This window comes from Polypterus senegalus, chromosome 9 (genome assembly GCF_016835505.1).
Source record: "Polypterus senegalus isolate Bchr_013 chromosome 9, ASM1683550v1, whole genome shotgun sequence".
In the NCBI taxonomy this organism is placed as follows: Eukaryota; Metazoa; Chordata; class Cladistia; order Polypteriformes; family Polypteridae; genus Polypterus; species Polypterus senegalus.
The window spans coordinates 131,153,765-131,412,509 of record NC_053162.1 but is presented as its reverse complement, the minus strand read 5'-3'; the positions used below and the strand labels follow the sequence as shown (position 1 = coordinate 131,412,509).

The following is a 258,745-nucleotide window of genomic DNA, read 5'->3' as shown; positions in this document are numbered from 1 at the left end:
TGGCCCAGCCAGAGCCCAGACTTGAATCCGATTGAACATCTCTGGAGAGATCTTAAAATGGCTGTGCACCGACGCTTCCCATCCAACCTGATGGAGCTTGAGAGGTGCTGCAAAGAGGAATGGGCGAAACTGGCCAAGGATAGGTGTGCCAAGCTTGTGGCATCATATTCAAAAAGACTTGAGGCTGTAATTGCTGCCAAAGGTGCATCGACAAAGTATTGAGCAAAGGCTGTGAATACTTATATACATGATTTTTCAGCTTTTTTATTTTTAATAAATTTGCAAAAACCTCAAGTAAACTTTTTTTCACGTTGTCATTATGGGGTGTTGTGTGTGGAATTCTGAGGAAAAAAAACGAATTTAATCCATTTTGGAATAAGGCTGTAACATAACAAAATGTGGAAAAAGTGATGTGCTGTGAATACTTTCCGGATGCACTGTATACAGTGTGATATGATATATGATCTGTATAGCAAATGTCATATGAATGAAAATATGTAACAATCCTCCACATATTTTATTGTGAAATGAATCAAAGAGCAGACACTTGTGCATGTCATCTCTGGCTACTCAACTTTTGTATTACATCCTGTTTTCTAAAATATTCATTAGCATTTCTCTACTTGTTCCTTTATTGTGCTTCTAAAATATGAATCCTTAATAAAAAAAAATAATTATTTACATTTATATAGTGCTTTTCTCACTACTCAAAGCACTCTCCATTGCAGGGAGGACCTGGGAAAGTGAACAACTCAATCTCCTTATTGCAATGTTTCTTGTATTTGAATAAAAAGAAATAATTATTACTACTAAAATATACGGGTGGCACAGTGGTAGCACTGCTGCCTCGCAGTAAGGAGACCTGCGTTCGCTTCCCGATTCCTTGCGTGGAGTTGTCTGTGTGAGTTTCCTCCCACAGTCCAAAGACATGCATGTTAGGTGCATTGGCGATCCTGCCCGGGGATTGTTCCTGCCTTGTGCCCTGTGTTGGCTGGGACTGGCTCCAGCAGACCCCCGTGACCAAGTGTTAGGATATAACGGGTTGGAAAATGACTGAATGACTGACTAAAATATACTGTTGAATGAATTTTAGGAACATTGCTGTACTTAGAAGAAATAATCAAAGAAAGTGAACAAATGTGTCAAATAAATGCAGTTTTTATTCATATGTAAGGAAAGTTGCTGAGGGTCAGTGTATTCTGCTGTGTGGTGTACTCTTTAACGTCTTATCAGATTTGTAGTGGCAAACGTCTTTGCTTTAGTTCCATCATGTTTGACTTTTCCCCCTTCACATTGGTTCTGGGAGATTTTTCAGCCCCTCACACTAAAGCTAAAGGAGACCTTCATCATACCTGTTACCATGCACTCTAACCTCTTTCACACACTTGCAAGACTGATGGTCATTACTCTGTTTTTTAAGTTGCTTTACCTTCGTAAAGTGCAGCGCACATGAATATAGCTTACATTTTATTTTAATTGTACAATTAACTAGCGGTTGGCAAGTTATGCATCAATCTGCCGATTACACATGATGAGCAAAAACTGGCAACTGTGAATTCACTTTTAAAGATCCGGTGCAGCACTAAAGTGGTTGACATTCTTGGCAACCAGGGGCCAAAAAGTGGTTACCAACTGCCTCAAATTATTGGCCAATGGCAACCTGACAACCAATAATGTTGAGACCTGCTGACAGATTTCTGAGTGGATTGAAGCCATAATACAAATTTTGCCGTTATTTTAGGTTAAAACTAAACAATTATAAGTTATATAGAGAGCCATTATAAAATAACATAAGCAATGTACATATGACCACTTTAAAATAAAAGTCTGCATTGTTTTAAAACTGGGAAAAATACTTTAAGTTTTAATAAACTAAATGTCCTACCTTAATCTAACGTTCACAGAAAGCTCCAGTGATATATAGTTGCATTTGCCAGGGAGCATCAAGTCATCCAAAAATGTATGCAAGTAAGTTAATTAGGATCAATATAAATGTGTTCTGGCTTCAACCATATATATTTAATACTAGTGTCAGGGTTTAACTTCACTTTGTTTGTTGTTTAATATTCACTTTCCTTTACAATTATGGACCTGCATTGTTACAAAATCAAAGCAGTCAGTGGGGTCAACAAGATATAGTGGTCCATACTTAAGCAAAGCCATTCATGTCAAGTCAAATATAGATTTATTGTCATCTCAACAATATACAGTCAGAGGAAACTAATGTCCTCCAGGACCAAAGGTGCAACATACAGCATGACAAGACAACAGCACAATCAGACAGCACTTGAGACAGATCACAAGAGGATGAATGGGAGGGGGGAATAAAGAATATAATATCTATACACTAGGGGGCTTTGCCCCCTGCTCGCTTCACTCACAAACCCCTTTCCTCTGCCCGCCTGCACTTTGCGCCATTGTGAAGAAGGGGGCTGAATGTACCCCAAGGAGACGCGTGTCCGCTCCTCCGAAAACCACGCTTAGACAGTCATACAATGGGATAAAAATACGTTTTTTTTTTAAATCCTCTATACTCGATCAACTGTTGGCTTGTTGCTGCTGTTTTGCCATGTGATCTGAGCTTTGCTCGCAAACCAATCTACGTGCCGTTGTGTAGAGTGTGGCTGAATGCACACCAAGGTGACGCAGCCGTTCCTCTGAAACCCCTCTTAAATGGTGATACATTGAAAAGAAGTAACAAGTTGTTTTTTTTAACCTCCTCTTTGCTCAATCAGCAGCTGGCTTTCTGCTGCTTTCGTTCCGTGTGATCAGCATTTCGGGTGGCGCTTTGAACATTTAAAAGCCTGTATAGGGTGGGCCAGATCTAATTATGCAATTTTCATTACGCTATAACTTATTCAGTTTTAGAACAAATCACAGCACAGAAACTGCACTCGTTAAAGTAGTAAATGACTTGAGGGTAAATGCAGACAGAGGCCATTTATCTGTTCTCATCCTCTTAGATCTGAGTGCTGCATTTGACACCATTGATCACAACATTCTTAGAAATCGCCTTAGTCAATGGGTGGGCCTCTCTGGCAGTGTCTTAAATTGGTTTGAATCCTACCTGACAGGGAGAAAATATTTTGTTAGTTGTGGGAATTACAACTCGAAGACACATGATATCCAATATGGTGTTCCACAAGGCTCTATCCTGGGTCCGCTGTTATTCTCAATCTACATGCTTCCGTTAGGTCAGATTATCTCAGGGCACAACGTGAGCTACCACAGCTATGCTGATGACACACAGCTGTACTTATCAATAGCTCCTGATGACCCTGATTCTATTGATTCACTAACAGAATGTCTGACTAGTATCTCAGAATGGATTAATAGTAATTTTCTCAAGTTAAATAAAGAGAAAACTGAAATTTTAGTGATCAGCAGTAATGGATACAATGAGGCTATTAGAAATAAACTGGATACATTAGGATTAAAAGTCAAGACGGAGGTAAAAAGCTTAGGAGTGATTGTTGACTGTAATCTGAATTTTAAATCACATATTAATCAGATCATTACGACAGCATTTTTTCACTTAAGAAACATAAGTAAAGTTAGACCTCTTATATCACTGAAAGATGCTGAGAAATTAGTTCACGCGTTTGTTTTCAGTCGACTAGATTACTGTAATGCACTCCTCTCTGGACTACCCAAAAAAGATATAAATCGTTTGCAACTAGTGCAGAATGCAGCTGCTAGAATCCTAACTAGGAAAAGAAAATCAGAACACATCACACCAGTCTTAGCGTCACTACACTGGTTACCTGTGTCATTCAGAATTGACTTTAAAATTCTGCTTATGGTTTATAAAGCCTTAAATAATCTCGCCCCATCTTATATATCGGAATGTCTGACACCTTATATTCCAAATCGTAACCTCAGATCCTCAAATGAGTGTCTCCTTAGAATTCCAAGAACAAAACTTAAAAGAAGTGGTGAGGCGGCCTTCTGCTGTTATGCACCTAATATCTGGAATAGCCTGCCAATAGGAATTCGCCAGGCTGATACAGTAGAGCACTTTAAAACACTGCTGAAAACACATTACTTTAACATGGCCTTTTATAACTTCATTTTAATCTTAATTTAACTTAATCCTGATACTCTGTATGTTCAATTCATCATAATAACTATTCATGGTGGCTCTAAAATCGGTACTGACCCCTACTCTCTTTTCTGTTTCTTTTTCCGGTTTCTTTGTGGTGGTGGCCTGCGCCACCTCCACCTACTCAAAGCTTCATGATGCTCCAACAATGATGGATGGATTAAAAGGAAGAAATCTACGTGACCATCATCATCATCATCAAGCCCTTCCGTGAGAATCCTAAATCCAAAGAGGACTGTTTCATTTATGTTAGGTAGAATGCCCAGAGGGGACTGGGCGGTCTCATGGTCTGGAATCCCTACAGATTTTATTTTTCTCCAGCCGTCTGGGGTTTTTTTGTTTTTTCTGTCCTCCCTGGCCATTGAACCTTACTCTTATTCAATGTTAATTAATTTTGATTTATTTTGTTTTATAATTGTGTCTTTCATTTTTCTATTCTTTAATATGTAAAGCACTTTGAGCTACTGTTTGTATGAAAATGTGCTATATAAATAAATGTTGTTGTTGTTGTTGTTGTTATTACATAGAGAATTCACAAAAAATTATTTTTGTTGCCGAAAGATGGCAGCACCTGCCCTGCATTCCAAAATGGTGGGTAGACGGTTGTCAGTCGAACAGCGGGTGCAATGTGTTTGCCTGCATAATGTTGCATAATTAGATCTGGACCACCCTGTACAGCACCTGTCATTTTGTGCTCAAACACTATGCAATCTCTTTTCGCTTTTCTGTCATTTCACAGAGTAATAGTTTCCATTTGTTTGTGCTAATGTTATCTTTTCACTCATTTTTTTTTCGAATTTTCCTACTTCCATTATCTCTAACCTGCTCTGCATGTGTATCACGGGACTTGCTTACAAAGGTTGTAAGCATGATGTGACGTGCCTGTCTCGCGGGATGTGAAAGTGTCTCTCTTGAAAAGATCACATCTTGTTGGTGGAAAAAAGTCTCGCCCCAAGATTGTTTTATATAATAAAGATATAGCTGCACATATATACAAATACAAATATACAAATACCTATAAGTAAATATGAAAATATATCTAACAAAAAAGGACTTTGGGGAGGGAGGCACTTCAGAGAGGCTGTAACAAATGCAGACTTTAGAATAAGGACTATAAGAAACAATGCAAAATGCCAGGTAAGTAGTGTAAACATGTATTACGTGTGCAATTCTTTTGTGAAATTACACAGTGCAAATTATGAACAATTGTGCAAGTATGCATTGAGATGAGAGAGTAAGGATTTACATTTGGACAAGAATATTTTTGTGTAAACATAACATTGTAGGCATAAACATTGTAGGTATAAGAAGCAGCCAAAACAAGGCAGAGCAATTTGTGGAGAAGACAGTCCAGTGTGGATGGGGGCAGCATGGTGTTCAGGAGCCAGACTGTTTGGAGGAAGAAGCTATTGCACAGTCTAGAAGACCTGCTCCCAGACAGTAATAAAAGAAAGATTTACAGCAATCTGAGCACTTGTCCACCATACAGAATTTGGTTAAGAGACCATTTTTAAGACCTAACTGACAAGGGGTGGTTCAGAAATTTACAGCAGCCATAAAATACTGATTCATTCTGATATCAATAAACATTTTTTGAACTGCACAAGAAGATTTTTAAAGCAATATGATAAAGCCTAACACAAGATTATTGAAATATACTGTATAATAAGGCAAGATAAATGCTGGGGAGAGTCTACAAAATTAAAAATATACTGTCACCAACTAGGAGATAATAAAATGCACAGGAGATTTAGCATTAGCACAGCTGGTACATGAGAGTCTGTGAGATTACATACTAAACATTGAAGAGAAAAGATATAATTGCCAGCACAATATGAGTATCACTCCTGAGAAAGCAACATCGGCGTACCTCTGAATACAGTCCAAGCAGTTGTGTCTGTCAGGCTGATACAGAGCAAACAATGATATCAGACAGGCTGGGGTGCTGAAACTGGGGTGCTGACAGACATAGTTTTGAAGATATTGTAATTCAGTATTGATAAGGAAGCCAGAGTTTTCAGGACAATTCAATATTGGTTAAGAAGGCAGCGTAGTTAAGTCGGGTTTGACCAAGTGAGTAAACTAACAGCGCCATTTTGAATCTCTTGTGTTCAGTTAATGCCTCAAACATGAAGACCCACTGCAAAGAGAATGTAGCAATTTAAACAAGTGGTAATGAAGGCAGACTAAACTTTTTCCTTATCAGAAGCAAGATAAAGAAAATTTTTGTGGATGTCTGAAAGACATTTTATTTCCATCTGAGATCTAAAATTCAAAACTGTCTTTCAAGAGTAACTCCAAACATAATACCCTTTGACAACAGGCTAATATTTAGTGATCCTCCGACTGAACCGCCATACTGTAAAACAGATGATTTTCACTACAAAGGACTCGATCAGTGATTGGTAAATTGGCTGATCACAAAAAATATATATATTTTTAGCATCTGCTTTTCTAGGCTTTGCAGTAATTCAGTTGTAGTGCTTCCTTACATGAAGGATTATGATAGATAAGCTACAGTAGGTCAGTTTTATTTTCCTGCAAATTTCCTAAAAACAGAAAGCCTCAAGACAGACTTTACCTGAGAGAGAGAAGATTAGAATATTAGCCTTTACATTAAATAAAAAAAAAGAGTACTACATTAAAAAGGAATCAGAGGAGCCATCCTGTGCAATTGCACAAATGGCAAGAAAAGCTATTTTAATTCATTCAATTTTTATTTTGTGAAAGTGATACTGTTTGTCTGAGTTTGGACAGTGAATGAGGCTCTGTTAAGTATAGCAGCTCATATTTTCAGTTAGAAAAAGAAAACAAATTTGAGGTGGCTGCTTAGTAAAGAATAGGCTTGTTAGCTTAACAGTAAAATGTACTATATTACTTGCAAATGTGGCGGGCATATTAATATTGTGCCTTCTTGATAAACATCTTACGAACATTTGCAACTTTAATAAAGGTTTGCTCTGTACTTGTTATTTATGTGTCATACAGTATATGTTCTGGTAAGAAATGGCATAATTAAAATGTTAATCCACCTGGATAATTGCACCTCAAGAATTGGGAATGTCTAGCTGGTACAGTGGAAAAAAATATATTTTTTTAACAGCAATAAAAACTGTAGTGCAAATAATGATTAAAATCTTTAAGTGCATATCTATATACATTTAAGCAGTGTTTAATTTCCAATATCAATTAACTGAATCTGCATGTGAAATATATAAAATATATAAATTTGTTAAAACAAATGGTGAAACTACTTTTTTAAATTAAGCTTTGTTTCAAATAAGTACATTACAGAAGAAATTAAACAAGAAGCTGTTCATTTTCTTTAATGCCATATGTATTATGGATAAATATTTCTCTATATATTTTATTTGTTAAAAAGTGTGTATTTTAAGGGGATTTTATTTATTTTAGCATTTTGTGGTCACTGAACAGCTTACAGAATTTCTTTTTGTTAATAAAAAATGAACAGGTAATGGTTTAATTTAGCTTAATTATAAAAATACCAAAGTTAACACTTTAATATAGAACAAAAGGCTTTTCTGAGTCTGGTTATGCAGGAGCTCAGCGTAAACGTTTTTCAAAGAGAAAAAGAAAAAAGAAATTTAATTGGTATCATAATCAGTCAATCCAGTAACATTATACTGGTGATTAGTATTGGTCCTAAAAAAACCCAATTGAAGCATCCCTACTGATGTTGAAGGATCCCATAGTCTGTCCGAGTAAGTCAAGCTTCTAGAGTTGAGTTCAAGAAACAGTTTTAACAGTTCTTGGTTGTGGAAATATAGCAGATTAATTCATTCATCCATTTTTCACTACACATATCCCAATTTATGGTCACAAGGAGATGGAGTCTATCCTGGCAGCACTAGGCCCAAGACAGACCATAACCATGGATGGGGCAACAGTTCACAGAGCACATTTACTTACATACCCACTTAAAGATGGCTAAAACTGACTCCATCTCAGAGAAACTGTTGACATATCCTCCTGCAATAGTCTAGTATCCTACATATACTGTTTGTGCAGCTACAATATTAATTTTTGAATTTAACAGTGTTGTTTTAACTGTACGTTTATTCATAATGTATCACTTAGGAAAGGAAGAATCCATAGGTTTCAAGATAAGATTCACGTTTGACTATGAACTTGCCATAACAGCACATTCTACCGTTCTTAGAAAGAAGGCAGTAATATTGGATGGGTGCATAGCACTTACAGCTGTAAGCACAAAAGAAAGATGAGAAAATGAATAACTTGTATGCTTACATGCTTCTATGTGTACATGTAACTTGTATGCCTACATGCTTATTGTATATACTGTATACAGTACTTCTTTGCTTACCTAACTCCTAAACGAATTAAACAACATATTTAAGCAGAAAATACTTCCTTATACCCAATATTTTGAGTAAACACACTATCTTCATTTAAAATTACATTTCCGTGCTTTTCTGTATCCAGTATGTTTACTCTCACATACTTAGCATTGTGTAGAAATTAGCAACAATAAATAAATACCAAATATTTTTAAAGCTTGCACAGAGATAGAGATGAAGGAAATAGAAAACGGGCTTACATGCCAAAATGTAGAAAAAAAAATGAATGCAGTATTAAGATTATAAATGCACAAATCTGCATCAGCCTTGAAATCTGTGTTCTGCATACAGGCTGTCCAAATTGGAGTTTCTAGTGTGTTGTTTATCTATATATTCCCTTCATTCATTTCCACAGGTTATTCACTGCAGTTATTCCTGGGTGCTGAACAGCTTTATGTTATACCCTGCTTGGGCACATAAGCATGAAACTCAAATTTGTGAAATCTAAAATGTTTTCAGTGAGCGGCACATAGATATAAGGATACTTGCAAATCATAGCATGGGACAGTGTCAACATGTTCCATGTCAGTCAAACATGCAAATAAAAATTTTAATGTACTCTGTACACGTGACAATATCAAATATCTGTGCACCAATGACCCAAATGTCCTTGAACACAGAAGCAAACAGGACTAAGTACATATGCTCTATTTCATTATAAAGACAGACTTATTCATCACAAAGAAAATGTTTGCAATACTTTTGACCTCCCTACTTACCTCAGTGTCAATATTTCCAACCACACTTCACTTGTAAGAATATTCAGTGCAACACTCGCTTGACTATTTTTGATGATATGATCCCATAAATTTCTCATTGCTTTCAATCAGTGTCGGGGTTCAAAGACTACTGGCCATACATTAAGCAGTTTCAACCATACTGACCAACATTACTCTTCTTGCCATCCTATCTGTAGACTATACTGAAAGTGAGTTGACAATGCAGCTGCACATTACACCCTGCTCAGTAAGAATTCAAATACATAATGTTTGCTAAGAGGGAAGAACCTGTAACATTACTGAAAAGATTCAAATAATGGCAGAAAGCCACTTGAGTGGGAGGGAAGCCCATATTTGTTTGTTTCTTTGTGAATTTGCAAAGTACCCTTGTACTGCCACTATTGTCATTCAAGATAAAATCCAGATAATATCTTTGGACCCTTAATTTCTGTTTTATCCTTCTAAAAATATGCAAATGACATTAATCTGCATCCATCCCTGCATGTAGCCCCTCCAACCTGCAGGGAAAAACTTGGGGGTTGGTGGCAGAATTGGCACTCCAGCCACCATAAAAAAAACTCACACTATTCCATTCCGTCTGAACTAGTGTGGTGCTGAGGTATCAGCCATTGCATGGCTGCACTCGGGTCCTAATCTGGATCCTGAGTTGGTTTGTCGTGTTATAGGTACGGCAATGCACTGTATCAGCGCGTGCTCCTAACCTCTCTCCTCCTCTTCCAAAAATAACAGAAACTGCAGAATGTTACAACTGATCAGAGGCTGATTTTGTATTTATATGCAGTTTTATAAACTCAATTCAAAAAAAGTCAGGACAGTAAGTAAAATGGTTAAAAACATGATGTTATGTTTTTTAAATCTTCCTTGACTTATATTAAATTGAAAACAGTAAATATTAAATGTTCGCCCCCAAAATGTATTATATAAATAAAAGCTGTTGTTCATTTGAAATCAGGTGATTATACTCCATTACAAGCAGAATTTGCCTTATATAGTCACAGAAAGGGCACAAAAGGAATCATGTGAAAAATAAGATGCTCACCATTAACCGTTATGTACTCCCAACACAAAAAAATGCCGCCCTCTATGTTATACTGATGGTTATAAATATACTGCTACATTACGAAATGTAGAAAACAATGACAACCTTTGTAAAAACTCAGTCTAAGCGTGACAAACTTTAATGCAGATGTAGACATGAATTACTGGTTGTGCTAAACTAAAAGTGTATGACACTGTGAAGAACGCATTACACCTCAGAAATGATTTTGACACAGAAATTAATTTGTAGACTAAATGTGGTCTGAAAACAAAACTTGACAATATTATATTAATGCAATGTTCAGTTCATCTATATCTATAAAAGTCAATGTATGTGTGTGTGTATGCATGTATGTTCCAGCATCTCTTCCGAACGTCTGGAGCAATTTTCATGAAACTTGGTACACATGTTTCTCATTGGTCAACTAAAAATACTGTAGGGTGAAATCAATTGTAACCCACCCCCTTCTGGATAGTATGCATGTAATCATTCAGTTGACACTCGGAATGACCACCAGAGGGCGAACTGGATGTGACTGCCAGCATTCTTTATGTTTGAGCACCACCACGCCCCTGTTGCTTCTGAAATTAAATACAGTTGGCCTTAAATAGAGTTGGCCAGTTCTGAGCGTTAAATGCGCGATGACATATATACATGACCGCAAGACAAGCACATTAGTGAGTCTTCATTGTTTGTTACTTTATCTTTAAGCACATTAGTGAGTCTTCATTGATTGTTAATTTATTTTAATTTTTAAAGTTGTATTTTTTTTTAATTATATTTTTCTCAAAACAATTAAATTAAAAAAATGGTGGGTATTTGAGCTATTTTTTAATAAAATGTTTATATACTTTGGAAAAAAATATTTGATAACTGTGTTTATATTGTGGTAGAAGTCGGAGTGCTATGCATTTGTGTGCATAAATACTTTACAAATAAAGCTGGGCTACCACGTTTTCAAAGCTGGTACCCATACATTTACAATTTGTCCGCCAATGCCCTGCCCCAACTATTTTTCAGTATGTACTTACAAAGAAAACAATAAAGGTTGGTGCTATAGTACACATTAATAATGTATTTTTATTCCAATTCTTTTAATTATGTGACAGAGCCCATCGTACTTGTTACTATAATATGGCCGCAGCCCCAGTCTAAGTTATTCCTCAGTTAGATACATAACAATCTTTATTAACAGCTCCATTACAAGCAGGCCAAACACTAGGCTTTGTCTCATTTCAGAACACTAGGTTATCTTTGTGATCTTTTGGTTTTGATCTTGCATGGCCTCAACAATGATTTTTTGCTTTCCATTTCTTATGTTTGGTCTTTTTGTTCTCTCATAATAAATCCCAGAGAAAGCTGATATAGGAACAATTTAAATTTATTGTCTTTCTATATTTTTTAATTGAATGCAGGTTCAAATGAATTTTAAAAAAACCACTTTGTTTTTATTTGCATTTTATCTTCTGTTCCAACTTTTTTATTGTTGACTTTGTTCAGGTAATAGAAGCAAATTCTTGGGGAGGCTCTGATTCAGTTTATAGTCATCCCTGCATGTGGTCTATCACTTAGAAAGAGTGTGAGGGAAAAGTTGCTCAAACTGTAATAAGCTGCCATAAAAAAAAGATTCATATTACAGCGTCACCTCCACATAGTCCTGTGCACTCAAGGGAGGAGGCAAGTAAGCAAAGACTTTGGTGAAAATCCCTGAGAAGCAGAAGTAGTTAAATGCCAGGGAGCAAGTCTTCAACTCTGCTAAACAGATAGGCTTTATTTAATGCAGGATGACTTCACTGTCTAGGTTAAACAGATTACCTTTTGGGGATTTACTAAAATGTTACAATTACCTTTTGGGGATTTACTAAAATGTTACAATTGTAGAAAAACTGGGCAAGGCAACTTGTCAAGCCAGTATGCAATTGACCACATTAACCAACGTGATGACAGAAGCTACAAAAACAAAAAATATCTACAGTTAACTTTAAAACTTCAAACCATCCTCCCACCACTGTGTAATCGAACATAAAACCTTATTCACTGAGATGCACTTTCACAAGTTTCCTGACTGAAACACTACATAATATCTAGACATTGCAGCAACAGGCATCACTTGACTAAATGAATCAAACAATCCATTTTGATTCCATCCTTCCTGATATTTGCTGTGGTAACCTAATTTCAGATACTTTGTATTGTATGGTAGCACCGCAGATAGTACTACCTCTGCCTTATTAATCCAGAATCCTAGTTTCACATCCCATGTTGGGTTGTGGCTGTCTGTGTACAGTTGTCTCTGTATTGATTTTCCTCCCACTCCTTCCAAAGATTTGTAGACTACGTTAACTGGTGACTCTATATGTGAGTGATTTTGGTGTTCACCCTGCTATGGACAAATGCTCCATCTAGGGCAGGTCCCATCCTTGCACTTCATGCTGCCAGGATATGTTGTGACATCCTGTGACCCAGATTTTCATTAGGTAGAGGTAAGAATATAATGTTAAGCTGACCAGCAGCTGATTTGTACGTACCTTCACATGCAAAGATAAGCCACAGATCAACATCAGTACTCAGAAACATTATCACTACTACACACCCTGTGCACTTCAGATTAGATTAATATTGAAACTGGAGCATTGCAAAGTTCATGGAATGAAGCTAAACTTCATCAATCAAACTATTCTCTCTTTAGCTACAGAATTTCTCAGTATCTAGGGCATGGTATAACATTTTTATTTTAAATAGTGCTTTTAAACAGCCCACATCATCAAGTGCCATTTTACAGAGTTCACAAGATTAAAATACACAATCAAAAAAATTAACAATACAAAATTAACAACAAACACTTGTAGACATCAGAAGGAAATTAGAAGTAAACTTGAACAATTTTACACAGAATCCAGCAAAAAGACCTACACAAATTTATGATTGATATCTATGGGATAAAATTACAAAAAAAGAACACCTAAAAAGTGTGACAAACATCTAATATGCCACTATAAACATCAAGCACAAATACAAAGTGGTACAAATTAATAACATTCCCAAACCTATGTAATTAAATTCAGGGCTGCAGTGGGCTGGAGCCAACCTACTATGACATCTTCAGGTAAAAGGCAAGAATCGGCTTTACGTGTGGCACCAGCCTATCATTGGGTCCACTCAAGAAAATAAAAATCCCATACTCAAAATTGTACAATTTACAACGTCAAATTAAAATAATATGGATATGTTTTATGATATGTGACAAAACAAGAGGATCCAGACAAAAACAGACAATGGCTAGGTGAAGGATTTGTACCCAAGATAATGGATATGACAGATAACAGCGTTAACCACTGCAAACACCCCTGAAATGATTACAAAGTCGAAGAGCAAGGTAAGTTCGAAAAACTGACATTCATATTAATAATATCACATACACTGCAAACAGAAAGCCAATGACTCTAATAATCAGCAACATGAAGAACAAAATAGTAACTAATAAGATAAAAAGTGGCTGTAATCCTTTCAGACAGCCTATAACATTCCCTTCTTATGAGTTAACCAATTCTCATTGGTTTCATCAGCTACAAGGTCTTCAGACATCCCAAACGATTGTATGCTTCCGCTTCCTGTAATGTAAATTTCTGTGCCCTCAATTCACCTAAAGGGGCCTCCTCTTCAAACAAGCATCATACTTTCACCGTGGACTTTCATTTTCACACTTTTAAATCTGATCACAAATTAACTGCATGTGCCTGGTTTTATAGGAATACTATTTTTCCATACACTTATTTTCTTTGATGTCACATTCTACAGATTTTCTGTCTGTCCACAAAAGTATCTCCTGTATCTGACCTTTGTAAACTACCGTTAAATTTCCTGAATTTACCAACTTTTCTCTAATGACGCCCAATGTTTCTTGCCTTGATTTTGTGTTATGCCCAGCTGGTCTGTTGATAATTCCTCGCTTTTCTTTGGGGCTTTTCAAAACGTGCCCCAGTAGCTGGTGTTCCACATCTCTATGATTTTCTAATTTGTCTCCTCATTATGTGAACCATTCCCTTGGATTTTTTCCACACTCTGTAGCCTGACACAGTGGCACTTTGGATATGCTGCTTATAATGGACTCACATCCCCTAGATGTTTTCAGCCCAATCTCCAATTTTAATTTAGAGACTTCTTTTCCATGTAGACAATTTCTACCTACTACTGTTTCTCAAATTTTGACTATATTTTATGCATGTTTCTGCACAATCGTTTGTACCTTCGGATGCTTTCTGAAACTCCTGTTCCCAATGATGTGTCTTTCCCAAGCATCCTCTACCTCCTTTAGTGATATCCACTCCGTTTCCACTTAATTGCCATGTTTGTTCTTGTCTCTACATATTTTCATTGAATGCGGATGTTTCTCTATATGGTTCATTCCTCTAGACTTTTCCCAAATGTGTTGTGCTGCTTTCCGTGCCTCCATGAGTATTTTTGTCCTTAGATATTTTATAATGTCTCCTGTCATTTTTCTTTTGAGGGAGGATGCTGTATTTGTTCTTATTTGTGTTGCAACTTTTCTTTTCATCTGAGAATGTTTATCTTGTTCAATTTTACGATGTCACTAAGTGTGCACTGTCTGTTTCACTTTCTGTCCTATATATTTTCTTCCTAAAATTCTCGTTTTCTTTCTCAATGTCCAGCGTGTCTCTCCTACACTCTACTCATGTCCCGTATGCACCGATGTTTGTTTTCTTCTGCCCTGTCAGTTCTCGATAGCCCCTCTCCTTTGCATTTTGCTCGTATTTCTGCCTCATCGGTAGTTTCACAGCTAACTGACCTTATCTCCAATTTGTCTCTTAAGTGTCTAAGTTCGAATAAAGTAACACTGCCGTCTGTATACTTTTCTGCTTAGGTCTTCGGTAACCATAAAGAGGCGCGATTCGACACTTACGGACATCCCCATGTTTTGAAATGCACCGGAAAACACGCAAGCCGCAAAACACTGGGTCCCATCAGGGAAAAAGACAGATGCAATCCGCTTCTCTGACCTACAGGCTGAGTGAGAGTGTGTGTGTGTGTGTGTGTAAGTGTATGTATAACTATATATTCATCTGCGTTTATGTACGCATTCAACAGTGCATTTGTCATATGACAGCAAGCGCGGTGTTTGCTGGGAAGTGCAGTTTAAAACTGCAGTTATAAATCTATTAAGCCTTTCCAGTTAGACGCCAATATGCTGTTCACCTATTACGTACCTCATATCGGGAAATAGTCTCATGAGTAACCATTTCAATAGCGATAAATCACAGATAGCACCAATTATTACCCACTAATCCTGAAATATAAAATGAAAAGCTATAGTTGACAGATCTTCTTAAACTCCGCCTCATTTAGTTTCTCTTTATTTGAGCTGTTTGATTGGCCAATCAGAAAGACTGGTAAATCCACCCCAATAAGGCAGGAAGCAGCACGCAACCCACGCGCCTCGCAGTGTCATGCGCAGCCTCTAACAACAGGGGACTTTCAGAAGGGCCGGATTAAGACCTTTAGGCCCCAGGCACTTAGAAGATTTTGGTTGCCCCAAATATATATGATCTGCACTCATTCTCAGTGGACGACTGAACCGAACGGCCAACATGACCAAGGCAAGAACGATCACGTGAGCCTCGGTGGACCGTGTGGCAGTTACCAGATTCTAATTTTATTGTCTTCCCAAGATTAATATATACAATTAACCTTTATTATCACTATTTTACGATTATTTTTATTATATATGTATATTATTTTTTTTTTCATTTAATGTGGGAGCCCCGTTTTGTGACTCCTGGTTCAGCTGATTAATTCTTCCCTGACTTTCAGAAAGAATAAACAATTGGACGTATTTTCTATCAGAATATGCAAAATTATTCCTAAGTGCCTAAATATGCAAAAATGTTAATATTAACTAATACGCACATTTGGATTAGTTAATTTAACGAAGTCACAGCAGTTGCAGCAGTTGCTCACAATCAATAAGTGTGACAACAAGAATTGTCATGATATGGTTTGATTGCCTTTTCAGTGAAAGCAAGGGCAGCGGTTTACAATACAGTCACCTCTTCAGACCTCAGACCAAAAGGAATTTTCTAAGTTACTTATATTTAGGTTGAATCATTGTAGGATTTCATTGCATGTTTTGAAAGATGGCCCATAAAATCAGTTTGGCTAGATGCTGATTTGCAGAAAATTTGACATGAGCATAGTGTACGCAGTCTATTCTGAACATGACTGCAATTCCAACTAAACATCAATTATATACAAAATATGAAGATGAAATAAATATATATCACTTTTGCACTTTCTGAGTCAGTATTAGGGTGATGGTATGGTTAGTTACCAAATGTGTCATGACATTTAATTACAAATTGCAAACAATGGCAAAACTATCCTGCATGGTAGATGCACAGCATGTGAGTGAACCAGGATGGTTATACATGGTCCCTAGAGACGATCAAATTACTGGAGTTATGTGAGAACTGATAGAAAGACAGCATTGTAGTAAATGTGGTGGAATTACCAGCATCCTGGTTAAAATTCTGTATGTAGTCATTGTCTATGTGAAGGCTGCACTTTCTGTGTCTCCCAGGCTTTTTCTAAAGGTGAATATTTATTATACTTCCCATCTCATATACAGTATGGAATAGGGGTGTGGGTTGAATATGTATTTTAGCATACTTGGTCCAGACCTGAGATAGATCTCAGATGGCCGAGGACTGTCAGAAGGGGAAGGTCTACCTGGAGAAATTAACCATAAATGCAGCTCCTGAGAGAATGGAAGGACACCCAGCCCTGTAATTGTTTCCCAACCTGTGGGCCAAGTTAGCATTGCAGGTGGGTCTTGGCTAACCCTGGACGAACCAGCACCATTTCAAAGATCACGCTCAATTTACAGCAGCAGCATCATAGTTGGATTGCGGATAATCCTGGATGACCTCCTCAATTCACACTCTGACAGTCATGTTCAATTCACCTATGAGGAAAGGCATTGACGACTGCACTTGACTCATGTAACACTCTGACTCTCTGGTAATCACGCTAAATTCACAACAGGGGGACTCCTGGATGCTTCATTGCCCCGAGCCAACTCCAACCCCACGTGGATTTCAGGACCACAAACATTGGTAACCACTGCGACAGATAGTCTTGTTCTGTCCGTTGTTGCCCTGAATTATACTTATTGACAGGATAGGATGAATGGATGAACAGGTATATAATCATTATATTTGAGCACTTAAAAATTTGGGGTTCATTCTTTAAAATATTACAATTAAATTTATAGTTAAGTTATTTTGTATTATTTTTCCAAGAACTAAAACACATTTAAATTATAAGATATCAATAACTCACAAAAGTAGGAAAGCTGATGAATTCACTAGCAGCATTTGCCTGTTATCTTTTAATGCTATATATATATATATATACTGTATATATATATATATCATATGATGCTAATAAGCATACTTTAATATTAGCTGTATTTAATTCAGATATACTGTATAAGAAAATAATTGTTCTTGTTTTTTTTTAATTACAAGAAGAAGGTAAACTGAATTGTCTGCCCTCCTCCCTGAAACTCCATACGCTTGCATAAACCTTATCCAAATCTACACTAGTGGGATTGCCAGACTTTTATTATTACAGTGGTGGTTCTACAAAGACCGAACACTGGTAACACTGTTCAATGCTAAAGACAGAATCCATATTTTTTTTCATGGATATGAGGTACAGACAGTGTCTCCATTCTAGTACTGTGGTATAGGTTTCCCAATGAAGACAGAAGAATGTGATTCTGTATTACCGGAACACACCCTCTTTCCTCTCTTTTTAAAAATGGGTACCAACACCTCCATATGCTAGTCTCAAGACTCAATCTTATTCTTGAATGTAACATTTAATTATGCTGAGTAAAGCATTCCCACATTATTCCATCTTTTCAGCATTTCCAGGCATATTTCATCCACCACTACAAAACATCTTTAATGTTAATGTTTCTTCATCTTTATTGTGAACAGTATCTGCAATATCCCACCTACCCTTTCTGAATCATCAAATGGTTTGTCAGAAAGTCTTTGAGACCACATGAAAATTATTCTTTTTTGCAATAGTAAACTCCTTCCACACTCAGGTGTCTTGTTTCAGCCACTGCAGCAGATGTCATCTTCCTGGTCTGCCAGAACATATCAGTCAAATCCAGAGGTAATCCTACTTAATGAATGGAGGGCTTCTTCCTCAGCTAGACAGCTTTCCTTACATCCAATGTCCAACAATTGCTGTTACGGTCACCATCATAACAAGCAACAACCACATTTTTGACACAACTCTTTTAGCCACCTGCACTAGTCCATGTTCTTGACCTCTCCTGAGATGATGAAGTCACACATCCTCACTGTCTGTTTGGGTCTTCCAGTAGACATTGTCAGCTGGCAAATGAGCATTTCTTTACTGTCAAGTTCCTAGAACATACTACCTTACACATTTAAAAATACTGCTTCTTTAATGTCATTTTATGGTTCTTCACTGGGTTGTGTGCTTACTCCTAGAATCATTGCTTGGCAAGCACCATTTCATTATGGGAAGGGATCTTTGCATGTGAAGTGTGTTCTTTGTGCTTTGAAAAACTTCCTAATATGTAGAAAAAATGAAATATTTAATATATAAATAGCAGGACACTAACAGATTAAAAAAAAAACTGTACTTAGCCTGTGTTATTGTATTCAGCAAGAGTCCTTTTAAACCTATGATCCATTGGTATTTCACAAATCTGTTATCATCTAGCCATGGCTATTTACTGTATGGGGCCTAATAACAGGTCTAAATAAATAAAGGTTCTTTCTAGAACCTTCATGTAGGCGGGTCTTTGGGGAACCAAATATGGTTACCTTACAGGATTGTTCTGAAGAACCACTATGGCACATTTATTTTTAAGAGTGTTAGATCAGATGATGTAACTTGCACCAATGGCAATCAGGTACCAAAAATACGTATAAGCAAAGTTGCATTTGAATGTTCTGTTTGTTATGGAAATCACAAAAACTGAATGTACAGTAATTAAATTCTTAAGTTAGATTTTCCACAGACAGACTGTTTCTTCCAGGCATGCCTCTTCAGGAGTCACTGTCATTTGCTATGTAAATGTTAAAATGTCACTGTAGAGTCAATTGGCAGTAGCCTTTTAAACACAAACAAAAACAAGGCTAAGCACACTGATAATGCCAGTGGCATGGAAACATATAATTCATGGCATAAACATTGACATCATCTGTGCATGACACCACAAGCACCAAGAATCAAATGGTGAAATAAAAAATAATATTATGAAAAGAAGTCCAAAAAAACAAAGATCCTGACAATTAGAGGGAGGGTGTTCCATTTTGTCCTTCTTATCAGCTTTCAAAAGGCATTAAACACACAGAGAAAATAAACAGTTCCTATGTTACATGCAGTAGTGCCCTAAAGACAAACAAAATACTTTTTCTTTAGGCAGTTCTTCTTCAGTGCTGATGAAAACGAAGCAAAGCTACGTTTTTCAAAAACACTGAAAAAAAAAACTTTCTTTCTGAAATCCATTTCAGCATAGAGAATTTAAGGAAACTGTATTCTGAAATAAACAAGTAATCTACTTGTTTGAGAACAAAGTTCAAACTGAAAACAAATGGACTTAGTGGAAAAAATGCTGCCTATCACAATTTGTAATCATCTTTCATCACACAATAGGGGCTGTAAACAAATGAAATCAATAAAATCAATACACAAACATTCAGGCAGGCATGCAAGTTGATATGAGCTGCGACACACTACTGAAAGCATCAGACAAGCCAGCCGAATGGACAAATAACATTGCCAAAAAAGACATTAACAATATAGCTAAAATCAGAATCTTACCTTGCTTTGCTCAAAAGGCAGATGGATTTAACCAGACCCCATTGCTCTCTATCCATCCATTCCTCCCGTTTCTGAACTGGATTCTATGTTAAAGGATTTTGAGGAGCCAGAAACCATCATAAGATCATAAGCCAGCCAATGGCATGGGATCCCCATACTGTATATTCACATGCACCTATCCACTCTGGGACAATATAGGACCACTGCTTAATCTAATGTACACATCTTTGAGATATAGTAAGAGCACCTGAAGAAAATCTAAACAGGCAAGGAGAGAGCTTATAACCTCCATACAGACAGCTGGGCTGGGATCAAATAGGGGATCGTGAGCTGTGATGTGGCAGTACAAATAATGAGGAATGCTCACAGTGTAGTTAGAGTATTAGCAAAATCTTGAAGGAATATATTTACGACCAGTAATTGTTCTAATTTGTAATGGTTTGGGTTAAATAATTTTAATCTTGATCAAGAATGATTAATATGCAGCATGAGCTGGTATGGCATTGATGATCTTAAACATTTCTTTACAGAAAGAGTAACTCAAAAAAACCTGGCACACACTAGTCAGTAACATTACTGAAATTGATAACAATCCCATTCATGAACTGATAGCTACTTACATAGGAAAAAATAATTTCACTTAAGAATGCTGTACTGCAAATGGATGAGGGAACTTTAGTTGATCCATCATTTTCAGTTTCATATAGTGGGCTTTTATTTTGGCTGTCAATCTCTCTTAATTTTTTTTCTTTTCTCTTTGTAGAACCAGCCTTTGCTGCCTATGATGGTACTACTGCCCATGTTTCTCTGTATTTTTCAGTTAGCAAAGCTGGTGCAGTAATTAATACTGCATTGTCATGGATTCCTGTGTCTGTTGGCGTTTGCACATTCTCAGTGTGTCTGCTTGGAATCCCATTTTCATCTAAAATTACTAAACTCTTAAAAAATTTGAATGAACTGGCAAGAACAAATTGGCTACAATGTGAGTAAATGGGACCTGTGATGGACTGTCACACTGTCTGTAGCCCGTTCCTGCCTTGCATTTGATGTTGCCTGGGTAGGCTCCAATATTCTGCAATACATAGGACTAAACAGGTTCTGCTAACAGTGTTCAGAGAAAGTCATCTGGGGATTGTTAAAAATAGAAACATACCTATTAGTAATAAGTTACATAGGACATTCTTTATAGGTTTTATTCAGGTGCACCGAGGGAAATGGGTGTAGTACGTACATTTAATGTTAGGTTCAACTGTATATTTTTCTAATGCATGGTTTACCATTATGTACACTGCCAGTCAAAAGTTTAGACATGCCTAGTAATTTTTATGTTCTTAATAGAAATCAATACCTTCTTGATCAAAATACCTTTGAATTGTTTTAAAATTACAGCCAGGACATTAATAGTGTTGCTAAAGGCTGTTACTACTTGACTGATTTTTAATTTAATATTCATATTTTCAGTAGCCATTCCTTAAATGTCCTAATGCTTAACTCCCTTAGCTTATCCTTAATTAGTCACTTTAAATGGTAGTTGGTTATTAGAGAAACCTTTGTAACAGAATCTGTATTTTGAGAAACAAACACCTAAGGTCCTCAGTTGACTTCCTCCTTAAATACATGCCAAATACCAGTGTCGTCTGCAACAGTGAAACAGTGACTCTAGGATGCTGGCCTAAGAGGCAGAGTTTCAGTGAAAATTCCACATCTAAAACTGAGAAATAAACTGCTCAAAAAATTAAAGGAACACTTTGAAAACACATCAGATCTCAATAGAAAAAAAAAAAACATGCTGGATATATATACTAAAATGGACTGGGCAAATTGTTAGGAACAAAGGATGCCACGTTGTTTGATGGAAATGAAAATTATCAACCTACAGTGGGCTGAATTCAAAGACATCCTGAAAATCAAAGTGAAAAAATAGTGTGGCAGGCTGGTCCATTTTGCCGAAATTTCATTGCAGCAACTCAAAATCGTACTCAGTAGTTTGTATGGCCCCCACGTGCTTGTATGTATGCCTGACAATGTTAGTGCATACTCCTAATGAGACGATGGATGGTGTCCTGGGGCATCTCCTCCCAGATCTGGACCAAGGCATCACTGAGCTCCTGGATCTGAGGGATAACCTGGTGGCAACGGATGGACTGAAACATAATGTCCCAGAGGTGTTCTATTGAATTTAGGTCAGGTGAGCTTTGGGGCCAGTCAATGGTATCAATTCCTTCATCTTCCAGGAGCTGCCTGCATACTCTCACCACATGAGGCTGGGCATTGTCATGCACCAGCATAGGGTCTGACAATGGGCCCAAGGATTTCATCCCGATACCCAATGGCAGTGACGGTGCCATTGTCTAGCCTGTAGAGCTCTATGCGTCCCTCCATGGATATGCCTCGCCAGACTATCACTGACCCACCACCAAACCAGTCATGCTGAACGTTATGTTACAGGCGGCATAACGTTCTCCACTGCTTTTCCAGGTCCTTCCACGTCTGTCACATGTGCTCAGGGTGAACCTGCTCTCATCTGTGAAAAGCATAGTGATGGATCTGCCAATTCTGGTATTCTATGGCAAATGCCAATCGAGCTCCACAGTGCTGGGCAGTGAGCACAGGGCTCACTAGAGGATGTCAGGCCCTCAGAACACCCTCATGAAGTCTATTTCTGATTTTTTGATCAGAGACATTCACACCAGTGGTCTGCTGGAGGTCATTTTGTAGGGCTCTGGCAGTGTTCATCCTGTTCCTCCTTGTCCAAAGGAGCAGATACACGTCCTGCTGATGGGATAAGGACCTTCTACAGCCCTGTCTAGCTCTCCTAGACTAACTGCCTGTCTCCTGGGATATCCTCCATGCCCTTGAGACTGTGCTGGGAGACACAGCAAACCTTTTGGCAATGGCACATATTGATGTGCCATCCTGGAGAAGCTGGAGTACCTGTGCAAGCTCTGTAGGGTCCAGGTATCGTCTCATGCTACCAGTAGTGACACTGACCGTAGCCAAATGCAAAACTAGTGAAAAAACAGTCAGGAAAGATGAGGAAGGAAAAATGGCGGTGGCCTCCACAAATTAAACCACTCCTGTTTTAGGGTCGTCTCTTTGCTGCCCCTCTAGTGCACCTGTTATTAATTTCATTAACATCAAAGCAGCTTAAACTGATTAACATCCCTCTCTGCTACTTAACTGACCAGATCAATATCCCAGAAGTTTAATTGACTTGATGCTATACTCTGATTAAAAAGAGTTCTTTTAATTTTTTTGAGCAGTATACAGTATATATTAGATCCAGTTTGTCCTGTTCTGTTAAATACAGTAATAGACACCTTAGTATGAAAATTTAGCTTCTTTCCAATCTGCCACATGGAATAGCCTGCATTTCTATCACAAACACGAACATTTCTGGTTATGTCCAAACTTTTGAATGGTAGCATATATATGTATTTTTATCTAATGCTCCTCATCAGTTCGCAGAAAATGAATCACAATCACACCAGTAAATTTTTCGCTCGGGCAAATTGATGGGACGCGATGTTTCCGAGGGGAGCGCTAAACGTGACAGACTTCCTGTTGTTGAATTACAGCAACGGCGGCGTGGTTTGCGTGCTGATAGAAGGTAAGATTTGTTGAAGTTTATTCAAGAAAGTTGGTACGTTGCTGTCGTCGTTTTTTGAGGCCATGTGAATGCGAATTGACATAACGTTTGAATCGCTTTCCTTAAATTACGTCACATCACTGTACATCTGAAGTTTTTTGCTACAACGGTTAAGGTAAAATTGATCTTAACTTAAATTAGCACCGCGGTAAAGAGACCACAGTAAGAAGAGTGGTCTCTCATCATACAGGATCAACATGATGTCCCTTCAGCCTTTACGTTTTTGTGCCAATCTAATTAGGCGTACAAATGCGAGTGTTCGGATAGCCTCGGTATTTTAGCATCTTTAAAATTATAAAATTACACTAGTTCCATTATGTTGCATTCCAGTTTTTAAAATGCTTTTACCTCGAGGTCAGAAAATTTGAACACTCCTGATTTAGGTGTTGTTTCCTCATCACCCTTACCATCAAGTCTAACGGTCGTGACGTAGCAACACTACAGTAGATGCAAGGAGAAAAGGGATTATGACATCTCATATTGGAAATTAATTATGCTGAATTTATTTCAAAATGTCCTGTCATTAACAATTTCATAAAGTTTCTGTACAATAATGCTGTATACAGTATTGTATAAAGATCTTCAGCGTCTCCCTGACTATAAATAAATCTTTGATGTTTATTACATTGTTCTTATACAGTTCATACATGTCTCAACGAAATTTTAAACGATTTATCAAAATAATAAGGTCTATTCCTCTATTTTCAAAACGTATCCTTCTTATCCACAGCAGATGGATCAAATCAGGAACAATCCCCGGACAGGGTTCCAGTCCATCTCAGGTTAAACACTTACAGTAATACAATAAAGGTTCCAATTTTCAATTTTGCAGCGTCTTTTGCAGAAAACCATAGTACAGCCTAACATACCATTCTTCTTATGGTTACCAGAATCAATTTCGGGTGCATAGGGCTGAAATGATATCTCTATTATTACTGACTCAGGCGGCGCTGCACTCCTTGTCCTCCTTGACCTGTCTGCTGCCTTTGACACTACTGACCATGAGGTATTGCTGTTGCGGCTTGAACATCTTGTTGGGCTTACATGGGCTGCTCTTAACTGGTTCAGGTCATTTCTAATTGATAGACACTTTTCAGTGACTTTAAATTCCTCTTTTTCGTCTACTGCTCCTCATAAATGTGGTGTTTCTCATGGATCCATTTTGGGTCCTATTTTATTCTCTAAATACCTTTACCCCATTGGAGCTATTTTTAGGAAATTTAACCTTTCTTTTCACTGCTGTGCTGATGATACACGGGTTTATATTCCTGTCTGCAACTCTGCAATGAATCAACTGCACAACTGCCTTTTGAACTAAGATCCTGGATGGCTGCTAATTTTCTTGATCTGAATCAAAGTAAAATGTAGGTGCTTATAGTGGGTCCATCAGCTAATGCCCAAATTGGTCTTGGACTTCTTGGCTCTTTCTCTGTCTTTTACAAACCTCAAATACGCAATATTCTCTTCTGAAAAACAGATTAATTCTGTAGTCAAGAGTTGCTTTTTCCAGTTTCGTCTTTTAGGTAAGATCAATCCTTTTTTATCTTCTGGAGATCTTGAGAAAGCTCCTCATGCTTTTTATCTTTTCTCTTTTTATCTTGATTACTGCAACTCGCTGTATTCTGGGATTAGCAAATCCCTGATACGCAGGTTACAGTTGGTCCAGAATGCTGCCACTCACTTTCTGGTTGGGGCAAGATGTCTGATTCTGTTTCTCCAATATTAGCTTCTGTACACTGGCTGCCTGTCAGTTTTCGAATTGATTTTAAAATCTTATTGCTAGTTTTGAAATCTTTACATGGGCTTGCTCCTGCCTATTTATCTGAATTTTGTGCTTTACACCAGCCATCTAGAGTGCTTAGATCTTCTGGTCAGTTGTCTCTTGTTGTCTCTCGTACCAAGTGTAAAACTAGGGGTGACGGGGCTTTTGCAGCTGCTGCTCCTCGCCTGTGGAACTCTTCAAATCATTACATAAAGGAGTCTTCTTCAATTGAACTATTCAAAACAAGAGAAAAGACTCATTTCTATTCACTTGCTTTCCGTGACCTTCAGTAATACTGATGGTTTCCTCTTTGTGATTATGTAATCTGACTTCTTTTTATTATGTATTTTATTTAGGTTCATTTATTTTATTTCTATTTATGTTAATTGTATGTTTTTTTGTTTTTTTCTTCTTTCATTGTAAAGCACTTTGGCCACAGCATTCCTATGTTGTTTTAAATGTGCTATATAAATAAATTGACATTGACAGAACCGGTCAATTACAAGGCCCGTGTGCAATCAGCTCTACACAATAACGTGAAAGAAACCTCCACCCAAATACAAAAAGAATGTGCAAGCTTCACACAGTTGATGACTGGGGCAGGATTTGCATCCAAGGTGGAACTGAAGAATACCACTGGATTTTTGTCTAAATCCCTAATTAACATGGAACATTTGACAGTATTTTGAGAACAAAAGTCTTTGCATTGTTTTGCTTGAGTGTGTCTGTCTGTCTATCTATCTATCTCACTTTCTGTCTCTCAAAGTATTATCAGGGGTCAAATTTATTAAACTTGTACATGCACAAAAAGAGGCATGAAACTTTCCACACAAAAAACGGGATTCATAAAAGAAAATTTAACAGGAAAATTTGCTATGTTTTGTAGCAGCTGTGACCCATCATTACGCAACATTTTGGAAAAAGTTGAAAATTATGACACCCTTGATCAAGTAGTGGAATGCTGCCAATCCAGCTAAATGACAATTAATGCATACAATAATTCATATCACCAGTATGTCGTTATAATGTGTTATGACATTCTAAACATATTAAACCTCAAAAGTGATGAATATGATGTATAGTCTCTATTTTAATTGACTTTTAAGTGGAGCAATGCTGCAGATTTGTACTGATGAAATTTTTTGTTTTTTCTTCAGTCTAGGCTACTTGTTATCACTTCTCAGTATTAGAAACCAAAATGCAGTAAAAACACAGGTGTGATTCACGCCATGCAGAAAGCTCTAAATAGCATGCTCTGTAGCCTATTCATAGCCTAATGGTTTGACTCAATATGGCATATTTGATGCTGCTCAAGAACCATGCATTAACCATAAATGAAAGGAACAAGCTTTAAGGCAACACTGGGTTATGCTGGCTTATGAGCCATAAAGGCACGTTCCGAGAATGATGCAGCTTTTGTTAAGCATGAGCAGTGAGATTTCATTAACACACAAGTCATTTGACTTGAGAGAGTGACAAATATCGTGGCTTGGGAGAACCCATGGTTCATGTATTTCGAGGTAAAATAATATTGGCAGATGACTTGCTCATGGTGCCACTGTACGTGATCGCTGGCTTGTTGGTAAGGTAGCTGGCTGAACTCACAATTTATCATAAGACTACTTTTCATTATAATAGAAATATTTTCATTACATGCTCAAGGTCGTGGTGGCTGTTCGCTCAGATGCTGGCGCCTTACGCCTTTCCCTGACCCAATGCTTCATTGCCATACAGAGAACACCATAGAACTCCTCACATGCAGGCAAGATGCAGGGAGTTTCTCTATGGGAGGTTGCACTACCAACCAATTAAAGTCTGCAGCTTTGTGATTGCATATGTATCTGGCAGATTACCATAGCTCCAGATATGGTTGTTTTAAGGTGGCAATTGTGAGTTTGAGGTGCTTTTACATATGTATATTCGCAAGATGGTGGTTATTTAGTAAGGTAAATTGCATATTAATGTGCATATATAACACTTTATAAATCAGATTTTTTCTTTTGCGCCATACACCTTTTCTTCTTTTTTAGTGCATGCATATTATCCTGCTAAAATCTAATAATGGACCAGGTCTTTGTAGGGCACCTTAATGACTGTCACTTATTCCCAGGAATATTTTTATTCTATCACTAAAGGCAACAGACCACTATTCATAACAGCATAGAAGACATGTATTGCAGTGACAGTGGGTCAGTAGTAGCAGTTATACCAGAGACCTGCATGATCCCCTGGCCTAATTTAAAAATATGATTGCATATGGTCCAAATTGACACTTCTGGTGTGACAGTGGCTGTGATGCATGCTGCTGTGGTCATTCAAACTGCCCTGGTGCATCCATACTTCCAGAACATTGTTTCTTTCTGTGGGTAGCCTCCTCTTACCATTGTCATCAACACCAGTGTGATTTGATGGAATGTCCTACCACACAAAGGCTCACTAAATGCCATTGCTCAAACTTCATTAATTGCATTATCGATGCACAAAGACATCTACCAGCTTTGAAAAACACATCACAGAAAGCTGTATAACATGGTAATGTGTAAGCATCACCTGTTGATGTCAGTAGTTTGCCCTTCAATGTGCTTATTATTGGTAAGGGTGCTTCACTGACTTTGGATCTTTATTCACAACATCACTTATCCTCTGTCTTTACTGCAATGTATTACAGTATTCCAAACTGCATTGCTTCTGGCAGTCCTTTTTTCACTTTCCACCTGCGTATTTGAGAACTCTAATGTATCGTTTATTTATTTTCCTCCACCTCTTTGAAGAACCTAACAATGATTTAATTAACTGCAAAGTTTGAAAGTACACATGACAGTAATGACCCTATAAACGTACCATCTTGTAAAGGTGGTATTTTAGTGATTTGAAAAAGTTAACATAAAAATGTCAGAAAAGAATCCATTCAATAGGTAATTGAGAGCAAATCTGTTAACTTGTAATTAAATTCATCTTTGGGGATTTGCATTGGTGAGGGAGAAGGTAATTTAGTATGAGTTCATGCTCAATTGAATGAAGTGATGGCCATGTGATGTGTTTGTGTACTGCATCCTTTTTTTTTTTTTTCAGAGTTGTAAGCAGTATTGTCATGGAATGTAGGTGACTGTTATGAAAATGGGGAAAACACAGTTGAAAAATCCTTTGAAGAAATCTGGCAAACTGGTCCCCAAACAGAAGAAAAAGCACAAACTGAAGAAAAAGAAGTTCTGGAGGAGTCCAAATACTTGTGTTACTAGGAATGCAGAGCAGCCAAGCGCGTCTTCATATCTACCACCACCAAAGGACCCGGCACAATTTTCAGCCAACTGGAAGTCACTAGAACAGGTTAGAAATTTTGTTTTATGTTTGTGTTTCTATTATTTTTCTGATTTAGTTTGTTTTTTTTTTTTTGGTTATTTGTATTTTAAGCTTTATTTCCATAGATTGTGTCTTTAGGGTTTTCTAGTCTTCTGGTTTATTTTACTTTTAATAATAGCATTTTACATAGTCTTGTCATTAGTATTTCTCATGTCGGATATTATTGGTTTCTTAATCTGTAATCAAATTGCTTGTGTTTGAAATTCTTGGAATTATTATTATCCAGTCGAATAGTATTGGTTTCTTAAATAGCAATCAAATTGTTTGTGTTTGAAATTCTTGTTTAATCTGCAATTTTCCTCTCTCAGTGTACAACAAAGAACTAAAATATGTGTAGTAAATAACAATGATCACTAAACTTCCTGGACTGTAATGGTATTACACTGACTAATACAAAGACATTGCAGGAAGCCCATTGTACTTAAATAAGTGTGATTTTTACTTAGTGGCAGTAATCTTACATTAATGTTTGTTTTCCCGCTGTACTGCTGGTGATAATGAGCAGTGTACATGGGTGGATTCTACCCCATGGGTGTAACTTTATCAAATGTGTGATATTCTTATATATAATTGTGGAACCTGTAAATGTGATACACCCAGCAAGTACAAGGTGTGACCAAAGCCAAATGAGAGAAAAACTTTGGGGAAAAAAGAAAGACAAAAGAAAAAGAGTGCTTAGTATCTTTCTTTGTGTGCCTGGGAAAAGCTCTCTGGGGTCTCTGAAGATATAAGGTCAAAGCATAGCCTCCAGCCCTTTGGGAGGAAAGAAGGAAACTAAGCAAAAATCCTGTCTGCCTAAATGTGATTTCCTTAAATAGCAAAAGAATCTGCAAATGCAATTTGTAGAGTGTAATTTTGAATCCATCAACTTCAGCATTAGCAATTCAGCTTCACTATCTTAATAAGGCATATGTAATGATGTATGTGACCAGGCAAAATGTAGACACTAGGAAACAATATGGCCACAGACATCTCCGAATACTTTCACCACAATGCTATCAAATAAACAATAAAATATAATAACAATAGAAAATATGAATCCAAATAAACCAAAATTGTACTAACACAAGACTAGGGACTACACTCACTCCAGTTTACAGTTTATAACACCAACTAATATTTATGTTGTGTGTTGTTTATTATCCTTTGCCTGTATATATCCAACATCTATGTGTTTGTGTTATTTGATGAAAAGTTGTTTTATTGGCACAGAGAAATGCATCCACTTATACAGTACACGAGGTGTCCCCCAGCACAGGGGTGTAGTCAATTATGATTTAAGGAAGTCCGGATACAAAAAATTTTCTCATGTACAGGTCCGCAGCATCATCATGTTTAAGTTGCATTATAATTTTTACATTACAATTAATTTATATATTTGAAGTAGCATTGCCATTGGGGAGTTACGCCTCCCACGTAATTTAGTGCCTGCCCATATAAGGCCGTCCGTCAGCGGCAATCCAATAGAAACACTGCCGATTAAATATTCACGGGTGAAGGACCGTGCTTATGCAGACGAAGGGTGGTGTTTGGCACAAACTCAGCGAAACTGCGAGAGAAACTTTTAAGTGCCGGGTCTTAGCTAACATTAAATAAAACCATGAACATCGCACGAAATGGCACAAGCAGAGCTGGGAACCTGCGATGCATGTACACCGAGCGGCTCATGTGAACTGACGCAGTACACAGACAAAAAGCAACAGTTCCAAAGAGTGCTGAACAAAAACCGAATTACACAATTGAGTAGGCAGCAAAAAAATATGAAGCGTGTGACACATACAAGCATATTCATAACTGCAGCTACTACAGAAACAAAGCACACGGTGGAAAAAGTCAATGTCCCGCTAAAGGAAGACATCGTAAAAAAAACCCGTGCATGCAGTGTGTCACGTCTGAGTGTTGTTCTCATATCTATATCTATCTATCTCTATCTATCTATATCTATTGTAAAGGACCGAGAGAGACAGTAGCAAGGGTTGGGGTTTTTCCGGCCCCGTATATTGTACAGATTAAACAAAAACAGGTCAAAATCATAAACTAAACAGTTCATAATACGCGACGCCGACTCCTGGCGTCGCGCCATTTTATTGGGGAGGAGCGGAAGTGGAGGAATGTCGGGAAGGACCGCAAGGGAGGATGGGAAGGATGACGTCAGGGCAAGATGGCGGAGGAAGGGCGGAAGTATCGCGACTGCGGTCATCCATGACTATGGTGCGAGGGCGGTCTTTTTTCCTATGAGAAAGCAGAGGGAGAAAGTTAATACCCCACCATTCCCTGGCGAGTGGTTTCCCAGGTGCTGTCGAATCAATCCGCGGCCTCCTACTCGCGCGTGCGTGACACGATCCCCCCCTTAGCCCAGGACCGTCAGGTCGGGCGGACCTAACCGAGAGGTCGTGAATACGAGAGAGGGCATCGGCATTGGCCTGAAGGGTCCCCCGCCGATAAGTGACAGTGAACTTATACGGCTGTAAGTCCAGGAACCACCTGGTGACCCGCGGATTCGACTCTTTGTGCAGGGACATCCACTGAAGTGCAGCGTGATCAGTCACCAGAGCGAACTCGCGACCCAGCAGGTAGTACGGAGGTGGGTCACTGCCCACTTAATGGCCAAGGCCTCCCTCTCCACTGCAGCGTACCGGGTCTCCCGGTCCATCAGTTTCCGGCTAAGGTACATCACAGGGTGCTCGACACCATCGGCGCTTTGGCTCAGCACGGCACCCAGGCCTGTGTCCGGCGTCGGTCTGGAGAATAAGCGGGAGCCCAAAATCGGGCGTCCGTAACACAGGTGCCGGCGTTAGGGCCTTCTTTAGGTCACTGAACGCGTGTTCTGCTTTGTCGGTCCACACCACGTATAGGGGCGCCCTTTTTGTCAGGTCAGTCAAGGGTGCTGCTCTTCGAGAAACGGGAACAAACCGGCGGTAGTAACCCGCAAGCCCCAAGAAAGCCTGCACCTGTTTCTTGGTACTCGGACGGGCCATTCTAAGATGTCTTTCACTTTGGAGCTCTGTGGCGCACCTGTCCTTGTCCCACGAGGTAGCCTAAATATTTGGCCTCCTTTAATCCAAAAACACTTCCGGGGTTTATGCGGAGGCGGCTTTAGCCAGTGTTCGGAGGACAGCTGCGACCTGCAGTAGATGCTCCTCCCAGGTGCGGAATAGATGACAACGTCATCCAGGTAAGCGGCACTATAGGACTGGTGAGGCGTCAGCACTCTATCTACCAGGCGTTGGAAGGTCGCGGGCCCGTGCAGCCCAAATGGGAGGACCTTGTACTGCCAGTGCCCGCTAGGGGTGCTAAAGGCCGTTTTCTCCTTTGCGGATGCCGTTAAAGGAATTTGCCAATACCCTTTTGTCATGTCAAGGGTAGTCAGATATCGAGCCGTACCCAGCCGCTCAAGGAGGTCGTCAATGCGGGGCATGGGGTAGGCATCGAACTTGGAGATCTGATTCAGGCGTCTAAAGTCATTACAGAACCTCCAGGAGCCGTCTGGCTTGGAGGCGAGGACAATAGGGCTGGACCAGGGACTATGGCTCTCTTCAATTATGTCCATGTCCAACATACGTTTCACCTCCAGTTCGACCTCTGCGGCGTTTTGCCTCCGGAGTCGGTAGGGCCTCCCGGACGATTACCCGGGCTCCGTGACTATATCGTGCTCAATCAGCGGTCCGCCGGGTGACTCGCTCACTACCTCGGGGATGGCTCGGAGTGTTTGGGCTAACTCCTGCCGCTGCTTGGGGTCAGCTCTTCACCGAGGTTAAGGGCAGTTGTGCTTGCGAAAGGGAGAGTGACCTACGGGGCTGGGAAGCTCCTCTCTATCTCTCAGGGCTTTAACAGGTTGACATGATAGATCCTCTCACCGGTCGACGGTTGGGCTGTTTTACCAAATAGTCGACGAGTCCTTTTCTCCTTAACCTCGTAAGGCCCTTGCCAGTGGCGAGCAGCTTCGAGTGGGAGGTGGGGCGAGCACCATAACTTCGGTCCCAGGCGGAACTCCCTGAGGACGGAGTTGCGGTTGTAACACCGGGCCTGCGCTGCTTGCGCACGAGTCGCGTGCTCTTTTAGGAGGGGCCTGATCTTTGTGAGTCGGTCGCGCAGTTGCGCACGCTCAAAATATTAGAGGAGGGAAGAGCCTCGGCCTCCCAGCCTTCTTTTAGGATGTCGAGGATTCCCGGGGTTGTCGCCCGTATAGTAATTCAAAGGGGAGAAGCCCGTAGAGGCCTGGGGTACCTCCCGGTAGGCAAAAGCACGAGCGGGAGGAGCTGGTCCCAGATCCTGCCGTCAGCGCTGACTAACTTGCGGAGCATCTGCATAACCGTCTGAATAAATCGCTCACCAACCCGTCAGTTTGCGGGTGATAGACTGACGCTTTCAGGTGCTTTATCTGCAGTAATTTGGCCACCTCCTTGAGCGTATCCGAAGTGAAGGGCGTACCCTGGTCCGTGAGGACCTCCTTGGGTATGCCCAGCGCGGAAAACAAGTTAACCAGTTCCCGTGCGATGCTTTTAGTATTAGCGGGCGCAGGGGAACCGCCTCTGGGTACCGGGTGGCATAGTCCACCATGACTAGGATATACTTGTGGCCACGGGTTGAGGGCTCCAGGGTCCCACCAAATCGACCCCTATCCTTTCAAAGGGGATGTCCACGAGGGGAATAGGGACTAGAGGAGCACGGTCCCTCCTAGGAATCTGGCGGGTCTGGCACTCGGACAGGATTGACAGAACCGCCGGACCTCCTCATTGATCCCAGGCCAGTAAAAACGGAGCTTAATCCTCTCCAGTGTTTTTCGCCCCGAGGTGGCCTAGGAGGTGAGCATGTGCCAACTCGCATATCTCCCCCGGAAGGTACGCTGAATTAGCAACAACTTCCGCACCTCGCCTCATGGGTAGCCACTTTCGGTACAACAGATCATTTCAAGGACAAAGAAGGGTTCCAGCGGTGTGGATCCGTCCGCTGTCGAGCTGTTAGGCAGAACAATCGCGTTCCGGGCAAAGCGCAGGGAGTCATCATTCCACTGCTCCCTCTTAAAGGAGGCAGGCGTGGACCGAAATTGATGGTCCAGGCGCCGAGAGGGTCTTGGGGCCTGGGCCGGGGAGAGTTCCTGGCTAGTCCCTTCTCCGGCGGAATCTTCGGGTCAAGGTCCGTAGCCACGAAAGGTCCCCGAGACACCAGCGCCCATAGGGCCTGCCCTTGTGCACGGCGTGGAGGCCGCGGGAGGTTGCCTTTTCCCCTCATGACAAGATCCAACGAGGCCCGAGCGCGAATGGCTTACCGCTGATTCTTTTAGACCAGTCTTGTCCCAGGATCACTGGGAAGGGGGGGTCAGGTAACACAGCGACCGTCATTTGGATTGGTTCCCCCTTCCAGGTAAGATAGCAGTGAGCGGAGCGATATGACCTAGTCCCCCATGTACACAGGTAACCAACAAATGTTGCTTTAACCACTGTTGCGGTAAGACAAACGGCGAGCAACAATGGTAATGTTGCTGCGGAATCAAACAAAGCCACCACGGCGTGCCCATTTAGCAACACCACTCCCGTATTGGACTCGCCAAGGGATGCGGCGGGTACAATACCTCTCCGTTGATGTCCAGCTGCAGTCCATAGGCTCCGGGGCGATGTGATGGGGGCAGTTTGGCAGCAGGTGGCCGGTCTCGCCACACTTGAAACAGCGCGGCGGACCCGGCCTCTCTTTGGCTCTGGCTGGCGCTTCTGCAGCGCGTCGAGGGGGCTCGGGGGTGGCCGCCCGTCCCTGCCGGTTCCAGCGAGCAGGCTTTTCTGACCCCCAAGTCGGAGGACCGCCAACTGGCGCTCCAGGGCGTCGAGGAGGCCCGACATGTTTGATAGGCGTGCCCCCGGACCTGCTGGGCGAGGGAACTGGGCATTGCATTGACCAGGCCTTCACAGGCCACCCGCTCGACGACTTTCCGCCCGCCGGGGCTCTCTGGCCGTAGCCAGCGGCCCATCTTGCCCCAGAACTTCGAGCGCCTGGCGCGAAGGGCTTTTCGGGTCAAAGACCCAGTTCCGCCATTGACGCCTGCTGGCCGGGCTAATGCCGTAGCGGGCCAATATTTCGGGCTTGAGGAGGTCGTAATTAGCGGCCTCCTCCTCAGGGAGGTCATAATAGGCCGCAGCAGCTGGTCCCTTTAGGTATGGCGCCAAGATGGGCGCCCACTGACCGCTGCCACTCGTCCGGGTGGCCGTCCTCTCAAACATGCCCAGGTAGGCATCGGCGTCCTCGAAGGGCCCATCGGTACCATAGGAGGCGGCTGCCTGGGCGGGTCTGGTCTCGCCCGTTGGGCTTCCACTAACCTGGCCTCGTGGCCTCCAGCTCCCGGTTGGTAGCGGCTTGCGCTTGCTGCAGGGCCTGGAGCTGGGCGTTCATTCCCTGCAGCACGGTGTTCAGGTCCTGTCCCTCCGTCATTCCGGGATCTTTATCCTGCCGACTACGCCAGTTGTAAAGGACCGAGAGAGACAGTAGCAAGGGTTGGGGTTTTTCCGGCCCCGTATATTGTACAGAAACAAAAACAGGTCAAAATCATAAACAAACAGTTCATATCGCGCGCCGACTCCTGGCGTCGCGCCATTATTGGGGAGGAGCGGAAGTGGAGGAATGTCGGGAAGGACCGCAAGGGAGGATGGGAAGGATGACGTCAGGGCAAGATGGCGGAGGAAGGGCGGAAGTATCGCACTGCGGTCATCCATGCCTATGGTGCAGGACGGTCTTTTTCCTATGAGGAAGCAGAGGGAGAAAGTTAATACCCCACCATTCCCTGGCGTGAGTGGTTTCCCAGGTGCTGTCGAATCAATCCATGACCTCCTACTCGCGCGTGCGTGACACTATCTATCTATATCTATACATATATATACACATACATATCTTCATATCTATATACATATCTATATACATATACACATATATATATATACATACCTATCTACATCATATATACACACACATACACACACACAAATTATATGTATGTATGTATGTATGTGTTTGTGTGTGTGTGTATATATATATATATATATATATATATATATATATACACATACACATACATACAAACATACACACAGGTATATATATGTGTATATATATGTATGTGTCTATATGTGTGTGTGTATAGCTTTGGTCACTGAGTGCAGGGGAAAAATAATAAAATATAGTCTAAGTTATTAAACAGTAAAACATTAACGTTTTAAGAAGTACAGGTACATTGAGCACTACTGGAGTGGTTGCAGGTAAACTACATTTTAAAGACTGTGTAACACAACAGGTAAGTAGTACTAACAGCAGCTAAAATGTATATGGATCATCTCTCGGTAGTTGATCCCTTTTGAAAGGCGCTACATGACGGCTGTGGTATAGAAATTACATTTTCTATGTGAACGTTCAAATTTCTGCCTCTGGTAATGTGCCTTACCCTCATTACCAGCAATTAAAGAAAATTAGTTTTGCATCCTCTGCAGTGTTAAAGAGAGAAAGGCTTTGGTTTGGGATAAAAGGAAAAAAGGTGTAAAGAAAGGAAAGTTGCCTTTTTCTTTTATATAGTGTAGAGATGTCTTCGCTGGCGATATGAGCGCCTTTTGGGGATAGTCGCAGTGGGTCTTGTGTAGACTAGTGAGACATCCCTGCCATTAATCGGCTGTGATGGTACTGTCAGTCCTCCACTCCTGTGTGTGTCTTCATAATCCGAGCTGACAACCTCATAATCGTATACGTGCAAATAGGGCTGTTCGATATAACGATATATATCGGATGACAATATGAAAAGTCTATTGCTGCACATTACGCTATCGTTTGTTTCGTGGTGTCGCAAAATAAACTGTTTACGGCAATGTTTTTTTTATTGTTTTGATGGCCACCACGTGGATGCAGACACACTAGCATGGCTGATGAGGACGAGGCAACACCAGGTAGCTCCACACAGAAGGACCTTGTTCCTAAACGAGGGGCTACCTCTGTAGTATGGAGATGGTTTGGATTTGAAAAGTCTGACACGGACCAGAAAACGGTACTGTGCAAATTATGCTGCAAACCGATCGCTACCACAGACTCCAACACGACAAACCTCTTCTACACCTCCGCAAAAAGCACGTGAGCGAGCATGCAGAGACTATACAACTGAGAGGCAGGCCACGTAGGATATTACAGTTGTAAAGGTACTATTTAAACGAGCATGTTAAAAGCTTGGAAGATTAATTGCTACCAAAACAATTTGCTTAAGGCATAATTTTCCCTGCAGCATTTGCTGTCAACATTAATCTTGTTAAAATTACGTTTACGCCACAACTGCATTAACACGGCAAATCTCCGTTAACGAGTTACCGCGGATCGCCCCGTGCTTGGGACTGGACGGCATCAACACGTTAGCGCCGTCCAGTCCCACGCACGGGGCGATCAGCTGTACCTCATTAACGGAGATTTGCCACATTACGATGTGCAAATTAACATTTTACTAGAATGTAGCCTAAAAAATATTATATTTAATATTATCTATTTAATATATTTTTGTCATAAGCCTTATTGCTGCTACAGTTTGAAGTACAATGTTTACATTTGGTTTTGACAGTTAATGTTAGACTTGGATTTATTTTGTTTAAAGGGTTTATTGGCCTTATATAGTTTAGTTGTTAGTGCTTTGATCCTTTTATATTTAATATATGTTGTGAGAGTTATTGCTGCTACAGTTCACATTTTGTTTATGTCAGGCATTTTATATAGCAGTATTTTATATTGGGCCTTTAGTAATTTGTTTTTGAAAAGTGTTTTATATTTGATACATTAACATTTTATGTTTACATTCTAAATCAAACATTTGCTCAAATGTTCTAAATAAAAGAACAGAAATAATTACAAGTTGAGTACTTCTCATTTTGATTTTTAATTTAAATGAAAAAAAAAAGGAGTGGTGATTATATAAACTATTCACTGAATACAAAGAAAATGTACTATATCGTGATATCGGGATATGAAATGAAATATCGGGATATAAGTTTTTGGTCATATCGCACAGCCCTACGTGCAAAAGAAAGTTCGAATCGCCTTAATATTACTTTGCCGCGGTGTAGAAAAGGGGTTCCGTGTTTGCACTTGTCTGGGCTATAGCTCAGGGGGAGGATGAAAAAAATCAAAAGTGCTCACTTTGACTTAAGGCAGAAGCGCAGTCAGCGTCTCAAAGGCCGGCACAGCTATGCTTGTAGCGCGGCTGCTCGACTTTTGCTGGGCAGCTACACCCCAGTTTTTGCAGACACGTTCATGATATCAAAAGTCTCAGCTCTTTGGAGGTCATATATATATATATATATATATATATATATATATATATATATATATATATATATATATATATATATATATATATATATATATATATGTGTGTGTAGCAAAATACCTGCACGGAGAAGTAGTGTGTTAAAGAAGTAATGAAAAAGAAAAGGAAACATTTTAATAATAACGTAACATGATTGACATTGTCATGAGTGTTGCTGTCATATATATGCCTGCCTAAATAAGTCACCCTCGCTTCGCTCTTACTTTTTTACCGGTCATTTAATCATTGCTAGTGGCAGAAAAATTATTAAATGGAAGGAGGATTACACTGAGTATGGCTTTACCAAAACAATTCTTGATGGCGAATCGATTATTCATAAAGCTTGAATTGGTGATCTGGTTTTCTGTGTTAACCTCATATTTTTTCAGACTTCTTCCTAAACCAAGGTGGTGCGAGGGTAAAATGAATTGGGATGCTTCTCAGCTGTGCTTGTGCTAAGAAAAGGAAAGATTTTAAAAATAACGTAACACGATTGTCAATGTAACCTTTTGTAAGTAGTGCCTGGAGGATTCAGTGTGGAGAAACTCTAGAGACAGCGTGTGTATTAACTTGTGGATTTTTCTGTGAGTATTTGGTGGCAGTGTGACGAAGTTGCTTCGAAAGACGGTGTTTGCCGCTGAGCTCAGCTCAGACCGAAATGAGGTAAATGGGAGGGGAGATGATGACGTGACTCCCCCACCCGCCTTAAGTGTCAATCCCCCACAAACACAGTCTCTCGGAATTTGCATAAGCACACCCCTTCACCTACAATTTTAACTTAGTTACAAAGTGATCAAAACTCTCGTTTATATCCTGCGTCCTCTCATTAAACTTGTATCCTGCATTACCCGTGGGCATGAGAAACGCCAGCGGCAGCCTGTCTATGAACTTAATTTAAAGTTTAGGTTTACACCTTGCTTTCTTTCCGAAGTAGCAGCACTCAAGAATATGGTAGTATATGTCACTCGCTTGCTTCTTATTGTTTCGCTGCCTTCTCAATTATAAAATGCATGTTTTCTTCAGCGCTTTTTGGAGGTCTTCCTGGTTTTCTATGCACTGCGTTGACAGTCAGTTCACTTGATTACGTGGAAGGCGTGATGATGTCACACGAATCTCCGCCCCCCCACGGCTTTCGAGCTCAACTCCATTACAGTAAATGGAGAAAAATACCTTCCAGTTATGACCATTACGTGTAGAATTTCGAAATGAAACCTGCCCAACTTTTGTAAGTAAGCTGTAAGGAATGAGCCTGCCAAATTTCAGCCTTCTACCCACACGGGAAGTTGGAGAATTAGTGATGAGTCAGTCAGTCAGTCAGTGAGTGAGTGAGTGAGTCAGTGAGGGCTTTGCCTTTTATTGTGTATATATGTGTGTATATGTGTGTATATATATATATATATATATATATATATATATATATATATATATATATATATATATATATATACACATACACACACACACAGTGGCTTGCAAAAGTATTCGGCCCCTTGAACTTTTCCACATTTTGTCACATTACAGCCACAAACATGAATCAATTTTATTGGAATTCCACGTGAAAGACCAATACAAAGTGGTGTACACGTGAGAAGTGGAACGAAAATCATACATGATTCCAAACATTTTTTACAAATAAATAACTGAAAAGTGGGGTGTGCATAATTATTCAGCCCCCTTTGGTCTGAGTGCAGTCAGTTGCCCATAGACATTGCCTGATGAGTGCTGGGGGCCGAATACTTTTGTAGCCACTGTATGTGTGTGTGTGTGTATGTATGTGTCTATATGTAGATATGTATATGTATATATATGTGGATGTATGTGTATATAAGTACAGTAATCCTTCCTCGATCGCGGGGGTTGCGTTCCAGACCCCCCTGCAATAGGTGAAAATCTGCAAAGTAGAAACCATATGTTTGTGTTTGTATGGTTATTTTTATATATTTTAGGCCCTTATAAACTCTCCCACACTGTTTATAAATATTCCCCACAGAGTTATACAGCATAATTCCTTTGTATTCTCTTAGATATTAGTAAGATTCATTGAAATTATGGATATAAACACACTGTTTATATACAATAAAACCTAAATATTATTTTAAAGATATTGAGTGTCTCCGATATCGCATTTGTTACAGCCATTACGATAGACATGCCACCAGCAATAAATACGTACAATGCAAGGAAAATAGTATACAGTAAATGTGTGTACGGTGACACTAAACATACGTACATGTAGTAAGTACTGTAAGTAGAAAATTAATTATGGTTACTCACCAACAATGACACGATGACTTGTCCGATAACGATGAGTTTAATTTTACTGCACAACAAAGGAGAGCGTTACAACTCTTCTAAAGGAGCCACTTCAGGCGATTGCGTAGCACTGCCGTTGTTCTTCTTCTGGCAGTCTTCAATCCAAATCCCTAAAGCAGATTCCATCCAGACTACTGCCTTATTACATCCACTTACAACTCGTTTTGCACCCTGGTTAAAAGGACACTGCGGCCGTAGATCTTATATTCCTTTCCTGCTTTTTAAATAAAAAAAATCGTAGCCTTCAACAAATCCAAAACGTTTACTTTTTCGGCAATCGTTAACATCTTCCGTTGGCGCTTGGGCACGGCCCCTGAAGCAGTAGCAGATCGTTTTGGAACCATAATGAAGGGCTTGACTATGCACAAAGATAAACACAAAAGAGCACAACTCTTTACACAGCGAAACACGTTGATGCTGAATGAGCGAGATGAGACTTCCTGGTTAACACGGCATTCAGCACGCAGGAACTTAACTGCGTGCTCTGATTGGTTAGCTTCTCAGTCATTCGCCAATAGTGTCCCTTATATGAAATCAACTGGGCAAACCAACTGAGGAATTATGTACAGGAAGTAAAAAGACACATTGTCCGCAGAACCCGTGAAGCAGCGAAAAATCTGCGTTATATATTTAGTTATGCTTTCATAAAATCCGCGATAGAGTGAAGCCGCGAAAGTCGAAGCGTGATATAGCGAGGGATTACTATATATATGTGTGTATATGTATATGTAGATATGTATGGATATGTATATATATATGTTTATATATGTGTGTGTGTGTATATACAGTATATATGACAGCAACACTCATCACTCACAACAGTGACAAAACAATTACATTGACAGTCATGTTACGTTATTTTCAAAATGTTTCCTTTTCTTTTTCATTACTTCTTTAACACACTACTTCTCCGCTGCGAAGCACGGGTATTTTGCTAGTCTATATATATAATTCACTAAGGGCATTAAAACACTGAGCGCAAGCAAGACACTGAGGGCACGCAAGACAGAGCCCCGCCCACCAACTCTAACCCTCCTACCGCATCATGGGATACGCACGACAGAGCCATGCACACCAACTGTAACCGTCCTCCCAAGTCCAGCATCACTCTCAAGGCACGCAACAACTCACCAAACACAGCCTCAAGTCGCTTTTGTCTGTGCAAAATTCCACATGCACCTGTGAGCCACGTTGACTTTATACCGCACACAAGACAGAGAGCCACGATTGCCAACTCACAGAGCCTTGCCCGCCAACTCTAACTAAGTGCAAGCAAGACAGAGAGCACACGCAAGACAGAGAGTCACGCCCACCAGCTCTAAGACCATGGGATACACACGCATTTAATGTATAAATGGATATAAATAATTGCATGTAAACGATTCGTCAAAATCTGTTGTATGTAAACAACACTGTTTAAAACATTTTCGTTTTTTCATCAGAAAACCCGGTTTCCACGTCTACCTGTATTAGATTAAATGGCACTTTTACCATTCGCAATAGGGCGGATGTGCTGACTTATCGTGTCGACTGGGCAACACTGTGAATGCGGCATCTATCTATATATGTCTGTGTTTTCTGTAGCCTGCTACAGGAAGGTACTCTCTCGACCATTGGCATTGCCTTCGCTCCTTGCTATATTCATTATACTGCAACGGTGGTTTCCTAAGCCTTTGTTATACTGAATTCCTTTCTCACCGTTTTCCGTTTCTATTCTTACACTGCCGTATGCAATGGCAGGCTTCGGCTAGTAATAATAATAATAGCAAGTTTTAACGTTTCAACAAAAAAAAGACTTGACCTCACATAAAAATAAAATGTAGAGTTTTTAATATGTGCACAACTGAACAGGCATAACCAGTTTCACAGTAAATCTGATCACTTTTAAATAACTGAACGTATCTTCTCCTCCTTCTTTCCCTCATATCTCACTGCCTACTTTCTCTTGTTCAGTGAGAGAAATGAGCTCTTGCTTGGTCGGCCAGGATTTTAAATCTAGGCTGGAATGGTGTCAGTGCCACCCTCATGCATGTGTGAAGATTGTCATCACTGAATGTTTTTTTGTGATGTCCCAAAATCCACGCATCTCTGAGGGAAAACTCGTTAGCGAGTTGTTGGCCAGTAAATAAATGTGTTAAAATCCTCGTTGACCAATTGTTAGTTGACTTTAAGATCACTTGTTTTCTGTAGCCTAACTGGCGAGTTTAGTGGGTAACTTTTCTCAAATGTAATTTTGTGCTTAGTTTCGTAGTGGTGTTTCACATTCCCGCTTTTAACCACTGCCACCATCTCAGAGCACATGAGACACAGTGGTTTCAAGCTTCCTACAGGAAGTATGAACATCAATGCCTTGGTCCGTTCCCGATTAAAAGCCCTGTTTTCAGTGTCAAGCTTCCACCGTTTATCAAAAGCCATGGCACATTGACTATTTTGTCGCTTTTCTCTCTCTTGTCTTCTCACTCCTGTATTTTTTTCTCTCCATGTCAATGCCGCTGCCACAAGAGTGCCAGGTGTTTTCACTCAGAGTGCAGGTTTCCGCTCCTCTATTCAGTGAAAGCCTGCCATACTCTGCCTGTGATTGGCTGACATTCTTGCCTTCACTTTGACCAATATCAGTCTTCATACTTAAACCCAACCAACTCGAACCCAAGAAGGCAACAAGTACTAGCCAATCAGAGACACGTAAGAGGTCCTTTTCACTGAGTAGCGGTGTAAAAACACTGTCAGAAAAGAGTCGCCAGTAAAAATGTAATCTCTGCCAAAACTAAATAAAACTCGATGATATGTCTGGGTCCGGACAGAACAGAGTCTGGGTCCAGACCCGGACCGTTATCGCCTTATTGGTGGCCTAGCGGGACAGAGCCACATTTCAAAGTTGTTTGTATATGTTGCATTAAACCCATAAGTCAGTTAGATGCAATAATGATAGGTGAACCTAAATACACAATATACATAGCAGTGACAGGGTGAAAAATCAAGCAAGTTTAAAAGGCAACATATTATAATAAACACCTTTTTGAAAGCCTTTCACTGTCCCTGGGATTGAGCCGCTGCACTAGACTACCCTGCAAGAATCAGCGTTGACCTCTGTGTGCATGCGTGCAGCCAGTTCAAGCGCAGTTGGCTCAGTGATTTACTGAATCTCATCAGTGGCGTCACTTGTACCTTGTATATATATATTAATAGATTGTTGCATTAGTTTTTTTTTTTATAGTTTTTAAAGTTCATTGGCAGTTTGTAAAATGATCAGTGTTACAGTAATTGTGATGCTCTTTGCATGAAAAAAAAATATGTTCCATTAAAATTTCACTTTTTCTTGGTGAATTGTGACATTTCCTTAAGTGCAGCAAAAAAGTATTTGGCGAGCGGGGGTGCATTAACCCCCCAATTATGTGGTGGTTTAATGTGACTATTGAAAGTGCTGCATTTGAAAGATTTTCTACATTAAGCAGTTCATTCCTCAAAAAACCCGAATGGCACTTTAGAAGTTTGTGGCTTCTGGAATTTCCATGGCTTTGGGTAGGATAAAGTTAAACAATTGATGTATTATAACTTTTATTGTAAAGCCAGTCAGGAATTATCAGGGAAAACGTTTTGTTTTTTTTTCCCCATGAGGACAGATCATTTCAAAACAGAAACCATAAAAAACATGAAATGGATGTGTCAAAGGACATATGATGACACCACATGTGCTGAATTTGTTGGGTACTTTGCAAGCAAACTTCAAGAACAAACATTGAGTGAGGCCATATAAGCAAGTCATTATGGACTGAAACTGATGTTTCTGGTAGTGATAACGTGATTGTATTCTAGAGGCATATTTCTTCTGCTGTGCTTGTGAACACCCTTGTTGGATTAGTAGATTAAACATTGCCATGTTCATGAAATACTTAACACAGTAAAAGGTGTATCTATACTAATAAAAGGCAAAGCCCGCACTCACTCACTCACTCATCACTAATTCTGCAACTTACCGTGTAGGTAGAAGGCTGAAATTTGGCAGGCTCATTCCTTACAGCTTACTTACAAAAGTTAAGCAGGTTTCATTTCGAAATTCTACGCGTAACGGTCATAACGGTCAACAACATCCGCCATGTTGAACTTTCTTATTTATGGCCCCATCTTCACGAAATTTGGTAGGCGGCTTCCCTGCGCTAACCGAAACCAATGTACGTACTTATTTCGGTGGTATGACGCCACTGTCAGCCGCCATATTCAACTTTCTTGTGTAGGTAGAAGGCTGAAATTTGGCAGGCTCATTCCTTACAACTTACTTACAAAAGTTAAGCAGGTTTCATTTTGAAATTCTACACATAACGGTTGACAACGTTCGCCATGTTGAACTTTCTTATTTATTGCCCCATCTTCACGAAATTTGGTAGGTGGCTTCCCTGCGCTAACCAAAACCGATGTACGTACTTATTTCAGTGGTATGATGCCACTGTCGGCCGCCATATTGAACTTTTCAACGGTCTTTGTTACTTATAGGCCCATCTTCAAGAAATTTGGTACGTGGGTTCCCAACGCTAACTGAATCCTACTTACGTACATATATTCGTCCATAGACTGCACCTCGGTCACCGTGTGAGGCGGCGTTGGGTACCCCATCCCAACGCCTCCCACATTGTTGGCTGCCTGCCTATATAAGGTCATCTGCCGCTCCATTCTCTACATTCCCTTCCTTGCTATGCCACGGGATTCACGTCTCCCTGCTGATAACTACAGCCTTTTAATTTAATCCACGGCTTCTCCGCTATTTTATTATTCATTTATTATGATTATAGTTATTGTGTAGGTATTTTAGACTTACTTTACATTGTTCAGGTACCCATTTCCTTTATCATTCCAACCGTACCCCCATTAACATGTCTATCGAGGTGATCACCATCGATTAAAGAACTGTCACTTACCGAGTTGTTTTTTAATGCCCGGAGATTGCATTTGCACCTACCTTTTCCATTCTCTTTGTTACATATCGCACAGCCAAATCAGGCTCACTCTTGATATCTGGAGGAACATTGTGTCTTATGTATTGAATGACTGGGACAGGTTCAAGGTGTGGATTGATGGCGGTACAGGAGATAATTATACTGCACAGGAGCACTATAAGAGTGAAATGCTTAAGCCCTTCACCTATGGATCTGCATGTGAGTTGATGGCTGCCGCTGAATTGTTCGGTTGTCGCTTTCAAGTGTACCGAAATGGCCAAATATTTTACACCTTTCGACAACCGACAATGCCTTTTAAACATCTTAGATTCACAGGTGACGATTTCAGTAGTGGACACTTTGATGTTTATGAATGTTTAAACTCTCAAAAGCTGGATGTGAAGTTATCGATGAAACCGGTTGTATACTTACAACGCTTGACAGATGCCGAATGTCTCCTCAATACAAGTCCTACAAATACTGTCGTAATTGAAACAAACCATGAAACTCAAACCGATTATGACAGCAGCAATCCAAGCTGTGAGATCTGAAACAAGATTACTTTTCACATGGCCAACTATACGTTGCATGCTCAAGAGTAAGCTCAGCGCACAGCTTGGTCATATTACAACCAGAGGGCCGAACTCACAATGTGGTATACAAAGAGATCCTTAACAAATAATTATTGGTATATTTTCCCTCACTTTAAAAAGGTGTAATTTTCTTCTTAATAAAAATTTTAAGGCAGTACTTCGCCGCTGCGAAGCACGGGTATTTTGCTAGTTTAATAATATAGACCAGATTAATTGGTACCAAGATAAAATGTGTGCATTTGGGACAGACAGGGCCAGAGTTATGTTTGGTACATCAGGTAAAATAGGTACAGTGCTAAGGGAAGAGAGAGGAGAAATCTCACACCCAAGTCTTGCACCTAAGAAGAATTCATTGAGTTTACCTCAGGCTCTGGCTACAATAAAAGCTGTGTGATGACAATTAAAAGTATAATGGAAAGGCCATTGTGAAATGTATAAATTCCAGACACTTCCCAATACACACTGAATTAGAATTGCATACCCAAAATCAGGATATTGTTCAGAAGGACGATGCATAGAGTGGACCAACAGACAAATACAAAAATGGGGTAAAGCAGTGAGGGGTAGCCACAGGTACGCAACATTTCAGAATATCCAGCTCAAGGGCTTTCAGAGTCGGGCATAGATGACTTAATCAACATATTGAAAAAACAGTGGAAGTAACACAGCCATAGAAAAAAGATGATAGGCCTGATGACATTATCACCTATAGAGAGGACAGCAATTGACATTCTAGTAAAATGGTACAAAGCTATCATACTGACATTTGCGTGTAATGTAGAGGTTGTCCAGAGTGGAGAGAGGTCAAATTGCTCATCAAAGGCCAGTTTGCAGACATGTCTTACTGTAGTTCATGGGGGTTCTAATGAAAAAGAGCCTTACTGTACAGATTTCATGAATGTTTTGCATTTAGTTCCTAGTGCTACCTTATCAGCTACAAAATGTAAATGAGGCGTTTTCACAAAACAGGATAAAATCAAAAATACACAATTCACTTAATGTATCAACATTGGTGGATTTTTATCAGGATATTCTCAGAAGGTCCTTAACTTAAATAGTTTGATCCTGAGCCCTGTCTGTGGTGCTGGCTTAGTCAAAACAAGAGGAAGCTGAGGCCTTAGTATATAGAATGGACAAGTCATATGTATCTTTTGATGGTCAATGATACTGTCTTAGAATCTGATGAGCAGACACTTGCTTTGTTACTGTACATAATTTTAATGTTTCCACAAAAAAGTACCAAAGACCAGCCATAACGAATGATCGCAAGAATTAGATGCTAAAAGGGCATAATGAGCTATAGAATAGAGGACATTGTGATCTTCTTTATGTTAATATGAACTACTGGGACAAAGGAGCAGCCTCATTGTTTCAAAAAACAAGGGATGTATGTATGTTTTAATGTTGGTGTTTTGAAACAGCAAAAGAGTACAGGAAAAGGCTGTGTTATTGTCCACAGGGATGGCATGAGTGAGTGAGTAAGTTACTTTATTTAATCCAGTTGAGTAGCAGATATAATTGTAGGACAAAACAATTAACTTCCTTATTGGATTTGTAATATATTACAAGTATTATGCTCAACTCTTCATTGGTACACTTGTTTTTTTTATTTTGCAAATATGTTTCAAATTCAGTAGTATATATACATTGTGCCAGTGTCTACTGAATCACTCAGAATGTTTAATCATCCATCAATAGCATACATGCTTCTTGTAATTTGGTTGTGTTTCCTTATACAATGCAGTTGCCTTCCAACAGGCAGATTTGCAAGAAGAAAAAAAATGGAAAATTTCAAAGATTAGTCATGTGCTGTTTAAAATCTTTGTAAAATTAAGGGTAGTTAAAATTGCAGCTCCTGCCTTTTGAAAACTGTGTTATATCAATAATGATTTTGATGTGAAATTAATTCTTCAGCCTTAGTCAATTACTTCTGTTAGGCTGCTGCTGTTTAAAGATACATGTGCTGGTTAATTTGGTACTGTGTACTGTGAGGTAATCCAGTAAAGGAGGAGGACTTCTTTGACATCCCTGTTACCTGCTTCATTATTGAATGGTGATACAGTAATCCCTCCTCGATCGAGGGGTTTGCTTTCCAGATCCCTCCGCGATAGGTGAAAATCCGCGAAGTAGAAACCATATGTTTGTATGGTTATTTTTATATATTTTAAGCCCATAGAAACTCTCCCACACTGTTTATAAATATTCTCCGCACAGTTATACAGTAAACCCTCGTTTATCAAGGTTAATCCGCTCCAGACAGATAAATGAATTTCCACGAAGTAGGATTCTTTATTTATAAATCTAATATTTTCGCAGTTAGAGCATTGAAAACTTGTTTACGGCCTTCTAAATACGTTTTTAACATTATTAGAGCCCTCTAGACATGAAATAACACCCTTCAGTCAAAAGTTTAATCTGTGCTCCATGACAAGACAGAGATGACAGTTCTTTCTCACAATTAAAAGAATGCAAACATATCTTCCTCTTCAAAGAAGTGAGCGTAGCAGAGAATGTCAGAGAGAGAGAGAAAAGTAAACAATGAAAAATCATTAGGGCTGTTGGGCTTTTATGTATGCGAAGCACCGCAATAAAGCAGCCACAATGAAGGGATCAATGTGAAGGTAGTCTTTCAGCATTTTTTAGAGGAGCGTATCTTCTAAGCAAACAGCCACTGTACAAACAGCCCCTCTGCTCACAACCCCTCCGTCAGGAGCAGAGAATGTCATAGAGAGTGAGAGAGACAGAGAAAAGCAAACAATCAAAAATCAATACGGGCTGTTAGAGCTTTTAAGTGTGCGAAGCACCACGTGGGAAGCATATCGTATATCATTGAGGAGTCTTATTTAATACGTAATACGTGCTCTGATTGGGTAGTTTCTCAGCCATCCACCAATAGCGTCCCTTGTATGAAATCAACTGGGCAAACAAACTGAGGAAGCATGTACCATAAATTAAAAGACCCATTGTTCGCAGAAATCTGCGAACCAGCGAAAAATCCATGATATATGTTTAGATATGCTTACATTTAAAATCCACGATGGGAGTGAAGCCGCGAAAGTCGAAGCGCGATATAGCGAGGGATCACTGTACTGAAATAGCATATTTCTATTATAAATGTCATGGTACCCTTAATATTGCTTACTTATTTTATTTGTAATTGGACATCCATTCAAGCAATATTTATATTTTGAATTATACCTGATTTTTCACTTGCACATCTGCCTTTCTTCCCCAAAGGTTTTAAATAAGAAGAAGGATTTGGCACCTGTTCAGGAAAATCATCAACCAACATTTAAAAAGAAATTCAAGAAGGAACCACAAATCTTGCATGAAGAGAAAGAAACTTCAGCAAAATGCCAAACTCAGGCAGACTGCAAGCATTTGCCAGGAAAAACATCTTTGCAGACATTATCAACAGGAAATTATAAGAGTGGACATACGCATGTGAAAAATGGACGTAAGACTGAAATAGATCACCGTGAAACAGGAAGAAATGCGCAGTCAGGGGACTGCAAGCCCAGAGAGTAAGAGACTTGATACTATATTTCATTATAGATTGATTTCAACAGTTTTTAGACATTAAGCAGCAGATCAGAATAAGTGTTTCATGTGATTTAACATACAATTGCCTAGTGTTTATAAAAGAACTTTGAGAATTTAACATAAGTATATTTTTCTATACCAAGGTATAATGCATATTGCTGTGGCCTCTGCCACCTTCAGTAACTGTTTCACCCTTTTTGTTTTTTTGTGTCATCACTTCCTTCTTTCATAGAAAATATTTATACATTATTTCTACATATAATTGAACACCTTCAGGAATTTCAACATTTTAATTTGAGGCTTAATTTACAAATGTATATAAAATGCAAAATCATTCACATTTACCTTACTTAAATTAAACATCAGTTTTTACAAGTACAAGTAAATGATTAATAAGAATATTGAATAACCTTGAGTAGTTATAGCAGTACATCAAGAGCTACAATGCATCCGGAAAGTATTCACAGCGCATCACTTTTTCCACATTTTGTTATGTTACAGCCTTATTCCAAAATGGATTAAATTAATTTTTTTCCTCAGAATTCTACACACAACACCCCATAATGACAACATGAAAAAAGTTTACTTGAGATTTTTGCAAATTTATTACAAATAAAAAAATTGAGAAAGCACATTCACATAAGTATTCATAGCCTTTGCCATGAAGCTCAAAATTGAGCTCAGGTGCATCCTGTTTCCCCTGATCATCCTTGAGATGTTTCTGCAGCTTGATTGAAGTCCACCTGTGGTAAATTCAGTTGATTGGACATGATTTGGAAAGGCACACACCTGTCTATAGAAGGTCCCACAGTTGACAGTTCATGTCCGAGCACAAACCAAGCATGAACTGTCAATGCACAAATCTGGTGAAAGTTACAGAAATATTTCTGCTGCTTTGAAGGTCCCAATGAGCACAGTGGCCTCCATCATCCGTAAGTGGAAGAAGTTCGAAATCACCAGGAGTCTTCCTAGAGCTGACCGCCCATCTAAACTGAGCGATCAGGGAAGAAGGGCCTTAGTCAGGGAGGTGACCAAGAACCCGATGGTCATTCTGTCAGAGCTCCAGAGGTCCTCTTCGGAGAGTGGAGAACCTTCCAGAAGGACAACCATCTCGGCAGCAATCCACCAATCAGGCCTGTATGGTAGAGTGGCTAGACAGAAGCTGCTCCTTAGTAAAAGGCACATGGCAGCCCGCCTGGAGTTTGCCAAAAGGCACCTGAAGGACTATCAGACCATGAGAAACAAAATTCTCTGGTTTGATGAGACAAAGATTGAACTCTTTGGTATGAATGCCAGGAGTCACGTTTGGAGGAAACCATGCACCGCTCATCACCAGGCCAATACCATCCCTACAGTGAAGCATGGTGGTGGCAGCATCATGCTGTGGGGATGTTTTTCAGTGGCAGGAACTGGGAGACTAGTCAGGATAAAGGGAAAGATGACTGCAGCAATGTACAGAGACATCCTGGATGAAAACCTGCTCCAGAGCGCTCTTGACCTCAGACGGCAACGGTTCATCTTTCAGCAGGACAATGACCCTAAGCACACAGCCAAGATATCAAAGGAGTGGCGTCAGGACAACTCTGTGAATGTCCTTGAGTGGCCCAGCCAGAGCCCAGACTTGAATTCGATTGAACATCTCTGGAGAGATCTTAAAATGGCAGTGCACTGACGCTTCCCATCCAATTTGATGGAGCTTGAGAGGTGCTGCAAAGAGGAATGGGCGAAACTGGCCAAGGATAGGTGTGCCAAGCTTGTGGCATCATATTCAAAAAGACTTGAGGCTGTAATTGCTGCCAAAGTTGCATCGACAAAGTCTTGAGCAAAGGCTGTGAATACTTATGTACATGTGATTTCTCCATTTTTTTTTATTTTTAATAAATTTGCAAAAACCTCAAGTAAACTTTTTTCACGTTGTCATTATGGGGTGTTGTGTGTAGAATTCTGAGGAAAAAAATGAATTTGATCCATTTTGGAATAAAACTGTAACGTAACAAAATGTGGAAAAAGTGATGCGCTGTGAATCCTTTCCGGATGCACTGTACTTAAAGGCACTTACAAAACTTGAAAGTAACATTTTTTAGTTTCTTGCCATCATAAACAGAATTCTACTTTTTGTACTGCAGAGATGATATCTGGTTTGATGATGTGAACCCAGATGATATTGAAATAGCTATTGGTCCAGAAGCTGCTGAAATTGCAAGGAGGAAGTATGGAGTGCAGAAAGTCGTATCACAAGAGGTCGAAAAAGTGTTAGTAAAAGACCGGGCATTTGAAGGGTGAGTTTATTTCTGTAATGATTTTCTTTGTGCATGACATGTGCCAACAATGTAAAAAGGTAAGCTTATATTTTGAATGATATGATAAATATTAATGTTGAAAAGGACTTCTATACAAACATAATTCTTGTTTAGCTTTTTAAAATGCATTCATGTTTCATTTATATTTTTGTTTAGTACTGTTAACTAGTTCCAGAAGCCAGAATGGAATTATCTGCATTTCCCTTTAACTTTAGATAGTTCAGTTGTTATGCCTTATACTAACTTATATTTGAAACAAAAACAATTCCTTTGTTACTTGATTGTTTTAGGCAGAACTTTGTTTTTCTGTTTCACACTGATGGAATAAAAGTTTTGATAGAATAAAGTTTTTTTGTAGATTGAACAGATTTGCTTTCCCCTTAATTAGAAATATTTTACTTTTATAGATCCCTTTAGAAGTAGTAGTAGTAGTTATTTCATGGTAAGAACTTTACCAATTTAAGACTGATCTCACTGAATTAAACTGTTTTTGTTCTTCAAGCCAAAGTCAGTGTGTGTAAGTTAAATGATACAGGGAGAAAATATGCAAGTTCTAATATGACACTATTTCATTGTGTGTTAACTAATGATGTGCATGTTAACATGAAAGTGTTAAAACATATTTACCGTACTTATTTGATTTTTTTTTTAACCATTTCTTTATTCTAACAGTGGAAAACAGTGTGAGACTTCCTGTTGTCCACTGCTGCTAGAAATTAGGGTTTATCCCAGTCCCATTTGTGTCTCAGTCATGTGCATGTGTTTTTGACAAAATAGTTTCCTTACTTGAAACTCTTACTATGAAAAATCAGGTTTAAAAAATGGATGAAAAGTTATCAGAGTCTTGCCTGTTCTAAACTATACAAAAATATTGGTTTAATTTTTCTTTTTTTATTGACATTTGTTTCCATATATTGTATTTAGTATCTGAATCTTATTGTTTTTAAAATTATTTTTTCTTTCTTTTTCAGCTTAACTAAAATTGTTGCAATGGATTGTGAAATGGTCGGAGTGGGACCTTCTGGAGAAGACAGCATTGCCGCTCGGGTGTCAATAGTGAATCACTTTGGAAAGTGTATTTATGATAAATATGTAAAGACTACAGAGAAAGTAACAGACTTCCGTACTGCCGTGAGTGGAGTAAGACCGGAACATTTAAGAAAAGGTTAGTGTTAGAAGCTTTCTAAGATTATGATTAGTAGTAGTAAAGGCATTGGGCATGAAACATACCAAGTAAGACTTCTGGTAAACTTTGAATTAGTCCAGACTAGCATGAATTCAGTGTGTTATGTTCCTTTCTGTTTTATCAAAAAGTGTCATATTAAAAAAAAAAGAATAGATTTTTTTTTCAGTTTTCTTTGAGAGTAAAGAGCATGCATTGTGGTTTAAAGCTAGCCTTCAAACTTAGTCCAAGTTAAACTTATGAAACAAGCAGTTATATGTTAGAAAGAAAGAGAGATGTACAATATTAACACTAGTGTTCTTCGTAAAGGTGAAGATTTTAAGATTGTTCAAAAAGAGGTGTCTGATATATTGAAGGGAAGAATTCTGGTTGGCCATGCCATCACCAATGATCTTAAGGTATGTTGGTTTAATACATTTTAATTCCAGCTGTGCATTTAAATTCATGGCCCAGTGTTGGTGTTTGCATAATTAGGCCATATAGATTGATTATAAATGATTTGTCTTACTCTCATTGAATGATAGAAAATTCTTGTAATATAGTGTTATAAATATGCAAACATTTTAATAATAAGCTAGTTAGTTCCTTATCAGATTATCTTCTAAATTCATAGGTGTATCCTCAAGTTCAAGTTTATTATCATATTTACACAGTAAAATAAGATTATCCCATTTCACTTTAGTATTTAGGGTAGTACAATACAAATTTCTAGCAATAAATACTACAGATTAGTTACATTATATACAATATCAGATGATATATATACGGGTAAAATTCCATTACAACAAACTCCCAGGGACCTAAAAAATATTTCGTTATAATGAGGTTCTGTGTTAATATAGTGCTTTCTTTAACTTGTGCCCAGGTATTTGCAATCATTTCAATAGCTTCTTTTGTGTTAATTTTAATTTCCTTCTGCCTACAAGTTATGCTGACAAGAATTTTTCTTAGCATTTCCTTGTGATAATACACTTTCCCGAACAACGATTGCAGCATCTGTGGAAGATTGTTTGTCCATTGCCAGGGCAGGGCAAAGATGGGCTCATAGCGCTGCAGTGAAATGACACAGAAGCAAATCATAAAAGATCGGGGTCATGCTATAAGTCCCTGTCTTGCACCCCAAAACATGAGGCTGAATCTCAGTACTTTAGGAAAACCAACATTATTCTGCTTGAAACAGGAACGGCACACTTATTTATTGTAGCGTGATCTACCACTCTGCTATACACAGACACAGCAATCAGGCTGCATCACCTATCAATATCTTTTCTGTTTGCTTTGGAGGAGAGACGCGGCATAACTGAGAGACGCAGAATATCTTTGAGCCAGCTGTTGCCCCGGCAACAGATAAACAGTCTTCCATAGATGCGAAGATCGGACTTCACGACGCTCTTCGGCATGTCACCCAGTTAGGGGAGGTCCCAAGAGAGTTTACAAACTTCATGTTTTCTTGAATGAGTGCCACATTGATAGGAATGTTTCTTGAACGAGCATCTCAGAACCACATAAAAACTGCTTTTTCGACATCTTCAAATGCAGCAGTTCATATACAATTGCAACCCAAGATTTTTTTCTTGTTTTGCTCAGTCTTTCAAGAAAGCTGACAGCATCGATGGCGAAATTCCGAATTCACGGGCATCTTTTTTTTTTTTTTTTGCCGCAATTGAGAAAAGTTTTTTTTCTCTAATATGAACTGTTATCGTTTTTTCATGTCTGCTATTTCTATAGAGGCTGACAATGAGTTAAATTCCAATGGATGTTTTTTAAATGTTGACGAATAATAAGCAAAAGGTATCACCGAAAACTGCAGGAAACAAAAAGGGAAAAAAAAAACGGTACGAGCAAAGTTCGAAGAAAGAAAAAAAAAATTAGTGTTTCTGTTTGGGGATCGTTGTGCACAACTGAACTGCAGTCACAGAACTCGCTGCTCTACAGATGATTCATTCAGGAATTTCAAGGTCTTTTGTGCACTTTGTTATAATGAAAGTATCTGCTGAATTTACTTTGTAGTAACAAGATTTCTATAGACTCGCGTCATATGGGGAAACTGTCGGGACCATAAAAATACTTCATTGTAATGAAAATTTTGTTGTAAAGATATTTGTCATCACGGAATTTTACCTGTATAGAGATAGATAGAGAATGATAGATATTGATATAATCAGTATGAGTGGCGTGCTATCTTGATATTTCCCTCTACTTTTACTTTTTTTCTTCAGGGGTAAGTGTACTCATCAGATTTGTTACCAGGTTGGACTACTGTCGCACCTTAAGATTAACACACACACACATACATAAATATACGCATACACACAAACCCTAACCACAAAAGTACCGTATGAAAGACATATACACATGCATGTTATTCTCTAGCATTTTAACCTACTCAAGTATCGTATGAATAACGCATGCCAAGTCCACTTTCACTAGTACTCCAAGGGACTTACTTATCATAGGCACGAACAAAGTGCAATGTCTTAGATCGGGGGTCCTCGATCACGGTCCTGGAGAGCCGCAGTGGCTGCAGGTTTTTGCTCCAACCCAGTTGCTTAATAAAAAGCACTTATTGCTAAAGTAACACTTCTGCTTCACTTTAGTGATTTTGAGCCCTTATTGCTTAATTTTGTCTTAAACAGCTATTTTAATTGCTCCTTATTATCAATAACATGCAAATGACAAGAGAGAGCAGCATTTCTCCATTTAGCTTATTTACATTTACACCTGTGTGTATTTATCTGCACTATTGGGTTTAATTAAATATTTGGAAGAAAAATGAAAAGAAAAAAGTGAAGGACTGAGAATTACTCGTCCATTTTAGCCTTCAAATCATTTGCATGATAGAAAGGGAAAGAAAATCTAGGATATGAGAATGACCTGACATAGCAGAGTTAATTTAATTTCATAGCTTGTTAGTGCTTTATTGGCAAGAATTGCTTTCTAATTAAGCAACCAGGTCAGAACAAAAACCTGCAGCCACTGCGGCTCTCCAGGACTGGGATTGAGGACCCATGTTAGATATATCTCAGACCTAAATATTATCTTTGGTCTCCAAGAATATATTCAGTCATACAAAGGTGCAACATCCCTGGCTATAGGCCATTTATCAACCAATGAATGTTTTCAGGATTCCCACATGTCCTGGAAAACCTGAAAATTTTGAGGGTTATTTTCCAGTCATTGAAATGACCTGGAAACTGAACGAAATGGCCAAATGTCCTGGAAATAATCTTTCTTGTCCTGGAATTTTATTTCTGTTTTCGCTTTTTAATTTTTCTGTTTGAAACAGCTTGCTGTTCGTAAGTCTAGATATGATGACAGCTGAGCTAGGTCGTGGCCTCTGCTGCGCAATGTCTCCACCTGCTGAGACATGTATAGGCAATTATATATGAGTTTTGACCCTCGTTGCTCTAGCTTGTCAGTAGCTGACAGGAGAACAACAGAACATCAGTTCATCACTTGAAATTTCTGCTGAGTGCATGACTGTACGTGCATATGGTGCAACTGACAGTTTAGTTACTTCATACCGTCTGATGTAGACCCAGGTCGCATATTAAACATGTCAAGTAAATTGGCGATGCTAATTTCTGTTAGCCTGTTAATGGCAATTCCCATTAGATGTTAGCATAGTGCTAATTGTCTAATGACGGTAATCAGAATACTTTATTGATCCCGGAGGAAATTGCTTAATCAATCTAAAATCATTTTATAGGCCTACGTGGTCCCACTGTTAAGCAAATAAATTCAGTGAACCAAACCTAAAACAGCACGAACACGATAACAGTCTTAAAAAGAATTAGACTAAGAGCTACTGCTTTCATTTAAAACAAATAGGGCTTAGGCTACTTGAAGCCTACATCTAAATGCCTGTTCTTGTGTGTTTGTGTAGGTTCGTGTGATAGCCTTGCAGCCGAGCAATCGCCACACAATAAATATTACTTGGCTTGTGCTGTTTATTTGCACAACTGAACACGCTTAACAGCTCCTGGCTCAACTTCTTATTCTAGCTTGCTTCCATTATTCCACAGAACGTTAGCTCCCTCTAGAGGAATTATATGGGTATGCGTTCACATTAAGTTTACCACAGTTAGCCTACAGAAAATCTGTACTGGATCAGTATTTCTATTTAGCGTACATTTTTGTACATTACTGTATTTAATGTTTTTGACACTAATAGGCAGTGTTGCAGGAAAAATAGTAGCCTACAATGGTTAATTTAGAGAATGTATTTTTAATTACAGAAGTGAGGGAAAGCCGAATCATGTCAAGGAGGTGTACGTTTAAGGAGGAATGGAAGATAAATCCTGAGTTCAGGGACTGGATAGGACATGTGACAGATAATGTACATCGGGCATACTGCAAGATATGCAAGAAAGCTTTTGATGTAGGCAACTTGGGCATTTCTGCTGTTAAAAGCCATGCCAAAGGACAGGGATACAAGAGGGTCATGTCAAGTCAAGGCACAGGACCACGCATGACTGATTTCATCAATCAATCTCCCACCCCCCAAAATTCTGAAGCTAGCAGACAGGTAGCAGAATCAGAGAGTCAAGGAAGCAGCAAGGTCCAGCCATCAACTTCTGTAACTCCACCTCAAGCTACACCCACAATCGGAGCTCATTTTTCAAGTGAAGCTGTTTAAGAAGCAGAGATCCGCTGGGTGATTAAAGTGGCCCTTACCAAATATTCTTTCAATTTCTGTTCAGATATGGGTTCATTGTTTCACCTGATGTTTCCAGATAATGAAAAATTCTCATTTGGTGCAACAAAAGCAGCATATCTGATGTGTTTTGGCCTTGCACCATATTTCAGAGACAAGCTAGTGAAAGACATTAGACAGTCCAACTGCTATACCATTTCATTTGATGAATACCTCAACAAAATAACACAGACCGAGCAGATGGATGTGCTTGTGCGGTACTGGAGTGATAATGAAGAAAAGGTAGTTGTGCATTATCCCAGGACTCTAGGGCACACACAATCAGAGAGGCTTGTTGAGAGCATTAAAGTTTCCCTCTCTCCACTTGATCCAAACAAGCTCCTGCAAATCTCGATGGATGGACCAAGTGTCAACAAAAAATTTTTGAGATTATTTGAAGAAGACAGGTCTAAGGAGGCCCCAGATATTAGAAGCTTGATAAACCTAGGAACCTGTGGTCTTCATACAGTTCATGGAAGCTTCCAACAAGGCGAGAAAGAAAGTGGATGGAAGATAGGTGACAAACTAAGAGCCCTTTGGCAGCTTTTTCATGACACACCAGCCAGACGGGATGACTTTATTGAAATTACCAAAACATCAACATTCCCTCTAAAATTCTGTGCTCACAGGTGGGTGGAGGACTTGCCAGTGGCAGAGAGAGCACTTAAGATGTGGCCACATGTTGAAATATTTGTCGACAATTACAAGAAACTGCCAAAGAGTAAAATGCCAACGTCAACATCATACACTGTGGTCAGAGAGGCTGTTGGTGACTATGACGATGTGGGTTCTGGCTCCACACTCCCATCTGATTTTGGGAACCCTTGAACCCAACACCGTCGGTAATGTTACCGATGGTGTTGGTTTCAAGGGTTCCCAAAATCAGATGGGAGTGTGGAGCCAGAACCCACATCGTCACATTTGGTGGCAGCGGTGGGATGAGCTAGCAGTGGAGGCCAGAAGAGGAGACAGAACAGCAAGCGGGATTGGTACCTGAATTTTTGTGGAACCCATGTACCCAAGCCGGAGGAGGACATTTTTAAGAGACTGAGCTTTTTAAGGACATTTATTTATTGCTGTCATTTTTATGTCTTTTAAAGTTCTTATTCTTTTAATGTCCTGTTTTAATGAAGGGGGCTTGGGTTGGTTTGTTTTAGTGGGATTGTTTTAGTGCTTTTATTGGTTTTAGTGCAGTGTAGAGTGGCCGAGTTGTGGACCTGAGCTCCAGTTGCATTGGGTTGGCAGTGGTGTGGAGCCTTCCCATGCAACTGGAGTTTTATGGGGGGTGGAACGTGGTGTTATGGGTCCACAGCTCGTTGAGCAAAAGCCATTCGTTTTAAATAAATGATCGCAGCGCTCGCGGCTTAGCGAGGGGACGTTGGGCCATATCACATTCGTGATTGTCCCGCGGCTAATGCTGCAGCTGCTGTGGCCCTCATCATTTTAAAAGAAGCACGAGTCGGTTGTGGGGGAAAAAGGGAGATCAAAGAATTGGAGATCGAGAGAGGAAAAGAAAGGAAAAAAGAGGACGGAGGTTGTAGGGAGCGAGGAAGCAGGCGGTGCAGGAGAGACAGACACGCGGTGCGTGCGTGTGGTGAGCACGTGATCGAGCGCTCGAGGGCAGCTGCGAGGAAGCTGGGTGTTAGGCCGTCACCCAGGTATTTGAATTGACTTTGCTCCCGCTGAGCGAACAGGTAGCGGGAGTGACCAGGTGAAAGCGACGAGCCGCAGAATGTCGCGGAAAGGCAGCGGTAGTCGGGAGGCTTGGTGGTGGAGTCCCCAACGTGGGCGACCTGGCCGTTGGTGGACATCAAGTCTCGGGGACTGGGATGAGTGCCAGACCTGAGCCAGGGATCGGGAGGTATCGAGTCTCGTGTGTGTGTGAGAGAAGAGGACAGCTGCAGAGAGCGTCTCGCCTGCTGCAAAGCCCTATTGGGAGAAGCAGGTGAGACACTAACATAGAAGAGCACCAGACTTGTTGTTTTTTTTAAAGGCTGCTTCCTAAGATTTTACCTCTGGTTTTAAAGGATTGTGTTTTTTTCTAGTGTTTTAACCTCCACGTTTTCATTTTAAGGATTATTTATTTATTTATTTGAACTTGGAAACACTGCACTATTTATTTGTGGACACTATTGTTTTGATGGAATGTTTTTAATAAAAGCACTGTTTCACTTTTAACCATCCCCTTGCTCAGATGCTCAATTATTGCCTTCACTGACTAGCTCATCGGTAACATTACCGACGGTGTTGGGTTCAAGGGTTCCCAAAATCAGATGGGAGTGTGGAGCCAGAACCCACATCGTCACAGTGACCCCCTTTTTGAGGCAAAATTAGTTTTTTGCCTATGTGGCAAGGCAGCTGAAACCCTTTCTTGAGACTTTCCAGACTGATGCCCCCATGATGCCATTTTTGGCAAAAGACCTTCAGGCCCTTCTGAAGAGTTTGATTTCATGCTTTATGAAGAGGGAGGTACTGGATAACATCAAAACACCTGTCCAAATGCTTAAAATTGATGTACTGGACAAAACACTCCATTTGCCACTGAAAGAGGTGGATCTTGGCTTTGCCACCAAACAAGCTCTTGAGAAAGCCTCAGAGAAGCTGCTTGAAAAACCGCTGCCGGGTCAACAATTCCGGAGAGAATGTGTAGCCTTCCTGTCCGCAACAGCAAAGAAACTGCTGGACAAATGCCCTTTGAATTATGCAGCAGTAAGGCACATGGCATACCTAGATCCAGTAACTATGATCAGCGATGAAAGGCGTGCCATCTCCATGTTTGAGAAGCTCTTACAGCTGCTTCTTAACGCCAAATGGCATACAGCAGAGGACTGTGACCAAATCCTGAGTGAGTACAAGATGTTCCTCACTGAAATGATGCAGCATCATAAGGAGGAATTTCAAGGGTATAGAAGTAGCTCCTGTCGGCTGGACACATTCATGGGGAGATTTGCTGGTGACAAAACAGAGTACGCAATTCTGTGGAAATCAATGAAAGACCTGTTCACATTGTCACATGGGCAAGCAGCGGTCGAAAGAGGGTACTCTGTGAATAAGGACATGCTGGTTACAAATCTGAAAGGAAGGACTCTGATGTATCTTCGCCTAATCCAAGATTCTTTGACTGGTGGCTCATTTGATGGAGTATTGCCAAAGCCCCTCTTGCAGCATTGCAGAAATGCCAGGATGCGATATGTCCAATACCTTGATGATGAAAAAAAGAAGAAAAAGGAAACTGAAAATGACAAGCAAAGAGAAGAGCTCCGCTCTGAAATCACAAAAGTGGCAGCAAAGAGACAGAAAATAATCACTAGCATTAAGGCAATGCAAGAAGGAGCAGATGCAATGGCAGAGAAGGCTGAGAGAAAACAGGACTTTACACTGCTCACAAAATCTAATGCCTATCGTAAAAGTGTTGCTGAAAAAAAGAAAGAGGTCATCAGTCTGGATGCAGTTTTATCAGACCTCAAGGAGCAACACCAGCATTGTTTCTAAACCAAGGCCTACACCAGATGCCTTTTTCATAGGTTACACTACAGTGACTTATAGATTGTTTTTTTTTTCCAATATACTGGAGTTCAGGCTCTTATCCTTTGTTCCTAGTATTCTTTCTAGTTTAACCAAGTTTTCAACTCAGGAATTGATGGCAAGGCTGTCATGATTTTAAAATGGATGTATTTTGCTTCTTTTCCCACAAAGATAAGTTCTTTATTATAATCTTTGTCGTTGACTTATGCAAATTCTACAGCTGCTGTATTCCCAGTACAGCTACCAGTTGAAAGTTAACTCTGACTTTGTTTTGGCGCGTGACAATTGTTGCATATATTAGTGTTATAGGCATCATACACATGATATAGGCAATAAATTGGCTTTATGCAGTTTTGTTTAATACAAACATTGTACATAAATTTATTTGATACAAACAATGACATAATATGTAATATGCAAGTAACTTTTACTGAAATTAGGTCACTATGGTAGCCTATTTCATGGTGTGATCAACAGATCTATACTGAACATTATGGAATTGCTCAGTATATGTCAGTGTTTGGATAGTTTTCCACAATCCAAGAGGCATTTATTTCTTTAAAAGAGTTTTGCAGTTTAAAACAGTGTGTAACAAAAAGAGGTCAAACAACTCCATTATACATCAGTGCATTAATTGGTGTTGCCTTTATGTAATTTAGCATATCGGTGACACTAAGTCCCTGCATAATCAAAGAGAAATGAAATTGGCGTTAAGCCTGCGACTAAAGTGTATGACTGTATGACCAGATCCTGTTATGAATTTCCGGAAAAAGCTCCTGGAAATGTCCTGGAAAATGATTCCTTAAAAAGAGTGGGAACCCTGTTTTTTTACTTTAGCACACTGTTTATTATACGACAGAGCTGTATGTCCTTGGCTTGATAAACCTCGCAGCTCAGATCATATGTCACTTCCTACTGCTCCAGGTGCTCTAAAAAATTACCTTATTACCTCAATCACTCTAGATCTGAAGACAAAGTATAGAAAGGTAAAAACAATGTAGTATTTATTTATTAAAGAACAATGATACCAGTAGAAAAAAGCATAAAAGAAAATGTGGATAGCAATGTCTGAATATATATATATATATTTAGTCTTTAGAAAAAGCTTATGAAAAGTTAAAGATGTCAAAGATGAATGTCCCAGGGCAGCGTTGATTTAGTAATTGATATTCACGGAATTCTTTAGGTGACAAACAGATGAAAACATTCACACGTAGCTGGTGCCCTCTCCTGACGTCACTCTGTCTTCTCCTCTTGACGTCCCTCTTGCCCTCTTCTGACTATGCTTTGTCCTCTTCTAATGTTGCTCTTAGACAAGGCATATTTATTATAAAATTTTCCAAGGAGGCTTCGCAACATGTGATTATTACATACTCTGATTAGCTGGCTGTCAATATGATGATGGATGAATTTGCTCAAACGTTTTAATCTGTTTGAATAGTCCATTTCCCAAATAAAGTTTTTGATGTTTTAAGAGCCTTCTTTTCCCAAGCTCTAAACCGATTTAGTCCTGGTGCCCATTTCTTCACAGGTGATAAAATCATCAATACAGCTTGAGACATCTCCTGAACTCCTGTTCAGTTCAAACAGATGTCACACAATTCAGGAAAGCACAATACTTTGAAGTTAAACTGCCCATGCAAGTGTCCTGTATTTAAGTTAATTTTATTTGGCTTGAGCAAAATACAATGGAAATATAGACAAAAATATGCTGATTTTGTACACCTCAACAAGTGACTTTATGTATCCATATCAGCCCGGAGTTAAAAACTGTCCCTAAATCTAGTGGTGCAAGTGCTACAATTTGCCAGAATGGAGGAGTAAGAAAGGTTGCTGTGCAGGATAGCTGAGATGTTTAATAGCACCATTTGCCTTTCTGAGGCAAAGTATGTTATATAGTATGCGTACTCAACAGAACAGAACAATGTAGCAGTAATATTCAGAGCCAATTTTACCAGCTCTATAAAGCCTGTTCTTCTGAACTAAGCAGATTTCCTTACCATATGAGAATACTATGTGTCTGCGAGAATCGATTTCACTGTGTAAAAGTTGTTAAGCATGGAGACTTTCAGACTTTAGTTGGACATCTGAAGTAATAAAGAAATTGGTTAGTCATCTTGACAGTACCTAATATTGTGCCCACTTAAATCATTCATGATCAATGTAGCATTCTTAACAATGTACTCTAGATGTGGTCTACCTTCTGCTTCCTGAAATCTAGAATCATCTGCTTGGTTTTGCTGATACTAAGGAGTGACATCTGTAAGCCATTTCATAATCGGTGATAGTCATTCTTATGATTGTGGTATCACCAACAAAGAAAGTCTTCCCATATTGAGGAGCTTTGTTGTTAGCTTTGATGGAACAAGTGATAAATGTTCATGTGTATTTTGTAAACTGTTACTATGGCACAGCAGTTTTTATTATCTGGATGAGCCAGGATGTTATAGGCTGTAAGGAGATAGGCTGGTTGTGGAGATAAGCCAATTGATGATAATTCAGATTATCTAAAATATTATGTTTAATGTGTCCCCAGCATCACACTTTCAAAGTGTTTCATCACAATGCAAGCAAGTGCCGCTGGTCAGCAATGATTAAGAAAGTTCACTTATGTGTTATTTGGTGCAGAGGCACTTTTTGTCTGTTTGAAGCAGGTGAGAGTCATAGATTCTGTCAGTGAGGGATTGAGAATTTTCATTAAAATTCTGGATACTGAGTTTTTTTTTTTTTTAAATTAGTCCAGAGAATTCATGTAGACTTGTTGCTTTACAGATATTCACTGGTTTAAAAAATCCATTTATGTCCAACTCTGAAGAGATCTGCATTAAAGAACCTTGGTTGTCACAGTCATTGCAAGTGTGGATGCCATTAAGTTCAGCTGGGAGAGTTAACTTAGATGTGATTGAATGAGACTTTAATTTTCATTAATCATTACACATTTTTATGTTCTGCCACATCTCACGGGCATCATGGATGCCACTGCATTCAGTTTTCATTTAATTTTGTTTCTATATTGTTGACCTGAAATGTGTTAGCATGAGTCTTCATTAAACAATGGATGGCACTAGTAATGCATGTTTTGCTATTAGGAAATTGTTTTTGCAGATACATAATCAACTGCACTTTTTTGTTGAATCTGGTGACGACAGTTGAATACCAATTTCAAAGAGGAATCTCTAAACATATCCCAGGTTATAGATTCAAAACAATCCAATATTTTCCTTTGTAATTTTTATGGTTGTCACAATGCCAAAATTTCAAACTTCAATATGATACTAAGAAAAATATTGAATTTTGAAACAATTTTCATTACCCAATACAGTATATAATGTTACTCAATAAAAATGTTTTTAAATAAATTGCAATTCTGTATGCACTTTAAGTCGTGCAATCTCTTATAAAAGATATGAGTAAATTTGCTACAAACAGTAAGAAGTAAACAAGTTAAATCCAAGTATATGAGCACATGGAGAAGTAGTGCCACTGTTTATGCAAATGAGCACTGAAAAGTTTGCGTCTTACATATGAATTAGTATTATTAATAACAATTGCACATATTAAGGCAATATGCTGTAGCAGCACTCTTTGTGGCATGGTTTTAAAAATCAAGGGAGAGAAGGAGCACCCTATTGTTGTCCCTGAGTGAACAGCACAGATGCAAACCCCTGCATTAAATGTTTAATTGACTACAAAAAACCTTTTACCCTGTAGAAGAAAACAAACCTCACATCCCTCCTTCAGATGCAACAGCTTACAGACTTATTCTGATTAATGTTTCCATAATTTAGAAATAAGATTCAAACCTCTCAAAATTCTTTGTATTTAATTGCTTATCGAAACTTCAAGTGTTTGGCTAAATAGGATTTGTTAGCCCTTTTAGTTGTTGTGGTGTGGTAGGAAATCTTGCATACAGGCTTGGATGTGTGTTTTTGTCCCCATTTGGGACAAAGCCAAAGTATTTCCATATGCCATTCCGGCTGTCCTGTTTATCAGTTATGCATTCTGGTGAAAGCTCTGATGGTGCTGAAGCTGCCATCTTTGTAATACTTACGGGTGAGTGTAAACAGGGCTGCAGCTCTAGCCATACCCATTGGTATTCTGCGAGGTTCAGCGACACTAAAATTAAACTTTTTGCCTTGAACACTAAGTGGTATGTGTGGTGTAAATTTAACACTGCACAGCAGTTGGTATCACTGCCCCTACTGTAAAATGTGGAGGTGGCAGCAGCATCATCTTGTGGGGATGCTTTTCAGCAGCAGGTACTTGTAATCTGGTCAGGATTGATAGGAAGACCAATGCTGCACAATATTGACAGAATGAATTCTTACAAATTTATTAACTGTAATTTTCTTTCTTTCGAACCATTATGAAAAAAGTTTTGGATTTACAAATAAAAAATCCTATTTAAACTGATCAAAATGATGTCAGTTACTTATGTGAAAAGGTGAGTTGAGGGCAGAATACTTTCCATTCATTGTAACTGTGTAAACACAGAAAAAAGTAAAGCAATATAAAAGTCAGTGAGTGCATTTGTTTTTTCCTTGATAAGTTTTGTAACTGCATTTTGCTGTGAGGCAAGTCACCTATGCCAGTCTGCCTTTCCTCTGCAAGAACCAGTTTTTTGTTGTATTCAGAACACAGGCTAATGTGCGGAAACATTTCTACCAATAATCGCATTTATAGCTTCTGAATTTGATCTATGACAAGTTAATAGTTTTATATTATAAAGAAATCAACTGTTGATGATTAAATCAGTGTTTAATAGATATTTGAAAAAGTGTATTGGGGGTTCAGTAGTAATGTGCCTCACTGGCTTTACCAGCGGTTAAATGAAGCAGTTTTATGTCCTCTGCAGTGTTGAAAGAGAGGCAATATTTTTGGGAGGAAAAGGACAAATAAAATATAAACAAATAAAGCTTGTCTTTTTCTCAATTTAGAAAGTGCAGAGGGACATCTTCAGTGATTATATGACTGGCTTCTGGGGAACATCGTGGCAGGTTTCGTGCGAGAGTGAAAAAATAGCTCTGCCATTGTCTGGCCGGAATGGTGTAGTTCGTCTCCCACTCGTGTGTGTGAGCGCCTCCCATGACCTCATAGTGCTGAAAGTGCAAGAGAGAGTGCGAAGTGTCTTAGTTTCAGCCTGCCGCAGCTTATAAGGAAATGTCTGTCCTGTCTGTCGTCTCAGAGCAGCGTGAAGTTTTTTTTTTTCAACCCCCACCCAAGTGGCTAGAGTGCCAGTCCTGCCATCAAACCCCATAATTTCTCTGCAAGTTGGAGGACCACTTCCAGGGCTGGATGCAGTTTAATGTCATACCCAGGATGAGGGGTGACTGGATTCCTAAAAACTGCTTTGTTGAGGTCCCAACAGCATTAAATAATTGATTAATTGGGCAATTATTGTTTTGATTAATAGATAAATTAAGGGCTTTAAAAAATGCAGCATTTGTGCAGATATTTTATTCAAAAATTAAAAAGGTTTTATTTCTTGCAAAATACTTTCCTTCATAAAACTAGTAAAAGTGTGCTCTTAAATTAAATTTGACAAAAAAAAGTCTATAGCAACAAGTGTTGTTACTAACTGTAAGGTTTAGCTTAACATTTTTCAGGGTTGTTATCAAGGAGGCCAAAGGCTGTAACCATTGCTGAGTGTCAACAAAAGTTGCCTGGTGTTATTGTTTGATTCTTATCCTCTAAATGGCAACAAAGACTTCAGGGTAAACTGAATCGCTTTCAATTAAAGAAGCACTCTGCAAAGAAGTCATGTATATTGTTGATGACTTGGTTTCTGCACTGTGAGATGGGGCTTTTGAAATGGTGTAAAAACAGAATAAGGTGACATTAAGGGAATGTATGAGAAATCACCATTACTCCAATGTGTTTTCTTTTCCAGTGCTCAGAGTTGAGTTCTTGTACCAATAGAGCTAATATATACAGATTTTGCAAGAGACTTCCTCCCATATGTGAACTTGAAATGAGTGCATACTTTTGAATTCTTTGGTCTTTGAACCTTCACCTTATTTACATCCTCTGTCTGTACCATTCCTCAAAATATGATTAACATTACTCTGGTTGATGAAGTGATGCACCTAATATGTAACAATTCAGCTAACTGATAAAATTCTTTAGCAACTCTTTTCATCAGCTGTTACTGTCAATTTCATTAACAATTTCAGACATTAATCTGAAAAACATGGGACAGCTCTCTTGGAAGGTTAAACATACGGGAACTGGCAGCTGATCATTAAAGGAATATATATTTCTAACCCCATGTAGAAAAGTTTTTAATCTCGTGTTTTCATGTAGAATGGAGAGCAAAAGTTTCATATAATACTAGCCAGCATGGTGGTGCAATGGTAGTACCACTGCCCCACAACAAGGAGACTGGGGTTCACGTTCTGGGTCTTCGATGTGTAGAGATTACATGTTCTCCTCATGTATGTTTGGGGGTTCTCCTGCAGCTCTGGTTTCTTTTTCACTCAAGGACTATGGTTTCTGATACAGCTGACAAAACATGGAAGCACCACAAGGAACAGTCCAGTCTCCTTTTTTGTTTACTCTGTACACCTCAGACTATAAATATAATACCAGGTCATATGACTTGCAAAAATTCCCAGATGATTCTGCACTTATTGGGTGTTTTGATAAAGGGGATGAGACAAGAGTGTAGGAGTCCGGTGGAGAACATTGTTTCTTTGGTGCACTTTCTCCACACCAAAGAGCCTCTATGTCTGGTCATTATTCAAAGAGTGGATGTAGAGGGGGTCCACATTAATGACAGGTTGGACTGGTCTCAGAACACAGGGGAACTGTATAATAAAGGGCAGAACATGCTCTTTTTCCATTAGAAGACTGACTTCTTTTAATGTGGGAAGTGACATCCTACACATCTTCTACAACTCTGTGATGACCAGTGCAATTTTCTACACTGTGGTGTGCTGGGCTGATAACATCACTTTAAGAGAGGTGCACTGAATCAACAAGCTAATTAAAAGGGCAACCTCAGTTATGGGACGCACTCTGGACCCCTTGGCGGTAGTAGCAAAGAAGAGAGTTAAAACAAAACTGAGTGCCGTTATGAACAATGTTGCACATCCTCTCTCTGACACAGTAACACTGAGGACTTTCAGTCGACGAATTATTCAGCAAAAGTGTGTCAAGAAACTATACTGGGGCTCCTTTATACCAACAGCAATACAGGGTGAGGCAGAAAGGACGGATATCTTTGAAATGGCTAGAACTCACCACTAGGTGGAGTGACAGATGTGCGATAGGTGGCATTAGGTTCGCAAAGTCTTAGCATTTTTTTTATTTTCTTTTAAGTCGAAACCATGGAGCCTTGGACGATAGAACACCGCATTTTTGCGTACAACTGTTTTGTCAAGAACAACCAATCTATTACCGCAGTTCAGCGTGAATTTTGTTGCCATTTCAATATCCACAGAAATAAAGCTGTTCCCGCTTGTAATACTATCTTACGTTGGGTTAAAGCACTTCATACATGAGGTACAGTAATGAACAAAAGAGCGCCGGGGGCTACACGAATGGCACGTACCCCTGAAAATGTGGAAAGCGTAGTCCAATTCGATCTGCTCTGAAGCATTCTTCTGATCTTGGCCTCAGTAATCGTTCGGTAAGGCATATTTTGCATTTAGACCTGCATTTCCATCCCTACAAATTGTCAAATGTTATTTCAATATGAACTCAAATCTTTCAATAAATTTCTTTGTAAAAAACGTCCGTCCTTTCTGCCTTATCCTGTATGTTTGCATAATGCCTCACTGTGAGTGTGGCAGCCAAGTGAGAAGTTTTCTTTCTTTTTAATTTTCTTCTTTGTTCAGAACAATGTGTGTGTGTATATTTACTTAATTACCTACCTATTTATGTATTTATTTATTTAAAGAGCTGTAAAAAGACAAATTCCCCCATGGGGACAGATAAAGTTCTATCTCTCTGTCTGTCTGTCTGTTTGTTTACAAAGACATGCAGTTAAGGTGAATTGGCATTGTGAAATTCACCCTGTGATAGACTGGTGCCCTGCCCAGTGGTTGTTCCTGCCTTGCACCTCATGCTTGCAAGGATAGACTCAGCATGATGCTGCCACCACCATGCTTTATGGTTGAGTGGTGTTTTTAATTATATATTTTGTTTCTATTATGTCATTGAAACTTTTTCCTGCTGACTTTAGAGCTTCAGATGTACCTTATGGCAAACTCTGAGATGTCGAGTGTGTGTGTTTTTTTATGTCTGTGACTTCTGAAGCACCTGGGTAACAGTTATTATATTCATAGTCTCGCCAGTCATACCACTGTAGCTTGTAACTCCTTCAGAGTTATCAAATGTTGCTTGGTGGTCTTTCTTTCAGTCTTCTTGCAGATTGACAGCTGTGCCATACTTTTTCCATTTCTTAATGACTGATTAAGCTAGCCTCCAGGGGGAATTCAGTGACTTAAATATATTCTTGTTTCTGTCCTCTAACATAAGGTTTTTAATCACCTTTTCATTGGGTTGCTTGAAATGTTACTTTGTTTTCATCATGTGGAAGTCTGTCTATCTATCGCTATCTATCTTATTTATCTTATCTTATCTATCTATCTATATAGTTCATAGTACCTAATCTGTCTGTCTATCAATTTATCTAGGATGTGATTTTTGTCCTCGGGAGTCTCTGTTCTTGTTGTTTATGTTTATGCTGCTGTTTGCATTTTAATATCCCCAAGGGATTAATAAAGTGAATCTAATCTAATTGTATTGACTCAAGTACAAGTTGGATCTTCCAGATAAGGTGCATTTATAACTGTGGTTAATTGAAACCCCTTGACTACAGGCAGGTGATATCCATTGAATTAAAATCAACTGACTGGACTAGTGAGGATCTAGGTGTGTAATATTAAATTAGGTAAATACTTATGTGATCAATTCTTCTGCATTTTATATTTGTACTTTAGATCACCTTGCAAAGATCTATTTTCACTTTGATAAATGTAAAAAAAATATGAGAAATCCCATGTGATTCAGTGTTATAAGAACACAAAAGCATAGTGCATGGAAATTGATAGAAAGTGATGCAAACTCCAACACATCATTTCCTATATATCTTTTTTCAAAACATTTTTGAAGATAAATTAACATTTGAGCAACATTCAGAATCTGTTTCGACTACTCTGCTAGGTGGTTCCACGTATCTGCAGTAATTGTTTTGAATAAATGATTTTAGGTGTCTATGTCCTATCAACTTCATTCATTTTGTGTATTTTTGACTTTTTTGAAGAAAATGCTATAAGGTAATAGCTGCTATCAACTTTGTTCTATTAATTATTTTGAACACGTATATCAGATCTCCTGTATGGCTCATCTGATTAAACTTAAAGAGTATAATTACTTAATGTTTCTATCCTATTTATAGCAGTTCAGCCCAAATATAAGCCAATAAATGATTGAATAGTGTTATAAAGTTAACGTTAATTATCCAATGACTTGCGCTAGCTACTTCCTTTACTAACTAGCCAACCCAGAGACTGAAAGTGCATTATGGCAGTCTTAGGGGAAGTGCTGCTAATTGGTAAACCAGCAGCTAACATACAGTCGTATGAAAAAGTTTGGGAACCCCTCTTAATTCTTTAGATTTTTGTTTATCATTGGCTGAGCTTTCAAAGTAGCAACTTCCTTTTAATATATGACGTGCCTTATGGAAAGGGTAGTATTTCAGCAGTGAAATTAAGTTTATTGGATTAACAGAATATACACTCACCTAAAGGATTATTAGGAACGCCATACTAATACGGTGTTTGACCCCCTTTTGCCTTCAGATCTGCCTTAATTCTACGTGGCATTGATTCAACAAGGTGCTGAAAGCTTTCTTTAGAAATGCTGACCCATATTGATAGGATAGCATCTTGCAGTTGATGGAGATTTGTGGGATGCACATCCAGGGCATGAAGCTCCCGTTCCACCACATACCAAAGATGCTCTATTGGGTTGAGATCTGGTGACTGTGGGGGCCATTTTAGTACGGTGAACTCATTGTCATGTTCAAGAAACCAATTTGAAATGATTCGAGCTTTGTGACATGGTGCATTATCCTGCTGGAAGTAGCCATCAGAGGATGGGTACATGGTGGTCATGAAGGGATGGACATGGTCAGAAACAATGCTCAGGTAGCCTGCAGCATTTAAACGATGCCCAATTGGCACCAAGGGGCCTAAAGTGTGCCAAGAAAACATCCCCCACACCATTACACCACCACCACCAGCCTGCACAGTCGTAACAAGGCATGATGGATCCATGTTCTCATTCTGTTTACGCCAAATTCTGACTCTACCATTTGAATGTCTCAACAGAAATCGAGACTCATCAGACCAGGCAACATTTTTCCAGTCTTCAACTGTCCAATTTTGGTGAGCTTGTGCAAATTGTAGCCTCTTTTTCCTATTTGTAGTGGAAATGAGTGGTACCCGGTGGGGTCTTCTGCTGGTGTAGCCCATCCGCCTCAAGGTTGTGCGTGTTGTGGCTTCACAAATGCTTTGCTGCATACCTCGGTTGTAACGAGTGGTTATTTCAGTCAAAGTTGCTCTTCTATAAGCTTGAATCAGTCGGCCCATTCTCCTCTGACCTCTAGCATCAACAAGGCATTTTAGCCCACAGGACTGCCGCATACTGGATGTTTTTCCCTTTTCACACCATTCTTAGTAAACCCTAGAAATGGTTGTGCGTGAAAATCCCAGTAACTGAGCAGATTGTGAAATACTCTGACCGGCCCGCCTGGCACCAACAACCATGCCACGCTCAATATTGCTTAAATCACCTTTCTTTCCCATTCTGACATTCAGTTTGGAGTTCAGGAGATTGTCTTGACCAGGACCACACCCCTAAATGCATTGAAGCAACTGCCATGTGATTGGTTGATTAGATAATTGCATTAATGAGAAATTGAACAGGTGTTCCTAATAATCCTTTAGGTGAGTGTATGCATCATAACAAAATTAGACAGGTGGATAAATTTGGGGACCCCAACAGAGATATTATATCAATACTTACTTGAGCCTCCATTTGTAAATATAGCAGCCTTTAGACGTCTCCTATAGCCTATGATGAGTGTCTGGATTGTGGATGGAGGTATTTTTGACCATTCTTCCATACAAAATCTCTCCAGTTCAGTTTAATTTGATGGCTGCCAAGCATGGACAGCCTGCTTCAAATCATCCCATAGATTTTCGATGATATTCAAGCCAGGGGACTGTGACGGCCATTCCAGAATATTGTACTTCTCCCTCTGCATGAATGCCTTTTTAGATTTTGAACTGTGTTTTGGGTCATTGTGTCCTTGTTGGAATATCCAACCCCTGCGTAACTTCAACTTTGTGACTGATGGTTGAACATTATCCTGAAGAATTTGTTGATATTGGGTTGAATTCATCCGACCCTTGACTTTAACAAGGGCCCCAGTCTCTGAACTAGCGACACAGCCCCACAGCATGATGGAACCTTCACCAAATTTGACAGTAGGCAGCAGGTGTTTTTCTTGGAACGCGGTGTTTTTTCTTCCGCCATGCAAAGTGCTTTTTGTTATCAACTCAATTTTTGTCTCATCAGTCCAAAGCACTTGTTTCAAAATGAATCTGTTTGTCTAAATGAGCATCTGTATACAACAAGCGACTCTGTTTGTGGTGTGAGTGCAGAAAGGGCTTCTTTCTCATCATCCTGCCATACAGATGTTCTTTGTGCAAATTACTCTGAATTATAGAACGATCTGCAGCAAGATGTTCTTGCAGGTCTTTGGAGGTGATCTGTGGGTTGTCTGTAACCATTCTCACAATCCTGCGCATATGCCGCTCCTGTATTTTTCTTGGCTTACCAGACCTGGGTTTAACAGCAACTGTCCTTGTGGCCTTCCATTTCCTGATTACATTCCTTACAGTTGAAACTGACAGTTTAAACCTCTGAGATAGCTTTTTGTAGCCTTCCCCTAAATCATGATACTGAACAATCTTTGTTTTCAGATCTTTTGAGAGGTGCTTTGAGGATCCCATGCTGTCACTTCTCAGAGGAGAGTCAAAGGGAAACACAACTTGCAATTGACCACCTTAAATACCTTTTCTCATGATTGGACACACCTGTCTATGAAGTTCAAGGATTAACGAGTTAATCCAACCAATTTTGTGTTGCAAGTAATCAGTATTGAGTAGTTACATCCATTCAAATCAGCAAAATTACAAGGGTGCCCAAATTTTTGCACAGCCAGTTTTTCACATTTGATTTAATTTCATACAACTAAATACTGCTTCACTAAACATCTTTATTTGGAAAACACCCCAGTACTCAGATGTTCCTAGGAAATGAAAGACATACCACTGTTATCTTTTTTGTTGAAAGTAGAGTAAATTATTATGCAGGCTGAGAGGGATTCCCAGACTTTTTCATATGACTGTAGTTCATTTAAATGAGTCAGTTAGGCCTCCTGAAACCCACATAATCTAATTCTGGGTTGTGTGGGACTGGAAGTTAATGGGTACAAGGCAGAAAATGGGAATGCCAATTCATTACAGTGCCCACTCACTCACACTTGTAGTCACACTAGTATTACCAATTAACCTATTATGTACATCTTTGAGGATGTGGAAGGAAAACATGGAAACCCTCAGAGACATTGTTAAAAAGTGCAGATTCCACCATGAAGCAGCAGAACCAACTACTGTTCGTGCCACCCTTAATGAGTATGTTGACCTATTCATTTTAATTTTTGATGTTGCCCATTGTTTATTTCTCTGTTATAGTATAAGTTAATGTTTGTGTTTATAAAAGGTAGGTTATTGCAGGACACTGGATTGGCAATGGCATTGATACCATGCACTATATTTTTTTTATTTGTTTGATGCAGGTTTTGTTTTTGGACCATCCAAAGAAAAATATTCGAGACACGCAGAAGTACAAACCGTTCAAACAGCAAGTAAAGGTATAAATGTTTTTCACTGTAAACACTGACACTGAAATATAATGCATTATAATATTATGGATATGACTAATATTGTTTTCCTTTGAGCAGAGTGGACGTCCTTCTCTTAAACTGCTCTGTCAGAAAATTCTGAATGTTAAAGTCCAAGAATCTGAACACAGTTCTGTAAGTATCAGCTTTGTATTACATGGAAAAATAGTAAAACTAGAGAAACATTAAAATGAACAAATCATTAAAAAAGGGAGATTTCTGATCAGTTTTCTAAAGAGGCTTCTTTTTTATTGATATTTCAGTTGTTTTAAACACATATTTTTAACATATTTGGTGTGCTTCTACTGTCCTGTCATTCTGAGTGTTTGTACTGACTTGATTGAGACAGTAAAGAAAAAAAAAATAAGACCAGAAGATGCAGAATTAAAAATGAGCTACCGAAATTCAAAAATCTTTTACCAAAACCAAATCACAATCAAATATTTGGAGTCATAAAACAGGCAGAGATAAACTAGGATTCTTAAGTAGAAATAGTCTGAATTAGCGTAAGCCAACCTAACTTGTGGTGTTCGTAAAAAATGTAATGATTTATTTCATGAGGTAGAAGTACATAATGAACAAAAATAGTTGAATCAAATATTTGAAATATTAAAATGTGTGCTTCTAAATGTTCCTGATTATAATATAAAAAATCAAATATAACATATTTGTAATCACTGACCTTGAAATAGTCTAAAACAATAATTCACATGCTTATGTTTGAAATTCGTCATTTTTAACCATTTGGAAGTGGCTTCTTGATGCCTAGGACCACCAGTAAAGAATAAAATATCAGAAATATCATATTTGTGATGAACAACCTCAAAATAACATAAGGACAGTCCACATGCCTATATTACTGGTCTCCATTTTTTCAAACTTCATCTCCCATTAGGAGGTGAGCCTCCAGGTTTCAGTTGATGGTGCATTCACAATTTCAAGTCCTCGTCATCATTTTTGTTGAGCATACAATTGGATTACTATCCTGCACAAAGTATGGTCCAAAAACGGCCTACAAATGAGTGTTTTCCTGCTTAGAGAGCCAATAATAGGGGGTGGGGGAACCCCAAAAAGCTTGGCATCTTGCATAAGTAGACTTCAAGACAAGTTTGTGGTGGCTTTCTCTTACCTAAGAGTAACGAGGTGCGTAATAAAAAAAATAAACTGAGGTGACTTCAAAGCCCTCCATAAGTATTCCTTAATGAACGCAAAAGATAAAGAAAAATTTGCCCTCACTGCTTAGTAAACATCAGGATTGTTAGCTTATGAGCCTAATGTGTCGATTTTAGGAGTAAACTTATTAAGCATGTTAGAATTGTATCGTCTTTATAAATTCCTTATAAACATGTTGTTAGAGTTTTGGCTTGACAGGCATTTTCTTTTCTTTTATGGCATGTATGTTATTAGTAAATATTTTGTGCATGCTTTATTAGTTTAAAAAAAGTTTGTTTTAAGAGGAATTTTATTTATTTTATTATTTTTATGGTAACTGAACAGAATTGAATTGAAATTAATTAAATTTTGTTGAAAAAAAAAAATGAACATGTAACACCTGTGGTTTGCAGTCTAGTGTACCACTTTAATATGGAACATAAGGCTTCTGTACGACTGGTTGTGCAGGAGCTTAATGTAAAATAAGAAAAAAATGGAAACAAATACAAAATCATCCAGTTCTAGTAACATGAAATCTATATTGCCCCTAAAAAAACCTGATCGAAGCATCTCTAAATTAAGAGCTGGCGTAAATTTGGAAAAGGTCTCTGCAAATATAGAAAACAAATACTTGTTGCCATAGAATTTTGGAGAAAATAGACACTTCAAAGAATGTTCCACTGGGGTACTGTACTTTATGAATACTGGATCCATTAATATTTATAAAGTAAAATTGATCAAAAGAAGCCAATTATCTTTAGTATTGACGACAGCAGTGTCAAAACACAGATTTTGTTGGATGTGGTTGCTCCCCCTGGGCCCACGTAGTAGGGCTTTCACATTTATATCCAAACTTTGAATGCATAATACGTCTTGGAAATTTGTAATTCTTTTTTGAATATTGAAAGTCCTCTAAGCACTTACAACATAATATCACAGGATTTTGGCATGACAAATTTGTACATCACTTGTCAGAGCTGAATGGTTGTAATTTTGGTGGAATACCCTTTTCCTTTTCAAATGTGATCTGAGGAGCTGGCCCAAATGTGGATCTCGAGTAGTGAAACTCTAAACCACTAAAGTGATAGGCATGGTTGAAGTTGGCTTTATACTTAATGTGGAAGCAAACTTTAGGTGGCTATAGGTAAAATGAAGATGCACGTACACAGTGTAGTTATGGACATTGTGATGAGGGACATAAAAAGCACTGCAAATTGTATTTGATTGGTCACACAATGTTGCCTGTCACACGATGCTGCTGATGGCTGGAACCATGCCACATTCCAGTCCAACAGTGTATGATCAGATCTACTTAATTCAATTCAAAGTTGCTGAGGCCAAGTCCTGTCCTGGAAATAGTGGGTACAGGGAGGTGTCACCATTGAGACATTGCTTAGGGGTCTGCCTATCTCGGTTTCACAACCTAACACAGGGAGGAGTTGAGGTAAAGGAGAATTCGTATGACCCAAGTGAGTAAGCGGGCCCCTAACATGAAGCTACAAGGGCAGCTCTCTGCTTCCCACCCCAGTCTCCAGACAGGGAACATCTCTGTTTAATAAAAACTAGGACACAGTGAAGCTTTGTGGTTCACAAATTGAGTAGCTGGATTGAACTGTTAATTACTGAGTGGTCCAAGATAATTACTACATTGTTACTATTGTTTTGTTTTGTTGTTTAGGTACAGGATGCCCAGGCAGCAATGAGACTTTATACAATGGTGAGAAAACAATGGGAAGCAGCAATTAGGGAAAGATTTAAAGTCAAGAAGTCGGAGAAGGCAAAAGTCAAAGATGATCAGCTTATTGAGGCCTGACAGATGTGGTCACTTCTGTATTTCCGGGACAAGTTGCCTATTCCACATCTCCTTGTGAAGTATATGTTGTGTTTCTTATCAATCAGTTTGCCTTGGACTCTGTCATCTTTTGACTAGAAAACTGATAGGTGTGGTGTTCCCAGTTTTCTGTGCTATGTTCTCCTTAGTTATCTTGGATGGGAAATTAATATATCAAAGAGACAGTCAAGGAGGTGTAATTGTCATTTCTGGTTCTTTTACCAGTTTGTAAAAAAGTAGCGTTAAGCCAATTCCATACTGCTTTGTACAATTTTAATTAAATTTATATTTGTGAAAAAACTGAAGACTGCTGATACTATTTTTTACATATATATTTTTTTAATGTCATAATTGTGTGCTTCTCTCCTTAAACAATAAACAATAATAAATTTTATTTACAGTGTTTTTATGTTCAGAGTGTGTATAATGAAAGTAAAAGGAAGTTTCACATTCTACAATAACTAAACAAAATCACTGAATAGTTAATCTTCTCTTTACTCTTGCATTTTCAGAGCAGCTGCCTCTGCCAGGTCTATGATTTCCTGTTAAATAAGCAAAAAAAAAATCATCCTTTTAAGACAATTAAGTGCACAAATTTTTAAAAGGGAGCTTCATCTGTAAAAAATTGCAGTTTAAACACTGTGGGAGTTGTAAATAAAAAGGTAAAGCAGCATGTAATAAAGCGAATTAGCCACAACATTAAAACCACCTGCCTAATTGTGTGTAGGTCCTGCCAAAGCATCTTTGGCTCGTCGAGGCATAGACTCCACAAGACCACCAAGTTCTATAAGTTGTGAGGTGGGGCCTCCATGGATCAGACTTGTTTTTCTAGCACGTGCCTCAGATACTTGATCAGATTGAGATCTGGGAAATTTGGAAGCCAAGTCAGCACCTTGAACTCTTTGTCATGCTCCTCAAGCCATTCCTGAAGAACCTTTGCAGTGTGGTAGGGTGAATTATCCTACTGAAAGAAACCACTGCCATTAGGCAATACAATGGCCGTGACAGGGTGTACGTGGTCTGCAACAATCTTTAGGTAGGTGGTATTTGTCAAAGTAACATCCACATGAGTGCCAGGACCCACGGTTTCCTAGCAGAGTATTGCCCAGACCATCACACTGCCTCCGCCGGCTTGCCTTCTTCCCATAGTGCATCATGTTACCTCTTCCCTAGGTAAAGGACACACACACACACACACACAGCCGTCCACATAATCTAAAAGAAAATGTGACTCATCAGACTAGGCCACTTTCTTCCATTTCTCCATGATCCAGTTCTGACACTTGTGCCTATTGTTAAGTGCTTTCAGCAGTGGACAGGCATTCTGACTGGTCTGCGAATACACCGGGTGTTCTGATGCCTTTCACACATGGCCATCATAAAGTTTTCCAGCAATTTGTGTTACAGTAGCTCTTTTGTGGGATCGGACCAGACAAGCTAGCCTTTGCTCCTTGCGCAGATCATTGGGAAACCATGACCCAATCACTAGTTTACCAGTTGCCTTTCCTTGGATCAGTTTTGGAAGTTATTAACCTCTACGTACCAGGAACACACCCTGTAAGACCTGCTGTTTTGGAGATTCTCTGGCCCAGTCATCTTGCCATCACAATTTGGCCATTGTCCGAGTCACTCCGATCCTTTCGCTTGCCTGTTTCTCCTGCTTCCAACACATCACCGTCAAGCACTGACTGTTCATTTGCTGCCTGATATAGCTAACCTTTGACAGGTGCCATTGTAATAAGGTAATCAATGCTATTCACTTCACCTCTCAGTAGTTTTAATGTTGTGGCTGATTGGTGTATATTCACTGGAAATGAAAGTTACTATTTCACTAGCATTTACATTGACACATACCATTTTAAATTCAGTTATTTAAACATTTTTAGAGTTTTACAAAGAATCTTACGGTAATCTTGAAGTTTCAAGGAGAAAAGTGCAGACTATAAAAGAGCACAGAACGAGTGTAATCAGAATATCTGATTGTCATAGGCTAGATAGACTTTATCTTACCTTAAGACTAATACGTATGTACTGTATGTTACCATTCAAAAATCTATATTTAGTAAATCAACCTCTGTGTACGATTATTAGGTAATTCATATTAGCAAACTTTTGTTAGTTGGCACTATTAAGGGTTATGGCAAAAATGCATGTGATCAGCATACATAAAAATATGTGATGATCTCAAGGTTTATTCACACAAGGTGTGTATTTCCATCTATTATCCAACCTGCTATATCCTAACTACAGGGTCACGGGGGGCCAATAGCAGCCAGCACAGGGCACAAGGCAGGAAATAAACCCCAGGCGGGATGCCAACCCACTGCAGAGGTGTGTATTTAATACTGTAATTGAACTTCCACAAGATATTTCAAAACCCATTTACTTGTCATTTGGTAAGGGAAGTAGCTGTAAGCCACCTATAACAATACATCTTTACATAAAGTATAATGACTAGTGTAACATTGTGTATTTTGGGATCTGTTTAGACACCAGGTATCTTAATGGCTTACACAGAACAAAATTAACCTGGAATACCTCAGTACCTAAAAAGAAGCATGTCAGTTTATGAAAATAAATCTACAGGGTTCATACTGGTCCTGGAAAACGTGGAAAGTCATGAGAAATTAAGCCAAATGTGGCCTTCCATTTCCTGATTACATTTCTTACAGTTGAAACTGACAGTTTAAACCTCTGAGATAGCTTTTTGTAGCCTTCCCCTAAACCAGTGTTTCCCAAACTTGGTCCTGGTAGACCCCTGTGGCTGCAGGTTTTTGTTCTAACTGGATTCCTAATCAGTGACAACACCTGATAACACTGAGCTCATTTAATTAGCTGGTTTATTTTTTTTTTTTTTTTGCATAGCAGCATGATTTTTACATTTATAAGACATTTAGAAATATTTCTGATTTTGCTATAGATTTAAATGCTTAACTCTCTTTTGTTGATCCCATTATACTTTGCCCTTTCTCTGTGCAGTTATTCCCCCATCATTGTATCTTAATAATGACAATTTAAAACAAGCAGATCAAACACCCAGGCTTTCCTTTCGCTTGCAAACAACACAGAATAATCAAAGGCTGCAACTACTTTAGAGTCAGAGCCACTAATTAGTAAATAAACACAGAACTTGGGAAATATCAGTTCGCTTAATTCGCTCAGGGGTTCAGTTAAAGACAGCTTAAGTGAAAAATTAAAGAAAACTTACTAAGTAATTACAACACAAACACTGACTTAATCAGTTTTAACGTGAAAAGATGCCAACGAAAGAAGAGAAGAAGCGGGCTGCTAATGTGGAGAAAAGAAGAGCTGCTTAGGAAGCAGCGAATGCATCAACCTCTGAGCAAACAAATGCTAAACGTACAGAGAATGAGTATGAAAACTAGGAATGCTGAAGTCAAGTGTAATCACTGCACATTATGGTGCAGTGCACCGTTACTGGTATAATATAATACAGTGAACTTTCGTCTATCACGGTTAATCCGTTCCAGACTCTACCATCGCAAAGTAGGATTCTTTATTTATAAATCAAATATTTTCGCAGAGTATAGAAAACCTGTTTACGACCTTCTAAATACATTTTTTAACATTATCAGCGCCCTCTTGACATGAAATAACACCCTTTAGTCACCATTACACTTGTATTTCCCAATATATTAGACAAAATAAGAGAAAATAAGACATATTAGACGTTACAAATATCATATTACTAGGCGCACTCGCCTTTTAAGGCGACCGACTTTTATCCTCAATTTTTGTGCTCCATGTGTACATCAGGCATGTAAGTGTAGAGAATGAGAACATCAAAGTGCCCATTTATAACATCTCCCGAAAACCTAAGTTTTTTTTTTATCCCCTCAAGTGCCTGTCCAAAGTCGTACAATGTCAGCCCGAATCTGTACCGCTAAAGACGGAGTTTCATGCACTAAATAAGCTATAGATGAGAATAAGCAAGCACCATCTCCCCTGATATTTACTACGCGGTAAGGCATTTGTACTCCATCAACATTAATTATTTCCAGAGACATAATTTTGTCTATTTTTCCAGCGCATCGTGCATAAAAGCAAGGGAACGATAAGAGCACCAGAACTCTGCTCACATCGCGTCGTTTCGTACCTCAAGCCGCAAGTAGTAAGTCTGTAATAAGTGGAATACCGCTATGCTTTGCACTCACGGGACGGAAGGACAATCCCGAATGCTTTTATATAGTAGATTATTGTACTGTACATTTAATTGCACACAAACACACACAGTTCTTACACACAACCACTAACCTATGAAGGCACAACCTCAGCAGGAGAGTCTTCAGAGGTGGTGCAGTATCTTCAGCAGGTGCGTTGTTGTCTCCTTCCGCTGAATGAGTACTAGGAGTAGGCAGTGGGTGTCTGGGTGCGCGGCTGAAGAACATCTTGATGTGCGCGGCTGAAGAACATCTTGATAGGCAGTTGCTGGCGCTGTCTTTTCATATGCGTGAGGAGGCTTTTGTAGGGTATTGCCATCTTTAATCATATCCCAGAGTTTCACCTTCTCCTGGATAGTAAGCATCTTCCTCCGGTGCTTAGTTTTATTGTCAGAAGGCTTAGAAAAAGCAGCACGTTTAGGAGCCATCGTAGGGCTTAGATAAAAGTTCTCAGAAAGCGCATGCGTAGTGACATAAGCGTGTATGAGAAAAAAATCACGATAGAGTGAAGCGGCGAAAGTCAAAGCGTGATATAGCGAGGGATCACTGCATAATATAATATAATATCTATACTAATAAAAGGCAAAGCCCTCACTGACTCACTCACTCACTCACTCACTGACATACTCATCACTAATTCTCCAACTTCCCGTGTGAGGCGGAGTTGCGTCCTCCATCAGCACGCCTCCCACGTAATTGACTGCCTGTCCATATAAGGCCGTCCGTCGCTCCGTCTCTTGATTCCCTTTCTTCGATGCATATACTCTGAGCGGCTCACGTGAACTGACTGTGAACGCAGTACGCAGAGAACAAGCAAAAGCTCCAAAGAGCGCTGAACAAAAAATGCATTACACAATTGAGAAGGCAGCAAAAGAATATGAAGTGAGTGGCACACACAAGCATATTCATAAGTGCAGCTACTGATGCATGTACTCCAAGTGGCTCACATGAACTGACTGTGAACGCAGTACGCACACAAAAAGAAAGAGCTCCAAAGAGCGCTGAACAAAAAACACATTACACAATTGAGAAGGCAGCAAAAGAATATGAAGCGAGTGACGCATACAAGCATATTCATAAGTGCAATTACTGCGGAAACAAAGCGTACGGTGGAAAAAGTCAATGTCCAGCTAAAGAAAGACAGTGCAAACGAAGATAAGATGGTCATGGATAGAATAGTGTTTGGCACAAACTCAGCGAAAGTGCGAGAGGAACTTTTAAGTGCCGGGTCTGAGCTAACATTAAATAAAGCCATGGACATCGCAAGATCGCACGAGATATTTGCCAGATACAAGTTTAATGAGAAGACGCAGGGTATAAACGAGACTTTTGATCACTTGTAACGGAGTTAAAATTGCTGGTGAAGGACTGTGCTTATGCAAACAAAGATGAGATGGTCAGGGATAGAATAGTGTTTGGCACAAACTCAGCGAAAGTGCGAGAGAAACTTTTAAGTGCTGGGTCTGAGCTAACATTAAATAAAGCTGTGGACATCGCAAGATCGCACGAGATAGCACAAGCACAGCTGAGAACCTTCGATGCATGTACTCCAAGTGGCTCACATGAACTGACTGTGAACGCAGTACGCACACAAAAAGCAAGAGCTCCAAACAGCGCTGAACAAAAAACACATTACACAATTGAGAAGGCAGCAAAAGAATATGAAGCGAGTGACGCATACAAGCATATTCATAAGTGCAATTACTGCGGAAACAAAGCGTACGGTGGAAAAAGTCAATGTCCAGCTAAAGAAAGACAGTGCAAACGAAGATAAGATGGTCATGGATAGAATAGTGTTTGGCACAAACTCAGCGAAAGTGCGAGAGGAACTTTTAAGTGCCGGGTCTGAGCTAACATTAAATAAAGCCATGGACATCGCAAGATCGCACGAGATATTTGCCAGATACAAGTTTAATGAGAAGACGCAGGGTATAAACGAGACTTTTGATCACTTGTAACGGAGTTAAAATTGCTGGTGAAGGACTGTGCTTATGCAAACAAAGATGAGATGGTCAGGGATAGAATAGTGTTTGGCACAAACTCAGCGAAAGTGCGAGAGAAACTTTTAAGTGCTGGGTCTGAGCTAACATTAAATAAAGCTGTGGACATCGCAAGATCGCACGAGATAGCACAAGCACAGCTGAGAACCTTCGATGCATGTACTCCAAGTGGCTCACATGAACTGACTGTGAACGCAGTACGCACACAAAAAGCAAGAGCTCCAAACAGCGCTGAACAAAAAACACATTACACAATTGAGAAGGCAGCAAAAGAATATGAAGCGAGTGACGCATACAAGCATATTCATAAGTGCAGGTACTGCGGAAACAAAGCACACGGTGGAAAAAGTCAATGTCCAGCTAAAGGAAGACAGTGTAAAAAATGTGGTAAATTGAACCACTTCGCTAAAGTTTGCAGGACTGGGAAAGGTAAACCCATGCATGCAGTGTGTGATGTCTAAGATAAAGAGGAAGATTAGCTGTTTATTGATGCAGTAAGAAAGGAATAACCCTCTGAATCTGAAAAAGCCTTTGTAGACATATCAATAGGAAAGCAAGGTGTAAAACTTAAGTTTCAATTAAATTCATAGACACGCTGCCGCTAAATATTCGCAGGCAAATCCACAACTTAATACCGGGAATGCCTGTTAAACATCTTAGATTCACAAGTACCGATTTGGGTAGTGAACACTTCGATGAATGAAACCTGTTATCTTTACAACGATTGACAAACACGGAATATAAGTTGAAACCAACACATCCTCCAAATACGAACCTGATTGAAAGAAATAATGATAATCAAATCCTTGATGACAGCAACACTCATAACACTCACAAAACAATTACATTGACAATCATGTTACGTTATTTTTAAAATGTTTTCTTTTTCATAACTTCTTTAACACACTACTTCTCCGCTGCTAAGCGTGGGTATTTTGCTAGTAATCTATACTAATAAAAGGCAAAGCCCTCACTGACTCACTCGCTCACTCACTGACTCATCACTAATTCTCCAACTTCCCGTGTGGGTGGAAGGCTGAAATTTGGCAGGCTCATTCCTTACAGCTTACTTACAAAAGTTGGGCAGGTTTCATTTAGAAATTCTACGCGTAATGGTCATAACTGGAACCTATTTTTCTCCATATAATGTTATGGAGTTGAGCTCGATGGCCGTGGGGAGCGGAGTTTCGTGTGACATCATCACGCCTCCCACGTAATCACGTGAACTGACTGTCAACGCAGTACGTAGAAAACAAGGAAGAGCTCCAAAAAGCGCTGAAGAAAACATGCATTATACAATTGAGAAGGCAGCGAAACAATAAGAAGCGAGCGAGTCACACATACAACCATATTCATGAGTACAGCTACTTCGGAAACAAAGCACGGTGTAAACCTAAAGTTTAAATTAAGTTCATAGACAGGCTGCCGCTGGCGTTTGTCATGCCCACGGCTAATGCGGGATACAAGTTTAATGAGAGGACGCAGGATATAAACAAGAGTTTTGATCACTTTGTAACTAAGTTAAAATTACTGGTGAAGGGCTGTGCTTATGCAAATTCCGAGAGACTGTCTTTATGGGGGGGATTGACAGTTAAGGCGGGTGGGAGAGTCACGTCATCTTCTCCCCTCCCATTCACCTCATTTCGCTGTGAGCTGAGCTCCGTAGCTAACGCAGTCTTGAGGAACCAACTTTGTGACGCTGCCACCAAATACTCACAGAAAAATCCACAAGTTAATACACACGCTGTCTCTACAGTTTTTCCACACTCTGAATCCTCCAGGCACTACTTACAAAAGGTTACATTGACAATCGTGTTACGTTATTTTTAAAATGTTTCCTTTTCTTAGCACAAGCACAGCTGAGAAGTTTCGATGCATGTGCTCCATAACGCGTTAAAAAATAATGCATTTAATCACACTTTGCATTCCAAGCAAAGGGGAACTTCTGTCAATGCATGATTTCCTGGTACACCGATTACATTGATGTACACATCAGAGCTACAAAAAGAAAGCGCGTTGCTACGACTGATTGGAGGAAAATTTCATTTCAAAAGACTACCCGACAAAAGCCTTGATAAAAGCGTGGTTTTGTGCACATATACAGTGGTGTGAAAAACTATTTGCCCCCTTCCTGATTTCTTATTCTTTTGCATGTTTGTCACACAAAATGTTTCTGATCATCAAACACATTTAACCATTAGTCAAATATAACACAAGTAAACACAAAATGCAGTTTTTAAATGATGGTTTTTATTATTTAGGGAGAAAAAAAAATCCAAACCTACATGGCCTTTCTCTCTTATTACTGCAGAGGACACAAAACTAATTTTCTTTAATTGCTGGTAATGCCGGTAAGGCACATTACCAGAGGCAGAAATTTGAACGTTCACATAGAAAATGTAATTTCTATACCACAGCCGTCATGTAGCGCCTTTCAAAAGGGATCTACTACCGAGAGATGATCCATATACATTTTAGCTGCTGTTAGTACTACTTACCTGTTGTGTTACACAGTCTTTAAAATGTAGTTTTCCCGAAACCACCCCAGTAGTGCTCAATGTACCTGTACTTCTTAAAACGTTAATGTTTTACTGTTTAATAACTTAATAGACTATATTTTATTATTTTTCCCTTGCATAAATATATACACACACACACCTATCTACATTATATATATACACACACACACACATATATATATATATAATTTGTGTGTGTGTACAGTGGGATGCAAATGTTTGGGCAACCTTGTTAATAGTCATTATTTTCTTGTATAAATCGTTGGTTGTTACGATAAAAAATGTCAGTTAAATATATCATATAGGAGACACACACAGTGATATTTGAGAAGTGAAATGAAGTTTATTGGATTTACAGAAAGTGTGCAATAATTGTTCAAACAAAATCAGGCAGGTGCATAAATTTGGGCACCGTTGTCATTTTATTGATTCCAAAACTTTTAGAACTAATTATTGGAACTCAAATTGGCTTGGTAAGCTCAGTGACCCCTGACCTACATACACAGGTGAATCCTATAATGAGAAAGAGTATTTAAGGGGGTCAATTGTAAGTTTCCCTCCTCCTTTAATTTTCTCTGAAGAGTAGCAACATGGGGGTCACAAAACAACTCTCAAATGACCTGAAGACAAAGATTGTTCACCTTCATGGTTTAGGAGAAGGATACAGAAAGCTGTCCCAGAGATTTAAGCTGTCTGTTTCCACAGTTAGGAACATATTGAGGAAATGGAAGACCACAGGCTCAGTTCAAGTTAAGGCTCGAAGTGGCAGACCAAGAAAGATTTCAGATAGACAGAAGCGACGAATGGTGAGAACAGTCAGAGTCAACCCACAGACCAGCACCAAAGACCTACAACATCATCTTGCAGCAGATGGAGTCACTGTGCATCGCTCAACCATTCAGCGCACTTTACACAAGGAGATGCTGTATGCGAGAGTGATGCAGAGGAAGCCTTTTCTCCCCACAGCACAAACAGCCGCTTGAGGTATGCTCAAGCACATTTGGACAAGCCAGCTTCATTTTGGAATAAGGTGCTGTGGACTGATGAAACTAAAATTGAGTTATTTGGGCATAACAAGGGCGTTATGCATGGAGGAAAAAGAACACAGCATTCCAAGAAAAACACCTGCTACCTACAGTAAAATATGGTGGTGGTTCCATCATGCTGTGGGGCTGTGTGGCCAGTGCAGGGACTGGGAATCTTGTCAAAGTTGAGGGACACATGGATTCCACTCAGTATCAGCAGATTCTAGAGACCAATGTCCAGGAATCAGTGACAAAGCTGAAGCTGGGCCGGGGCTGGATCTTTCAACAAGACAACGACCCAAAACACTGCTCAAAATCCACTAAGGCATTCATGCAGAGGAACAAGTACAACTTCTGGAATGGCCATCTCAGTCCCCAGACCTGAATATAATTGAAAATCTGTGGTGTGAGTTAAAGAGAGCTGTCCATGCTCGGAAGCCATCAAACCTGAATGAACAAGAGATGTTTTGTAAAGAGGAATGGTCCAAAATACCTTCAACCACAATCCAGACTCTCATTGGAACCTACAGGAAGCATTTAGAGGCTGTAATTTCTGCAAAAGGCGGATCTACTAAATATTGATTTCATTTCTTTTTTGTGGTGCCCAAATTTATGCACCTGCCTGATTTTGTTTGAACTATTATTGTACACTTTCTGTAAATCCAATAAACTTCATTTCACTTCTCAAATATCACTGTGGGTGTCTCCTATATGATATATTTAACTGACATTTTTTATCGTAACAACCAACGATTTATACAGGAAAATAATGACTATTAACAAGGTTGCCCAAACTTTTGCATCCCACTGTATGTATGTATGTATGTATGTGTGTGTATATATGATTTAGATAGGTATGTATATATATATATATATATGTGTATATGTAGATATGTATATAGATATGTATATATGTATATAGATATGAAGAGAAAACAGTAAAAAGGAGGCGTGTCAGATGTCGTGGTACATTTTCTGATGCAGCTAGACGAAAACAACTTTGTGACGCTGCCGCCAAATACACAAAACAATTACTTTGACAATCATGTTACGTTATTTTTAAAATGTTTCTTTTTCTTTTTCATAACTTCTTTAACACACGACTTCGCTGCGAAGCGCGGGTATTTTGCTAGTATAATATAATTACCAAATGAAACTCATAAAGCATGCTGACCAAATGCTGGTAGACTGAAGAATACTCGACACATGTTTTATCTGCCTTTCTTCATCTCTTTCAAGTCTGTTCTTTTTTACAGAGGAGTCTATTTGTGCCACTGAAAGCCTAACAAAATTGGACAATGCCCACCTTGTCTTACCTTGTTACTTAAGTGTTTAAAAGCTCATGATACTAATCTTATTTATTGTGTTTGATATTGGACATAGTTATTTAATTTTTTTTTAAATTTTACTGGACAACATTAAGCAAATAACTTGCCTATTTGGGAACACTATAATACTTTTAAGGAAATGTAGGTAATATGGGGTACCCACTGTACACATTAGTCAACCCCCATGCAACAGATGTCACATATTTCAGACAGAAAGCAAACCAAGTTAGCATAGATTTCTGTTTTGTGTATTCTCTGCATCTTTATATACTAGGAGGCTCCGCCCACTGCTCAATTCATTGGCCAACCCCAGAGTTTGGTTAAACAATTTAAAGAGATTGTTATTTTCGTGGGAATTGTTACATATGCATTATTTTCACTTTTACTTTAAAACTTCAGTTAAAATAATATTTGGAATTAACTTTTCTTCAAGAAAATTGAATTTTGATTCCGAGTTTGGATTTACATTGTGACAACACAATGTATGACTGCCCGTGAGTGAATTTCGTTTCTTTCTCTCTAATAAATAAACCAACTTTTTTGAATGGCTGTCCATGTGATTTGTTAATTGTCATAGCAAAAGCTATTCTCACGGGAAACTGTAAACGTTTTAATACAAATGGCATATCAAGATCTCCTTTTGTGTCTAATGTTATTTGCGGAATATGTACTACATTACCTTTCTTGTCGCCTGTTAAAATTTTACATGTTAGAATTGTTTGACTAATTTTTAATACAACTAATCCTGTTCCATTGCATAGCCCATCACTCATACAGAAATTATGCAATAACATCACAATACATCCTTCTTTCAACAGTAATTCGGCCTGTGGAAGACCGGAAGGTGTTAACACTTGTAGATTTTCTATGGGATATTGTAAATTGATGTTTTTATGTTCTGCACGATCACCACCAACTATTTCAGCATAGTCTTTTGATACGCATTTAATCAATTTGACGTTTAACCAATCGACAATTTACGCGTTCATTTGTTTGACTTCATTATTTCTCTCTGCCATATTTAGATGATTGGGTGATTCTAAACTGGATCTTCGTAAGTGTGTGTGTGTTCATAAGTAAGCCCTTTAATGGATTGGTGTCTGTCCAGGTTAAGTGTCGGAATGCACCTGATGACCGTGATCTTGTTTGAAAAAAGTTGTAAGTAGGGAGTGACTTGAAAGAATCTCATGGTAAGTCTCCGTCTAATGACCTGATTACATGATTTGATGACATCTTGCCTGAAGAAGGGGCCTGAGTTGCCTCGAAAGCTTTCATGTTGTAATCTTTTTCGTTAGCCAGTAAAATGTGTCATTTTGCTTGACTTTGCAATACATTCATAATGGCTAACACAGTACAACACCCTTGTACTACTAACAAATGACATAAATAATAGGTCCTATGTATGTAAAAAGTATGCTGAACAAACTTTTCCTCGAAGAAGAGGTGCATGTTAAATTGACTGGTGACTCCAGTTCAGCCTGGAATGAGTAAGACCTGCTGTGGACTGGCACTCCAGGGTGTTTCCTGCTTCATGCCTGGCGCCGCTGAAACAGGCCTCCTCCTCCTACAACCCTAAATTGGGTTAAGCTAGTATGAGATTGTTATGTTATGCTATGATTGATTGATAGAAGTCAGACGTTTTTGTCACCTTTAACAGCTCTAGTAAGTAACACTCCATATCAGTAGGAGTGAAGTTAATCAATCTCAATGGATGCTGGGACAATGACATAGGGCGGCAAATGAGTATAATATGTACTGATTGCTTTGTATGTGCTAGCAGTTATCATATTTAAGAGATAAAGTTTTACCTTGTTTGATGCAAACTTTTCTTTGATCTCATTAAGCATTGTCTTGAACTTTTGTGCTGCTAACTCCATTGCCAAGTCACCTGGATGAGAAAGAAGTATAACACATCAACATGATGTGGGAGAAAGTTACTATTCTTTGTACTTGTTCATGAAATTAAGACTTAAATATTCCTTTTATGTGAATAAAGGAGATATTTCAGTATAATTGGATGCAGATCTATAACATCACATATTCTAAAGGTGGTTTCACTGTGCATGATCTGCACTTCAGGTTGCTCACCATATTGACATATCTCATTGAGCACAGAGCAGACGTTCTCGACTACTTCAGGATCATCACTGTGGTTCGTGTATATTTCTTTAAGCAATTGAGCCCCGCTGCTGCCATCAATGCACAGTAGTATGTGTGCTGCAGACAATTCTGAAAAAAATGAATGTAGTTATGGGACTTGTGTCTTAACCAGACCACATACACGGTATGTGTATGAAATTAACAGAATGAGGAGGACATTTAGTATTTACAATGACTCAGCAAAAGTGTCATTACAAGAGCCTCTGGCTGTATTTTGAGCAGTAGCTTCATAAACTGACACCATGAACCATAATGTTTGATTGATACTTATGTGTCGAGCCTACACTGTAGATACGTCAGAGTTCACGTCACATACAATGTAGTCTGACACATATCTCTTCAAAAATGTGACTACATGTCGTATGGATGTGAAGTCTACACAAAGACCATTCGTCTTCTGGTTTAGAAGTTGGCGAATTACAGAAAAAGTGGAAAAATATAAAGGACAAATACATTTACCTACAAAAGAAAATAAGTAGCAAGAGGAGTGGTGATTCTGGAGGGCAGATATGCCTGCATTTTAATGGATCATTCGCTTTTCTTGTGTACTACAAACACCAGCCAACTAATGTTCAGGCATGTGCCTGTGGCACAGCGTGACACAGAAGTATAAACTGCTTTAGATGGCATAGCCTGCGCACATAGCTACGCCGTAGGCATGACACAGAAGTACAAATCAGCTTTAACAGGGTGGGGCTTGACCCCTCGGCATGTAATCTATATGTTTAAGCAGACAAAGCTGTAAAATATGAACTATCCTTTTTGTGATTTCTTAGCATTTTAAGTTACAAAATCTTTCCTAATCATTGTCAGATCTGTTTGAACTCACAGGTCGGCCTAATCTTAAACCATTACACATTAAACAGACACCACTAGAGGCCAGGAGCACAAGTCCAAAGAAGTACATACCCACATACAGAGTCATTTTATTAGAGACCAATAGTTTAATATGCATGGTTTTAAGAAGAGGGAGTACAACTGATGAAGACATAATGTGTTAACTGACGCCAACATTGCTCAGGAGTCTGGAGCTGTAAGGCAAAACAAACAGCTTTGCCAATTTTGTTCTGGCATTTGTGCTTGTTTTGTGTGCAGTGCATAAACCGCAGTTTAGCAGAATGGCTTTGATTACTGACGATGTAACAAAAGCCCATTATAAATATTTAAGTCTAAGGCTATTTTCCAAACAATATTTGCCCATTTCTCATCGTTTGATGTTTCAGACGCATGTTTGTGATTTAAACACATCCTGCAAAAAAATGTACATGTTTGGAAAATAGTAAAAGAACAAATGCAACATTTAACTACTACTACTCACCCATTCATTTTCCTTTGGAAAAAGGCAAAAAGAAGTGTGGCATTGAGGTATGCAGACCTCTTCTGCCATTTCCTGATCTCTCCCCCCTTATATAAGACTGTCACATGTGAATAATGTCAACCTGGGAAATGAGTGGAAATTAACAGGATGTCCTCAGATATGTCAAATAGTGAATCCCGTTACATTTCTCTCATGACCCAGATTTTGTACATGAAAGAGGCTATATATTTAGATATGTAAATTAACCATATATTAAAAGTACAGATAGGGACAAATGTGGTAGCGATGGCATCCATTCTCTCTCTCTCTCTCTCTCTCTCTCTCTCTCTCTCTCTCTCTCTCTCTCTCTTCCATAAAGGTATAATTGAATAAGAATAAAACAAAAAGAAATTTAGGAGCGTATTGTTATAGCAGTGATGTCTTATCCATGGCAGACACGTTTCAGGAGGTTACATTCGAGTCCTAGTTCTTTCAATCCATAATCCCCCTCTCCCCCCCACCCCAATCCATATGCATTTTTTGTACATGTATTAGAGTTTCTTCCACTTCACATTTTGTTATGTTGCAGCCTTTGGCTAAAATAATTTAAACTCATCCATCCATTATCCAACCTGCTATATCCTAACTACAGGGTCATGGGGGTCTGCTGGAGCCAATCCCAGCTAACACAGGGCACAAGGCAAGAAACAAACCCCAGGCTGAGCGCCAGCCCACCGCGGTGCATGCACACACACACACACCAAGCATACATTGGGGACAATTTTAGGATCGCCAATGCACCTAACCTGCATGTCTTTGGACTGTGGGAGGAAACCGGAACACCTGGAGGAAACCCACGCAGACATTGGGAGAACATGCAAACTCCACACAGGGAGGACCTGGGAAGCAAATCCGGGTCTCCTAACTGCGAGGAAGCAGTGCTACCCACTGCACTACCATGCCACATTTAAACAAATTTTTCCCCTTATCAAACAGCACACAATACCAAAGAATAGCAAAACTATTTTATAATTATATATATATATATATATATATATATATATATATATATATATATATATATATATATATATATATATATATATATATATATAAAGTGAAATATCATACCGACACTACTACGACAATTAAAATCTGGTACAGGCGCATCCCGTTCTACTGATTATCGTTGAGATGTTTCTGCACCTATTCTGGTGTCTGCCTGTGGTCAGTTCAATTGATTGTCATGATTAGGAAATGCACACACATGTCTATAGAAGAGCCACGAGCTACACATCTGTATCAGATCTAAAAGAACAAGCCAGGAAGCCGGTTGTGGAAGGCTACAGAATATTTCTGCAGCACTGAAGGTTCCCATAGTGGTCTTAATAATTCTTAAATGAAAGAAGTTTGGAACAACCATGACTTTCTACAGCTGGCTGCCTGGCCAAACTAAGCAATCAGGGGTGAAGGACCTTGGTAGAAGAGGTGACCAAGAACTCAATGGTCACTCTGGCTGAGCTCCAGAGAACCTGTGTGGAGATGGGAGAAAATTTCAGAAGGATAACCACCACTGCAATACTCCACTAAGCTGAGCTTTATGGCAGAGTTCCCAGACAACTTGAAGTTTGCAAAAAGGCCCCTAAAATACTCTCAGACTATGAGAAACAAGATTCTCTTGTCTGGCAAAATCAAGGTGGGACTGTCTAGTCTCAGTTCTAAGCATCACGTCTGAAGGAAATCAGGCACCACTGAACATCTGCTCAATACCATTACAATGATGAAGCACTATGGTGGCAGCAGCATTCTTTGGGGTTGTTTTTTGGCAGCAGGGACTGAAAACTGAATGGAGCAAAATACAGAAATATCTGTAATGAAAAACCTGCTCCAGAGTGGTCTGGACTGTTAATGTGGGCCTAAAGTTAACCTTCCAATGACCCTAAACACAAAGCAGAGGCAACACAGGAATGTTCTTGAGTAGCCCAGCCAGAGCCTAGACTTAAACCCATTTGAGAGAGCAGGCCATACCAGTTCAGTGATGGCATTTATCCAGTCTTACAGAGTCTGACAGCATCTGCACAGAAGAATGGCAGGAAATCCCCTAATAAAGTTGTGTGAAGCTTGTCACATCATATGTAAGAAGAATCCATGAACACTGTTAAAAGGCTTCAACTAAGTACTGAGTAACAAGTCTGAATGTCAAGGTTTTTTAATAAATGTGCAAAAATTTCTAAAATCCTATTTTTGCTTTGTCATTCTGGGGAATTGAGTGTTGTTTGATTAGAGAAAAAAATTATTTAAAAGATGTTAGCATGAGACTACAACATAGCAAAATGTGTAAAAGTGAAGGAGTCTGAATACTTTCTGAAGGCACTGCATATCTGATTTTGACCAGATTATAGCACCGCATTGCTCTTTGTAGTTCTAGCTTGTAACTCGACTGATACATCACACAAAGAGCCAATAATAAATAACACATTTATATCAGCACATTTTTTGAGTTCACGTTGCACTTATTCCTGTGCCTGCATATGTTTTCTGTAGATACTTCTGTTCCCCACACACTGCAAATACAGATTCTAACTTGATAATATATAACTTAGTGTACTGTGTGATGCAACTCATGAAAGCAGAATCATTGATAGACAGGCAGACAGGAAAGCTGGCATGAAAACAAGGTCATCATTTAACAGATAAACCTTTGCTTACTTCCTTAACACATTCTACAAGTACATTGACTAGTTTTATATACAACATGGAAAATCACATAATTTGTTATTCTCAATGAATCACTAGAAAGATCTTTTTATTATTGAAACAAAGAAATTGGACCTTTTTCATTTCTTCTTAGCAGTAGTTATTCAATGTGCCTCACCTGATGCGCTGACTAGACTGGCCAAGGCTGAGCAGGCATTTTTTACCGCTGCTTGTCTTGATAGGTGATTTTTAATGGCATCCAGAAGAAGACTGGTGATCTTTTCATATTGACCTTCTGTTATATTACCTGGAAAACAATGGAAACACATATCCATTGTAAAAGATTCTTAATAAGGTCTCACCACTGGTGGCCTTAGGTGTTAATTATAATGCAGTTTTGGAGCCGCAGTCGTGGGCTCTGGACCAGGTAAGAAGACCGACATAACTTCTCTATATATACCCATCCACACATCTTCTTACTTGCTTATCCAGTTCAGAGTTGCAATCACATGATGTGTATGCTGGTAGGCCAAGGTTCAGTATTATTTAGGAGCAATTTAATGAATAGGATTGACAAGCTTTGTTTTGTGGTCTGTTCTTGTTTGAATTGTTTTAAAATATTGCTGTTTTTCTTAAACTGGTTTAGCCTAAGATTTTGATTTTGGGTGTTTACTTTGTTCATCCAAAGTTTGGTTGTAAGTCTGTTCATACTTTCATGTTTTATAACATCAGCATGATGAGGTTTCTGCTATTATTTGGACAGTGAATAGTACAGATTTTGTTTTTCTGCATAGTGTTTTAAAATATTTTGAAGTTTGAATTACCTGTGAATTTTGTTTATGCTGAATTTTGCAATATTGAATAATAAATCTCTGGGCTTATTTTTTTTACTGTTATTTTTTCTTTTATCTCACTGCCCTTTTGTTTTATCATGCATGCTACTGCTTTGTAGTCCCACTTCTGTAATGTGTGGTACCGTTGCTCATGGCATGTGTGCCTGCAAAACTGGCTGAAACCTTCAGAATTGCCACCACTATATCTATAGTGTAGCATCTGAAGAAAAACAAAATTCTTCAGTAAAAGTAGCTTTGCAAACTATATCCCAGATCTGTGCCAGTATTTTATACATATATATAAAAGAATATCTGTCTGTATGTTCTCTATAAAATCCTACACCCCTTTACTAATATTGAAGTCATTTTGCAAGGTTGCAAGTGAGTTTTTGGCCCCTGTGTACCACAGCTTGCACACCAGTGCCACCTGCTGGCTCAGAGCAAGTAAAAAATCTGAACAAACTGAAGCCAGAAGATGATACAACATGACCAGAGCTTAACATTACTTATCTACTCGGGCAACTCCATGTGCTGCTTCTATCTACTGTAATATAAAAAGAAGCATTTTGTACTTTTGCAGGGGGGTGTTGGGTGAGGTTTGATCGAGAGTGGAAGTGCAATGCAGCACAGAGAAGAATTAAAGGGCTGTTTGTTTAATTCCTGCTTTTTCAGCTTTTCTTCCACCTTGAACTAAAAGAATGAGTCAGACATGACAGTATTCATGGATACAATCCAGCATGGAGTTACCGCAATTCTGGAATCCAATCACACCCAAAAACAATAAATTCTTGACTCACATTCATAGAGAGGCAGTGGGAATAATGGATGGGACTGCTAGCAATAACAACAGAGTCACCATTTAAAAATGCACAATCCTTTGCTTTATTTCCTTTAACGTTTCTACATATACAGGTATATCCGGGTAACGCTGGATACCTCGGCTAGTTAACAATGATATGTTAAATAGGGGTACACAATAAACGCTAAACAAGAGTGTCAGTGAGATATCTACTATCAGCTATTTTAAATTACAATACATCCAGCCAAGGGCTGCCCTAAATGCTGCTTGTATGCATTGGGTAGTTTACCGTGCATTCATAACATACAGCATAAACATTTCTCAGCATAGTATATGACTGTAATGTTTTCAGTTAGGAAGAAATATCCATTTATAGTGAAAGTGAAATGAGCTCACCTTGTAAAGTCAAAGACCATAATGCAGAGCACATAGACTCCATTAGACCTCCATCTAGGAGATGAGCCTCTCCTATACTGCATAGTGTGTCCACAGCTCCCTCTGCACAGGCTATCCTTGCATTATTCTCTAGAAATAAACAGGACAGTATTAATGCAATTCATGTCCCTTTTTTGCCGTTTTCAGTTTTGTGGAGCATTTATAGACATTGATTCAGTAGATTTTATAACAGATGCACTGTATAATGTAATTTACAATTTTTGCATTAAGTATTTGAGACTTAATATATAACTTATTTTACTATGTGATGCAACTCATGAAAGCAAAATCATTGGTAGAATAGAGATGTAAATATAAAAGAAAGCAAGTCATTTTCTTTCAGGAAAATACCCAACTTGACAAAGAATTTAATTGTGTGTGCAGTATTTGTTTAATTGTCTTACTGTTGAGCACTAAACCCCAGAGTGTCCTACAGCACAGTCTGCAGATCTCCACGTTGTCAGGAAATGTCCTCATCACATTAAGAAGGTCCTGGACTCCACCTAATTTTCCAAAAGCCAGAGCAGCATCTTCTACAAATTTTGCAGAGAATAAAAAGTTTGGTATTCATTTGTATTAAATTGCTCCTATTTTTACAAAGGTAATAAGCATTTTAATAAATACAATAAAACTATAATATATATGAAGCAAATCTGAAACCAAAACATCTGTTTACAAAGTGGACAGGAGTCATTTGTTTGATCGGTCATTTTCTGAACTGGCATATTCCAATACAGGACAGATGAAGGCTTGAACCTGTCAGCTTTGATGGGCCGCTATTGGTCACCAACCTGCATGCAGAGGGTTATGGTGCTAGGAACCCTATCAAAATCGGGTGATGACAAAAGTGGTTTCCCTCAGGGGTCAGTGCTAGGGCTGCTACTGTTTTTAATAAATATATATATAAACTGATCAAAAATGGGCAATGTGTTAGGAACAAAAGGATGCCACATCATTTAATGGAAATGAAAATTATCAACGTACAGAGGGCTGAATTCAAAGACACCCCGAACATCATGCGGCAGGCCAGTCCATATTGCCAAAATTTCTTTGCAGCAACTCCAAATCATACTCAGTAGATTGTATGGCCCCCATGTGCTTGTATGCATGTCTGACAACATCGGGGCATGCTCCTAATGAGACAATGAATGGTGTCCTGGGGAATCTCCTCCCAGATCTGGACCTGCACATCACTGAGTTCCTGGACAGTCTGAGGTGCAACCTGGCAGCATCTGATGGAATGAAACATAATGTCCCAGAGGTGTTCTATTTGATTTAGGTCAGGCGAGCATGGGGGCCAGTCTCAATCAATTCCTTCATCCTTTAGGAATTGCCTGCATACTCTTGCCACATTGTCATGCACCAGGAAGAACCCACTGCACCAGCATAGAGTCTGACAATAGGTCCAAGGATTTCATCCCTCTACGGATATGCCTTACCAGACTATCATTGACCCACCACCAAACCGGTCACGTTGAACGTTATGTTACAGGCAGCATAACATTCTCCACTGCTTCTCCAGACCCTTTCACGTCTGTCACATGTGCTCAGGGTGAATCTGCTCTCATTTGTGAAAAGCACAGGACACCAATGGTGGACCTGCCAATTCTGGTATTCAATGGCAAATGCCAATCTAGCTCCACGGTGCTGGGCAGTGAGCACAGGGCCCACTAGAGGACGTTGGGCCACCCTCATGAAGTCTGTTTCTGTATATAAATGATTTGGATAGGAATATAAATAACAAGCTGGTTAACTTTGCAGATGATATCAAGTTGGTGGTTTTGCAAATAATCATTACAGAGGGACTTGGACAGCATACAGGCTTGGTCAGATTTGTGGTAGAATAAATTAAATGTAAGTAAATGCAAAGTGTTACACATAGTGGGTATAATTTTAGGTTTGAATACACAATGGGAGGTCTGAAAATTCAAAGTACTACTATGAAAGGGATTTAGAAGTCATAGTGGACAATCAACTTTCAAACTATGTTCAGAAAGTTATATAGCGTAATATGTAGAAGTCCAAGGTGTTTATACTCAAGCTTTATAATACACTGGTCAGGCCTCATCTGAAGTACTTTGTGCAGTTTTGGTCTCCTGACAACAAAAAAAAGACATAGCAACACTAGAAAAAGATCAGAGAAGACTAATTTAGCAGATTCCAGGGTTACAGGGGATGAATTATGAGGAAAGGTTAAAAGAGCTGAGCCTTTTCAGTTTAAGCAAAAGAAGATTAAGAAGAGACATGATTGAAGTATTTAAAATTATGAAGCAAACTAGTACAGTGTCTATATCATTAGTACTATTACTTTAAAAAGAGTTGAACACAGGGCTACAGTTGTATACTTGTTAAGGGTAAGTTTTGCACAAAAATTAGTAAGTATGTCTGCATACAGGCTCAGGTTAGAAGCAGTAACCCTGAATCCACATACTCATATTCAAACAGACTTATCCACTTTATGTTATTGTTTTACAATATGCTATCATTACACCAGAAATAACACCCTACAGTGTTCAAGAAGTGAATAAACTTTCAGTCTGTATTTCATGGCTAAGTACATTCGAATATCATGTGTTTCTGTATATTTTGTCAGGGTATCTGATCCCTTCCTGTCCATTACCCAGAGTATAATGAGTAATATCCACGTAAGATAGCATTGAGTTGTGAACCTCTGACCAAATACCCAGAAAAGAAGAACAGAACAAACCGCCAAAATAAAAAAGAACAATGCAATTAATTAGTCAGGTTTTTTATATTTTTCAAATTTGATCTGTATATTTATAAGCTGTTTTGACATACTCTCTACTAAAAATCTGCAGACTGCTTTAACAAATAAGAAGGGTCTAAACAGAATGCCATCTTTAGTGCCAGTCTGAAGTCCTCATCTGAATCCTAAAAGCTTGTCACCGAGCATTATGGGTGAGAATGGGTGGGTGACATGAGCTCATAGTACCTGTGGCTATAGTCGCATGATCTTCCCACCCCTAAACCGAGAAAAGGAAGTGACATTGGTTAGCTGTAATGTTCTGCACCTGTTGTTTGGCGCCCCCTTGTATCCCCCTATCCTACAGCCCTGTACTGATAATACAGTGTGTAATTGAGTTAGAGGAACATAAAAAGGAGAGAAGGTCCACAAATTCTGTTACACACACACAACTGTATAATGGGTAGAGGCTATAGGATTTCAAATGGTAAGATAAATGTGAGGCAAATGTACCATATATCGCCTTTTAGGTGTGAGAATTTCTATGTACAAGTAAATGTTTTAGAATTTGGTAGCATTGTAGTGCAGTGGTTAGTTTCAGATCCAGCAGCCTACGCTTCAGCCCTTTGCCTGGTTGTAATCTTTAGGGAGTTTTGGACATTTTCCTCATATTTGAATGTTTTTTTTTCCTCACCATCACTAAAGACATGCAGGTTAGTCTAATTGGTGACTCTAAACTGGTCCCAGTTGATGTTTGCATTAGTAGGCCTGGAAATGGTCTGGCGATTCTGGGACAAATTGTGGCACCCTGCAACCCTGAACTGGAATAAGCAGGTTTAATAATTTTATGTTATAAAGAATATTTCACAAAAAGTGGTATTATGCTATATCATTAGAGCAAATATGTACAATGTCACACACATGCGATTGGGAGGCATCCTGAATAATAGTAGTACCACACCAGATCAGGGGGTGGCGAGCTGCACTGACTTTCTCTCTCAATTCCTTGCAGACCATTCACTAGGTCCCGGTGCTATTTGATGACATCACTTCTAGTACCAACATCATTGATGACGGCACTTCCGGTACTGGTGCCAATGTTGACGTCACATTCGGTTCCAGCATTATTAACGACGTCACTGGTCACCGGTTCTGGGCCCGATGACTTCACTTCCTGCACCGGCCTTTAAAGCCACCACATTTTCCCGATCAAATCAGTTCTGTTTTGGACTCAAACCTGTGAACACCTCAGAAAAATTACCCATTTGCAGCCAGGACATATTATACGAGTGGCTGCCCCAAACCTTTTTGATGTCTGGTGATTGTTTTTGTGACAACAGGAAATCCCTAGAAGTTAAAGTTAACATTCTAGATGTTTGTCTCACATTCGTATTTAATTCTCAAATCTGAACTGCTTGAGTATGCAGTAAAAATTACAAACTTTATATCATTGTTCTAAGCATCTACAAATACCGAAACAGTTGACTCCAAACTCATGGGCTACCCTGGTTGTATCAATGGGAGCAGAACAGAATATTTTCCCATGGAGGAAGATGAAAAATCATCAGGTAAGTAATAGGGAAGTGCTAAAGTGACTCCACGTGAATTACACCAAATAGGTAAAATGGTGAGAAACCCAGAAGAAAACAAACTCAAAATTATGTTTTTTGGTTCAGAACCTTGACTGAAAACACAATACTAGAGACAACCACAAGAAGGTGCTTTTCAATAGAAAGCTCTATCAGTTATAAAATATAGCAAATATTTTCTATACTATTTATTTGTTCTTAAGATTGCTGACTGACTCTAGCAGACCATATGTAATTTGACCTGTTGGTGATGCTTTCAGAGTCACTTTGCATTTATGGGAAGTGCTCTGGGTCAACCTGCAGCAAAGGATGTCATATAGGACAAAATGAAATTAATATTACTGGCAGGCTGTTGAATGCTGTACTATGTTAATCATAAAACTGATGTTATACATGATGTTTGTTTAATGTTTTCTTGTCATATGATATTTAGCACTGATTTTCATAAAGTTAGGTAATATGCATTTGATATACAGTAGGCTGCAACATGCCTAATGACTAAGGAGCTAGAATTGAAACCACAAGATTCAGTTCACACCAGTGATTCATTACATGACCCTGAGAAAATAATCACGCCTACACTGGAATCATATAATTTGTTGTCAAGTGTTTGTACAAACCTTTAGTCTAATATTGAGAATATGAAATGTATTATACAGTAAACATTTTTGATTGTTAAAATTCAGCTTTTAAGTATAGCTAAATCTGTTGAAGCATAACCATTTATAGAACTTACCATTTTCTGACAGAATCATACAAATATTGAGTGCAAGTATAAGCAGCTCGATTTCTGTGGAATAGCTCCTGATTGCCTTCAGTATACAGCTTATTACTTCAGGACTGTGTAGAAGCTCTTTCTCCAGTCCCCGCTCCAAGGCTGTAATTAGAAAACCAAAGACTGTCAAATTGTCATACCAGGATGACTCATTATGCTAACAGTTGCCTGGAAAAATCCATTGCTAGCTGATTCAAGGTTTAGTGTTACAACAAAAGAAGAGTTCAGCCATAGTCATTTGAAATTTGTGAACGTGCAATTAATGCCATCCTCATATGCAATTTTAAATGTCTATTTTGGTGATTTTTTGTGAAAAAAAAAACACAGATAGTGCAATGTTTTAAAATCTCAAAAGAATCTGTGACCTGTTAATTTTATTTAAATAAGCAGGTTTTCTCTTTAAAGACCATCAGCATGGAGTTGTCATCTAAAACAGTTATAATTGTATAACTGTTTCCTAATTTTGTACTTTTTAATTTTGAGCTGATGTCTCTGCCTCCACAAATGATAGCAGTGCTAGTTGTCTAAGGTTGTTTAAAGCCATTTGGCATCCAGTGGAATTATTGCCCACTCCTGTCCAAGGTGCCATACTCTCTCACTTAGATGCCCCCTCAGCATTTTACTTCTAGCACCATGTATCTCCTGCCTTGAGACCACCTGCAGTTTAAGAGGATGATTAAGGCAGCAGGTGCAGAAGTCGGCATCTTCTCACTGTGATATGCAGAAGTTCCCAGACTGTGACACTATGGCTCTGTCTCATTTGAAGGTGTGCTGCTGTCTGACCTCGTTCTGGTGGTTCACCTCTTGATAGTTGGGCACTTCTTCATTATCTCGATCTCTGTTTTGTGCAGCGGGTCAATGTAAGACATGTTAACCCATTTGTCATTGCATGACTAGAAAACTAATGTTCCGTCTCTCACCTATATTACCTCTTTGATAACTATCAATTCTTCTGCTTTCATGAGTTGAAAATTAGATTTTTTTATGTACGATTGGATTCCATAGGGCGGCACGGTGGCGCAGTGGGTAACGTTGCTGCCTCGTAGTTAGGAGACCTGGGTTCACTTCCCGGGTCCTCCCTGCGTGGAGTTTGCATGTTCTCCCCGTGTCTGTGTGGGTTTCCTCCAGGTTCTCTGGTTTCCTCCCACAGTCCAAAGACATGCAGGTCAGGTGTGTTGGCGATTCTAAATTGTGCTTGGTGTGTGTGTGAGCCCTGCGGTGGGCTGGCGCTCTGCCCGGGGTTTGTTTCCTGCCTTGCACCCTGTGTTGGCTGGGATTGGCTCCAGCAGAGCCTCGTGACCCTGTAGTTAGGATACAGCGGGTCGGATAATGGATGGATGGATGGATTCCATAATTGCCATAACTCCTTGCTGGGTTGGAGCCATGGACACAACTTCATTTTATTTGCTGGTTTAGTGTGGTTTCACAACTAGAAATTTAATCCCACATTAATAAACTGTGTTTACAGACATTGGTGAAGGTAGCCATAATATTATACGAGACAAAACCAGTGGTAGTATTCAAGATGATTCAAAGCTGATTCATTTAAAGTTGATTTAAAATTGTGACAAATCATAACACCTTATTGGCGCTATATTCCCACCCCTGAACCGAGAAATGGAAGAGACATTGGTTAGTTGTAATGTTCTGCACCTGTTGTTTGGCGCCCTCTTGTATCCCCCTATCCTACAGCCCTGTACTGATAATACAGTGTGTAATTGAGTTAGATGAACATAAAAAGGAGAGAAGGTCCACTAATTCTGTTACACACACACAACTGTATAATGGGTAGAGGCTGTAGGATTTCAAATGATAAGATAAATGTAAGGCAAATGTACCATATATCGCCTTTTAGGTGTGAGTATTTCTATGTACAAGTAAATGTTTTAGAATTTGGTAGCATTGTAGTGCAGTGGTTAGTTTCAGATCCAGCAGCCTACGCTTCAGCCCTTTGCCTGGTTGTAATCTTTAGGGAGTTTTGGACATTTTCCTCATATTTGAATGTTTTTTTTTCCTCACCATCACTAAAGACATGCAGGTTAGTCTAATTGGTGACTCTAAACTGGTCTCCGTTGATGTTTACATTAGTAGGCCTGGAAATGGTCTGGCGATTCTGGGACAGGTTCTGGCACACTGCAACCCTGAATTGGATTAAGTAGGTTTTATAATTTTATATAATAGAATATTTCACAAAAATTGGTATTATTCTATATAATTAGAGCAAATATGTACAATGTCACACACATGCGATTGGGAGGTAGCTAAAGGGCCTGAATAATACTAGTACCACGCCGGACCAGGGGGTGGCAAGCTGCACTGACTTCCTCTCTCAATTCCTTGCAGACCATCCACGAGAAATCCCACTTGGTCCCGACACCATTTGATTACATCATTTCCAGTACCGGCACGATTGATGATGTCACTTTTGGTACCGGCGACAATGCCAATGTCACTTCCGGTCCCCGAACACATCACATCCGGTTCCAGCACTATTGAAGACGTCATTTCTGGTACCGATGACATCATTTACAGTATTGGGCCCGATGACTTCATTTCATGCACCGGCCTTTAAAGCCGACATATTTTCACCATCAAATAAGTTCTGTTTTGGACTCAAACCTGTGAACATCTCAGCAAAATTACCCATTTGCAGCCAATTGACACTAAATCCTAAAATTATAGCTGTCTCATCATAAAATGGACTTGGATAACTGTCTGCTATTAATAACCGGTCAAAGATATTAACATTATCTTTATTTCTTTCTTCCATATTTTCAACCGGGACTCAGCGTGTACTAAATAAAATCATGTTTCATTTTATTTCATCATGGTTTTTCTCTATTGCACTTAGTAACAATTTGTAAGTGCACAATAGTGTTGGGGTTTCAAAGAATGTAAGGTTTTGTTATGAAAATAATGTAGTATGATTAGTTTATTTCAGAGTTATTGTCACATGTACACAGTGCAATAAAATTCCTATCTTCACGTTTGACTAACATGGAACAGGTTGTCACCATCCTTCTCTGGTGGAACGAATTTCATTCCGTTGGTAATGTATGTTATCTATTTATTTTCAAAATCCATGCATGATATAACATGATAAAATAATCAGTGATGCATGAAACAGGCGAGTTTAATTTAGCATACTGTTTTGTGAAATTGACGTTAAACTTCATCATCCATATAATTTCACAACTGCAAAACTCACTACAAATGGCAACACTGTACACTCCTTTTGGGCCCATATATTTCTTGCAAAAGGGTCTAGATGAAAATGAAACATCTTATGGAAATTCAACATGGCAAAACACAACCCACGATGGGACAAAATGATGTACTCTTAGACAAAAGCAAGACAAAAAATTGCTATCCAAATTATTTGAGAAGAAAATGCTGTACCTGCAGTCTCAGGCAATATTCACACTGGTACATTTTTGTTTAAAATGAAAATGATCTCTGTCTATACAGTACTAGCAATTTCACAAACGACACAAGACTCATATGATGTATTTATAAGCCCGCAGCAGAGACATACACTATGCGATTTTGGCACGATCTTAAGCATGATTTGCTGTTGCTGACAGACTTTCTGAGTTGGCCCAAATTTCAGCATCATCAGCCTTTATTTCACATGCAGCATAAGAGTTGTTGCAATGCCTGCTTGTCCCTCACAATCACATGAATGGAAGAAATCCTGTCATGGCAAAAATTTCAGTCAGCTGCCTTGTAATGTGAGCAATCTCACAAGCCGATTTTCTGATGTCGCCATCAAATTTCCTGAAAATTCATTGTGCAGCGGCACCAATGGGTATGCATCATACATACAATATACAGAGTACCCATGTTATGCCATGTTAATCAGACTGAACATGGCTGTTTGTTCTAAATAACTGTTGAGTCTATTGTAGAGCTTGAGTAATTGCTTGACCACGATTTCTAAAAATCACACAAGATGCAATTTAGATGCCTATTGGTAAACAGCACAGCAAGAGCAATGGAAAGCAACTATTTTATGCCCGCTGTGTTGGAATATGTTTTTCTTCCATGAAGGGTGACCATTTTCAAAAGTATTAATTTTCGTCTGTTGAAAATGCTGGGGTAGTGTGGATGTAAGCAAAAAATGTAGACAAATGTCTGTGTTTTTAAATGAAAATGTACTAGTGTGGACGGGGCATTAGATGAGATCCTGATTTGGCTGATGCAAATCTTTCTGTTTGCTGATAACAGTATCCTCCTATCATCCTTGGTGCACTCCTGCTGCCTGATGGGCTACATATAAATATACAAAAAGAATGTTAACTTTGAGAGTCAAACGATACTACTTTAATCTTAAGAATTGTACTCATCAGTAAATATATATTTAAAAAACACCACGCATAACCATTACATTCACTCACTCTAACATGCTTCTCTTTTATTCCCAACCTTGTACTTGGTACAGGAGTAATGTGAGAAACAGAAACAGAGACATGAGAATTAGATAGATAGATAGATAGATAGATAGATAGATAGATAGATAGATAGATAGATAGATAGATAGATAGATAGATAGATAACTGTTTTATTTATTGACTGATTTTCATTTATATTTTAGTTAGCATATCAACTGCTGGGCGGCACGGTGGCACAATGGGTAGCGCTGCTTCCTCGAAGTTAGGAGACCTGGGTTCGCTTGCGTGGAGTTTGCATGTTCTCCCCGTGTCTGCATGGGTTTCCTCCGGGTACTCCGGTTTCCTCCTACAGTCCAAAGACATGCAGATCAGGTGCATTGGCGATCCTAAATTGTCCCTAGTGTGTGTGTGTGTGTGCATGTGCCCTACAGTGGGTTGGCGCCCTGCCCAGGGTTTGTTTCCTGCCTTGTGCCCTGTGTTAGCTGAGATTGGCACCAGCAGACCCCCGTGACCCTGTAGATGGATATAGTGGGTCGGGTAATGGATGGATGGATATCAACTGCTGTGACCATATTTTTTGTGTGATTTATAACTTACTGTATATGTCATAAGGTTCTGTGCTGAATTACAATATTCATCCAGTCATTATTAAGCATCTCACTCCTTCTATAAAAGTAACCCCCCTTGGTAAAACCCCATGGTTTATAATGTATTAATCATGTGAAAGAGGTCAGCCACTTAAGGACACTCAAAACAGCCCTAATTTGTTTATATGTTTATATGTTGCTTTGTTCTTGTGGCACTTGACACATTTCGGATTGATTTTTTTTTATTCATTTGATAATCTTTAAATGCTTTATTTCAACTTAAAACCAAAGTCAAAAGCACAGGGAATACTGTATATTCATAATTTCATTAGTTTACTCAAATCAGTACTCAGTCATTTTTGGCCCAACAAGAGAAAAATAAAACTTAGCAACTAATCTTCATTAGAGCATATTTAATTCACTCCACAACCACCTTCCCCAAAACATTACTTAAAGAGATCAACAATGTCAAGGATTTAGATACGCATTAGTGCTCAAAGATCTTTAGTTGTAGCTCGTTAATACATAAGTTAAAAAAACAAAAGTTAACACTGCTTTTATGAATACCATACCAAATAGTAATAGCAGAGACATGTGCATTGCATTTGTTATTCCAACATATGGCACACCACAAACATTTGTAGTAATGCATTTTACTACTAGCAATGTTTGTGATGTGCCATGTGTTTGAATGACAAATGTAATGCAATACATTACAAAATACATTCCAATAGAGGGTACCCTGCAAATGTTAATGTTGATTACTAGATTCCAACCTGTCTGAGATGTGTAATACACCTAGAGGTTTATTTAATATATAACCTTTTATAAACCATGTCCCTTTCCCTTCCCTTGTAAAGCCTAACTACTCACAACACACACCAGCTCCAGTTCTTCTAAACCTCCTATTCACATTCTCCTCACCTCACTTCCAATCCAATACAAATGTAATGCTCATGAAGCCAATAGACAGAAACTCTTCTATAAATGGATGTTTAAAAGAAGATAGCAAAATCATTGCTCTGTTTTTGAAAATTAAGGTTCCTATAATAAAGTATAACAGATTAGATAAGAGATTAAATTAGAGATCTCCATTGTCACATATACTACAACAGCATAGTGAAATTCTTGTGCCACAGTTGCTGTGAAACATAAATACAGTAAATTCATAAAACTAGTGATAGACAAATAAATAAATACAGAAAATAGGAGTGAAAAAAGTAACATACAGTACAATTTCACATGGAACAGCAAGTGCGCACAGTACATAAAGCACCTTACCTGCCACAGAAAGCTGGTACAGAACCCTGCAGGCTTCAAGATGGACTTCAGGAGAGTCTGCATGATTCTTCATCAAAGACATAAGCATGTCCTTGAACTGGGAGGTGACTGCAAATGCTATAAATGCACAGACAGAAGAGTAACACAGATAGGCTTTTAGATCAACAACATCCTCCATAACCATAACCCAAATTCTGAAGTTAGTACATAAGAATGTCACGTAATATGAAGGACATATTAAATAAAATTAAAAATAATTTCCCTCAAAGGCCTTTCTGCTTTGAGAGAAGAAAGAGAACAGCCTGGTATTCTTTTAGTTTAGAAGTGTTAAATTCTAGACTCTAAACTCATACACATTTGTTTGTTTAGACTATAAACCTTGGGGGCTCTCAATTTGAAAGGGATCACCAGAATAATTTCTTTAAAGCAACTTGAGCGACTTTTAATTTTCTGACCAATGAGAACGCATTATAGACAGTGATTGACCTAAATGATTGCTTTACTGAAGTTTAAATATGTTCCATTTAAAATGTCATACCAGCTTGATCAGCCTCCAGGAAGAATCTGAGGCCGGAAATCTGTGCTTCCTCCACATCAAAATATTTCTGCATAAATTCTGGAAAAACAAAAGTACAATGATGTGAATCTCTCTGACAAGATACAATACAACACACACAGGTAAAACTCCTTATGTGGCAGTGCTACAAAGTGTCAGGATGTGAGGAAATGTTAAATGGACAATCCATAGTTCTGTAAAAATGTATCTATTAGTCATGTACTGTTTTATAATAAGATGTGGAATAGTAGGTCCGCCGCTAGGGCATCATTGGTTTGTTTTTAAATAAATAAATAATTAGCTGGCTCAATCTCCATAGGTGTGTGTGTTCGTGGGGTTGGTTGGTGAGATCATTGAGATGGAGCACACCTGCATTTGAGGGTGTGATTTGTCTTGATTGCTCCTTATACGCGTATGCCTCTGTGGAGCCGGCACAGCAGAAGTGGTTGAGAAAGCCATCCGGGGACAAAGAAAAGAATGGAGATGGAGGTTAGAAGATGGGAGAAAAGGAAAGAGGTTGGAGAGAGCTGGTGCAAGAAAGAGAGGCAGAGAGCAAGAGCTGGGAAGACAGCTCCTTGGAAAGCATGAGGCCAACACTTGGGGCTGCTGTAGTGGATCTCTCCAGCTGAGCAACTCCTGGAGCTGGAGTGACCAGGCATTTTGCAAGTGCCTCTCCACAGAAGTCCTGGAAGGCAACAAGAGTCAGAAACGTGATCCCTGCTTTGGAGCCATGGGCAGTGGGGACCCGGGTCAGTTTAAGAAGGTTGGCTGTATCTGTCAATTGGGCATCTCCTTTGCTGACAGGTAAGCAGAGGAGATTTGGAATTTAAAGGGTTGCACCGAGGACAGAGTTTTTAATGAGATGATCCCTGCCTGTGTTTTAACCTCAATTTTAATGGAATATTTGACTGGTTTTAACCACAACAATCACTGTTTTTGTTGGATTATTTATGTATTTAATTTGAAGATTTTTGGAGCCCTACACTTTGAACATTGTTTTGATTTGTTTTTATTTTTTATAATGAAAGCACTAATTCATTTTCACATCTACCCCTTGTTATGTATGTGTCCTCATTTGCCCAGCTCATTTTGGTTACATTATTGACAATGGAGGTTTCAAGAGGATCCCAAAAACCTTAGCAAAAGTTTCTTTTGATGTTAACACTTACAAAGCATCAACAAAGTGGTAATTCATCCTTGTGCAGTGTGGCCTTTCATAGATTGGTAAAATTACTTGTGGACATAAAGGACTCACTGGTCTGATACAGATGTATGCAATGACCTCACTTAAACCACTTCTGACCATTCCAAAGTGCAGTTATTTTAGTATTCTACATTCATTAGACCAATGTTCCTTAGACCAATAGAAGCCTTTGTTATGGTCTTATTATATAACAGTAAATTAGTAATAGATGTATCTTTGCAGTACCTAAAATGCTACCAAAGTTGTACTTTTTTATATTCATGATCATTTGGACCTTTTTAAAAAGTGAGTTACTAAAAAATATTTCATTACTTATTGCCAAGCAGCTGTCAGCAGTAATCTAAAGGTTTCTCACCCAGCACAGCTTGCTGTCCTTCCTCACACGGGGCACCTGTTATCCCAAATGGAAGTCTTTTCTTTAGACCAGAAAGTGGAGAGCCACACACCAACAGGCATTCCTTCACATAAGGAACATAGACCAGATCTCTGAAATGTTTAAATAGAATGAGTGGACATCGTGAACTTGCTTGTGCCTGATTTTGATTATCAGGCTCAAAGGTGTTGTAGTGGTTGACAATGGAACAGAGAATACTTTTAACTGAATAAACAAAGTGGTATACAAATTAAAAATGATCATATTCAGTATCAATATCCCTAACTCATGTATGCAGGAATTAACATACTGAATGGATTCCTTCTCCACATGACTTGTCCAAACCTTATGTGGAAAAATGAGATTCTTTCTCCATCCTGTGCCCCTAAGATGGGAGAGAATTACAGGACTCTGAGAGAAGATACCATTATGCTCGAGTTTACAAATAAAAGGGCAAATAGCTTCTTGGAGCTGGGCAGTACGTCTGTGAGGGAGATAGTCCTTTGAGGATTGTATGTACTTAGCCTTGAGAGAACCATACTAAAGAGGAATGGGATGGTGTTCATTAATACTGCACCTGGTGTATAGATTCCCCTGTTTAGGTCATTTATTCATCCATCTTTCAAACCCACTTATGCAAAACAGGATCATGGAGAATCTGACGCCTATCCCCAGCAACCATCAGATGCAAACCAAATAACAGTCCCTAGAAGAGGTGCCAGACCACACACACACACATATATATAAATATCATACCACATAAATTTTGAATGTTGGAACATACATGCTAGAGCCAATCCTATAGGCAAAGCTGGAGTCAATCATAGACAGGGGGCAAGTCCATCACAATACACACTTACTAACACCTGATCTGTTTATAGTCACCAGTCAACTTAACATGTCAAAGGAAAACTGAAGTACCTACTAGCCGGAATCCATACAAACATGGGGCAGACTACACACAAGGCACTTAGCAAGGAGCTGAACTTAACATCTGAGTATTGTAAAGTGTAGCTTTGAAAGGCCCCAAAGGTTCTCCTTTCCACCACACTACTTGGAAACTTATTCCAGGTGTCTGTGGCTCTTTGTGTGAAGAAAAACGTCCTAATGTTTGTGTGAAATTTACCCTTAAGAAGCTTCCAACTGTGTCCTTGTGTCTTGATGAGGTCATTATAAAGTCACTTCTCAACCCATGCTGCTAATTCCCTTCATAATTTTAAATACTTTAATCATGTCTCCTGTTAATCTACTTTTGGTAAAACTGAAAAGGCTCAGCTCTTTTAATCTTTCCTCATAACTCATCACCTGTAGCCCTGGATTCACCCTAGTTAATCTTCTCTGGACTTTTCCTAGTACTGATATGTCTTTTTTGTACCCTGGAGACCAAAACTGCACACAGTACTGCAGATGATATCTAACCAGAGCATTACAAAGCTTGAGCATAACCTCCTTAGACTTATACTCTACATATCGTGCTGTATAACCTAATATTCTGTTAGCCTTCTTAATGGCTTCTGAACACGGTCTGGTAGCTGATAGTGTTGAGTCCACTACTTCTCCTAAATCCTTCTCATAAGGTGAACTTTTGATTTTTAGACTTCCCATTGTGTATTCAGACCTCACATTTTTACTTCCTATGTGTAATACTTTACACTTACTTACATTACATTTCATCTGCCGCAAATCTGCCCAAGCCTGTATGCTGTCCAAGTCCCTCTGTAATGATTCAACGGATTCAAGATTATCTGCCAACCCACCTAATTTGGTATCATCTGCATACTTAACTAGCTTATTACTTATATTTCTGTCCAAATCATTTATTTATATTAAACTTAGCATCAGCCCTAGCACAGACCACTGTGTGACACCACTCTTAACAGCTGCCAATTTTGGGTTCCTTGCACCGTAACCCTCTGTAAAGTACAAACATGCCTTCTGTGCTAGTGTAACACTATGAAAAAATAAAAAAATTTAAAGTTTTAAATGTCAAGTTTATAATAATTGCATGTTTATAGAAACTGTAATCTCATAATATGTAAACTTGCAGAAAGTATTGTTTAATATCTTACAATGCAGTAGGTCTCTGGTCTGGGTCTTTCTCTAATATTTTCATCAGTAACTGACAGAGATCATGGGAGCATCCCAATGAGTCAAGGGAAGATTTCAGAAGTCCAGAATCTTCTCGGATTCTTTGTAGGAGAGACATAGCAGCATCCTCCTAGAAACAGAAACAAGTATTCATAGAGGGATAAAGATTCATATTAAAGGCACTATATCACATAAAAATGATTTGATAGATAGATAGATAGATAGATAGATGTGAATAGACTTCCATAAGAATATTCTCTGTTGGTCTGGAATGGAAACATCTTTCATAGAAATGAATTACTGGTTGATTTGTTAACACAACACCTAACTAAAGAGTTTCAAATGAATTAATCATCCACTCATTTCCTTACACTTGTACACATCCAGACTCTGCACATTTAAAGCTCCTAGTCAGCCTAATGCGCGCTGTACTGGCTTCGCTGAATACCAGCTTAGTTTACCAGTCAGCCAAACACACATTCAAAGAACATTCACATAACCAGAAGGCGTGAAGATGCAGAATGAATTACATAATGAGATACTGAACACAACAGACAGACAGACAGACAGATAGACAGATAGATAGATAGATAGATAGATAGATAGATAGATAGATAGATAGATATATAGACAGATAGATAGATAGATAGATAGATAGATAGATACCCACATTTAACAAAGTCAAAGTCAACATTTCCAGGATGATGCAGCCTAAAGACCAAACATCAGACTTTTCGCTCCACTCATAACATGTTACAGATTCTGGAGCCATCCAAGACTTTTTATCTGTAAGAAGATGAATGATTAGTCAAAGTCTTAGAAAACAGACAAATGATCTACAATCAAGTTTAAATAGAAATGGTATTATGTAACTGTAGGCTTCACAGACTTTATTATTGATAGTTTGCTGCTACCAAAGACATGATACAAGATCTGGGGACATTAATGTTTATACACTTTTTTTTTACAAATGGAGTACAGGTGGGTTAAGTGACTTATTCTTGGTCACCAAGTGAATCGACTAGCAAACTTGTAGTGTGAAGTCCAGCGGCTTAGCTACTATACCTATAAATATGGAAATAAACTGAAAAGCACTGACAATACTATAAAGGACCATCAAGAAGGCACAGAAAACTGCTCTTACTTTCTTTCATTCGTACTTTCAGCTTCTGCTCATCATCAGCCAGACAGGCAACATTAAAGTCAAAAATGGCAAAGGACTGATCTGGCATCAGTAATATATTGGATGGCTTCAGGTTTCTACAAATAAAATCAATTTTAAGGTATAAAGTATTAATAAGCTTGTTGTTCATTTGTATTTCTACATTTGCTTCAGGGCCTTAACAATTACATCAAAAGCTCCAAGGTTGTCAATAAGTTTGTACTAAAATGTATGCCATTTCTTTTAAGTAAAAAACATTTGTCTTGATATAATGTATCGAAAGTCCACATCTTTTGTAGCATGCATAGTTTAATAATTATATGGTAAGAACCTTTGAAGTAGAGATAATTCTAGCATGAATACTGACTTAGTGCTCTCATAATGCAGTAAGACGACAGACCTGTGAATGATGTTCTGTTTGTGCAGGTAGACTAAAGCGTCGATCAGCTGGCCAAGCCACTTCCTAATCACCTACAAAAGAAAAAGTCAATCTAAATGTAACATTTTCTTGTTTGACAGCATTTGTCCATGTCATAATCTGCCTAAGCTTTCAAAATGCTTTATCTTTCTCAGAGACATCAGTAGCAATCTGTCTATCTATACATGCTTGTTAGAGACATCCACAAGAAGAGTCTGTCAGTATCTAACTATTTATATTGTGGTAATGGCACTCCTTGGGTGTCTCCTGTAATCCTTTGCTCTAAATCAGGGGTTCTCAAACCCAGCCTCTGTTTTTAATTGGACTCCTGGGCTAATTAAGTGAATTGTTGTTTCCCAGAGTCCCTGTTTTGGGAACAATATACAAATTAGAAAACTAAGTTTGGTAAAAAAAAACAAAAACAAAAGTATTAAAATGTACTAAGCAGTTATATGTATTTTTTTTCTTTTTAACAGTATTTTCATCTTGATTGTCATTCTACTTTTCTAGGTGTTCTAATTGTTTAATTAATCCGTTATTTACTATTTTGTGGGGCTGATGCTAAAGTAGTTGCAGCCTCTCACAATTGACTGTTGTTTGCTTGGGTTTCTGTTCTGCTTGTTTTTAATTGTCGTTATTAAGATTAAATGAAGGGCGCAAACTGCACAGAGAAAGGGCAAAATATAATAAAAAGAGAGTTAAGCATTTAAATCCATAGCAAAAACAAATATTTCTAAGTTTCTTATAAATGTAAAAATCATGCTGCTGTGCTTTTCTGAATGTAGAATAAAAGATAAATAATGCCAGCTAATTAAATGAGATCAGTGCTATGAGGTGTTGTCACTGAATAGGAATCTGGTTGGAACAAAAACCTGCAGCCAAAGGGGTCCCCCAGGACCGAGTTTAAGAACCCCTGCTCTAAATCTCCTTTTCTTTACTGTAAATTCTCTGACTCACTTATTCCACACACAGGGGATAAATGAAGCATAGACGTGTAGACGTGTCCAGAAATGTCCAATGGAAAACCTGAAATCTCCAAATCTATGTGCCCTGATTTTCATACTAAGCCACCAAGCACACACTGCTTCTGTATCATCTGTAAAACACAGCAGGACCTAACAGACTCATCTGCTGTCCCATATTTAGATGGAGATTGTGTCCAATTGTTCTCTGCTCTAAGTAACACTTAAGAAACATAATGTACATAATGGCCCTCTCATAATATGTCTTCAGTCTTAATGTATTTTGAATGGGTTCTCGTTACACCAGTACATTTTGTTTTTCTCGTATTGCTCCTGCCTCATGCCATATTGGTGCTATTTCCACTCCTATCCTTCTTCAGCTAAACTATCCTTTTTTGGAAACGTAATACTTTTAAACACTTACTGCTTCATCAAATTTATCTTCCTGCTTCCTTTTTGTTCTGATCAAGTCGGAAAGGCTTGACATAGCACAACAATCCATTACCAGGCACACAATAACAGATGAAATCTGAAACAACAAACAGCAATGGGATACATCAACAAAATAAAGAAAAAAAACAATGCTATTGGAAGAAACCCCACTTTAGCCCCATAGGCACTCAAGGGAATAGTGGAGCTGGAGCAGTATGGCTGATGTATTTTACTAAGAATTCATTTTCATGGGAGGTGCAGCGGTAATAAGGAGATCAGGGTTTGCATCCCAGGTCCTCCCTGCTGGGGGTTTGCATGATCTCCCCGTGTCTGTATGGATTTCCTCTAAATGCCCCATCTAGATTAATCTGACAATTAAATTATGAGGCAGTGGCGCAACAGTTGATTGGTCATTACTTTTAGGATTTATGATATTATTTGGCAGAGGTTCATGAAAGAGTTTTGTCACTCGATTTCCCATGGTACATTTTGACCTTTGGCCTGTCTGTCATTAAGCTAAATTGTTGGGGCCATTCCTGTTCCATCATTGTCCATAGCTTTCCTGGACCTATGAATTCAGGTAAATTTACTCATGTTATACATTGAACATGCCATCTATTTCATTAGAATCTTTAATTTATTAGAATGTTTGTTTTCCAATTGGAGAATATTACAATCATACTTTTCATTAGTTACAATATTAATACACACTTCTGTAATAAGTCAGAAACTTTCTTTTTGATGGAGAACTTGATGAAATCGCCTAAATCAAAATTAGAAAGTGAATAATACTGACTTGGCCTATAACTGCAAATATAGATTCAGTCGGTTAAGTACAGAAAAAACATCCGGATCAAGCTTTTCCAAAAACAAAAAACAAAGTGCTTTATCTAAAGAGGTCTCAGTGTACAGGCAGTGGAGCCACAATAAAAGGAGACTCTCTCGTACACAGAATCTGGGATTTCATCAGGTTAACTATTATAAGAGTTTGTTGGGAATTTTCTATTCACAAATGTCAGGGCAAACTGATAATTCCCTGGATGAACTGGGCTTAGATGAGGTAGTGCTGGATTAGAGGCAAAATACTGAAAAGTCACATCCAACAGTGTCACAATTTTCTTTTCATTTTGCCCAAGAGAAAATAGGCTAGTGTGCAACAGCAGTTGAGACTCTCATTTGCTGTATCATTAGCATTATTAGCATTTTCCAAAATACATAGATCTCAAGATGCATTTGAGACTTGAATGGAAAAAGGAAATTCAGGGCCAATTCTGAAGCAAGCAATATCCAAAAACACGGGCTGTTGCATTTTCACTGCTGCTGCTGCTGATGTTTCACTGATGATGGACACTTGGTCTATCATCCCTTAGCTTATTTTTTCCATATACAGTATGCAGATCCAAGAAGTTTCTTCATAAGAAACATAATAAACTTATAAAACAAGAGGAAACCATTCAGTCTATCAAGCCTGTTTGTTTAGCTAAGCTGTTTCAATAATATTTTAGTTGTCCCAGTAAATTGATTAGAAGTAGGTCTTTACCGTAGAAATAGCAGAATAAAGTTTCCCCAAGATATCTGACTCTAGTTTTCTTCATACATGTTCATCATCCATGCATTCTTCAATGCTTTGCATTTAATTAATCAAATTCAGGTTTGCTGGGGGCCTGGATGTTATTACTACAGCACTGGATGGAAGTCAGGAACTAACCCTGGACTTGGTGCCAGGCCATCACATATACATACGGCAGAAATGTAGGGGTTGGTCAGCATGTGTGAAAGGGGATTTTGGTTTTACATGAAGTTGGAAATAAATGCATCATAAAGTAGATACACTCTTTTGCATTTTAATGAACATTATAACAAACTTATATGGAGAAAAGAACTCTTATGTCAAACTGCAGTTCTCATGAATTCATTACCTTTTCTAAAAGGTCTCTTTAACAATGTTTCAACTAAAGTGTAGCCAAAGTTGAAAGAAGATAGCAAAAAATGTACAGTACCTTAGGATCCCATATCATGAACACCTCCTTGTAGCCGATTACATTTGAGTGTTGTAATTCCAGAAGGCAGAGTGACTAGGCAAAAGAAAAACTTGAAAAGTAAAAAAAAAATCTTTCATAGGAACGAATTACAGGTTGATTTGTTAACACAACATCTAACTACAGAGTTTCAAATGAATTAATCATCCACTCATTTCTTTATCTTGGTTAGTCCACTACAAGGTAGGAATTACCACTGAGTAGGATGCCAGTCCACCGCTGGTCACAGTGACACTTGTGCACATCCAGACTCTGCACATTTCAAGCGCCCAGTCAGCCTAATGCATGCTGTACTGGGTTCGGTGAATACCAGCTTAGTTTACCAGTTAGCCAAACACACATTCAAAAAACATTCACATAACCATAAGGCGTGAAGCTGCAGAATAAATTACATAATGAGATACTGTGTGTGTGTGTGCCCTGCGGGTGGCTGGCACACTACCCGGGGATTTGTTCCTGCCTTGCGCCCTGTGCTGGCTGGGATTGGCTCCAGCAGAACCCCATGACCCTGTATTAGGATATAGCAGGTTGGGTAATGACTGACTGACTGAGATATCACTTCCAACATTAATTAGGGATCTTCAAAACTAGACTTGATAGTATTTTGGAAGAATTAAGTGGATAGTTTTAGCAATCTTTGATGGGTAGAATTTCTTCTAGATTGTTTTAAATATTCTAATAGATAGATAGATAGATAGATAGATAGATAGATAGATAGATAGATAGATAGATAGATAGATAGATAGATAGATAGATAGATAGATAGAACAAACTCAAGTTTTGTTAATTTTGGGGAAATGTAGCTTTTACAAAACTGAAGAAATATAGAAATATTTTAACAAATAACCATAATATCTGCCCAGACACACACACAAGAATAACAAAAAAAAATATTTTGGTTCATATAAGAGATAAGAGAGCAGTCACAGTGAGGCATTATGCAGGCATATTGCTATTGATATGAAGGAGTCTCAGTCGCGTTTATTGACACACTTGTGCTGAATAATTTGTTGCCTGAAAGTCTTCAGTGTTAGAGGAAAAAGAGAATGAAAACAAAACTGAGTGCCATTATGAACAATGCTCATACCCTCTCTGACACACTACCATCTCCAGAGGGTCTAGACAACATCTTATAATTGAGCCTGCCTTCTTATTCAGGTTGTTGATTTAATGGGTGTTTTTTGAAATGGATACCACAACATAGAAAACCACACTGGCTATCACAGAGTTATAAAACAAGTAAGAATGTTACTACCCACATTAAAGAAATGCAGTGTCTTCAGAAAAAAAGAGTCTGTTCTGCCATTTCTTATCTAGCTCCTCTGTGTTACTAGACCGGTCCAGTCTATCATTGGTGTGGACCCCCAAGTCCTTGTAGTGCACCACCTACATATCCACTCCCTGCATAGTGGTGATGATGATGATGACATACTTATTAATTCCTTAGGGGAAACTGTCTTTTTGCATGACCTTTGGGGGCAGAGTGTAGGATCAGTCATTGTACAGCACCCCAGGCGCATTTACATTTACTTATTTGGTTGACGACTTTATCCAAGGTGACTTACAACATTTATGATAAGTGAATTGCTCATGGTCACAATGTTGCATCAGTAAAGAGATCTGAACCCACAATTTTTACTTTAAGGGTCCTGCTCAAGAGTCCAACAGGGTGGGATCCCTTTTTAAAGTAATGCAAGCATACAATGTCTCTTTGGAGTAGCCACTGCTGCACAAGTCAATCACCAATTCCTTGGTTTTGCTGATATAGGACAAACTGGGTATTGCCCATTCTGCTAGACTTTTGTGGCACGCCAGACCTGTTAAGAAAGCAGATTTAACAGGCATGCAGTCCTCCAGCTACACAGAACCCCCAACTTATATTCCTTAATGTGACCAAACTCCAACTTGTACCAAGATCTGCCTGGGAATCATCTGACAAGAAAGGTGTAAACCAGAGTTACACTGACATCTCTCCAGAGGCCCCTATGCAGACCTATTGAGCCAGAATGTGCAAAACAGACTCAAGCAAGGACAAAGACATATAATTCAAGGGATGAAAACTAAGATGGGCAAAAGAACTCGCCTATTGGAACACACTGATTTTATAACTGGAAGTGACTTCAGTTCCAGCCTCCTTTAGAACTCTCTGCATCATCCTGATGAGCCCTCTCTTTGGTATATTCGCTGGACACTCATTGAACTCCGTGGGAATTCTCTCTGGGATGGGAAAATATGCAAAATGACCTTCTGAAACCATGATCTCTGAAACCTAATAGCTGTCCTCTCTATGACAAGTTGAAAAGGTGAAATTCTATTTTGTTTATGGACCAGAATCTGAGACCCAGTCTATCAAGCCAAATCTGTGTGCCAGTTGTCTGACAAGACTGAGAAGCCATTATTTCATGAAGGGAATTTCAGCATTTAAACTCTTGAGCCAGAATGACTAAAGACTTTTTACGTTTGAAGTGGCAAAAGACAGCAGAAGGCAAACTGAGGTGGCAGCAGCACAGAACTGAAAAGGATCATGCAACAAAGATAAAGAGTGAATTCTAATGCATGAGGAATCTTCCACTTGAACCCGGGGCAACAACAAAGCAACAAATCCACACATCATCATCTATAAAGACTTGGTATTGTAAAACTATTTGTTCCTGCCAAGATAAAGTAGAACTCTAAATACCAGTGAACAGCCAGACTATGTCATATGTTTGTCTGTCTAGTGTTTCCGCACCAAGTCTTCTATGTCGATATATTTATGCATTTATCATACTATAATCCTTGTGTTTATCAATAAATTGTATTATTCTGTTTTTTAAAACAAGTGTGACCCAAATACCTTGATATAAGACTAAAGGGCGGACACCCACCTTCTACAACAGAGAAAGGTCACTTAAATAAAGTAGGAGCCTTGCCAAATTATTTGATCGATTACCGGTATTGACAAAGGCAAAACTGATACTTAATTAACCAACACAACATTTCTATTTCAAATCCCAAAATTATTATTGCATCCTCCTGTGCAGTCATTTTATTGATGATTATACATCAAAAATTTCTACACTGATTTTAAGTTCAAGGCATTGCTCTTTGCACCAAGAAACAAAGTTCTCATCACCCTTATCAATGCACCGCACTGGTATCTAATCATCTGAGGATTTCTGAAAGTGAAATATATTTGGAGTTTGAGCTGTAGATGGTGAAGAGAAAAGGGAGACAGGGCTGTTCCTCGTGGTGTTCTAATGTTCCTCACACCCATACCAGACACAAAGACCTTGAGCTTCACAAATTTCAGTTTATTGGACAGATAGTCCATTATCCAGGACTTAGAAGGCTCAGCCGCCTGTATGCTCCTGAGCTTACTCCTTAACTAGGGATGCCTGGATAATACTGAAGACATTGGAAAGTTTGCATAGTTTGCAATAAATTGACAGTACATCAAGATACCAAAGCAAAGTACAGTGTTTAAATATAAAGTGTTTAAATAGACGCGTTGCATATCGGACTTCGTTACTGCTGTTACTACAAAAAAAAAAAACAGCATTACACAAAACATAACTGAGTGAACATGCTTATGTTAAACGAACAAGTCATAATAAACGCTTATACTGAAAACACCCACTGACTTGAGTTGCCAACGTCTATCCTGCACAGTAACTGCATTCGTTCTTGATTTTTTCTGCAAAATTAATGTATAAAAAAGTTTCAACACTATGAAAATCAGACAAAGCTTTTTAAGAGGTAAGAACGAGTTTAAAGGTGTTCGAAGTCAATCGATGTGCTCAGATATCTCAAGTAGCACTCGACATCACAACTAAACTCTGGCTGGTAACTCAGTCACGTTTTGCATTCCCAGCATAGCAAAACTACATTTACAAAAGTGGCAGGAAGAGGGCGCCAAAACACCGAGCTGTTCAGAGACATACAGTTGTGCTTGAAAGTTTATGAACCCTTTAGAATTTTCTATATTTCTGCATAAATATGACCTAAAACATCATCACATTTTCACTCAAGTCCTTAAAGTAGATAAAGAGAAACCAGTTAAACAAATGAGACAAAAATATTATACTTGGTCATTTATTTATTGAGGAAAATGATCGAATATTACATATTTGTGAGTGGCAGAAGTATGTGAACCTTTGCTTTCAGTATCTGGTGTGGCCCCCCTTTGTAGCAATAACTGCAACTAAACGTTTGGGGTAACGTTTGATCATTCCTGTACACTGGCTTGGAGGAATTTTAGCCCATTCCTCTGTACAGAACAGCTTCAACTCTGGGATGTTGGTGGGTTTCCTCACATTAACTGCTTGCTTCAGGTCCTTCCACAACATTTCAATTGGATTAAGGTCAGGACTTTGACTTGGCCATTCTAAAACATTAACTTTATTCTTCTTTAACCATTATTTGGTAGAACCACTTGTGTGCTTAGGGTCTTTGTCTTGCTGCATGACCCACCTTCTCTTGAGATTCAGTTCATGGACAGATGTCCTGACATTTTCCTTTAGAATTCTCTGATATAATTCAGAATTCATTGTTCCATCAATGAAGGCAAGCCATCTTGGCCCAGACGCAGTAAAACTGGCCCAAACCATAATACTCTATGTCTATGGTTCAAATAACAGAGACGTCAATCGGCGCTCATGATGTGGAAGGAAACACAGACATAGAATTTCTATTACGTTCGCTGTGAAAGACTTTTATAAGAATGGTTATAGTGTGACAGTTGCACAAAGGGAAGTTTGGTGTCATTACCAGTTAGGACATCATGATCGTCTCCCATCTGCACACACAATTATAAGATTGGTGCGTAATTTTGCTTTAAAAAAGTAGTCTCCAGGTAGTGTTCGAATGGCCCGCACACCAGAGAATATTGAGGCTGATCGAGCTGCAATCATGAGGAGTCCTCACTGCCCCATTCGACAACACACATCATTGCTACAGTTGGGGCAAAGAATACTACTTGAATTGAAGCTCTACCCATACAAATTGCTGATTGTGCAGGTACTCAAACCCAAGAACCACATGTTGTGTCAACAGTTTTGTGAACAATTGCTACCTAAAGTAAATGAGGACACCAAATTCATTAACAACTTGTGAATGTCAGACAAAGCCCTTCACTTTAACAGATATGTTAACAAACAGAATTTTTATTACTGGGCACAGGAACATCCTTTTGAGCTTCACCAGCATCCATTACACAGCACCAAGGTTACAGTATGATGTGCTGTGTCATTACATGGTGTCATAGGCCCATACTTTTTTGAAAATAATGAGGGCATTGTAACCACAGTTACATCCGATCGGTACGTTGCTATGCTTAAAACATTTTTTGTGTGGAGGTTGCAAAACTTCGCAAATCTGAATCTCAAAAACATATGGTTTCAACAGGACGGAGCCACTTATTGTCTGACAATCGATTTTAGCTATTCGGCGATTGTTTGGAAGGCACGTTATTTCACACAATGGAGACATTCCATGGCCTCTAAGATCCCCAGATCTCACTGTTTGTGATTTTTTTCTGTGGGGACATTTTAAAAGCCAAGTGTACTGCACATGTCCTGCAACCATTGCTGAACTAAAAAGACGGATTGAAAAGGAAATCCCTGGCATTCTTCTTGACATGTTACATTGAGCAATGCAGAATTTCCACAACAGAATGTGTATGGAGAAATGGACAACACTTTCATGATGTTTTCTTCAGAACATTAAATGAATATTGACTGAATATTGATTGCCATCATTAATTTCATATCCTATACAATATATTTCATCATTAAATGTATTTTGTAACTGCGGTGGGTTGGCACCCTGCCCAGGATTGGTTCCTGCCTTGTGCCCTGTGTTGGCTGGGATTGGCTCCAGCAGACCCCCGTGACCCTGTATTCGGATTCAGCGGGTTGGAAAATGGATAAATGGATGTATTTTGTAATGTGTTCATTTGTGCATTTAACATCAACTGAAAATTTCTTGTTTCCCCACGCCACCCTAAACAAAATAGGTGTATGTTTACACTGTAGAAATATACACATACATACATTTACATACAAATGAACAGTATATGTACTGTACATGTGCATGTGTATACTGCATAAATACTGTATGCTCATACACAATATACAGTATATAGCTACATATCTGCGGTGGGTTGGCACCCTGCCTAGGATTGGTTCCTGCCTTGTGCCCTGTATTGGCTGGGATTGGCTCCAGCAGACCCCCGTGACCCTGTAGTTAGGATTCAGCGGGTTGGACAATGGATGGATAGTTACATATTATATACACACATATATGCAGTATACTGTATGTACTGTATCCGTGTATATGTTGTGAAGGATGGCCAGGATGAATACCTGTCTCAGCCAAGATTAATCCTGTTCCTTTATTTGAGTGGTCAAGGCATTCCCTGTCTCAGCCAGAAGCCCAACATGGCATGCCAGCATAGAAATAGGAATGGAGAATGAATAGACACAGGGTGATAGCGCCTTCCAAGACCATATGCTCCCCCACTATGATAGGTGGAAACTTTCCAGGACCCTTCCCCATTGAACAGTCGCACTGTGTTTCATTACACCACAAGGGGGGACTGCAGGGAATCTCTCTCCCTACTTTATGGTACTTTTGCCTGTCTCAGAAGTGCTTTCTCTGTTAAGTGTCCTGACACCAGAATAACTCTCTGGTTCTGTCTAAAAAGAGCCACCTTGTATCATTTGGGGAGTCAGAGTCAGGAGGAAGAACACAACACTTGCCTTTAAGAGTGAAGGAGTGAGGATAAGAAAAGAAAACAGAACAGAAAAAAGAGCTGATTGTTGTGAGTCCTGTAAAAAGATATATTGTTTAATAAAAACGTTTATTTGAATCCGGTACTGGAGTTGTTGCAATTGCACCTGAGGTTTGGGTCCCTTGATGTCCCCAAGTGGCCACAATGTGTACGTGTCTACAGTATAAATAAGCTCACATACAAGCACACATATATATTTATATAATATACACACACATATAAAGTATATGTATTGTATGTGCATATATGTATGTATGTGTTTGTTTGTGAGCATATTTAAATACTATTAATAGTGTATATAAAGCCATAAATAATCTTCTTCCCTCGTATGTTTTCGGGTGCCTGCCCCACTAAGTTATAACCTTAGATCTTCTAATAGCGGCCTGCTTATAATTCCAAGAGCCAAGCTTAAAAGAACTGGTAAGGCGGCCTTTTGTTATTATGCAACAAAAATCTGGAATACTTTACCAATACAGATACTTCAGGCTTATACTGTGGAACATGTTAAGAAACTCCTAAAATCCTACTTATTAATTTTTGCTTTTTCGTAGATTCAATTTAGTTCTACTCTTAATCAGCTAGATATACATGGAATTATCCTTTTCTTTAGCAAATCTGCAATAATGATTAATCTTTACTTCTTTCTGTGTACTTTTCTGTTTCTTCCATGGTGGCGTTCTAAGCCAGCACCACCTGATTAAAGTCCTGTGTAGCCACATGCGATGTCTGAATGAAGGTGAATACCACAACCTATTACAAGATCCACTGCATCAAAACCCTCTAAGATGAAGCCTAAAATTAACCAAAAATGAACTACTTAAGAACATTTATGTTAAGTATGCCTAGTAGGGGCAGGGCGGCCTTTTGGCCTGGAACCCCTGCAGATTTTGTTTTTTTTTCTTCAGCTTAATTGGAGGCCATTTGGCCTCATCATTGGACTGTCATTTAGAAACCTAAAAAACAATTCTGCATTTTAAGGACTCTATTTCTCTTAATTACAGTATATATCTTGCTTACAGTATGTAAGTGTGCATTATTTATTTATCTTTTGTATACTATTTATTCCTTATTATTCTTATCTATCTTTAATTTGTTATTCTTTGCAGGTAACTACTTCCTTGACACATTATAAAACATTTTGAGCTTTTGTTGTTATGTGTGTGCATATGTATACTGTATAAATAAGCTCAAACACACACACACACACACATATATATATATATATTATATATATACACTAGCTGATTACACTGTGGCTTCGCTCACTGAGTGCAAGGGAAAAAAATAAAATGTAGTATATAAATTATTATTATATTATTAAACAGTAACACATTAACATGTAAGAAGTCAAGATACATTGAGCAGTACTGGAGTGCTTTCGGGTAAAGTACATTTTAAAGGCGCTATAACACAACAGGTAAGTAGTACTAACAGCAGCTTAAATGTATTTGGATCATCTCTCGGTAGGAGATCCCTTGTGAAAGGCGCTACATGACCGGTGTGGTATAGAAATAACATTTTCTGTGTGATCCTCCAAATTTCTGCCTGACAACATTGCACTATGTGCCTGTGATTTAAGAGAAAAATTATTCTGAGAAATGTGGACACTGCCGTTCCATGCTTAACGGGCAGAAGGTCCAAACAATTCCCAAGTCCAATACTTTACATGAAGAGGTCGGTACATCTTCTTAGATGTAAACCCTACATGTTGTTAAAAGAATTCATCACAAAAGCAACCTTGAATGTTACAGGGTTTTAGTGACCTGAACTCACCTTAGGGGCAGTAAGTAGTCATGCAGCACAATTTACAAAGGGAGTCTTTCTTCAATGGCACGATTACACTCATTCACAAAGATTTCCACTCTCCCAGGAGCCAACGGGGCACTCAAAGTGTCACAAACAGTGTGAGAAGAGAGGACACTGCCCGAAACTGCGAAGCTCTCGACCAGGTGGAGGAGCCCAACTTTCCACGCCTTCAGTGTCCACTTTGTTCTCACGACCCATCGCTGCTGAAGGCAGTCTTGTCTTCACATTGTTTACAGCTCAGTGCAGTTAAAAAGTAGAAAGACGCAAAGCTGTTTTCCTCATCTCTATGAAGTACTGGCAATTAAAAAAAAGTTACAATGTGGCAGTTTCCGTGACAGTCACATAGAGGAATAAATAAAACTTCTCTGTCACAACAAGCCTGGCGACGGACGGCTCAGCGCTGGAGTCCAGATAGGAGGGCTGGGAGAGGGCGACGCGGGATGCACCTCTATGGAATAGATCGGCGTGTTTGTGTTTATTTCTTTTCAATATCAGTAAAATAACTCTCACACAAATAATAACAATTCGTAAAGACGATATAAAAATGGTGTCCAGAAACGAAGTGATTAGTTCCTGTATTATAATATGTTCTGTGGTCATACGTAATTTCCGTTTCGCGTGGTCATATGTAATTTCCGTTTCAAACGTGAAAAGAATTTTATATATATATAGATATATATATATATATATATACTCTACACGCACATACTGTATAAATAGCATATATTCTGGATGGTTGTATGTGTATATTATACAAATAGGATCACACACATATATATATATATTAAACATACTCTACACACACAATCTGTATACGAATATATGAATGTGTTCTGTATATACTGTATAAATAACCTCAGACACACACTGACATGTTTATTATACAGATTCCACACACACATTTTGTGTACACAGTGTATATGTACTGTATGTGTGTATGTGTCTACTGTATATGCAGTGTGCATTGCCTTGGTTTCCTCTGTCTCCTATTGGAGCCCCACCAGATAAAGTTATTACTCAGAGTCACACCATTAGTCAGAGACTGGGACAACTGATTCAGCAGTCTTGTGATGTAAAGCCCAATGCCTGAGCCAATAGACCACTCGACTTGCACTTTCCCTGAAAAAAACATCAGCCTCAAAAGAGCAGAAAACTTTTTCTCTTACCTCCCGTAATGCCTTGTTGGCCTCTCCTTCATCACGACACTCAACCTAAATAAAACATTACCAAATTGTGGAATTTAAACCAGCAGAGCACAGGGCAAATCCAAGCACATTTATTTGACAGCACAGTGCTGGTGATGCATTACACATACATACCCTCTTCATTGTGTAAATTTGATCATTTCTCCTGTTTTTCACAATGAAGGTGTAGCCATAAGCACCTGCATCCTTTTTATCCAAAATCTGCAAGACATTTAGTTTTAACAAAAATATAACACCATGGTTAATTTATGATTTATGGAGGACAATCTAAAATATTTATACATGCATGCATTTTAATTTCTGCATCTTCAGTCTGTGCAAACGCAATGTAGGTGAAAACTTTATATGTATCATTAATGGTCTGATTGCCTTCCTCGTTGTTAATAAAATCAAAACAATAGTAGTAACAGCTGCATTATTATAATACTTTTTAGTTTGGTAGTTTCTGTATAATACATTAGCTCATTCTAATTATTGGTGTAAACAGCCAGCTTCATACAAAGAAAAGCAATGTATTGCTTGAAAGTAAATAACTCAAGATAAGAAGCTTGATTACTTTTTTGAAACTTTTTCAAAATATGAGATTAATTAAATAAAACAGTAAATTTGTAAACAGTGTAAAATTGTAGCCTGCCATCCACATTTTTTTCTTAATCCTTTTATCCAATTTAAGACCCAAGGGGAGCCACTTCCATCATTGGTTGCAAAGCAGCAACCATTGTAAGTTGGAAAATATGGAAAAAATTGTGTTTTATGTTATATGTGATGTGTCTTAATATATTAGTTCTATGCAAATGCACTCAAATATACTGTATTGTTTGTTTTCCTGCTTGTTATATAAATGATAATAAAACTCTAAATGCTTTGAAAAAAAAGTGTAGAGGACAGACTTTCTACAGTATGTGACACACTGAATATCTTAGATTCAGGGCAATGGGGTCAGAACCTATGCCAGAAGAAAGAAAACCCAGGGCAAGGTACCCATCCATTTCAGGGCCCACTCATTCACACTTTCACATGAAAGACAGTTTGGAATCACCAATCAACCTAATCTACACTGGGTATGAAGGAGAAAAAACAAAGGAGCAGAGGAAAACCCTAGAAAAGCAATGGGAGAATGTGCTAACTCCATTGGAACGACAACTAGTAGTAGCACTTGAACCCAGGGTTCTACCCATTGCTCACCCCAGGCTTAATCTTAATAGCTAATAGCAACTCTAAACTGGACCAGTACAGTGTGCGTGCCAGCCATTTGGGGTTAGCTCCAGTCCACCTGATGTCAGATAGGCTCTGATTTCTTATTATTATTCTGTGTTAGAAAAATTTTTATTTAAAACTGTTGCATGAATGGGTGCCCTGAAATAATAAAGTAGGAGGATCCCCAAAGTTTGAAAACAAAACATTAAGCATGCAAAAAGACTCTTCTGACAGTAGAAGAAAAGGGGGAAACCAGATACAGTAGCGAAACACGGTTTTATAGCGCACCTTTTACAACGCAAAGACCATATGGATACAGTTAAAAGTAACAAACAGGAAGATGTCAGTTTAACTAGCAATTGGAAATTGGAAGATTCATTAATAACTATTGTTAGAGAAACTCCTGCCTATTGGAGTACTCGAGTACACTTTGAGCTGCGGCAGGTTCCAACTCTCCCAATTTCCCACATGGCAAATCATTCTACCATTTTTACCATTTTTCTTCCTGGTTTTATGCAAATTAGGACAGTTATTAACAACGCACTAGACAATAAAGCTAATTTTATTTAAAAAAAATACACTTACTTCATATTTCTCCATTCGTTTCACTTTTCTGCTTGTTTTCTAAAATGAAATGAACCATTAAACCAAACCTCGGCGCCGCTGTCAATGGCCTCTCTGCGTTGCTAGGAAACGAGGAGACGCCAGCCGGACGCTTCAGGACTGCAGAACACTTTGTCGGGCACCTGCTTCTTCTCAAAAGTGAACGGAGCTAACCGCCCATACGAATTTGTGTTGTCCACATTTTTCTTGAAAGACAATTCAGACAGACGTACGTGTCACTTTTATCCGGAAATCGACAGGATAAGTTTGATCGAAGTTAACAAGGTAGTCGATTAGGTGCTGAGCGCAGGCAGTAATAACATTTTGCTGAAGCCAAAACTAACGACGATAAAAATATGGACGATAAAAAAATTACAAGAGTTTGAAGTACGTTCCCAAACTAAATACTGTACATTACGTTCTCGAACCATATTTCAGTTTTCAGTTCAACAAGTTCTATCAATCGTCAGTAATGCTCTAGGATCTAAACAAGGTCTTATATCAAAATATGTTGGTGATTACAGTATATAGGAGACCAGTAGAAAATGCTTTCTGCACAGACCCCAGAAGATTCATAGGATGTTATTAAATGCTCTGAGAACGTAACTCAAAAACATTAAAATCGGGAAACGCTACAAAATTACATTCTAGATTAACGGACTCAACCCAAGCCCAGCTGTTAGATGTTAAATATACGAAGTAGCAGATGTATACATTTAACACTAGAATTACCAGAGCCTACGAGAAAACTCATAAATCCGTCCCACCTTAAATCCGTTCACACCTCTCCATCAACGTCTTTGTCCTGTAAATGTGCTGATTAATGCTAGTACTTTAGTTAAAGGTTATTTGGAGAAAATAAGCCATTTTCATGTATGCTTCCAATCTCTCTTTCTCTCTCTCTCTTTTACTTCTACATTGTAATGATAAGCAGAGATGTATGGTCCATCCTTGGTCGTTTTGCTGAAATCATTTTGGGAATGATTTGAAACCACAATACCCTTACCCAACTGGGGGCTAACAACTAGATTTGGGCTGTTATTCATAGAACAGTATACTCTTTTCTGGTGCTACTTTCTTTATACGATACAATACAATTTATTTTTGTATAGCCCAACATCACAGGCCGTGCCTCTTGACATTAAAGGATGTTCAAATTAAGAATACTCTGTGTGTCTATGTGTGTGTGTGATGTTGTATAAAATGTGATATTGCATGTCAGTTTTCAGCTTACATAGCAAATGTTCACTTAATATGGCAAATATCCAACCTAAGCGCAAATGTCAGCCTTATACTTATCCATTATGTATTGCATATTGCTGGATTTTAATGTTAACTTTAAATGCAAAATGTCCAGCTTACAGTAGTTGGTAAATATCTAGCTTAGTTATATAGCAAAGGTCAACCTTGTCAGATGACTAGCTTGTCATTTAATTGTGAGGATTACTAGAAGGAAAAAGAGGAAACTCTGAAAATACCCAACAAAAATTTAGGATTAACTCATTAAGAAGAAACTGAATTATTTCACAGTAATATTATGCATTACAAATGAATTCATTACATAACAAAATACATTTTGAAGACATGTGGAAAAAAGGATGGAAATATAAATAGTTGTAAGGCCGACATCCCCTCGAGTTAAAGAATAAGGAGCAACTGGAGTTTTTCCCGAGCTAGAAGTTGCTTCAAACTCAGTGCTGTGAGGATAATACGAGGGATGCTCAAAAAGTTTCCGCACTTTTATATTTTCATTGGAAACGATGAAGGTGGGAGGAGTAGTAATTCAGCATTAAAAAGTTGGTATGACTCTGGGAAAATTGCATCAGAAATGAAGGTGACTTTGTAAAAAAGTGATGTAATTTGTTTTTGAAATTTTTAATAAAGTTAAAAAAAGTGCAGAAACTTTTTGAACTTCCCTCGTACGTAAGTCACACTCTACAAATGTGTAGATAGGGTCTATGAATGTCAGCTAGGAAACACACTGAATCCTTTTTAGAAACTCTTATTTTTTATTTTTTTACCAGAAACAATCTTAGGAATTCAGCGCAGACTTTGAGACACTGCAAGCTTCTCCAAGTGGATCTTTTTTGTGAAGGCAAAGGAATGAAAGAGACCTACATCATTTTCAATACATTTCTCTTAAATTTTCAGAACAAACATCTTCATCTTTATTAAATCTGGCACTTTTTTGATATATTACTTAGGTAATGGTTCAAGAAGGTTCCTAAAAATCAACTCTCCCATATATAGGAGGAGTATTTCTAATACCTGCCCTTCAGGTTCCACATGCAGTTTATCTCACAGTTTATTTCCAGCCAGTCAGATATGACTGCAGCTGACTCCATTGCAGTGACCACTGTTTCTGAGAAAAACTCTTGATTATTGTGGTCATCATAGAACTGACATCAAGCAATCATGGGACAGACATTACTCCCCACCAATATTTCAGTTAATGCTCAGATTCACTTAGCTATTCACCTACAAATCTCACCAAAACTGTTTCTTATTATTATTAAATAGGAAAAAGAATTGCAACAGAACATTTAATAAGAAACAACCGTAAAATTAAAGCCAATCAACCCTATCCCACCCAATCTCAGGCTAAGCCAAGGCGCAAATATTATATGATAACCCAGAAAAGGGGAGGAAAAAGAGGCCAAGATCTGACCACACCAGCCAAGTGAAAAGAGCATCAATCACAGAAAAAAAGGTTTTTAAGGGGGCTGCAGCAAAACTAGAATTGAAATAATTGAGGCGCAGTTGTCCAACTTTCAACTTTACTGCTAGAAGCACCATTAACTTGTGTTGAGAAAATTCAAAGTGAAATAAACTGAGAAGGAAGACTGCCAGTAGTTAACAGTATGTCACTCAGGAGACTTCTAGTGGGACGTGGAAATGAATTTGTCTGCCAGTGTACCAATTTAAAATAACTGACAGTGTTAGGAATTAAGTGGAAGCATACAGACATCTAAAATAAGACACATTTGATGTAATAGTGCAATATTTAGGAAAAGAAGGGAAGATAATATGTGACATATGTGAGACCAGGAGGGCAGTGCCAGGACATGTGCAGATTACGAGGATCAGATGTAGACTAATCAAGGGTTAGACTTTATCCAGCTTCCATTGAGGGCTAAGATAAAATCAATGCAGAATTCTGAATTGAGTGTGTTGTAGTTGGTATTTCTGTAGAAATAAAAAACATTGAAGAATATAGTGTCCCACGAGGGAGAGGAAGAAAGAGAGAGGAAAGTTATCTGAGCTAAAGAGACAGTGGTTACAGGGTAGATACATTTTTGTGGAAGACAGAGATCAATAAAGAGAATACAGTGTTCACCAAATCTTCTACCTTCTGAAACTTCTCCAGGTTCCTAACAGCAAAGGGTGACATTTTTCTGCAACACTCAAGAGGGTGAAGAGACATTACTGTTAACTTGCCATATCCCTAGACTTGCTTCATTATTCAGAGCCATTTCTTCTCTCACCTATACCAGGCAAAATCTAGAAATCTGATCTGTCTAATTTGCACAATCTACATGTCAGTTTATCATTTTGTTGAAATTAATTGCATGATGAACAAAAATGAACTCTGCCTATATGTGATAGAATATGATGTGTTCAGCTGCCTCCTATTTTAATTCAGTGGTGCCTATTGCTTACAAAAGCACTCCTTCAGCTTCATCAGTTCATTAATAGAAAACTAGTGACTCCATCCATAGCTATTTCTCTCTTTCAGAAATATTTTCTCAAACTTCAAGACCTATTTTACACCTCTTGGTGAGTGCTCAATAAGCTTTGTGGCTTTTAATCTGTTTAATAAAATCTTTCCTTTCCTGTTTAGGATGCTCTGTTATGAAATTTTATCAAATTAGCTGAAAGGTTGTCCTCTTTCCTCTTACACATCATTCACCTTGAATATAATGGTGTTTTTATTCTGCCCTTCTTTGAAAACTGTGCTAATCCGAATACTCCCATATGGTCTCTCAGACTGTTAATCTACTTTACTATGCTCTGTGTTGTTCTTTACCTATGTACACTTAAGCAATTAATTGTCACTTGTAATTGAAAGTTGCTGTATTTAATGCTCTGTTTGTTTTAAAATGTAACCCTGTTTGATTTGTAATGAAGCGTTAGACATTGTATTCAAAGAACAGTAGTTTATAAGAAAAAGATTCATTGATTATCTGGCCCCTCAGTGGACCTAGCTGTTGCTGCTCTGAATCTCATTGTATTACTTTACTGTGTGGATCTGAGAAATACAATTCAGGACTGTGTGTCATGTTATGTCTAAACTCCAATCAAAGCATAATCACACTGAAATGATCTATGAACTAAGACATGCATAGTATGTCTGAATCATGATAGTTCAGTATCCTTGTGTTTCTCAGTTTCCATCAATATAACAATTTAAGAAAATGCAAGTTATGAAAGTGCAGATTACTCTAAGGGACTCCCATTCCAGCTCCTCACATCGGAAGAATGTTTTAGCTCAATACTAGAATGAGAACAAGCAAATATTTTATTTTCTGAAAAGTGGTTAGGATATAAGATTATTTTATTTGGTGACTTAACTATAATGTTTGCTTTACCCCCAAATGTAACTAAGTCTTAAAGGAAGACAGTTTACCCAGTCAGGCCATTACCCTTACACTCAAAAGCTTCTGCTGCCCATCATTCCAGTCACCTTACCCGAGAAGTGAGGATGTCTGTGTGCATAGATAGATAGATAGATAGATAGATAGATAGATAGATAGATAGATAGATAGATAGATAGATAGATAGATAGATAGCTCAGCTCTGTCCTCTTCCACCCGACTCTTGCTCCCGAATGAAGGGAGGTGGCCCCTTATATACCAGCCCTGATGGGCTCCAGCTGCTTCCCGGCAGTCCTCCCCAGACACGCCCCCGTGTGGCGGAAGTGCCGGCTGTGCACCCGGAAGCCCTCCGGGTGTCCCCAGACTTCTTCCCCCCAGCACTTCCTGGTGTGGCAGAAGTGCTGAAGTCCAGGGTTCTTCAGGCACCGGGGAGCTCCCTGGCGGTGGAAAGTCCTCCTCTGGTCCTCCTGGGCGTCCCGGCTGGGTACCACCCCCAGCCACCCGCCACAATAGATAGATAGACAGATAGATAGATTTTTTATTTGTTTTCAAGGGGAAATTAAAACTTTACAGATGTTCAGGAAAAGCATAAATAGTAAAACAAACCACAAACCTTTCACAAGCACACCAAATTCTAGCTCGGATAACAAGAGACATGCTGCCGTCTGATAATTGGCTAGTAGGTGGGAGTAAGGTGTAGTCAGATCTGCCCAGCTGTACCATTGATTTACTTAGAAAGGCATTAATATTTGGGTAGAACAGGCCCAGCTTGTTGAGTCCACAAATGGAACATACTGATAGGAGTTTGTTCCTTAGAAAGTTCCTCTGGTTGAAGTCACCAGCAATCTAGGGTCAAAACAGTTTTCATTATTAGAATATTGGTAATATAGTAAATCATTTTTGTTGCTGAGTTAATAAATATTAACAAGAATGGTGTAACTTAATTCCCGATGAAGTAACGTGTATGAATTCCATCAGTATTTCAATGTCTGGATGACACCTTTTAGCTCCAATTATAATATGCTCACTCTTTTACTAGTGCTCATTCACATAGATGTCCAGTCCCCCTCATGCATTTTCCAGTTTCTCTGATTATATCAGATGAAATCTGTCCACCATTAAAAGAGGGTTAAACTGGTTCTTCATAGTACCTAAAATGTTATTACCGGAACTCACCATAACCCGCCATGAGATGTGAAAGTTTATTCAACTAATTCAAAGTGATCAAATATGTCTCATTGTATGGAAACAGGCCAGATCTGAAACCTTCCCACCATATTTTTATCTTCACTTATTCCATCTTTTAACAGAGTAACATTGTACCAGAGCTCCATAGGTGGTAGTGATTGCAGTAATACCAGCTGAGTTTCATCATGTTTAATAAAACTCCCATCATGTTCCTCAGAGCCTCTTACATTCTCAGAGGTTACAGGTTTAGGTAGCAATCAGATCCTCTACATTGACCCTATGGCACAGCTCAGGTTAGAAGCTTGTTTCAAAGGCTGTTGAGACAATCTGAAGGTAGGGTTTTCAATAACATCAGCATATGTTCAATTTAAAAATGCATTGCATATTTATTTTGACCAGCAAAATGCCAGATCACAACTAAATATGAATAATTAATAATTGTTAAAACAAATTTATTAAAAACTTGAAAAAAAGGGTGAGAGAGAGAGAAAGAGCTTTCATAAACATATGCTGCCTAAATGGAGCCCAGAAGTGAAGAGTCAAAGAATATCAATAGCACCTGATGACCCCGACTCTTTCGATACACTAACACAATGTCTTACTGGTATTTCTGAATGGATGAATAGTAATTTTCTCAAATAAAGAGGAAACTGAAATTTTAGTAATTGGCAATAATGGATTCAATGAGGTTATCAGAAATAAACTTGATGCATTAGGATTAAAAGTTAAGACGGAAGTAAAAAACTTAGGGGCAACTGTTGACTGTAATCTGAATTTTAAATCGCATATTCATCAGACCACTAGGACAGCATTTTTTCACTTAAGAAACATAGCAAAATTTAGACCTCTTATATCATTGAAAGATGCTGAGAAATTAATTCACGCTTTTGTTTTCAGTAGACTAGATTACTGTAACGCACTCCTCTCAGCAGTGCCGGATTTAGGCTTGATAAGGCCCTAAGCTATTTGAGACATGGGGCCCTTTATTAGTATATATGACAATTGCTCACTCTGACAATTTGGTTTGGGGGCCCCCAAGAAGGCGGGGGCCCTAAGCTATAGCTTGTGTAGCTTATACGTAAATCCTGCACTGCCTCTCAGGACTACCCAAAAAAGACATAAATCACTTGCAACGAGTGCAGAATGCAGCTGCTAGAATCCTAACTGGGAAAAGAAAATCCAAACACATTTCTCCAGTTTTGATGTCACTACACTGGTTGCCTGTGTCATTCAGGATTGACTTTAAAATACTGCTTATGGTTTATAAAGCCTTAAATAATCTCGCTCCATCTTATATTTTGGAATGTCTGACACCTTACACTCCAAATCGTAACCTTAGATCTTCAAACGAGTGTCTCCTTAGAATTCCAAGAGCTAAACTTAAAAGAAGTGGTGAGGCGGCCTTCTGCTGTTATGCACCTAAAATCTGGAATAGCCTGCCAATAGGAATTCGCCAGGCTAATACAGTGGAGCACTTTAAAACACTGCTGAAAACACATTACTTTAACATGGCCTTTTTATAACTTCACTTTAACTTAATACTGATACTCTGTATGTTCAATTCATCATAATAACTATTCACAGTGGCTTCAAAATCCGTACTGGCCCCAACTCTCTCTTCTGTTTCTTTTTCCGGTTTCTTTGTGGTGGCGGCCTGTGACACCACCACCTACTCAAAGCATCATGATGCACCAACATTGATGGACTGAAAGCCAGAAGTCTACGTGACCATCATCATCGAGTCCTTCCATGAAAACCCTAAATACAAAGAGGACTGTTTGATTTATTTTAGGTAGATTGCCCAGAGGGGACTGGGCGGTCTCGTGGTCTGGAACCCCTACAGATTTTATTTTTTTCTCCAGCATTTGGAGTTTTTTGTTTTTCTGTCCACCCTGGCCATCGGACCTTACTTATTCTATGTTAATTAATGTTGACTTATGTTTATTTTTTATTGTGTCTTCTATTTTTCTATTCATTTTGTAAAGCACTTTGAGCTACATTTCTTTGTATGAAAATGTGCTATATAAATAAATGTTGATTGATTGATTGAAAGAATATATGTTTATCACTGACTTACTGATACTTTACTCCTCTCAGACTGTTTCAGACTGAAGCCACTTGTAGAAGACATTGTGTTCTTACTGATTGTGTGAGCCTCTCATCACTAGTCTTCAGTGGTGTCTCTGCATTCAGAGCAAGTGGGGCACTGTGTCTCCTACATCTCCCAACAGATGGCAATGTTATTCAAAAATAAATAAATATGCAGTAGACTTGCCTCAGTAATTTAACTTAGATGTAACTCAATTTAGTCATCATGTTCAATTTTGTCCAAATTTCCATGGTATACTTGGAAATGGAATTTCTTATCTTGAAATATTTCTTTTTGAACTATGTGAGATTTTCTTTGTCTCTGGCATTGGCTGCTTGTTTCCATGTTCTTTGGTCACATTCTTCACCCCTGCAGTGTTCTTAGCATACAGTATCTTTGCTCAAGTTTGCACATGTGTAGCCTGACTTTTTCAATTCTGCCTTGGGGATTGAAGGCTGGAGCCCTTTTAAGTGACCCATTGGTTGATTTTTTTTTTGTGAAACATTTTAAGGACTTCTATTAATATTTATTTGTATTTTGGCTTTTGGTGTTAAGTGTCCGATGTTAAGCTATTTTTTAATACTGTCCTTAAGTGATTGTACTATAACATATTGCTACATTTTCATTTTGTGTGATGTTTATGGCATTATGTGGCTGACACTTTATCAACACTGGTGCTGGTAGCCTAAAACATTCTGACCTGCAGTGTCGCTCCCTTGCATAACATTTCCTTGGTTACCCTCCAAAGCCACTGCTGTTGCTCCAGTCTTCTGTGGCTCCCTCCATGTTTTGTAAATTGCAGCTCACAAAATGGTAAAAAGGGTGAATATGCCTTGAGATCCCACCAGTCACACCCCAAAATAAATCCTCACCCCACGTACTAAGGCATCAACTTCAACAGACAGACCTCCAGGCCTTCTCAGGCCCAAAATGGGGCTCAGGCTTTAAAAAATTCAAAATACTCAAGAATACACAATAAATGTTTCTCAATGGAGAGGGAAACAACAAACCTCTGTTTTTAATGACACCACAAAACAAGAATTATGTGTATATATATATATATATATAAAATAATCAAAAAAGAATAAACAAGAAAAAAGGCAAAATATAAGGTAAGAAGGATATGTCTAAAAAAGCAAATCAAGGCAAACGAATCCAATCTGAAATTCAAAAGCAGAATCAAAGAACAGAGAAAATCTACAAGACCAGAAACTCCAAACAGTTCTTACATCAACAATAAACACTGCACAACTTGTTGTTGCGGTTTCTGATTTGTTTTTGTGTTTCCAATTTGCTTTTACAAATTCTAATTTGTTTTTGCATTTTCTCATTTGTGTTTATATTTCCAATTTGTTTTTCTGCTTTCTGATTTGTTTTTGCATGATTCGATTTGTTTTTGTGCATTGTACTTCAGGGCCACTGTACATATACTCATATGCAATACATAATTGAACAAAATTTAAATGAAGCAATTTTAAAAACTGTTATAGAACACAGGAAAAATACTAATTACAGAATAATAAAAGGAATCTAACCATAAGCCACAAACTTTAACTGTAACATAATTTAATTCAGCTCCAATTATCTTTTTTTCTGTAGCATCCACTACATACACATTCATGCCAGGATTCTTCTCAACACTCACTGATGCCCACACATCCAGGCCAAAGGATTTGAAATAAAAGAAAGGAAAACAATGGATTTCAGTAGTTGAGCTGGTCTGGTCAGTCTTCCTGATTACGTGCTGCATAATTATCTCTCACTGAGGCACACACACACAACACAGACACATGTTGTCTGCACGAATTCCCAGGATGGCTCTATCCTTTCTGACAGCATCTTTCTCACAGGAGTGCCCCCACCCGAATACTTTTTACTTATATACTTAGATGTCTTGTTATTCAGCCTTGGGAATGGATCCTAATATGGTACTCCACGGTGCCAGGTCCCTGGTGGAAGTCATTTAATTTGGAGGGTCCAACGTGTTGCGATACTGGTGGCAGCCATTGGATGAAGAGGTTGTTTTAGCTGTTCCCAGAAATCATTTGAGGCCCCCCTCAGAGTGTCAACCATATGGCAAAAAAGCCACTGGTAATCTGCTACTTCTTCAGTCATGCTGTTTGTTATTTATCCCAGACCAGATTAATAAAATGGCTGTGGGTTATATGCAATACCATCTTAGTCATCCTCACAGATGAAATTACATGGTGAGACTGTCCTCATACAGGTGATATATGCTGTTTATCATCCATCTTGCCATGTGTGTTACTCATGTATCTTCTCACATTATCCTTAGGATCCCAAACAATTGTGAAATAGTTGAATTTGAAAGTTAGAATGATAAAAAGTAAGTAAAATGTTTGGGTATCACTTTTTCATGTATATAGCCACATGTGTGCACATGGAATGCAGCTTAAGGGCCTTGGTTATGATAAATGTGTACTAATGTTTTCTCTTCTCCTCCCTCTGCAGAACACAAGATTGACAGCCACTCCTTCACTAACATCTATATATATAATTCACTAAGACGAGACACCCATGGAAAGCACCCCGGAAGGGACGTGGATTCACTAAGCCGCCGACAAGTAAGACACCTGGCACAACACCCATGGAAAGCATGCCGGAAGGGGCGTGGATTCACTAAGCCGCCGACAAGTAAGAAACCTATGGCGCACGCAGGAAGGAGCCACGCCGGAGGTGAATCGCCATATGCAGCGTGTAAAACGTTTTGCGAGGGGTATCCCATGGGATCCTTAAAACAATCCTTTACAACTGAGGTTAAAACACAATGAAGTAAGCAGTCTTTAAAAACCAAGTTTTCGGTTACGACACATGACCACGTGCACCATAGCAAACTGTTTTACATGCTACATACAGCTATTCGCATCCGCGACAAACATGCATCTTCTTAGATGCTCCTGCAGGAACACGGAAAGTCTACGTGAGTCACAGGTGCATCTGGACTGTGCAAAGACAACAACGACTCAAGTGACAAGTTGGAGGTGGGCACATGAGTGATGGCGGTCCGCCAGTTTTCAGTCACAGACGATTGTGTGCTGGTTCGTTCCGTGCATTGTTACAATGTTGCTTTTCTTGCTGATTTATTACATTACCAATTTTTCAAATGTTAATCTTCTCCCTGTGCTTAAAAATCATTAAAAAAACGTCCTGATTATGCAGCGTATGGTACGCCGTGGGTTGGCTAGTTACAGTATAACCTGGAAATTGGCCATCTTGTTTCAGTTCCTATCCAGAACTCCAATTTGAAAAGACTACTCTGCATTTATTGCATATTTTCTTTACTTTTGCAAATTCACTTATATGGGGTGACCAAGGTAGTGCCCCAACTCTTTGTCTTTCTTTGGGTCCAATTTTATAAAAATATATATTGTGACACACGTGTGACTAGGAGGGAGCTGAGTGGACCAAGTGGAGGTAATTATCAGGCCAATGGGTGGCAGGGTGCTCTGTTATCTCTGCAGGCCAAATACGGGAAAACCTGCCTAATTCAATATAGAAAATCACCTGAAAAATCCTGGACCATCGAGAAGTGTGCAAACTAACGACATGAAGAATCGTCTTTGCGCCAAACTGGAATTGTCCATGCATAAATTAAAATCACCCAGATGATCTGGATCTGCATAATTGGATTTGGACCACCCTGTACTTAGGTCCACTGGCCAGGGTGCATGGATGCCAGGGGAGCTTCAAGCTAATGGAGCTCCGTAAAATTTTGTGTGAGACTGAGATGTCACTGACTCCAGGTGAAGCAGAGCTGGTAGTAAAACTGTACAGGTAAAGGACAAGGCAGATTGCAGAGGTGTTACAGAACAGCAAAGGAAGGAAAATCTCAAAGCTGAGATCCAGCCCTGGAATGGTGTTTGCAGCATCAGTTTAGTAAAGGAGTACAACTAAGAGACAAGTGTAGCTCCAAACAAGGAGGTGCACCTGCTCACTTACAACTGACAAATCACCGCGCAGAAGTGCAGCATTAAACACCTCTGGTGCAGCACAAAACAGCACAGTGCTCAACATTCTCAGTTGTGCCACCTGAAAACAAAAGCACTAAAGACACCTGCTAATGCGCTTTTATCACCAGCAACAAGAAACATGGCAAAAACAAAGACCACCCCCTCATTTCAAAGAGTTGTGTGCCATTTCAAGAAGTTGGAAGCGGTCGCTGCAGTGACTTTGAAGGGAAGGCTATGTAAGGGTGCTGAAAAATTTCATAAGCTGAGGGGTTGAGTCACTAACAGTATGAGCTACCATTCCATCATTGCCATGTGGCAAACATAATTCCATCTATTGTGGCAATGGCAAGCAGTCCCTTTTGAAATAGTGAAACACCTGAAAGGGATATTTAAAAACCACATGATCAATTTTAGCACTCTGCGCTGGTGGCCCTTAGATACAGTATATAGTGAAATTAGCACAAAGAAGCACAGATGAAGAGTTTTTTACTATCATGATAACCCCATACGTATACTTGAATCTAGGTGTCAAAAGAGATAGTCTTTACAGAATGGAGCTCAAAGCAGAACTGAATACAAAAACAAAGATGGTGGTTTATATGCCCGGATGGCAGGAAGGGGCAGGTCCAAAGGAACAGGAACTGGAAGTGATGTCAGTGAAGTTAAATCAGCTGGTCTGCAGAGGGAGAAATCGAGAAAGCTTTAGAGGACATTGCCAACCCCTGGTCCAGTGAGTAATCACAATCATTCAAACACTTAAGCCGTCTCCCATGTGCACGTGTATTACACGGCCCTCCTTTTAGCTCAAACCCGTCAGGTCAGGAAGCCCGAACCAAGAGGTCGTGAAAGCGTGAAACAGTATCAGCACTGGCATGCAGACAGCCCAGGCAATAGAGGACAGTAAACCAAAAAGGCTGAAGGTCAGAAAGCCACCTTGCGACTTGAGGGTTTAATTCCCTGTGCACTGCCTTCAGTAAGAGAGGGGCATGATTGATGATGAGGGTAAACTCACAGCCTAGGAGGTAATACCTCAGATGAGTAACGGTCTACTTGATCACCACAGCCTCACACTCTACCGCCACATATCTGGTTTCCTGGGCCATCAGTTTCTGGCTCTGGAACATGATGGGGTGATCAACACCATCAACACTTTGACTCACCATGGCACCAAGACCTGTGTCCGAAACATTGGTCTGGAGGATAAAAGGCAAATGAAAATCTAAGGAAGCCAAAAGTAAATAAAAATGACACATTTACCCTTACTATAGTCAAAGGGCTGGAAGTGATGAAAACAGGAAAAACACAAACATACAATGTTAGCAAAAAAAAAAAATCCATACACACCATCCTACTTTATATTAATTAATAAAAGCATACCAATATAAATTTAAGTGCGTGTCGCTTTCTATAAGCATGTTGGCTCAGTTATCAAGAAATGGAAGTAGCATTGCACAACAAGGTCACTTCCACAGTAAGGCAGGTCGTCAAAACTTAGTATCTGAATAAGAAAAAGACTTGTGGTGGAAGTCACCAACAATCATCTTGAAAGAGCAACAAAGTGCAATGGTTTTAAATGGTATAAAATGTGCTGCAGTATAGAGTCTGCATAATACTGGCCATTACGAGAGGAAGATCTTCAAAAAAACTTCACTCCAAAATAGTCAACTTAAGACATGTCAGGACTTTTCCAAAAAGCATGAAAGTAAACAAGCAACAGTAAGAAATGGAAATTGTCCTGTGATCAGCTGGAAAACCAAAATGAACTTCTTGACCAAGATTGCAAAGATTGTGAGTAGTGCAATCCCCACCTTTCCCTTTATCCAGGAAACTCCATTATGAATTATAGCTGGTGAAGTATAAGGTTGCAGACATGCCTCTTATCAAAAAGACCAAGTCCTTAGGATGGAAAGAACAATAGGTGGAAATACAACACTAGAAAATATTTAAAAAAAAGAAAAAAACTTATTTCAATATGGTAAGAAAACGTAGTATTGGAGAATATTGACCTTTCAGAAGAGTAATATCCAATACAAATTTGGAGTAATTCAAGCAGAGCTTCTCATGGGCCAACGTACAGTTACAAACACTATTCTGAAAGTAGGAAACACAATGCTGTTGCCTGTTATACAAAAACTGAATCAGCTAAAGCAGCACCAAAGATACTATTATGACTGCTCAGCAAAATCATTACCTTAACTGAAAGAAGAGGACAAAGTCAGAGTGTTTAATACAGAGTGAGGAGAGTGGAATCGTAGGGCGATTGTGCTTCAGGAAGTATCTCCAATATCTTATAAAGTACTAACATAGGGAGGTGCCATTGATAGCAGAAACTCAATTACTCAGCACTCTTGATGAAGGTACAATACAATACAATACAATTCATTTTTATATCGCACAAGAAGTGCCGCAATGGGCTTTAACAGGGCCTGCATTTTGACAACACCCCAGTCTTGAATCTCTAAGAAGACAAGGAAAAACTCCCAAAAAAAAAACCCTTGTAGGGAAAAAACGGAAGAGACCTTGGGAAAGGCAGTTTAAAGAGAGACCCCTTTCCAGGTAGGTTGGGCATGCAGTGGATGTCAATAAAAGGGAGTAAATACAATACAATACACAGAACAGAACATAAGTAATCATCAGTACAATATAACAGTGCAATAGAAACTTTACAAGTAAACAGCAGAATTCAACAGTAGATGATATCACATAATACGATTTGGATTTGTTCAGAGTCCTGGACACCTTGGCCATCAAGTTGCCTCCCCCTATTGGCCATTCCACAGCTTGTGGAATAGTCAGTGCTTGGCCAGCCAATCAGATGAAAGGACCCTTCTGCCCAATGATTCCTGCGATCCTTCCATCACAGATGATTTTACCTTAGGCAGCCAAAACAAACTTGGCAGGTGGGCAGTGGCACCAAGTGCCACATTTGAGTACTGAGAAGAGAAACAGAATAGGTAAGGGTTGGTAACAAATTATAACGATCATATTACTTATTTGTTTTAGTGCTAATGACTAGCAACAGAGATGCAGTCTGTACAGTTAAGCAGCAGCTCTAGTCAGGATATGCTAAACTGAAGTAGTGAGTCTTCAGCTGGGATTTGAAAGCTGAGACCAGAGGGGAATCTCTTATAGTAGCAGGCAGACCATTCTACAGTTTAGGGGCCCCATAACTAAAAGCTTGACCTCCAACCGTTACTTTATTAATCCTTGGAATCATAAGCAGGCCGGCATTTTGAGATCTTAATGTACACTCTGGTTTGTAAGTTATGATAAGTTCAGATAAGTAAGCCGGACCGTTGCAATTTAAGGCTTTATATGTTAAAAGGAGGATTCTGAAATCTGCCCTAAACTTAACTGAGAGCCATTGCAAGGTTTTAAGAACTGGAGTTATGTGTTCGGTATTTTCTTATTCTTGGATGGAACCAAAATCAAAATAACTTATCAAGAAACAGGTCAGAGTCCTGATAAAGTGCCCCGGAGGAGATCTGGAAGGGCAGTATAACCTAAAAGATTAAATCGTTAATGTTTTTTTTTTTTTTCTATTTTTTTCTTTTAAACCTTCTCTTTCATATTAGCATATGCTTGAAAAGTGTCGTCATGGGCACTAATTTGACCCTATCAACTTCAAGGTGTACAGTATAGGCTCACCCCAGCTGATTAAAAATAAAAACAAAGAGGTAAGTAAGTATGTGTTAATCTTAATGACACTCTGCGGCTTCCGCATAAAGAAATATTTAAGTAAGTAAAGGTGTTAACTGAATAACGATAGTTCCTGTATTGCTAAAACAGTTTGATGTGAGGTTATTACAAGGGTGATCAAGCACATCGACCCCATATAGAAACGGGAACAGAGGAAGAAGAAGAAAATTTGTAATTAATTATTTTCGCTTTTAGCCGGATTTAATATTTTATTTTCACTTTAGCCTTAGATGCGAAAAGAGCATTGCGCCTTTTAAATGAGTATATATGTAATAATAGATTATAGATTTAACTAAAACTGAGTTTAAAACCCCTAAAATTGTATATTGTTACACTTTGTGATTATAATAATTCTTATATTTTGTAAACTGCAGCTGATGATTTCTATTCCACCACTACTTCTGTTAGGTGTGAGAAATTCCAACACGCAATAAATTGAGTTTTAGTAAAAAAAATACTTTCTCTACAAAAGTGAAAATATGTAGAAGGGAACGTAGTTCATTCCACAGATCAGCCATGTGTACAGAATATCAGAGTGTTAAAAGCCCTCACAAGAAAGTTTAATTTTTCTAGCGAACGCAATGACCTGGCAAGATGGGAACAGTCCTGCCTAATACATCAATTAAACGAAAGTATAATTTTTGTATAGATTAAATTATATGTCAGTGGTTCTCTCATTTATTTGTGGTCGAGCCAATGACCGCAGGCTGAGGCTCCTGTCGGACTCATGAGTGGCTCGATCCTTCTTTTAATTAAACGTCTCGTCCAATCACTGAGCATTTTCCTTTTCTCCTTGTGTATCCAGAAACCCGCACTACAGAGCCTGATGTGTACATGTAGGGAAATAAGTGCGTGTTTGTCGCAGAATTTAAGAAGAACATATTTTAGTTTCCTTTCTTACTTTTTCTGTAATTTCATCTCTTAATTTTATAACCAGATACATTTAACAAAACTTGGAGCATATACTGTTGCAAATGACATTCTCTCTGACAACGAACGGCTTGAAAGGACAAAACACTACTTCTACATTTTCTGCCTTTTTCCACCAAGTGGCGGCCTAATCAAATAATTTAACATTAAGCGCTTAACAGGAAAAAACACAGACTTACTTGATAAATTCTTACAAAAAGTGAACAAGTCATGCTTAGAATTCTTGGATTGACTGAAAAAATGCAATCTGGGAAATAAACGATATTTTGAATTAAGATAAGAGTTTTTTTCGGAGGACTGGTGCGAAGACTGCGGATTCGTAATGCCTGCTCACTCACACACAGGTTTACATTGCCTAAAAGCAGTTTGCGGGCCAGTCCTTCAGCATAATTTAGACAAAACCTCTCCGTTTTATACGAACGATCTAATTTTATTTTTTCATAAATGTACCAATAAGTTTTGCTGTCTTTTTTAGAAGAGCCGCAAATTTTGCTATTTAGGAAGCGCACCATTTTTATCTATTTTTATTTCACCGAAAGTGAATAGTACGTATTAGAATATTTTAATTTTTATTGTAATATCGTTGAGTAACGTCCATCCATCATCTAACCCGCTATATCCTAATTACAGGGTCATGGGGGTCTGCTGGAGCCATGCCCAGCAAACACAGGGCAAGGCAGGAAACAAACCCCGGGCAGGGCGGGCACGCACACTCACACACACACGGGACAATTTAGAATCGCCAATGCACCTAAGCTGCATGTCTTTGGACTGTGGGAGGAGACCGGAACACCCGGATGGAAACGCAGGTAGACACGGGGAGAACTTGCAAACTCCACGCAGGGAGGACCTGGGAAGCGAACCTGGATCTCCTAACTGCGAGGCAGCCGCGCTACCACTGCGTCACCCCGTTGAGTAACGTAACGTAACGTAACGTAACGTGAGTAAATAAAGTACACGACATGAGTTCTTTCTAATGATTTTTACACGCTATTTTCCCTTTGTCAATCAAAAATAGAAACGAGCGAACTAAACGGGGATTAGAACAGATCATCTGATTAGCAGTACGGTATCTCTAAAGAGCACAAGACGTAATGAAACGTGAGCGCTAACTGAAAAATACCTGAATTATAACAATATTTATTAAATTCCCCTTTGAGATCTATCTATCTATCTATCCCACATCCCAAAGATTCGCTGTTTAAGCTCATTGGCGATTCTAATTTGGCTTATGTGTGCGTGATCATACTGGTGACTTGTTCATGGCTGTTTCCTGCTTTGCCCCTGATGTTGCACATTCGGGCTTTGACCCACCTAAGCAGGATTAAGTGAGTTTGACAACAAGATGTGATGAGTACAGATTTAAGTATTGTTAAATTTCATTACTATCTTTCAATTCAGAGGAGGGGCGTAGTGATTGCAGGCTTTTGCTGCAACCTCGCCACTAATATTAAAATATCATTTATTCTGTTTCTGAAGTGAATTACCTAATTCTTTAACATGCGGTATTTTTAAGGCCCGTGATTTAGTCTAATGTGGATCTTCGAAACAGGTCAAATTAAATGCAAAACGTCCAATCGTTTTTGAGGTGGTGCAGGCCAAAGACCATGGAGTCGTAGGTGTCAGGAGCACACATTCAAGGATATTACACTTAGAGATCAGGGGTTTGGCGGCCGGATCACGCGTACGTCGGATGGGATTACATAAACGGCGACCTTTGGTTGACTATATCGCCTGTTTGATTGACCATGATGGAGGGCAGTTCTTACACTGACAGAATCTGGCCCACCGCAGGAAACAGCCCAAGGTTAAACGCCAGTTCATTCCAGCACAAGACACGCTGCTCACTAACCACGAGTCTTTAATAAATGGCCCATCCTTTATTTTTGGAAGGAACCCCCACGCAGAGAACGTGACGACTCCACACGGATCGTGATAGAGACTGGGCTTGAATACTTGAACCTATTTGCAGGTTTTTTGAGCCGTGAGGCAGTAGCTGTATGCTTAGTGCGTTCAAACAACCAAGTTAAAAACGAAGTTCACTGTTTTCCGTGATAGAAAAGAGCCACACAATAGCAACACACTGTGCACAACGTTACCTGATTTTCGCTACACCTTTAAAAAGACAGATTCATAGAAGTTTCCGATTTTTCTTCTTAATCGCTAGCTGATACTTCTTTTTTGTTTTTATTTGTCGAGTAATGGTTTCTCAAAGAACCACACAACCCAGTAAAGTGCTATTTTGGAGCCATCATTTTTAAGAGTGTAGCTGCTGTTTGTTAATCGCCGGCTTATGACGGATCAGCAACAGTTGGTCTTTCAGCAGCAGTTACAGCACTGAGTGTAGAACAGACGACATTATTCTGACTTTAAAAAGATGTAGACTGACTCTGATTTTTCAGTCCTTCCTCTTAATGAAAGTATTTCAGTCTTTTGCGCAACATTTATTTTTTGTATCTCTTTTTAAATAAAGATATATATTACGTAAATCAAATTACAATTTTAAATAGTATAGTTGCAACAATATTATAGATAAACGGTAAGAAGCAAAAGTAATCAAACCACAGATGCTAAACAAAATGACGTCAGGTCAATAAACTGATACCCGGATAAACAGCGAACTTTAGTCTTGTGCGATAATCTTGATTTGTTTGACAAACTTCCCCTGTTGCTTTGTTTATTAGGCACAGTTTTCTAACATGTCAGCAGAAATGTTGGAAATGTCTTATGTATGCTGGGAAAAAAATCTTCAAGCACTTGCCAGATTACGGGAAATTCGGGAACTTCAAACGTGTGGAGTTTCCTGCACAAATTTGGGAAAACCCGTGGGTGGGATCTCATTAAACAGACTGGAGGATTAACTTAGTCGAGGTATCGGTGGCAAAAAGTGCAAGAGCGGAGGTTTAAAGGTTAGTGAACAAGACGTACTTGCTGCAACAATTTGATATTATTAATAATGATTTTTTTACACGATTACTCAGTGTTACTGCAGGTGTTAAGTGCGACTGTCTCACTGCCTCCATGAGCACTCAGTACAAACCAAAGCCCCCTCAGTGTAGATGTGGAGTTTGCATGATGTTCCTGTATCCATTTGTTTTCCCTCCAATTTCTATTGTTTATCCTTGCATCCCAAAGATGAAAAGAACAGGCTGTGGCGTCTTTAAAACTGAGCACACATGCCTCTGAATAAACTGGTGTGTTGTTCAGGTTTGGTTATTATTACACCTAATACTAACAACACTGACTTCAGTGGAATAAATAGCTCCAGAAAATACATTTGTGGATAATTTTACTTTGTGAATCTATCAAGCAGCATCTTCTATTACATGGTTAGTTGATCTTATAAGCCCATAGTAGTTGGTGGCTTTTGTTTCATCCAGTTTTTAACCAAACCTTATATTGTCAGTTAAACTTGCTATTTAATTTTAATGCTTGGCAATGCTTTCATTGCACCATTCTGGGTCTGTCTAATATTGCTGATTTTGCTCTTCCAAGAATAAAATTTAGATGTTTTGTAAATGAAAGCAGTTTGGTAATTCTGTGTTTTATACAATTTTATTCTAGCAGATGGTGTAGCAGTAGAGGTTCTGATCCACCTCTTGAACCCTCAGGTACCACTCCAAACACCAATTAAAAGTCCAAGACTCTTTTATTTTCTTGTCACACTGCACCAAGCACCTTCCCCTCTACACTATTCATACAGTAATCAAGCAATAATCAAACAATCCTCCTCTCCCAGACACTTAGCTACCCTTCCTCCCAGCTCAGCTCAGTGTCTGGGCTTTCCCAGAGTCTTTATATACAGTACCCCTTGACCCGGATGTGTTCCAGCCCCACAGTCCACAAGTCTTTATCCCTTCTGGGTCAGGGTAAATAGTTTGTATCTTCACCCCGGAAGCACGTAATTTCTTCCTGTCACGGGATTATGACGCACTTCCAGGTTATAGGGGAAAATATGAGTCCACGAGCCTCCCTACAGCGACTCCTTGTGGTCCCCAAGGTATCCAGCAGGGCTGTATATCAAAACTACAAAGTCCATGAGGCCCTGCTGGAACTCGGGGCATGTCCATGCTGTCGGGAGAGTTCCTCCTGGCGGCCTGGGGGTGAGGGCCGGAAACTCTTGCCGGACATCCATCACAATGGTTAATGACAAACACACAAAACCTTAAATGGGACCAAGTCAGCTGGTGAGCTTTAGTGAATCTTAACTAAAATTATCCACAAAATGTTGTGTTTTATTATCTGTAATAATTGGCTCCATTTAGGGATTTGGTTAGAATCTCTGCGGCTCTGAGGCTGAGTATACCTGAGTAATCTAAAGTGACAGACCTTCAGACAGATTTACACGTGAAGCCTCATGGGACATCTCTTACCACAACTGACAGATTACTTTACAGTTTTGGTTGCCCTGTACCTAAAAATCTCACTTTGAACGTTCAAAAGAAATGCAGATCACGTGGCACAGTAGCAGCAGCAAGCTAGCAGATAATCGAGCAAAAAGGAGGTTAAAAAAAAAATCTATTTGTTTCCCATTGTATCACCGTTTGAGAGGGGTTTTGGAAGAGCAGCCACATCTCCTTGGGGTGCGTTCAGCCCCCCTGTTCATAACAATGTGTAGCGCTGGCATTGGGGGATGGGTTGTGTTTGGCGAGTGAAGCAAGTGTATTTATTTATTTATTTATTTACAGAGCCTATTGTGGACTTGAACCCGGACCCATCTTAAGTTCACCCAACACACCCTTTATTCACACTATTTGCAATGTTTTTCATGCACTCCCCAGTGCCTCTTGCACCGTTCCCCAAGGTCCAGGCCTCACAGTCTCTCAATGCCTTCCTCCTCCTGGCCATCTCCAGTCCTCTCTCCAGCTCCGTCTCTCTTCCATCCGACTTCTGCTACTGAATGAAGGGAGGCGGCCCCTTAAATAGGAACCCGGATGGGCTCCAGCTGCTTCCCGGCATTCCTCCGCAGACACGCAAAGTATGGCGGAAGTGCCGGCTGCACACCCAGAAGCCCTCCGGGTGTCCCCTGTCTTCTTCCCCCCAGCACTTCCTGGTGTGGCGGAAGTGCTGGGCTCCAGGGTTGTTCAGGCACCGGGCGCCGCCTGGCGGTGGCCACGGGTCCCTACAGGGCTGGGCTTCCAAGCCCTCTACCCGTGACCCCCAACGTAACCAGGGCAGTCACCCCCTCGCAGTCTGGAGGAAGTACAAGCCCTCCTCCGGTCCTCCTGGGTGTCCCGACCGGGCTCCAGCCCCGGCCAGATGCCACACTGTATAAAAAGCAAACTTTTGCCCTATCTATCTATCAGCACATTTTAATGGTATCAGAACAAAAGGTCAAGGCCAGAAACCCACCAAGCTCAAACTAAATAAGACAATCTGCATTCACAGACCCACTTCTCTAATTAATTCATTTCATCACTTGTCCATGATGTTTCAGCTACAGCATTTTTTGCCATAACAGATAGTGTATTTTAAATTGTACAGTATGTGGTCTGAAAGGATGCTTTGCACAAGTTACTGTAATAAACCCGAAACAGCTATTAAGTTTAGCCTCACTGATCCTTCAGAATTGAGGTCAGAAACATGTACATTATATACATGAGGAGGTTATGACACATTGTGAGGAACACCTGTGGACATACCTGGAATGCTAAAGATGCACAACTGACTCAGCTGAAAGGAATGCAGTGGTGTTTCCAAAAGGAAGTTTCCTGCTCATTCAGCTCCTTTTCTTTGCATTTATGTGAATGTCAGCTGAGATTTTATCTGCAAGGAATTAATGATTTCTTTTGTGTAATGTAACATAGTATTTTCTATCCCATTTAATCCAATTCAGGATCCCATTGTTTTGGCATCTATCCTGACAGCACTGTATGCAAGGCAGGAAAAATCTTGGACAAGTTTCTAGCGCATTACAGGGCTCACTCGAGCACACCCACACCCACACAAAAATAGCTTACAATTGGCAATGAACTGAACTTTCATGTCTTTGGGAAGTTTTCTTATTTGAATTCTAAAATGATGCCCTGTAGTGCAAGGGAAATCCTACAACTGAATAATACAATTTATGTAAGATCTCATTGTGATGAAACTCTTCAAAGCAAAATTGGCCAGCATCCATTCATTAGGAGTTTCCAATTCAGGGTAAATACCGTACTTTCCAAATGAGTCATTTGCTTTTAATATTCTTAACCTTAGTAATATTTTATTCAAAACAAAACATTCTGGACATTGTTTTTATTAAATTGTATGAATGACATTGATAAAGGTAGAAAGAGAAAGGAGAGCAGCATCATGTGAGGAGTCTTTATAGGCAAACAAGGAAGTCATTAAGAAGCACATCTGCATAAGGAACAAACAAAGCTCATCTTTCCATTTGTCATAATTAAATGGACCAAAGTAAATATGTGGTGTCAAATGATCTATTTAGTGTGAAATATTACATGCTTTTAATCACGGAATTATGATGAGCTATCCCTCTGCAACACGCCTCCTGCTGATATGTGAGTTTCTTGTGTTTTCAATTTATTTCATGTACCTGAATATATTTACATATAAAGGCTATCAATGTAGATTTGCTTTTTGTGTTATCTGATTTTTTTTATTATATTCTTTTTTATCTTTGTTTTTAAGTGCTTTGAGCTTTGTAATTTTAGCACTAATGATAATTAATATTGTTGTTACTGTGTTAGCAGCACTATGAATTAAATGACTCTATTTCTCAGCTTCTCCAACGGTATTGCCCTGATTGGATGACTGCAGATGGCACAGGGGCTGCTGGAAACAAGAAGGGCCGGTGAGAACTTTAAAAGGAAACCTGCTATATAGTAAATGAAGTCAGTTTTCTGTGCTTGTGTTCACCTGTCTATCTTGTCTACAATACCCCTGTGGAATATCATTTCATTCCTGGAATATCATACCTGCAAGGATGTATGGACTGTTTTGTGTCTGCCTGTTGTGTGAATAGTGTTGTATTGGTCATTGTGCTTCATCGGAGTGAGCACTCCCAAATCTCATCACCCCTCACCACATCAGGACTACCGATAAGACTGTCTGATACATTACTAACAGAAAGCTATGCCCTGGACTGTCATTTATTACACCATTCCATCTCAACCGTTACCGCTGCATTTGGACTGTGTTAAGGACATTGTCGCAAGTGTTTATTGTTGCATTGGTATTTGATATTGTCGTGGAGGAAATGGAGAGCTATCTGTTTATTTGTTGCTAATATTTTTGTTTTGTTTAATATACAGCTTTATTTATATACTGTTATTCGTGTCTCTGTGTGTGAGTGGTGTGAGTCAGGCCAAAGCTGGGTGCATTCCTGGGGTCCCCACCAAACCAATAAACAAAACTCCATCTCTACGATGGCATAAATCTGAGTAGCTCTAGACCGCTACACTTATTACTATGAAAATGAAATTTTAGATGAAGTTATACTGTACAGTATGTTTTGAAACTAAATCACATCTGTCATAACCATTTTCTGAGCTCTTCTCACCTCCAAGATGCTGTGCTGCCCTCCCTCATTCTCACACTTACGCAAAGGGTCATGAAGGCCGCTCATGCAGGTACAGTGTATCTTTCAAAATGAAAAATACATTTCCACATGTATTTCAGCAAAATAGAAGAATACACAAAGTTACAGTACATAGAGAATGCAGGAACTTAAGAAACCAAATATGAAGAAAAAACAAATACAGAAAACAGCAGTTTTTGTACCTCTGCCGTATGTCTTTATTGCAGGACAATTACCTAATCAAAGTGAACTTTTGGCTAATTGTGTAACACAAGTAAGTCAATCTAACCACTTTATTTTGGGGTGCTGTGATATTTTGTGTGTGTAAAGTAGTTTGGACTAATCTCTACAAAGAAAGGAACCATAAAATCTCAGTGTTAAACATTATTTTTATAGTTAAGTGAAAAAGTATAACTTATCCTGAGTGAATAAAGATATATTTACAAAACAAGCATGAGAATGCAGATGTACAATCCCCTGATTACAGCTGTCATTGCTCATCTTGCTTTGTCAACCATTTGCACAATAATAATAGCATGACAATAAATAACTATGAACTGTTACTGACCCTTCTCAGGTCTCATTTTGGTATTCTGTTGTGCCACTTACTGCCACTACTGTACTGTCATGCTGTTACTACTGCCCATTGGAAAATACAAGAGATACTAAGAACCTTGGAATCCAGCGATAAAAGGATTAAGTCTTCATAATGGATCACCCAGCAAAATGCCTAGGAGTGGGCGGGTGACAGTGGCGTAGCTCGAGTTTGTGCCGCTCAGGGCGAGGCGGTGTTTCAGTTTGCCACCCTCCAACATCTCTGAATATGTTAACCTTTTTAAATAGAAAATTAAAATGATGTATAGAGAAAAATTAAGATAAATTTTGCATAGATTTATTCATATATAAAGAAACAGCAATAATTTTCACATATAATTATTTATAAGCATCAACTAGACAAGAATGTAGTATAGACGTACTAATAAGCCGCACTGATAAGATTATTAGTTTAACTAGGGGGCTTTGCCCCCAGCTCGGTTTGCTCGCCCACCCACTCACGCCCTACCTACAACCCCGGGGGAATGCTATGCGCCAGCCACTTTGCATCTCTGCCGCTTGCGTTGTGAAGAGGGGGCCTGAACACACACTAAGGAGATGTGAACGGATCAGCTGCTGGCTTGCTGCTGCTGAGCTGCGTGTTCTGCTTGCCGCGCTGCGCATCGATCATTTAAAAGCCTCTACAGCAGCTGTCCTTTTGTCTCACTGCCTTGTCTCACGTGATATCAAAGTGTCCTCCGAGAAGATCACGTCTCGATCTGAGTTTTTTTTATTATAATAGAGAGATATCATTACGCTGTGAAAACCGGAACCAGTGTAATGTAGCAAGTGATAGGTGGGGATGTTTTCTGTGCAGAGCAAGAATGCATTCGGATTGATAACGAAATGAAATTATAAATTGTAAATTAGTTGCTTATCTTACTAGAAATTATAATCAGTGTAATGCTTATGTTTATTTTTGTTATTGCCTCATAAATTTCAACTGCTGTGTCTGATGCCATCACAGAAGGACAGTCTGAAAATTATTTTTGAAGCATTTGTGGATAAAAATCAGAGAATTTTACTTTTTTCATTCATGAGTGATATTTTTCTGAACCCTGCTGCTTACACACAAATTGTACTGAGCCTTTTGGCCATTAATGCTGCCCACAAAAATGTGCTGCCTGGGGTAGACCGCCCCCTCGTGTGCCCCTAGCTACACCACAGGCGGGAGTTTAGTTGGCCTAGGTCTTCAGAACCAAGACAGGCCAACACTTTACAGGTTTCTTTTTTTCCAGGAATGCTCCTAAGTGTAGTTTTTTTTTTTCCTCTCTTCCACTGTCAGCTGGTATCTCAACTATTGTAGTAATGTGTTTATACTGACAGGATCTGATTATGTTCATTAGTTTAATATTGCTCTCTTTTACTGTATGTTTATTCCAGTCTATGTTTTCTGTATGTTATCATGTCATTTATAAAATGTGCAGTTTGGGTTTTAGCTGTAAACTTGCTACAGCGCTCTCCTCTACAAGAGCAAATTGACTTTACTTGGCTTGAATGAAAGCAGAACAGGGCCAGATGTACATGGACTTGTCAGTTTAGCTAAACCTGTGCATGAAAACAAATACAACACAAGCTGTAGCCAGGTGGTTTTAGTGCTCAAGCACTGGTTTGCACTGTATGTGCTAAGATCTACGGCTCAAAATGGAACCACTGGAATTGCTATTTCATCACAGAAGTTTGAACATTTCTTAAGCCTATTTTAGAATTAGATGGCTGAGTCAGAAAAATGCCACCTCATAGAAAATTGTAAACCTAAAAGTGGAACTTCCAAGTCTTGTGTGATTATGGATTTAAGTTGACTCTTTTAACAATACATTTTATTTTTTTTTTTTGTAGAAAGTGATTATCTGAGTTACCATAGCCTTTCTGTCAGTTCAAATCAGACTGTCCATACTCCTCTGACATCTCTCATCAACATGGAATTTGCATCTGGAGATCTGCCCTTCACTGAATGTCTTTTGTTTTTCACCCAATTCTGAGTAAACTTTACAGACTGCTGTGTGTGGAATTCTCATGAGATCAGCGGTTACACAAATACTCAAGCCCAGCTTGCATGGCACCATCAATCATGTCACGGTCTGAGATTTCATTTTTCCCCATTCTGGTGTTTGATGTTAACATTAAGTGAAGTTCCTGACCTGTCTGATTTTCTGCTGCCACATGATTGGCTGATCAGATAATTGCATGGATAAGCAGGTGTACAGGTGTTCCTAATAATCTGAGTCAATGTATATGTAGTGGATATTAAAATGAACAAAGGATAACTATCTTCAGTTTTGGCTTAAGCCATCACCTGTACATTGTTGAAATGTAATGAATATATCCGTACATTACATGTAAAGTCTTTGTATGGTATTACAATGCATATAAGAAAAGTAGGAAATATATCCAAATTTTGCTTGAAGTAGTAATGTGGTAATGAAGTAATTTCTCTATCATAAACAGAAAGTTGTCATAGCTCAACATAATTTTACTACTATCTGTGGACTGGTAGCTGAATGCCGGCTAAATGGTTTATATTCTCTTTTTGAAGAAAAAAAGTATGAACAAATTGTTTAAATAAATCCTTTACAGGTATCTACAAGAAATCCTGATTTATTTATTTTTTTTTTTAACTCTGTAGATTTATTCTTTCTCTGTTGTAATAGACTTTTGCACAGACCCACATGTCTGGCATTCAGCAGTGAGGAGGAAGATCGAAAGACTGATGTTACTTTGAGGTTGTAGCCTTGACCAGCATCTACAATACCTCTTCTCAGGGGAAGTGAAATAAGGTCATAGACAAATATGTATGTTTACTACTCATTGTTGGATATATGTGGGCACTTCATCCATCACTTTGTTATCAGGCTTGCTTATTCCAGTTCAGAAACATGAGCGTAATGCAAAACGCAAGAGCTTTGAATGGACAGGGTACAAGTAAATGCCAGGTCACATTTGCACATACACTCTGTGTTGCAGGGTCAGTTTAACGTTGTCAGGGTTATTCCCTAAACATATGTGATGCATCTTTATGTTTTTCTTGCTTTGCTTAGAGAGGGCTACAGGAGGATGGAGCATATCGCTGGGCAAAGTATATTCCCCTACACGCCCATACTCACTCTAATCTAACCAGTATTGAGGTATAAATTATATCAAGAGCAAGTCTTTAGACTCTGATAACAAATGCCTCCATAACATGGGAAGAACAAACAAACTCCTCACGTGACTGAAAGTATGACTTAGATCTTAATACAAAGCAAAAGCATATAGTAATACTTAAAACCTTTGTTTATTAGGAAATGTCTATTTCTAGAAAGTGAGAAATTCTCTCTACACATGTGCACACATGTGTAAGATTTTCGCAGTTTGATATACCATTGTGTTTAAAGGGTGGCACTGAGTTTAGTGTTGCAATGCACACCTTTTCCAGTCTATTTAGTTCAGATCCCCCTTCTGTGTGGTGTTTACAGGTTCTCATTGTTTCTGTGGAGGTTTTCCATTATTTACAAAATAAGATTGGCCTGCCTTAATTTAGCTAAATGTGAGAATGTATGTGAGAGTTGGTGCTGCTGTGGACTGGCATCTTGTCTTTCTGTTGGTTCTTGCCTTGCCTCTTAATGTTCATGGTACAATCTCCAACTCCTTGATACTTTAATTTGGATTGGGTTGAGAGTCATATGTATTATATACTGTATACAGACGGAGACAAATGTAAAATTGCATTTCTAATAATTGTTTGTAATGTTTCCCGTTTTGGTATCTACACTGTGCTATTGTGAATAATTTGCCTTCCTCAATTGAGGATATCACATTACCGCCAGCTTGAAATTGATTTATTGAATTCTAAAGTCAGAATGCATCTTGACAAAAAAAAAAGAGAAAAGCTATGTATATATACACTGTGCTGTGTTTAGCAATATTTGTAGTAATAATTGATTTGAAAATCGTTAATCGACAGTTACACATACTTTGTGGTTTTGCTCACTCACAGATTGTGACTTCGATCGCTACTGCCCGCTTGTCTCGCGCAATGCCAAAAACTCCCGCATTTCAGCTTCACTTCCCACATCGCTGTTAAGATCTTCTTTCACTTTTAGTTTTTATGTCCCCAAGACTGTTAAGTTAAACCCGCCCAACTGTGGAAGAGCCTACAATCACGGACAAGTCGAGAGCAGAAGAGGCATTTCATCATTAGTGTCTTAAAGAGCAGGACTGGTAGCATCGCCGCCTGGAAATCGTCACGCGATCTCGGGAGTACTGCTCTGACTTCGTTCGCAGGTGTCAGCCTGCACATCCAAGTTTCCCATCTGTGGATCCGAAGAGAACAATGGGAGACAACCAGCCCCTGCTGAGTAGTGGACGTCGACAGTACGGCACAGTACCGGAGACAGAAAAAAAAACATCCACCAGGTAAAAGCGTCCAGGATTGTTCTGATGACTGCTTTTTTCGATTTTGATTAATGGTGTTTAATTTGTATAAATCACATTATTATTGAGCTCCTGCAAACAGGGCGTTCTAATTATATATAATTTAGAAAGTATACTGAGCAGCCTGGTTAAAACCCCAGCTGTTTAAAGTTTCTAAACTCCACAAATATCTGATATGGTGCAGTCCCCAAAAGGTGGCATTTCCGCAATGTGTAAGCGAATAGTTCCTGTTATCCGTCTTTATTTCTGCAGCGTTATCTAGCTTGAAGACAGTTTTAGCATTTCCCTTTTTTATTTATCGACTTTACTACTGTCACCAGCTTACTTTAACAAGTTTCGTTTTGCAAAGGCACTCTTTCAAGTCTGTTAACATATCCAGATCCGCGGTTATTTTGTATGTAGTAGTTTTATTTTTGGGTACGTGAACACACAAAACAAAACTGCCGGCGTTTATATAGTGTTAAAGTAACCAATAGAAATACAGAGGGAAATACTGTTTTAATATACATACTGGAAATTTTAGTGTGCATTCGAACTTCGGAATAAAAAATGTCCATACGTTCAACATGAATGTAACATTCTGTACTTCAAGCTCTGCATCACCGAAACAGAACCAAACGATAGCAGAAAAATCAATAGCTGGAGGAAATTCCCTCTGTTATTGCACAAATATACCGCAGTGACGGACGGCACTGACGTCCCAGAAGGCTCTGCGGCGCGGCGCCTAAAATTACACTGTTAATTATGATTTCTGCCCTGTTAAACATTTCAAAGATTAGTGTTTAATTTTGGTTTGTAGCAGCATTTGGTAATGGGAGTGTTTTACTGAATTTGGGGTTGGGTGTTGGGGTTAGGGTGAGTATTCCCACCACCACTAAGTGATGCTACCTGGTGTATGCATCCCGGTATCGGGACTAAAGGAGGCTTAATTTAAGTATTGTCGTTTGTGGTGATTGTGTGTATGTGTAATACTATCAGTATTAAGAAAAGAGCAAAAAAGGGCGTTTTCTTAAAAAATTCTATTGTGTTTCATTTGTCATAACTGGTTATTGTCATGCCTTCGGGTCTAGATTTGGACTTTAGGAACTCAATAAGTGAACATTTCTAATACCAACTGCAACCTTGAGCACCACGGAATCGAACATCCATCAGCCATCTGTTCGTTTTCTGCACCGTTTTCATCCAATTTGACTGCCTTCGGGGAGCGAGCCTATCCTGGCAGCACTGCATACACACATACTAAGCCTGTGGTTCTTAAACTGTGGGGCGAAGTAACAAAAAGGGGGGCACGATGATATGAAAAAAATAAAACAAGAAACAAAAACATGAAAAAATACATCTATTGAAACCAAAACAAATTAACTTAAACTACATTCTGATGCTAGAAAAATAAATATAGTTAGATAAATGTCGATAAAAGTTAAGTGGGTATAATAAAATATGCATCTATGATATATCGTTAATTTAAAAAGAACAAATTGTTATTAGTGGGCTCCTTTCAAAAAAAACTTTAGGGGGGCGCAATTAAAACTGTTATGAAAACTCGGGTCATAAATACGTAGAGGTTGAGAAACGGTGCACTAAGCTAATTTTGAGTTGCTAAGTATCATAACGTTAGGATCAGGGAGGAAAATGAGAGAACTGAAAAGGTGGATGAAAAAAACACATTCGAGCGAAACCCTAACCGCGAAGTATTCAGTCAGGATGTTTAACGACTTTGAATTGCTCCTATGGAGTGATTATGGAAAAGTACGTGATTTTTTTTTTCTAGGCTATGGATTGGCGTTGTGTCCGGCCGGGGTTGCTTCTTGCTTTCCGTCCTTTGTGGTTGAGCTAGGCGCTTGCTATACCCGATAACCTGTTTAAAAAAAAAAAAAGATTCAGAAAATGGATAAATTGGGACGATGCCTATCTGAAACAACAACATGTATTTATATAGCACGTTTTCATTCGAATTATGCAGCTCTAAGTGCTTTACGTGATGAAGAAAGAGAAAAAAGACAAAATAAATACAAATATTAGAATAAATGAACACTAATTAAAACAGAAAAAAAGTAAGGTCCGATGGCTAGGGAGGGCAGAAAAAACAAACAAAAAAAAATCTGCAGGGGCTCCAGGCCACGAGACTGCCCAGCCCCTCATAGGCATTCTACCTAACATAAAAGACCTCAATCAGTCCTCATGGTATTCAGGGTTCTCATGGAAGAACTTGATGATGACGGTCATGTGGACGTCTGGCCTTTAATCCATCAGTGTAGGAACATCATGGTTCTTTGATCAGATGGTGGAAAACCGGAAAAAGAACAGAAGAGAAAGTAGGGGTTAGTACGGATTTTGGAGCCACCATGAATAATAATGATAATTAATTGAATATACAGAGCATCAGATTAAACTAAGATGAAGCTATGAGAAAGCCATGTTAAAGTAATGTGTTTTCAGCAGTGTTTTAAAGTGCTCCGCTGTATTGGCCTGGCGAATTCCTATTGGCAAGCTATTCCGTATTTTAGGTTCATAACAGCAGAATGCTCCTCACCACTTCTTTTAAGTTTAGCTCTTGGAATTCTAAGCAGACACTCATTTGAAGATCTAAGGTTACGATTTGGAGTGTAAGGTGAAAGACATTCTGAAATATAAGATGGAGCGAGATTATTGAAGGTTTCGTAAACTATAAGCAGGATTTTAACGTCAATTCTAAATGACACAGGTATGTAGTAACATCAGAACTGGAGAGATGTGCTCTGATTTTCTTTTCCTAGTTAAGATTCTAGCAGCTGCATTCAATTCATGTCTTTTTGGGTAGTCCTGAGAGGAGTGCATTACAGTAATCTAGTCGACTGAAAACAAAAGCGTGGATTAATTTCTCAGCATCTTGCAATGTTATAAGGGGTCTAACAAACAGATAGCTTTACAAAATATATTTGAAACACCCCTTAATGCTGTGTACAAAAGCTTAAAGGAGCCAGTGGTATTCATAAAGTTTTAAGGTAGGATGTGCTTTGGGTATAATGTCAGTCCTGGAACACAAAGCTTTTTAAAAAAGAGAACAGGTCGAAACACGATCTATAACTGTTGCGGACATTTATTTTAGTTCTTATAGTGATGCAGTTTTGAAGTTAGGCGTGCCCCAGGAAAGAAACCAGTAAATAATATGGAAACGCAGACAGAAGAGACTTGTTTAATCTGAGATAACACTCTAAAGACGACAGGAACAATAGCAAACTAAACCTCAAACGGTGAAGTAAGTTGCAGAATGTCTGAAAATCGTCACGAGATATTTTTGGTTGCTTTTTAGTTTATTCTCTCGGCTGTTTTCGCACTGACTTTCTATCTGGTGTTTTGCATTTATTTATTTTTATTATCTCGTGGCTTTTCTACTGAAACCACTAAAACAAATATAATTCTAAAAGTATCAGATGGATAATTGTGAATAGTTACCAATAATTTCTTAGGTGAGGTCTATCGAGCGTAATCAGGTATGTCCATCTATTGCCGTGTAGGGTAACTGACGCTCTTAGCGGTTAATCTGTGCATCCATTCCTACATTTTCTTTACCAGATTTACCATCTCGTGGCCACCTAAGGCCTATAGGGCGTTGGGATTTGCGGGAGTGCCACATTCAGTGATTGCTGTTTTCTAAGACATCATGCAATTGATCGATTGATGCGACTTAAAAACGATAGCAGGCAGGGGCCCACTGAACCTGTTGCATCCTCCTGCCAGGCGTCATACAATGTTAAATGCGTCTTCAGCATGCGTCGCGACTCAGAGAACAGTTGTAGACAGCCGGGGTGGTTTACAGTCATTAATCGACCTATGGTGGCACACGTCCCGAGCAAACCCCACACAAATATGGCAAGAACACAGAGATCATCTATGGACTTCTAAAAGAGGGAAATTTGATTTATGCACAACAAAGCTGTTATTATATATTAAGACGCGCGTTGGACATTCACATGCGTTGGACATTCATATGCACTGTACACCTAACGGGCAAAAAGATGCGAGACCGCACATGAATTAAGTAGTTCACTCCTTAAAATAAAGAGTTTGTTCATTATTCGCCAATCAGAAAAATACACTAGCGCCTAAACAAGGACGTGCACAGACCCTGTGGTGGGCAATGGCTCACACCCGGGAGAAGGACAAAGGGTTTGCGTAGCTGCAGCTAGGAACTGAATGTCGAGTAGGAGGAGCAATGTCGAGAGGGCGGGACTAAAGTGTCGAGTAGGGGGGATTATGATCTGTTAACATTTGTCCCTCCCATAGACATACTGTATATAGGTAGACGCTGCATTCACTGTGTTGCACAGTCGACACGATACGTCAGTGCATCCGCCATGTTGCGAGTGGCAAAAGTGCCTTTTAAACTAATACAGGTAGACGTGGGTTTTCTGATGAAAAAACAATAACGTTTAAAACAGTATCATTTACATAAAACAGATTTTGGCGAATCGTTTAAATGCAATTATTTATATCCATTTATACACTAATAATGGCAATTATTAAATAATAATAGTAATAACAATAATAATAATAATTATTATTATTATTATTATTAAATAATTCCTCCCATATAAGTAACATTTCTCGGACTGCCTTCTTCCATCTCCGAAACATTTCTAGACTTCGTCCTGTTCTTACGTAACACAGTACTGAAGTATTGGTTAATGCCCTAGTCACGTCACGTATAGATTATTGTAATGCTATTCTATCTAGCATCCAACAAAAACGTGTCCATCGCTTACAACTTCTTCAAAATTCTGCTGCCAGGATAATAACCTGTTCTAAATCCACTGAACATACAGTATTACACCTATTCTCTCTTAACTTCACTGGCTCCCTGTTCACTACTGAATACAATACAAAATACCGCTCTTAACATTTAAAGCTCTCCACTATCTTGCTCCCCTTCACCTCACTGATCTCCTCCAGAGTTACACTCCCTCTCGCTCACTCAGATCCTATAATTTGAGAGTATTCAGTCTGGCAATATGATGCAGCCTTAGTTTGTGGAAGAAAGACACAGCTAAAGACATGAGCATAAAATGGTGGTTGTCAATTTCAAACTGTGTTTCCTCAATGTGCTCCTTGAGAAAAAACACATCATCTGAACCAGTCTCCACCCGAACAAACTGATTGATCAAAGTTACACTGACAGCTTGCCCTAATGTCAACTGTCAGATAACACTCTCAACTACTTTGACCACCTTGACTGTACACTCAGAAGGAATTATCAAACCTCCTTTATTTTTTAATGTGAGTAAGTGGTAGCTTTGATCATATGATGCCGGTACATCATCTGTTACCAAACTAGTACGGCACACATCATAGGAAAGCTTTCTCAAAATCCATTCTAAGGGCTACATCTCAATGCTTCCTGAGGAGGATTTCTTTGGGACACCTTCAAAGTTTGAGAAATGTTATGTTAACAGCTAACAACAATCTGCATAGTTAGTGACTGAATACGTTTAGCCAAAAAGTTGTTTGGAGGCTCACTTGAGCACATAAATGCATAGCTTTGCTATCTTAGCCTGGCATAGCTAAAGTTAAGATTATAAAATGGGATTTTCTATTGGCCAAATATAACGAAAACAATTGTTCATCCTTACCTATGAAATGTAATACACCCAGGATCTGGTTTAGAGCGTACAGCAGTTTGTACAATCCCAAGCAGCACATGCATTAGGCATCTTTATCCATTACTTCACTCCACAGCAGTGCCACTCACAATATGGCGGCAACGTTGACATACAATGCTGCTGGTCATGTGGCATCTATTAATTCTATGTCTATGGTCCCTCCCACAACCCTAATCTTAACCATTGTGTACTTGGGTATGCAATGGTCGGATGTCCCCACCAACTCGACATTCAGGTCCTGGCTGCAGAGATGCTTTATGATAAAGAAGTTCAAACATCTTAATCCAGGACGCAAATCAGCTTTTATGTCTTTTTTGTGATTTCTGTTTCGGGGGCATTTGGATCTCTCCTCTGGGACATTATAATATTCAAAAAACATGGCGAAAAATCTTTGTCCATGATTATGTCAGATTGTCATAAAAGACACTACACTCCATGTACTGTACGCTTCATTTTCCAATTATAACACATCTTAAGACAAAAGAGCAAATAAAAGAATGCCCAGCAGTCTAGTTACAGCAAGAGTTCACATCCAGCACATCATTGTTTCATGCATAAATACTTTTTATTTTATACTAAATGATTTAAGAATAGACACCATTCTCTGTTACCACACTTGTCCTTCACTGAATTTCTTAAGTGCATTATTTCAGTTTTTCATCAGAGTTTTTATATCTTATACATAAGAGAAAGTAAAAAAAGTCTTAGAAGTGTGACCTTCAAGAGGATTACAGTGGCAGTGGCTGTTCTGCGGATGCTGTACTGGTACATGGTGGTGAAGCAGGATCTGGATTTAAAGACAAAACTATTGGTTTACTATTCGATTTACATTCCTGTCCTCACCTATGGTCATGAGCCATTGGTAATTACCAAAAAAAGAAAAAACAAGATTACACGTACAAGCTGCAGAAAGGAGGTTTTTTCAGAGGGTGGTTTGGCTGACACTCCATCATGGAGTGAGAAGTTCAGTGATTTGAGAGAGCCTTAAACTAGAGTTGCTGCTCCTATGGATCGAAAAGAGCAAGTTGAGATAGTTATAAGAATCAGGACATATCCCGCTGGGTGGAGTCCCAGGACATGCTAGAAGAATTATGTCTCTTGGATGGCTTGGGAATAGTTGGCAATGCCCCAGGACAAGCTGGAATCTTTAGCTGAGGACAGGGAGGTCTGGGATGACCTGCTTGGCCTGTTGCCACCGCAAAAGTGGATAAGAAAATGAGATGGGAATTTATATTCTCCCTATAATCAGTTCTCCAGTGTGCTTCATATGTCTAGAAGAACTTTATCTTGACAACTTTTGACTTTTCTGGCTATTATTTCAGGTTGCACAGAGGCTTTGTTATATTACATATACTGTAATACATTTAAAAAACAAAAATGCTTAACATTATTAATACGTACTATAGAGTTTGCTTTCATTGATTTCTTCCTCTTTAATTAATTGTGGAAATATTCTGCACTTTTACATATTTAATAACGTATTTGTTCATTAAGTAAAACAAACATACTGTATGACACTCATCAATTGAGCCCTACCATTTCCATGTGTGCAAAGTACAGAGAAAGTCTTACTTACATGAATGACATTCCGAGTTATTCTGTGCTTTTATTCCCATTTTATCAGCTATCCATTTTCTCAACACACTTTTTATGATATACAGTATGTCACAGGACACAGAGTCTCTCCTGGCTACAGTGGCTCCAGGCTAGTTCCCTTCTTAAATGGAACATGACTCCATCATGAGCACACTCAGTCACACTGGGACATTTTAGGACTGACAATTAAAAACAATTCAAATGTGGGAGGAAGCCCACATAAGCATGTGGAGCACATGCAAACTCCTCACAAAAGCCACCTCTGCCATGAATACATCTGAAGTCCAATCATTGGTGGTAGTTTTAAGCAGTGCCACTGCTAGGTTATTTTGCACCCTAGGCCAAGAAAATTAGTGCGCCAACTAACTGTTAGGTAGCTAAACTGTGTGACTGGGTTTCCCTCCAGCTTATGATCTGTGCCCTAGTCGAATACCTAATTCACCTTCATTTTGGTGCTGGCTCTGGTGTTAAGTATTCATTTTATCCCTTTTTTTTACAGTAACAAATGGCTGTACCTGGCGGTGTTTTCAGCAGTCCTTGGGAATTTTAATTTTGGATATTCAATGGTTTACCCATCATCTGTTATCCCGCAAATGCAAAATTCTCCCAATCCTAACCTGAAGCTGAACATTGACCAGATATCATGGTTTGGGGTAAGGTGAAAAAACTATTTTTGTCCTCAGTGCCAAATTTCATTTCTGCCTCTATTAGCATTTTACTGTTTATTTCTCAAAATGAATGTCCAAGAAATGAATATTCAGTGACATGCAGTATTATACACCACGTTTGGGGTGGATTTACAATGAAACTAATGTAGCTGAAGCTTCAAGGCCCCTAAAACAACTTTAGTCCACAATCCCTTAATATTTTGGGTGTGTACTACTGTATATGAGAAGGGGTTTTTAAAAACCTTACATGTAGTGGTTAACTTTTTCAAAAATTTGTGGTTATCTTTCATGGAACAGACCCGTTGAAGAAGGTAACAGTAGTTACCCAGACCTCATTGCTGGTTTTAACAGTTCAAGCTTCAAGGCCTCAAAAATGTGGTTCCACCACTGCATCCCACTGTTTGGTATGACTTGAGGAAGTCACTCACTATTTCAGGATTGTCTTTAGAGGTTGTGTATTTTCCCTGCATGTGTCTGATATTTCTCAAGGTATCTAGTATGGATATGTACATTATGAAGCAGTATTTCTTCAGATGAACAAAGCATAATGGTGTCACACTTATCAAAAATGGTGTGTTTTTTTTAATCAAAGCACAATTTAAGGATATACAGGTAAAATTCTGTTACAAAGAACTCCCAGGAACCTAAAAAATATTTTGTTGTAACGAAAATTTTGTTGTAATGAGATTCTGTATTTGTTACTATAGTGCTTTCTTTAACTTGTGTCCAGGCCATTTCAATCATTTCAATAGCTTCTTTTGTGTTAATTTTAATCTCCTCCTGCCTACAAGTTATGCTGACAAGAATTTTTCTCAGCATTTCCTTGCCATAATACACTTTCAGGGTGCAAATGATGCCCAAATCCAATGGCTGAAGCACTGCTGTGCAGTTGGATGGGAGTAATTCAACACAAACATTATCTAAATGTGGAAGCATGTTGTGGACAGCACAGTTATCAATCAGGAGCCAAATCATCCTTTTCTTCTTCATATTTTGAAGTTTCTGAACTCTTTTGAGACCCCCCAACTCCCCACCCAATGGGAACAACACGCTGAAGTGCGTCCCGAAGCACGATTGCAGCATCTGTGGAAGATTGTTTGTTCGTTGCCAGGGCAGGGCAACAGCAGGCTCACAGCGCTGCAGTGAAGCGACACAGAAGCAAATCATAAAAGATCGGGGGCGCGCTATAAGTTCCTGTCTTGCACCCCAAAACACGAGGCTGAGTCTCAGTACTTTAGCAAAACCAGCTTTATTCAGCTTGAAACAGGAATGGCACATTTATTTTTTGTAGTGTGATCTGCCACTCTGCTATACATGGACACAGCAAGTCAGGTCAGGTCAGTGATCAAGTAATCCTGTTTCCTGAATTTACATCATCACCCATCGATATCTTTTCTGTTTGCTTTGGCGGAGAGACGCAGCATAGCTTTGAGCTTGCTCTTGCCCTAGCAACAGATAAACAGTCTTCCATAGATGCAGAGATCGGACTTAGGGACGCTCTTCGGTGTGTCATCCAGTCAGGGAGGGGTCCCAAGAGAGTTTACAAAAAAACAAAAACAGTACGAGGAAAGTTCGAAGAATGAAAAAAAAATTACAGTGTTTCTGTTTGGGGATCGTTGTGCACAACTGAGCAGCGGCCACAGAACTAGCTGCTCTGTGGATGATTCATTCAGGCATTTCAAGGTCTTTTCTGCTGAATGTACAGTACTTCGTAGTAACGAGATTTCTATAGACTTGCGTCACATGGGGAAACTGTCGAGATCATAAAAATACTTCATTGTAATGAAAATTTTGTTGTAATCGAATTTTACCTGTATAAATGAAAAATATAAATGATCAGACATGACCATAAATAAAATAACAATGTCTGCCCCCTTGGGCATGGCTGTTACTCTATGTTGATGTGAGTCCATTACAGGGTAGATCTAGTACCAAAATATTGGTGGTTACACAAATAAACACTTTTTAAGTATTTCAGGAAGTCCTTTTCAAGTAAATTGCCATGTAAACTATCTCCAGTGTAATGTCTCCCTCCTCTTTCTCTCTCTACCTAGTCGATCTTCACTCTAGGAGCTGCGAGTGGGGGTCTGAGCAGCATGCTACTAAATGATAGGCTTGGCCGAAAGCTTTGGATCATGTTGTCTGCAATACCTTCAGTGGTGGGTTATGCCATAATGGCAGCAGCTCAGAATTTCTGGATGTTGCTGCTTGGGCGTTTCCTGACAGGAGTAGCAGGAGGAATAACAGCTTCATCAATACCGGTGAGTTAATTTACAGAAAATTATGCTAAGAAATATCTTAAAAAGCACTAATGTTATTGGTCCAGTCAAAGACCCTGCAACAAGTCCCCTTTAATATAAAGTGATTTAAGAGCAAGCATATAGCCTATTCACCACCTAATTTGGAGTTTTTAAATAAAGTGAGACCTTTTGCTATCCCTGTGTCCTTCATCTAGCCTCTAACAAGCCCCTGGTTTTGACTTTATGAACTTGCAAAGCTAGATGGGTAGCATAACCATGTGCCTAGTTTAACTCCAATTTACCAAGAATACTTCCTTTGAAGTATAGATTCTTTTTTTCATTCTCCATAACTGACACATTAAATGAAGAGGTTTCCACAACTGTTAGCTAAAAATATCTTGAGCCATGGAGGTAGAAATAACATTGACTAAGGACTTTATTTCTGAATCACTGGGTTGATGTTTGCATTCAGACAGTGGATGTGTGTTTGTGTTTCTTGGGAATTCCTTTTTTTTCTAGCACATTGATGGCTTAAACAGATGAGACATGTTTGGGTACTGCAAGGTGGCTCAGACATCTTGCATGTAAAGTGTTTAGCAGCATCAGTACAAGTTCTTCTTCTGAAATGAGGATGTTAGGTTATTTTTCCATGTGAGTTGCATAACATCATAGAAGCAAAATCATACAGTGCTTGTAACTGTTCAAATAAAAGACCAGCTAGAAATTATGGTAAGCTGGCAAAGATGAAGAACTGTAATAACTTTTTGTAACATAATGCCTATAAATGGCGAGAAGTGTTGTAACAAGCAGCACCCTGCGTGTTCCTAGACTTTGTGGTTTGCCGTCCAAAAGCATGTCTTTCCCAATAAGCCAACCACTAATCAAAGTTGTGTAACTGTGCTTTGTAAATTGCCATGTAAACTATCTCCAGTGTAATGAGCTGCCAAGAAAGGTCTTTTCTTGTTGCATTCTTTCCCCTCAGTTATTCACAACATGTATTATGGGGTCAGCAATGGGCACAAGACAGGTGGTAACCCTTGGTTGGATGCCAGCTTATCACGACTGACTTTCAAGCTGAGTTTGCTACACACAGCAATAGTTAGATACAACTGTAATCAAACTGGCAGCATGCCTAACCAGAATTTTGGAAGGAATCTTACATGAAGAGGCCTGTAAGGTTTCTAGTATCAAAACTGGGAAAGGCAAGCTTTCAGCTTCACTTCTTTATTGTTGGTATGATACACTTGACTTGTTCATACATATGTACTGTTAAAAATAATGGTGCCTTAATATCATTTTACTGGGCTGTGTGGTTCCTCATTGAACCATTGCTTGGCATTGTAATTCCGGGAAGGGTTCTCTGCATATGAAACTGGTTCTTTGGGCTTTAAGAAAGATCCTAATATGTGGACAAAATGAAAATCTTTGATGTATATTAGGCAACCTAGCAGGGCACAACAGATCAAGGAAACCTGTGTAATTGTATGCCATGGAGAATCATTTTAAAATCCAGAACCCTCTGGTATTTCAAAAATCTGTTATCATCTCTTCACAGCTATTCATGTTACCTATTACAGGCCTAAATAAAAGGCTCTTTCAGGAACCTTGATGTGGAGGGTTCTCTTAGGAACCAAAAGTGACTCCCCTATGGCATTGCTCTGAAGAATTACTTTGGCACCTTCATTTTTCAGAATGTAGGACAGACCAGTAGGAAGCATTTATATACTGCTAATAAAAATTAAGGGGGCACTTAAATCTCACATCAGATGTATTTGAACGAAATATTCAAGTGGAAAATCTTAGTATGCTGAGTAATGCTGTGTAATGCATTGAGGACAAAAGGATGTAACAACAGTGAATGGAAACTAGAATGACCAAACATTGAGGGCTGGATTCAGCATTTTACTGAAAATTAAAGTCAAAATTGAAATCACAGGGTAATCCAATGTGGTTGAATTTTGTGATAGCAACTTATAATGTGATTCAGTAGAGTGTATATCCCCCACATAACTGTATGCACTCCCGACTATTCTGGGCATGCTCCTGATGAGACAGTGGATGGTGTCCTGGGAGATCTCCTGCCAAAACTGGATCAGGGCATCAGTGAGCTTCTGGATAGCCTGTGGTGCTACTTGGCAGAGTCAGATGCACAGATACATAATGTCACAGAGATTTTCAATTGGATTCAGGTCTGAGGAATATATAGGCCGGCCAATGGCATCAATGCCTTTGTTATCCAGGAACTACCTACATACTCTGGCCACATGAAGTGGGGCATTGTCCTGCACCAGGAAGAACTGCACCAATGTAAGGTCTGACAATAGCTCTGAGGATTTCATCCCAGTGCATAACAGCAGTCAGAGTACCATTGCCCAGCATGTGGAGGTCTGTGCTACTCTCCAAAGATATGCCTCTCCAGACCATCACTGACCCACCACCAAACAAGTCCTACTGGATGATGTTGTAGGCTGCCTAACGTTCACACAGCATCTCCAGACTTTTTCACGTCTGTCACATGTTCTCAGTGTGAATCCACACTCATCTGTGAAGAGAATGGGGTGCCAATTGTGGAGAAAAATCAGTCAGGGAGGATAAGGAGAGAGCAATTGTCTGTGGCTACCACCTGAAAAACAATTCCCTTTTTGGGGGTGTCTTGCCGTTGTCTCTCCAGTGAACGTCCTATCACTTTCATTTGCACTAAAGCAGGTGAAGTTGATTCACAATCGCTTCTCCTTTTTAACTGGACAGACTGGTAATAACCGAAACTTGACTGACTTGGTGTTAGACTGTGATGACTGAGTGTTTTCTTAGTTTTTTAACAGTGCAAATAAAGAAGAATGAGGGAGAGGTGAAAGGCATACAAATGGTCACATTGCATTTTGCAGTTTTTTCTCCACTTCTACTTTATTCACCCTTTAGTGAATCCATCCATCCATTATCCAACCCACTATATCCTAACTACAGGGTCACGGGGGTCTGCTGGAGCCAATCCCAGCGCACAAGGAAGGAAACAAACCCCGGGCAGGGCACCAGCCCACCGCTGGGCGTGCGTGCACACACACACACACACACACACACCAAGCGCACATTGGGGACAATTTAGAATCGCCAAAGCATCTAACCTGCATGTCTTTGGACTGTGAAAGGAAACCGGAGTACCCAGAGGAAACCCATGCAGACACAGGGAGAACATGCAAACTCCACACAGGGAGGACCCGGGAAGCGAACCCAGGTCTCCTAACTGCGAGGCAGCAGTGCTACCCACTGCACAACCGCGCCGTCCCCTTTAGTGAATCACTACCTTAATTTGCAATTTACCGGCATGGAAGTGGCTGAGGTGACTCAACACTTTCTTTTTTTGCCTTGGTGGGAGAGTTGTTCCGAAACGTTTCCAAATTCAATTCATTTTTGTACAGCCCTCTACACTGAGTGCTGCAGCAAGTTCACGGGTAAAATATAATTACACGCTTTACAAATTACTAATCATATAACAATTACGCATAAAGGTACAAAGTAATTTAAATACTGTACACAGTAAAACAAAGCAGGTCCAAACTGATTAACATACTGTAAATGGATCCTAACAATACTAGTCAATTAACTTTACTATTGGACTATGGCCAGTTGACAGCAGAGAAGAAGAAAACAAAAACTCCAGTCAGTGGCATCTCTGGAGAAAATAAACCTCTGTGGGATTCATGGTTGATTCCAACACAAAGTTAAAAGGCAAAGTCAGTCCTGAAGTGCATGCCATTAGTTTACTCTTGTTTCACCTCTGCCAGAGCGTACTACTCCCTTGGCTGGTAAAAAAGATCAGTTTTATAGAGGACAGCATACTTCCCAGACAAGAGGTATAGTAAGTGAACTTTACAGTTTCCTCCTTAGCTCTTTAAGATTCATCCAAATTCTGTACATTTTTCAAATAACTAACCTTGCAAAACAAGCATTTATGGGCAATTTGCTAAAGTGAACAAACCAGTCCTACACTTATAGATTATCATCTGCACATTCAAAGTACTATTCCCCCCCTTATTGACTTTGGTACTTGTCGCTCTAGATCTCTTTTTAAAACAGTTAACAGACTTTGTCAACCTGCTGTTAAAAATTCTTATTCCTCTCTTGAGCACTGTAATCTATTTTTGTACTATTTTCAGTCAAAAATTATGACCATATATCAAGGTTTCTCTACCAACCTTTTCTCATCTCTGTTGACCATTTCTACTTCTAAATCTTTAGTTTATCTAAATTTAACCCTACTAATATTGCTGAAGTAATATCTAAATCAAATAAATCTACTTTCCACTTAGACCCTGCCCCTACTCTACTGATTAAGGTTTGTACTGACAAAGTTTCTGCTCCCATTTCTCACTTTATCAACTGTAGTTTCCGCATTTGTGTTGTTCCAAGTGATTTAAAAATTGCTGCTGTAACCCCTGTCTTAAAAAAACCTGGCTCAGATCCTTTACAGCTAAAGTTTTATCGCCTAACCTCTAATCTTCCATGTATGGCTAAGATCTTAGAAAAGGTTGTTGCTGCTCAACTTAATAATTATTTAAACTTGAATAAATTGCTTGAACCTTTTCCATCTGGACTCAGAACACTACATGACATTGAAACTGCTTTACTTAAGGTAGTCAATGACTTACTTATAACCATAGATTCTGGCTATTCTAGTTTTCCTTGACTTAAGCGCAACTTTTGATACAGTTAACCATGACATTTTACTGTCCTGACTTTCAGCTATTGGTATCACTGGTGCTGCTCTTTCTTGGTTCACATCATAACTCAGTGATTTCCAGTATTATGTCTTCATTAAGGAACACAAATCTGCCACTACTTCACTCACACAAAGTATCTCTCAAGGGTTCAGTTCTAGGTCCAATTCTCTTTATCATCTATATGCTCCCATTAGGTGAGGCTATTCGTCAGTATGGTTTAAGTTTCTGCTGCAATGGCAACTTTATATTGGTGTTGATGCAACTGCAACATCTTCACCTTTTGCACTGACTGATTGTATTTTGGAAATCAATGATTGGATGACAGATAATTTTTACGACTTAATCCTGATAAAACAGAAATCGTATTAGTTGTACCAAATCTTTCCTCTCTACCCTTCGTTGGCTAAAAATTGACGTCGATGGGATCCTGGTTGAACTCTCAACATCAGCCTGTAATTTGGGGGTCATCTTTGATCAGCTTCTTACTTTTCAAGCACACATTAACTCAATATTACAAGCAGCTTTTCTTCATCTTCGCAACATTTCTCATCTGCATTCATTCCTCAGTGTGAAAGATACCGAAACACTCATTCATGCTTTCATCACTACCCATCTGGACTATTGCAATGCATTGTTTTATGGCCTATCGACTAAATATATCAATAGATCACAATATGCAGAATTCTGCTGCTCATTTACTTACACACACTAAAAAATATTCACATCACTCCTGTCCTCTATGATTTGCATTGGTTACCAGTCTTTTCAAGAATCAAATATAAAATTATTCTTCTCACCTTTAAAGCCCTCCATGGTTTAGGCCCTCATTATCTGTCTGAGCTGCTGCTTCCTTACACTCCTGCTTTTGCATTAAGATCATCGGACGCTAACTTGTTCACTGTACCTAAATACAGGTTAGTAACTATGAGTGGCAGAGCTTAGAGTGTGATAGCCCCTAAAATTTGGAATGCTCTTCCTCTCAGCCTTCGCAAGGAAAAATCTATTATTCATTTCAAACGCCTGTTAAAAACACATTTCTTCAATGAGTATTATTAATTTTCTTGTATGTAATTTCTATTGCCTAGTTAATGTGTTTATTGAACTGTAAAGTCTCCTTGAGTGTATGAAAGGCGCTACATAAATAAAACTTACTAGCCAACCCGCGGCGTACCATACACCACATAATCAGGCTGGTTTTTTAATGATTTTTAAGCACTGGGAGAAAAGTAACATTTGAAAACTCGGTAATGTAATAAATCAGCAAGAAAAGCAACATTGTAACAGTGCACAGAATGAACCAACACACAATCGTCCGTGACTGAAACCTGGCGGACCGTCCTCGCGCCTTCTCCTGCCAGACGGAGAGATGGGGGTGCACGGCGCGGAGGCTGGAACGGGAGGAGAGGAGAAGGACGTCCATTCAGCTCCGTCCATCATGCTAGTCTGCTGATTTCTCGTTCAGTATGCACAGCCCGCTCATGTGCCCACCTCCAACTTGTCACTTGAGTCGTCGTCTTTATACAGTTCAGATGTACGTGTGACTGACGTAGACTTTTCATTGCTCTGTGCAGATCTGGCTGCTTTTCTATATATAATCCACTAAGATACCCGGCCACGGTAGTAGTGAGATGAGAGGGGGGTGTGCACAAAGGGTTGGGATGTAAGCAGTGGGAGCGTATGAGTCGCACTTAGTGGGAATTCCACGGTTTGCAGCCCGAATGGGGTTCAACGGCTTACCCACGCCGGGTAGACACACGCTCAATGTCATGCATAATTATTTATCGAATGCTAAAAACTTCTGGAAAGACACGGTTGTCTAAAACGGGTTGGTGTGAGAATACAACAGTAAGTGAATGAAAAGATGGAACTGTGGAGAGAGCAAAATACAACCCAATAGTGAACCCGCGGCATAACAAACGCCGCATAATTATTTATTGATGGTTGAACACTTCTGTAAAGACACAGTTGTCTAAAAAGGGAGGGTTTTAGGATACAACAGAAAGTGAATGAAAAGATGGAACTCTAGACTTTTCATTGCTCTGTGCAGTTTTGGCTGCCTTTGTATATATAATCCACCAAGACACCCGACCACGGTAGTAGCGGGGGGGGTGTTGTGAACAAAGTGCAGGAGCATCTAAGAAGACGCATGTTTGTCGCGGATGCGAATTGCTGTATGTAGCATGTAAAACAGCTTGCTATGGTCACGCGGTCGAGCGTCATAACGAAAACTCGGTTTTTAAAGACTGCTCACTTCTTTGTGTTTTAACCTCAGTTGTAAAGGAATGTTTTAAGGACCCTATGGGGTACCTCTCGGTTTTGGCTGCTTTTTTATATATAATCCACCAAGATACCCGACCACAGTAAGAGGGGGGTGTGCACAAAGGGTAGGGACGTAATGAGTGGGAGCGTATAAGTCACACTTAGTGGGAATTCCACGGCTTACCCACGCCTCTCTGCGCTGGGTAGACACACGGTCAATCTCGTGCATAATTATTTATAGAATGCTAAACAGTTCTGGAAAGACACGGATGTCTAAAACGGGTTGGTGTGAGAATACAACAGTAAGTGAATGAAAAGATGGAACTCTGGATAGAGCAGAATACAACACAATAGTGAACCCGCGGCATAACAAACGCCGCGTGGCTCAGACGTGCTTGTGGACTCTTACCACAGACGAATGGGACTAACTGGGTGGTCGGTGAGTTTTTACGTCCGGGCAAATGGGCAGGCAGTGTGAATGCCTGGAGAGTGAGGGTAGACGCTGGCCGGTGAAAAATGAGTGTTGGTGGGCAGGAAAACGTCTTCCGTGTTCCTGCAGGAGCATCTAAGAAGACGCATGTTTGTCTCGGATGCGAATAGCTGTATGTAGCGTGTAAAACAGTTTGCTATGGTGTACGCGGTCGTGCATCATAACCGAAAAGTCGGTTTTTAAAGACTGCTTACTTCATTGTGCTTTAACCTTAGTTGTAAAGGATTTTTTTTAAGGATCCCATGGGATACCCCTCGCAAACAGTTTCACACGCTGCATATGGCGATTCACCTCCGCGAGGAACATGCCTCTATGAACAGTCAGCGTAGCTCGGAGGTGCATGACATGCACATGACATTAACCTGACCTGCACTGCATGTGGCCTCTACGACAGACAAATATAAATGACGCCATTTTTTCTGTGTCGTCGCAACCGAGTTGGTGGGCGTGGCCCTGCGAGTCGTCGTCGTATCCAATGGGCTTGGAGTTGGTGGGTGTGGCTCCTTCCTGCGTGCGCCATAGGTGTCTCACTTATCGGTGGCTTAGTGAATCCACGCCCCTTTTGGCGTGCTTTCCATGGTTGTCTTGCCTTAGTGAATTACATATATAGATTATTATTATTATTAATGATGAATAAATCTTTTTTAATTGGTTCACTCTTAATTTGTCAAGGTGATAATTGACAGGCCATGTGAGCAATGATAAAAGAATTGTAAAATGAAGAAATCAGTAATCAAAGTAAAGATCTAAGCTGCAAACAAACCACATGAAGTAACTAATTCCTAAATGAAATCTAAAACCTAAAAAGAAAAAGGAAACTGAGAGTCAAAAGAATTCAAAGGAAGTGAAAGAGAGATTTGTTTTGAAATGTTCATAATCTTGGATGCTGAGTAAGACTCCGCTCCAGCCTTGAAATCATGCATGAATGGCATTCAGGACTGTGCATTTAGCAATGACTGTTTTGTACTTCTAACTGTACTGTAAACTGGTGGTGGCCATCGGAGACATTAAGCACAAAATGTTAATCAAAATACAAAGCATCAATGTCACAGAATAGACGGTAACTGAAGAAGAACTTAAGCTTTATTAAGGTAATACAAAAAATTCTAAAAACCCAAAATGAATTGATAAAATCTCCTGAATCATGACAGCTCTAATCAACGCCACAGCCTTTAATATATGGCCATCATGACATTTGGTGTGCTTGACCAGGCAATTTTATGATTTTGCTGATACGTAAGCCAAACGGCCTGTGGTGGGCTGGCGTCCTGCCCGAGGTTTGTTTCCTGCCTTTTTCCCTGTGTTGCAAATTAAAGTAGTGATTCACTGTGGGATGCATCTTACATTTTTGACTAAGAATTCTGACCTTTTTCTTTAGTCTTCTTGCATTTTCTTAAGTGTTGGACTTGATAGGGTTGTTTTCTGACTGCAATTCCAGTTTGTCCCTGTAAAATAAACTAATTTGTAAGTCTCAAACTCCTAAAAACTGTATTTTGGACAGACTCCCTTTCAGCACAGTCATTACACTAATAATACCACCATGTCCTCCTTAACATTTTGAATCTGCACCTAAACAATTCTGCTAGCTGATATGGTCTTACTGTGCTCAGAATGTACCCAATTACAATATGAGGTTTAACTACATCAGGAGTTTTTGTGGTGTATATTTTTGGCTCTTTTTGAATATTTTCCCAAAGGGTAATTTTATTCATTGCTTAGGTGATTTTATGTGGCTTTATTGATGGCATCAATAATTTTCTATATGATGTACTGGTTGTAATCTTATTTCATGCAAGGAACTTATTTAAAAAATAAAGAAAAACTCATTTCAGTTTCAGATAAAAACAATAGAATTTGTTGTGTCTTTTTTGCTAGTTAAACTCCTTTTCTTCTAACAAACTCCCTTTTAGTATAATGGTCTTCATTTTTTATGCCATTGTAATTTTCATGACATATTTGGTTTGATTTTTTGTTTTTCACCCTGACTTCCTGATTATGCTTCCCCTCCTGACTCCCTTACATTAACAATAAGCATTGTCTCATTCTAGAGGAAGTCTTCCCTAGTGCAAGGCTAGCAGAGATGTGGCATAGGGCAGTATCAACTCAAAATTAGCCAGATTAACAAAAATGGCTCACGCGTGTAATTGAGTCCAATTTGGCCAACTGTAAGCCCTACTGATTTGTATTCCTTGGGATTCAAATTACTGAACCAAAGTTCTTTTTGTTTCACTTTTCTAATTTTTTAGCTTTCACAACCATATTTTATTACTGCTTTGATTGTTCAGGTTTTTGTTGTCTTGATTTTGCAAGACTTGATATGCAAAAGATATTTGATAGTATTTTCTGTTAATATTCAGGCCCAGGATAATTACATTTTTATCATGTTACTTATCTTTATTCATGTGACGTTATAAAGTGTGTGACATGCTTGTTTGCTGATTAGTACTTAGTGCAGGTATGAGAACCAGCACATGAACAGATTGTTGCTTGTTCTTGTCTTTCAGGTGTATGTTTCTGAAATTTCCAACCCCAAGTTGCGTGGCAGGTTAGGATCCTGCCCTCAGATGACAGCTGTCTTTGGCTCACTAGCTCTGTATGCGCTTGGTAAGAACCTTTTATGGATTTCATTTTTATTTGAAATTTTACCCTTCTGAATGAGAGATTTTGTCATATCCAAATATTTCAAAGGTTGGATGTATCAACTTTACTTGTTGCCTATAAAATGAAAATTCCTGCTAGTCATTTCTGCTACTCACTACTCCTTAATTAAGCAATCAAGCATGTTTCATTTTTATATATTGATTATAATCTGCACTATTATCATGTGTGCAACATGATCGTACAATACTGAGCATTGTCTCATCCAAGCTCCAGAGACCTGGATTTGATTACAAACCTGGTCACCATTTGTGAGGAATTTGCACAGTGAGCTTTCTTCAGATGCTTCAGTTTCCTTTCACATCCCAGAGATAGACATGTTGAATTAATGAATTCCAATAAATGATCCCAAAGTGCAGATATGTGGCAGTTTGTGTGAGTATGTGCTATGATTGCTTCCCACCTGAAACTTGTTGCTGTCTGCTACATTGCAATGAAAAAACCACATTAATAAATAATTTGATAAATGTACTGATTTATAGTAATTTTCAAAGCAATTCATCTTTATGGTTGGAAGTAAAACGTGCTTTATACATAGATAACAGCATATATCAAATGTAAAATAAGAATAAGAAGAGAAGTGTTCTCCAAAGAAGAAAGCCTACAACCAGGCATTACAGTGCAGCAAGGTTTGGGGATTTTGAGATGTCTGTGATATAAAATGCTTCTGTCATAGTTTTGCGTAGATTAAATAGAATATGCAGGATTTTTCATACAGAAGAGAGACAAAAAGATGACTCTGGGCTTTTTGCTGCATTCCATTTACCTCAGAAGTCGAATGTTGGAGCCGGGAATGAAATGACCCCTATTCAGAAAACCAATAGGGACACATCCAGGACTTGTTGTGCTTGCTCCATCAGAATAAGTAGCAGTTGATAACAATGCATTATTTGGTACTTTGCGCTTCCAAACACCATAGCAACATGACCACAGATAGACAGTTTGACAGTGCTGTGTGTGCAGCTGATTGAATGAGACACAATTAGACAAAAATGCTAATAAACATTATAATACTTTAGTTTGCAGTGTACGTCACAAGTTTGGATTCGCGTCATAATCTGAAGTTGGACAAACTTGGACTTGGCAGAGTTAAATCTGTTTCCGAATTGGAAATCTGACTTAAGGGGTTGTTCCAATTGAAAATTCTGACAAAGAACTCGGAAATTCCAACTTCCTACTGCAAATGGAATGCAGCATTAAACATTTCCCTTTTTTATAAATAAGCCCAGTCCAATATGATTTGTTATGTTTATCGGAATCAGGCATAGCTTTAAAACATTTTCTGTCTTCTCTTCTTCTACAGGACTGGCTCTTCCATGGCGCTGGCTGGCTGTGGCAGGAGAGGTCCCTGCTTTGATTATGTTGATTTTACTGTGCTTTATGCCAGAGTCTCCTCGTTTCCTTATCTCAAAAAACAAAGGAGAAGAGGCAGAGCAATCACTTGTTTGGCTGCGAGGAAAAACCTCTGACTATATGCGTGAATACAGAAGTATAGAGAGGAGTTTGAACTTGCAGGTAGGAGAAACCTAACCAGTTTCATGAATGAAAGAACAGTCATTAATACCTGTCCCTTAATAAATCAGCTGCAGTATTTGATGTATTTGAATCTCTATATATAAACGAAACCCAAGGTGGTAACTATATGTGACAACATCATGTCTGAATGAAGCTATTTAAGATCTGACTGCACAAGAGAAGAAGAAGAAATGATAGCCCCTCTAGCCAACTCCCCTAGTTCATATACGTTCACAGTAATGAATACTGCAAATCCAGATACATAAACACAACCCTGCATCTAAAAACTCTTAAACTTAAACTTTCCCTTAAGCACATCACATGATAGCCAGTGGCAATGTTCTTTATCAATTATTTCTTCTGCATCCAGCCTTTGATCAGGTACCTTTGCAGGAGGATGAAATAAATCTGTCCAGTAGATTAGTAAAGTTGAATCCTATCCTACTCCATTCTCAACAGAGCTGTTATACCCCATTTGAACTTTAAGTAAACACCAAACATGTAGTTCAGGATGTTCAGATTCATGATTTAGACTGCAGCGGTGTCGAACTCCAGTCCTGGAGGGCCGCAGTGGCTGCAGGTTTTCATTCAAACTCTTTTTCCTAATCAGTGACCAGTTTTCACTGCTAATTCACTCCTTAATTTTAATAGCCCTGTTTTGGAGGATTCTGTCCTCTGAATTGATTTCTCTCTTCATTAAAAGACAGCCAAACAGAAATGAGATGTGAAACGAGCTAACGGATGAACAGCTAAACTGGGATTTCAAACTCCAACCAATCTCGTAATGGGAAGCTGATTCTTGCTGTTAATTAAACCCATTATTTAATTCCATGGCTTGTTGCTGCTCTCATTCTGCCACAGCAGACGTTTCCAAAACTGTTGATTTTTCTATTTTTTCTAAGAACATTGTCAAGTTGTTTGGGTGACCTCGGAGATCAACCTTACCAAGATCTTTCTTTATTTTTAGATATTGTGTGATGGGCACAGGTGAGCTGCTCATGTTTTGTGTCTCATTATTGTTTGGCTGCTAATTAAGGAAAAAAGAGACAACTGATGGGCCTGAGTCAAATTAATTAAAACTAAGGCAAAAGAAGTTAATTAGCAGCCAAAACTGATCAACAATGAGGAACATGGTTAAAATGAAATCCTGCAGCCACTGCGGCCCTCCAGGACTGGAGTCTGACACCTGTGATTTAGGGCAAGGGGTTTTGAAGAGTTGATGGCACAAGCAGGAAACTGAGTTTTGTACTGTCGCTGGTAGTTGCACTCCCTGTGCTGTCAAGACTCTAGGCCAAAAGACATTTATTGAAGCAACACCGCCACTGTCAAAGTCAAGTAGCACAGTACCATCACGTCATTTAGATTGTATAGATACATGCAGTCCTTACTACTGTAGATTGACAGAGCTTATTGCATAAACAGTAAGACAGATATTATCTTAACTAAATAAATGCCTACACAATAGCTAATGCAGCAGGTAGTGTTACCACATTTCTGTGCCTAAACTCTAGTTTATATCTTGGATCTTGGTTCAAGATGCCATTGGGTGCCTTTCAGATAACAGTTTTCATGTTCTGTTCAGTGAAACAAAAGACAAAGTGTTAGGGCACAAGCAGTGTGATTGTGAGTCAACATTTGCGAGATAGACATATGCGCGCCGACAAAATAGCGCTGATTAAAATGTGCCGTCAAAATCGCGAAAGTTTCATTAAACATGAATTACTAGTTTAAAGCATATATAGGCCTAATAATGTTTATTTTAGAAGTCAATATTATGAGACACGGCATGCCATCAGCACGGCACGTAGATAGTCCTTAAGATCACGCCCTGCATATGTAGGAAGAATTGCAGCAAGGGCGTCCCACTCTCTTGGCCTCCCTCGCGATTTTGATGGCGCGCATTTGCCTCGTGGTTTTGTCGGGGCGCATATGTCTATAGCACTTTTGTCGGTGAAACGGTGTGATCCCTGTATACTCGTTGACAAACAAATAACAAAATTGATTTCATATCCATCAGAGTAACATCTTTCCAGACTCAGATCTATTGCTAGACCGACTCATGGTGGCGATAGTGGTGGTTACAAAACAGCAAGGCAGGAATTGGTGGCCCAAGTGACTGGAAAACAGAAGTGACATTGGAGATCTTTGACCTGTCAGTTTTCTGACCTGTGTTTGGAGGAAGAAGAGAGGAATTAAAAGACAGACTTGGGGTGGAATTACCCTTCCATGAGCTTCAAAGTTGTTTCCCATATGCACGTTGATCACAGCAGATACCAGTTTTCGTCTATGGTTGTTTGTTAGGTTAATATGGAAATCACAATTGCCTTAAGAGTTTGCGTAGCTGAACTCAAAAATGTACTGGATTCCAACTTAACACTGGTTTCTGCTCATATCTGATGGAGTAGTCTGTTTCTTACAATGATCTTGTGCAGGAAAACGTAGTTCAGAAAATGACTGCATAGACTAAGTGCGTATGTAAATTAACACACTATCACATAACATAATATAACATTGTGTCACACAGTCTCATCAAAATGAACAATAACCATGATATATAATATTCAAAATAAAATTGTCTGAGCGTTTAGAGATATTATATGATTAATAATCACAGTGATAATAAATAAATACATACTTATATACATGCATACTTTATGCCATACCCTCTCTAATTGAAAATGTAATGCTTATGTTTACATTTCCATTTCCATTTGTTTGATGAGCAGATGCTTTTATCCAAAGGGGGATTAACATAATCAAGTAAATATCAGTCTTGGGGATTGTTTAGGAACAAATGTTACAGGACAATATTACAAAATTAATATTGAAAGTGAAGAACTCAGAGCAAAATATAAACTCATAACAATGCCTAGATTGCAGAAACCTACCAGCTAATGTCAGTTAGACAGAAATTCACCAAATATGATAGTCTTCAAATGTTTCTTAAACATATTAAGGGAGTCTAAATTACAAATGGAGGTGGGCAGCTAGTTTATTTTTTTTCTCCAGCTTTTGGAGTTTTTTTTTTTTGTTTGTTTTTTCTGTCCACCCTGGCCATCGGACCTTACTTATTCTATGTTAATTAATGTTGACTTATGTTTATTTTTTATTGTGTCTTCTATTTTTCTATTCATTTTGTAAAGCACTTTGAGCTACATTTTTTTGTATGAAAATGTGCTATATAAATAAATGTTGATTGTTTGATAGTTCCACCAGCTAGGAGCTACACATGAAAAGAGTCTGGATTGAGATTTGATACCATGCAGAGGTGGCATCACTAGATGCCATTCATCAGCAGACCTGAGTGGTCGAGAAAGGAGCAAAGTACCTCAGAAGTGTCTTAATATATAAAGGTGCTGACCTGTTGACTACTATGTAGGCTGGCATCAAGGATTTGAACCTAATTTGTGCTGCTACGGGAACCAACATAGTGATTTGAAAACAGGGGTGACTTGTGCCTGCCGCGGTTTGTTGAACACCAAATGTGCTGCTGCATTTTGGATCATCTGCAGCAGCTTGGTGACAGATGCCAGTAGTCTTGCCAGAAAGAAGTTGCAGTAGTCCAGATATGACAAGACCGAAGCCTGGGCCAGTGTTGTGCTGCATACTTTATCAGTGATTGTCTGATAATTGTTCACAATGTTAATATACTCATCCATTCATTTCCTATGTCTACTTTTCACCATTCAGGGTGACAGAGCTGGAGACTGTCTCTGCAGCAATGAGCCCATTGCAGAAACTAACCATAGAGGAGGTGCCAGACCATATCATAACTCACAGGCCTACATGAAGCCATGCAGAGTTTCCAATCAATTTAACCTGGGATACAGAGAATAGCTTGTCCACTCAATAAATATCCCACACAGACAAGAGGAGAACAAGCAAACTCACTGTAGATAATATCTGGGCCTAGATACAAAACAAAGCTCCTGGCACTGTGAAATATCACTGCACCTCATAGTGCCCTTAACAATATACAGTATTTTATATTACATTTATACATCTACCAGACAGTTTCACCCAGGAAAATGTACAAATTCAACTCTACAGAAATAGTTATTTATATTTTTCACAAAAATGAAAGTAGGTTAAGAGACTTACTCACAATTCCATTTGTAAGGCATGGGTAGAAATTAAAATGGCAACTTCAGTTCACTATGCCACAGTGCCACTCATACATAATGTGATTCTTCGTGTGACTTTACCAGTAGGTCACTTTCCATTCTCAAATTCTCTTTTATATAGAGACACTTGCTTCCACCCTCACCTTTCATTTTTTCCTCAACAAAAATGGAATATTAGTAATTCAGCATTTAAGTACTAAGCTTGTTAATATTTCTATGAAAGCAGGATAATAAAAGCATCATTTATCTGCTTGTAAGAGTGAATAACTTGGTTTGTCAAAGCTGCAGCAACATTGAAGAACATTAGTGAACATGTCATTCTGATTAAGGGTCCACCTTCAAATTCAGATGTGACCTCCTAGTCCAGACCATAAGTCAGCTCTTCCACACATTTTATATTTTACTGCAGACCTGGCCAACAATAAAAATTTCTTAAAGATGGTTAAAAAAGGGGGAAAAAAAAGTACATTTAAAATCTGAAATTGAGCAATGCCAAGTAAGTCTGAGAGACTGACAATTCTGTGTAGAGGGCATGTTAGTTTGTGAATACAGCACCCATGTGTTCCATTAGAAGCAGGCAGGAGACAACAAGTACATATGACCAACTACATATCTCCTCCACAGGGTAAACTTTCCTGGTCAGAGCTCCAGAATCCCCGCGTGTACAAACCCATCCTTATCTCTGTGGGCATGAGATTTCTGCAGCAGATGACTGGCATCACTCCCATCCTTGTGTACCTGGAGCCCATTTTCAAGCAGACCAAAGTTATCTTGGTAAGTTACTGAAGACTAAAAAGAGAGTTTTGGCTACCTCTGGTCTATGGAAGTTCATTTAACCAGAAAGTCTGCTATCAAGAAAAGTCTGTTATAGAACAGGGTTCTGTGTTTCCATTGTAGCCACAGAAAATCTATTGCAGGCTCCAGGACACTGTAATGTTAATAATAACATTGTGTTCTAATAGTAAAGCTGAATTGTCATGTGTACAAAGTACAGTAAAATTCTTACCTTCTAATATCTGATCAACCTGGAAAACATACTGCGGTTTTGTATTTCCTCTTAGAATGCAGAATGTTTGTTAGAATGAACTACTTCTGTGATACAGTATATTGTTGCGGCCTCCATAGATTTAGCAACAGTTGAGTTAAAAACTGATTGCAGTAAAAAGTACAGGGTAGAAATGGCATCAACGTTTACACTGTGTCCTTGTTTGTCTTCCACCAGCCAGCACAATTTGATGCGGCCCTTGTAGGTGCAGTGCGGCTGATCTCTGTTACCATTTCTGCCAGCTGCATGGATAAAGCCGGGAGGAAGATTCTTCTTTTTGTGTCAAGTGAGTTACCCATGCCGCTTTGAGCAATCTGCATGGCATTTTTTTTTTTTTTTTTGGGTGCAATGGTCAAGTGATTTTTGGGAAAATGAACATATGATGTTTATTAAGTGCACAGTGGTGAAGGATAATCAAGGGAGATAAGAGAGCATCAATGAGACTCTTAGGTTGCTATTGGAAGACCAACAGGTGACGCATACCCCTTGGTCTGTGCTCTAGTGCGGTGACGGGAACACTGTGCTCTAAAAAATGGCGTTGTCCTTCATATGAGATTCTGACTCTCTGTGGTCATAAAAAATCCCTGAGCATCTTTCGAAAGGAGTAGAGTGTTTCCTGATGTACTGACTAAATGTCCCACCATAGCCTGGTCATTCCGGCCTCATAATCATCCATCTTTTGTCCCTTATTGGCTAACTATCTCTCTCTCCTCTTTACCGCATAATAGCTAATGTGTACTGAGTGAACTGCCACATAAATGGCTGCTAACACACCATTCAGATGGATGCTACACATTGGTGGTAGGTGAAGTGGATCCCCTCTGTCTATGTAAAGTGCTTTGAGTAGTGAGAAAAGTAGGCTGTAGTGTCCCACCTAGTGCAGTGAGAGAGGGTTCATCATTATAGACACCATAAAAGACAAAGCCTGACAGCAAGGGAAATGCCTTAGCTACAGTTCTCAGTCTCCTAAGTACTTTCAAATGTGTAACATTCTGCACCTCAAGTATAGCTACAATAGCCCTATACAGGCAGCAAGAACTGTGCCTTTTTACCTCTGTAATTTCAATAAATGACTCAAACAAACCATAAGACACAAATAAAAGGACAAAAAATTAGTAATTCATATTGTAAAACATTGCATGACTAAGAAAAAACAATTAAAAACTAAAGAAAGCAGTATACCCCAACTTCACTTTTTTTAAATGAAGGAATAGTCAGAACATAAATACCTTGAGCGCTTAGCACTTGTTGTCTCATGAATTAAGCCTCCAGGATTTGAATTGGATGCCCAGTCGATGTCAATGTGGAGTCTGCATGGATTTTCTCTCCCTCTATTCCTGGTTTCCTTCTACAAAAATGCAGGTTAAGATGACAGATAATTCTAAACTGGCCGTGTATGAGTGTGGGCATGCACACAAGTAGGCCATGTCATGGACTGATACCCTGTGAGTACTGTTTCCAGCCTTGTAACTAATTCTGAAGAGACACAGGCTACAGACCCCTATAACCTTTAACTGGATCAAATGTATTTAAGAATATCATGGTATTATTATTACAGAATATAACTCAACCAGACAAACGATAGTAACATATGCCTCAGAAACAATCCATTAAAAAACCTTAACATTCAATCCCCCACCTGACAAAGGAAGCAATGTAGATACAGAGTCCCATCTAAAATAGTTCTTTTATATTAGACAAACAGTCTGCGCAATAAAAAGTTAAGCTATGGCCCTCCATGTTACCTTAGAATTATATTATTGAGTTCCTGCGAAGTTCTGAAAAGGTTTTAAATGGATCTTCGTAAAGAGAATTAGATTTATTCCATGTTGAGATAATACAGAGCCACTCTTTCCCACTGAATCATATAAATGTTGTATTAGGACTCTTCCAGGTAATACAAATAAGTATTCGGGAATGTGGTATAGTATTGATGAAGAGTGTTTAATAAAATTATGACATGATGGCACAAATTGGACAAAACTACATTCTCTGAATGGCTGAATTTCATTCTTTTTTCTGAGATGTGAACTGAAAGATAAGGCTATAGAAAATATTCACATTCTGCTTACATGCTCACTATATCAATATTTTAGGAGTAGAAACAATGTTAGGTAACACATCCCAATGAAAAATCTCTCTTAAAAATCGCAAATCTGTTTTATTTGATTATTCTTATTGAATTAGAACTTTTTTCAAATGTCAGTTATTATTTGCTGCCACATATCCTTGGTAGGGATTGAGTTTTAGACTCTAGACTTCTAGAAGAAGCTTCTCTTAGCAGTAGGTGATGGCATCATATCAGATAATTCATGTTTCTGTAGATTTATACATTTCCATTTAAAATCCTGAGTATTTTTCTACACAGTTTGTTTTGTTACATATAATAGAAATAATTTTTACATTTATTCACAGTGGCACAGTGTGAAGCACGGCTGCCCCACAAATCTACCATCCAGGGTTCAATCCTCATCCCTGGTTTTTGTTTGTGTATAGTTTGCATGTTCTCCATGTGTCTGTGTGGGTTATTCTCAGGCTTCTCAATCTATCAGAAAGCTCCTTTTAAATGACATGATTTCCTCATCATTTATGCAATAAGACGGTATGTACAAACCTCATATTTAATGGGAGATCATATAAATTAATTTTACTCAACTACTATATTAGAGGAGAAGCATGATGTAATAACCAGGATAAAATTCAGGAGATACACATGATTGAACTATTAGGATCTAGTGAAAATAATATAATATAGTTCACTGTGTTTTGTCAGGGCACATATGCCACATTTAAAATTCTTAAATTTAACTTTAAGAGGGCATATTTTGAGCACTTGCATCACAATCTAAAAATATACACTAGGATAAGCGTTTACAAGGGGTGTCAGTTAAAATGCAGTAGAGCAGGTTTAAACATATATTAATAAATGCTGCTGGACTAGTTCATCCTGAAAGTTAGAAGTTGTAAGAATTTAAACAGAACTCTACAAGGGGTGTATAAGGAGCTAACAAGAACCTGCAAAGAAAAGAAAAGCTCAGCTATATAAGGCATACAATGCAAACATTAGGATGGCAAGAAAATACAATTAGAGAGAAATATTGCAGAAAAGGCAAAAGATGACCCAAAGTGATCCGTTCAACGTTTTAATGGTAAAAGAAAAGTCAAGGAGGAAGTGAAATCCAACAGTAAGAGTAAGAGTGTACTAAAATATTAAGTTGGTGAAATAGCTAGTATTCTAAACTTGCATTTTTTGAAGGTTTCACAATGTGAGGTTGACTAACCTCGCAATAGTTACAAGAACTACTAAGGAGGCACTTAGTGACTTGGAAATTGCAGAGAGAGAGAAAGAGATTAAAATGGCTGAAATCAAATAAATAACAGATAACATTTATCCTTGATTACTTAAAGAAGTGTGCAAGGGCTTGTTTATACTTCACACTCAGTATGCGTACACATCAGCAAAAAGTCGGGGTGGGGGTAAGTGCAGTGTGCTAAAAGTTGAAATGTGACGTTAGAGTCTCTGGTTACTATCTACATGTGACAGAAAGCTTTATAGCTTTACAGATCCTACAAGATCAATGTGGGTGCTGCAATGTTTGATGAATGGTTTTATGTGGTGAAGCAAAATGGCAACATACAGATGCGTTCATGGTGCTTTTATATTCAAGCGTTGCATATTCCCTATCGTAATGACACAATACATTTTAAAAGTCTCACATACCGTCTTCTGTGCCGTCTTTTTTTCTAAGTCTTCCTCCGGTCCTGACAGCAGCGGCAAACAGCAATAGATCACCACACAGGACACATTAAATGTATGATATTCCAACTCTCTGCACATTTAGAATCCTAAGATTTACACTTTATATCACTTTCATGATGAAATGCATTAAAGTATGTATGTTACATTTTACAGATAAATCATTCATTTTGTTTAAATAATGAATATTGTTAATAATTATACTTTGTAGTACACATGGGAGTGACCCGGTGGCAGAGCGTAAGGCGCTGCTGTCTCGCAGAGAGTCACGTCGCTGGTATTCTCTGCCTGGTGTTTACATGTTTTCCTGCTGGGTTTCCACAGTGTGCTCAGGTTTCCTTCCTAAGATATGCAGATTTGGTTACACTAAAATGACGCTAGTATATGTGAGTGCTTGTATTCTCCTTGCAATGAGCTGATGCCTCGTCCAGGGATTGTTTCTGCTTCGTACCCAATGCTAGCTGGAATGGACACATCCCTGGACTGATGGATTTAATCATTAAACATTCTTTTCAGAGATATTGCGGTAAGGTGTCATCAGAGTTTAATGGGTGTTCCAGGCAATTCACAACGCAGCGAAGCCGAACCTGTTCTCACCGTGATAATATCTCACACTGCCACCTGGTGGATTCCTCCAGATTTATGTAAAGTACGCGTACAAGTATAAACAGTACAACGCTTGCGTAGCAGGAGCATCCACTGCAGTATGCATCGCGTCGTGTGAAGTATAAACCCGGCCTAAGTATATATATAAATTGATGTTTAATTTGAAATAAAAATACTCTGCACAATGGTAAATTTCAAATGACTGGGAGTAGTTATGTTATCCCATTATATAGTAAGGGTGAACAGGCTGATCCAAGTAACTATAGACCAATATGCCTGCATCACAGGAAAATTAAAGGAAAACATTATCAAGCAATGGTTGAGCATCACATGGCAAGAACAAGAGTGTTAGTGAATAGTCAGGATATGTTTGGACAGGGGATATCATGTTTCATTAATATGAAGGAATTCCATGTGAAAGCAACCAGAGCACATGAAGATAGCTTAATTTCAGGAAGTTTTAGGTAAGGTTTCACATGAGGGTTTAGGGATCAAACTGTGGGAGTTGAAGTTCAGTGGGAGTTCAGGGCACAGTATATTGATTGGGTGAAAAAATGGCTTAAACACTGGAAGCAAGAATGTTATGACCTTTAGTGTAATTAAGTGAAGTTAAAAGTGTTGAGTTTTCCTTGGGGATCAGTGTTGAGGCTACTGCTCATATATATATATACCTGTATAACTCTATGGACAAAAGTATTGGGGTGTCTAACCATTACACCAACAGGGATTTAAATGACATTGCATTCAAATACATAAGACTTTAATATGGAGTTTATTGCCCCTTTGCAGCTATACCAGCTGTTTTTGTGGGAATTTGTGCTCATTCATTCTGTAGAGCATTTATGAGGTCAGGCACTGATGTTGGATAAGAAGGCCTGGCTCACAATCTTCGTTCCAGTTCATCCCAAAGGTGTTCAAAAGTTTTGAGGTCAGGGATCTGTGTGGGGCAATCAAGTTCTTTCACACCAAACTCTTCAAATCATGTCTTTATGGACCTTGCTTTGTGCACTGGGGCACAGTCGTAAATAGAAAAGGGCCTTCCCCAAACTGTTTCCACAAAGTTGGAAGCATAGTGTTGTCCAAAATGTATTGGTATACTGAAGCATTAAGATTGCCTTTCACTTTCAAAATAGCCCAATACCATTATCCTCCACCAAACTTCACAGTTGGAACAGTGCAGTGAAGCAGGTGACGTTCTCCCGGTATCCCCCAAACCAAGACTTGTCCATCTGACTCCCAAAAAGAGAAACGTAATTCATCACTCTTTAGAATACATTTCTACTGCTCCACAGTGCAGTGTCAGTTTGCTTTACACCATTCCATCCGACATTTGGTATTGGACTTGGTGATGTGAGGCTTGCATGCAGTTGTGTGGCCATGGAAACACATTATATGAAGTTTTTGTGTTTAAATTAATTCCAGTGAAAGTCTGGAACTCTTCAGCTATGGAATCAGCAGAGCCTTGGTGATATTTACGCACCATGCACCTTAGTAGTCGCTGACCCCGCTGTGTGACTTTACGTGGTGTTCCGCTTCATGGCTAGGTTGCTGTTGTTCCTGAACATTTCCAATTTCCAATAATACCACTTACAGTTGACTGTGGAATATTCAGCAAGGATGAAATTTCACAAATCATCTTTTTGCAAAAGTGGCATACTATCACAGTACAATGCTTGAAGTTACTGACCTCTTCAGAATGACCCATTTTATTTCACAAATTTTTGTAAATGGCTAGGTGCTTGATTTATACACCTGTGGCAATGGGTCTGACTGAAACACCTGAATTCAATAATTAAGAGGTGTGCCGCAACACTTTTGTACTATATGCTGTGATCATATATATATATATATATATATATATATATAGTCAAAAAATATGCAGACAAAACAAGCATAAAGAGTTGGGGAAGCCTCCCCATATAATGTCTGGAGTGCAGGGAAGTCAAAAGTGTCTGATAACGGTCTCTTTGATAACAATAGACAATCAAATACAGACTAGGTGGAGCTTTTGTCTTGAAATGGCAGGAAGGGAGTTGAGAAGTTAGAGGAAGTGGAAATGATGTTTTCAGAAGAAACGGAAGTGGCATCATTATTTGAAGCTGGAAGTGATGTCATTGGTGGAGACGGAGGTGATGTCTGATTGAGACGGAAGTAGAAAATAATAGTTATTCCTCTGTTGCTCTATCAAAAGAGGGAAAATCTCTTTTATACTGTATCTCTTTTATACTGTATATATATATATATATATATAAATATATATATATACACATATACAGGGTGAGTGAAAATTAAGTTAACAGTAATGGTACTGCTATGTATATACTTATATACGATTTTTGTGGACTATTTATGTGCCACATATGGTACATGTGTTGAACGTGATGGCAAGCAGGTTGAGACTTTGATGTCAATCATCTTGCACATATGAAGTATGTTTTGTGAATAAACTGTTTCCGCCATTCAAATGTTAACATAATTTTGACTCACCCTGTGTGTATATATTTATTGGTATCACTGAGGCATACCCCTAGATCAAATAGTTTAAAGGGAAAAACTTAAACAGTCTTCTTCCTCTTTCAGAATGCAATACAATTCTTTTCCTCTTCTCCTCTACGTGTCCTTATCACTGTGCTATTGTCCTCCTCTTTTCCCAACTCCAACTTGCTTGACTGTTATCAAAGTGTACCCACGAAGCAGGTCAGGTGAAAACTTCTTAAACAAAGAAATCATCCACCCTGCAGCTTCCCCTGGTAGCCTGCAAGAAGCAGGACTGCCCACTGAAACTATAACTCCCATGGAGCCCTGCAGGTGTACACATGGGAGATCCACCAGAGGGATGCCGCCACATATAGTATTGTGGAGCACATGGACCTGGGAGGCTGCTTCCCTCCATCCATTTATTATGAAGGCTTCCTGCCTGGGTAAGGAACCATCCATTGCAGTCAGAATGACAGCCAATAGTATCCTCTATGACTCTGTAAACACGTGATTTTGATGAGAAAACAAATAACAAGCAGGTTAAGTTTGTAGATCAAACTAAACTAGGTGGGATAGAGGATAATGTAGAAACAGCTGAACTTACAGATGAACCTGTAAAGAATACAGTCTGAGGTAGATTTTTAGTTGGGATAAAATACACTGTATATAAATGTAAAGTATTACACATATGAAGTAAAAATGCTAGATTTGAATGCATGATCGGATGTTTGAAAGTTGAAAGTACACCCTATGCAAAGGACCTGGAAGCTGTAGTGGACACTTTCTACATTTAGACATTGTACAGAAGCAATAAAAAGGCTAACAGGATGTTAGGATATATAGCAGCATATGTTGTGTACAATTCAAGTTAGATTATGCTTAAATTATATAGCTCACTACTGGGATCTCACCTAGAGCACTGTGTGCAATTTTAGTTTCCATATTACAAAAAAAAAGAGGTAGCAGGGCTAGCGAAAATCCAGAGAAAAGTGATTATACTGGTTGCAAAACTCTAAGGTATGAGTTATTATGAAAAACAGAAGTAGCTGAACATTTTTACTTTAAGGAAATGGAGATTAAGAGGTTGCATGATTGATTTGTTTACAAATATTAAGGAAATTAAAATGGTACAGTAGGTGTAACTTGTTACTTTAAAGTAGAGTCTTGAAGAAGAACACTGTTATAAAGTTTTTCTTCACACAGAGAATCGTACTCGTACTGAATACTGTATTGTGGTAGCCAGTAGTACTTTGTGGACCTTCAAAACTCGACTTGATGTCATTTTAGAGAAACTGGGTCAATAAGACTGATGAGCTTTTTGGGCTGAATGGCCTGTTCTCATAAAGTTGTTTTAATGTTTAACACAGATCACATTATAACTACATCAGCTGAAGGTGTTCAGTAGTTAAACTATTGGGTTTTAAGTTTCTAGTGATGCCGTCTTTGCTTTAAATGTGGCCTAACTTATCATTCTACAGGGTGGTCCAGATCTAATTATGCAGATCCAGATCATCTGGATGACTTTGATTTATGCGAGACGATTCCAGTTTGGCACAAAGGCGATTCTTCATGTCGAAAGTTTGCACACTTCTTGATGGTCCAGGATTTTTTGGGTGATTGTCTATGTAATAAACTTAATAAGTTATAGCGTAATGAAAATTGCATAATTAGATCTGGACCACCCTATAGAGCATCCTTCATTGAATGTCATACGTTCGTCACCCATCAACTGGTATTTTATTTCTTCCACAGGCATCCTGATGTTCCTTTCCACACTTAGCATGGGTTTGTACACGGACCTCATACAGTCCCACTACAATGCAAGCTTAGTCGACATGTCTTCAGTAGTGAACTCCACCCAGTCAGATGTGCTGTACGGTGTCAAGAATCCCCTCACCTTGATACCGCTCATCAGCACCATGGTCATCATATTTGGTAAATATCACTACTGTTGTTGCATAGATGATGAATGTTTTAATTTCTTACAGCAGGCTATTGACAATGTTCAGCAGTGCATGACTCCTCTCACAGGTTATATTAAGTTCCTTTTCTTTACTTACCACTTGTAATGTGTTCCCCTTTAACTACCACTTAATTGTGCTCATTATATTTTAGCTAAAAATACTTTTACTTGCTGAATCTGAAATATAGGAAACTTTTAAACATACAAATTTACATAGACTGCTGTTCCCAAGACTTCACTGTCAATTTTTAATATTGGATTATTCAACATCCAGTTCTACCTAAAGTTACTATCGTTGCACCAATTCCTTAGTCAGTCTCAAGTTCAATTATTACATCAAGTTAAAAGGCAGATTTAAGCTTGACTTCCTCTTGCAAAATAAAGCTTAGACACAGGAGTACTGGTTTGTTGATATGACTGTTTGTTCAACAATCTTACAACCTGTGGAAAGAAACCGTCTCCGCCTAAGCTGCTGTGGTTGCCAGTGGTCTTGCACAATTTGCCGGAAGGGATGAGTCAGTAAAGCAGCTGTACAGGATGGCCAAGGTCTTTAATTTTACTAATTGCCATTTTAAGGCAGCAGATGTTATATATATATATATATATATATATATATATATATATAGTATGTTCTGAACACAAGGCTTCTGGGTGTCAGTAATATTCTGTACCACAACGTGAGACAATCAAGATGTTATGCAGGACGTTAGGACAGACTTAGACATTTGTGACAACAGATGGAGAAATCCAGGCTTTCCTTGTATATCTAAGTAAGATAAGCATCCATTGGTGATCCTTCTTGACAACAGCCTTTAGTTTAGGTATGGCAAAAATGCATCTATAACTCATTAACTCTTATTTAACAAGACTTTAAACACTGCTACTTTTGGACTTTGTAACGCTTATAAAACAATAGTAGATATGTTTATTCATTACTGTGCAGTGTGGCATATTGAGATGATGGTAAAATTACCGGTTAATATGAAGGAATCACAGGTCTAATACTAAATATGTAATATCAAGAGAAATGTGTCTCTGTGAAGCCAACTCAGACCATTCCAAAATGAAGTTTTGTTAGTAGGTCACATTGCAGAAATGAAGAAACACTTACAGTAACTGATGCTTTGTAATTGCTCTCAAGACCCAAATAAGTGCTTAAGGTCTTATTACAGTAAATGAGTAATATATGCATTTTTCCACTACCTAAAGTGTTACCCCTACTTCACTTCACCAGTGATAGTCACTCCAAGGGGAGTGTGGTCAGCTTTCTGCTTCCAAAGCTCTATGATCAGCTACCTCATTTTGCCTTCAAAAGGTAAGATTGTTGTTCTTGTACCACTGTCTCTAAAAACGGTCTCATCATTATTGGTGATCAGGCCTATCACAGCGGTGTCATCTGCAAATTTCATCCCCATTTCCCAGTTTTCTTTGTCCAGTCATTAATGGCTGAGTTGTGCTGTAGTAAAAACCGAATTCTGAATACTCCCTGAGGTTTAAATGGGTTTGTCAATCATAAGTAATAATCATGGAAAGCCCAGTGGCACAGTGATATCTCTCCTGCCTCGCAGCAAGGAGATCAGGGTTCACTTCACGGGTCCTACTTGGATGGAGTTTACATCTTCTTCCAGTGTCTGAGTCGGTTTCCTCCCCCAGTGCAAAAACATGAAGGTTAGGTGGCTCTAGTTTGTGTGTGCTCTCACGTCCTGACCAGAGGGATTGTTCCTGCCTTGCACCCCATTCTTGCTAGGATAGGCTCCAGCCCAATGAAATCCTGTTTAGGATTAGGGTTGGAAAATTATATGGTATGGTAAGTAATAATCATGAGACCCTCAATCATAACCCTAACCCTAATTAAAATAACAAGACTATTCACAAAAAGCACACAACACTGTGAGGAGAAATACAAAATATGTCACCAGTTGCTGACTCCACTACTCTACTTCCACTTTAGAACAAGATGCTAAAGTATTTGAGGTCCTCTACTTGGGGCATCCACTCACCCCGTATCTCAAGTGCACATACCACAGTTTTCTTGGAGACGTCCATGATGTCACTGTAAGAAGTGCTAATTCTCTACCCTACCATGTCACTCTAAGCTGTGAACCATCCCAGTGTGCGCTGGAGATCACAGTCTGATGAGGCCAAGCGGACAACATCCTTCAAACACAAGACCCCCACCAATAGAAACTGAATGGAAAATAATGATAATGATGACTTGCTATTTCCTGATCCCACAAAGAACTACTAATGTCTTTACATGAGTATCCAACCATCCATTTTTCATTTTAAGGTCTCAAAGGCTGCAATCATGTTAAGAGGAAAAAGGAGAAATTACATCAGACTGGCAACAATCAGCTCAAAACAAAACTTAACAAGTTCCTCAATGGCCATAAAGCAGAATGATAATGTGTTTATAGGGGGCCTGGCATCTCACCAGGTGGGCTCTGCTGTCAAATGCAATTGCTGTTGGGATAGATGCATTAAAAATTATAAAGATACGCATCTACGATATATGTCTCTAACATAAGATATACAGATGTATTTTTAGCAGAGACATCTAAAACTTAAATGATCAGATTTTATTTAATGCATTACTGTAATATCTGATGATCATCAAGAAGACAGGTAATGGTTTTCTCCAAACAAATTTCCCCTTGGGATTAATAAACTATCTATTTATCTATCTGTCTACCTATCTAAATGAAAACTGATAATTCCTTGCTATGTATCCACTCATCCATTTATCCAGGTTCTTATTTGCTTGTGCCATTCAGGCTCATGGAGAACCAGTTCCTGTACTAGTAGGACTTGGTGCATTGTGGGAACACTAACAATACTTCATATTGAGTTGCCAATTATTTTAATGTACACCTCTTCGTGATATGGTGGGAAAACTGGAGTATGTGAAGCCTGACCTGCATGGAGAAGGAATAAATATGCAAACTCCAGTAAAGCAAGAATTTTAATTTCTGAACGAGAAGAAGCACTGTGTCTCATACAGTACCATAACAGTCTTAATAATGGATTTTGCCAACTGAGCAGACTGACACATTACCACTAAATTGTTTAATATTTGGTCAAGTCAAGTGAAGTTGGGGAGCATGCACTGCTACAGTGCGTTGCAGCACCCACTACACGACGAAATAGCTTGGGATCCTGGTTACCAACCACCCAGGCAGACACGCGGTCCAGTCCCTCCCTCCGGAAATGACCCCCTATCTGCCGCAGCCAAGTGTTACATGCGCGACCCTTTGGCCTGGTCCAGCCACTCGGGTCCCCAACAATGAGGATCTTACAAGCCAGATCACTCTCAGAAGAATGCGCCACATGGCCGTAGTGCCATAACTGACGCTCCCTTACAATGCAGGTAATGGGCCTCATTCGGGACTCCATGAGCAACCAAAGGTACCAAGGATTTTCCGGAGAGACACAGTACCAGAGGAGTCCAGTCTTCATCTCAGGTCACTGGATAGCGTCCATGTCTCGCAACCATATAGCAAGACAGGAATTTTATAATATTTGGTCAGATAGCACAGAATTATAGCAACTTTCATTTTGTATGAACTTTTTTAATAATCTTGCTATAGAGAGAGTGATTTCTTGTCTTATGAGTTTTGAAAAAGAGAAATAAATTCATATTTGGATCTTTGCATCCAATCATCATTGTTAATTTTTACTTCATAGTTGTCTTGGCTTTGAATTTTCACACTCATTACTTTGATACAGGAGAAAGTAGGGTGAAATGACACCTTTTATTGGCAAACTAAATACTGTAGATTACAAATGCAAGCTTTTGAGGCAGCTAAGGCCCCTTCATCACCTTGCCTGAAGAAGGGGCCTTAGCAGCCTCGAAAGCTTGCAATTGTAATCTATTTAGTTTGCCAATAAAAGGTGTCATTTCACCCTACTTTCTCCTGTATCAATCTATGGCTAACACGGTACAACACTCATCACTTTGAGAAAGGCCTCGAAAACACCTTTTAAATTAAGAGTACTTTTAAGTCTATGTAAACCAAGTACAAAATTATTCCATCCATTACAGGAATCATATAACACAATACAGGGGCACCAGGGCTGATGTCTTTCCTGAAAACTGAATCAGTTCTGAATGGGGTGTCAGATTATCGTAGAGGACACACTCACACGGGGTCAGTTATCTAACAGACACATATACTAATGTGCCACAAACAGGAAGTTAATATCACCAACCATTCCCATTTTATTAAGGTGTATCGATATAAATGGCCCACCCTGTAGATTACAAATGCAAGCTTTTGAGGCAGCTAAGGCCCCTTCATCACCTTGCCTGAAAGTTCAATATGGCGGCCAACAGTGGCATCATACCACCGAAATAAGTACCAAATTTCAGCCTTCTACCTACACGGGAAGTTGGAGAATTAGTGACGTTGGAAAGTTCAATATGGTGGCTGACAGTGGCGTCATATCACTGAAATAAGTACGTACATTGGTTTCGGTTAGCGCAGGGAAGCCGCCTACCAAATTTCGTGAAGATGGAGCCATAAATAAGAAAGTTTAACATGGCGGACGTTGTCGACCGTTATCGACCGTTATGTGTAGAATTTCGAAATGAAACCTGCTTAACTTTTGTAAGTAAGCTGTAAGGAATAAGCCTGCCAAATTTCAGCTTTCTACCTACATGGGAAGTTGGAGAATTAGTGATGAGTGAGTGAGTGAGTGAGTGAGTGAGTGAGTCAGTCAGTCAGTCAGTCAGTCAGTGAGGGCTTTGCCTTTTATTAGTATAGATTAATAGATGCATGCTAGGCAGGTAACGGTCATGCAATGGTTAGCAACTTTGCCTAAAGGTTCCAGGACTCTGGGTTTAAACCAGCCTGTGTATTTGCACATTCTTCCCTTGACTGTGTGGCTTGTCTCTGGGCAGCCCGGTTTCTTCTCACATCTTACAGAGTTGTAGGTCAGGTGGCTCTAAACTATCAGTGTGCATTGCAGGAAATGCTGCTAGGAAAGGACCTCTATTCCTGTGATCTGGTCATGAGATATATCACAATGTCATCCAAAGTTAGAGACACCAAATAAAAATTAACATTAATTATTCTTGAAGTAATGGGGAAAAAGTGTAAAATTATATAATTGTTGCAAAATGACAAATGTTGATCATTTTTTGTCACCGATACTTATTTTTTCCTCAGGTTAAGAATGTTTTCTGATACTTGAAAGTATGTAAAATAATGCTATTTAATTTGTTTGCTAAATATATTCACATATTTCAAAAACAATGTTATATTTTGACCGCAGGGCCATTTTGGTTTTGCAGGTCGACTCCATTTTGTGGCTCATTTGTGGTTCCTGGAGTGTTGTTTTTAGATGTTTTTATAAGCCAGCTCCATTTATTTCTAAAGCATTTTCCAAGATTTTGCAAACATGCTGTAAAAGATTATCAATGTTTAGTAGTTTTGAATTCTAGAATTTTTGAGCTAAGGTTCATACACTCATTGTTTTCAGTTTCTTGGTTTAGACCCTTTTGTCAGAGTTTTCTTGGTAACTCTTCTCTCCTGGTCCATGTTCTACTTGCCCTAGTGGTCTCCCACTTTTCCATGTTCGGCAGAGCAGTAATAGTACATTATGACTGTAATACAATTTCAAAGAAGATCAGTGTTGGCTTATAATGACTCCTACACTTCTCTTCCCAGGTTATGCAATGGGTTGGGGGCCCATCACATGGCTCCTAATGTCCGAGATTTTGCCTTTGAATGCCAGAGGAGTGGCATCTGGCCTTTGTGTTTTGGTCAGCTGGGTTACAGCCTTCATCCTGACACAACTGTTCATGAAAGTAGTGGTGAGTACGTTTTAGATCCCCTAATAAATGGTTGCTTTTAGTAGACATCTCTGTCTTAAACATTACATTTTTACTTCAAATAGCACTTATGAGGCTAATCCTCTCAAATGAGTGATTCAGATACTGAATACAGATGTGATCATCTTGCAGTGAAAATCCAGTAGGCATTGTGTTTTGTCATTAGAGGTAGCTACTACAGTACATCAGTTAGTAGCAGAACTTGGAGCTGTATGACAAACATACAATTCAGGCTCCTCTGTAGTGTCAGTGGTGCAAAATGAAGAACATCAGATTCTAAATTATTAGTGTTATTCTGGGGACTCAGCAGTTGTAAGAGTTTTATATGTCAGTCAGTTGAATTTAACCTTTGCCCTACAACCTAGCTCCATTAGCAATTAAAAATTTAAATTAGCATATACTGTCTTACTTTTGCTATGCATACTAAATAAAAAACAATGATCAAGAACAGATGTTTTTTGTTTGACTAGCCACAAAAGCCCAGAAAATGAAGAAACCAATAATGCAGTTGAGAATCAGGCAATGACCAGGAAACATTAAGAAGCACACCAAAACTTAACATCAAGGCCCAAAACACTAGTGAAAGTCAAGCACAAAGATAACTAAGATTCTTTGTCACTAATTTTGGCCAACATTTGTTGAAAGATTTCATTTTCATTTTAGAATTTAGTTAACATACACTTTGCACTGCAAATTTAGATAGAGTGACACAATACAATATCGTGATGATGGCCAATCGCAATCTAGCAATCAATTCTGCCACTATAAACAATAGTGCTGCTGCCATGGTAATGCACTGAATATCCAACCTACATGATGCCAAGATGGCGTCACCATCGTAAATATACAATAAACAAAAAATGAAAAAAAAAAAAGTCAAAAACATCTAAACAACAAAAAATTGCATTTCAGAGTAAGATTCATCACACCTTTGAGTTGGAAAGCCCTTAGAATGGGCATCTACATTTCTGGGCAGTTGCAGCAACTTGCAATGCTTGCTACTGGTTTATCATGGCACCAGAAAATGAAAACAAGCTGCATGTTTTTGGACATGCAAGTACAACTTTCTTTGTACTCTGTACAGTACATGTGACATTACTACTACTACTACTACTACTATAGGTAGCCATATTACAAAGAGCTGTATGCACTTAGGTCTGCTTGTACTACTTACAAGTATGGCATGGCTGGGCTATGGGTCAACTTTGTTTTAAAAAATGGCAGTGGAATTATAATCGGAAAGGGGGTCAACGGGTTGTCAAACATTAGCAATATCACTTTTTTGACACCTCTTTCTTATTTTTTTTCCAATAACAGGATGCATATGGCCTTTTCGTCCCCTTTTTCTTTTTCACTGCGGTGTGCTTTATGAACTTCATATTCACTGCAGTTTGTGTGCCTGAAACCAAGGGGCGCTCCCTAGAAGAGATTGAGAACTACTTTCGAACGGGGCGTAAATTCACCATCATCGAAAGCCATGCTGATGCTGCCTCGCCATCCTGAGCCACTTTGCCACAAGACTTGAAATAATGTGCAATAAACCCATGTGGGACCTCAGAAACTCCAGAACTACTTAAGGAACCAAAGCAGCTTTATTTTGGAACTGGACTGATTGGTACAGATGATATTGGGCCACTACAGGTAAACTGGAAATTCTGTGCATCAGTATGAAAAACACAACAAATCAGTTGGAAAATGACACAACTTCCACAGCATAAAGCCAGTCCAGAGTGGCACTGCCATTTTAATAAATAAGAAAATTGTTTACAAAATAACCCTAAACTGCACAGTATCCTAAAAATGTTTCTTATCAGGAGAATATTATAAATCTGGTATATTCCATAGCCATATAAATATGGAAAATAAGTTTAGTGCAGATGTGTTCTACCTCTGGAAGTGACAAAGACTGACACTGCAGGAATAAACATCCTGAAAAATGGCTGGGCACTGAGGAGGGGAAGATGACGTTTCCAATGCTTTGTGTCACCCAGTCAATATTTATTACAGCAGCTTTCCTAGCCATCGAAAGGCAATTTGTAAAGGAAACAATAATTAAATAATAAGCAGCCCAAACCCAAGTGCATTATTACATAAACAGATGACTGTCTCAACAAAGTCATCACCATCCGGGAACCCCCTGTTTTGTCTCATTTGCCATTCTCTCAACGTTTCAGATAGCATAGAGCAGAAGGCTTTTGTGTCAGTATTCAAGTATGTCTGGTGTATTCTGTATAGGTATAATATATTTATATATAAGTTTAAAAATACTGCATGCCCTGCTAATGCCAAATATCAGCCCTTTGTCATTAAGAAAATTGGAAAATGTTAAAAAGTGCAATACTTTAACACTGGGTTTCATTTAAAATATACTCATTTGTTAAGCTGTTATTGCTGTGTTAAAATTTCCAAACTTAAGGAATCCTGTTTATAATACTGTAATGTACTGTATTTTCATTTAATTACACATTGGTGCTGAAATTTAGTGTTTTCAAATTAGAGTCAGAATTAAGATTTTATTTTTTTATACAACAAAATGTAATGTATGCTGACAAAATCATGGTAGGCGTGCATTGCAAAAACAAATATTTGAAAGTAGAAAGGGTTGCAAGGAACCAAAGTGGCTAATCCATACAATGTAATACTTGAATGAAATTCAGCGACTTTAAAGAGGTGTTTATGATCCCCCCCCCCACCACCTTTCCCCACCAGGCATGGAAGTAATGAGAAACCGGGTGTCCACATGGTCAAGTAAAACATTTACTGTATGGGCTAGTGTGCAGACTAAAGTATGGATACATACTATGGAGCGCAAAATATGTACAAAATAAAGATTGCTTATTTAATTCAGCATTGTGCTTCCATTTTGTTTATGTGATGTGTGAAATGGCAATTTCCATCCTCTGTTTACCAAAACACTGGTGATAAAAGTTTGAGAAGCTGTTCTCAACTACATCTGTCTACATAATGAAATTATTTCATTACAGAGTTGTGGGAAGACTGGATTATAACAGGAAAGCACTTTGGACGGGGTGCCAGCCAATCACATGCTATGTTAATTCTACTGAATGCCAGGTTGCAAACCATGATTTCACGTACCTCATTATTGAAGATTTGTAGGAAATATAAATTTAGTTTTTGTGTTAGAGTCGGTGTGTTTTCTAGAGTTTAAAGTTATGCACTATATTGTGGATCTGAGGCACACATATGGAGTTAATATCCATGGCCATGTTTATGCATTTTCCTGCATACACTCCACCATATCACATCACCTACTTTTTAACTCACGTAATCCAGTTCTGCTTCTAGGACCGAGCTTATCAAAGCAGCATCATTGGAGACAGCCCTGGACCAGATGTCCCATCCACTGCAGAGTCCATTTAGGCACACACCTGCACTCGAACTTACTTATAGACAATTTAGAGTCCCCCATTCAACCTGACAAGCATTTCTCTGGGAATATGAGAAGAAAACAATTATACTGAGAGAAAATCCTTTGCAGAAAAAGATTACATATATAAACTAACAGAAATAGAAAAAAAAAATAAATAAAGTCCAGGACCTTGGACTTGTGGAATAGGAACATTAATCAATGTGCCATGGTGCGATGAACTCTGCAAAGGAAAAAAAAGGTTAAAGGTTATTTTATGCTGAAAAGGAAAGAAGATGAAATACATAACGTATAGGCCATTGGTATAGCCTTTATTTATAGTCTATCTGGGTATGAAGTTTATCTGCATCCAGCCCTGCATGTAGGCCCTCCAACTTAGAGGAAACAATCTGGGGGTTGGTGGCAGAATTGGCACTCCGGTCACCATCAGAAACCTCACAGTAGTTTCATTCCATCTGAACTTGTGTGGTGCTGAGGTGTCATCTGTTGCATGGCTACACTCAGAGTCCTAATCTGGGATCCTGAGTTGGTTCATCATGCTCCTAACCTCTGATAAACTGAATTGGAGTAACACTTTCATTTGTCTTTAATAACATTGATTTTCATAAAGGAAAGAAAGCTGTGCTGGATACGTATGAAACACGACACTGGATTGGCTACAAGCAAGGACGTGGATGCTACTACAAATCATAAATTAATGAATTAATGTGCATGCTTTTTGATACTAGGATGAAGGACAAGGTGCTAGAAATATAGTGTAGAAACTACAAAGAAATGTGTACTTTGGGGAAAAAAAAAATTTGGGAGTTTGTGTCATAACTCAGAGAATTATTTAAGCTAACAAATTCCTGGCACTAGGCACATATATGGTGCTTTAATTGTGGCTCACCTTTTCAAAAGCTTGCATTAAAAACAGCAGTAAAACAGTAAACTAAAAATAGGAGCTCTAACTGTAAATGAGAGAGACTTCAGAACTCTGCAGCTCCCCCAGCCCTCAAACAAACCAACTATGTAACAAAGACTTTAAATTGGTATGCATATATTTAAAAAAAACATCAAAAACACACATTATTCCATAGAAACTTATAAATTTGTTTTATTCAAAATCTTCACCATACAGGAAAACATTTACATACAGAATTTTAAAAAGTCCAGAAATTACAAGCAAAACTATTGTTCAAGTAAAAGGGTTAATATGTTAATAACAGAAGTGGGCATTCATTTGGAGGGGCTTACTTTCCTGCATCTCAGACTATAAGTGTAAACCTGATCCCAACACATCAGCAGCTAGTCTACTGAGCACTGGGGTATGTTTGCTCTTTCTTAATCTTTCGATGCAAGTGAGTGTAAGACACTAATCAAACTGGCTGCTGCATTTAAGTCTGCCACATTCAGCTAAAAGTATAAAGCACACCAGAAACCCTACACACACACACACACACAATATATATATATATATATATATATATATATATATATATATATATATATCACATCTTATACACTGCATATAATTAAATAAGTAGCCAAGAATTACATAAAATCCTTGAGTACGTATTGTACTTTTTAAATTCTCATTACAGTATTCATAATTCATGCCAGTGATATTCATACAGAATACCACCCATATCACAAATGCTACATCAAATGCAGTACATGAAGAGCATCAATTTCATTATCCCACACAAAATGCTGAGGGGCATATAACAACTGCCTATGCTAACGGTACAGCAAGAGAATTTTGACGCTAACCGTATATGAAGAGGAATAATTTTTACAGTAAATAACCACATATGGTTCATGAAGTGATTAAGTGTGAGGGTAAACTGTTAAGGTCCAAAATCTTGTTTTGAATCACTGTGCAACTTTCTATACACATTGCTGTGTACACTGAATTAAACAAATCTAGATTTTTTAGTAAAAGGGGTAATATTTTTCTGTCGCTTTTTGACATATTGCTTTATTATTTGGCAGTAAAATGAGTATCAAGAAAGTAACATGGAAGTATACACAGCAAGTAATGCAAATGATACTCTACAGTATTTGTGCAACATTTTCAAAGATAAGTCAGTAATGTGTTATTTGACTAAATTTGACTAAACATATCAAAATTAGAAATGCTTTTATATTTTATTGATAAACACTTGGGCTGTTTAAGTCAAGATCAAGGGCTAAAAATTTAATGGTAAATCATGTCAACAGTAACTTTTATTATTATATCATTTCCTTGAGGAAAACAAAGCATAATTTTTCCCATTACAATTCAGCTCTGTGACGAGCCACCATGAAACTGAGGATTAGATGACAGACATTTCCACTGCCCTCTGAACTAGCAGAGTTATAACTGCTAAGTGCCAAGAGATCTATGGAAGACATTTGGTCGTTGTTAAGTTCTGGAACACATTAATAGTTTAACCAAGTACTAGTGGTGGACCTATATTTTTGGTGCCCTGAAGCTGGGAACTTTCACAATCAACACCGAGGTCTGGGTAACCACTGCATAAAAAAATAGGCTTAGGCTAATCTAACACTACTTCACCTTTATTACTTACCTTACTTTTCAAAACATAACATTCATTTTTGAGTTGGGATAATTAAAATATTGTATCTTTAAGAACACTTTATTGAAAAAAAAATTGTGCAGATCACTATCATGAGTGCCATCACACTGAAAAGCTAACCTGATTCACAATGGCTCCCCTTTTTTATGTCATCTACTGTTTGTATCTACAAAAAAAGATTTTTGAAGATTGTAATTTTTACCATATTTTAATGTTACATATGTAAAATTATTGTTTATTGTATTATATGGTTTAGTATATCTTAAGGTGTTATAAGATCCATCCATCCATTATCCAACCCGCTATATCCTAACTACAGGGTCACAGGGGCCAATCCCAGCCAACACAGGGCGCAAGGCAGGAAACAAACCCCGGGCAGAGCACCAGCCCACCGCAGGGCACACACACCCACACACCAAGCACACACCAGGGACAATGTTGGATCGCCAATGCACCTAACCTGCATTTCTTTGGACTGTGGGAGGAAACCAGAGCACGGGGAGGAAACCCACGCAGACACGGGGAGAACATGCAAACTCCACGCAGGGAGGACCCGAGAAGCAAACCCAGGTCTTCTAACTGTGCCACAGCGCCACCCCCTGTTATAAGATTATCCGTGTAAATAAAAAGTTACTGAAATATTGTCCTCTACTATGACTGTAAGCAATGAAATGTGTGTTCATTTTTTCAAATACAGTTAGCCTAAGATAAATAATTTTAATAAAAATAGTATCATTTTTATAAATGTTAAGTGTTTTAAATAGCTTACAATAACTTTATATTAAATATATTTAGAATGAACAATCCTTAATTTGAACGTTTTTGGCTAGCCTGCATGATGCTTTAATGCCCTTTTAAGTTTTATTCTCAGAAACGTTTTGCATTGAATTATACCATATTTCAAAATTTTATTTTTAAAAACCCATTCGTCATACAGTAGCTATGCAAAACTTTAAGCAATGTAGACTAAAGTTGCTTCTGGGGCCCTGAAGATTAAGCTTCATAGTAGATCAGCCCCTACCCAGTTACCTATGCTTATTTTTGCATACCAGAAATGGACAGAGATTTGTTAACTCTGTCAAACAATCTGCTTCTTATGGATGAAACCGACTCTATGAACATCCAAGGATAATGATACCTTCCAAGCACCAGGCTTTACAAGGATCAGATCACTGCTGCAGTGGAGCTTGCCAAACACATAAATTAAGCCTTGTATATTGTTGTGTCTAGACAGCAGTGCTTTCTCAAACCTGTTACATATTTTCTATGTAAAGGAGTATGTCTTCCATTGCTTGAGTAGTGTGTGCCAATTTCACACCATATATATATATTTTTTTATACAGACATACTATATTATACATGCACATCAACTGAACAGAATACTCCAAATTATGGACAACTCATAACATCCTTCCATCCATCAGTCTTTCCCCATCCATATCCAAAACAGTGTCATGGAAACGCTGGAGCTTGTTCCAGGAAGCATCAAGCACAAGGAAGTTCATAACATAAAGAAAAAAAATTACAAACTACTTTTGTGTGGAGTAAAGAAATTCACATCCTTCTCACATGGGGAGTGTTATTAAAAAACACTTGGTGAGCTCAGCTCACCTTAATTACAACAGTATCCTGTCTTCTATACTTCAGGCTTTGTTAAACATTTTTAAATAGTGCAGAGAAAATTAATAAATAAAACACTTATTTACAACAGTTTGTCCACTAATAACAGCCAGATTTATTAAACTACTGAATGGCAAGCATTCTGACATGTGTGCCCTTACTATGCAGTTATCTCTGTTTAAGTCCATGTTAGATAAAAAAAGCCTAGCGTTATTTAAAAGCAATGTAAATGGGTCATGTATCCGGAGTTTTCATTAAAATAAAAAATATTTTTATTTTTAGTAGCTTATGCAATGGATACTGTAATACAGACTGTTGCTGTCATAATTTTCCAGAAATCCATTCTTTTTCAGTTTATCACACATATTTTAATGCTAAGAAGGAAACGGAATGAGTGTAACATTTAAATAATTTCATAAAAAGACATGCACACGTAATGTACATAAACAATAAATATAATGCTCGGGGTCTACTACAGGAACACATTAAACACAAACACTAGGTCTGCAGGAAGAAAACAAGAAAACAAATAAAACATCTCATATGAATAAAACACACATATCACATACAGGCTACGCTAACGTCACATTTCTATAGTAGTAAGTACAAAGCTTCCACTTTATAAATGATCAGTTTTCATACCTTATTCAAAACTTTGAATTGTAATTGCACTTAAACTGCTTAATTGTTTTTAAATGAGGTTTGCACACAAGAAATGCTGCCTTAACTCATGATCAGTACATCCGGATGTGTAGTGAAGTAATGCAGCAAAGCATTTAACTGTATGCAACATATATAAGAAAGTTGTAACTTGTAGTTAACATGATGTGTTACCTCTGTAGGGTCGGTAAAAGTATACTGCATAGCATCTTGGCCTCGAAGCAGCCAATAATGTTTTAACAGCTGTCTGTTTAAAAAAAAAAATTCAGTAAATAATTTTAATGATTTCTTTAATAACCCCAAAAGACCAAAATAGCATATGTTTCACTTGACATGCTGAAGATTTAGATTTTGTTCACTAGTAAACTACACTTTTAGCTGTACTTTAGTACTAACCAAAAATATTACCTGTTATTTAGTTTTAGATGATTTTATGAGATCTAAAAATGGATAAACAAGAATTTAATTAGTATTATTAGGACAATATGCCAAAAAATATCATGTTATAAAATATACTGCACAATACTTTGCTCATTCTAGTTCTTTTTTATGGTTCAGACAGAGAGGACTTTATCTTTCAAATTCATCATTGAAGCCTTTATTGTGTAGTGAAGTACTACACTATTTCATGATTGAGTGCTTAAAGACATCTATTACATTTTCTAACAAAACAAACTAGAAAAATTAACCTCAGAGCAACCTTATTTCAGAAATAAGACCACTAAGTGATATTATGTGCTTCATAAACAGAATCATTTACTGTATATGCTGCTGTCTGCCTCATTGGTTGTTTTTCCTACTTGTAACATTCTGGTAACTTTGGAAAGGACTCGGATCTTGGATGACTTCATTTGAACTGTTACATCTCACAGCAAGGTATGGCAAGCTCAGGTACTGTATGTAATATTTGGGTACTGTAGACAACCAGCTTATACATCTTATTTCAGACACTATTTTAATGCTGGATGGGTTTGATCAGAGTGAGTAGAAAAAGCAGGAAGAGGACTGGAGATTTTTGTGAATGTGCAGTGATGAAAAAGGGAGCACAGTATAATTAAGACTAAATGTGTGATCCAGGCATGAACTGCAGACTGAATTAGCCCTGCTAGGGAAAGTAAGTTAGATCATCCTGACTGACTCAGCTACAGAAATGATTCACTCAGTACCAAAGTCTTTTTGGTGAATTGTTCTTAATGCTGGTGACTTCAAAGAAAGAGTCAATGCCTATTAGGCCAATTCCTTTTATGGACACTGCTGTATCCACATATTAATATTCTTAAAAATATTCCTGTGGCACAATCTGAGCAGATCTGACCTCATCTTACTGACACCTACAAGCATGTATTAACAGTAGCTGTTTGTTATCCAAACCAGCAGTTTTTATGTGTGTTATGAATGTAGTTTGTTTTTATCAAATTAATTTTTTTCTATAGTCACTGTAAAATTTTAATTTCCCAGTGGTGACTTATGAAATACATTTTTAATTTTTGGTAATCTAATTTTAATTTATATACAACTACAAAAAACAATCAACCACAAGACACATTGATAAATAAAAATACCCAATCCATGGTTCCCACGGAGGAACTCAAGAACATCTCGACCTTGCATCAAACTATGAATACTTTATGAGACACATGGGAGAGCAGTTTCAAACTCACAGAAGTAAAGGGAAGAAGTATAACAGATCTGGGATTGAGCAGTCCTGATTCAATTGAAAACAACAGAGAAGCTTCAGAGGAGGTTCCAGCTAATACCAAACATCTTAAAGTGAATGCCCACTGATACAGTACAATTCCAGATGAAATAGGGCAACCTCTCCATTACACCTGCCATGGATCAGGATAAAGAGTTTGATGAAGGGTTTATGACATATACTTTTACATAAATATAAATAAAACACCTGACATAATCTGAATCAGTCTTAAACCTGATGATAAATCCCTGCATCTTAAATTATTGGTAAACATAAAAGAAAAAGTAAGGCGTTGCCTGAATCAACTGACAGTTTAGCAGATATTTAGTACAATCATTTATTTAAAAGGCCAGTATCAAATTTAGAATCCCAAACAAGACGTTTTCCCATCAAGAGCAGCAGTAGTAAGTTAAGAATGTCTTGGAGCTAGAAGTGATGTCACTGTAGTACTTCGTCAGTAGTTCCTGTAAGTTTTTCCTCATCACCCTGTTTCTGATGCTGGAGACGTGCATACCCCACTGCATCACCCCTGCAAACAAAAGGATGAAAATTAAAGAAGCTTCACATATGTAGGGGTGACATGACAGTAGTGACTACAATCGTGATGGGTGAATGCCATTTGTTATCTTAAATTGTGTTTTTTCAGAAAAAACAATTATTCACTACTGGAAGTTGGTAAAAAAAAATGAAAAAAAAATTAATGAAGAGACCTTGGTAACTTTCTCCTTGTGTCTCCAAGTAGTATACAGTAAACAATAGCAGGATTTTGGGTACTTGAAAATTTCAAAATGATATTTCACAAGAGTTACATAGTTAGGGACTTTTGAGCTACAGTATGCTGGAGTGAATGGCCTGTCGATGTCAAAATTGTTCTTACTTAGTAAGTATGAGGTGGCCACCATTGTCCAGAGAATAGCAGTCAAGTTCATCCATGGACTAAAGGAAATGTTTTACTCTTTTCAGCTAATTTACTTTTCTTAGCTTTGATCAGAGAAAGTTCTTTGACAAACTAATCCAGACATGTAAAGTTCTCAAATACATCCAGAAAGTTGATCCTGCAGATTTCTTAGAATTTGCGAATAACATACTTAAGGGCATCTACTGGAGACTAAGGGGAAGTGTACTCAACACAGAAGCTAGAAAGCATTTCTTTACACAAAGGCTTGTGTGAATGTGGAACAAACTAGTGTATTACATACTTGAAGCTAAGACCTATACAATTTTTAAAGTGCATTTGAATTAGATATCAAAACAACATAAGTATTAGCCAATTAAATGAGCTCACCTCCTCTTATTTTTCTAACTCCATCTTTTTACCATAGCACACATCCATCCATCCATTATCCAACCCGCTATATCCTAACTACAGGGTCACAGAGGGTCTGCTGGAGCCAATCCCAGCCAACACAGGGCGCAAGGCAGGAAGCAAACCCTGGGTAGGGCGCCAGCCCACCGCAGCCATGGCACACATGTATTTAGCAATTGCATCCCACTCATCCTTGCAGAATTGTTAAACCTTAGTGAAAGTGTGAAGCAATGTCCTCTGCACAACCCTATTAAGTGAGTGTCCAGATTTTGTATAGAATTGAAGTCTGGGCTGTGACCAAACCATTCCAGGACATGTTTCTTACTTTTTTAAGCCATTTCTTGCTTCAGTTAGCTACAGTAAATAATCAGGATCAATATTTTATTGAATGTTGAAATTCTTCTTTAGGCTCAGCTTTCTGGCAGAGGGCACCAGGTTGGGCATTAAAGTACCTTAATATTTGAAAGCATTTAGTTTCTTCTATATTTTGGATAGAATCCCTGCTCAATTTAGGGTGCCAATGAACAATATGCGAAAAAGTGATGTATCTATTTTGTAAAGTCTTACCCTGTAAAAATGATCCTTTTCATAAAAATGATACATGAAAAAAATTGAGATGAATATATCAACATTTACTGGTAACCCCCTTTTCATGTAACTATTATGCTTGTTATTGACAGGTGTTGTACTATATATTCAGCATAACTGAGCTTTTAAAATAAATTTGTATTTTTTTTTTATCTATGCCTAGTTTGTTTTTCTATGCCTAGTGTTTACTTTTGTTGCTGTGACACTTGTGTAAGAAATGTAAAAAGATCAGTAAATGAAAATACGGGTATTTTTTATATGCTCAGACATATTTCATTCACAGTTCCCAAAGTTAAAGGTTAATAACTTGTTTGATTCCAGTATTTTATCAGTAAGAGGCATACATACTCCTTGCGAGTGATAATAGAGGAACTGTGAGACAACAAGAAGAAAATGTTACAGTGCTGTTAGGCTGTTTGCATAGGGATTATTTCTTATTTCTATCTGCACCTTTAGATTGCTACAAAGCTGTACCAAAATTATAAACTTGCTGAGTCCTAATTACTCAATACTATTATATTACTGTTTGAGTGATTTTCTGTGTTGTGGAATAACATCGACAGATTGTCACATGACGGCGGAATGACAGACATAGTAATTGCTGATGTACTTGGGCCATAGAAGCAGGACATTCAAGCATTCTATCTGTCACAGTTGCAGGAACAGCATCCAAGAGACAACTACAAAGAACTACTTCATCTGGTGCTGTTGTTTTTGGGATATGAGTCTACTGAGGCCATCCACATCAATACACCCAGAGCTTATCACAAAACTCGATGGATGTCGCAACTTATATACAGTCTCAAGATTTACATGTTTCACTCTCAGTTTCACTTGACTGCTCATGAACTGTCTGGGCTTAAGCAGTTCATGTTTGTGGTGAAGGTGTATATCAAAGCGTGGTACACCTGTATCACCCCAGCATCAGCTCCACGAAATGACCTCCAGCTGCTGAAAGCCCTGGTGATGTACTGTGATGTAAACAGAACAGTTGCAAATGCAGCAATATAGACTTTTACATGCCATCTTTGGTACCTGAGTGAAACTCTTGTTTGGCTTGCATTTTTTGATACTCAACTGTTTGTGACAGAAAAAAGAGAACTGGTTGCTACACTAAACAGGAACAGTGATGAAGATCCATCTGTACGAGCAACAGTTGAGGAAAGCTGCATCGCTGAAACCCAGTTGGCACATTTTGTATCACATAAGACAAGGAAGTTTTTTACTTGTATGGAGATTTTACAAGACTTCCTCGTGGACGATCCTGATTCATGGGACAGTAATGAAGCATATATTTCAGCTCAGTGCAATGTCAAACACCTGAAAGTGGTCAATGATGCAGCAGAGAGAGTGGTGCCACTGATTCAGTCATTCAATTCGGCCATCACAAACCAAGAACAACAGAAACAGTACCTCCTACAAGTTGTGGAAGACCAGCGCAAACAGTTTCCAGCACCAACAAAAACTCTGTTAACTGAAAAGCTCTGAAGAGCTGGACAGATCAGTCATATCAGCACACATGTTTCTGTATAGTGAATACAGAACAATTCTGATCTCTTGTGCCACCAGTAAATATTGTTTGATTGTCATAAAAGTTTGTGTAATGTATCATGGTAACTAGAGGAACAAAATTGGGGGCTAAGGCGTGAGAAAATAAAAACATTGATTTTCACTGGCACCCTACTGTTCATGTACAAGAGAAGGTGATTTTGCCACTCTCTGCCGTACACTGCAGTAGATAGTGCTCACTAGGTGGTGAAATTTATTGGCCTTATGTCAGACACTACTTTTGGGACAAACATTCCACCGTTGCTTTCATTAGACCATAACATTTTATCCTACATAATTTTGGGAGACTGAAAGAATCTTTTTGCGTTTAATAAGTTGTGAATTTCCCATTGGGATTAATAAAGTATCTATCTATCTAATAGACAACTTTCAAATGATAAACTGGTCTTTTTTCCACATCTGGACAGTGTCCTGTTTACTCCAGTTTTTAATGATGCAGTCTTCACAGTGTCAAACAAAATAAGTTACATCTTTAAAATTCCTTTTTGTGCACCTTCTGAATTGTACTTTCCAACAAAACGAGCATTAATGTCTTTTGTTAGCTCTTTGTGGATTATAGTTATCTTAATTACCTTGGTACCAAGTACATTCAAACAAACCTGATGCTACCAGGGAGAGAGAGAGAGAGAGAGAGAGAGATTATTTAAGCAAGAAAAATATATTTGACTTAAATTTTCTTGGGTATAATATTTTATTAAAGAAGCAAAGAGCTCTAACTCCATACCTTATGACTTTAGTTTGTAGGGGTGTAAGCTCTGTGTCAATGTTTTTTTTATACAGTATGTATATGTATCAAGTTATAAAAACATTCCTCTCTTTGATCATCTCTACAAAGCTGTTTACATGAGATAAATGATGTTTTAACATGTTTAGAGAAAACGGCATTAGAACATCTCTGAAATAGATATGGTAATACAAGCCTAAAAAAGCAGCCCTTATGAACTGTGGGAAAAATCAGGAAAAAGCTACAAAAAAGTAGGAAATTCTACTCAGACCTGTGAAATATGATACAAATATTATTTCAACTTTTATTAGTGGTTTTAGCAAAATAATTATTACACATAATCATATTTTCATTTAAATCATGGAAGTCAGTATTATTAGAGACATAAAAGGGAATTTTTTGGTCGGGCTTGCCTTATTGTACTGTCAACACTGCAGGCTTCCAACTGCTAAAAAAAAAGGAAGGCAGGAGGGATTTACTTTAGAAAAAGAAATATATAGTAATGCTTAATCAAACAAAACATAAGAAGATAGATAAGTGTTTGGAATTAAATATGAATTTACTGTCTGAAAAACAGCATTTGCCCATTTGTATATATTTTTTGCTGTATAGCTAAATGTTAATCACTTAGTTTCTTGGTTTACAGACTTATTGCTTTTGAATTAACACATTACATTTGCACCTGCTAAGGTACAGCGTTTTATTGTATGACTGCATTTCCATCTCAAATCCAGAGTTACTCCAATGTCAATCCCAATAAAAATTACAGTGTTGATTTAGCAGCAATACAAATACTACATGAGATTAAGTCCAAGGAATAGTCTACCGTGGAGCTTTCACAAAATAAAGACAAGCTCTGCTGATGGATGAAAATACTGTACATCTAGAGTTTACTTTTGGCTGTCAATGGTAGGCATAGCAAAATAATTGAAAAAACAAAATGTCTATTCTGAAAATAAGACTGGAAACCATGAGCAGTCTTTTAAATGAACTAAAGTGCTAGATATGGAACAACAACCTACTGGAATGTGGGCTTTTAAAAGAACATTACATTATCACTTCTGGCATAGCTCTTTGTGAGAATGATACTATAGCTTTAATGGGATGGCATTAAATAATCCGACTAGAAGATCTGGATTGGAAATGATTAGGTTCCTAGTTAATTAAAAGGGTTACAGAACCTCAAATCTTAAAGCAGATGTCTTAAACAAAGAAGAGAGAATCATTCTCTTTAAGTAATGTGCCTATTAATCTCTGGTTTTCTTAACAAAATTTCAGAATCATACAATTGGATCTTGATTTTAAGTTGGTTAATTGGCTGGAGACAAGGGTAAATAGAGGAAAAAAATGTTCCAAATGGATTGAGATCATCAGTATAGTCAAGTGCCCTGAGACTTCAGTACTAGGACTATTACTCTTTCTAATTTACATTGATTCTGATATAGTCAGTGAATTTGTGAAATTTACAGATGGCACTAAAATTTTGTGATAGAAATACCAATTTTAAAAGACCTGGTCAATCATCAAACCTACATAAAATCTTGGAAAAAGCAGTTCATGACAGGTACTGTATGTTCAGAGTACTACATGCTAGCAAAAAATAAATTTTAAGTACAAAATGGGCAACAGTAAAACACAGAAAGTAACATCTGAAAAAGATTCAGGGGATTACATTGATGGAAAATTCTCATCAGAAGCGAAATACAAAAGCAAATAAAAATCACATGGTATACTGTTACATACAAATCAAGGAACATTATGCTCAAACTGTATAGCATACTAGTTAGACCACAACTGGAGCGCGGTGTACATTTCTGGTTAACATGCTGCAAAAAGATACAGCAGCACTTGAAGCTTTGCTGGAAAAGGAAACCAACTGCATCTAGGGACTAAATGGCATGTTCAATCCAACAAGCTATGGAAATTCAAAATTTTTCTAATCTTTAATTCTGACTTTATTTAGGCTTAACTGTAATATCTTACTTTCAACTTTAGTGCTATAATATAATGTTTTTAATTACCGATTTTGTATTTTGTTTTTTGTTACTTGCATTAATACCAGAATGGTGATATTGTGATGAAAGTTACCTGAATAGATGTAAAAATAAGATATAAGTCTTACTTCCTAATAGAGGGAAAACAATAGTCTGTATTCTTGTGTCTAATATATTCACTAACATACTTGTTTACTTTTTAGATTTACTAAGACTACATTAAAGATGTTGAAATTTCCAACAAGACTTTTGGCAATTATTCCCCAAAAAAAAAAAAAAAAAAACTAAAACTAAATATCAGGGAAAAGCTCATACACTGACTATACAATGAAAAAGTCCTAAACAGACTGGAGATGTAATCCTGAAAATGTGATGGTAACTTAAATAGTGTAAAAGCAGATGTAACTGATAAGTCTATCACATCCTTAGTGGAGAAACAGAAGCACAGGAGTTTTAATACTTTCGTAAGCAGCAGATTTCATCTTTTGACTTAAGGATATTTGCTGATAAGGACTGTTTCTTTTCTTCTTCAGCACAAGAGTTTTTAATAAAAATATAATGTTATTTTAAAAAGCTTTTAATTGATCAGAATGTCTTCGCATGGCACGGATTTAATTTTAGTTCTAATGGAATTTCTTTGAAATTTCACATTTTACAAAAATTTCATTGTCAATTGAGGCAGTTTGGTATAGTGCATAAGCCTTTGAATTTTAAACCACAAGAATGCCAGTTCAATACCCAGCAGTGGCTTCCTATGTGACCCCTAGTAAGCTACCTGCTATGAAAATACATAAAGAAAAGTGTGTGATTATGACTAAGTAATTAAACATAACACACTTGCTGGGTAATGCTGCAGTGACCCTATTCAGGATTAAGTGGGCTTAGAAAATGATAGGGTATGGTACTAAAGTAGTATAATAGCAATTAAATGTCTTCCTTACTTCTTTCCCAGTGATGCAAGTCCATACAGCACACCTGTTGCAAAGGCTATGGCATTTCCCAGAAGTGTGGTGATGGATAGGCTAAGCAGGATGGGAAACAGTGCCATCCTAAGAAAGAATTAAAATAAATAATATTAAAATGGCACACATGCTTCTGTATATTCTTCTTAGGTAACATCAACACCACCACTTATGTTCAACCATAGATTGAGGGCCAAAGCTGCTCCAAGTTTAAAACAAACCCAGACCAATATATTTACTAATCCAGAAGCCTCATAATATTAATAACCTCTTGGGCTTATAATATAGCTGCACTCATTAGACCATTCTGTATACTAGTAACAGCAAATAATTAATATCCTAGACAAGAAAAGTCTATGTAATAAAAATAAATCAAGAATTTTGCTCTGAAAAAGAGGATGCTTGTACAAAAAAACCTTGTAGACACTGTAGCCCTGCAGGACTGAAGATTGAAACCTATGCTCTTGACAAAAATGTACATGAGCATTCGTTTAAAAAAAAAATAAAACATTTAAATCTCACAAACCAATATTGCACGAGTTAAAAGAGCATTCAAAATATTTTTTAATGTAAAACAAATAACCGAGTTTACAAGAAATTGCCTAAAATGGCTATGACCTAGACCTTAAATCTGAAACATTTTTATGTCACTGTCATAACTAGTTAAAAAATTAAAAAAACACACATACCCACAGTAAAAGAAAGCCTTTTGCCAAGGACGGAGTTTGTCAGCTCTTGCCGCCACTGCATTTGCAAACTCTATAAACTGACAGCAAAATGGAACTTCACATAGGAAGAGAATGAATGCATTTAGCCTAGAAAAAAGACAGACTCTTGGATTATTATACTTCCATGACTCAGGTCTCTGTTCTATAATCCAACTCTATCAGATCCTCAACATCTTACAAGGAAATACTACTATTCAAACTTAGTTAAACTGGGTTACAGACTGTAAATTTTTACATTATAACAGTTAATAAATGTAGGCTGTTATTGGGAAAAATGACATGGATATTGTGTTTTGGATATTATCTCTTACTTTAAATGTTAATATTGTCTTGGTATGTTATACGTCAAGCCCCCATCCATTTACTCCAAATATGTCTGTCTATCTGAAGGGGAGCAGAGAACAGGAAACATTTTTACTTTCACTCAAAGTTAAAACACTTCTTATGACTTTAAAGAATTGTCTGTCTTAAAATGTGAGCAAATGCACTGGCTATTTAAACTTTGAACTTGTGTTTAAAAATTCTGGAGATTAGAACGGAACTTGAACCACTCCAATGCTCAATTTTCTTTACAGTTTTATTCCCCACAATGAATGTTATCAGATCTTCAACTAAAATGTAGTATTAGATAAGACTGATATTATAAGAATAACAAATTTGATACTTATTTAATATCTATATTAAGTTACATAATATTTAAAGACTCATGAAAAGGTAAGCACTGCTTTAAACACACTTAATTGCAACAAAGTTGAAATTTTCATGGCACTGCAGAGTAACTTTGGTTAATTTCTCTGTTCATTCTTACTTTTAATCTCAGTAATGTTTATGGGTTTTCAAACATGAAATGCTCATTCTAAGTTATGTTATAGCATCTCCATGTGCTTTTAGCCAGTTATTTAAACATTAGCATTATAAAATTATTTTACAGTACCCATTCCGGTGTGGACTTCATTTATGTTTTGGATCAATATCTTGCTGCATTAACTTGTTTTAATAGTGTGGTGGCTTAGTGACTGGATTCAAGGATACCGATAGAGGGTGGATAAAAGCATCAAATTTGGCACAGTTCAATAGAGTTATTTTAGCCTAGGAGCCCTGATGGGATTTACAATACACAGTATAAAACACAAAATGAATTAATAGTCATGAAATATCGCAATTGTTTCAGATCGGCCTAACATAACCCTGATGGCAAGGTCAATAACTCAGCATGTGATAAAAATAACTTAACCAAATTAAATATATTGTAGTAGATGGTAGTTTAAAACATTACTGCATTTAGAATTTTGACTTTCTCAAAACTGTTTAGTAACAATAATCCAAATACAATAGTGATTTAGTATCTGTGCTTAATTGCAGGTTCGAGTAATTTGAGCTGGAGATGGAGATGAACTGGATGCATTATTTGACAGAAAGTCACTGCTGAACCTTTGAAGTGTCCACTGCACACACCTGGGACAAGTGGCGACAAAACAGATGCATATCGTTCCTTTTTGGCCAGTGTTGACCAGTTCAGGGCTATACATGCTCTGCCTGTTGAAGTGCATATCAAACCAGATGAGACCTGTGACAGTCTAGCAGTCTAGGTCTGTTTCAAGGCAGTCTTCCTATCTAAATTTTAACAGATCTGAGCTTGAAAAGGCACAAGAAAGGAGCATATGCACTACAGAAAACACTGAAGAGAAAATATCTATCAAGCGCCAAGCAATAGATATGCAGAAATGCTTTTTTTGTGAGAAAGACGAAAAGGAAGGTGTTCTGCATGAAGTGTCAACATTTGATGCTGACAACAATATCCGGACCATGATTAATGAATTCAATGACACCAAGCTTCAGATTAGGATAGCTGGAGGAGATTTAATGGCAATGGAGGCTAAATACCACTTACCATGCTTAGTTGGGTTGAGAAACCGGTATCGCAGCCTTACAAGGAAGGCAAACCAGAAATGTGAAAACACTGATCAAAAAATGAACAAGTCTAGAGCTTTTGTAGAACTAACAACCTACATTGAAAAATCAGCGGAATCTGGTATATTTTTTTTCAAGTTGTTTGAAATTCATTCTCTCTGCGTGACTCGTCTTGAAGATCTCAGCATACAAAAACTAGTGAAAAAGACAAGGTTGAAGGAGCAATTGCCAGAGCACTTCCCAGATGCACAAGATGAGTTTGATGGTAGAAATACAATTATTGTTTTCAAAGAGGGAATGAGAAAAATGTTGAGGGAGGCCGTGAAGCAACACGATTTTGACGAAGATGCTGTAATTTTGGCAAAGGCTGCTAAAATAATCAGACACGACATCTTCCACCACAATGGTTTCACCTTCGCTGGTAGCCTCACAGCAGAATGTCAAGAGGCGTCATTGCCGTCTAGCGTGAAGTATCTTGTGTCAACGATATTGAATGGTCTAAACCTCAAGGATCAAGATAAGCACGTCTCACAGGCATGTCTCACCATCGGCCCGAGTATTGTATTCAATATAAAGAAGCAAACGTCCACTACTGGCATGAAGACAAGACATACTTTGGAACGTTAGCCGCCTCTTCCTATCTATATTGGCATCAACCTGCATTGCATTAAGCAGAAGCAAGATACTAATCGAGCAGTTATATGAGATAGGCATCAGCATTTTTTATGAGCAAGTTCTCCAAATTGAAGACTATATTACCACTTCAGAGTGTTGACAGTATTCAGCAGATGGTGTGGTTGCTCCTGGTTGTCTCAGGCAAGGGCTTTTTACTATTGGTGCGATTGACAATTTAGACTACAACCCAAGTTCGACCACAGCAACTAGTTCATTTCATGAGACTGGAATCAATTTGTTCCAGTTGCCAACTAAGATGCAACCTGGCACAGAAAGATTGCCCAGTACTGCTCAAGGGACAAGAAGCAAGGACAAGTTTCTTCCTGATAGCTATGCCATAGTGCCTGCAGTTGACTTGAAGAACACTTCTGTTGCTGTTCCAGAGTGCAAGATAAGCAAACTGGACAGTTGTTTGGATGCTGGCAAAGTGCAGGAACACAATTCAGAACGCATTGTTACTTTTAGATAAGGAACATTTAACCAGTGGTGATGCCATTGCATGGGCAGCCTACCATTCCTCTGTACACCCAATGGTGGAAGACGCCCCAGCAATATGTGCCATGCTTCCTTTGTTCTACAAAAAGTCTGCTACACCTGCCATGATTAAACATGGATTCTATGTAGTAAGAAAGGCTGTTGAATTTTTGAATCCTGGACAGATTCCCGTTACAACATTTGATCAGCCTCTTTTTGTACAGTGGAAATGGCCTGACACTCATGGTGAGAAAGTGCATGTGGTTATGCTTGGAGGCTTGCATACTGAAATGGTTCTGTGGAATACCTTGAGTGATTCTCCTTGAAGGCTCAGGCTAGACAGCCGCACTCACCACAGCTGACATAGTATCATCTGGCATGGCTGACTCATTTCTGAAGGCTGCCCACCTAACTCGAACTAGACATGCTCATCAAGTCACTGTGCTTGCCCTGCAGAATCTTCAAATGGATGCTTTCATGCTTAGTACAGGCCCAAAAGATGATGAAGCAGCAGATGCTTGGAGAACTGACATGCTGTCAAAAAGTCCAACTTTGATTGAGATATGAAACCCTAATTCTAATCTTCGTCAGGGCTCACAGAGAAAGAAATTTCCCACTGTATATTGAAGTTCTGGAAGAACTAACCCCTCTGTTTTTTGCGTTGGACCATGTAAATTATGCAAGATGGATGCCTGTCCATATCAGGGACATGAAATCCTTGCCTGACTCAGTCAAAGATGAGTTTCAGAACAAGTCACAATGGGTTTTGTCAAAGACATGTAACAAATTCTCTGCCATTCCATTTGACCAGGCACACAAGCAGATGAATAAGATTGTGAAGGGTTCAGGTGGTGCAGTGGGAATCACAGAAAATCCAAATGCCTTCAGACGATGGATGGTTTCAGGACTAGAACTTGCGAGACTGCAGAAGGAATCTGAGGAAGAATACCTACATGATGATAATTCTGACAACAGTAGGAACTTGCTACACTATGAACAGGGTTTCTCAGTTCAGAAGACTTTCCACACACAGGTGACAAGCCTCTGTGAAGCTATGAGACAGATGGGCAATCCATTCTTGGTTGATTTCCCAAAACTAGTTACTCTTGATAACCGTATCTGAACAGGTCAACTGAGGATTGACTCACTCCGCTGCCTGGAGGACACAGGTAAGAGACAATACCAAGACTTTGTTAAGCGGGTTCTTGATGAGCGAACTCACTCAATTAATGATCCTATAAAAAGAAATTCGCCAGCACTCTTCAGTAACTCTAAACACAAGTCTACTCCAAAGCAGGGCAAGAAGATCAAAGAACTGAAGAACAATGTTGCACTGTTTGGGCAGCTTTACATTGCTATGCAAACCCGTGAAGGTGACTTGGAGTTTTTTGCACACAAAATGCAGCCATTCCCTCCTTCCCTGTCAGTCTTCGGTAAGCTTCACTTGCCAGGTACCATGTCTGATCTGCTGCAGTGCCTTGAACAGCCTGATCAGTGTGAGGCACCTGTTTTATATGCCTGCCAAGTTCTTTATGGAGCTGCTGTCATCCACTTCCTGCCCATTAACACTGTTAACACGTTTGATATTTACGCAAGTGGTGTTTTCATCCCTTTCTTTGAAAAGCTGCTGCAAAATTGAAACAGGCAAGACGTTGTTTGGGACAGCTACATCTCAGGCAGTTTGAAAGAGACAACACAAGAAAAGAGGGGAAAAGGCGAACGCAGAAAAATGTCCGGTCAGACAAGACTGCCACGTAACTGGATGGATTATCTCCGTGACCCAACTAATAAGAAGGAGCTTTTTGCTTTTTTGAAAAATAAGATTGAAGAGTTCAAGTGGTCACGAGAAAAAAAAACATATGTCACATCAGGACATGCTGCTTCAGTTTTTGGTTCTGGTTCTCCCATGAATGACTGCAACCACGAGGAGGCTGACACTCGGATTGTTGTACATGTACAGCATGCACTGGAAGACGGAGCAAAAAGTGTTGTTGTGCGTACTGTAGACACCGATGTAGTAGTCATCCTTGCAGGCATATTTCATGACCTAGTCATCACACAATCTGCTGCTGATATTTGGGTGACCTTTGGCACAGGCAAGAAGCAGAGATTTTACCACATTAACAAAATATGTGCAAGCTTGGGTGAGCCAAAGTCAAGAGCATTGCCTGTGTTCCATGCATACTCCGACTGCGATACAACTTCAGCTTTCACTGGTAGAGGTAAGAAGTCAGCTTGGCAGGTCTGATAGGCGTATGATGATGTCACAGAGACATTTATAAATCTTGCCAAACATCCATTTCAGCAGTTGACTTCTGATTGTGTACAATTCAAAACGCTTGAAAGACTGACTGTTATCCTGTATGATAAAAGCAGCCCTTTGATGTCTGTGAATCAGTTAAGAAGAGAACTCTTCTGCCATGCAAACCGATCAATGGAGAAACTGCCACCTACACAGGATGCACTACTTCTGCATGTACAAAAGGGTTGTACTGTATATCAGGCAGGAATCTGGATGACAAGCTTACAAACTGACAAACTGATTCCGTCTCCATTGGACTATGCATGGGTGACAGAATCAGGATCATGGGTGCCACAATGGACCACTCTCCCTGAAGTCTCCAGGGCCTGCAGTGAGCTGATCAAATTTCCTGTAAAGGTGATTGCACCAGATGCAAATGCAGTAATGCAAATCTGGACCGCTCACCACTGTGTAAATGCATGTGAAACAAACAGAATTAATCTGAAAACTATTTCATAGTGATGTAATAATTTGTGATTGACTTGGTGACTCTATCAAAGACTGTAAAGTTTCGAGTTTCGCATGTCTACGCCTGGTTTTTACAGTGCACGGATGGTAATTTTTGGGTCATTTTGACAACAATTTTCATTGCTATCAGTAAATCTGCAGTTTTGTGGTTTATTCAAGTATTTGTGAATGACTTGGTATTCTGTCAAAGACTTTAAAGTGTCAAAGTCTGGTTCTTTTAGTGTACAGTATGTACGGTCATTTTTGGTAATTTTCGCAACAATCTTCATTGATATCGGAATATCTGCAGTTTTGTGTTATTTATTCAAGCATTTGTTTGGGCTCCTAGGCTAAAATTCTTCCATAGACCCTAATGATGATCCATGCAAAATTTGGTGCTTATATCGGCTATTTAACGGTAATCTCACTAAGCCTCCACACCATAAGTTTAAGCTTCAGTTTAAGGATGAATGGCCTAATGTTCTCTTCAAGAATCATTTCATTAAGAGAAGAGTTCATTTTTGATTCAGTGACAGTAAGTTATCCAAGTCATAATGCAATAAAGTATCTTCAATTCTTCACACAATCACCACCAAACACTTTATTGAAATTACATAGCCAGGTCAAAAGGTACCACTTTGTCTACTCTATCTATAGAACTCTGTTGCACTTTATTATTCTTTCATCCCTATTCTCACCAAGGAGATTTCTTATAGCAGAGTCAAAAAGCTTTTACCTGATCTGAAAGGAAAGAGAGTCACCTGCAGATCTCTAATTCTTTCTGTTGATTATTTTGTTACTTACTTAATAGAAAACTTTCAAGCCTTATTCTTAATACAGATATAGATAGCTTTTGGAAGACTGACTACTGTCCCAGTCTTTCTCCATTTGGAAAATGTGTCTCTAATTGCGCTAGAACTCAAAGTTTAGAAATGGTTTTGTAAACCATTCCAGGGTTAAAAAAAACAGCTACAGTGTAATTACCAAGAGGTTTGTGGTAAAATCAGCCTCTAGAACCTCTATGCTGACATGTCACTCTGATAGTAAGGGAGCTATATACTCATAGTTGTTAGATGATAATGGCTTAAACTCTGGCTCATTATAATAAGTATTTATTAACCAAAGTAGCCAAATCCAAATAGTCTCATAGGGCCTGATGTATACATTATACCCTTAGAGACAAACATGAATGAATTTGGCTTAAATGTGGGTGGGACCAATTAGTAACTTCACAGAATGTGGCATTGATAAACCATAAGAACACCTGAAGGCAGCACTCAAAGCAGAGGTGATGACTTAAACAGCAAAGAACAACAGTGCTCTCGTCAATATTATCCGACTAACAGCAAGCCAGTGGTTACGATGGATAAACCATCTACAGTGGAAATGTCTTTCAAAAACACCTGTAAAATATAAAAATGTGTGATGTGTGCCAAGAACACACATGTTAAAAATAAACATACCTTATTAAAAGGGAAAAGCTAGATTATACTTTGGCATTTAAGGACATTACTGGATTATTGGTAAATGTGAATGATGCACGGCCGATGGCTTTATGTATTCATTTTTGCTCACAGTTACAACAATGCAAAAGGATTAAATATGAGGTGAAAAGGAGAAAGAATTGTACTGTATGTCAGTGAAAAAATGTACTCTAGAATTTTTTTTTTGCTGTTGCTAATCATGAGCAGCAGAAGATGTAGATTTATATAGTCAATAAACCTGAAACAATAAATGTGCCTAATGACTTTGACACCAGCTAAATCACAAACAATTCTGCACAGCATCCATGTACTGATTGCACATCTAAATGGATAACTAAAAAAAACTGAAGTTACTGTCATATGCAAAATATGGCATCCCAGAATAATATATATACAAAAAAATTGAATCAATGTTTCCATTAAGACATTCATTTTGAAATATTAAAATTAAAATAATATTAAAGTTGCCTTAACAAATTAAAAAAAAAAACTAAGTTGTCAAGATGTTTCTTTGCTTTGCTTGCATTTTCGGTCGTAACCTGAACATTTGCAGTGCACTAACTGGAGGAAACTGGTAACTTTTTAAATAAAGAATCACAATGGACACGGCCTTTTCAGTGGTTGAGTTTGACTCTATCCACTGCCAAAATCTGTTGTATATTCTTGTTATAAGAATCATTCCTGGCCTCGCAAGACTAATTCTGTACATACTACAACCCAGAAGAAAATCTAGCCAGAGTCAATGTGAAAAATGTGAAATGATGAAGACAATTATGTATGACATGCAGGGAAAATACTGAAACACTGCATTGTATCTGGTTCTATTATGATTCTTGGCTTGAGTGCCTTAATGACTGTTGAGGATTTTCACCACCTTGATAAATGGTACTGCCACTTTTGAAGGTAAAGGTGACATATGACATAGACTGGGTAAGGACCTACTGCCGACTCCAGTAAAGGACAAAAGCGGACACAAGTAAATACTTTAACTGTAATTGTGATATTTGCCCTGGAAATAATTTATTCTACAGGAAGACCAGGTTTCTGAGCACAGAAGAATTAGTGTAACATACTGGGGAAAACATTGTGATTATGTTATACAGCAGCATGCAGATTCTAACAGATGGTATTGTGCCCACTTGATCACAAGACTTTGTAGGCTTGCTCCAACCTTAGAACAGAACACAGAGGGATGGTTAAAGGCAGTTCCCTGATCATTGCCAACTCTGGCTTTTTTGCTGCCCTAGGCAAAATGTGAAAATGTCACACCCAAACCAAGGAGTCCTGAAGGCAACTGTTATATATATTATTGAAGATCTAAGAACAGAGTGGAAAGGTGCCCCTGCAGCACACCTGCCAAATGTCAACAGCCATGTCTAACGGAGTAGCAAAATGCAACCCCCCATTGATACCTAGGTCACCTATATGGTAGAGCTGATCGTGTCCCTGGTTTTGCATTAGTGAGTCTAGAGCTGGAAAACATATTTGGTAAATTCTGGGAAGTCAATGAAGAAGTGTGACCTCAAAATTGTACCAAGAACAACAAAAGTGATAGAGAGAGATGTTGTGATGTTCTTTCCATGGTGCAAAAGTGGGGAAACATCACATGCAATAGTTGTCACTCTTGAATTTCAGTTTTCTTTTTTTCCCATTGTTAATCTCTTCTTTGTAATGTAAAATTACTTTCTCAGTTCCACTTACTCAATTGAAAGTCATGGGGAGCTGGACAGAATTCTGGTAGCATCAGGTGCAAGGCAGGAAATAGCCCTGGACATGGCACCAGTCCATTGCAGACTCACTCCTGCACACAACCAGGCTCACACTCACACTGGGTCTGTTTGGAACTGCAAACCAATTTCACTACCATGTCTTTTTAAATGCAACATGAAAACTGAGCACCCAGGAGAAAAGCCATGTTGACATCAGGAGAAAATGTAAATTACATATGGACAAGGACTAAGGACACTGGATCTGTGATCTGCAGCAGCACAGTCACTCTTGTTATTTAATACTAGAATTACCAAAGCTTACGAAAAAACTCAAACGTGGCCCACCTTAAATCCCTAAACCCCTTTCTGTCAGCGTTTACATAAATTGTTGTAGACATGGAACACATATGAAATTTACTAATTTACCATTGGTGGGGTGGTATATCAGGCTGCTTGCTGCTTGGGCTTATTGACACATTTAAAATACAAAAGACGCTGACGGAGAGGTGCGAAGGGTTTGTAAGGAGGGTTTACGAGTTTTTTTTGTAGGATCTGGTAATTCTGGTGTTAAGTAACAAAATAAACAGATCACATTTTATATATTTTCAGAGCTTATAGGTATCATTGATGGGATCAACAGAAGGCACTCGCATTAAAAAGTATATGCAATGTAAAATGATTAATGTGAAAATTAAAAAAGTGGCCATATTAATGTCAAGTTTTAAGAGAGGGTTATAGCCAGCAATAATTTTTTGATGTAATATACCAACTAATGTGTTACTTGTATCCTTAAAAAGTAGAAATAAATGCAGTCACTTGCTGAATACGATTCATTATTAAGCCATATAGAGTATCTGAAAAAAAAATTCCATTGTGCAAATAAGAAATAGATAAGATAAATGAATATGTAGTACTTACACCATCCACACTCCTGCTGCAATATTCAAGGGGTAAATGGTGACACAGTTCCAGATGCCAGCAATTGCACATGCTAAGGCGAAAGAAGTCAAAAGACAAAACAGAATATGGGTTTATTCTTAAAAGTTCATATTTACAAACACGGTAAAAAAATGTTAGCTCCTCCAAAAAAAAAAAAAAAAAATTAGACCATAAGAGTTAAATGCACTTTAACAAGCATAAGCATGCTCCAATAAAACTATGAACTTAAAAATGAATTATTTCCAGAATTATTAACAGTACCCTTTCATTTTGTTATGGTTGTGCTCACTTTGAAAAGTTAAATAAATCAAAATTTGATAGAAAATAGATTTGATACTGGCTTATTTTAAAAGGCTGATGCTCATTATTAAATACTTAGAATTTAAGAAGAGTCTCAAAAAATGTACAAATATAATGAAAGACCATGGGACACATCAGGTTTTGACAACTGTTAGTTAAACTTTCAATAGAAGTTCTGACTATACTTTTTTAATTTTTACCAGATCTAAATGCCTATACATTTTTACATCTTTATAGATCTATTATTAGCATTCAAATTTTAAATTTTAAATCAAGCTTTATACAGTGGGATGCAAAAGTTTGGGCAACTTTGTTAATAATCATTATTTTCCTGTATAAATCATTGGTTGTTACGATAAAAAATGTCAGTTAAATATATCATATAGGAGACACACAGTGATATTTGAGAAGTGAAATGAAGTTTATTGGATTTACAGAAAGTGTGCAATAATTGTTCAAACAAAATCAGGCAGGTGCATAAATTTGGGCACCACAAAAAAGAAATGAAATCAATATTTAGTAGATCAACCTTTTGCAGAAATTACAGCCTCTAAACGCTTCCTGTAGGTTCCAATGAGAGTCTGGATTGTGGTTGAAGGTATTTTGGACCATTCCTCTTTACAAAACATCTCTAGTTCATTCAGGTTTGATGGCTTCCGAGCATGGACAGCTCTCTTTAACTCACACCGCAGATTTTCAATTATATTCAGGTCTGAGGACTGAGATGGCCATTCCAGAACATTGTACTTGTTCCTCTGCATGAATGCCTTAGTGGATTTTGAGCAGTGTTTCGGGTCGTAGTCTTGTTGAAAGATCCAGCCCCGGCACAGCTTCAGCTTTGTCACGGATTCCTGGACATTGGTCTCCAGAATCTGCCAATACTGAGTGGAATCCATGTGTCCCTCATCTTTGACAAGATTCCTAGTCCCTGCACTGGCCACACAGCCCCACAGCATGATGGAACCACCACCATATTTTACTGTAGGTAGCAGGTGTTTTTCTTGGAATGCTGTGTTCTTTTTCCTCCATGCATAACGCCCCTTGTTATGCCCAAATAAATCAATTTTAGTTTCATCAGTCCACAGCACCTTATTCCAAAATGAAGCTGGCTTGTCCAAATGTGCTTGAGCATACCTCAAGCGGCTCTGTTTGTGCTGTGGGGGAGAAAAGGCTTCCTCTGCATCACTCTCGCATACAGCATCTCCTTGTGTAAAGTGCGCTGAATGGTTGAACGATGCACAGTGACTCCATCTGCTGCAAGATGATGTTGTAGGTCTTTGGTGCTGGTCTGTGGGTTGACTCTGACTGTTCTCACCATTCGTCGCTTCTGTCTATCCGAAATCTTTCTTGGTCTGCCACTTCGAGCCTTAACTTGAACTGAGCCTGTGGTCTTCCATTTCCTCAGTATGTTCCTAACTGTGGAAACAGACAGCTTCAATCTCTGGGACAGCTTTCTGTATCCTTCCCCTAAACCATGATGGTGAACAATCTTTGTCTTCAGGTCATTTGAGAGTTGTTTTGTGACCCCCATGTTGCTACTCTTCAGAGAAAATTAAAGGAGGAGGGAAACTTACAATTGACCCTCTTAAATACTCTTTCTCATTATAGGATTCACCTGTGTATGTAGGTCAGGGGTCACTGAGTTCCAATAATTAGTTCTAAAAGTTTTGGAATCAATAAAATTACAACGGTGCCCAAATTTACGCACCTGCCTGATTTTGTTTGAACAATTATTGCACACTTTCTGTAAATCCAATAAACTTCATTTCACTTCTCAAATATCACTGTGTGTGTCTCCTATATGATATATTTAACTGACATTTTTTATCGTAACAACCAACGATTTATACAGGAAAATAATGACTATTAACAAGGTTGCCCAAATATTTGCATCCCACTGTAAGAGAAGCTTTCTATGATAGCCATGAAAAAAAGTTTGATTTTGACCAGCAGCCAAATATTTTGGGAATTTTACAAGCTAACATGATTATAAAAAGCAAAGAAATCATTTAATTATTCTAGCTAAATTCTGTTCACACATATTTACGTGTTTAGTGACTTCCTGATTGGGAGGAATCTGGAGTTGCATGATTGGAGAACACTAGGCCACTGATTCCTACATTTGGTTAGAGCTTACAGCTTGTATGTATGGGAGGTACAGCTCACAGCAATCAGACTGTAAAACACACAAAAGATGCAGTGAAAAATATATTATCTGTATAGTGTCTGAAGTAAACAGTGGCAAAGGGCAAAAATGTCCCCAGGTTAAACAGTCTTGTCCCTGAAAACACAAGGACAGAGCCAAAAAAAAGTCTTCTAAAAATATATACCTTTCTTTGGTGAGAAAGGTCTGAGGTGGTGTCAGTTTACAAGAAAAGAGTGCAGGAAAGATATAAATGGTTTTATTTGTTTAATCTTTTTAGTGGTGGCACACCCCACTGTAATGCATGTTAGTACAGAGAGCGCACTTGCTTGATTTACTTAATGATAGCTGGCCAACAGCAGTGTGGTAATTGGAGGGCACCAACTAAGCTTGGTGTTGAAGATAAGAGGGAGTGGGTTAAGTACAGGGGGGAGACAAAAAGACTAAAGGAAAGGATAAAGGATTGCTGGGGTGTAGGAAAGGTAAATGGGAAAGACAAACTGGGCAGCACCGATCTGCTGAACAGATTACAGAAGCATGGAGGGTTGGAGAAACTCCTGGAGGTGATGATGCTCTCAATGGTTGAGCAGCTGAAAAAGGCAGAACTGGCGAAAGAGGCAAGAGGAGCAGGATGAAGTGGCATCCTGGAGTGATGAGAAGGTACCCTGAGAGGGCTGCGGTCACCAATGGAGGTGGCAGTTTCATGGCCATGCAGTGAGCAGAAGCAGTGCGGATCTACAGGTACTGATGGAGATGGCAGATCAAAAGATTGTGGTTGGCAACTGATAGATAGATAGATAGATAGATAGATAGATAGATAGATAGATAGATAGATAGATAGATAGATAGATAGATAGATAGATAGATAGATAGATAGATAGATAGATAGATAGATAGATAGATAGATAGATAGATAGATAGATAGATAGATAGATAGATAGATAGATAGGATACTTTATTAATCCCAAGGGGAAATTCACAAATATCTCCCATCATATAATGGGCAGTGAATATGTGGGATATTAGCCACTTAATGACTACTGCTCAATTAATATTTTGGAATTTCTGAAATCCTGAATGCTATGGTCAGGCAATCTGGTTAAAGACTTTCAATATTAAATCAGTGGCACTAAAGAGACAATGATGGAGCAAATTGAATAAAAGTGACAAAGGACACTATTTGAATCAAGTCTGATGAGCAGTATAAAGAAGCACTCGACTTCCCTTCCTGACTACCCAGTATACCTTTCGACCTACCACTCCTAACTGATCCTATGACTTCTCACACTGGCACTTGCAGGACCTCCTCTGGCTGCCAGTATGGTTCTAAATCCTCCAGTAAACTATTTACATTTTTTCTGTAAGATGAGCATGTTACATTATTGGCGACTACACATCAAAATGAGTGTTGATGTATGAGTGAGTGTGTACTGCAGTGGTTCAGGATAGGCAGAGGCTTCCTGAGGCACTGAAACTGGATTAAGAAGGTTTCTGAAATAAATGGATGGACAGTCTTCTGCTCATACTGTACTTCTACACTCTGGTTACTCTGTACCAGTCTCAGGGAATATTCAGAGATGTGAAAAATATAATAATCATTTCACTTGTAAACTTTTTAATCAAGAAATAAAATGTAGATGCTTTATTTTTGGAATGACTGTCATAACAACAGAAGATATCTAAACCAGTTGACAGCTTAACACAAAGCAAATTCCATTTTAGTTTACAACTTCATTACAGTTAGTTTTTTAATTCTCTTAGAACACAAATTTCAGAACAAACTGGTTTAAAGTTCACATCTACAGTTTTTACTATGCTTAACAATACAATTTACATTTGTACTAGCAAATACTCACACCACCAGTCTTCATATAAAGGTAGTTTGTATAGAGCAAAAAGAACATTTCCATTTCAGCCACAGATTATTTTGTTTTCAGTATGAAAAAATTCCATCCTACAGTGAGCACATTGTTGACGTAACCTGTGTAAGTTGTGCTCTATAAGAAAAGACTGATGAAAGGACGTAAACGCAATGTTTATATATGGGTGGAAGTTGTTTTGTTGTGAAGCTGAATTTTTATTTTTATAGTTAAACTATAGACAACAGGTGTTAGATTCATTTTTTATTAACAAAATTAAATTCCTTAGGCTTATTGTGAGTATAAAATACTACAAATTAATAAAATTCCCTTAAAATGCACATTTGTAACTAAAGAAATACGTAGATAAAATATTTATCCAAAATAAATATGGTACTAAAGAAAATAAAATGCTTCTCATAATTATACAGAAAGTTTCACTTTATGTATTAAAATGGGATTATTTTAGTACATACACTTTATGAAGAGGTTTTGGCCTCCAAAGACCAGAACTGGTCAAGATGGATACAGATGAAGACAGATGAGTGGAAATGTAATTTTCTTCCTTTCACAGTAAAATGTTCAATTCCTGAATGAACTTCTAGAAATAAATATTAAAGATTCTGTTTCAAGAAGGTTCGGGTATAATTCTAAAAAGTTAAAACTGGTAATAGTAGAGTATCCTTTTGTTGCAGCTTTCTATACCCAGAAATAGAATCAAGGAGACAAAGTATAAATGAACAAGTAAAACAACAAACCTGATCTCCCTCTGGGCCTATCTTATAGGTCTTACAGCCAACTTGCATAAAAGCACCACACAATACCTCAGAAAGGCATGCATCTTCTTCTCTCCTGTCTCTCTTTCCCTTTCTCTGTAGGCACTTCAATTAACTTTACTGATTTGATTCCTTCAGATTACCCTTTTAAATATATAGATTCTTTTGATTTATTTAAAATTTTCCAATATAAATGGGAAGTTCAGGAGTTATAACTGAACAATTTGAACATTATTTTCATTATATATTTATAATAAATTAAATATAATTATGTGTATGTAAATACAATATATAATTATATTTAATTCATTATATAACTATATAATTCATTATTTATTTAACATGACAATTCATATGCCATTGTCATCTTTCCGTATACAAAGCATAACAACACATTTAAGATGCACAATTAAAATAAGATGATTCATTACAGAATCACAAGTAAATGACAATTGTGCAACTTGTAGTGATTTTATTACTAATCAATGAACAAGAATCATTAGAATGATTTTCGGGCAGCGACTTGTTCACAAATCAAATGAGTCGAGACTCATGAGTCAAGCAGTTCTTGCGTATGTTTTTTAAACATCTACCAGCAGCAGCAAAATGAAAGATGATGATAGCATCACACAGGTCACACATATGCTTTAGCACTCCTCTTGAGCGCCACTGAACCAATTCGTTCATGCTTACAAATCAATTCATATAAATTCACTGAAAAGAGTCAATCAAGAATGAATCATTTGCAAATTGTTCATCACTAATTTCTACCTCCAGTTGTACCAGTCGAGTTTTTGTCATGCTTTTCTCCTAACTCAACCAGCCACTGCTTCTGAAGTGTCATTAAACCCAACCTGTAGTAACTTCTGGTTAAGCCTCTTATTTCTAGTGTAAGAAGAGGTCTCTCATATACTCCTGGGAAACCTGGTGCCTGAACATTCATGTCCCCTCTGTTTGTTTTAGAGGTCCAGATCTACAGATCAACTCCCCAATTTCTTGTGCTATATGAGGAACAGCATGAGGTGGCATTAAACTCCATCCTGATGTCAGTTTTGTCTAAGCTTTAGAGTAAGTTCCAAGGTTAAAGGTGGCCTTTTTACATACTCCAAGAACACCAGCGTACTTCCAGTCCTGAGCACTTTGTTTGCTATAAAGGAGAAGGCCTCCTTTGGGCAACTGCCCAATATTTTGAACTATGAGGAGCAATTATACATTTCTATATATTACCATTCTAGGACTATGCACCCGCTGGTGGCCAGGAAGTATTACTACTTTTGCCATTCACTCCTAACCTTCACTCTGTCCTGGAAGATGGTCAGGTAACTGGTGGGTTAACTTCCCTCTGACATTATGGAAATACTGCATGGCTCCCTCTAGGCTATTTCTCTCATTCCCAAATATGCTTGTGCACACTGCGCACATGCTCAGCTTAGTTCCCCTTAGACCAACTGCATTTCTCAAAAGGGTCTTTCCTGCTACTAACATGCCAATGCTGGTGCTGCATTTGCCCTAGTCCATCTCAAGTTAGCTGGGCACCCCTCACGGCCTAACAAATACAACAGACAGCATGATTTCTTTGGCTTTCTATTTGATTGAACATTTTTAACAGATGCCAGCTTGATCACATGTAAACCTCTGAAATGGCCCCCTTAAACTGCTTCCAGATTCTAATGCTGCATAAAACATACATTTTCTTTGTTCTTTAAAACACACTTTATGGCTTATTACTTACTGTAAAGCAATATTTAATCTGTATGTTTATACAGGCATTTCTCTGAAATGACCAAAATGCCCAAATGAACAACAGATTAAACAGACATTGTTGCTGTATGTTTACATCAATCACACAGGACAACGATCTGTGTTAACAAATGTGATAGCATTGAATAAGGTTACATTAACATGTTAAATGTATTATTCTTGACATTAAGGCATTTGACTTGAATTGTCACTAAAATATTTTATTTAGTCACACCAACAAAAGTTGATGGAAAGTTTCAATTTAATATATAAGTATGTCATTTCCAAGCTCCTCCTTGTTCAACATTTCAGTGTCATAAACATTTTCTCTACTTTAGCCATCCAACAGATTTTTTTTTTTTATAGATATAATATTGCTAGCGGCAAATGCAATGTTACTACAGTATGCTTGTGAAATGCCAAGCATTATTAAGTACATATTTGCATAAGCCAATCAGAATTTTTTATACTATGCCAAAGCATGCCTGCATGATCTCAATGGTTTTCAATGTTTTGATGCAGTACCTGTGATATGGATGTCATGCTACCAGCAATGGAACTAACAATGTGTTTAGAAAATGTTCAAAAAAAAAAAGTGAAAAAAGAAGAAAGAATCAGCTGTGGAAAAATAGCCTGTTTCATATTGTATTTTATGATGAAGGGTTGCATGTACTGTGAGGCAAAATACAGGTAATTTTAAAATCGATTAAAATTGTGAGTTAAAAATCACTTGTAAAGTGAATTTGTTCTGATTGCATTTAATTTTCATGAGCCAGCTTATTTGTAACAAGGCTACGTTGTGATTGTTTTAACAAATGTAATCAGTTATTTCCCCTATCAGACACGCAGGAAGACAACCTCAAAGCTGTCACTTCTCTTCCTCCCTCTGCAGAAAAGATGATTGATGGACTAGTTTCCAATGATGTCACTTCCAGTTTCTGATCTACTGTGCCCACCAAAACACTAACTTTATTCTTTGTTAACCATTCTTTGGTAGAACGACCTGTGTGCTTAGGGTCGTTGTCTTGCTGCATGACCCGCCTTCTCTTGAGATTCAGTTCATGGACAGATGTCTTGACATTTTCCTTTAGAATTATCTGATACTAGCCAACCCACGGCGTACCATACGCCGCATAATCAGGCCGTTTTTTTTAATGATTTTTAAGCACAAGGAGAAAATTAACATTTGAAAAATTGGTAATGTAACAAATCAGCAAGAAAAGCAACATTGTAACAATGCACGGAACAAACCAACACACAATCATCCGTGCAGCACTCAGGCGTGGAGGGTGGAACGGGAAGAGAGGAGAAGGACATCCACCCCACTCCCTCCATCATGCTAGTGTGCTGATTTTTCATCCAGTATGCACTGCCTGCTCATGTGCCCACCTCCAACTCGTCACTCCAATCATTGTCTTTGCACAGTTCAGATGCACCTGTGACTCACGTAGACTTTTCATTGCTCTGTGCGGTTTTGGCTGCCCTTCTATATATAATCCACCAAGACACCCGACCACGGTAGTAGCGAGGTGGGAGGGGAATGTGTACAAAGTGCAGGAGCATCTAAGAACACGCATGTTTGTCGTGGATGCGAATTGCTGCATGCAGCGTGTAAAACAGTTTGCTATGGTCACGCGGTCGAGCGTCATAACCGAAAACTCGGTTTTTAAAGACTGCTTACTTCATTGTGTATACGACTGTAGGTGAATGAAAAGACACAACTCTGGAGAGGGCAACATACAATACAGCGTTGTTTACGCTGCACACAGCGATTCACATCCGCAACAAATATGAATCTTCTTAGATGGCGCTGTCGCGTCCACCCATGCTCTCGAAGCACACACACTGCCTGGTCATGTGCCCGCTCGCAAGAGCAACTAACAGAGACTCGCCCACCAACTGTAAGACCATGGAAAACCCTTCGCAAACTGCTCTACATGCCGCATACAACGATTAACATCTGCGACAAACAAACTGTTTTACACACTGCATTCAGCGATTCACAGCCGCGACATGATTTTTAGATGGTCCTGTCGTGTCCACCCTCGCTTTCGAAGCATACACACTGCCTGGTCATGTGCCAGGTGCAAGAGCAACTGACAGAGACCCGGCCACCGAGTCTAAGAGCATGGGAAACCCCTCGGAAACTGTTTTACACGCTGCATACAATGATTCACATCCGTGACAAACAAACCGTTTTACACGCCGGATACATCGATTTACATCCGTGACAAACATGCCTCTTCTTAGATACTCCTGCCGCGCCGTGTGGTGCCTCTGTGTGAACCTGTCAGGCACAGAGAAGTTCAGCTGCTGAGAGAACGTCTCAACTGTTGCAGGGCCTGCATTGGTGAAGCAGGTGAGACGGTAATGAAACAGAGGCACAGGTAGCGAGGTGGGTGTGTACAAAGTGCAGGAGCATCTAAGAAGACACATGTTTGTCGCGGAAGCGAATTGCTGTATGTAGCGTGTTAAACAGTGTGCGATGCTGCACGCGATGCGTCGTAACCAAAAACTTCGGTTTTAAAGACGGCTTACTTCATTGTGTTTTAACCTCAGTTGTAAAGGAACGTTTTAAGGATCCCATGGGATACCCCTTGCAAACCGTTTTACATGCTGCATATGGCGATTCACGTCCGCGAGAAACATGCCTCTATGAACAGTTAGCATGGGTTGGAGCTGCATGTTGCCTCTACGACAGACGAATATAAATGACGCCATTTTTTTTTGTGTCGTCGCGTCTGAGTTGGTGGCCGTGGCTCTGCGAGTTGTCGTCGTATCCGATTGTCTTGGAGTTGGTGGGCGTGGCTCCTTCCTGCGTGCGCCATAGGTGTCTCACTTGTCGGCGGCTTAGTTAATCCGCTTTCCATGGTCGTCTTGCCTTAGTGAATTATATATATACAGACTAGCAAAATACCCGCGCTTCGCAGCGGAGAAGTAGTGTGTTAAAGAAGCAATGAAAAAGAAAAGGAAACATTTTGAAAATAACGTAACATGATTGTCAATGTAATTGTTTTGTCACTGTTGTGAGTAATGAGTGTTGTTGTCATATATATATATATATATATATATATATATATATATATACACACACACACATATAAACATATATATATATACATATCTATACATATACACACACATAAATACATACACACATACATACATACACACCCCACATATATATAAACATATATATACATATACATACATATCTACATATATACACACACAGCTATTTCGTATCAGTGCAATACGCTGCTTGTTAAAACGGATGACTCCTGCTCTTACGTGCAAGTCTGCGTGGATATTATGAACTATCGTATTTGTTCAAGTTCTATTTAAATTTTAAATAGAAGGAATTTTTATTTAGTCGACAGAAATATCTTTGGTAGGAATGGTAAAACAGACAGGAATATTATTAGTGAATAAATCAACTCAAACCTTAAACAACTTATAATATTTTGCTCTCCATAAAAATATATCCTGTCTAAATTATACAAGTTAGAAATAAAGTAAACGTTAAAAGAACAAACATTCACATTTCTTTACTCTTATGTAATTTTATATAAAAAATAAACTTAGATTTTAAATATCCCAAAAGATTTTGCTCTCCATAAAAATATATCCTGTCAAAATTATACAAATTCAAATATGAACATGCTGCATAACAAAACCTGGAAATATAAATAAAATGTGTTCCTTTCAGCAATAACAAATCAAATCATTCAGTTGTCTTTGCTCATATGTCATTTTAGAGCTGGACGCCTGGCATCTTTTTTTGGCAACAAGTTCGTTTCTGTTTGGTGTGAGGTTCTGTGTTGTCGAGATTCTCAGGATGGATTGCAGGTGCTCATCAGTGAGGCGACTCCTGTGTGCTGTTTTGTTAGTCTTTATCACTGAGAAGAGCTTCTCACACAGATATGTGCTACCAAACATGCACAAGGTTCGAGCCGCATGTAGACGGACTTTTTGTTCTTCAAAGTCACCAAAGCGCCGTGCAAACTCAGTGCGCTCAGTTTATCAGCAAAGTGCGATTTGGGAACACCGTAGTGACGACTTGGTTTAACATTACTTGGCAACAGGAAAGTGGGGCAATTGCACTGGTGCATTTGTGTCTCCCATAAAAGCAGCTTCACTTGAAATCACTTTGTGATTGTGCACGGTAAAACGTCCGCTGAAGTGTCAGATTCTTATTTAATTATCTGCTTTCTGTATCTTCTGCATTGCATTCAGGTTACCCTGATGTTTTGTCTCATAGTGCCGTCTTAGATTAAATTCTGTAATTACAGCCACATTAGCTCCACAAATGAGACACACGGGTTCAGTAAACATATACTCAGCCTCCCATCGGTTTTAAAGGCTCTATTTTCAGAATCAACTTTTCTCTTCAGCATCGTGTGAGCTAGCTTCGCAATAACTTGCAGCATCATAAGGTAGACTTGATTAGCGGTAAGTGTTAGGCAAGGCAGCTGAAGCGCTGCATTATGGGATCTGTAGTTTATTGTGTTACCAGCGCTTCATATACCGGGCTTTAATAACAATAATACAGTATATAAAATGATCTGCGGGCGGATATAATTACGCCGGGCGGATGTGGCCCTGCCCTTGAGTTTGACACATATGGACTAAATAGAACTTGAAAAGATATATTTTTCAAATGTGATCGCAATTCAGATAGAGTTGACGCACTACAGCCTGCATGCCTCAATAAGTCATCCTCCCTCGCTCTTACTTTTTACCGTTCATCTAATGAATACACTGAGTATGGCTTTACCAAAACAATCATTGATGGCGAATAAAGTATCCATTATTCGAGTATGTAGATCGGGATATATATATATACATATATATATATACCAGCGTCGCAGGAGAAGTAGTGTGTTAAAAAGCTAGAAAAGAAAAGGGAACATTTTAAAAATAGCGTAACATGACTGTCAATATACAGAATTTGTTTTGTGAGTGTTACTGAGTGTTGCTGTCATCAAGGATTTGATTATCATTATTTCTTTCAATCAGGTTCGTATTTGTAGGATGTGTTGTGTTCAAGTTACATTCCGTGTTTGTCAATCGTTGTAAAGATGACAGGTTTCATTCATCGATTCGTTTCTTACTGCATCAATAAACAGATCGTCTTCTTCTTTATCTGAGACCTGACACACTGCATGCACGGGTTTTTTACACTGTCTTCCTTTAGCGGGACATTGACTTTTTCCAACGTGTGCTTTGTTTTGGATTTATGAATATGCTTGTATGTATCAGGCGCTTCATATTTTTGCTGCCTTTTCAATTGTGTAATTGGTTTTGTTCAGCTCTTTGGAACTGTTGCTTTTATCTGTGCACTGCGTCAGTTCACGTGAGCTCGGTGTACATGCATCCAAGGTTCCCAGCTGTGCTGGTGCCATCTCGTGCTATGTCCATGGCTGTATTTAATGTTACCTTAGTCCTGGCACTTAAAACTTTCTCTCGCAGTTTCGCTGAGTTTGTGTCAAACACCACCCTGACCATCTCATCTTCCTCTCCATAAGCACAGTCCTTCACCCGTGAATATTTACCCGTGGCAGTTTGCTATTGGATTGCGCTGACGGACGACCTTATATGGGCAGGCACTAAATTACAAGCGCCAGCGCAGCCTGTCTATGAACTTAATTTAAAGTGTAGGTTTACATCGTGCTTTGTTTCAGTAGCAGAACTCATGAATATGGTTGTATATGTCACTTTCGCTTCGCTTCTTATTGTTTAGCTGCCTTCTCAATTATATAATGCATGTTTTCTTCAGCGCTTTTTGAGGTCTTCCTGGTTTTCTATGTACTGCGTGATTACGTGGGAGGCGTGATGATGTCACACGAAACTCCGCCCCACGGCGTTGAAGCTCATCTCCATTACAGTAAATGGAGAAAAACTGCTTCCAGTTATGACCATTACGCGTAGAATTTCGATATAAAACCTGCCCAACTTTTGTAAGGAAGCTGTAAGGAATGAACCTGCCAAATTTCAGCCTTCCACCCACACGGGAAGTTGGAGAATTAGTGATGAGTCAGTGAGTGAGTGAGTGAGTGAGTGAGTGAGGGCTTTGCCTTTTATTAGTATAGATAATTCAGAATTCATTGTTCCATAAATAAAGGCAAGCTGTCCTGGCCCAGATGCAGCAAAACAGGCCCAAACCATGATACTACCACCACCATGTTTCACAGATGGGAGAAGATTCTTATGCTGGAACTCAATGTTTTCCTTTCTCCAAACATAACGCTTTTCATTTAAACCAAAAAGTTCTATTTTGGTCTCATTCATCCACAAAAAATTCTTCCAATAGCCTTCTGGTTTGTCCACGTGATCTTTAGCAAACTGCAGACGAGCAGCAATGTTTTTTTTGGATAGCAGTGGCTTTCTCCTTGCAACCCTGCCATGCACACCATTGTTGTTCAGTGTTCTCCTGATGGAGGACTCATTAACATGAACATTAGCCAATGTAAGAGAGGCCTTCAGTTGCTTAGAAGTTATCCCGACGTCCTTTGTGACCTCACCGACTATTACACGCCTTTATCTTAGAGTGATCTTTGTTGGTCTACCACTCCTGGGGAGGGTAACAATGGTCTTAAATTTCCTCCATTTGTACACAATCTGTGTGACTGTGGATTGGTGGAGTCCAAACTCTTTAGTGATGGTTTTGTAACCTTTTCCAGCCTGATGAGCATCAACAACTCTTTTTCTGAGATCCTCAGAAATCTCCTTTGTTCGTGTCATGATACACTTCCACAAACGTGTTGTGAAGAGCAGACTTAGATAGATCCCTGTTTTTTAAATAACACAGGGTGCCCACTCACACCTGATTGTCATCCCATTGATTGACAACACCTGTCTCTAATTTCACCTAAAACTAACTGCTAATCCTAGAGGTTCACATAATATTGCCAGTCAGAAATATGTAATATTCAATCATTTTCCTCAATAAATAAATAACCAAGTATAATATCTTTGTCTCATTTGTTTATCTGGTTTCTCTTTATCTACTTTTAGGACTTGAGTGAAAATTTGATGATGTTTTAGGTCATATTTATGCAGAAATATATCTGCATAAGTCTAAAGGGTTCACAAACTTTCAAGCACAACTGTACATATTCTCAGCCCTACTCCCAAACATATGCTGTCCTATAATAATAAGCTCAAGACAGGTTTTGCAACACAGAGAGGAGAACAAAAAAAATGAAAAAAAAAAACTTAAAGTTCAGATGCTAACCAGATGGTAGCAACCTTAGACTAACAAAATATGCAAATTGAAACAGGCATTCTTGACAACAACCGAGGCCGACTTTCAATTCAAACGCACAGCATTGTGTGAGTAACTTCTTTCCTGTTTTCCTTCAATGTTAAATTTTTGGGAAGTAACTTAACAATATTTTAGGAAAAAAAGCTCACACATTTTGCATGTTTTAACTATATTAATAGATACTGGACATGTGGATTATGTGATACGAGTTAAGTGGGAATTTTATTTTCTATGAACGTTTTTCACATTGTTTGCTGTTATCTTGCATTGGCCGCAGTAGCATTTCGTTCTATTAGAAAAATGATGATGTCCTTTTCCCACAAAAACATGAGACTAGAAATGTTTCTCGGCCACCACTAAAAACTATATTTAAAAAAAAAAAATCAGTTTTTTATAGGACTTGATAATATAATGTATGCTTCAAGATTATGTAAAAGGTGGGGTCGGGGTGATGGGTGAACAAAAAGCAGCCTTTAACTAGTCAATGATTTACAGTAGAATCCTTTAGAAATCATTGATACATTGTTGCATATCAATATTTATTAACAAGTTACAACCCAGTAAATGGCATTCATCATAGCACATGTAAACCATTGACATTAAAACTAATACCATTGTTATACATAAAAACAAATAAAATAAATCACCATCAACTAGCTTCACTACAATGCATTCCTGAATAATACTCCATTAGCTTCAGTACTCCGTTACTGACTTCTTGACAATATACCACTTTACACAGGTTTTTTTGCACACTCCCAGCTCATCCTCTCAGATATCCTTGATACTCTGACCTTGGCCTTCCTCTGACTGGACACACATTTTATGAAAATCTTGGTAAATATTAATTTAGCTTTGTAGCTGCTCTTCCTTCTCTGGAACTCTTTCCTGAGGTCTGCTTTCAACACTATCACTGATAACTTGTAAATTACACTTAAAAAGCAATCTTTCCTGTCCTTTATTTGGCTGTCCCCGCAAACATTTATTCTGCAATGGTCTGTAATTATTGAAATGATTGTGAATCTACTATACCGATATTTTTTTTCCAATATTTCATTCATTTTTACTTTTAATTGGGTTGTCAAAGTATTTCATCCCCTGTAATTTATAACAGATTTAACTATCTTGTGTGACACATTAAATTGTACTCTGGTTGTCTCTGTAAAGTGTCACGCTATTTGATGTGAGAGAATGACAGAATGGGTAAATTAATTATTTTAAGTGCATATTTTTAAATGTAATAGTATTTATAACATTTATTGTCCCTTGCCAAATATTTTACACAATACTAGGAGATACAAATTCCCTAACTTCCATTGTAAAAAAAAAAGACCTACACGATTAAACTAATTTTAAATTAACAGAAAAACTGGAAGCCACTGAAAAGATCATTTGGTATTCATCTCCAAAGAAAAAAAAATGCAACAGTTGGACTGTTGTTTATGGCAATTCAATGCAGTGCTATCTCCAGTAACAGCAAAAAAAAAAAAAAAGATTGGGATGCGTTTCAAGGTTTATTGATATCCTGATGCTCTGACTCAGACTTAGGCTTGTTTTGCACTATATCTATCTTTTGCGGCATGGTGGTGCAGCGGGTAGCGTTGCTGCCACGCAGTTGGGAGACCAGAGTATGCTTCTTGGGTCCTCCCTGTGTGGAGTTTGCATATTCTCCCCGTGCCTGTGTGGGTTTCCTCCCACAGTCAAAAAACATGCAGGTTAGGTGCACTGGTGATCCTAAATTGTCGTGTGTGTGTGTGTGCGCGTGCCCTGTGGTGGGCTGTTGTCCTGCCCGGCGTTTGTTTCCTGCCTTGCGCCCTGTACTGGCTGGGATTGGCTCCAACAGACCCCCATGACCCTGTAGTTAGGATATAGCGGGTTTGATAATGGATGGATGGATGTTCCTTAGAAACTAAATTTACAATATAACCTGGACTGGAATTTCCTCAAATTATATACCAGCTTTGTATTATTATGTAATGGTCCAAATACTAAACACGCTTTTGAATTGAAGACCCACCTCCCCCTCTCATTCATTGGTCAAGAATCCTATTTTACATTAAAAAACCTGATCCTGTGAGAACCGACTTTCTGTTTGTTGACTACTTTCATTTTCCAGAGGTATTCATTTAACAATATTTTAGCAAATAATGCATGCATTTTGCATGTTGTGAGAATTTTTTTTTTATTTTTAATTACAATAGAGCATTCTGCATAGAAATAGTGTGGTATGCCAACTGTTACAATGTAGAAAAATGCATTTGGGTATTAAACCTCTTGCCCAAGAGATCTACACAAAAAAAAGGCAGATCTTTCTTTTTTTTCTCTTTTACTTGCCTTGATACTTTTCATCATATTTCAAGAACAGTAAATGCTCTCTGGTCATCCCCACCACCTCTTCCTTTTCCACTCCGGTCCATAATTCTTCATCATCCTTCACCTTTCCTCTTTGTTTCTATACCAGATACTTCTAATAGCTCACTCTAGTGTGCCTACCATCCCATGATCATCTATGCATCTTATCAATTCTTGCTCTGCTAACATTACTTCATCATGCATATGAATAACAAATTCATCCAAAAAAATTACTTTAAGATCTTAGTCTCCAAAATTTTTTATCACCTCCAACTGTCTCAGGGACATGTTAAACTGGAGATTTAAAAAAAATTAAATTAAATAAATATCTCTATGGAAGTAAGAATGTTTTCTACCATCTAAACAGGACTGCTAGAGCCCAACATTTCCTTTCCTATGTAAAGCCTTTATTATTCCTGCATGGAGTATCAACAGATTACAAATTTGAAATACTACTGCCAGGATTCGAACAAATGAAATAAACACTAAACCGACTCCCTATGTAGTATTCCATTATCTTCAAAAATCCAGATTCTGCTTCTAATTTATGTTTCAACATACCAGATTACATTTTACTTCTACTTGCCTAATGTCAAACCTCTCAACACAAAAGACTTTCAAACACTACCCTCCTTGCCATTCCAAAGACACATTATGTAATACCTGAAGAACACTTACTTAGATTTATCACTATTACTCTCTGGAACTCTCTCCCCAATTGTGATAAACAAGGTTTACCAATCATCACATTCAAACCATGCTCAAAACTCTAAAATCTTTGCATTCATTTTAATGGCTATACCTGTAACCTTATAATCAGTATGTTGACTCTACTGTTCTGTCATCTCATAGTGTTAATCTATTACCATTAGCTCATCTTTAGTTATGAAAACTCAAAGTCTATTTCCTTGTAATTTAAAGTGAAAGTTTTGAACAATCTTGTATTTTATTTTGTTAATTTCATATGCACACTTTTTCACTCTGCAAAGTGTTTAATAATATACAGATGCCGGTCATAAAATTAGAATATCATGACAAAGTTGATTTATTTCAGTAATTCCATTCAAAAAGTGAAACTCGTATATTAGATTTATTCATTACACACAGACTGATGTATTTCAAATGTTTATTTCTTTTAATTTTGATTATTATAACTGACAACTAATGAAAGTCCCAAATTCAGTATCTCGGAAAATTAGAATATTGTGAAAAGGTCCAATATTGAAGACACCTGGCGCCACACTCTAATCAGCTAATTAACTCAAAACACCTGCAAAAGCCTATAAATGGTCTATCAGTCTATTTCTGTAGGCTACACAATCATGGGGTAGACTGCTGACTTGACAGTTGTCCAAAAGACGACCATTGACACCTTGCACAAGGAGGGCAAGACACAAAAGGTCATTGCTAAAGAGGCTGGCTGTTCACAGAGCTCTGTGTCCAAGCACATTAATAGAGAGGCGAAGGGAAGGACAAGATGTGGTAGAAAAAAGTGTACAAGCAATAGGGATAACCACAGCCTGGAGAGGATTGTGAAACAAAACCCACTCAAAACTGTGGGGCAGATTCACAAAGAGTGGACTGCAGCTGGAGTCAGTGCTTCAAGAACCACCACGCACAGACGTATGCAAGACATGGGTTTCAGCTGTCGCAATCCTTGTGTCAAGCCACTCTTGAACAAGAGACAGCGTCAGAAGTGTTTCGCCTGGGCTAAAGACAAAACTGCTGCTGAGTGGTCCAAAGTTATGTTCTCTGATGAAAGTAAATTTTGCATTTCCTTTGGAAATCAAGGTTCCAGAGTCTGGAGGAAGAGAGGAGAGGCACAGAATCCACGTTTCTTGAGGTCCAGTGTAGTTTCCACAGTCAGTGATGGTTTGGGGTTCCATGTCACTTGCTGGTGTTGGTCCATTGTGTTTTCTGAGGACCAAGGTCAACGCAGCCATCTACCAGGAAGTTTTAGAGCACTTCATGCTTCCTGCTGCTGACGAACTTTATGGAGATGCAGATTTCATTTTCCAACAGGACCTGGCTACCTGCACAAAGTGCCAAAGCTACCAGTAACTGGTTTAAGGATCATGGTATCCCTGTTCTTGATTGGCCAGCAAACTCGTCTGACCTTAACCCCATAGAAAATGTGTGGGGTATTGTGAAGAGGAAAATGCAACACACCAGACCCAACAATTCAGAAGAGCTGAAGGCCACTATCAGAGCAACATGGGCTCTCATAACACCTGAGCAGTGCCACAGACTGATCGACTCCATGCCACGCCGCATTGCTGCAGTAATCCAGGCCAAAAGAGCCCCAACTAAATATTGAGTGCTGTACATGCTCATACTTTTCATGTTCATACCTTTCAGTACTTTTCAGTTTTTTTGCATTGGTCTTAATTGATATTCTAATTTTCCGAGATACTGAATTTGGGACTTTCATTAGTTGTCAGTTATAATCATCAAAATTAAAAGAAATAAACATTTAAAATATATCAGTCTGTGTGTAATGAATGAATCTAATATACAAGTTTCACTTTTTGCTTGGAATTACTGAAATAAATCAACTTTGTCATGATATTCTAATTTTATGACCGGCACCTGTAAATATCCTCTATGAAGTATGCTATATAAAACAAATGCCATTTTTGCAATTGCTTTGAGTCCTTACATAGCATACCAAATTATAATGAAGTGCTAATATAAAGGTATAAAGGTAGGTAATAGCTAACTATGCAACATTTATGCACATTATGAAATAGTCAAGTATTTATAAAGAAAAAAGGGATGAAAGTTGCAGACTGGAGGGTAATATTCAGACCCAAAGACACTATTTGGTATTTTTGACATAAATGAGTGAAAACAAGACGCCAGATTATTCAATAGTTTTCTCTTTTCGGGAGAAGAGTTGACTCTTAATTTAAAAACTAGTTGTAATTAAAACTGGCATCTACTCTGACTAATACCAGAGAAACAATGTGTTGCTCTGTTTAGATATTAAGTTAAATATTATGAGATGAAAAGAATCATTTCTTTATAGCCATCCTTTCAAAGGCTCAGTTCAGGCTATAGATTGTTGCCTTCACTAGGGTATCATTTCTCTCTTCTCCTTATCCTGTGCAAGTTAAGTTGTTTGGCTACTCAAAAACCATCAACATATGACTAAATTAGATTGACTGCCAAAATGAACCAGAAGGAATTCCTGCCTAACATCTAATCATACTAAGACAGCGTATGCTTCTCCACAACAATTTTTAGATTTTTTTTTCTAACAGGTTTGTAAAATAGAAAGTTTAACAGAACTGGTTAAACACTGTAAATATAATGGAAGTTTTTAACATTGTATACTCTCCATCAGCTTTGGTTTATGCATGGTAGGGCTGCACATTATACTAGTACTGGAAAACTCAAATTTTAAAACTGTATGGTACCAGTTTGTCATGCATTAGGTATTGGAAGTAAACAACAGCTTTTTTGCAACCAAGAAAAATGGTGTGTGTGTGTGGATTTTTTTTTTAAAAAACAAAAGGAGGAAAACAACCATTTTAAAAAATACCTGAGTACATGTGGACGAGGCATCAGTATATAATACTTTACTTTCCCTAAGCATGATAAAATAAATAACTCGCAATTTATCACAGTTGTACAAATATACTCTTCAGTAAGTGGAGCAACGTAAAAACAAACACCTTGTTATTAAAAGTATGGTATTTTTCTGAAAACAATATTTTAAACAGAAAATTAATATTTTAATAGAAAAATGAAAAAAAAAGGTTCATCCTTCATTTTTGATCACATCTTAAGTAAGATATTCCACACTGGCACTGCACTTTTAATTTTCCACTATTTTCTATAAACATAAAGATACTTTCTAAATAACAGAGCATTCTGAATTTAGATGAAACTTCACTTAAAATACTAAGCCAACTTTATTTCTGATTGCATGTTTTACGACGGTATCTCTCCAGAAGTCCTCCCAAAATACCACAGCTCTCGGTTTTGAAATGCAACCTATACAACAGAAAGCCTACTTTATCTTTTGAATGAGCAGTCCCACATTCTAAACACACTGCCCTAACTGCTGGCAATCCAATTTACTAAAATGTGTGGAGCAAATATAAAATCTAAAATGCACTTTCAAAACTTAAACCTGCAATGGAAAAGTATGCAGTATGCAAGACATAATTGGCACAGCCATTGAAAAAATTAGTTGCCACATTCTGTGGCTTTAAAAGAACAAGGGTCAACAAAAGCACTTCTATTCAGGAGCAAATAAATGATTGTGCATTAAAGAACAAGTTATTGTAACATAAATCAATTTAAAGGGTATATAACCTGTATTGTTATTTTTGCACCCTCTGCTTCTCCATAGTCTCTCAATAAGAACTTCTGTGAATCTTGTGACATCAAGTTTGTTAATTACCAAGAGGCAGGGTACAGATAAGAAACAAAAGTTCCATGTGAAGGTCATCTGTAGAATCTCTCAGTGGTCTATCATTGAACTAGTGTTTTTTCTAATTTACGTATATTATTAATGGCATAAATTCTGGTATAGTTAGTAAAGCTGTAAAAGTCCCTGATGATACTAAAATTGAAGGCATAGCAGATTCTAAAGAGATAGCAAAAGTAATTTAAACACTATAGGAAAAATCTTCAAAACTGTGCAAATACTTGGAAGATAAAGTATAATATAGAAAAGTACAAAGCTGGACATAGTCATATGGAACATGAAGCAACCTCTAAAAAGGATTTTAATTGGTAATGCAGTAATAAAAATCATAAATATATATATACCATATGAACCATCAATTCCCTTATTAATTGTCATTTTCCATGACAAAAATTAAATCCAGGGAAGTCTCCTTAAACAGCTGGAGAATTTTTACATAAAAGATAGTTTTTACTATAGTATTTTAATTCAAGATAATGCTAAACTGAACATGCACTGGATCTTATTATCCTTCATATCAGCAATATGATGTTGAAAATAATTAAAGCAAAAATATAGCCATATTGTTTTTAAAAATGTTAAATGACTGTCAAGTTATCCTTGGTTGTGGCAGATATCACATGAAGTCTGCTACTATTCTGAACAGAATACTAATCCTAATGTATCTCAGGAAGTAGGCCAGGATTATTTCTTAGGAAAATATAATAAGGCAAGAACAGCAATGAACACCGCTTATAAGTATAGAACTACCGCAAAGCTGGGAGGCATACAGCAATACCTTACACACAGGTCAAAAAGTAGTCAGGTCTCTAGAGGGTTGTCATGCCTTTAAAATCTAGATAGAGATTCAGGACTGCAAGGACACCTGGAACCCCAGGTAGGAATTCTTCCCAGATGGTCCCAGAAATTCAATGGGTCAATTCTAAACCAATGATGCAATGCTATAGCCTGTAAGTTGTCCTGGTGGAAAGTTAAAAAAAAAAATCATTTCAGTCCTTAGGCCTCAGCCGGTGTGAGGAAGAGAGGTCAGTGCTTCTGAGACAAATCTTGAGATTTAGCATATTCTTTGGTTCTTCAAATGGGAAAAAGAATTGCCCATCCCACAAGACAAAAAGGGACTACAGTATACTGGTATTAGGTCAGCCAAGACAGGCATACATTTTGTCATTTTGTTAATATTGTGCATTTTATTATTACTTTGGTAATCCTATTTCACCCACCCTTGTGTATGGAGTTTAACTGGTAATAAACCACCTAATTTCACTTCCGCTGGGCTCCCCACGTTCTGATCTAGGTTGTCTCATGAGCACCCTTACTGGTCACATGGTATAAATATTATTTGTACCAAGTACTGCATGGGTCAGTTACAGTGTGCCATCAGGTTGGGATGATCTCATGCTGATCTGGTCCTAGCATGTATATTTATGGTAACAAAACTATCTTTCAGATTTAGCACTGTTGTAGTGTGCCCCAGAGTTGAGGACTAGCAACAGACCAACACTAACATGCACATTAACTTAACACACCTTGTAAGTATGTTTAATAACACTCGGTATAGTGAGTAATGTTACAAAATAAATACAGTACACCTCAGACGGACTGTTACAGGAATTTACAAAAAAATACAATAAATAAAAACTTAGAAGCTGTTGATAGATAGATAGATATATCAAATTAAACATTTTGAAAATAAGTTTATAGCGTGACACTGACCAAAATATGTTAAATACATTATAGAAGTGGGCAAAATTAGGTATACTGTACAGTTGTTCGCATGGAAAAAGACATGCAGGTTATAATTACTACAATAGCTTTATTAACTCAATTGCTTTAAGAAGACAAATAATAAATACAATAATTAATAAATAATAAAAGAAGAAAAAACTGTTTTGTGTACTCACAAATGTAAACCTACTTTTGCCCACCCCTCCTGTACATATTGTGATAGATATCTCTATATAGTGCAGAATTGCACAAAGTCTGTGCTCTGTTATGATAAGACATTCCTTACAAATATCGTCCAGTTTCTAATCAATGTACCATCTCTAGACCCAGGGCTGAAATGTGCATGCTAACTATTTCTGTTCACTTATCTGAACATGGTACTTGAACAAATACCAAATTACTCCAATAATATAAAAGAAAGGAAAACGTTTTGTCAGTTTGAGGACAGCAAAAAGAGAAGCCATGATGGCTTTAGGTTGCCATGTTACTTTTTTTTTTTTTTACTCTTAAGTAACCATGCAGCAAAAATTGAGCTCAATTTAATACTGAAAGGAATGCTCTTTTGCACACAAATGAATACTACCTTTCAGAGGTAAACTATTTCTGATGTAGCACGTCTTTTTGGGGGTCACTGGGTTACCCTTGGAGTAGTTTGAGGGTATATAAAAAATATGGTGATGACCATGCCAACATTGGACAACACTTTGTGGATAGTGATTCAATTTTAGCAGGAAATTATTTAAAGAGATTTGCAACTCATTTAAAGATGTATTCAAGTACAGAGGAATCAATGAGATAGCTTTAAATGTGCATTCAGTGGTTTAGACATTTACATTTTTTGATGCCTTAAAATTAATATAGTAGTAAAAATTGCACATGCATGTAAATTTCCTTGTATATATTGCATTTAATTTTGTAATTTCAGCAAAGCTTGTGTATTTTTGTTGCATGCACCTTCATGTTTTAATTACTGTATTCTGCATACATTTGACTATAGCACGGAGAGCACATTAAGTAGAAAAGCACTTTACCAAAAATAAATTGAATGTCAGCAAGTACTCAGTAACTTAAACATAAATCATGGTGTGAAATATGGGAGAGTCTCTTAGTTTGGAAAGGGTATAAGCTATTGTAAGGAACTTTTGGAGGACCTCTAAAACTCTGAAAAATAATAGTTACAAGTAGCTCAAATTTAAAAATTTAAAAATCCAAAACATGTTTGTCAAATACTTTAGGTGTGTGGGCTACAGTTCCATTTAAGTTATGCTATACATGTTTGGTCTTTCATAGTGGGAAGGTTCCTATTAAAAACTAGCATGCATTTTTCCCCCCAAACAAAAGCTAACTTTTAAAAATGTCCAACTTTTAACAGTAAAGCTTTGTTTAATTCCCCACCCAAATCATTGTCTTTGTGTAGTCTGCTCATTTATTTGAATTCTGAACTCTGAATTCTTTACATATCCAAAAATGTCATGCATATTAAGTTAGTTGACAGGCTATATAGCTAGTGGCTAAGGCACTGAACCTTAAAATACGAGGTTGTCATCTCAGTCCCTGCCTCTGACTCACTATGTGACGATAAGCAAGTATGTCCAACCTGTGCTTCAAATGCAACATACATAAACATTACAGATCTGCACTTGTAAAGTGCTGTGGGATGATACTAGTTAGAGAGCGCATTCTAAAACAAAATTTAAAAAAACAAATAAACAAATAAAGGTTTACATGAGAGAGTTGAGTTGTACAATGTATGAATGACTATAGCCTGACAGCCTATCTAGGGTCATCCATCCAGTTTTGGAAAAAGCAGGTTCAAAGCACTAAATTAGCAAGTTCTTTGTAGGGTATGTAGACATTATTCCCAGTAAATGAACATGATTAATTTGAATGGCAGAAATGTTATTGTCAACTGAGTGGGAACTCCTATCGGACACCAATAGCAATAATGCTTCTTTAATGGCAGTTTATATATATATATATCCTCTTCCGCTTATCCAAGGTTGGGTCGCGGGGGCAGCAGCTTAAGCAGAGAGGCCCAGACTTCCCTCTCCCCAGCCACTTCTTCCAGCTCTTCCGGGAGAATCCCAAGGCATTCCCAGGCCAGCCGGGAGACATAGTCCCTCCAGCGTGTCCTGGGTCTTCCCCGGGGCCTCCTCCCGGTTGAACGTGCCCGGAACACCTCACCATGGAGGCGTCCAGGAGGCATCCTGATCAGATGCCCGAGCCACCTCATCTGACTCCTCTCGATGCAGAGGAGCAGCGGCTCTACTCTGAGCCCCTCCCGGATGACTGAGCTCCTTACCCTATCTTTAAGGGAAAAAAAATCTTGGAATGAGACATGACTTCTTTTTGAAGAGACTTTTTGGAATGAAGTCCCACAAGACAGAGACTTTTAAAGTGAGATTCTTTCAAGTCACGTCATACTTACAACCTTTGGAAGCAAGTCCCGCGAGACGGTGACTTTTGCCAATTAGATTCTTTCAAGTCACTCCCTACTTACAACCATTTTCAAACAAGACCATGGTCATCTAGCCTCTCAGTCATGTGAATGCTTTTGACAAACACACTTCCGGCACCTTCAGCTCTTATAAATTTTATCAGGACAATAATTTTATACGTTCTAAATGACACGTTAATGACTAAGCAAAGTAGAAAGAGCAGCGTAACAAAAAGTTACCCAAAAGCTTTGATGTGAAAAGAATGCAAAAAAATAACAATAATAAGTGGAATTGAAAACCTCGCAGAGGGTCAGAAATAAAAGACAAAGAGTAAAAGACAAAGTAGAACTTCATAAAGATCTTCAAAAATGTTGGCGCGATACACATGAACAGCAGGTTACAGATTATGAAAAAACAGTGGAATTCAAAAGGCTCAAAAGAAAAAAAAAAAAAAAACATTGGCGCGAAACACATGCAGAGCAAGTTAAAGAATATGAAAGTAGTGAAATTCAAAAAGATTTGTTGTTTGGTGAAAGTGAAATCCAGAAACACTACAGTACAGACAAAATATCCGAGTCGACAATAATCTGTTCGCATTCGCATCATGCAATGCTCAAAATGTAGATTTACACAATAATGTACCATACGCTATGAGAATCTGTGGTCCCACAATAATTAAAGCTACAACAAGTTTAATTTCGAAGAAACCACAATTTGGTCAGCTATATATTTATGATCATATAATCACGGAGAAGCGATGCAACATTTAATTGAAAGAGTTAAATGATCAGATGTATTAAAAATTATACAGCCAATAATGGATACAAATCCATACATCCAAAAGTATCGCACTTTACACAAAATTTACCCGCAAAACACGGACAAAGAAATTTTCTTGGATTTCTATATAAATCCGAAAGTTCACGGTAGCATTTATAATAAACCAACATGTGACGAATTGTCAGTGATAATAGTTTCGAAAGACGGAAATATCAAAGACAGAGTAGATATTCGTGCATATCCAAAAGCAAAGCACGATTCTTCACTTCTGTCAAATAAATCACCAAATTCCGATCCTTTAATCTTTCCTTTGCTTTTCCCTGATGGCGAAACAGGATGGTCGTACAATATGAAACACATTAAATTTAGAAAAACGAATAAAACCCACACAACATTTCGGATCAAAATTACCGATACGTTGCAATTTAATTAACCCACTTATGTCATCTCAACATTACATTATTAAAGCGTACCTAAAAGTCGAAGCTTATTGTCTCTTTATCAAATCGAATCAAGCAAAACTTAGAATGGAACATATGCAAGGTCTCATTGTTCACGTTCAAAATTCATATATCAATAGTTCAGACAAATTCAAAATAGGTAAAGCAGCAATATTACCATCATTATATGAAGGTAGTCCAAGAGCATTGCAACAGTTATATCATGATGCAATGGCAATACCCCAAAATAAAGGGATTTATTTATTACAATGACGTGCAATCCACAGTGGCCAGAAATCTGTTGATTCATGAGAACAATGCCACCGGCTACATCGACACTGGATATTCTGACTTTCGTAAGTAGATTGTTTTACCAGAAAGTCTTAGTTTTATTGAAAGAACTCGAAATGGTATTTGGTCAAATCAAACCATACTTTTAAACAATTGAATTTCAAAAACGGGGTTTACCTCACATGTATTAATTGGTTACTTTGCAAAATAAATAATTAACTGCTGATGATGTAGATAGGTTTGTCTGTGCTGAAATTCCAAACAAACAGAGAAACCTATCCTGAATTATGGTGCAAAGTCATTAAACACATGTCTCACGGACCACATTTAAAAGATTCAGTATGTTGGGATTTAAAAGTGTTTAAAGAAATTTCCTAAAGCGTTCGTTCAAACAGATATGACCTAATTATCGCTGAAGAGATAATCGTCACGAACAACACACTTATCACAGAGAAAGAAACGGTATTCACTCATGGGCAGTTAAACATTGCATTGTCGCGAAGCAAGTCCAAACACGGAATTAAAATTCAATGTGATATTGAAGAAAAGTTAATTCCAACTATTGTTTTTACTGAAGTTTTAAAGTAAAAGTGAAAATAATTAATTTGTAACAATTCCCATGAAAATAACAATCTATTTAAATTGTATATCTAGTTAACCAAACTCAGGGGTTGGCGAGCCAAGTGAGCAGGGGGCAACGCCCTAGTATATATATATATATATATATATATATATATATACACAGTACAGGCCAAAAGTTTGGACACACCTCCTCATTCAATGTGTTTTTTTTATTTTCATGACCATTTACGTTGGTAGGTTCTCACTGAAGGCATCAAAACTATGAATGAACACATGTGGAGTTATGTACTTAACAAAAAAAAGTGAAATAACTGAAAACATGTTTTATATTCTAGTTTCTTCAAAATAGCCACACTTTGCTCCGATTACTGCTTTGCACACTCTTGGCATTCTCTCGATGAGCTTCAACAGGTAGTCACCTGAAATGGTTTTCACTTCACAGGTGTGCCTTATCAGGATTATTTAGTGGAATTTCTTGCTTTATCAATGGGGTTGGGACCAGCAGTTGTGTTGTGCAGAAGTCAGGTTAGTTGGACGATCATTTATTTTTCAACAGGACAATGACCCCAAACACACCTCCAGGCTGTGTAAGGGCTATTTGACCAAGAAGGAGAGTGATAGAGTGCTGTAAATGGTCATGAAAATAAAGAAAACACATTGAATGAGGAGGTGTGTCCAAACTTTTGGCCTGTGCTATATATATATATAAAATTATTATTTTTTTTTTTCCTGGGTTGTGTGGTTTCTCATTGAACTACTGCTTGACCAAGAACCTTTTCGTTATTTGCATATGAAGTTGTCTTTCTATGCTTTGTAAAACTTCCTGATATGTAGAAAAGATACAAAATCTTGACTGTATATTAGGCTACCTAACAGGACACTAACAAATTAAGAATACATGGACTTAATAAAATGATGAAACATTGGTATTCCACAAATCTGATACCATCTATTTCTGGTTATTTACTGCATGGAGTCTGATACAGGTCTAAACAAATAAAGGTTCTTTCTGGAAACTTCACATGGATGGGTCTTTTGAGAACTTAAAATGGTTCCCCTATAGTATCACTCTGACACCTCTATTTTCAAGGGTGTGCGATATAGCAGAACACAACAAAGCAAGTTTGAAAATGTATGCATGATATACCATTCAGGTATACTGGAAGAGTTGGGTGTTTTGAAAATTGGAACATTTTGTGTTTTTTATTTACTTCAAAGACTCAATTGTCAATTATTGCTTATTAAATATTTTTGTAACTGTGACTCATATTAAAAATAACTAATAATAGAATATTACACACAGTACTACATTAAATATGCACATTTTAACACTTTATAATATTATGTACTTAAAAAACTAGCCCTAATAGGTGATGAAGTAGGTCACTTAAATAGAGGGAAGTGTCCAAATCATGTGATGTAAAAATTGCTTTGATTGTTGTCCTTTTATTTGTTAGTTGTTGATTGTGGAAGTTCTATAACTAACTGTAGTTCAAACTTGTTAAACATAACATTTTGGAAAGATGAACCTTAAGACTTAAAATCTGCTGAGCTCTCAATGTTAAACTGCGCTCCAAAACATGTGATAGTAAGTGTGGTGATCTCCTGATAAATTCTGGTTTCAGAGGAATACTGATTCATTATAATTTTGAGATAATGCAGAAATGAGATTGATTTTAGTGTAATGTACTATGAATACTGAATGCTTACAGAGTTGCTTTCTCTCATTCATCGCTGGATTTGCGAGTTATTTTAAACTTTGATAGTTATTTGTAAGAAAATAGAGTTGCGGCGTTTGACTTAACTTGTACTGGGGATCATTTTGCCGTTAGGAGTGGCTGTCAGACGAGTAAAAGAGGAATAAAGAATGTGCAAAATACAGTATACAAGTTGAAGTGGCCTCACTCAAGGGAAATTTGAAAAAGTAAACTCAGTTATAACTGGAGTCACACAGAATATTTCGCGACAAGTTCGCAAATTTGGCAATGCTTTTTAATGTGAGATTTAGAAATTTCAAAAAATGTGTACAGCTCATAGTATTCCAGACATATTTCCTTAAAGAAAAGGTGTAAAAAAATCAGTTCTTGGGAGCTGACATGTTTCATGCAGACGTACGGACAGACATATCGACACGGGGATTGCAGTTCTTGCTTTTTGCATTATACAAGAACAGATCTAAAAAGAACGGAGTGAGCAAACATCTTTGTGTAAAAGTAATTAAACTGTTCTGCTTAGACTTTTGTTTTATTTTGCAGTATTATCTTATAATTTTGTGCCCTCATAACACTTGCTAAGTAAGACGCATAAGACACTATAAACAATGTCTAGTTTCCTAAAAGGCATTTCCAGTATATATTGAAAGAAGAAATAAACGGTCAAGATGATGTTCAGCCAAGGCAGGAAAATTCACTGGCTATGTAATGTGGTGGCTATTTTGAACAATGGTAAAAAGCATACTTGAGCTGATAATTGGGGGGGGGGGGGGGGGAACAAGCATTTTACTAAAATGAAGTTAGAATTAAGATTAATAAATAAACATTTCATAAAACATGGATTAAGAAACATCCCGTTAAATACAATCTCAAAATATACGCGTCAATAAACTTGAACGTATTGTATATTAAAAGATTGCCGTAATTCTTACCAACTTTTAATGACAAGTAACTTATTATAATATGCACGGCGCTATAGCTGACTACACAGGTACTGTACTTACAGATTCCTCCCAACACTCCGGCAATCTTGCACAGCCAGCGGTACCACCAGGACATACCATCCCCCTCCTCTTTGACTGGCGCGGCACCGGCAGTGTCTTCCGCTGAGCTCATTTTTCACGACAATCAATTATTCAACAACACAGAAATTGTGAGATGCGCTTTGGGGATCCTGCGGTGTCAGATTAATCCAGGTCCCAGGAATTGCCTTCAAATGGTTGCAATCTTAAATTTTCTGTCACGGATTTGTCGACTGGCAACACATCTTCTTTCGCCTTCCACCGACAGGACGGATCCACCGATCGGAGTAAAAACTTTTAACTTGTCCAAGTTAAAATTCAAGTCGAGTCAATGAAGCAGTTTCCAGTGTTTCTTAAAATTTTGTTAAATTTAAACAATATAAACCATGAGCGTTTCGTTGTACTAAACGCTTCCTTACCAGCCAGACTGAATATCTATTCCCATTGTCTGAAAACGTCCTGAATAGAAAAAAACACGTCGAGAATATCCTAGAAGTAAATATTTCCTTAATGTGAAAACAATTACAGTTTGTTTTCTCGCTTACTTGCTGAAGGACCCTTCGAATCGAATACACTCTTACTTATGCGGAAAAACTCAATAATGTGTAAAACTACTACCACCAAAAGCCTTGGAAGAAATATAGCAGCTGTTAATTAGCAGCGAATGGAGCTTGGCAGCAGTGGAGTGTTACTGCAGTCTGCAATACATTCAACGTCACACTCAGCACGCCCAATATTCACGACGTCACTCGCGACACGTAGATTCCATGGCGGCCAAGTAGATACTATATTGCCATGGACACAAACGCCGCATGACCAGCAGCATCGTATGTCAACGTCGCCGCCATATTGCGAGTGGCACAGCTGTGGGGTGAAGTAATGGATAAAGATGCCTCACTCTTGTACTACTTGGGATTGTACAAACCTCTGTACGCTCCAAACCAGATCCCGGGGGATTACTTTTCGTAGGTAAGGTTGAACAATTGTTTTGGTTATATTTGGCCAATAGAAAATCTCCCATATTCCTCCCATATAAGTAACATTTCTCAGACTGCCTTCTTCCATCTCCGAAACATTTCCAGACTTTGTCCTGTTCTTAAACATTGTACTGAAGTATTGGTTAATGCCCTAGTCACATCACGTATAGATTATTGTAACGCTATTCTATCTGGCATCCCACAAAAATGTATTCATCGCTTACAACTTCTTCAAAATTCTGTTGCCAGGATAATAACCTGTTCTAAATCCACTGAACATATTACACCTATTCTCTCTCTACTTCACTGGCTCCCTGTTCACTACTGAATACAATACAAAATACCGCTCTTAACATTTAAAGCTCTCCACAATTTTGCTCCCCACTAGCTCACTGATCTCCTACAGACTTACACTCCCTCTCGCTCACTCAGATCCTGTAATTTGAGAGTATTCAGTCTGGCAATATGGTGCAGCTTTAGTTTGTGGAAGACAGACACAACTAAAGTACATGAGCATAAAATGATGGTTGTCAATGTCAAACTGTGTTTCCGCAATGTGCTCCTTGAGAAAAAACACATCATCTGAACCAATTTCAGCCCAAACAAACTGATTGATCAAAGATACACTGACAGCTTGCCCTAATGTCGACTGTCGGACAACACGTTCAGCTACTTTGACCACCTTGACTGTACCCTCAGAAGGAATTATCAAACTTCCTTTGTTTTTTAATGTGAGCAAGTGGTAGCTTTGATCATATGATGCCGGTACAGCATCTGTTACCAAATTAGCACGGCACACATCACAGGACAGCTTTCTCAAAATCCCGTCTAAGGGCTACCTCCCACTGCTTCCTGAGATGGATTTCGTTGGGAAACCTTC

The 258,745-nt window shown here is 38.5% G+C and overlaps 4 protein-coding genes across 9 annotated transcripts; 2 read left to right on the top strand and 2 right to left on the bottom strand.

The window, feature by feature from the left end:
* The first annotated feature begins 15,734 nt into the window (after positions 1 to 15,734).
* rexo4 (REX4 homolog, 3'-5' exonuclease) lies at positions 15,735 to 77,672 on the top strand. Of its 3 annotated transcripts, none has more exons than XM_039763876.1 (9): positions 15,735 to 15,875; positions 28,635 to 28,889; positions 49,307 to 49,593; positions 51,739 to 51,891; positions 52,884 to 53,077; positions 53,405 to 53,493; positions 74,191 to 74,265; positions 74,356 to 74,430; positions 77,126 to 77,672. In XM_039763876.1, exons 2-9 carry the CDS (start codon positions 28,674 to 28,676, stop codon positions 77,258 to 77,260), a joined length of 1,224 nt encoding a protein of 407 aa, XP_039619810.1. In that variant the 5' UTR covers positions 15,735 to 15,875; positions 28,635 to 28,673; the 3' UTR covers positions 77,261 to 77,672. The 3 variants fall into 3 exon arrangements, with proteins under 3 accessions (XP_039619810.1, XP_039619809.1, XP_039619812.1); XM_039763875.1 differs by lacking the exon at positions 15,735 to 15,875 and adding an exon at positions 23,660 to 23,761; XM_039763878.1 differs by lacking the exon at positions 15,735 to 15,875 and adding an exon at positions 23,830 to 23,915.
* Positions 77,673 to 77,740: 68 nt separating this feature from the next.
* On the bottom strand, positions 77,741 to 128,815 carry LOC120535797 (serine/threonine kinase-like domain-containing protein STKLD1). 2 transcript variants are annotated; one of them, XM_039763873.1, is made up of 19 exons: positions 128,679 to 128,815; positions 127,011 to 127,097; positions 126,858 to 126,902; positions 117,075 to 117,149; positions 115,067 to 115,171; positions 113,663 to 113,733; positions 113,245 to 113,360; positions 112,771 to 112,886; positions 112,082 to 112,230; positions 109,995 to 110,125; positions 108,418 to 108,495; positions 107,880 to 107,996; positions 101,582 to 101,722; positions 96,957 to 97,085; positions 96,514 to 96,642; positions 94,664 to 94,792; positions 90,420 to 90,560; positions 90,140 to 90,219; positions 77,741 to 77,820 (listed from the first exon to the last, which is right to left on the bottom strand). In XM_039763873.1, exons 1-19 carry the CDS (start codon positions 128,691 to 128,693, stop codon positions 77,773 to 77,775), a joined length of 1,902 nt encoding a protein of 633 aa, XP_039619807.1. In that variant the 5' UTR covers positions 128,694 to 128,815; the 3' UTR covers positions 77,741 to 77,772. The 2 variants fall into 2 exon arrangements, with proteins under 2 accessions (XP_039619807.1, XP_039619808.1); XM_039763874.1 differs by lacking the exon at positions 128,679 to 128,815 and having other exon boundaries at positions 117,075 to 117,165; positions 127,011 to 127,031.
* A 28,552-nt stretch (positions 128,816 to 157,367) lies between these two features.
* On the top strand, positions 157,368 to 202,131 carry slc2a6 (solute carrier family 2 member 6). Its single transcript, XM_039763872.1, has 10 exons — positions 157,368 to 157,679; positions 165,432 to 165,585; positions 167,655 to 167,861; positions 177,812 to 177,911; positions 179,269 to 179,480; positions 184,229 to 184,378; positions 184,827 to 184,935; positions 193,243 to 193,425; positions 199,123 to 199,268; positions 200,604 to 202,131. Exons 1-10 carry the CDS (start codon positions 157,597 to 157,599, stop codon positions 200,787 to 200,789), a joined length of 1,530 nt encoding a protein of 509 aa, XP_039619806.1. The 5' UTR covers positions 157,368 to 157,596; the 3' UTR covers positions 200,790 to 202,131.
* A 3,611-nt stretch (positions 202,132 to 205,742) lies between these two features.
* cacfd1 (calcium channel flower domain containing 1) lies at positions 205,743 to 257,585 on the bottom strand. Of its 3 annotated transcripts, none has more exons than XR_005634974.1 (6): positions 256,871 to 257,585; positions 227,003 to 227,075; positions 217,044 to 217,169; positions 216,334 to 216,441; positions 207,924 to 209,740; positions 205,743 to 207,762 (listed from the first exon to the last, which is right to left on the bottom strand). XR_005634974.1 is itself a non-coding variant. In XM_039763871.1 (6 exons), exons 1-5 carry the CDS (start codon positions 256,980 to 256,982, stop codon positions 213,813 to 213,815), a joined length of 453 nt encoding a protein of 150 aa, XP_039619805.1. In that variant the 5' UTR covers positions 256,983 to 257,585; the 3' UTR covers positions 209,658 to 209,740; position 213,812. The 3 variants fall into 3 exon arrangements, 2 of the variants coding, with proteins under 2 accessions (XP_039619804.1, XP_039619805.1); XM_039763871.1 differs by lacking the exon at positions 205,743 to 207,762 and adding an exon at positions 213,812 to 213,846 and having other exon boundaries at positions 209,658 to 209,740; XM_039763870.1 differs by lacking the exon at positions 205,743 to 207,762 and having other exon boundaries at positions 207,789 to 209,740.
* Positions 257,586 to 258,745: the final 1,160 nt, after the last annotated feature.

What these genes read in the sequence shown, in the direction of transcription:
- rexo4 (XM_039763876.1), top strand. Translation starts at nt 28,674, where the DNA reads ATGAAAATGGGGAAAACACAGTTGAAAAATCCTTTGAAGAAATCTGGC. An exon ending in AAAGACCGGGCATTTGAAGG is followed by an intron (nt 51,892 to 52,883) that starts GTGAGTTTATTT and finishes TTTCTTTTTCAG; the next exon opens with CTTAACTAAAATTGTTGCAA. An exon ending in CCATCACCAATGATCTTAAG is followed by an intron (nt 53,494 to 74,190) that starts GTATGTTGGTTT and finishes TGTTTGATGCAG; the next exon opens with GTTTTGTTTTTGGACCATCC.
- LOC120535797 (XM_039763873.1), bottom strand. An exon ending in AGGACAGCAAGCTGTGCTGG is followed by an intron (nt 108,496 to 109,994) that starts GTGAGAAACCTT and finishes TTGTTTTTCCAG; the next exon opens with AATTTATGCAGAAATATTTT. An exon ending in CTGGGGTTTAGTGCTCAACA is followed by an intron (nt 96,643 to 96,956) that starts GTAAGACAATTA and finishes GTTTATTTCTAG; the next exon opens with AGAATAATGCAAGGATAGCC.
- slc2a6 (XM_039763872.1), top strand. Translation starts at nt 157,597, where the DNA reads ATGGGAGACAACCAGCCCCTGCTGAGTAGTGGACGTCGACAGTACGGC. An exon ending in GATTCTTCTTTTTGTGTCAA is followed by an intron (nt 184,936 to 193,242) that starts GTGAGTTACCCA and finishes TTTCTTCCACAG; the next exon opens with GCATCCTGATGTTCCTTTCC. An exon ending in CACCATGGTCATCATATTTG is followed by an intron (nt 193,426 to 199,122) that starts GTAAATATCACT and finishes TTCTCTTCCCAG; the next exon opens with GTTATGCAATGGGTTGGGGG.
- cacfd1 (XM_039763870.1), bottom strand. Translation starts at nt 256,982, where the DNA reads ATGAGCTCAGCGGAAGACACTGCCGGTGCCGCGCCAGTCAAAGAGGAG. An exon ending in GCAGCAGGAGTGTGGATGGT is followed by an intron (nt 217,170 to 227,002) that starts GTAAGTACTACA and finishes TCTTTTTTCTAG; the next exon opens with GCTAAATGCATTCATTCTCT. An exon ending in CTTGCATCACTGGGAAAGAA is followed by an intron (nt 209,741 to 216,333) that starts GTAAGGAAGACA and finishes TTTTGTTTGCAG; the next exon opens with GGGTGATGCAGTGGGGTATG.